Source organism: Lampetra fluviatilis, chromosome 2 (genome assembly GCF_964198595.1).
Source record: "Lampetra fluviatilis chromosome 2, kcLamFluv1.1, whole genome shotgun sequence".
In the NCBI taxonomy this organism is placed as follows: domain Eukaryota; kingdom Metazoa; phylum Chordata; class Hyperoartia; order Petromyzontiformes; family Petromyzontidae; genus Lampetra; species Lampetra fluviatilis.
The window spans coordinates 12,586,787-12,850,798 of NC_136276.1; the positions used below are offsets into that span (position 1 = coordinate 12,586,787).

At 48.2% G+C, this 264,012-nt stretch overlaps 3 protein-coding genes and 1 long non-coding RNA gene across 11 annotated transcripts; 1 reads left to right on the forward strand and 3 right to left on the reverse strand.

The window, feature by feature from the left end:
* Positions 1 to 21,161: 21,161 nt before the first annotated feature.
* LOC144942924 (sodium channel protein type 2 subunit alpha-like) lies at positions 21,162 to 121,773 on the reverse strand. Of its 3 annotated transcripts, none has more exons than XM_078869965.1 (29): positions 121,127 to 121,773; positions 118,918 to 119,415; positions 110,432 to 110,742; positions 103,779 to 103,897; positions 102,428 to 102,517; positions 101,898 to 102,026; positions 99,770 to 99,861; positions 96,266 to 96,493; positions 94,609 to 94,672; positions 92,091 to 92,232; positions 90,907 to 91,119; positions 81,749 to 81,988; positions 75,548 to 75,949; positions 74,491 to 74,626; positions 73,784 to 74,022; positions 69,954 to 70,127; positions 65,322 to 65,678; positions 60,170 to 60,433; positions 57,326 to 57,559; positions 48,033 to 48,153; positions 45,011 to 45,165; positions 41,885 to 42,058; positions 36,134 to 36,256; positions 32,882 to 33,163; positions 31,217 to 31,270; positions 29,611 to 29,748; positions 28,434 to 28,538; positions 26,979 to 27,249; positions 21,162 to 24,306 (listed from the first exon to the last, which is right to left on the reverse strand). In XM_078869965.1, exons 3-29 carry the CDS (start codon positions 110,687 to 110,689, stop codon positions 23,084 to 23,086), a joined length of 6,027 nt encoding a protein of 2,008 aa, XP_078726091.1. In that variant the 5' UTR covers positions 110,690 to 110,742; positions 118,918 to 119,415; positions 121,127 to 121,773; the 3' UTR covers positions 21,162 to 23,083. The 3 variants fall into 3 exon arrangements, with proteins under 3 accessions (XP_078726091.1, XP_078726098.1, XP_078726081.1); XM_078869972.1 differs by lacking the exons at positions 36,134 to 36,256; positions 121,127 to 121,773 and adding exons at positions 36,548 to 36,670; positions 120,097 to 120,796; XM_078869955.1 differs by lacking the exon at positions 121,127 to 121,773 and adding an exon at positions 120,097 to 120,793.
* Positions 120,939 to 134,825, forward strand: LOC144942950 (uncharacterized). Of its 4 annotated transcripts, none has more exons than XR_013639428.1 (3): positions 120,939 to 120,994; positions 132,014 to 132,148; positions 132,702 to 134,825. It is a non-coding gene; the product is annotated as an uncharacterized LOC144942950 (long non-coding RNA). The 4 variants fall into 4 exon arrangements; XR_013639431.1 differs by having other exon boundaries at positions 120,965 to 120,994; positions 132,017 to 132,148; XR_013639429.1 differs by lacking the exon at positions 120,939 to 120,994 and adding an exon at positions 129,964 to 130,231.
* A 1,435-nt stretch (positions 134,826 to 136,260) lies between these two features.
* On the reverse strand, positions 136,261 to 160,453 carry LOC144942939 (uncharacterized). 2 transcript variants are annotated; one of them, XM_078869985.1, is made up of 13 exons: positions 159,665 to 160,453; positions 155,512 to 156,792; positions 154,198 to 154,335; positions 152,819 to 152,948; positions 150,947 to 151,078; positions 149,783 to 149,881; positions 145,668 to 145,837; positions 144,816 to 144,966; positions 143,705 to 144,700; positions 141,655 to 141,761; positions 141,098 to 141,152; positions 139,665 to 139,768; positions 136,261 to 137,209 (listed from the first exon to the last, which is right to left on the reverse strand). In XM_078869985.1, the coding sequence occupies exons 1-13, from the start codon at positions 159,785 to 159,787 to the stop codon at positions 137,021 to 137,023; spliced, it is 3,675 nt and encodes a 1,224-aa protein (XP_078726111.1). In that variant the 5' UTR covers positions 159,788 to 160,453; the 3' UTR covers positions 136,261 to 137,020. The 2 variants fall into 2 exon arrangements, with proteins under 2 accessions (XP_078726111.1, XP_078726119.1); XM_078869993.1 differs by lacking the exon at positions 139,665 to 139,768.
* A 49,717-nt stretch (positions 160,454 to 210,170) lies between these two features.
* LOC144942960 (proto-oncogene Wnt-3-like) lies at positions 210,171 to 250,904 on the reverse strand. Of its 2 annotated transcripts, none has more exons than XM_078870028.1 (4): positions 250,239 to 250,904; positions 232,091 to 232,332; positions 223,945 to 224,210; positions 210,171 to 212,004 (listed from the first exon to the last, which is right to left on the reverse strand). In XM_078870028.1, the coding sequence occupies exons 1-4, from the start codon at positions 250,349 to 250,351 to the stop codon at positions 211,525 to 211,527; spliced, it is 1,101 nt and encodes a 366-aa protein (XP_078726154.1). In that variant the 5' UTR covers positions 250,352 to 250,904; the 3' UTR covers positions 210,171 to 211,524. The 2 variants fall into 2 exon arrangements, with proteins under 2 accessions (XP_078726154.1, XP_078726162.1); XM_078870036.1 differs by lacking the exon at positions 250,239 to 250,904 and adding an exon at positions 250,098 to 250,127.
* Between the last annotated feature and the right edge of the window lie 13,108 nt (positions 250,905 to 264,012).

Sequence of the window (264,012 nt, forward strand, 5' to 3'; positions counted from 1 at the left end):
GCACCACAAACTAATTCAAAATTGGCAGAACATATTAAATTTAATATTCATAAGCTGACAGAGGCAAGGGAGGCCGCACGGCTTAATTCGCGGGCTCGCCAAATTGCTAACGAGCGGTTGCGTGCACGGAAGGTGTCCGTGCACGACTGGAAACCAGGTGACAGGGCCTGGCTGCATTGCCCTCAGGCACCTTTGGCTACGTCGCCTAAATTGTTGAAGCCATGGCGGGGACCCGTGGAGGTCGTGCGTGTTGCACGCCCCCAGTGCGTTCAGATAAAATGGGGAAAGCGACGGTGGTACGTCCACCCCTCCCGACTGAAACCGTTCTCGCCTCCATATGGCCTCCCCTTGTGTCGTGAGGGCCGAGCATGTGACGTGACCGACGACCCAAAGGGGAAAATGTCTCTGCCTGATCCTCACATGTTTCCGCCTGATCTCCTCCCAGGTGTCTCGGAACTGACAGCTGCCGACCACCGGCGGCCGGATCTTCGCGGCGGGGCCGGTCCTTTCAGGCCCGATCCGCGCCGTCTAGAGCAGCCGGAGCCACCGGACGGTCGTCAGCGTCCCGTCCCATATGACGGACCGGCCAGACGGACTCGCGCCAGGTCGCGCTACTTTTTATGACCTACCATGTGAGGAGTCGAGGAAGCTGGAGCGCCTCGTCACTGCGTTTAGTCACAGAGACGCTGGGCGCGTTCATTTTCTGGAAATCGCTTTTATTGTGTTGTTCGTCGGGCTGTATATAGCTTCTTATCGAGGTGTTGTGTGTGTTGTTGTTGACTTTTCTTGTGTTAGTTGTCAATTTGTACATAGGTTGCTGTTGTGTTGTTGTTGTTGCGTTACGGGGCACACTGGGGGGTGGGGGTTTTGTTGTGTTAACGTTGTGTGATGTTGTTGGTTAGCAGCCGGGCCGGCTGCGAGCTATGTGGGAGGGGGTGATGTAGTGGTGATACGCGCTGGGGTAGCGATCGGGTGCCAGCGCGTAGTGATTGGCTGTGTGTGTGGTGACGCGCGCTGACGGTGAAGGATCAGGGGTCAGCGCGGGGTCGTGGGTTATGTGGTGCTGATTGGCTGTGTGCCGGTGACGCGCTTGAGAGGGAGTGATCGGGTGGCAGCGCGGCGTGATTGGTTGGGGAGTGGAAACACGCGCTGGGGGAAAACGGATCGTAGAGATAGCGCGTCGTGATTGGTTCACTAAGGAGCGATGCTCACGTCGAGGTCCGCATCCGCTCCGTCTCCCGTGAGGAGGGACTATATAAGGTGATGCACACAGGCGTACGGGGAGAGTGTAACCAGCGAAGACTGAAGACGGAGAGGAAGAGATAGGGCCCTGCGGTACCCAGTCCCGCTGTCCTGTGGGGACCGGGACTCTGTGTAACCCAGAGGCGGAGTGTAGGGTGAGCATGCAGTGTGAGCATGCGGAGTGTGTAGCCAGAGGCATACGGTCTACACGAGACGAGTGATGTGTGTGTAGCCAGAGGCATAGGGTCTACACGAGACGAGTGATGCATGTGTAGCCAGAGGCACAGAGTCTACACGAGCTAAGTGAAGAGTGTAGCCAGAGGCATAGAGTCTACACGAGCTAAGTGAAGAGTGTAGCCAGAGGCATAGAGTCTACACGAGCTAAGTGAAGAGTGTAGCCAGAGGCATAGAGTCTACACGAGCTAAGTGAAGAGTGTAGCCAGAGGCAGAGAGTCTACACGAGCTAAGTGAAGTGTGCAGTCAGAAGAATAGAGACCACACGTTGTATCGTGACAAGTCAAGATTTAATAAAAAGTGTGTTACCCGTCAAGGAGTTTCCTGCCGTCATTTCCAATACTTCATAAGTAACAGCGTCTAATGGCTGCAGGGGCCACGCATAGACGTTAGACACATATACAAATAAAACAATGGATTGATTCTAGATTTGAAGCTTTCGTGACTGCAAGGATTCATAATCTTAGTTATTTCGGTAAAGTCACGTAGGTAAAAAAATGAAATTAAAATTAATAAAAATGAAACAATAAAATCACTCGCTCTCTTACTCGCTCACTGCCTCCGAAACGTCGTGATTTTATTGTTTTATTTTTATTAATTTAAATTTAATTTTTTTTACCTACGTAACTTTACCGAAAGAACTAAGAGAATGGATTGATTCTCACATGCACACCACCATCAATCAAAACACATCATCCACCAACATTTAACGTCGCTACTAATTAAAGACCTAAACTGTAGACGAAGAATAGCAAAACTACACAAACTCCATCCTGAATACCTCTCATCGTGGCTAGCAGACCTCGACGTCGACATTAATCTCCTTAACATATTGCCACTTTCAAGAATAGAACCACTATCGTGTATAGTGAGCGTGGGCATTAATATTAATGCATCAATGCATTGTTACACCTCTATTTCCCTGAATGCTAAGTCGGGACATTGAGAAGACTCGTAAATTGTATTTTGGTGAGTCAGAGACAGAGGTCGCAACCGGGTACCCGTACCAGTACCCTACCCGATACCAGGCTACCCGTACCCGGCCCGTTTGCCACCCTGGTGCGGCCGGGTACGGGTAAGGAATCAAAACCCGTTTGCGACCTCTGGGCAGAGACAACAACGGATAGCTCCACGTGCAGGCAGCGTGTCTTGTATGGGGGTGTGTGAATGTGTGACGCTGTCCTTAGGGCCAGTGCAATGGAAGAGATAGAAAGAGCTGGGGAAGTTGCGACATTACAGTTGGAATTATAAATAAAGGACCCCATTTATAAATCTTATTGCGATCTGTGATGCTAGAAGATAATTAATAGCAAAGAAGATCATCATCCAATAACACAATCATAGATGAACCGCAACACTTTCATATTAATCATGAGCACCATAAATATGATCATCAATCAGAAGCATCATCATGAGCATCAGCAGCAAGCACAATCATCATAACCATGATCATCAACAAGAAACATGATTGTCATTATCATCATGCACCACTGTCAGCTACAAACATCATCCACCATCAACCATACACATCATCACTATCATCAAAATCAATTACCACCACCGTCATCATCACCATCATTACCATCAAAGTCTTATTTTAGCAATGTGAACAAAAACAATGCTAAAATGTACGTGGCTAGGTCTGCTATCTTCATTACAAAAACACATTCACGACACTCTCACCTGTCAGCTGAGATCAGGCTGAAATTAACACATGCTGCAGTGTAATGATATAAATAGACGAATGACACGGACAAATTTGACTATTTTAGTTAACAAACCCTGTCTTTTGTCGTTTCATTGGAAAAACACACTGAAACAAATATACAAACTCACGAGCAATTACGCATATCGCTATTCATAGCGCTCCCGTTATGATTGGAAAAAAAATTGCAGACTTATTTTACTAAGTCATATAACTATACCTCAATCATTATTTCATATTAGAAAGAGGTGTTTTAAGTTTAAACCAATTGAAGAATTACAGATCCATTAGCCTCTTGTCGCACGTACATACATACGAAACGTCGTGATTTTTATTTTATTTTACTTTTATTAATTTTAATGTTTTACCTACGTGACTTTACCGAAAAAACCTAAGAATATGATTCCTTGCAGTCACGAAAGCTTCAAATCTAGAATGTATGCAGTCATCCAAGCTGTCTTATTTTTTATTATTATGAATAATAAGGAATACTAATTATTAGGAATAATAATTACTGAGAAAAACCGAACAGGCACGCTGCTATTAAATGAAGAAAGTATCAAAAATAAAATGTGGAGTCAAAGTTATTCCTTGCAACATTTGAATATACCGTACAGAATTGTGTGAAAATTGTATTGAAGAAACAAAGCCATATATTAATGCTGAAAACATTAACCATCTCAGATGTTCTGACAACATAGTCATTATACCATCAAATGAGAATAACCTACATTAAATTATTGAACTTAATAAAGAAGATAAATTAAATAATATAATATGACGTTTCGATTGCAACACAAGCAACCGTCATCAGGTAGAACTACATTTGAGAGAGAGAGAGAAAACACAGACACGGAGACACACAGACACACAAGCAGAGAGAGACACAACATTCTTTTTTATTTTACCGAAAGAACCAAAGAGTAATTCCTGCAGTCACGAAAACTTGAAATCTTGAATTAAGTTTTAATAAAGGTTACAATATTGTACACAAGATAAGAGCAAGACAGACGATTGGACACCTGTATTAGGGAACATAGGCACGTTAGATAATTAATATTGACTTCAGAAAGGTAAGTGGGCTTGGGCATGACATGTCACGAGAAGCGATGATTGCCTGGTTCAAGGATATTGACAGAGCAGAAGCAAAGGGAGTGAACGTGCAAGAGAGAGCGTCCACCGTGAAGATGGAGTGATGTAATCAGCTCGTGTGCAGGTACAAGATGGATTGTCAGATCACAGGACAATAAGAGGTGGCAATTTATTGCAGAGGTATTCATCTAGCAGTGGATTGATCAGGGATGATTATGAGGATAACTATTGATTAGTGTGTAGAATCAACGTTAAACACTTAGATTTTTTTTACATATCCAAGCTACACTAAGCCTCACTTTAAAAACGATGTCTGGCAATGGCGGAGCCAGGATTTTCAGGTAGGGGGGGCAACCCCTCCAGCAATGAAAAATGATAGAGGAGTTGTTAGTAAGTAAGGACTTGTCCCTTGCTTTTTATTCGACGCGTGTGCGGCAATGGCGCAGCCATCGATCGAGGGTCGAATTCGAACCGCGTTGTGTGATCGGCATCGTGCTCGCTGAAGGTGAATGCCTTCAGGGAAGTCGTGAACTATATACACAACTGCGCACAGTCACTTATAACCGCTTTGCCGTTACTTATTGCCAATTATGGACTCAGACTATTGTCCTATCATCTCATAGAGTCCCTGGCACGTAATAATATGCTACACAGTGGCAGTGGGGGTAGCAAAATGCCCATTTATTGCTAATAAACCCCAATGAAATTAGGGATTTCGGGGCACGTGCCACCCCACCCCCCCCCACTGGCTCCGCCAGTGATGTCTGGGATCTCCCATGCGCTGGGTGGGTCTTGTAGTTCACCACGTGTTCACCACGTGTTCACCCTAGAGCCGAGCTTCGGGTGTGCAATGCCGTTGCATTATAGCAATGTCTCCTATGCTGTTTGACGTATTGTGATACAGCCGATTGTGATAAGGGCTATTGTCAAAAAAATGTGCCACTTGTTCTCATATCCTGTTGGTTATTACATTCTACCTCCAGGGCCATGTGTCGCCTCGGCTGACGTAGAGAGTGGAGGTATTGGGGTAAACAATCGCTAACATTTTACACGCGGAGATACCATTCCCCTCCACCCCCGCACTATACTATCTCATGCCAAGTATAAGCCACTCTATTGTGGACCCCCACCCTGTCCAGCATTAATATTTCATGGGGCTTTTAGGCGGAATGAATCATTGATCACAATGTCACGCACGGAAGGCACCAACACTTCATGCTTAAAGCGCATTCCAGCAACACAATTAGCGTTTACGATTACGATCACATTCTGTGGGTGGTGTATTTGCAGACATCGCCCAAGTACCCACAGACTTGCGGTCATCACCGAATCTGATAATCAAACGGTGAAAGGGTGAATGACCAGAGTTGAGGTTAATCCGGTGGAATTGTGATAACTTTTGGTTGGTTAGAGTTTGGGTTTAGTTAACCATCGAACAAAGGCGGTTACTGCATCGCGCGCTTTCAGATGTGTTTTTGTGGCCGTTTGGAACGCCTTTCCGATATTGGGAAGCCACTGGAGCTATACACTTTTAAATCTATATTGAAAATGCATTATTTAGAACTGCTTTTTATATTTAGTCCTTCACCTACGATTATCACGGTTGGCTACCTACGGTGCGAAAGAAGTTCAACATACATACGTAGGGTCAGTGCGATTGTGGGCTTGTGGCCATGCAACCAAAACTGATGACCATATCATAAACCACTGTGGTCTATGCGCCTTTAGCAGTGAAATAGCAAAGCTACACGGAGTCTACCCTGCAGCCTTCTCGTGGCTAACCGACTCCGACATTAGAATTTCGCTCCTGAACATATTACCATACGCAAGAGAGAGTGTGGTCAATGTAGTACAAGTGTAATAACAGCCACAGAGGGTTCACGTGGGGATTGGCTTGCCGGTCCTGCTTGTAGCCAATAAGGGTTGAGATAGGGACCATGGCCCATGCGTCATCATGACAGGCCATCAGGGGGATGGGCTTAGCCATTCGGGGCCCCAGCTAATGGGGAGCCGGATGAGGGGCGTGGTCCCGGGATTGACAGGGAACCATCGAGAATGGTCGGAGCTGTCTATGGATGATTGGCTGGGGGAACCACGTGACGAAGGTGTTAAGAGCGAGGGGAGGAGAACGATCGGGAGCAGACTGGAGCAGGAGGAGAGCAGGGTCACGCGCGGACGGGGCCGGGGGTTGCCACGTGCGTGGCGGGGACTTAGTGGGTGGTCTGTCCTCTCTCCGTTGTCTGCCAGCAACGGAGAGTGAGTGAGCAAGGTGTATCGTGAAGTGAAAATAAAAAAGACCGATTCCGAAGCCGTCTCCTGAAGGATTATTACACAAGTACTAGTAGCTGGTTGACTCCTGGTCGCTGGTTCAGGGCATGGCTGACGCGTGGTTGGCTCGTGTGTTTTGCTGAAAGACTGTTTGCCCCTCCTCCCCATTTTAATGCGTGTCTTTTTCAGTTTTGGCAACTTTCCTGGTGTTCAAAGTGCCCTCTCGGTTTGATTTTTATTGAATCAATTTCCAAATTATCCTTTGAGCTTGAGTGGAATGTAGTCACATAGTTGCTAAACCTGCAAATGTAATTTTGAGGCTGTCGGTGTTTAAATAATTTTACTGCATACCGATTTTCAAAGCTTATCATGCGGCTTCATTAAAAAGATGTGGAAATTAAATTCTACCCATTTTCTTGCTGTGAAATTGAGATGCCACTTAAATCAGTTGGGTTGCCAAGTATGTAGTAGGCCTATAACCTGAGTGGCATGATTTCTGTAATCATGATCTACAGCCAATGAAAATTTATTTATGTTTATAGCATCCAAAACTAGCTATGTTTGGCCGCTACAGGTGTGTACTGACGAGTGAATGATTCTGTCTGCTGTGATCCCATGGGATATAATGACGGCAACACCTAATAATGGAACTGGACATTTGGTCCCACATTGCCTGAGATGAATGAGTCTCTACTTTTAGTCTAAACCTTTGCTCCAATAAGGCTCGATTTCCGTGCAGCTGGTAGACTGAAGTAGGCTCGTGACTCGTAGTTGTATACTGAATGTGGTGTGCTGGGTGTGGAAATATTGCAGGTCGCTGACCTGGACGAATCTGGATGAAAGTAAGCCGTGGCTATCGACTAAACGCTTCCACTTAAATTAAGACAAGACCCAAATAGGAGCTCTTACCTACTAGCTCACACGATTCTGAATCTTTGTTCATGAAAAAAAAACGACTTTAAGGTTAGAGTGAAGCATGTCATTATAGTGCTCTCATGATATCACTTTCACGTCACTCCCCATACATTTGAATGCTTCTTCAAAACAGTGACATTACTAGAGCCCGATGGTGGCACAATTAATCATTGTAGTTGATTACATGAAGTATAAATGTGTGTGGCACAGTGGATCGGTGGCACAGTAGATGGCACACTTCACTATTAAGTGTGCCATATTAATTTCCATTCATGTTAGCCCACAGCTAACATGAGTGGAAATTAATATGTGAACCAGTAATGAACCCCCTCCCATCCACCCCCCTCCACTTCACCATCCACACTGAATTTAAACAAGCGATGGCAATGGTCAGAGAAAGGAAGGAGTGGTAGAGGTTTTTATCGAGCCTCATCATCAGTTGCCATGGAAGAGAGAAGAGCGAATCGTTTAGAATCAAAATCAGCTTCGGAGGGGAGGCTTTTGTGCGTAATTGGGATGCAGAGTTATTACATAAGAGTGGTCTGATAAATGGGAATCATTTATTTCCCAAAACTGGTATTAACTCTTGGAATATAACATTGTATCGTTGTGGAAGGTCTTATTATTACTACATGTTTAGTTTCCATTACCAGATGAGATTGCATTTTCCCTGAGTCAAGGATCTTAACACTATGCCCAGTGGCCCAGTGGGCATACAGTCAGATGGAACTGCGAGTGAAATGGAAATACATATTTTCGCACATAACCTCATTAACATTTATGTTAATTTCTTTGTAATTTTAATTTAATTTTCTATTTACGTGACTTTACCGAAAGAAGCAAGAATATTTATCAACAGATGCACTTCTTCAATTGCTTGCAAAACATCAGAAAATTGGCACTGCAAACAACCGAGAAGAGAAAGACTCAAGGCGGTCACAAGTTGCAATGGTGAGGAGTGGCAAATCAACCAACTGCTGGCACAAGCCCCCTCACTAACCCTAACTCAAACCATTCTATCCAACCAAACGTTAGGCAATTCGTGGCTACAATTTGAGGAGGCAATAACGTCCATCTCGGGTTTTTCAGACTCAGGTAATGAGTGCAGTTGGATTCATCGAGTAACTAGAACGCGCTGACAGTGGCTGTTCAGATAGAGATCGTTGAGAAACTGAAATGGGCTGGTGTGGCTTTATCATCATCATCATCACCACCGATTTCTCAACCAGACGGGAACACGCAGCCCGTGCATCTTCTGATGGGAACTGTAAGATGGGAACCCAGGACAATGCACCGTCACACGTTGTGTTCCAGTTATAAATGAGTCCTCTCCACGTGTTATCACCTGAGAGTGAAACAACGGAGGTGGCCTTTGTTGCCACCTTAATCGGGAGCCACGAACCGTCACTGTTCAGTCCTTCCCCTAACTAGCCAGCCAGCCACTGGTGCTAGTCCTCTCGTTGACCCTAACTTGACCCCTGGCAGTGTTTTCCTCTGTGCTCATTTTCAGTTTTAGTGCTCAACAACAGCAAGCAAAAAAAAGAGAGGGCTCGGCATTGTCCAACGAAAAGACAATACCAAACAAAGATAGGCACCGCTTAATTCCTAGCGTGGCTAGACAGCCACGCGGTGAAGCATTTCCCTCCACAGAGGGGCTTTGCACTGGCAGCCGGGAATTAGCAAAGGTGCAATGTGACGAGCCGTGCTGTTGAGAGTCGGAGCTGAGGGCCGATGGGGCATGAGGGCGTGTTGAGGTGACGGGGGGGGGTATCTCACGCGTCGGTGACCACGGGGATACGGAGCTGCACTCTAAAGTGTCAGCCAGAGGGAGCACTTGGGCAGGAGGAGGTAGCCAGTGGGGAGCCACATCTCCAGCCATTTTAGGGCGCGCAAGCCGCTCTGTGCAGAGATACGCTGTTGTGTGTGGTTCTCTGTTGCCTTGCTGTTGTGGCATTGCTGCTGTGATGTTGTGCTCTGTGCCTTGCTGTGGTGTCATTGATGTTGTGTCATTGCTGGTGTGCTCCGTTGCTGTGCTGTTGTTTCATGGCTGCTGTGATGTTGTGCTCCGTTGCTACGCTGTGGTGTCATTGATGTTGTGTCATTGCTGTTGTGTTGCTGAGTTGCTTTGTCATTTTTGCACGCACAATTTTGAGGTGTGCGATTTGAATGTGTTTGTGACCAGGTATGTTACAGAGCAGCAAAATAATTTACAGTGGATGTATTGTGGCCCTTTTGTGTAAAATAAGAACAAAAATCCCCATTGCTAAAGAGCGATGACAAAACCGCTACTACAGTGTATGAAATTGATGTAACAGACCCAATCAAATTATTGTCATTTTCGAAAAAATGGTAAATGTTACATTTAAGTCAATGCATATGATTTAAAGAAAAAAAAAACTTTGGAAATAAATTACGCTTTTGATATAAATATTGGAACTCATTTTGTTTTTAAAATGATCAAACTATACGCAATATCTTTCTCATTTGATGTGATGAGAACAGTAAATGTGCTGAATATATATATAAAAAAACGTACAGTAACCCAAATTAAGAACATAGTACAGGAAGCATAAATAGTAATACAATTTTTTGCCTTTGACAGCATTGTAATTGGTTATGTGACCCGTACTTGATGATCTCAATGATGTGCAGTGGGGTGGGATGGCTGTTGTAGGGGGTGAATGGGCTGGTGGTGTTGTGTAGGACTGCTTTGCATATACCGTGTATATTGCTTTGTGTTTTAAGGTTGTACAGAACGGATGTTGTTTAAGGCTATATAAGGTGTGTGTGTTTGTCGGCGTAATTCCAGCGGGCGCTGTATGTGTGTAGAAAAATGTGTATTGTTGGGATGTATTGGATGGGTGGTGATGGAGCGTTGAATGGGTAGGATGCTCTGTCGCGTTAAACTGTTGGGACAAATGCTGTTAGCGACGACCTATTGAGGCTGGGACGGGCACAATGAGATGGTGTGGCCAGCACGACTACCCTTGTGTGCCCAGTACTGATATTGACACACCACACCAGGGTACTGCTCATTTAATACTGGGTCGACAGTGATGAGGACTAGGACTGAAATCACTCACCACTTGTGTTCTCTGTAACCAGGCATCAAACTCAGGCCACTATGTGCGTGGCACGGTGAACAAATCACTGCACCACCGTTTCCCACAAACACACACAAAAGACAAAGATCCCCCGTATAGCCTTAACAGACTGTAGGGGCAAGTGCTGTTAGCGAGCACCTATTAAGGCCAAAACGGTACACGAGGGGGTGGGTGGCCAGGACCACGCCCGACCGCCTTTGTATCCCGATGGCGATGTTTACACACCGCACCGGGTACTCATTTGAGGCTGAGTCGGCCTAGGGGAGGCCCTGGACCGGTTTAAATAATCGTCACTGGTGTTGGCCGTGAGCAGGAACCGAACCCGGGTCGCCGGGTTCATAGCCCATCGCGCTAACCGCTGCACCACCGCTCCCCACAAACACACGCACACACAGAGAGACACACGCGCACGCAAATGCCAGTCGCGCTTCCGACAGCCGTCAAGCAAGAGAGCCTGAAATGCCTCCACGTGCATTTATAGCAACTTGACGCGGCAGCGCGTACCCTTATCGCGTTTACATGCGGCGCACGCGGCGGACCTGAGGCATTCGCCCCAGCACTGGGCTCTTGCAAGAGCACGCACGCCAAGGTGGGGGGGGGAGGACCCATCGGTCCGCGGCGATTCATTCCGAACGCTGGGCCACGCGCACTGACGAAGACTCGTGCGGTGATTCATCTTCTTGGTTCTTTTGGTAAAGTCACGTAGAATGGAAAAAATTAAATAATAAAATAAAACATGATAAAATAATTCTCACGACGTATTTGTTATGTTTTATTTTGTTATTATTTTATTGTTTCCATTCTACGTGACTTTACCGAAAGAACCAAGAAGATGAATCCCTGCAGTCACGAAAGCTTTAAATCTAAACTCGTGCGGTGCTTGAGCACAACATTCATTACGTCTTGGTGGACTGATCATCTTCGGCCAACCATCATCGTGAGCAATTGCAGAGCCACTGCTGGATGAAGGCTTCCTTATGCCACTAGCTTCCCTCATAGGGAAAGCGATGCCACAATCCATAACAATCCTGCGAATTAACTGATCCTTTCGCTCCATCTCCACAGTTGTTGTCCTCTCTTGGGTAGGTTATCTCCTTTAGTTTGGCTGCCATTCCAGCACCAGTCTTGTTCATTGGCCGTCATCCCTTCTGGTATTGTGTCCTGCTGAGACCCACTTACTTTAACATTCAATACGATGAGTTGCATCTTGACCAAGTCACCAGAATGTGCCCGATCTCGACAGATCACAAAACAAAAGTCGATGACCATCTTTAGTCGATTAACTTATGCAATCGACTACTCGTTCCAAATTCAAAATGTTAAGCACAATTCCAGGCCTAAAGCCGTTTTATAAGATAGCAGATAAGAATATATACCAAAATAAACAGGGAAATGTCGATTTCATCGCTAAAATTACATTGAAGTGATGAGCAGAGTCTAAGCAAAGCAATTAATAAATAGTATCACTGAGTCTCATCAGCAGGGAGTGGCCTATGATATAAACGGTGCTGACTTACCTGATGTTTTAAGCTAGAAACTTCTACAAATACAAAATGTCCATTCAGTATGGCGTAGAACTAATGCATTTGGAGATACATTTTTTTCGCCTTGCCCTGGGCATTTGGTGTTGCTAACCTCTAGACACGTAACACTGAATTGGTTCATTTATGAATGTTTTTTTTAAATCTTACGTTAAATGCATTGAATTGTTGTGGAATCAATAATGTAAGATTAATGCTAATCATACACAGGTGATATGCTGATGGTATTGTTATGCTAACTGAGCGAACACATCTCTACAAATGAGGCAGAAGAATTGAGAAAATACAAACGAAATGGAAATATTTACACAAAAAATATATAATTCATTACTATCAAATCACTTGGAGATTAATCATTATATCCCTACTTATCTCAATTACAATATTAACTCCACAAATGCATGTGTAGTGACATCGGGGATATGTCTCTGTATGGTGCCAGTCTGGAAGGGCCGTGCTGTTCGATGTTCCTACATCGTGGACAGCACCGTGTGGGTGGCTGTGTGTGACACCAGCCCTAGCGGGGCTTGGTGAGCACTGGGATAGTGCGGGCACCACGCACAGCGATTGGTGGGGGCTCCCACGAGGGGGAGTGGGTGAGCGTCAGCCCAGGGGCAGGGTTGCCCCGGGTCATGGCACTCTGGTTGACCCCGTAGACACGTGATCCGGAGAGTCCACACAAGGGGCCCCAGGTGGGGGAGCTAGTTGGTGATCACGTGTCCGGGGAGAGCTCTTGAGAAGGATCGAGAGGGAATGAGAATGCTCGAGAAGGTGGGCGGGGCCGAGGGCGGAGTGGCCCCGACCGTAGGGGGATATAAGGCGGGTCCCTGAGAGGGACGGGGTCGCTGCATTCTACAAGCTGGAAGCTCAACATCTGGGAGCGGGAAGCTCTACGTCTCAAGCTGAAGCTCTTTGTCCTACGAGGCAAACGCGTGGTCGGAGACCCGAGTGAGGGTCTGACCCTTCATAGCAGTAACTCTTCTGTGTAGGGTAGTTAGCTGGGTGGCCACCACCCTAAGCTGTATCTGGTAAAGGGGCAGTTACCCCTTTGTGTTACGGTGTTACAATAATGTGTTCTCTAAAAGGAACGTCTGCGACTCATTTGGACTCATTACACATGTATAGACCACCCAAGGCTTGCCGAATTGTATCCCTCATTACACATTCCTGTGGAGGGAGCTGGTAGGAACGTTGGATTGCTCGGTCAATGGCCAGGGTCAACGGCGGCGTGGTGCATTCCGCAAATATGGCCGACTGTGAGGACGAGAACAAGCCGGCGTGAGTAGGTTAAACGTTGAGTTTTATAAGGGCACCACGGGGTGACCAGCCTCTCCCCATCCGGCCCCACCCCTCCCACCCAGCCCACCCTCCCCACCCAGCCCTTCCCCACCCTCCCCACCCAGCCCCTTCCACCCTCCCCACCCAGCCCCTCCCCACCCTCTCCACCCCACCCAGCACCACCCAGCCCTCCCTCCCCACCCAGTCACTCCCCACCTTCCCCTCTCCACCCAGCCCCACCCCTCCCATTTTTAGATACACGACGAACGGACGGACACAATAATCCCCTGTGGGCTGGTGTAACCAGGAGGTTCCTACCAGTAAAAGTCCTAAGCCTACTCCTCTGTGTTAACTGAGCTCTGCAGGTCATCATCCCACTGCATATAGCTTGCATTTTTTTTTCAATATTTAGTATCCAATTACAGATATTTAACAGGAAACATCCTATAGGTCAACTTATAATCAAAATAATTTTTTTGGCAGCATGATAGTGTGAATTTATCGTGAATGTATACATGTATAAGATGACATGAAATCGGATCGCTCGATATAGAGAAATGAAACAGGTTATAAATGTGGCACATGGGACAGCTGACATCAGTGGCGGCAGCAGACACAGCGGCTGTGCCCGCAAAGTGAAGGCTTCTAAATTTACTGGGGCTCGGTCCTCTGGGAGCGGAAGGCATTGTTGGGGGAGCACCAATACACCTGTCACACAGCAGATCCACAACCGGTCTCAACGTGCACGACAGGTGGCTCGGACACCGCCCTGCCCACGTATACCATTCAACTCTCGAATCAACCCATCATTAATCAAGAGTTGATAAAAAATATGTACCTTTTTTTCTTAGGAAGTCAATAGGAATGATGAATTCCCACCACTGGTTTAAGACCACTGTGCTCGTTTGAGCAGAGCAACACTTTGACTCTGTGTCGAAACTCAAGTTACAGATGTCTGGCTTTTCGTGGGAAACACGAGAATATGATTTGAAGCAGCTATGTTGAGCCAAATGTAGCTGTCATGGGTAGCTCCATATGATCAGGATGAGGGGCAGCCACTTGCTATCCACTGCTGGGTAAAGGACTCCCCACGCTGTTGCTATCCCTCACGGTTCTGCGATGCCATGTTTCGTCTCCTGCATATGAGCTGATATCTCTTCACTCCATTTCCACGGTGGTTGTCCATTAAGGTGCATTCTCTCCTTTGGCTGCCATTTAGTCATTAGTCTTGTCCGTCATCAGCCATTCTAGCAATGTATCGTGCTCCTCTTTGTGTCTCTGTAATTGAAAGAAACTTGCAATTATTTTTTTGTGCCCTATTCAGCTTTTGTTCCATTTTCTTGGTCACTGTACTTCTTTATAATCGGCAACATGCAATGATTTAAATATATCCTATTAAAGAATATTTATTTCCTGCTTGTCATTGTCAAATTCAGTTTAAACAACAAAAAACTCCATCCTGCTATTGTGCACCTCATTTAAATTTAAAAAAATCTAGATCTGACTTCAATCTATCTTGAATAATTGACGTTTATTGTTGTTGCATTTTTCTGCCCCTCCAATATTTATTTTTCCTCTTGTTTAGAATGTCCAGTAGCATGCACCAGGATCTATATGATCGGTTACCATTGATTATATTATATACTTGTGAAAACGTATTGATAACTTCAGCCGCTATGCATTCATTAGTAAAACTAAATATTACAAGTGGGTGGAGTGTATGACTTGCATATGCATCAGAATCAGAATATGTATTCACACTGGAGGGATCCGATGAGCGATAAAGCTCTTTTTCACAGACGTTCAGTCGGTGTCATGATATATATGAAACTTATTTTGTGTTGCTGCTCTGGTCATTAAACAATAGTAATATATATATATAAATATACTTCTAAATAGCAATACTTCTAATAGGGTTTTGTTGCTGAGAAAAATAAATAAATTTATTGTTTTGGAAAGTGATAATTAGATTTTCTAGTCTGTACAGAGACTCTCATTCGACTTGTACTTTAAAGAGAAGATGCTGTTCAGGTGAACACGCTTTTTAATTTGAAGCATTGACCAAAAGGCCCTTTGTAGCAACTATGGTGTTATTCGGACAAAGCAATGAATTATGTTTGAAATATTATCGTGTAAAACATCACCTTTTTTCACATACACATGCATGATTATCGTAGCAGTAAGCACCTTTATATGTGAATATAGACACGGAGTACACACGTGACATACATATACAGTGTACTGTAATCCACATGAGCAATGGTATCAGTGGCAGAACCAAGAGAGCAGGGAGTGATGGGGGGGGGATTTCCACCCCCCACCTCGACTTGCGACCCAAATTTTTTTTTTAAATAGATTTTCGACCGGAGAAAATGTTTTGTCTATACTGTACTAATGGAGGGCCCGATTTAAAAACATTGAAATTTTGGAATTGCAACTGCACCACCTACTCTTGGGAAGTTTAGAGATAACATTACTGTATCTTTAAAAGAACGTATTTGACAAACCATATATTTCTTCTCTGCTTCCGTAAAAATAAAAACGTTGCATGTCTTTCTTCCCGTTGTACATATCTCACATTATTTAATTGTCGCGTGTTTGTATAATAAAATCCGCTGTCAAATAAAGGACTTGAAATGCCCCGTGGTCACACAGTGAAACCTAAAACCGGGAGCCATGTGGCAGGACTTTGTGGCTTGGATGAGCTTCAAAATGCAGTAATCATTCCAGATAACGCACGCTATTACATTATTTTTATGATTGCAGTGGAACTCATTTAATATGACCGTGATACCTATCATCCTTTGGTAACTGCCCGTATAATGCCTTCAGTGACAGATTCACTCACTGTCGTAAATTATTTGCCTTATCACCAGCGCCTTGGTTGTAGACGGACCGAACGAGAGGAGTTGATGTGGGCACCGATGCAAAATAACATTCATACAACCCGCGCTGACCTTGGCATGGGGAAGCCGTCATCCAACGGTGGATTGACAGAGGGCTGTAAATGATCGTTCATAACACTATTGGCGTGTCACCTCTGCGCTCGTAGTAAGAGTTCTAGAGAAGGTCCACAGCTGCTATCGGTGAGATGTGCAAGGGCGATGATATTCACCCCCCTTTGTGACATCTTTATCCGAGGCACACGACGCGTACATGGGAGGAGGTCCTGCTCACGCCAGCCACACTGATTCGACTCAGCGCAAACTCATGACCCTTTGTGAGCAGTTCTTTCGTACGGCTACACATTCTTACATTATAATCCCTTGTGCGTGTATGTGTATATGTAATTGTGTGCACATGCACACACTTCTGCGGCCAGCTTGCCAGACAAAACTAAAGCAATGTATATTATCGCGCGCATGGGAGTAAACATGAGCACAGAGGAAGATCGTGCATATGAAGCGATAACACTTCGGCTTGGTATCTGTTCGTATGTATGTTGAACTTCTGCCGCACCGTACGTAGCCAGCCGTGCTAATCAGAGGTGCGATAGCCAATACTTCCGTAGGCAGAATTGGCAATATCATAGCCAGGTTGGCTATGAGTGTCACGACACCCGGTGATTTTTGCACAATTCTCCTGCACCCACATCCAAAGCGCTGCTCTGCAGGTCCATGTCAGGATGCCGGGTATGGTGCTGTTTGTTGAGAGCTCCCTAATGGCCTGTTAGGCACAGTGGACACAGTATTCACATCAAAGCTTACACCACACGGGCTGGACATTAATTATACAAGAGGCGCCTAATTGGGGTAGCACAGGTTCGTTTCAGATTCACAGCTATCTGAATGCTTTTGCTATGCAGTCAGATATGACTTGAGGAAGAAAACAGATTAATTAAAATTAAATGTGCGCTGCACTGGTCACTTATTTAAGGTGCCCCTTAAACAATCAAACGTGATAATTTTACGAACATAACAATGTATACATGTACAGTATCTCTTATTCACCAATGTCCAATGCTCTTTTTCGAGTTCAATGGTGGAATTGTAAACATTGTTACAATTTTGACTTAATGCTTTCGTGACTACAGGAATTCATATTGTTTGGGTCTTTCGGTAAAGCCACGTAGATAGAAAAATAATAAAATGTAATAAAATAATATAATATTATTTGATTAATTTAGATAAATATTAAATAGAAAAATAAGGAAATAATGCTATAATTTTATTTCATTTATCATTTTTCTATCTACGTGGTTTTACCGAAAGACCCAAAGAACAATATTACATTTTCCTATTTTTCTCAGCCCCCCCCACCCCCTGTCACATCTGTGAAAAAAGAGCTTTTTAGACCATCGGATTCTTCCAGTATAAATAAATATTGCTTGTAAAGTCCCACCTCCGAGAATAAAATCGGTCGAACCCTCCGTGCCCTGTCTCTGCTCCAAAGAAGTGCCTGTTGTGTTTCACAAGGCAGCGTCAATGACGAACGTGGTGATTTTTGTTGTTTGTGTTGTCGACTTCAACATGGCCTGTCGCTGCACCGTGTCCAATCAATGGGTGTTTCTCCGACACGTTCATTGTGCCGGCGGTATCCTCCATCCGTTGAGGGCTCTCTATCAGGGCTCTCATGTGGACCCTCCCGTAATGTCAAACACAGCGCCTTGAGCCTCGGGGTCCGGGGGAGCCTTGTTTTAAAATGGGAATACGACGCATGCAGATCGGATGCTGGGCACCGCAATCCACTGCCAGTGACCCAGACCCCGGTGCCACCCCGCGCAGCGTGATGAGCAACTCCTCCCGCACGCACTGCGGGCTTCTCTGCGGGATCGCATAACAGCGACGGGGACAGGACCGGCTGTGGTTTAATTGTGCATACCATGTGCATTAATATCTTGACGGGGGGGCGAGTGTTACAAATAGTGATGGAGAGCGCACAGAAGCCAGCTGCTGATTTAAATAGGAAGCTAATGGAGGACAGGGATGACAGTCAGAAGGCTGGCTGGAGGGGGTGGGCATTGGCCGCAATTACGCACTGTACACCCAACAATGTCATGACCCCGCTTGGAAATGAGATATCATGAGCGCATGGTGGAGATACCATTTGCCATGTATCATCACACGTGTGCCACACGCGTGCGCCTGAGAAATGTGTCGGGATGTTCGCAAAGTCCGCTTCGAGAATGATTCAGGCAGCACGCGCTCGATCCGTAAAAGGCGCCTAATTTTGGGTGCTCTTGTTCCGTCACACTGCGTCCATTTGAATGGGGGTATCGAAACGAATTTAACACATGGAAAATCGAAATCCAGCAGCTGAGCTCCGGCCCTCTGTATTACCCGTGCTGGTGTCTCACAAGGCCGTGCGGTGGCCAGGAGCGAGGAAGAAGCAGCAGCAGCAGCAGCAGAACAGCGCCTTGAATGCAATTAGCATGGAAATGGGAGGCATTGCTGCAACCTCGATGCTAGACCGGGCACACAGGGGAAGGGGGTGGGGGGTTGTCTTGTCCGTGTGTGTTTTGACCAAAGCCCCATTGAGATTAAACAGCATCCGCCAAACTCTCTCGTATATGTGTACGTGTGGTACATTACTGTGGATTTGTGGACGCTTATTTCAGTCAGAACATTCAACGGTATTTCGTGTACCGATGGAAATATATATTTAATATACATTTGGGCAATTGACATAGCTTTTTAGGTTTTTTTGGGTTGATATATTAACAAAAATGTATAAATTTGTTAATGGAAATTATGTGTACAGTACCATAGACCTTACCACAATAAATTTTTATTTGTAATAAAAAACATACATGTGCAACATCTATAAATTCTGCATTTATCACGCCTATTTTAAATGTCTTTTAGTCATTAAAATACAGTAGAAGCTGTCGATAATGCAATTAAAATAACAAGTACTGTTATTAAGCAGCACGAGGTCAGAATTATACACTTGTGTGTGTGTGAGATTATAAATCAATTGGTATATAATGTATCCGTATTTAAGCTTTTCGTTAATACCGCATTTTGGCTGAGCCCAGTAAAGTGTCGTCAATGTGCTTCTACAAAACTTCGTGAGACATTCACCAGCAGTGCAAGCAAGGACCGTGAGCTGTTCACGTTGCTTTAAAACATCTTAATTTATCCCCATAAACAACACCATCACAACCAAGTAGCTATAATGCTGTGTTGCGTCATTACTACTCTATGTCTGGAATGCGTGCTTAGGAGGGCAGCTTCAACCCTTGACTAACAACTCATGCGTGACTCGATCACTGTGCAGCCTTTAGCCGTGAGAGGCAGCCAAAAACATACTCCTAATTCTATGTTTCTACAAGCCCGAGCCCAGCTACTTGTTTTTCTTTTCCTCCAGGATAAAGCGTCAACACACCCGTAAGCCTTCCCGCTGGACTGGCGGTCTTGTCGACTGACAGCGCGCTCCTTGGAAGCTTGCTGCTGCTGCAGCTGCAGTGTGCTTTCGTTTTCTGCAGCCTTATTAGTCTATAGCCAGCCACCTTGGAACCTCGTTAGAAGATGACAAAACCTGGCAAGGCGCAGTGTGTTGCATTTGTGCACGGCATGACGATTCGATCAACGAGTGGGCTATACTGGAGCTTGGGTGGATGGAATTGCATTGACGTGGGCTGGTATTTTTTGATTAGTGACTATGCCAGGATGGTAATCCAAAAATGTTTCGAGAGTGTTTGACTACGTATCACGTTACCGCGTGGGTATCTTCCCAAAGGGCTGCTGTTTTCCAAAAATCAAGGTCACATTCACATCCCTTCATTGGCTCACGTACAAGGGTAATGGGGCCTAAATCTTGTGCACTTAGTAACATTACCACACCGTGCTTTTTGACTTCATGTAAGGAAGTGCCAGCCAGCATTAACATGTCCCAGGGGGTGCGAGAGGAGGTGGGAGGGCAGGGCAGGAGGGAGGACAGAGTGATAGCCTGGCAGGGAAGCTTTGCGTGCTGCGTTTGTGGCAGGAGCCGACATAGTAGATGTGAAATTGCCCTGAACGCCTCCCCTCGGTTCCTACACTGTGGCGTCCTGGCCACGGTGCCTGTGCAGCACGCATGGTGGTTCTCGTGACCAATGCGTTTGTGCCTTAATAACGTGTGGAGTTCTCATGTGACTGACGATGACACGTGCTTAGCCTTGCAGGGATTTATGGCACGTCTCGCTCTCTCCGGAATCATCAACGGGTGCACTTTAGTATCTGGGGTGTTCATCGTTCCGATCCCACTGGACATGAAGCACAATGATTTACATATTGATCTTTTTTAGGGTTACCCTCACGTGAAAACAAAAATATTAAAATAGACTAACATCTGTGCATGATGTAATGCACTACAAGATGTAAAATCCATCCCTGCTGTGATTTAAAAAATAAATGTCAAAAAATGCATCCTCATCCTCAATTGAAGGCTGGATGGTGCTCGTCTCCTTTGGTACTCCTGGGCCGGAAGTAAAAATTCGATATTCCACTGACAGGGACCAAATGCAATCTAAAGTAAGCACATGCTTCAGGGTGCTCCTCCATAAACTCACAAGGGAGTGAACGGCAGCGTGCTGGCGTTTTGAACGTGGAATGTTGCTTAACGGTATCTCACTGCATGGAGCTGCTTACCAATACAAAAAGCAGCGTCCGTAGTGGCCCTCCAGGGGCCCACGCTGGCCGGGTGAGCAGTTCACATGTGGTGGAGGCCTACAGTGATCATCTCTTTGGTGTCGTAAAATAAAATATATAAATTTTGCATCGGTGGGAGATGAACTGTAACTGCCATTGTAGAAAGGTATAGCTCTGCATGCAGATCACAAACACATCAACAATTATCAGGTAAAATTTATGAAACATGTTTTTGTTTTATATCTCCACACTGAACACATCTGAGATCCAAGCCGAACTTGGCAGCCCAGCCCAGGCGCATGCTGGCCCTGCTTGCGTACGCACCCTGGGTTGACTGCACATCACAGGTTTAGCAGCAGAGCTCAAACGAAAAGCGGCGAAAAATGTTCATCGTACGGCGGTGGAACACAATTGTCCTCAGAGAACCGCTTCTCACGAGCATAACTTTTGCATTATTAAAAAATCCAACGTTTTTTTAAAGGCCATACACATTAGAACATCGAGACATATTGATGGAGCGTTCCAATAGCTTTAATAGATATGCTTCTGTATTTACAAATTAAATGCTGACACATTTAAAATTATATTTTACATTATTTATAATGTACTGGTAAAAAGACCTATGCATAAAATAAAACTGTAGATAAAAATGTACAATTTTACTAAACCAGTGTAAAATAATGACACGTGTTCTGTCAATATTCCGCAGAATTGGCGTGTGCACGTAAAATGCACATTGCTCGGCTGTCAATAACGTATGGCTTCAATGTGCAAAAAATAGATACATCAGCGAAAGCATGCATCAAAAGTAGGTCGCACCTATTGAAACATCGAAATGGAAATATACCATAACAAAATTCACCTTTTTTAATCTTTAATTTTTTTTAATAACCCACTGAGAACAGCTGTGACAGAGCACAAAAATCTCACTGCCTGATCATGACATGCCGATGACTGATGGAGTATACGAACCATTGCATTTTTATACAAAATAATAAACCAAAATATTTGCACAATAGCGTCGCTTGATGGTTGACACTTCGCAAGGAGGGGGGAGGGGGGGAAGCTTCCGATTTCCTGAAACTGAAAAAAAAAGGTTCCTATTGAGACAGCGGCAGAGGACGGGGTACGTGTGCAGAGAAACAGCACACCGACAAGCACGGCACTGAGCTGCACTTCACAGCCGTGCACATTCAAGCTTTTTTTGTTTTTCTCAATGCAGAACTGCTTAAGGTGAACTAACAGCTCAAGGCCTTTGCAACATGCAAAACTCACGGTACCTCTAAACACAACTACTGCATCTCACACGACGTGTGGGGCTGGGGAGTCAAAGGCAAAGCACTTTTCAGGAGCACTGCTGTGTGTGTTTGTGAATTCAGCTTTGTGGCTTCTCTCCCACGTTCCGTTCGTACGGCAGATAGTGAACCGGCAAGACTTCCGTAAATTGTCACATACCGATGCAGTAAAGACACTCAAACCGCTTCGAGGAACCGAAATGGAATTCCCATCACCCAGCCCAATTGGTGACAATAAATAAAAAATATACACGGAACTAAGAAGCTGGATTTGAAAGTGCAACTTAAATACGTTTATAACGTAAACACCAACACTTGATAACATAAAGTCAAGTTTAACCTGAAAACATAAAACCAAACAGGAACATTGCAGTGTACACAACATTACTTTAGCATGCTTGCGTTTGTTCGTGCTAAAGTTCTGATGAATGAACTACAATGTTGGTGACAATAAACGCATCGTGTATTTCTTTCCGCAGAAATGCATTTGATGATGTATGCATTCACTTTCCTTCATCAGAATGAATACAGGCTGAGGGGCTCCCCTCCCTCCATCTCGTGGACGTGTGTCCTTCCAGGGAGCACCACGGCACTGCTGGGTTGGGCCTCCTCTCCCGGCGGCAGTCTTGACGGGCTGTTTCACCACCACTAGTTCCTCCGTGTTGAGGCGGGATGTCTGTCATGGGGTCTGCTCGACCCGTGCCCCGACAGGTCTGTTTGGCATTTGTTCTGCGGTGTGTCTATGATGCACGAAGTACACGTTAAACCTTCAGTTCACGAGCGTAGGATCCCGACGGTGTAAACCTTCACTAGCTGCTTGGGTGACCGATTAAGTTCACTATACTATCGATTCACGAATGTCCTTCCCTTCGATGTCCCTCTCCTTGGGGTCCTCATCGTTGTATCCACCGTGCTTGTTTGTGTTATCCATTATTTCCAAGCTTTCAAATGAAGGCGGGGGAGTAATGGTGGAGGAGTCACCGTTCTCGCAGTCGGTGGAGAAGTTGGCGTGCATGTTCCTTGCGATGAGCCCGTCCTTCTCGGGCGCTTCCTCCTCCAGGATGTTTCCGTCGCTCTTTCGGTGCCGGTAGATGTAGGAAGCCTGCTTGAGGGACCGGTGCAAGATGTGGCGCCTGTATGCGCGCTGTATCACGCGCACAGCCACCTCCTCCTGCTTGCGCCGCAGTGTGGTGGTGATGGGCTCGTACGAAGTCTTGGAGGGGTTGGCCGCCATGAAGCGGTCCTCCATCTGGGTCTTGAGCGCATCCATGCCGGCGCCCTCACCCAGCACACGTTTCGTGAACGCGAACAAGATGTCCAGGCAGTGGATCCTATCGTTAATCACCATGGGCAGATCCATCGCAATCAGCTTGATCTTGTTTGGTTTGGGAACTCTGAGCGGCTCCTCTAAGGCATCGGCAAAGTCTGGCAACCTCTCCCAGGCGATGAACTGGGTGGCATCTGGGTCGAACTTCTCCCAGATTTCATAGAACATCTCGAAGTCATCTTCGCTCAATGGCTCTGAACTCTCCTCCGTGGCAACGCTGAAGTTCTCGAGGATGATGGCGATGTACATGTTGACCACAACCAGGAAAGAGATGATGATGTAGCTGACGAAAAATATAATCCCGACCATGGGGTTCCCACAGTCGCCCTTAACCAGGCTGCCTGGGTGCTCAATTTCAGGGTCACAGTCCGGGACACCGCTGTTCAGGATCGGGGCGAGGAGACCATCCCAGCCAGCTGAAGTGGTGATTTGAAATAGGCAGATCATGCTGTTGCCAAATGTCTCAAAGTTAAACATGTCGTCAATGCCGGACTCCTTTTTCACATAGGCGAAGTTGGACATGCCGAAGATAGAGTAGATGAACATGACGAGAAATAGCAAGAGGCCAATGTTGAAGAGGGCGGGGAGGGACATCATGAGGGCAAAGAGCAGCGTACGGATTCCCTTGGCACCTCGGATGAGACGTAGGATTCGTCCAATCCGGGCTAAGCGGATAACTCGGAAAAGTGTTGGCGACACAAAATATTTCTGGATCATATCTGCCAGCATGATGCCTGCATTGCACGCACAACACAAAGATCACGTGTGTTCATAAAAGTCACCGGTTTAATATTAATGCTAGGCATTGCATTTACATAATTACGAGGCAGATAGACAGCTGAGTGGTCAGCATTTAAAGTGGATACGAAAGCCCCCATGGTATAATTCGCAACAGTGGGCTATAATGTGTGCTGGTGAAATTTTTCTGCAATTAAAATAAAGAAAATAATAAGTACAGTGAAATTATTCATTTTATGATCACCTAAATCGCAATATGAATGGGCTCTCTCAAATTCCTAAATGAAAGCAGTGAGTTGAAACTGCATTACACGAATACAATTTGGATTTGAAATCGAATCTAATTTATATTTATAGAGCACCTTCACTCAGGGCGCTCGACATAGCTTGCAAAACGATGACAGACTGGGAGGAATGGGATGATGTAGTTGACATGGGCGTACAAGGATTGAGGAATGAGTGACGGCGATTTCGGGTACTCAGGGATCGCGAAAAGGATGAGGAGGGACAGGAAGGAGTGGAGTAGCAAGGGGACAGATGAGGAAGAGAATGGGCAATAGAGGTGAGCTTTAAGTGAGGAATGGAAGGAGGTTAAAGAGGGGGACTGCTTACTGTTAAAAGGGAACTTTATTCCAGTGGAGGGGTGAAAGGAGGGAGAATGACCGAAACGGGATTTGGCACGAGGAGGAGGGACAGAGAGAGAGAGAGAGATAGGGAGAAGATTGGAAACGGAGAGGATGAGAGGGGCACATGGAAGGAGATTAGAGAGGCACAATAAGGTGGGGTTAAGGCCGTGAAGAGATTTAAAGATGAGCGTCAGGTAAAGACAGCGGTAGTAAATGTGAAGCAAGTGAAGGTGAAGGACGAAAGGCGAAGCGTGAGAATTAAAGGTGACATCGAAAGTAACTCGTACAGAAGCATTTTTAATTTGTTGGAGGGGACTGAGAGCAGAGGTAGGGAGACCAAGAAGAGGAGAATTACAGTAGTGCAGGTGGGTAAAGATCAGGGAATGAACCAGGAGATTAGTGGCAGACATTGAACTGAGAGGGCAGATTTTCCTGATGTTGAACAGATGGAAGCAGCAGCTGCAAGTAGTAGGAGTGGAGATGTGGGTGGAAAACGTGAGGGAAGGGTCAAAGGTGACATCAAGGTTGAGGGTAGAGGAAACAGGAGTGGGGGAGAGAGAGAGGAGGGAAAGAGATGGTTGGGATAAAATGATTGATGTTTCGGAGAGATTGAGAGAGAGAGGGAGTGAAGCGCCATCCAGGATTTGATGGCCATCAGACAGGAGGAGAGGACAAGTCACGGGAGTAAATTAAGGGAAGGAGAAGGATATCTGGGTATGGTCTGCAAAGAAATGACGAGGGAAGAAAAGAAAATTCACTGGTCAACACACTTTTCTGGCATAAGGTATTCCAACGGTTTTAAGGTAATTTTGGGGTGCTGATTCCAAATCTGGCATCAGGTTTTTGAGATATCACATCAGGTTTTTGAGATATCAAATATTGCATTTTCAATAAAAACTTCAGAAGAAAAATATTAAATAAATGTGGATATCTACATAAAAGGATATTATAACATACTATCCTAAAAATACAGCACCATATTTTAACACTAAAGCAGTCACTGACTCGCAACAACTTGCAATCATAACTGACAGAGTTAATTTCGGGTAAAATCAATGAAAATGGGGTATGCCGATAGCATAAAATGAGATGTGATAGAGCAAATCTGAGATCAGATTTGGAATCAGCACCCTGCAATTAGTCTAAAACAGCTGCAAAAGTGCAGGCCAGAAATTATTTTGTTTTTTTTGTTGACCAGTGAAATAGATTCAAGGGGTGAAATATAAAGAGAGAATAGAAAGAAGGGTGATGCACACCAGGGAAAGGGGTGGTGGAAATGAGCAAGTTTTTCGCAGTGATAACGAAAGGCTGAGGAGGTCTTGAGGCCTACACGTAAAGAAGGTGAGGGAATCCGCAGTGCAATCATAAATGAAAACAACACAAATGGTACAACCACTGATGATACATTCACACTGCTCCTGCGATGCATGTTCTTTAATGCTGGTGAGCCATGATATGTAGTAGGTATGTAATGATTCCCCATCCCTAGCGATTTGGTGATTTGTCACAATTTGGGATCAAACTTTTAATAGAATATTCGTTCTTTGTGTAGTTTTTTTGGCCGCCTCGTTTGCATTGTTGCTGTTTTCTGCCTCGTACCATTTCAGTTGCTCTCTTGGCCTAAATGTAACGTTGTCATTTGCATTAATCATAAATGAGCAAACTTCACGCACGCTATTCAACAACTGCATTCTGTTATTACATGTAGGGCATTCAATTAATCGTTTCCGGGTAACTGGTAAGACTGGAGTAGGGCACTTGACTCGTAGCCACTTCTTTAGAACTGCTCTTTGTGCTTAGTTTGTTGTCCTTCCTCCGTTCCTCCGATTAGCCCAGTTGGCTACATAAGGTGCAAAAGAAGTTCAACATACATACACTGCCATAACAAGAGGCATATACTGGATGTGGTGTGCCAGGTGTGGAAATATTTGAGGGCCTTGCCCAAATGTAACGACAGCGGTCGCAGCAAAAGCGAGTGCAGCGTGGGATAATTTTGCAGCCTGAGCGCGCCCGTACGCACGCACACGCACACAACTACATACCGACTATGGAGAGGATGACAACCACAAAGTCGAAGATGTTCCATCCGATAGTGAAGTAGTACTGCCGAAGAGCGAGCATCTTGAGCACGCACTCCCCTGTGAAGACGACGATGAAGACGAGGTTGACACTGAAGAGGATATTCTCCATCTCGATGCTCTGGTTGTCGGTTTCCACCATCATGGTCACCATGTTCAGGCAGATGAGGATCATGATGAGGATGTCAAATACTTGCTTCGTCACAAAGTCGAAGACCATTCCCTGGAGTTTGTTCTGCACAATGAAACATAGGAGTGCTTATCACAAAAGAGAGTATGGATTGTCATCATCATCATCAGCCGTTGTCGATAACTGTTGAATGAAGGCCTCGTAATGTTGTCACCACTCCCCAGTCATACGATGCCACAGTCCACATGAGCTGATTCATGGTTCCATTACCACCGAGCACGTCCTCTTGGCAACATTTTATACTTGAGCTGCCATGTCATCCTTGCATCTTTGGCCACTGGCCATCAGCCCTTCTAACGATGTGTCCTGCCCAAGGCCACGTATTTTCCCGAGCAGTCAATAGGGTGTCTAACTTACATATGTTTTCTGATCAATGTGTTCTTCGTTTTGTCGCTCAGTGTAATTGCAAGCATGCATCTCTCCATGCTTCTTGGTGGGCATTTTTAGCTGTTCCATGTTTTTATGGCAATTTTCTATGTTTCTGTTCCATATGGTATAGCATGTAATATAGACCGATTTAAAACGTTTCTTCTTAAGGCATAGTGGTATGATAGATTTCATTTTTAAGTTCACTTTTCCAAAAGCACTCCAACCTGTTCTCACTTGTCTCTCTTTATATCATAATTTTGATTGTGTTGCACATCCAGCGTATCGTTTAAAGTGAGAAAAGTTGCCGTGAGATATATATATTGATTTAATCCAATTATTTAAACATTACATTTATCAGATTTATACGTGAAAAAAATGCAACAGATTACATACTATGAAAAAATAAGAATAGATTTTACCCTTTCTGGCAATAGAACAGGTGTTAAGATGTTCAAACACCAAATATAAACATTTTGCAAGGAATCAAGTCTGTATTAACCACACATACTTGTGGTGAACATGCAAACAAAGATGCTCTGATAATTATCATGCTCTGATAATTGATTCCTTGGCGTGAACATTCAAGCTTATTGTATTCATGTTAAATAGTGGCAGCCAAAGTGGGGCATGGCCTATTAACTGGGTCCCACCTCAGAATCCAGAAAGCCCACCGGGTGAATATTTGCCATTTCAATTCTCTCATAGACATTGACATGGTGGCCATGAACACTGCTTGTGGTGTAATATACTGAGACTCGTCGAGAACAAATTCCACAAATTAGCTGCTTAAAAAGGCACACGGGGGGGTGGGGGGGGGGTAAGGGAGACCATGGAGTGTTGCGATGTTCCGGTGTTCTCACCCCAGGTCTCGGAATGGGCTTCTGTGGTTTTTTCGAGCCCAGCTTCTTCATGGCATTGTGGAACTTCTTCTGCTCTTCTGTCATGAAGATGTCCTCCCCTCCAAAGTAAAGTGGCAAATACAAAACTGGTTACAACCTCGCTCTCTGCTTCTCATCCTGTTGTGCAGCCCAAAATACCACCAATGAATAATCTAAACAGTCATGTAAAAGAAAACGCAGTACAACAATAAGGATAAATCAATGCACCTGTATAGATTTTTGAGTATTTTTCCTTTCACATGCATGGATTTCCTTAGGGTACTCCAGTTCCGTCACACTTTCCATCAGACTTTAATATAATTATCTACACGACCCAATAAGTCCGAGGGCCATGTTAGATGTGGGTACTACCTAAGATACCACAACTTTAGAAGTACCTATTATTGATATGGCTTATACGTGAGTAATTTAATAACCCACCCATTTCAAACCATTATCAGATAATTCACTGTTACTTGCCACAGTTAGAAATGCGATCTCTTGTGGAATCCACAAGTGAAAAATCTGGTCTGGGCTCATGGACTAAATGCTGATTTTTGTTGCAAATGAGTCTTACGAATGAATCACGCAACTACTCAAGAATACACTGTGAAGATTAAAAAATTTACCTTGATTTATAAAAATCACAGTAATGTGAAAGAAAAAATCGTAGACAGGAAGGATGATTTAAAATCTCAAATACTGCACAACAAAGTATGAGACGATTAATTTTATGTTGAACTCATCACATTCCAACAACCACATTTCAAAATCCACTTTTTGTGTTTACAACTATGACATTGCATTTGCTAAATTAAAGGTTCATTATATGATGGGGCATATAATACTCATACATTTTCTCATACGATGTATGGCAACCATGAGAAGCCAACCGATTAACACGTTTAGCTATGTACGGTGCGAAAGAAGTTGAACAGATATTCATACAAATGCGTCACATTTAAACCAAGCAACTTATCCTGAGATTTATTTCAATTTCAGTCCATTTCCTAATTAGTGGAATGCACACATGACACTTCGGTTATATTTTTACTTAAACAAACGTATCTGTCTCTCTGTGATGGACACAGGCAACGTGTACCGATGATAAAGCAACGTGGTGAGCAACTCTCGCTACGCGGCACTGCGTGGCACTTATCTTTTTCTTTTGCTGGTTGAAGTTGTCGATGATGACACCGATGAAGAGATTGAGAGTGAAAAATGAGCCGAAGATAATAAAGATGACGAAGTAGAGGTACATGTAAAGGTTGATCTCGTAGGACGGCTGATCCTTTACCTGTTCATCATAGAGATACACAACGGCACATTACAAACAGTGGTGATGTTAACCACATTGCACATTGCGCCAGGCACTCATTGTTTGACCGACACCTCAGGGTCGGTACTAAAACTGGGATCCTGGACCCAGGATCCCTGATTTTAGAACCCAAGGCCCCAGGACTCAAAAACTGGTACCCCATGACCCCTAGACCTTTTGGGGCACTCATCAGAGAGATTTTCCATGGTGAATACTCTGACGGATGCTCTGTTGCACACTCCAATTTACTACCCCATGTTTGGCACGAGTCCTCCACCACCTCTATTAGCATTGGAACTTCCTTATTCATGTTTAAACATTTTTGAAAAAGGTACCTGTATTGTCTTTGCACCCTTTGAGATGTGATTTGCTTGTTTAACTGCAGTATGAAATGTGAAATGATTATGAATATGCTCAACTGGTTTTTTTTTCTCACAAATAAGGCTCATGTCAGGTTGAGATACCAAATGCCACTTGTGTTGTCTACCACCGGGTATTGAATGTGGGCCATCCACACTGTGATGCAGTGTGTGCGAGCCTTCAAGCCACGAATGGCAGTTGCACAATACAGTCATATCTTTAATCGCATGGTACCAATGTACTGACTCTATCAATTATAATTTACAGCCCTTTGTGGGTTCACTGCTTGATGAAGGCCTCTTCACACTGCTTTGGGGGTTATTTGACCATACTTCATCATGCCGGACAGTGCAGGTTTGGTGAAGGGGGGTGGCTTGGAGGCAAGGACTGGGTTCAGATGTCACTCGCCTCCAAAGTTAGCCATGGCCAGGAATAATATTCAGGTTAGCGGGTTCATACGGTGGTGTGCGAACCACTGTGCCACCACTCCAAGGTGAATAATTATGCTTGTTCTTTACATTTGTTGCCTTTGATCATTTGTATCCCTCTGCTTGTGCTAAACCCACACATACTTATCATACTAAATGCATCTTTACGTTATCATGCCATGATTACATTTTCTTATATAAGAGCAGCAGCTGAGTAATGAGGTACAACTATGACATTAACCCTTGTCAAGCAAAATATCGCTTTGTCTAAGTCACTGCCCGTGCTGCAATACGAGCAAGATGACTCGCTGAAGCTCGTGTATTTCACAACAGATCTCCAGAGACGTAACAACGGAGCGCACGCCATCACTCGCATCGCGTCGTCACTCGCATCACTCATATGACGTCATCACTCACATGACGTCATCACTCACACACGTCATCACTCGCACGTCATCACTCACATCGCGTCATCACTCACATCGCGCCATCACTCACATCACGTCATCACTCACATCACGCCATCACTCGCATCGCGTCATCACGTCATCACTCGCATCACGTCAACACGTCATCACTCGCATCACGCCATCACATCGCGTCATCACTCGCATCGCGTCATCAAATCTCGTCATCACTAACAACACGTCATCACTCACGTCACGGGAATCCACTGCTGCGTACATGATATCCATCCAGCCCTTAAATGTGGCCTGTGGGGGAAAAAACACAAATGTTGCATTAAACATGACGCGCGTCGCATTTATAAAGTGGGAGTACCCCCCCCCCGCCACCCATTAGGCTCGCCCATGAGACGTCAGGAAATGGAACACGAACTACGTTTTAAAAGTGTATTGTGCGGAGGTGAGCTTATTGTTCTGAGAGCATTGATCGGCGATCGGTAAGTCCCTCAACTGGCGCCAAATTATGCGATTCTAAATCTGATTAATGTTGACTAGATGACAAATATCCTGTTTGGGTGCCGAGGCCCCCAGTGAGCATTCCCAATGGCTTATTCGAGCTTACAGGTTACCGAGGACAACATTTGAGGTCGTCAATAACATTCGCTGGGCACATTGTGAGCATTCTCCATCAAGACGAACCTTCTTCTTCGTGGTTCTTTAAGCCGGTTATGACGCATACAGCAACGGTGATTTATGATTGGCTTCTGCTGGTTCCTCTTATTTTGGATGATGCCATCTCAAAGTCAATTGAAGGAAATTTCATCGCGTGTCACTTCACCAAACGTGACCTCAACTGCACCATGATCTTAATGTGTTGTTTTTTTTATTTCACTTGGCCGTGTCTCATGAGGTCAGTCAGGGATCCCATGTAAGCCCTGCCATGTGCGTCGTACAGTGAAGAGTTTAGGAGCGAGGGTGCTCACCACAGACTACTCTCACTTTGGTGTGACACGTAGCAGGCTTTCGCGACCAATATTCATAATCAACGTTTTTGGGTTTAGATCGCGTGATTTAAAAATGTGTCGTAACCCTCCACCACCCGACACGGCCAATCAGTAAAAAAGTGTCACGTTGACAAAAGACAAATAGGTCACTGCTTTAGCCCACCGGTGTGTTGAAGCGTGAAACCACAACATTTACAATTTTTGAGTACGACGTTTCGCTGGTAATTGCATCCAGCATCATCGGGCAATTCGCCATTCGGGCAATTAAGGCGAAACGTCGTACTCAAAAATTGTAAATGTTGTGGTTTCACGCTTCAACACACCGGTGGGCTAAAGTAGTGAACTATTTGTCTTTTGTCAACGTGACACTTTTTTACTGATTGGCCGTGTCAGGTGGTGGAGGGTTGCGACACATTTATAAATAACGCGATCTAAACCCAAAAACGTTGATTATGAATACTCTCACTTTGCTCGCATATCACAGCTCTCAGCATGCCTTTACGTGTCGTACGTTTAATTTTTTCAGGGTCCACGGGGTCACTGATATAGTGACCGATTTATAATTTTTGCAAAATCTCGCGAGTTAAAATCCAGGCAAGCGGTTAACTAAAGTCATCATTCATTTAGTATCAATAAAATAACTATCTAGTTGTGTGATGTAAACTGTGCTCATCTTATAGAGAGACTGACCCTCACCATAGGAAAGTGGAATTTCTGCAACTGACTCTGGGCCACTGATCGAGATGAGTGCCTGCCCCACTGCTCATTTGAGCAGGGAGACGTTTTGACTTTTCCTGCTACGTGGCTTGGCACGGAACTCACGAAATCAGTTTTTCGAGGGAGAAGCGAAAACAGAATAAACAGCAGACAGAAAAACACTGCACAACCCATCGACAGCCACGTCACGGGCACTTACGACTTGCAGCAGGGAGAGATAACCGATGCCAACGTTGTCGAAATTGACCTTAACGTTCTTCCACAGCGTCTCGTTGGTGGTGTCATTGAGCGCGATGCACATGCTGTAGTTGTCAACGATGGAGATGGGCAAGCGCTGGCCGTCCGTCTTGTTGAGGCAGTAGTAGTACTTCCCCGAGAACAGGTTGACGCCCATGATGCTGAAGATGAGCCAAAAGATGAGGCACACGAGCAGCACGTTCATGATGGAGGGGATGGCGCCCACGAGCGCGTTCACCACCACCTGCCGTGGGCAGGGGAGAGGTCACGTTGGTGGAGGCCGTGCGGGTGGGACTCGCGCCGGCCACGCTAAGCCTCTACGGCAGCCCGTAACCTTTTAGCGACCACCGCCACTTTAGTCCTACGAGCGAATGGTGTGCGTCTACCAATCTAGGGTCTGACCAGCAACGGAAAAGAGCAAATAGTGAACCTATTACAGGCAGCGTAGGAAACGTCAATAAAATAGATGTAACGTAGAAATAGGACGCGACAGTCCAAGCGATGGAAACAAAAAGTATAAGTTGGGTTTTAAACATTTATGGATATATGTGTTTGGGTGTATCTATCAAAAATAGGATTGAATATTATTGTTGTAACTTTCTGAGATAACTCATTGGATTCTCCAAGATAAATAACGATTCTGATATCTGTTGGTTTGAAGTAAAATAAAAAGCTAATTTAAATATCTCCCACTTGGATGTAATTTCCCCCCCCCCCCCCGTCACCCACGAATTACTCTCTCAGCAAATTTGTTTCCCAGTAAAGACTTGATGGTTTAAATATCTGGTTAACTTTTCCTAACGTACTGAGTAGACTTATTCATCATTATGCGTGTAGTCCTACGCTGATGGCAAAATACTCTGGCAGCTCGGTGACTACTTGGGAGTAAAATGTGAGTAAAATAAAACATTGCTGCGACTACGTTTTGCTTTTAAGAACAAATTGTTTAACATTGCGCACCGTGCTCACGTGAAACAGCGCACACGCAGTTTCCGGAGAGAAAAAGCCGTCACGAAATGCAGGACGTGACATTTCAAGGCATGCAAGGAAAACAGATTTGGATAAACATTTTGCCAATGGACAAAACATTCCCAGCGAAATGCAGTCGTACAAGTCAGTTGTTCCTTCGCGGACTTTCACTTAAATGGCTCAACCGCAGTGGGATGGACGAGTGCGGTGATAAACAAAAGTCCAAATAAAAGAAGGCACATCCCTCATCCAAGTACACATTCACTCGCGGTGTGGAGCAGGCAACAGATCCGTCGTTTTGTAGCATCACCAGCCACGGCACTCGCACGCACCGCACAAACGCTAACAACGCGCACGTAACCTACGAGTGATATGGCATGCGGTTTCCATTCTTTTGAAATATTCTATTTGGAACAGTTCATTGTCATGCCTTTAACCCTCTCGTGCATGAATTGTTACATGCAAAAGCAATTTATTTGGGGAGTTTTATGCAAGTATATTAGTTCGATGTCAACTTCACCGCCCCCCCCCCCCCCATAAAAGTCGGTCATTATGCATGAGAGGGTTAAAGGATTACAATTATAGAGCTGTGGATTATATGATGCATTTGATTCGTAATCGGATTTAGCGTCTAATGAGCCATTTGCTTGTTAATTTGCCTGCAGCGCATTTACCAATTCGTCTTTAATCACAATTGTATCGGAACATATCGGGCGAAATGAATGTTCAAAGCGACCAGGTAAAACCCGATGGCCGAACCAACAACGTAGCTTTCCCTCCTCATCCTCATCCACTGTTATTGGGAAGAGCCAAATTGGCGCACCACATGCGGAGAGCGTCCGTGTAGGCGGTGGGACAGAGGCACGGCGATAACGACCGCCCTTGAGGGAGCTGCATACGAGAGAGTGCGACCATCATTCTATAAGCGTCACCCCCCCCCCAACACGCATGCCTTAAACGAATTGAATTCATTGATTTTTGACCTCCGTCCTTTTACTGTGGGGGGGGGGGGGGGGGCTGCACGTTGGCAACGGCGCTGAGGGTCGACGCCGCACGCGAGAGTTGTCTCTGATACCCCCTCCCCACGCCGCCACCACCGTCACGTTTCCATGCAACGGGAAACCATTTTAGGTCATGTCCGCAACGGAGCCATTAAGCGAAGCTGCCGTTGAGATGTTAAGTCTGAAGGCACTGCGGTGGCATATTAGCACGTGCTAACGAGTAGAGGATGATTAGCAGCAGGGAGCTAATTTCAAGGCGATTTCACCGCGCGCGGACCAGCCCCTTGCCGGCGGCACACGTGTATCGATGCGTGAGGAATGTCACGTATCGATACGCGATTGTGTCACGCGATTGTGTTTGACTCAGCCAAAGTATCATGCAGCAGTAAATATTTCAAATGCCAGGGATATGGAGACCGAGGAAGGCATGCCAGCAACACCAAAACAACACCATGCTTATGAAATTCCCTCCGACCTGAAACTGCACCCATTCATATCAATTTCGAGTGGCTTTGTTTGGTTGGCATTAAACTTTGTATCAAAACATGAATTATAAAATAATTTAAAAATAAAATGCGCCATTGTCCCATGCTGAGAAATGAGCATCTCAATTTGGGGAGAACACAAAAGATTGGAAGTTTTGGTTATCTTTACCTGAACCCAAATGCACACTTCAAGTCCCATGCAAGGTCGAAGATATGTTTCATTCTAAAAAGCTCCGAGCCACCCCCAACACACTGCACGCATCTAGGCACCCATGGTCTGTTCCACCCGAACCTCGCAACTAACTTCAGATACCAATCCCACCCTCCAGAACCAACCAATAAATAATGCGTTCACGCGGCGATGTTACGCCGCCAAAGGTGGTCTGTCATTTGGTTTCTGGAGAGTGAGATCAGAGGTAGTAGTCTTGAGTGTTGGGTTGGGGTGGAACAGCAGGGACGCTCAGGAGATTACCCATCCCCCTACCCCCACACATCCCTCTCGGGATGCTGGGAGGCAGAGGGAGAGAAGTCTAATTGAGGCTCAGCTCATTATGCAGTTTGGTTGGAGTTGGTGAAAATGTGATGGGGGGAGGGGGGGGCAGGATGGTCGGCAGAGCAAGCACTTCATTTATGATGCATCGAAAGAGAACGAGGGGTGGAGATGGAGGATTCGGCTATATTTGGCGCTTGGAGACATCCATTTTTTCTGGCATGCCAAGTTGTGAACATGCATGAAGGTTGTTTCCTATGCACTCTTACCCTCATCCCTTCAAATCGTGATAGGGCCCTCAAGGGCCTCAGTGCTCTTAGCGTCCTAAGGGACTTAATGGCGCCCAGTTCCGAGTAGCCCATGGCATTAGCTACGAGACTGACTAAAGAGACCTACATTGGGGAGGGGTGTGGGCGACAAAGCAAAAAGAGGCGCGCGCGCGTGTTAGGCGCGCCCAAGTGCCACTGGCGCAAGTGGGGGGCCAGTGGGTCACCGCCAGCAGGATTTCAGGGGGGCAGCGGGGTTACGGACCCCCCCCCAACCACCCACCCACCCGCGTCGTGTGCCAGCCGGCCCTACGGGGAGAAGCGGACACGTCAAGACGCATTAGCAGGGCCTCGCGCGCGGGGGGACGGGGGCAGCAGGAGGAGGAGGCGGTGGTCGTCGTCCGTGAACGCGCTTACCCTCATGCCTTCAAATCTGGAGAGCGCACGCAGAGGTCTCAGGGCACGCAGGGTCCTTAGGGACTTTATTGCGCTGAGCTGATCATAACCGAGGGCTGTTGCCATGAGGGAAACAATAGAGATCTGTCCAGAACGGATGGAACGACGGGGTTGGTTATTCACTCTTTAAAGTCGCAGGGTGTCAAATTGCCTTTTGTACAGGGCGAGGTCACACGTTGAATCAGAAAACAATCGATTATCGCGATTATACTTTTAATGCTACCGTTTAATGGTTGATAATTATACACATTTAAAAACAGCGAAAGGTATATTATAAAAAGACAAGCAAGTGACAAGGACATGATCTAGAGTGGTTAAAATAATACGGCAATCAAATAATTTGATCAAACTGGTCATTCAAAAAAAAAACGTATGCAATGACATCAATGTATCATCCCAATTTTCACAAGCTTACATGATCACCAAGATACCTGAATGTGTTTATGCTGCAATACTTTTTAGTCTCCCTAAACCATTTTCTAAATTCTATTACCTACACAATGCAGTGATAATTCATTTATGGAAGTATCAATAATAAGGTGATAAAACGTCACAGAATATTTCATGTTAAAACTATGGAAACATTGTCCTCTATCACTGTTGAAACTGACTTCTTGGTAATAATAAGAACAACATAATTTGTAATGTAGGCACACAGCATATTTTTGCAGCTGCATGTGCTTACACTATTTTATAATGTAAACGTAGTTTTACAACGTCGATAATGTATCCGTTTGTTTGAGAGTGTGGCATGAGGGTTATGAGCCGCTGAAGCACCCTGTATGGTTATCGCAATGCAACTACGCCATCAATCAACGTCAATCCTCTACGGTTATTCAGATGCCGTGGAAAACATATCGAATTTGCAGATCAACTTGGTGCAAATGATTAAAATATTATATAATAACATAAACACAGCCGGAACATACTTACCTTTTACTACATTTAAATCATTCACTAGTTGATGTGCGGTATTATGGGAACGAGGCGCAAAATGTTCTCGTCAAAACCTGCTGGAGAAGCGTCAATGTCACCTGCAGCGTTCCCGCAGCACGTGGCGGGGTTCCCTGCTCCTGGGGACACGCTGGAATATTCCATCACATCGCGGGGGTGCTCGGCTCTTGAGGAAAACCTACTGTGTCGTGTGCAGCCCTTGGCTGATTCCAGCTCCCACCGGTGCATTTATCCCCGTCAGGAATTAGTTGGATCGAGCCGCTCTCTTCAATGACGTTCATTCGTTATCATCCCAATCGCAGTGTATTTTGGTGCAAACAGAAACAAAACTCGCCACCTTCGTCAGTAACACTGTCTTATAAACGAGTCAAATTGTAGGATTTGATGGCTCTGAAGATGCTCTGAAGGACCATAGTTTGCAAGAGATCCACCTTGTCCTAGTTTTCTCAGGATCGTCCCCTTGTTGAGGTAGCTGCTGTCCTGGGAAATGTGTAAGTCTTACCAGGACATTCAAATTCCCGGTTGTTTAGGTGCATGATAATGCACATTTCAAGACGATGCATTCACCAGTGTTTTGCACCTCAGAAGTTACAACCCTACCAGCAACGTTAGCCTGTTACATGTGTGCTTCTTATAAGGCAGGTTTAAAGGTGACATTGGCAAAGGGGTTTCAATCTCTGATTATTATAATAATGATTCACCACTGTCAATAAAGCCCCCAATTGGGATTCTTATTTTAGTCTTGTAATGTAAATGATTGACTCAGGATTTAAGGTTAAGACAAACTGCCTGCCTGACAAGACGAGAGAGTCACAGCAATACCAATCAAATCATCAGCCATGAGCCAGAAGCGGTGACTCCATGTTCCTATGGCGGGGGCTAGGTTTCCCAGAGGACATCCACTGCTGGCAGCACGTAAAGTAGCACTAATTGTATTTACCCCGTAGGGGTGTGAGTATGTTGAACTTTTTTCGCACCGTACATAGCCAACTGTGCTAATCGGGGGGTGATGGGACTTAAATCGATGTACAAAAAACCAAGACATATCATTGGAAGAAGAATGTCTCATAGTACCGGGAGAGTGGAGAACCACACATAAATGCATTATCGTGAGCGGCGTATTACTATGCAAGTGACAAAAACCGGGACTATTAATGTCCTCGAAAGACTTCCCGTGAGAGCTATCTCAAAAAGCAAATGATCCTGGAAAACAAGGGCTGGTGACGTCACCTGGCTATACAAGTAATTTGCGATGAAAATGTGAGCCGCTGCCATGAATGAGCACGCGAGCATCAAATATTTATGGACGGGGGTGCCGTGTGACAGGAGAGGTGCCGCTTGTGTAACGCAGACCGCAGATGCGCGGCCGTCACTAATGCTCAGCGTTCTCATTTAACCACATTTGCGCCACGCTTCGCAAACACCGCATGACGGTGCCGTGCGAAGCCCACGCTGGCAGCCACCATCCCAGCGTCCATGGCGGCAATCGGCTCGCACATACTCCACCACGCCGCCCTCCTCCATCTACCCCACCCGCCAACTCACAGAGCAAGCCTCACTTGCGCTGGCTTGCAGGATGGGAATCACTTCTGCTGGCTTTCAGCGAAAGGCTCACTCGTGCTGACTTACAAGATGGGAATCACTTGTACTGGCTCACACCACAATGCTCACTAGTTCTGGCTTGCAAGATGGGAATCACGTGTACTCGTTTTCAGCGCAAGGCTTGCTAGTGGTGGCTTACAGGATGGGATGCACTCGTGCTAGCAAACAGCACAGAGCTTAATCACTCTAGATGCCCAAGGTAATGTTTCAATTAAGTTAAACCGCTACAGAACTCTCTTTGGGGCCATGGGTTTTTATTCGAGTTGAAGGGGGAGGAGATCATTAAGAACCGTCATTACAATCTTTATGCTCATGCTAACATCAAAGAATAATTTATGGCAACATGCCAGCTACAAAAATGAATGATGCTGTCTTTTATTGGCAACACGAGTTCGGGTCTCTGGAAATGCTTTTGATTTAAATGGGTGTGGCGGCATGAACGCTAATTGCCCTCACTTTCATAATTATCTGCTTGATTTCGGGTCCAATTGTGAAAAAAATGGAAATTATGTTTTTTTTTATAGTTTACACATTATACTGACACCTGCATTTCCTTTATTATGAATGCTCACAAAGCGTGATCTTCCCATTACTGTATGAATGCTTACCCATGCCAATGCATCCCTCAGTCTTGCAACGTCACAAGACTGTATATCTCGAGGCAGATTTAATCTATCTTCTTCTGGGGTTGTCGTACTCATGGGCTCGTTCCAAATTGTAACAAAAGCTAAAAAGTGCACACTATAGTGCGCTCCTCTCCACGTTTCTCTGTGCACTTTTCAGCGTTTATTTAATGTTCTTTGTCGATGTCCATGTTTCTGATCCATCTGTTATAGTTGGTAATAGGCCTGTGATTTCAAATTGTATTCTTTGAGTACAGGTGTGTTGATGAACCATGATCAAATGCAGCGGTCCAAAAACACTCCAACCTGTTTTCTCTTGATCTAATTTCGATCACAACATGACTTCAATCATCACCCTGGACATAAATATTATCTTGTATTTTCAATTAATGTTCATCCATCAGTCATTTTATTTGTGAACTTGCACGTTCATATTTATATTAGCCCGACTTTACAGCCTACTTTCTTAAGTTCTTCGGTCATTTCCTGTGTTTCACTTTGATTGGTTGTAATGACTGCTGTCAACAAATCTAAGATGGTTAAACATTACATTCTCCATTTATGTTTATGCTTTTTTTTTCTCCCAATAATTTTTCAGAATATATCTCCTCATGCTGCTGTAAATAGCATTGGTGAGAATGTATCTCCTTGCCCAACCGCTTTTCTGATTTTTTTTCTTTATTCGTTTCAATGCAGCAGCTCCCTACCAATTCCAATAACCATCGCTGGTCAAAAAATATATCTTTTAGATTGATTAAATACTACAACTCTTCAGTTTTCAAGTAAAACATTAATTACATTATGTTTATGAAAGCAAGGGACACGACGATGACCTACAATGCATTTTAAAGGTTGGGTTAAAACAACAATATCAATTAAGCCTTTAATATAAACATTGGCACGCAGATTACGCAAGACTCACGCAGGCTGCTGTGTGGCCATTTTGAGGGTTATTAATCACGTTCATTGCTATTCATCTCACGAGCATACAAAGGCCATGGTTTAGGGGAAGAGGTCCATAATAATCTCCGTCAGCATTTATGAACAAAGGCTAAATGATACGTTTCCAGCAGAGTGGTGTATTTAATTGCCTTTTGTTAGGATGTTTTTTGGGGTGGAGACCCCACAGAATGAGAGAAAACCATGGTTTTCATATTTCAGAAACCAGGTGCAGACAGCTCACCTGAACAAAGCATCTGGCAAAGGAAATATGAAACCTCCACGGTGTTTTTTGTGTTCTTCTCTCATCTGCCAGATTTTGGTAATCCACTGGCGTCCTTATAAAACGTATGCTCCTGATTAAGGCTGATGATTTTTCGTGGCTTCTGAACTTACACGTGCGTGGTGGCCGATGTTTGTAAAACAGTATAGCAGCACCTTGGAAAAAGAGATTGTGGTGGACTGCAACATATTTCGTGCATCCACCTGTGTGGGGCAGCAAATCACCTAAACGAGGTAGTGCAGCAAGTAGGTCCGTAGGTTGTACAGTTTGAGTCGGTGTGGGATTTCTCTAGGAATCCTGGTATTTCTCGATCAGACTAAAACATTCAAAATGGAATTAGCTGGACTTTGCTGGATACAAAAATACATTGTTTCATGCTTAAGCTTTTTGGCACTAAAATTCTAAACAAAAATTCAGGCGTCCCGACCTCTGAACAATGTACAGATAAGACACTACATTGAGGGATCCCCAAATGTAACAATGTGGCCAAGATCAAATGCAACACAGGAAAACAGTAATGGCTCATTGGACCAACATTTACTTGTAATCGTTTTTTTTTTTACCGAATTGTAAAGGTTGCCACCTGTACTGGTTTTCTCAGGATCTTTTACTCTGAGGTATCTGTCCTGGAACATCTGAAAGTCTTCCCGGGACGTAAAAACATCTTGTTCTTGTCAGTTGCGTAATAATACACCGCTCAAGACAACACATTTGCATGAAGTGTTCCCTTCTGGTGGTTTTGCGAGATATTATAATATTTTTTTTCTTCCTGTGATACGTCCTGGTATTTTAATCCCTGGAGGTTACAACCCGACATATCATCTGAAGACATGGCCTGAGCAGGGAATGACGAGGGGACATGACGATGATGAGCAGTGGCGAGGGGAAGGTACTCACATCAACGATGAGAAAGTCAAGCCAGCACCACGCGTTGGTGAAGTACTTCTGGAAGCCATAGGCCACCCACTTGAGCAGCATCTCCAGGATGAAGATGTAGGTGAAGACCTTGTCAGCGTACTCCAGCACTGTCTTGATCGTCTTCCTCTGCTCGATGTAAATGTCCTCAAAGGCCTGCGTTAGCAACAGCAAGAAAAAGCGAATGTGGTTGCTTATCGTGGGCATCATTTTTTAAAATTAATTTATAAAAAATATGTCTTTCTAGCTATCTCCGAGGTGTTTTCGAGTTGCACCGCGTGTCATTCAGAGTGATGTCCGACGTTTTGCTCCATGTGCTAGGATCTTCTTCAGGAACTGAGTTATTTAGGAACTCTGAGGAAGCTCCCATCATGTAGAGGGAAACGTTGGCTATCATTGCGAACAACTCGCAAGGACAATCCGAAGGAGAGCTAAACAGCACAACGGTGAAAACCTCTGAAAGCAGGTTAATTCACACATAATCAAGGAACCATATTTTGGCACGCTACGAATTGACTTTCATTGTGGATCACGATTGTCCGCACTGTAGGTACTGCTTCTTCATACACAAAACAGTTCATACTGTCTGCCTGCTCAAACAAGCCTTGGGTGGTGCCTATCCCCACTGGCAATCACGAGCCAGTGATTTAAATTATGAATTCCAAATGCAGCACCGTTTTTATCTTAATTCATATACTTTACATATTCAGTTATATGTTACTGTTAAAAATGATAAAGGTACGGACTGAAAATGCTAAACAAATTAAGGAGGAAAATACCGCTGTGATCGAGTATTTAAGTGGTTTAGGAGCAATTGTTCGTGCCTCTCTGTGCAAAATCCAGCCATGGAATGCTGCCCAGCATAGCTGCCTTCAATGCCGCAACACCGCTAACGAGCACAGAATCCTGCCGCTCCACTCACTTTCTGTTACAATTGTAACGTTCTATTTTTACTTGTGTATGCGTGGAGGTAATTTTCCATCGAGAGGGCATCTCGAGAGCTCCCTCACGTGAAGACCTTTCTGCCAGTGCTGGTGTGAGCCGGTACTTGCAGGACTGTCATTTCAGATTTTTTGTTTAATGGATGATGAAAATGTAAACGTGTGACTCGCCGCACAGTGTTCGCTCGTTCTCGAACAGAGAGAAAGAGAACGACTCACGAGGTCCAAGGAAGCACAGAATGAGCGGGAAAGGCAGCAGCCACATGGTGAGCCAGCAGCCATCAAATTCCTCCCCCCCCAACCACAACCACCAAGCTATGTGGTCCCCTCTATATGAAAATGCTATCAGCCAATCAATGTGTGTTTACATTTTTTATGCGTTTATTCATTCGAAAACATATTCTCACAGTTGTAATCTGTTCAGAGATAATTGAAGCTGACACACCCGAAGCTTCGAGTAAGTTGTAAGAACAAAACCAATAATAACAATAGGGGTCATTCCGTTGGAAACCAAAACTGAACAACTTTGTGGGTATTCTTTGGGTCTTTCGGTAAAGTCCCGTAGATAGGTTCAAAGAAAATAACAACCTATCGACGTGACGAAAGCTTTAAGTCAAAACTTGGTGGGTATTTGCTCAAACGAAAACCGTGCCCCATGTTCTTACACAAAGAGTGAGCGGACGCAGAGCGCGCCATCGAGACACTCTGCAGTACTGCGCACACTCTCCTTCTAATCGCTCCGTGACCTTTGCGACGCGTTGCCGTGCTCTGAGATAATACGTTTTGTTTTCAGGCTATCCTATCCGTGGGATGCGGTATTTCAGCCGGGGCACGAATGCGAATACGTGGAGACGTCCATTATCTGACCGTGATGGCTCTTGCGTGGCCGATGCAGCGCTCTCGAAGTAGGTTTAGTGGATCATGCAGACATCGTCATGTGTGTCAAACACATCGCTGTAGGGCTAGCCCATCAACTTTGTGATGGCTGGTAAGATGAGTACTGCTCTGTAAGCGATGTTACACCGCTCACCGCGAGCGTTCACGATGACCATCCAGCGATCTCCTGGCATGGCAGTTAAAATAATGTGAGTTTCTTAAATCCCCCCACTTATTCTTTGGGTCTTTCGGTGAAGTCAAGTAGAAGAAAATTTGTAACAAAAACTACGACGTTTCGATCGCAACACAAGCAATCGTCCTGATGATGATTGCAACACGTCGTAGTTTTTATAAAAAAAATTGTTCTACGTGACTTTACCGAAAGAACCAAAGAATATGAATTCCTGCAGTCACGAAAGCTTTTAAGACAACATTTATCCCCCCACCTATGTTCAGTCCAGCTGTGTAAATGAGTACACCACAGTTAAAATCCAGTGTCATTTTCAGGAATAGGCCATTGTGTGCTGGTATCATGGTGCAAATTCAAACAATAACCTACAAATAACTCAATTGAGGTTATGCCTAGCAATCATCGCCTCATTCTGCAAATGTTTTGTTTTGGCAGGACCCTCCTCATAAAGAGTCATGGGACTCAGTGAGGCTTCTGTGGGTAAACAAGGGCAGTAGTAGTAATAATAAGAACAATAGTAAAAACCTTTACCACCTTTTGCAACTATTACACTGGTAAACACACTTTTTCTGGCACAAGGTATTCCAACGGTTTTAAGGTCATTTTGGGGTGCTGATTCCAAATCTGGCATCAGTTTTTGTCTATCACATCAGGTTTGATATATCAAATATTGCATTTTCAATAAAAACTGCAGAAGAAAAATATTAAATAAATGTGGATATCTACATAAAATTATATTATAAACACACTATCCTAAAAATACAGCACCATATTTTAACACTAAAGCAGTCACTGACTCGCAACAACTTGAAATCATAAGTGACAGAGTTAATTTCGGGTAAAATCAATGAAAATGGGGTATGCCGATAGCATAAAAATGAGATGTGATAGAGCAAATCTGAGATCAGATTTGGAATCAGCACCCTCACCGAACCCTGAAATTAGTCTAAAACAGCTGCAAAAGTCCAGGCCAGAAAAAAATGTTTTTTCTTTGTTGACCAGTGTTATTACTGTTACCATCGCGAGATACATGGGAGGAGGGACAGGTAGTCGCGGGCACCGGACGGACGCGATCCCCTGTGACCGGTTTAAGAAGCTCACCAGGGCGCCGCTGCTGAGCAGGATCATGAACACGATGACCGACTCAAACCAGTTGTGCTCCACGATGCGATAGCAGGCACGGCGCAGGTTCCACCAGGACCTCCCGCGGTCCGTGCCCACGTCCAGGCGGCAGTACGGGAAGCGGTGCAGGCAGCCTGGAGTGCGATGCGAGAGGGTGGTGGGGGGTAGGAGGTGTGGAGCGAGTGAGACATCAGCAGCAACACCCCCAGAACAGATGCTCACTCTCCCCCAGGCAGACATTACGGATCGGGACACCCTCGTGCGGTACGAGTTTCAACAAGAAGGGGCGTGGAAGCTTTTAATTCACATTTTATTACGTATCTGTTTATCATTCCTATTGTTCGGCTGCGATAAAAGTTGTATTCATAAACTAGACGAATCAGCTTAGAGCTAAAGTTGTCTCTTTGTCTCGCTGCTGGATGTTAGTTGGTCACATTTTCTCCGTGAATTGATGATGACTTTAGATGACCACAATGCAGTTCTTCAGGAACTGGTGGTTTTCCATAATACGTAAGACTGAGAGCTTTTTTCTTACACACGGTGCCTGCACGAATGTTTGTCGTTGAGATTTTTCTCGTACATTTACAGATTTGAATTAAAGCGAGCAAAGCATCCAAAAGCAACATCTAACCAATTGCTCGTTACTTCAATTAAAGCAGCAAACGAAAAGCAGAATAACTCATCACCATATTTCATATCAGTTAAATATTTTATCCGCAATAAATAACTGTTATTGCTTTAAGAGTTATGGAGCTGTTTACAGTATGGTCAAATGCACATACTTCATCGGACAGGGCAAACTGCTGCTCAGATTCTGAATGACGCATTGAGTAGGTACATAATGATCCACCCCCGCCTTCCCAAGAGGTTCGATCATTGTCAGCATTTGGAATTGTGATTCAATTCAAGAATCGATCATTTGTTTTCATCAAAATGTTACTGTATTATATGTATTTTATTATTTGTTTCTGTCAGTTGTGTTCACTTCATTAGTGTAAGGCCAACAATCATGAATCCTTTGCATACATTGTAAATAAACAGATCCTTACATGAACGGTTTGATGCATGTGTCTTAAGCTAAATCAATTATTCTACTCGATGAATTCATGCCTATAAATCTTAATAAACAAGCAGATTAAATGTTTCCTTCCCATATCTAGCTTTCTACATGAAAAAAGTAGTTTTTACACATCCCATCATAAATACAGCCTTTGGGAGTGGATAATTTCAGCAGTATTGCTTCAATAGGAGCAAAACTCTGGACTGCTTTTGACATTCAGCGTCTCATCAGTGGAGTCTGGCTTGCTGGAACCAATCCTAGCGAACTGCCAGATGTTGATAGGCTAAAGGACCTTCCTCTGTCAGACGCTAGTCCCAGTCTGACACAAAACCTCATAATACATAACACGAAATGATCATTATCAGCATTGTAGAGAGAATATAAGTAATCATATAAATAAACTGACAATACGCCTCCTAATTTGTGTTGTGTTCTACAATCTGGGTCACAGCGAGAACCCGGTGTGTTAATTTGACTCGACACCACAGCCCCTGCAAATCCTGGCGGCATCGTGGATGCATGCGTACTACCCGCGCAATCCACATTCCGCTTCCGTCCAAATGTCCATGCGTGCGGTGAACACAATCGAGCCTGTGAAGTTAAATCATCCTTGCAGCCACCCAGCACGAATGTTGCAAGGTGGCGTTTTTAACTCGCGGATTTATACAGAGAAGAAAAATGTAGCTTTGGATAACTAAATTTCACGCTCATTTGCCACCCCATTTCAAACATCAAGACGTATTAGTTCTGCGTGGATGAATGGTAGTGTGAGAGGTTATGCAATCTGATGCCAGAATATGCAAAAAATATTAGCATTTCTGCTCCTATGAAATTAATGGGAGGGCACTTGGGTAGTGGAGGGTGGGCAGAGGTTGAGAGTCCTGGGATCAGCAGGCAAGGCAGTAAGCACGTAATGATTCACCACCCCCTCCTAAGAGATTCAGTGAATTAATCGAAGTCGTTATTTATATTCAGCATTCGTACATTTGTGTCTATTTTTACCGTTTCATGTGCATTGTTTCTCATTTGTTCCGTCTCAATTGTGCTATTTAGTTTGCTCCGTTATCGTAGATGTAGCATAATCATGTAATTTACATATCATTTGCACGAATCATAAGGAATCAATTATCATGCATAGGATTCGATGCACATATTGTGAGAGGGCAGGAATCAATTTAATCGATGAATCACCTAAATGGAATATTGAATGCATCGTTACATCATTAAATGCATACTCGTGGGGGTCTGTCCGTCCGCTTGGACGCGTGTGGGACCACCTGGCACCACAGCAGAGCAATCTTCGGCTGCTAAGTGGGCAGATGGGGCTTGCAGATGCCGAGTGTGAGCTGGGAGAGCCGCAACGCTGGGTACCTGCAGCTTTTGGCGAGCGGAGAGTCGAAGGCCGTCGGCAGTGGCGGTTAAATTGGCCAGCAGTAACGTGTAGGCTGCTTATGACAGCGGTTCACGGTGTGCACCCGGCAGGCTGCCCTGGTTATTACTGCGGCGTATTACTGTGGGTATATTTGGAGCACCTCCCACTAGCACGGTTGGCGATGTGCGGTGCGAAAGAAGTTCAACATACATTAACTATGAAATATGCACCTTCTGCTTCACAGTGGACTTTATAGATTCCGTGAAGTTATTCGAAAAGAGTAGGCCATATAGTATGAGCGTCATGGTCCAAATTTGCCAATTTTTCTTAATTACCTGAAAATTATTCACTTGGCATCACACATAGCAACTGCACAACCCCTGATGTGAAACTACTGCAGACTGTGCTTGTGTCACATCGCGGCTTCCTGGGAGCCTCGGACTGTAAGAATGGCGCCAATACAAATCATAGGTAAGGCGCGGTGGGAGGGATCGAGCACAGTGTGCGCATGTGTGGGCAGGACAGACGAGGTGAGCGGGGTGGTGCTGAGAGCTCTCAGCGAGCCATGCCTTCTGTGAAGCACTCCTCTGGCTCCATCATCTCCTCCACGAGCTCCACGGGGATCTCCACCTCTCCCTCCTTCTGGATGTCCACCGTGCTGCCCTCGGACGAGCTCACCGTGTCCAGCTTCTGCAGCGGCGCAGCAGGGGGCATAAAGGTATAGGGCACGCTTAAACACAGGCCAGACGGAGACGATGCCATCGGCAATAGGGTTTCGGCTCGCGAGGACGTACACGTGGACCGAAACGTCGGACATCGTGCTTAATGACGTGCGGTGCAGCCCGGAAAGCCATCGGAGAGCTGCGTAGCGCAATCGCAAACAACTACGCGGATTTTTAATTTGGAGCTTTCGTGACTGCAGGAAATATTCTTTGGTTCTTTCGGTAAAGTCACGTATAAAGATACGTGACTTTACCGAAAGAAGTCACGTATAAAGATACGTGACTTTACCGAAAGAACCAAAGAATAACTACGCGGATGTAATCCCCCTGCTAAATGATTCAGGCCAATCCACCACATAATCAGCACGTGTGTTGGAGTTGACCTGACAGCCTCATCATTTGCACGTGGATTTTTAATGTTTTTCAGTAAAAAAGCAGTGAAATGGCCACTTCATCTTCTGCCTGTGGTACAACTCATTTTGAATGACCTGAGGTTATTTTGTTAGAGAGTCTAAAAGTCAAAGTATCGCTGTGATTACATGTGCACTCATAACCCTAAGCCAGTGGTGGCAATTCCACATTTCCCGGATGAGGACCAATGCTTCGTGAGAAGAACCTCTGAGGTGTTTTTGGGGTTTTTACTGTGTGTGCAACCTGAAAACACAACCCGGGGGCTCTCACAGCACCTCGGATGAAGTGTTGTTCTCATACATTTAAGTATAACGCATATTTGGAATAACATTCAAAATTTGGAATCGCCCCAAAGTGGCGGAGTGCGTGTCAGCGTCAGTGTAACCAAACCCAAAAAATCAGCTGAGCTCCAGCACAGCGACAGGCGACCCATTGATGCTGGGAGGTGATAATAGTTCAGCTGTTTTCATCATCAGATTAAATTTGTTAAATGGCGCAATTCACAATTGGTTAGGAGAAGCTGGAAGGCAGAAATGTTGCTAATTAGGACTCCGACTAAAAGAACAGCTCAAGCACAATTAATTGGGGGCCAACGTAACGGACGAACGTGCTATTGCTCGCGATATGCAGGCACACTTGTTTGTGGCCATGGCGACAGTTCGTGGTATTGTCGCACACGGCTGAGCGGCACAAAGATAAAAATAACAAATGAGGGCACAGAGGTGATAATAAGGGCCAAAAATTTGAAGTCATCTTTAAAACATGCGAGCGTTGCAAGTGGAAGACTTAAACCCCTGTCTCAACTCTCCGACAACACATTGTTTCAGCGATCGTATGATTCGTCGGAAAATTGGATGGAAAAGGTCACGAGTCTCTGGGAGAACGATATAGCTCATTCTTTCAGGGCTTAATAACTCTCAAGTGCCTTGCAAATCCTTGCATACGATAAAACGTACATAGTGTGCATGGGCACACCTATATATAGCCCACCGAGCCTTTATCCTTGCTCTGCCTTTTCCCTCGGGGGGGGTAACAAATACAAAAACACGTGAGCTGCGAACGGCGGGCAGTCAGGCAGGCGGGTGATACAACGTCCAAGTTCACTGCTCACACTTGCCCACCCGGTGGTGCCCGACCACCCCATCGCGATGAATGAATGACCTCCGTCTTCTCTCGTTTGCCTTTAATGAAGAGAAAATAAACACGGTGGTGGAAATACTCTTAGGTTTTTTTGGTAAAGTCACCACGTAGGTAAAAGAATTAAATACAAAATTACTCAAAGTAATAATAGAAATAAAATAATAAATCACGACTTTTCGGAGGCAACACGAGTCTCCGTCATCAGGCGGGACCGTCACAGCTAGATTTGTTGTATCAAGTGAGGCAGAGATTCCAAGATACAAGTTCTTAAATACAAGTTAAGGGGGGAGGAAGGAGGGAGGGGCTTATCTGAATGTGGTGGTTAATGAAAGGAACGTATTGGGAGGGGGGGGGGGCTTAAAGAGAGTGAATGTGGAATCGTTGGACCTGTTGGTGCACATGCTAGAAGAGAACGAAAATGCCCATGTTGTTTTACTCAGTGTTGGCTGACAATCAAATACAAGGTGGTGGAAGGAGACGTGTCACCGAGCGGGGCACTATTCTAAGTATTCCACACAACAGCAGCTGTTGTACATACGAAGAAAATGTTGCTTAAGGATTTCAGCGCTCACGTTTCTGTACGTGGGATTCACAGAGGTGTGTGGAAAAGTCCCAGCGGCTTCGTACTTGAATTGACTCATTGGTGCCAGCAAATTTTGCGAACGTTTTTGCATAAATTCATTCCAATAATTTCATACCAATTGACAGCCCTATAAATCATCACGTGTGCGAACATTTTCTCTGATAAAAACAAATCTTATCGAGCGATGGGACCCTCAGACCGGTGATAAATCACGGGCTTCCTCGCCCGGCGGCGCAGCCCACGCCAGCGTGGCATCTCAATGCTCCGAGGCCCTTTAACCCCCGAGAAGCCCGCTGTGGTAGCCTGCTGCGGCAGCCTGCTGCGGCAGCCTGCTGCGGCAGCGGAGAGAACCCCGCTGCAGGCTGCCGCAGTGGAGAGAACCCCGCTGCGGTAGCCTGCTGCGGGAGCCTGCTGCGGCAGCCTGCTGCGGCAGCGGAGAGAACCTCGCTGCGGCAGCCTGCTGCGGGAGCCTGCTGCGGCAGTCTGCTGCGGCAGCCTGCTGCGGCAGCCTGCTGCGGCAGCGGAGAGAACCCCGCTGCGGTAGCCTGCTGCGGCAGCCTGCTGCGGTAGCCTGCTGCGGCAGCCTGCTGCGGCAGCCTGCTGCGGCAGCCTGCTGCGGTAGCGGAGAGAACCTCGCTGCGGCAGCCTGCTGCGGGAGCCTGCTGCGGCAGTCTGCTGCGGCAGCCTGCTGCGGCAGCCTGCTGCGGCAGCCTGCTGCGGCAGCCTGCTGCGGAAGCCTGCTGCGGCAGCCTGCTGCGGCAGCGGAGAGAACCTCGCTGCGGCAGCCTGCTGCGGGAGCCTGCTGCGGCAGTCTGCTGCGGCAGCCTGCTGCGGCAGCCTGCTGCGGAAGCGGAGAGAACCCCGCTGCGGTAGCCTGCTGCGGCAGCCTGCTGCGGTAGCCTGCTGCGGCAGCCTGCTGCGGCAGCCTGCTGCGGCAGCGGAGAGAACCCCGCTGCGGCAGCCTGCTGCGGCAGCCTGCTGCGGCAGCCTGCTGCGGCAGCCTGCTGCGGCAGCGGAGAAAACCCCGCTGCGGAAACCCGCTGTGACAGCCGACCACGGCAGCAGGCTTCTCTCCGCTTGGCTCTGCGTCAGCGCTGCGCTCCGTCCAGCAATGCTTCTTCGGCTGGCTGGAGAGTGCTGCTCTCTGTGGCGTTTGGACAGCCCGCTGTGTAGGTGGCAGGGCCATGGCTGTGGCACATTCCTGATACGGGGCAGGGGGGGGGGGCCCTTTCCCGACATGGCGGTGAGACAGAATGAACCTGTTAGGTTTTTTTGGTAAAGTCACGTAGGTAAAAAAAATAAATTAAAATTAATAAAAGTAATAATAGAAATAAAATAAAAAAATCACGACGTTTCGGAGGCAACACAAGTCTCCGTCAACAGGTGGGACCGTCACAGCTAGATTTACTGTCTCAAATTTTTTGCCTCACTTGATACAGTAAATCTAGCTGTGACGGTCCCACCGGATGACGGAGACTTGTGTTGCCTCTGAAACGTCGTGATTTGTTATTTAATTTTATTTCTATTATTACTTTTATTAATTTTAATTTTATTTATTTTACCTACGTGAGTTTACCAAAGAAACCTAAGAGTATGAATCCTTGCAGTCACGAAAGCTTCAAATCTAGAAAGAATGAACCTGCATCGTAGCATCTCCGCTCTCGCTCTGCGGTCGTTACCGTTTTGCCGCTGTTGTCACAGACACAGCGTGCCGCCCCGCTCACGTGATGCGCACATTGTACAAGTCAGAATAATTGTGATTGCGTTGGATTTTGTTCGTAATTGTTTCGATTGCAACGCATTTGTATTGCATAATGGAATGCTGCCGCTTTACCTTGTTTTAAGTAACATGAAGAATTTGCTCTGCTCATTAAAAATGTTTTTATCGATATTATTTGGGTCTTTCGGTAAAGTCACGTAGATAGGTTCAAGTTAATAAAAATAAAATAAACCAAACAAAGCTACGACGTTTCGATCGCAACACAAGCGGTCGTCATCAGGCGGAGAGAGAGAGAGAGAGAAACGTCGTAGTTTTTTGTTTATTTAATTTTCATTAATTTGAACCTATCTACGTGACTTTACCGAAAGACCTAAAGAATATGAATTACTGCAGTCACGAAAGCTTTAAGTCGAGGTGTTTTATCCAGTCGTAATTCAACATTTGCCAGAGTAATTTTATTGTATCACGCTCATTATGTTTCACTGCTCCATAATAAGTATGTACACGATAATACTTGAGAACGATATATGATTATTAATATTACTATTGTGTGATAATTGTATTATTAGCACGTGAAAAAGACACTCATATTGAGTGTTTTCTAAAGATAATAGTGCACATTGTTTGCTTTTATTTAGTATGACGGCATAACAATACGGTAATTTGTTTTAAACTGTAAGGTATGAATTGTCAATGATTGAAAGATCTGTCTTCAACTGAAACAACTTTCGTCAAATTAATAGTGAAACTGCACGAGTTACTTACGAGTGAATTAGAAGAAGAAAAAATATTCCAGGATAATTTCTGCACTCAAATTATGTTCTTAAACATTTATCAAGTGGAAATACTATAATTTCCAATTAGTTGCATACATAATGTATTCGAAATATGAATAATTCGTCAAGGAATAATGTGCGTTATAATGACATCCATTCGTTTCCCGAGCCATCTCTGTGGAAGCAACTTATTATGGTGCAATGGCCTTTCAGCACAAATCAAAAGTAACAAACAAGAACAGTCACGGGAAATTCTACGGAAGATTATACGAAAACAAGTGGCGGAGAACAAAGAGAGGATATCTATCTTCTTGTTAGGACTTATTAGTTTGTGCCGCTTGTGTCAAAGGCAGTCATGGATAATGCGCTGACATATCAGCACAACTCGCAAAGTGAAACGGGTCGTGCTGTTTCTTGCCATCAAGCGTCCAAAAACAACAGCAACCGATACAAATCAAGCATAATCAGAAGCAACTTTGAACAGGAGGTTACAATGCACCTCCAAAACAACAGAGGTCACAACAACACTCACCACAAAGAAACACTACTCATGACCAAGACACCGCTCACCACCAAGAAACACCACTCACCACCAAGAAACACCGTTCACCACCAAGAAACACCGCTCACTACCAAGAAACACCGCTCACCACCAAGAAACACCGCTCACTACCAAGAAACACCGCTCACCACCAAGAAACACAGCTCACCACCAAGAAACACCGCTCACCACCAAGAAACACCGCTCACCACCAAGAAACACCGCTCACCACCAAGAAACACCGCTCACTACCACCAAGAAACACCACTCACCACCAAGAAACATCACTCACCACCAAGAAACACCACTCACCACCAAGAAACACCGCTCACTACCAAGAAACACCGCTCACCACCAAGAAACACCGCTCACTACCACCAAGAAACACCGCTCACCACCAAGAAACACAGCTCACTACCAAGAAACACCACTCACTACCAAGAAACAACGCTCACTACCAAGAAACACCGCTCACCACCAAGAAACACCGCTCACCACCAAGAAACACCGCTCACCACCAAGAAACACCGCTCACCACCAAGAAACACCGCTCACCACCAAGAAACACCGCTCACTACCAAGAAACACCGCTCACTACCAAGAAACACCACTCACCACCAAGAAACACCATTCACTACCAAGAAACACCACTCACTACCAAGAAACACCACTCACCACTAAGAAATACCGGTCACATGTGGGATGAGAGGGTAGCAATTCAGCTTTCTTCTCATGCGGAGCCAGTGGCACAACTTTCAAATGTTGCCTTCCGGCCTGGCATCTATAATTAGTGAGCCTAATGTTTAGCATCGGAATGAAAATGAGAGCACACATTGAGTTCACTGCGTGCAGGTTTTGTTTAGGCAACGTTGCGCGCTGTATATTGACGTCAGAAAGGCTTGGCGTGGTCGTGTTTGTCAATGTTCATTATGCCAACATTGGACATCTGCCAAAATATTACGCGGACTAAATAATTGAGCAATTACGTCGAGGAATTAGACATTGTATGTCGTGGCAACGAGGTGTCGAAGGAACAACAGCAAATAGATTGTTGACCTATCTGCATGTTTTGGTATTATTTTGCATACATACTTGTTTTTCGATGCAGTTTTCCGAATACACGAGACAACATTCTCGTTTAGATAATCCCAAGTGACACTCGGTGGAGGTCCTTCTGGCTAATGTCGAGATTGTTTATGCAATGTAAAAAAAACACATTTTCTCAGCTTTTCTCAGCACTTCACTCTTGCCAAAAATTAAGGCAGAGTTTTCTTTTCTGCTGCATCATTCTATTTTACTGGACCATCAACACATTTGCAGGGCAAAATCACCCAGATATCCCACACAGATATTTCACACCAATACTCGATGCTATCAATTGCCGTCCTACATTGTACGGTCATCGATAGCTAGCAGAGCGACGGATGGCCTTCCTCAGCAGGGTAAACATCTTAAAACATGTCACCGTTTGTCCAAAAACAACCCTGTGATCCCATACAGAAAATTGTTCTCCGGAGTTCTGCTATCGGTTTGGGTGGCAACTGCATTTGCCTACACACACAATGTGGTTTTGTTATGGACAGAAACAAAAAACAAACGGCCGATAACACCGGCACATGAGCACGTAAGCCTGAGACACACCCGCTATTCAATGCAGTGTCACTTGCCCACAGGGCCACGCAACTTTTATCAAACGTTTAAACATTTCTACTGCAAGCTGCACTCATATGTACCACTAGCGCAAAACCATGATATTCTCATCTCTTTGAAATTGATCTCTGCCTGCCTGGATTGCAGCTAACCATGCTCACGCAATTCTTTATGTTCTTTGAAAATTGCTTTCAGAGCATCGTGATGAGTGTGGAATTGCTTACAGTCCAGCCTCAAGGGCACAGCGACTGAAACTGCTTCCATATAAAATTAATGGACTTTCTGCTCCGTTATTGTTATCGTGCACATTGCGGTGTTTCCACACTGTAGCTCGTAGGACTCGATATCCCACACTGCACGGCGTGCCGTAGAACGGGAGATCATTGCAGTGTTCAAACACTGCATATCATCCTTGCCGGGTGGGCACTACAAACCTGGAAACATAAGTTCGGTTCCTGGCTGAGGCTGTCGATGGTATATGAAGCATTCTTTGCTCTCCCCCCTTCCACCCTTCACCAACCCACACTGACCAGTGTGGTGAAGTATGGTAAAACAAGCCCCATCATTGACGTGCTGGCGCCCATTCAGCAGTGGCTCAACTAAGGTACGTAAAATAATATCGTTATTCATTTTATATCACTCGAGAAAGGTTAATGGTTAGATTGACAACAGTCTGTTGACGTTACAGGCTGTGGCAGTAGTGATCACACGTATAGGGCAGCATTAGTTTCTGTGTATTAGACTTGAATTATAGTATTTCCCCCCACCTCCGATTGGCCCGATTGGCTACGTGCAGTGCAAAAAGGAAGTTCAACACACACATACATACATCTAGAAAAACCTCAGACGAAACAGGGTAATACAAGTCAATAAATACTGTTCACTTTTGCCAATTTGCTTGTTACAGCTGCATCTCACCGTCTTCCTGTGGGTTGCGAGGTGGCCAGGAGATAGCAATACAGCAATGGATTCTTGAATCTATCTATGCAGAGCCATTGAGTGTTTACAATGTGGGTTTTCTCTGACTATTCTGGTTCTGTCCCACATGGAAGCATTATGGAATTGGCCAAACGTCCAAATTTTCATAAAAAAAGTCTTAAGACATAGTGAGAATTTCCTGGATAAAATAAGGGGCATTATTTATTTATTGTGATAATTGTTAGGCGGAGCAGTGGTGCAATGATTTGCACACTTGTGCTAAAAACTCCACCTTCATCAAGCAGCACGCACCAGCGTGGTGAAGTATGATTAAACAAACCCCACAACCGATACGACATGCACAGGGCCATTATCCAGCAGTGGAATTGAAAACGGCTGCACGATAAATGATTATTATTATTGTTAATAGTCGGAGAAACCTCTCGCTTCTTGTCACCTCCTCACATTCCTCTTTCTGTACGTGAGAGCTTCTATAAGCTCCCCTATCCTTCAGGCTCTGGACCTGTGCATCTTTTATTTGGGAAATTTCACTCAAGTATCTGAATTCCACCCAACTGGGGTGAAGGGGACCTCTGTGACCAGGACACATGGCTCGTAATCAGATGGTCGTGAGTTCAAATCCCGGTCGGGGATGCATCCTACAAAGTGGTCACTCATTCAAGGGAACGAGTGACCATATTCTTGGCTCTTTCGGTCAAGTCACGTAGATAGGTTCAAAGAAAATAACAAAAAATAACAAAAAAACTACGACGTTTCGATCGCAGCACAAGCGTTCGTCACCTTCCTGATGACGCTTGTGTTGCGATCGAAACGTTGTAGTTTTTTGTTATTTTCTTTGAACCTATCTACGTGACTTTACCGAAAGACCCAGGAATATGAATTCCTGCAGTCATGAAAGACTTTAAGTTGACGAGAGAGAGACCGCACCACGCCAGAGGTGAAGGAGCAGCCCTGTAACTGTTTTTTCAGGGCACTGCTGGATGAAGGCCCTCCACGATCTCTACAGGATACATACAACGAGTACTTGGCCTACTCCAAGCTGCCAGACATCCTGGAAGAGATGGGAGTGCCCACACTTTACCCCACCGCACGTGGCCTGCCTATCAACTCTTTGTGGGGGACCCAATTATCCTGCTGGGTTTACAACTGTTGCGCCAGGGGTCCAGTTAAACCAGCGACCTTTGAATTGCAGGTCCAGCGTGCTAACAACAGCTACTCCAATGCAGCACCTCCATAGGAATGTGGAATTTCCACCAGAATCGTCTCAGATCCTTCAACGGACAGGTACACCGCCCCCAATGCTTTGACCATATACCCGTCCATCTCGATCGAGTCTCCCCCTCTCCCCCCCCTACACCCCCCCCCCCCCAGGGCACCCACCTCCTTGCTTCCATCCATGCCAGACTCCGTGGTCTGGTTGTCGTCGTCCTCATCCTCCTCATCACGGTTCTCGAAGTCGGACTCGCCCACGGCGATGGGAACGCGCACGCCCAGGTTGGGATTGGTGAGGAAGCCGAGACGGTCGACGTCCAGCACGTGGTGGTTCTTCAAGCTGTTCCCCACGCCGGCGGCGCCGCTCGCCACGCCGTTCCCGTCCTTCACGATTGAATCTCCCTGGACGCACGCGCACACACAGAGATGCACCCTCCCCCCACCTTGTAGTCTACAACAGGCTGTTGGGGCGAGTTAGCGAGTACCTTTGAAGGTTGGCACGTCGCCCTATGGAAATGTGGTGTGGTCTACACCATGTTTGGCAAACCCTGCTTCCCCAGCGCAAATTTTTAAGGCTGAGTAGACCTAGGGGAGGCCCAGAACCGGTTCGGATATCACTCGCTCCTTGATGTTAGCCATGGCCGGGAATCACACTAAGCCGCCGGGCTCATAGAGCAGAACGTTAACCACTGCCAAAGACGTGCACAGCATGTACACAAGCAAATACACACAGCACATGCAACACACACACAGCACATGAAACATACATACTAACACACACACAGCATACATGCAACACGCGCACGCACACAGCAGAAACATAAGCACAGATGCAGGCACTCACAAACACACGACACATGCAGGACATATACATACAAGTGGGCACACGCGCACGCACTCACATATGTACACATGGACGCATGGTCGACTGCCAGTTGCAATCAGCATGCTGTACAGTTACATGGGCGGGCAGTTCTTGCCAGACTGATTCAATAAAAGATTTGCCAAAAGCACCGTAGCCCATTTTCCTTTCTGATTAGTGTTGTGTTACTTTTCTATTTGATTCAGCACTTTGGTAGAATTCAAAAGAGAGAGTCAATGTGTGAACATGCCAAGTTTCTGTACTTACTTACCAAATAATCTGAATATGTCGTATTTATATAACAGAAGAGACACAAAATGCCTGCATTTCCAGTTGTTTATCAAGTGCGTTTGGAATTACGATGTTATTATTAGGTATTAAAGTGTGAATCAACGGTGTCAAATTCCTGTGGCATCTGTTTAGCTGCAATGCCTCTTTTGTAAAATCTACTTTGTCAAAACAAACTGTTTCCCGCTGATGACATTTTTTTCTATGACAAAAAAATACCACGAAGCATTACCATGTCACAGTCCCTCTGTTTAGCATTGTACAAACTGGCAAAAAAAAACCTTAGTGGCAATGTAGTATCCAACAGAAGAATTTAACTTCTTTTGGAAAAATCTTGACTTAAAGCTTTCGTCATCAGGAAAAGGGGGTTAGCTTCTAAAGGCAAACTGCTGATAAAGGTTTGAAATGGGCGTAGCCCAAATGTCAGCAGAATGGGCGGGGCAGCTAATGTTAATGTAAGTGGTGGGCAGCAACCACGACGGTGGTTGGTTTTCCACCAATCAAAGGGCTGCCAGGTGAAAATTAGCATGTTAAGGTAAGATCGGTGAGCGGTCTCCACGGCACGCGCCCTGAGGTGGCTATGTTAATGTGGGAGATTAGCATGTTCATGGGAGATCGCAGAGCCGCAGCATCTAGGTCGGCGCGCGAAGGTGGCTGTGTTAGTGTCAACCTGTTAATGAACAACTAACATCGGAAGGTGGTAGGATGGGAACATCACAGCCAGTTATGACTTAAACTGGTTGATAACGTCCTTCCAATGATTGCTCAGTTTGTACCCATCTTCTCGGTTGAAATTATGTTTGTATATATGGATGGCTTCATGAACGAATCTTTGTTGATAGCCAGTGGGTTTGTAAAGTACCTTCGTCTAAGAAAAATACATTTCGTGTGAGCCCACCACATTAAAACAATGATCAGCCACGGCCGAGGTATTGGTCCTACCGTGTTTCAGATCTGCCTTATGCTCACGAACATGGTCCGAGACATGTCGCTTCGTTTCCCCAATGTAACTACTGCCGCAGACACAGCTTCGGTTGTAGACGCCGGGGTATTGCATGTCAGGGATCACATCCTTCACAGATGGGATCAGATGACAAATTTTATGTACTGTGTTAAATCGAACCTGGATCTTGTGTTTGCTTATGATTTTGGAAATCTTTTTATAGTGACCCCTGCTATGTATGGCAAGGTGATGGTTTTGATTGGGTCCTCAGATGGTTCTTTCCCAACGGTTGGGGTGATAGCTTTACGGATTGTGTCGTCTGAATATCCATTCATCCTGAGAGCTTGGTGTACGTGAATATCCATGAAATAAAACAAATAGGGATATATGATTATCTTACCCCATCACAACGATTCAGGGAGGTGATACAAGTGATGTATCCGTACTTTATGGTTTAATTGAGATTTCATTATTTAGTTGATGTGTTATATTACACCGGTGTTACCTAGAATGGATGTGGTTCTCTTATCGCAGCACTAATCTCATCATTGGCCAATACGAATGAGGATGCTTGCAATCGAAGAGAAATGAATGCTCGCTGTGAAGTATAATGTAGGTGTTTTGATGGTTAACAAAGTTTAAATTCTTCAAACCAAGCGCCGAATGTCGATCCATCGACCTCATACCTCTTTTAAACTTCATAACTGAGCTGCGCCGTAGCCACGCTGAGTCGGCCCGGTATCGACGACATCACACGCAGGGAGCAACGCCATTAACCCTGCCCTTGGCCCACGCTTGGCCCCAAGCAAGATTCAGATGTTTCGTGAGCCCGGAACATCACAGTTTGACTCTGGCTCGGCTCCACGCTGCCTCGGCTCGCATGCGTCAGCAGAACAGGGGTGTCGGCGTCGCGTGGTACCTGCACGCCCGTGTGATTCCCCACATAGATCTCCATCTTGTCGAGGCCTCCGAGGTCATCCAGGGCCTTCATCTCCTCGTTGTCACAGCTGCGTTTGAGCGCCTTGCGGAAGACGTCGCAGATGGAACGCTTGATGAAGGAGACGCCACGCTCGATGCGGCCGATGGCCACCTGCAGGTTGTTCATCTCCCCGTCGTCGTCCGTGGCTGACAAGTTGTCGCCGCTGAAGGAGCTCAGCAGCAGCGCCAGGAAGAGGTTGAGCACCTGCGTCGGTCGGTGGGGCAGATGGGCACAGCACTACGCTGGAACACCAAGGCGGCCAGCAGAGTGCGTGTCCCTCGCCGCATTGGCAACGCCACACGTGAACGGCGGCATTGCTAGATTGGCGCGCGTGTCAAGCATCTCTCATTACATTGGCATAGAGCACCTGAACACCACAACGTCACAACATGGGTGCAGAGCACACGAATGTAACTGCATAGACACACCACATGTGGACCACATCGTCCTAACTTTACAGGCATGCACAGTAAATGTCACTCCCTCAATGAGCACGCAACAGCACAAAGCCCTGGCTACACAGCTTCAGATGTCACCAATGCTGGCCGTCACTGAAAATCACGCTAAGGTCGCGGGGTTCATTGTGAGGTGTCCAATCCATTAAAAAGTATAATGCGATATTTCAATAAAGTCTGACTAGTGCTGAGGTGTTGTTAAAATGTATTTGTGCCACAAGACAATTTACAGCCACAAGCATACAAAATACACTACAATGACATTGTAGCATAACACATCTGAGGAAATGTGAATTCGTGTTTTAGACATAGTACAAAACAATAAGTTGCCCATCTGATACCGTTTGACGCTTGTCCAGCTATCTTTTTGTTAGTTTTGCTGGCTGGCTAGCTTGACCGCGCACATCTGCGCGATGACGTCACTCGCCCTCCATCCCGGGCGTGAATCCCATGCACGTGTGACAGAGCAGAGAGATAGGAGGAGGAGGGAGATAGCGAAGGGAGAAAAAGACGAAGAGGATAGGCGCGGGGAGAGAGTGAAGGGCGTGAAACAGAGAGCAAGAGAAAGCGACAAGCAGTGGGAGGGAGGATTAGAGAGAGAGAGAGGCAAGAGAGATTGAGACGGTTAAAGGGAGAGGTGGGAATGAGAGCGAGAGGTGAGATAAACCGGGAGAGAGATAGGGGGAGGGAAGTGGGTGAGATACAGTGGAGGGAAGAGAGGAAAATAGATGGGGTGGTAGAATAGGGGACAGAGGAATAGAGAAACAGTTAAGCATTGAATTTAGACAAAGCGTTTTAGCCTTCACGATGAGGTTAAATATCAATATTGGCCTTCAACGCAACCTTGTTTTATTCTCTCATATTTTATAGGAAAATTAATATATCGCTAATGCTCTGCTTTTGTTAAAATGTATGAAGGTTCCTTTCACATAATTTGTGAACTCACTGAACACAAACCAATAGCACTGATTTGTACAGATTGGCTCAGTAAGTGGTTACATTATTGTGCCACAATCGGAATTCATATGAAATGAAGTAAAACCATAATGAAGCGACATTTTACATTTTCCACATATTAACTCGGCTCTCAATGAGCTGCATGAATGTAGTCACATGATTGTGATGATTTCTTAACCATCAATTACTGTTCAGTTAATGCAACTTGTTCAAAATGCCTACGAATGTGATTCCGGTCATAAACTTTTTAAAATTTATTTTTTCCAAGAATTACTTTGTAATTCAATATGCTACCGTTAATTAACTTTAGATAATTAATGTTCGTGCTCACAGTAAGCAATTAATTATTGATAGCTTGTTATTAAACAATTTGTCGCAATAATTGATGTGCCATTAACATGATAACTTTATTCGGATGCCTCTCTTTTAATTTGGGGGGGGGGGGATTTATATTTATTTAAGTGACCCCGTTTTCTTTGAGAAGTTTATCACGGCAGATCGCACCTCGATAATGATCTCTCGCATGAAGAACTGACCAGAGGATCACGCGGCAGAGCACCCACCCAGCCCCGAGAAATGTTATATTCCCACAGCGAGGTCCGCTTTAAATACGACTCCGTGTCGGCGTGTTGTGCGGAAGCCGAGTGCGCGAGCTGCGGCCGGGAACAAGAGCTGGAGATGGGAGCGATCGAGGCTACGATGCTGGCTGGGGGGGCACACACCAGCTTGCATCTTGTTTACAGAGACAGAGATGTCTGACTGCAACCGCGGTGCTAGCATCGTCCGACTGAGCAGAACAGAACGGACACGTTAAGAGTCAGGGATGGCCTCACGTCTTTGATTAATCGCCCGAGACGCGTCGCCCCGACCATTTGCCACATCTTTGGCGACGGAAACATCGCCGGACGTTTCTTTCAAAGCTCAGGCGTAGGGGGACGATCACCAACGATACGCGACTGGGACCCACAAGCGTGGTTGGGCATGTTGTCGACCGAAATCACGCGAGCATCTCAGATGGTTGGCCACGTACAGGAGTCCAAGTCCAAACACCCAGATTTCACAAGGTGGGCGATCACACCGAGGGAGGGAGGTGTGAACAGTGGGTGAGCGCTGGGAGCGAGGATGATGCTACGAAGGGATAGGAGAGAGGGGGGACAGATGGACAGAGGATGGATGGGAGGGCAGGAGGGAGAATCCCCTCCATGCTGCCTTGCAGTCTTCGTTATTTATAAGCAAATCGAGGTGGATGTACCCATATGGTGAGGGAATTCTTCTTGTGAATGCATGCAGAAGTGTGGCCTCAAAGTGCACCTGGCCTGGCACAGGCACCGTGGTGACATCACCGCCACTTAGTGTTCGAATGTCGGCTGTTGTTGCCCCTGAGTGTTTGAGGTATGAGTGTGTGGAGCACGGGAAGTGGTATAGTTGTTGTTTGTGCACGACGCTACAACTTTGACAATCTGGGTGACATTTTTTGCTCATGCAGATCAATGTGAAGTAGTAACCTTGCCTGAGTCTATCCTAGGTTAACTCAGCCTTCAATTCACACGTGGTACATTGAATATTATCGTGGGGAAAAGTAGTGGTCAGGAACGTGGACTGATGGCTGCATTTCATGCTTGTTTACATGCATGCAGATCCGGCCCGAATAGGCGCTCGTTAACAGCAATGGGTCCTCCATTATACAGGAACACATTTCAGAGCTGTGTATTTGTCCTAGGCCATGCCCAGGGAGCAGAATATTTGTCAGGATAAATAAAGATTCTGATTCAGTTGTAAAATTCACAGTCGGTGCCTCTCTTCAGTGCGGGCTCAGCGGGAGTTGTTTAAGAGCCTAGCTGTGTACAGTTACAATAATGGGCATATATTTAAATGATAATTTGTTAGATGAACTAAATGTTAATTGATTGTTGATGAGTTGGATAGAGCTTAATAGGCTTATAATTAAATCTAACATTAAAGTAGATTTTGATAATTTAATCCAACAGCTGCGGCGACCTGTTTGCTCAGTTCCATCTACAGGGGAATAGAACAGCATGGCGTTGTCACTGTTGCTGGGACAGGATGTTTCTTTGAGTTTTTTTTTATGTTACGTAGTTTGCCATTATAGGTGCTACCGTGTTAAAACAGAATGACGTCCGATGCCTCGTTGTTGCATTTATTTAATATTTACGAGTTATCTTTGCTTTGGAAAATCAAAGAGTGATTAATACTACTGTATACATTATTAATGGCAAAAGTAGAGGCCATTTTTTGGACGGTTCAATTCAATATTGAACTTATTCTTAGGTTTTTTCGGTAAAGTCACGTAGGTAAAACATTAAAATTAATAAAAGTTAAATAAAATAAAAATCACGACGTTTCGGAGGCAACACAAGCTTCCGTCTTCAGATGGAACCGTCACAGCCACGACAGCTGAAACGTCGTGATTTATTTTATTTTACTTTTATTAATTTTAATGTTTTACCTACGTGACTTTACCGAAAAAACCTAAGAATATGAATCCTTGCAGTCACGAAAGCTTCAAATCTAGAATATTGAACTTATTCGGTGTTAACGGTTGAAACACAATGGTGGCTCCTACAGCTTCGCATCATTCAGCATTGAGTACTGTATAAGGTAATTTGGTATGAACAGATTTTGTTTGCTTATTGTGGTCGAGATTAATGTAATGGTTGATTCAGAGAGGAGACACTTATTTGTTTTGTGGTTGGTACAGTATTATTCGTCTCATATAATTCGATATGAAATGTTATTCATTTCTACAAGCAAATATTGTTTAATTTATGTACCACTAGCTTTACTACCCGGCTTCGCCCAAGACTTGGATTCTTGTCTTGGATTAATACACGGCCTACGCGGAGAGTTTTGGGGGGAATGCGTGACGTCAGCGTGATGCTGACGCATGCGGGTGACATCACAGATGTGACGTCACCGCTCACTTGCCATGCAAACTATATCCATTATTGCGCCCCCCCCCCCCCCCAAAAATACAAAAGTCTATTTTTATACTTTTTTAATTTTGTATAGTCTGGAAGCTACCCACATGCCAAATTATTGCATGTTGGGAAGTATGCTAAACATTTTGAACAGACACATTTTCACAAATTTCCCGTTTATATATATAGATTACAGTGGTTTTTAATAGGACACTTTGGCTGAAATATTTTTTTTTAGGTCTTTTTGTTAAATATTCTTGTTGTGTTATATTGAGTTCCAGCTCAGTGGGCGACTGCGGGATTGAGTAGAGTGGTGTTTTTGTGGCGTGGGCTGATGTGTGTGTCTCTTAGTCACTTGCAGAGATACAAAAGCTACCCAGAAGAGCACTTCTGAATAAAGTGTTTCCATTACAAGACCCACTCGCATTCCCTCTTTGTGAAGTTGTCCAGTCATCTCAACCATCCACGTGATGCGACAGAGGACAAAAACACAACGCAGAATAACATCTGTAATCGTCCCAGAATGCGTTTTTTAGCCGGCCTGATCTCTCGTCACGATCGCAGTGGGAGACAAACAGTATGGGCTGGCTATACCAGCGTCGAAGAGTAGGCCAAATACCCTCCGGGAGGGACTCACTGGAGCACCTTCTAGTGGAGGCTTTTCCGCCAGCAGTGGCATAAGCAAGCAATTGCAGGTCCGGGCCTGTACACGTACGTGACGGCGTGCGCACACTCGCTCACCACAAGGTTGCCGATGACCATGACCATCATGAAGACGATGAGGCACATGGCCTGGCCGGCCACCTCCATGCAGTCCCACATGGTCTCGATCCACTCGCCGCAGAGCACGCGGAACACGATGAGGAACGAGTGGAAGAAGTCGTGCATGTGCCAGCGAGGCAGGGTGCAATTCTCGCTGATCTTGCACACGCACTCCTTGTACATCTTGCCAAAGAGCTGCATCCCCACCACGGCAAAGATGAAGACGACGATGGCCAGCACCAGCGTCAGGTTGCCGAGGGCGCCCACCGAGTTGCCGATGATCTTGATGAGCATGTTGAGCGTGGGCCACGACTTGGCCAGCTTGAACACGCGGAGCTGAAAAGCAAACGCACCGCACAACCCGTGAACAACAACAACGCCCGGGCACTTGAACGACACAAAACAACCGTTTGGGATGTATAAAGCGTCTAAATACACCAGCATTTGAAAACACTATGGATGTGCTCGGGGAAGAGAAAGCCCACAGTCTGACAGGATGTCAACCACGAAATGTTGGAAGGGATGAACGCAATGGAAGTTGCAGTAACAGACACAAGTGGACAGCCCACCGAAAGGGGATATTGGTGAAGGAAATGGTCATTCCCCAGTGGCTGAAAAAGCCATACAACTAGAAAAAGCTAAAGGAAATAGGGCACGTGCATATATATGTTGATATTCGTTGGTTCTTTCGGAAAAGTCACGTAGATAGAAAAAAAAAACCACGACGTTTCGATCGCAACACAAGCGGTCTTTTTTTTTCCTTTCCTTCTCTCCGCCTGATGAAGACCGCTTGTGTTGCGATCGAAACGTCGTAGGCTTTTTCTTTTTTAATTGTATATCTACGTGACTTTACCAAAAGAACCAAAAAATATGAATTCCTGCAGTCACGAAAGTTTTAAGTCAAAATTTAAATATCTTGATGTTCAGGGAAGCTCATAACTTTCCACTATTTTTCCGCCGATGTTTCTGTGGATGTACGTGTGTAAGAATCCATTTTATGTAACGAATCAATGTTTCGTTACATGCCTGATATAAATATTTGGTGCGATAATTATCAGCGTTAATGTTCAAGAGTAAAAATGTACAGTCTTTTGTCAATCAACTGATGCACGAAGACCTCCCCATGCTGTGTTGGTCATGGGAATTGTTTGACCAAAATTGACCACACTGGTCAGTGTGGATTGGCGAAAGCGATGGTATTACTCGTCACTTGATGTTAACCGTGGCAAAGGATTCAATTGCACCTCTCACCCCCCCTGCTCACCTGTCCAATCCATAGTCGAGTAATGGCTAATTTCTATGGCTCAGCTGGCCTCTGCTGATTTCCTTTCAACTCTCTCCTCGCACCGTTGTCAATTTCTTCCCCCCACTCGTTTAACCAAAATGAACTGGTGATGATGACAGCCCCCAGGTCATGAGTTACATTTCGAGAAATTTCCATTACCCGGGTCCCTGTCTGTTGGTGGGATCTCCGCATCTATACACACAAAGGCAGAAGGCTATTGTATACGTTTCAGAATTGATATCGCTCACATCGAGTTCGTCTCACTAATTAGCAATCTCCAATTATCACGGTAGGCTACGAACGGTACCAAACAAGTTCAACATACATACAATTTTTTTTAATCTCACGACCCGCTTGAATTTAAGAGCCCCTATAATCTAGTAGATCGCGAGTCTCAACTGGACCCTGCTTTATAATTCGCGCTCACTCAGAGCCCTTCACTCGTGCCAAACACTGCCGTAAAGCCACTGAGGTTTCTTTTTTGTCTTGTAACGTTAGCGTCACGTGGAAGGTAATTGCTGTGGACATCTATGGAGTAGGAGGCTATAAATAAACACCGACCCTTACAATATTGAGCATTCCTATTGTGAGAAAAAAATATTGTTTCATAGCTAAAGAAAATATAAACAAGATTACGTCCCAAAATTGACATGATATTTATATACAAAAACAATGTACAAAAAACGATTGTGATAGTGGATTGGTTGTGGTGCACAAGCACAAATAGCAAAAACACACTCAACACGTTTCTCAATAACTGCCCTGAAAGGAAAATGTATATACTGTACCAGTTTGTGTATTCGCGAGGAATTGATGAACGTGTCGAGATTTCGAATTTCCATCCTACAATTAAATTTTCCAATTGACCGACGCTAGCAACGTGGTTGGAACCGTTGCCCCAACGTTGGTTCTAACGGTTCCACGTCTGCATCGGTGGGTCCAACCAGTTCAAACCACGTGTTGTTTTGGAAAATCGACTGGCCCGGCATATTAAGTAATGCTTTTGTTCGTTTATGAAAGAAAAGGGGGTGTGGAAAGCAGGCGGGGGAGGTTGCCGCACGTTGAAACGTTCTGCCCATTCCAGAGGCGCTCGGGCAATGGATGCCCGTTGGGCCTCGGTGGAAGCCCGGGCGCTTCGCCTCGGTTCGCAAACCTCGTGCGTTCTCGTTAGACGAAGAGATGCAGCAGAGCAAACCGCACACACAATGCACTGTGCACGCCGGGGCATCACGGTGCCCTGGGGGAGATGGCGGCACAGTGCGCAATGCACATTAGAGCCGGCCGCATTCGAAAACGCTCCATTCCCACCTCTCGCAGTGTCAACAAAGCGGCAGCTTTGTGCTCGGGTAAAAACTGGGCAGATGTCCGTGGCAATAAAAGCACCAAAGCGTTGTGTGCGTGCGGGGTGGATGTGCCATGTGCACGCGTCCCTGTGCGTGTGCGTGCGGAGCGGTGGTGCAGTGGTGAGCGCACTGTGTTGCGTAACTGCCAACCCGAGTTCGATTCCCACATAACAGTGGTGAATATATTAACCTGATTTTTGGGTTTCCCCTAGGTCGACTCAACCTCAAATGATTAGCCGGTGCGATGTGTAAACATCGCCACTTGGGAGACAAAGGCGGCCGGGCGTGGTGCTGGCCACCCACCCCCTCGTGTGCCACAGTGCCGGCCTTGAGAGGCGCTCGCAAAAAGCGCTTGCTGGAAAAAAAAGGTGTGTTTAGGCTATCCGGGGATCTCTGTATGTGTACATATCCTTCCGAGTGTTTGTGCGAGAGTGTATATTGTACATTTTTCCGTGTTTGTCTTGGGGTTCGTTTCCATTAAAGCGGGGAGGGTCGCTGTGCTAACAGCGGCAGGCTCCACTGCTTCGCATCCTCCTCCTCCACGCCGCGCGTTCAGCACAGTCATGCGAACCTCACTGCGGACGACCTCTATTAAATTAATTTCCGCAAACGTGACAGGTCTGACAATTGCCCGGCCTCTCTTTGACAGCAGCTCTCTCTGTGTGTGTGTGCTGGGGCTGAGCGAGGCGGGGAGACGTGCGGGCTTGGAACAACAAACGGCACCGGCGGTAAAGAGCAGGTGATTCCTGTTTGTATTGTGCTGCATGTGAAGAGCTTCATCAAACATTTTGTGACTGAAGTCAACGAGATTAAAGTGAGTTCAGCGGCAATAATAATTACAAAGAATTGCGGAAACAGCGTGACTCTTGTTTGGAATTGACAATAAAAATATCTGCCTTTGTTTCTTTTGTTTTGAATCTACGTGGGATGGAGCGGTGATGCAGTGGTTAGCGCACTGCACTATGAACTTGGCAACCTGAATTTTATTTGTGAGGAATGGATAACATCATTGGCGAGTGATTCGGAACCGGTCTGGACCCCCCCCCATCACCAACCCACACTAACCAGTGTGGTGAAATATGGTCAAACAACCCCCATGATCGACAGAGCAGTGGATTGACAGGTTTGTAAATTATTCATTAGTACATTTTTTTTGCCACTTAAACATTTACCTCTCTAAAACATTAAAAAAAAATGTTCGTGTCAGAATGAATGTTATTGCATGTTGTCCCTGTACAATTGCAATGTTATGCTGAACATCGGTTTTTATAATATTTTTCCATGATATATTTAATAAATCCATAACCCACATTCTAAGTCTGGAGAGTGGGTCTGTAGGAGTGGGTGGGTGAGTCAAAACAAGAAAGAGAGCTGTGAGTGATTGGTTGAGTAATTGAGTGCATGAGTGTGCAAGTGTTTTGGTGTTTGAGGTTGCGTATGTGTGCATACATATGTGAGCATGGATGCGTGTGTGTGTGCGTTCTCAGTCCTGGGCTTTCCATAGGTCGACTCAGCCTCAAATGAATGCCTGGTGCAGTGTGTAAACATCGCCACTGGGGAGACAAAGGTGGCGGGCATGGTGCAGACCACGCACCCCCTCATGTGCCGTGCCGGCCTTCGTAGGTGCTCGCTAACAGCACTTGCCCCTACAGTCTGTTAAGGCTATACGGGGGATCTTTGTATTTGTTGTGTGAGCATGCAACCAGCACAGCGCACAAGGGGGTGGTGTGGCCAGCACCACGCCTGGTAGCTTTTGTCTCCCAGTGCTTTACACAACATCATCGTCACTGATGTTGATCGTGGCCGGGAATTGAACTCGCAGCATCTTTGTCTTGGCTACTATAAGCCACTTCGTTGGGCTGTTATTTGTGGCCAGGGCGCTTCTGAAAAAGAGCTACATAGCTCTGTGGCCCTTACCTTGCAATAGTAAAATAGTAAATAGTTGAGGGTTGGGCGGAAAGTTTGGGGGGGGGTGGGACTTACGAGGCGGAAGGAACGCAGCACAGAGAGACCGTCCACGGAAGACAGCCCCAGCTCCATGAGCGAGAGGCTGACGATGATGCTGTCGAAGATGTTCCAGCCCTGCTGGAAGTAGTAGTAGGGATCTTGAGCCGCAATCTTCAGCACCATCTCCGCCGTGAATATGCCCGTGAACACCTGGGGTTGGGCAGCACGAACGGGTCATGTAACATGTGAGGATAGTGAAGTGTTACCCCCCCCCCCCCTCTAACAGTGGTTGGATGAATTGTCACTATTTGGGGTTGCGATGCAATGTGCTAAATAGTTAAAGCTGCAACCTTCCCACTGCTGGTGGAAGGGCCTCCACGATAGGCAGATCTACACGTGACTTTCCGAGCAAATGTGGTGTCCCCACTTGTATTGCTGTGTGGACAGCGGCGAGGGATTTTAGAAACTTATCAGTGTTTCAACTGGCGTGATTTAACGCATGTTATCGTGAGTAAAAATGTATTCGAAGCGATAAATTGACGCATCATTACACACATACCGTATATGTACCACACGTATAGACCACGTGCCCAGCTTAGGTGGTTGAAACCTTTGACAACCATTTTCATCAGCCACAGTGAGTGGCTTAGTATGCAATCAGCCAATTGGCACACTGCTTGCAGTGAGGCAAGTACATGGAACCCTAATTCAGTGTGGAAGACGAGGCCAAGGTCCCCATCTTTTAAAAGCACGAAACATTCCTCGAGCATTTTGTATTACAGACTACATGTGCCATGTGCATATCTATATCAATGGAATGCTCAGGTGGTGGAGTCTTGGCACAGCACTGACGATCACTGCACTGTGAACCGGGGGACTTTGTTCGATTCCCAGCTATGGCTCACATCAGAGGAGAGTGATATCTGAACCGGACCCGGGTCCCTTTTCCCTGTCATTGCCTCGCACTGATCAGCATGGTTAAGTACGGTCAAATAACCCCGATGTCGTTTTCAAGGTTTTCATCCAGCAGTGGAGTAAGAAAGGGCCATACATTATCACTATATTTCAATTAACAGGAGAGACACCAATAACATATTGACAGTGAAATTTAGAGATGTGACTGCATGTATAAGTGTGATATTCATAAATATAGCGATGAAAAGTATGATAATGACGATGCATAATTTACGTAACAAAGATCAATAAACCTTGCTGACAGCCCATCACCAATCAAATAAAAACAGAAATAAATCATGCAAGTTTCTACATTTAAAAATGTCTAGAGCTTCATTTGGATAGTAAGTTTTGCAAAGTGTACCATGAAATATGTATTTACCAGATCACAAACATGACTATGATGAGGCTTCTCAGTAGTTTGTCATACGAGATGATGACAAAGTAGCTGTAAGGTTAATATAATATCCTGAGCTCATAAATACTGTAATAAAATATGCAGGAGTCTATTCTTTCACAAAAACAAGTTCATAATTACAAACGTTTCACCAATAAATTGAAACTCTTGACAGCCATGAAACTCTGATAATCTTAAATGATATTATTTAACACAAATACACCTTTCAGATGCAAAACCCCTTGTGTGCCCATATTTGTAAAGAAAATCATTTTAACTGCAGTGGGTTTACAAATGGATTTCAAGGCGATTTTACAAAATAAAGGATCTGTACATTAAATATATATTTCTTAGAGAATGGCATTTCATTTATTTGGTAAACACTGCATCATCATCGTCATCATCGCCATCATAACATTTCGAGTGGAATTATTTTCCCGACTTGGAGTCTCGATTTGGAATAAAATTATACCGCAAATAATAAAGAACTAAATAAATCGGCCAGTGTATCGACTGAATTTGTCTTGGCAGCGGCCTAGCCAACGGAGCAAGTTAGCCGACAGAGCAAGTAAGCCGAAGGACCTCACGCACACGGCCAAACACAATGACAGCGCCACAGAGCAGGAGGGAGCCCCGCTTTAAAGAGGCTCTGGAAAAAAACCGAGACCCAGAATTGAATGGGCATTCAATCTTCCATTTTACAGCCATTTACCTGCGGGCAGAACAGGTGTTTGGATAAGGCAGACACATCCTTTACAACAAACTATTTTTCCCTGCTAACAGACAATGCCTGTCGCTGAAAAGTTAATGAACAATTGGGGACACCCGTGAAGCTATTAATATGTATTCCCCATTTTGCTTTTGACATAAAGCTGTCAGCCATCGCTTGTTGTTCTACTTTTCCAAATCAAACAGTGTGAAGCAATTCACATCGGGTTCCATTTTCGCTGGAGCGTGGCAAAAACCTTGTTTTTAAGGGTGAGTCAGAGTGGCAGCAATAGCAGCGGCAGCAACAGCAGCTGTGACAGCAGCAGTAGCAGTCGTGCAGCCTTCTTACTTCTCAGATCAACATATACAAAACTGTGAATAACGACTCACATCAGTGGTGCAGTGCTCAGAGCAGGGGAGTCAAAAATATATATGTGTGCAACTAAATAACTTTGATATAGATATGCTCTTGCTCACACAAGTTTGTGCGTGTGTTTCGCTTTACGGAGGAGTAGGTGCACAGTGGTGAGCTCACTGCACTCTTTACCTGGCGACCTGCATTTACTTCTCGACCTTGACTGATCTCAGTGGCGATGGATATCTGAACTGGTCCTGGGCCACCCCTTCGCGAACATGCATTGGATCAGTGTGGTGAAGTATGGTCAAACAACCATCCAGCAGTGGATTGGTAAAGGACTGGAAATTCTGTATTGATTATTTAAATTTCTCTTTCAGGCATTGCATTAAATACTGCTCTGAGAAGCAATACTTGTCAAGTTAATAAAAAAACTAAATTCTTACGTAAAAAAGAACATAGTTCTAGGGGTGGCGCTTTACACATGTTATGTGTGTAGATTGACAAACCAAAACATGATGTTATGACATGTTTTTATGTTTAAAATAGTAGTTTAAAAAAAACAGAATAAAAAATATATGATTTATACTTCCCAATAATGATAGTCTTTCATCATATCTAAATGTAGCCACGTCTCAAGAAGAGCAACAAGCATGACGTGCCCATGACGTGCGGCCACCTAAAACATGGATTTATTTATTAAGTAGGAGTGGTGGCGCATTGCTTCAGTTCGATTCCCAACCACCGCTAAGGCACGTGCTTCGTGATCTCTCCTGGGTCTCCACTTCACCAATCAGTGTGGACTAGCGCAGAAAAGTTTGGTCAAACGATCACCATGACCAAGACAGCGGGGGGAGGCCTTCGTCCAACAACAACTTGCCAAAGGGATATAATTACGACTATTATTATCATCATCATTATTGGAGAGGTCAGTTATAGGCAGAAGAGGGAATCATATTCTTAGGTTTTTTCGGTAAAGTCACGTAGGTAAAAAATTAAAATTAATAAAAGTAAAATAAAATAAAAATAAAATAAAAATCACGACGTTTCGGAGGCAACACAAGCTTCCGTCTTTTTTTTTTACTTGATACAGCAAGCGTGCTGTGACGGTTCCACCTGAAGACGGAAGCTTGTGTTGCCTCCGAAACGTCGTGATTTTTATTTTATTTTTATTTTACTTTTATTAATTTTTATTTTTTACCTACGTGACTTTACCGAAAAAACCTAAGAATATGAATCATTGCAGTCACTAAAGCTTCAAATCTAGAAGAAGAGGGAGTCTGCAGCACGGATGACTGGTGGGGATGTTCCAGGCTGCAGGGGGCAACAGCAGAAGCGTTCAAATACCCTTGCGATTTCCAAACATGTCAGTGTCACCTCCAGTTATGAGAAAGTGCACCCTGGAATTTGTGATGGGGGTTAAAATCCACGAACGGGTGTGAGTGAACTCACCAGATTTCCCACGGACAGGGCATTCTCAAACTCCGGGGTCATGGGGTAGTGCTCCAAGGCCATGAAGAGGGTGTTGAGGATGATGCATATGGTGATGGACAAGTCCACGAAGGGGTCCGTGACGATCATCTTGAGGATCTCCTTCACCTTCATCCAGAGTGAGCAGCACTCCCAGATGAGGTATTTGTTGGCAAACTTGTACCAGCACGGGGGGCAATTTTGCCTCGACTCCTCCAGCTCTGCAAATTAGCGGGCAATCAAACAAGTGAGCGCATCTCAGGAGATGTCAGGACAAGGACAAAGATCCCCCAGGTTCGGCTTTAACAGATCCTTGGGACACATGCTGTTAGTGAGCACCTTTTAAGGGCTGGCACAGGACATGAAGGGGTGGTGTGGCTAGCACCATACCTGACCACCTTTGTCTTCCCAGTGCCGATATGTACACATCATGCTAAGTACTCATTTAAGTCTGAGTCTACACCACCGTAGACGATGTTGCCATGGCCCGGCTAGGCCAGATACACGTACTCGAGAATAATATTGCCGACGCACGCATACACGTGTGGGCAAGAGTGGTGCTCAAACGACAAGGCACTGCACACCTGCTCGACAATGCTGCACAGGTGGCAGCCGCTTGTTGCCAGGTAGCGCAGGAGCATCTGAGACCCGTGGCAGGACAGGCGGGGTGGAGAGAGAGGGACGATTACCTTCCATGGTGTTGGTGAGCACGCTGATGGCGCTGTATGCCCTGTTCCTTATTATCACCGGCTCCTCCAGGAGGTCCATGGAGGTGTGCTGGGACCCACGCCTCCGCTTCTTCAGCAGCTCCGTTTCAGTTGTGGCCTGGGTCACAGTGCAACGGAAAATCACCCAGTCTCAAATTAAGTTTTTTCCCCTTACGAAATGTATTCTGTCGTGCTGCTGGCATTGCGTGCCACGATTTAAAATGTTACGCATTTGGAACTCGCAGAGCAGTGCATTATTCCGCGTTGGAATTCCATGCATCATTCCAAGATTGGACTGCGGAATGCGATATGACTGCTTCTGAGTTTCGCATACCTGGAAGTTTGTCAAATTAAGTGAAAACCTAATTTAACATGATGAATAGTTTATGCAGTCATTGGTGACCGGGCTGACACCATCAATTCACTATGCTTAAAACCCGAGTTTAATTATGGGTCGCTGAGCCCAGTTGATGAAAAAAAGAATAGGCTTCACCCTTTCCGGTAATAATACAGGTGTTAAGATATTCAAACACCAGAGACCTATTGCAAAGGCATCAAGTCTGCACTAAGCACACATGCTCGTGGTAAAACATACAAACAAACATGCTAGGATAATCTATGCATTGTTTTTGAAACTGGCCTACACCAGAGACAACCTTCTGCGTGGCCTTCTCTCAACAGTGTGAGACCAGAGAACACCAAAAGGCGAACGGCACAAAGGCAATGCAAATATCAAAGCACTCAAAGCTTGGGTTGAGTTTGTGTGGTTAATGCAAACTACATGCCTTGCAATAGGTGTCTATTTGGTGTTTGAATATCTAAACACCTCCTGTATTATTTCTGTAAAGGGTAAAGTCTATTTCTGTTCCATAACTTTTATACCGAAAAAAAATATCCCATAGATATTGAACACATTTGAATCATAAAGAATTTGGTCAAACAACCAAACCCATGACCGAACCGAGCGTTGAGTCTCAGCAAGGCTTTCCCGGAGCAAGTGAAGCACACGGTTATGATCAGACGTAAATACGAGCCTCACATTGTCATCCGTGACGGCCTTGTCGATGACCACCTCGGGCAGCAGCAGCCCCGGGGGCGAGTTGGGAACCGAAGTCCCGGCTGGCCGGTCGACGAGTGACACCACCCCGTTGCAGTCCACCGACACGTTCATCTTGCCGTTGAGCGGCGGCAGGATGGGCGGGTTCGGCCCGGCCCAAGATAGCTTGCTGCCCTGGCTGTTGCGCCTCTCGCCGTGGCCTCTCTGCGGCACGAACAGCGAGTTGCGACGGCTGCCGGCCTCCCCGGCCATGCTCTGCAGCTCCGACTGCTCGTCGTCGGCAAAGTCGTTGTCGGAGTTGTGCTCGCGCACCTTCTCTCGGAAGCTGAGCAGGCTCGTGCGGCTGCTCTTCCTCTTCGGCTTGTAGTACATGCTGATCAGGGACTGGCAGAGCAATGCAGCGGAGAGGGTGGGGAAGCAACGCGCGCGTTCGAGTTATCGCTGCGGCAGCGAGATGTGCAAAGGTGCGGCCCTGAAATTGCTTGCTCACGCCACTAGCGGCGGAAGGGACTCCACTAGAGGGACGTCTAGAGAGCCCCTTTCGAGGGTATTTTTGGCCTTACTCATACAGAAACTGCACACGCATTCAACAAAGCTCCACACTTTATTATTTTATTTCTGTTATTTTTATTATTTCTTTTTACCTACGTGACTTTACCGAAAAAACCTAAGAGTATAAAAGCTCCACACTCACAAGAAGTAGGCAATATATTGATCAATTATATTTCTTTCTCGTGTAATTAGTGGCAGGGCACTGAACTTAAGCACGTCTTAATCTCAGGAGGCTGCTTGGGCTTTTGATCGGAGAATCTCCGCAGCGATGGTTTACTGTGGTGGCATTGGCTGTGAAAGCCTCGGGCAATAAAACCCCGCTCGAAACAATGCACGCGCCAAAGGAAGAAGCTCTTGTCCGGCGCTGAACTCGTGTAACTGCCGATGCAAGGCAGCGACCTCACACATGTGGACATGGGCATTAGGACAAGGGCATTCGCCGCACTGGTCTAGTATGGGAAGTATTTGAAATAAAACACATTGCTTGAGTACAATGCAAAAAATTGACAGACAAACAAACAACTTGTTTACATTTTGATTTAAAGCTTTTGTGACTGCAGGGATTCATATTCTTGGTTCTTTCGGTAAAGTCACGTAGAAGGGAAATAATAAAATAATATAAATATAAAACAATAAAACTTCTCAGTCGAAACGTCGTGAGAAATGTATTGTTTTATATTCATATGATTTTATTATTTCCCTTCTACGTGACTTTACCGAAAGATTTAAGATTAAGTTTATTTAGTTTAACCAGGTGATAACTCAAGAGACTTTGATGGTGTCATTTGCAAGCCTGACCTGGGGCATTCGTCTGCCAATAGGGGGCAATGATTGCTATGTATAATCCCAATTTTGTAATTTGTTGGTCATTTTCGAATTTGGCAAATTGGGATCCCGACGCCAGCACGCGGCAGTGGTCTACACTTGTGAATGGCGTCAGGGGATCTCTGACGGCCATTGTGAAGCAGTTTTACTACATTGTGATCATTACACCCCCAGTTATAATCAGGGTGGCTGCTGGATTTGAACTGTGAATCTCTGCAATAAGCAGTGAATGTACTCCTGTTAGGCCGTATCACTGCCCATAGTTCAAACTACATGGCGGTAAAGTATGTATAAAGCCAGGAAACATTTTTTACAACGTTTTGCTTTTTGTTTGAGGAATACATAAGCAAGTTTTTCTTTATAGCAAGCTTTTGTTCGAATAATAGTATAACTTAAAATATATTAAAAATCCCAGATTTATAACTACATTAACGCCGTGCCGTTTCAACTAAACGTTTACGCCATGTCTACGCCTTTTTGTTTAAACAAAAATGTGCTTCTCTTTTAGCAAAGTTTCCTCATTACTTAATTTCACCAGGTTCACAAGGGCGCTGTGAATGCCCTACGCACAAGTGGACACTCCACGACGATGTGAATGTGGTGAACGACTTCAAATGAAAAAACAATGAAGGAATGGCCGTCCACTGCCACCCATTCCCTGGAAACATGAATTTCACTCTCAAAGCTCTTGATTGGATAGCAAAATTAAACATCAAACTGTAAAATGTTGCTCTTCTGATGTGCGACATCATCATAATTTCACCAAATTTAGCATTGTGAACATTTTTATGAGCATCTTCCTGGTGTTAAATGAACAAATAAGTCGCATTTTCATGACATCATCGGCCATCGGCCAATCCACCGCTGCATAAAGGCCTCTGCCGAGCCGCTGCCATCTCTGGCGATTCTGCGTTGCAATTTCTCATTTCAAGTTACAGTTAATTTTCCATTCCGGCTCAGATGAGGTCTCAGTACGTCGTGCGCATCACACGGAGGAGCCCCCAGGCTCGTGTTGGGACAATACCTGCGCAGTGCTGTCCACACAAACACACTCCACGCTCACCCTGAATGGCACCTCGCAAAGCTTTTTTTTTTTGGATCGATTTTGACCGATCATAATCTAATGCTGGTAACTCCCAAATGCATGCCCAGGCAATATGAGGATTACATTCCTCTCTGAATAGAAACTTGAGAGCCAGGTTGCGTGGTTCACAATTCACGTAACGTCAACATGACTAATGTGATGCGTTTCAGTTTCTGAGACACTCAACCACATGATGTTCACGATAACTGCATTGCACCCACTCACTCTTAGAGCTCAGAAGCCGAGGCTTTTATTTTTAGCCTCACCTGCACCCATAGACTCACTGTCCCTAAGTAACCTTTTGCCGTAATATAAAAATAAAATAGCACTAGGGGGTGCAGCAGTTCCAACACAATGCTCGCTGTTGGAAGATCACGTAGATCAAATTTTAGGCTTTACACCTACGAGGCCAATGGAATATCTGTACCACTCCGTGGAAAGTTAGCGGCCATTGTCATTCGGCAAGTCTCTCTTCATCACAAACATTTCCAACGAGGGCGCAAGGCTGAAAGCATAAAACCAAGGTCTAGGCATAATGCAATTTCGTATTTATTTGTCTTTTCTAGAATCTGATAAGAGTGCTGGAGGGGAGGCTCCGCCCAGTGGCCGAGCCTCAGATTCAGGAGGAACAATGTGGATCCTGTCATGGTCGTGGAACAATGGACCAGATCTTTTCGCTCTCACGGATATTTAAGGGGTCAAGGGAGTATGGTTCTCCAGCCTTCCTCTGCTTTGTAGCATATGTGTTCCCTGCAATGTCTTGTGGGAGATGCTGTGAGAGTATGATGTACCGTTTCCGCTTTTGTGCGCTATCCGGTCCCTCTATTTCCGGAGTGAGAGTTGTGTCCATATTTTTGGTGTTATATAAAAGTGGTTTAATTCTGTTCGTGATTTTCATGGACATGAAATGAAGGCGCAGCCGAGGTATGGACAGCATCCAGTACGGGGGCATGGAGATGCCATCGCTGCTTTTTGCAGACGATGTTGTCCTCTTTGCCTCGTCAGTCTGTGACCTCCAGCGTGCACTTGAACGGTTTGATGCCGAGTGTGAAGCGGCGAGGATAAGGATCAGCACCTCCAAATCTTAGGTCATGGTTACTCCCGGGAGATGGTGGATTGTTCTCTCCAGGTGAGGGGGGAACAGCTGCCCTCAGGGTCTCTTTGGCGAGTGATGGTAAGTGGGAGCCGGAGATCGGCCTGCAGATCGGTGTGGCATCCGCAGTGTTGCGGGCGCTGTACCGTTCCGTGGTAGTGAAGCGGGAGCTGAGTTCTCGAACAATGCTCGCGGTTTACAGGTCGATTTTCATACCCACCCTGACCTATGGTCAAGAACTTTGGGTGATGACCGATAGGATGAGATCGCGGGTACAAGGGGCCGAAATAAGGTTTTTCCACAGGGTTGCTGGGCTCACTCTCCGTGATTGGGTGAGGAGTTCGGTAATCCGGGAGAGCCTCAGAGTCGAGCTGCTGCTCCTCCAGATCGAGAGGAACGAGTTGAGGTGGTTTGGGCACCTGGTAAGGATGCTCCCTAGGAGACTCTCCCTGGAACTCTACCGGGAATGTCCCACTGGGCGAAGACCCCGGGGCCGGCCCAGGACACGCTGGCGGGACTATGTTGCTCAGCTAACCTGGGAACGCCTGAGAATTCCCCAGAAAGAGCTGGAGTCTGTGTATAGTAGTGTAATAGTGTATAGTTAGTGTATAATGTAGTAGTGTATAGTAGTATATAGTGTAGTAGTGTATAGTAGTGTAGTGTATGGTCGTGTAGTAGTGCATAGTAATGTAGTGCTGGAGTCTGTCGCTAGGGAAAAGGGAGGTCTGGACCTCCCTACTCAACATGCTGCCACTGCGACCCTCACCAGGACGAGCGCGGACTGAGAAACGAACGAACAAAGAATCTGATACTCATTGGTCCTTTCGGTAAAGTCACGTAGAAAGAGAAAATAAGAAATTAAATAATATCATACGACGTTTCGATTGCAACACAAGCAAGCATCATCAGGCACAAATGAAAGAGAAAACAAAACATAGTAAACTTAGAAATATAATGTAATACAACACAGATAGTCGGCTAACATAACAGTCAACACCCAAAAGAATCTGATAAAGTCAAAGAATCTGATAGTACGTGCGTGCTCAACAGTCGAACACCAGTGTTTGGCTTTCTCTCTCTGACGGACTAATTGACAGTGTTCATCTCTCCAAGGTTGTTGTTATAGTGACATTTTCTGTTACATTTTCTTTTGTCAGAGCACAAGCTTCTGAGTCACGTGTCGTGGCCGAAAATTTCCACCAAGTGAAAACTGTCTAGGCTCATTGTTACACGATGCTTTTCATAATCAGATTTAATTCCCCGAAAGCACTGCATCCTGCTATGACTCGCCTCTTAATTTTTATCCTGGTATGCCTTCAATAATCAACCTATATACTCGATGTATGTTTAACTTTTTTCACACCGAACGTAGCCAACCGTGGCGTCCAAGAGGGCACCTACCGTGGAAGAGCCATGACATCAGCTCACATGCCCGTGCTCAATGGGCGTCTGCATTGCAGCGCCATCAGAGATGGCGACGGCTTCATAATGATCCATTATAATGGATGATTATATATATTGGTTGGTTTACATTTTTAATTATAAACTGAGCGAACAAAACTTTACAAACTAGACAGAGACGATACATGATGTAAAAGAGTCGCGCCACGTAGGACAAACAATCCATTACAAGTCTATGTATCTATGTACTGCGCGTTGAACTTATTTCACACCGTACGTAGGACAACAAGCTAAAACGATGTCCATGATCCACTGTGTTTTCCAGTTGTATCCCTACAACTTCACACAAACTTGTTGTGTATTCTTTTTGTTTGGCTCTGGGTTACCTTGAGCAGCCCAACTTTGCAGCCGTCTTTGTTAAGCTCTGAAATCATTTCCCATGGCTAATTTTCATTGGATGGTATAAAGACTGTGTCGTGAGTGAATCTGAGATGGTAAATACTGGACGATTAATTCTTAGTGTCATGCAAAACACCTTGCATTTTTTTGTAATGTAACGTATTACGTTATCGTACATTATATTTTATACTGTACTATTATGTTATGTATTGTTACAATATTATATGTTACACTGCGTATACATTATTATACAATTGTTATGTTGTGTTATATTCGAATGTACTGTCATAATATAGTACATCATGTTAGCTGCGTGGATCTGTGTGGATCTGTGTGGAGCTGGGTGTAGCTGGGTGGATCTGTGTGGATCTGGGTGGATCTGCGTGGATTTGTGTGGAGCTGGGTAGATCTGCGTGGAGTTGGGTGTAGCTGTGTGTAGCTGGGTGGATCTGTGTGGATCTGCGTGGAGTTTGGTGGAGCTGCGTGGAGCTGTGTTTAGCTGGGTGGAGCTGCGTGGAGCTGTGTGTAGCTGCGTGGAGCTGGGTGGGTCTGCATGGAGCTGACTAGAGCTGGGTGTAGCTGGGTGGATCTGTGTGGATCTGCGTGGAGTTTGGTGGAGCTGTGTGTAGCTGCGTGGATCTGTGTATAGCTGCGTGGATCTGTATATAGCTGGGTGTAGCTGCGTGGAGCTGGGTGGAGCTGCGTGGAGCTGGGTGGAGCTGCGTGGATCTGCGTAAAGCTGGGTGGAGCTGTGTGTAGCTGCGTGGAGCTGTGTGTAGCTGCGTGGAGCTGTTTGTAGCTGGGTGGATCTGTGTGGATCTTGCTTTACCTCTCGGTGCGTCGAGTACTTGCGGCTGCCGTGTAGACTGCCCGGCTTGCGGAGCATGCTTTCCTCCGACACTGACTTGGGGATCTTCTCGTCGTCTCTCTTTTCCTCCCCCTCGTCCGAGTCGCTCTTCTGCCTCTTCTGCTGCTTCCGATGATTCCTGCTCTCATTGGCGCTCTTGGAGCTCAGGCGCGACGTCTCGGATGAGCTCCGGGACAGGGGCTCGCTGTCCCCTGTGCCCCCCTGGTGCGGCAAGCCACACCCAAGCGTGCACAGCACGAGACACATCGCAGTGTGGGTTTATATAGCGCCACGCAATACACAACACAATGTGGATTTACAAATCGCTATGCAACACACAACACAATTGGCTTTATATAGCGTAACACAATACACAATACAATGTGTATTTATATAGCATAACACAATACACAATACAATGTGGATTTATATAGCGTAATGCAATACACAGAACACAATGTGGATTTATATAGCGTAACGCAATACACAGAACACAATGTGGATTTGTACAGCGTAACGCAATACACAGAACACAATGTGGATTTATATAGTGTAACGCAATACACAATACGAAGTGGATATATATTGCGCAATGCAATGCACGTAAAAAGGCAACCACATCTCAAAATATAATACAAGACAGTGGGACATGTGCATCATGGGGAAAAGAGACGACATTAATATTGTAGAGAACGAGTACAGGGTCCTCAAAGAATATTACACAATGAACAAATTAGGTATTTAACGGTCGTAAAAAAAACACGCAAATAAAAAAACCGAGCAAACGTAACATCAGAGGAAGAGGCGTCGGAAACGGTTAGGTACGGGTGCAAGTAAGTTGTATATTTAGCCCAAAAAAGACAAAGATACATGCAAATTGAAAAAAGAAATTTCAAATATGTAGCAAGAGGCGCCAGAAGAAGTTAGGTACATGTCCAAGTATTCTCTGTTTTTTTGTTTAATAGGGGAGTAAAGAGGTGGAGGGAAGGGAGGGGATGGAGCCATACATCTGTGGCAAGGGTTTTCCAGAAATGTGGAGCAGCAAGATGTTTACCAAACATGGTTTTAGCAAATGGATTTTTTTGTAGGAATAAGGAGGCACTTCTGAGGCTATGGTAGGGAGTTCGAGAAACGAAGTAGTGCTTGAGGTAATTGGTGAATTTGTTTAAGAGGAACATTAGGATGCATACAACTCCATGATGATCCTTTCCGGATATCCAGGGGGGAGAGATTTGAGTGAGTGTAGAGGTTGCAATAAGTTTTATAGGGGAATTAAGGGGCAAAACGGAGAGCAGAGCAGTATCATGAAGTGAGATATTTTCGGGAAGATTAAGAAGCTAGGCGGTAGATGGTGTCACAATAATTAAAAATGGCCAGGATGGTGGCACTAACTATATTCAGATGGAGTTGAAGCAGAAGACAAAGTTTGTTTCTGTAGCATGAATCAACATTTGTTTTAGCTTGTTGCCTATATTGCCAATGTGGGTCTTGAAAGACATTCTAGATTTGAAGCTTTCGTGACTGCAATGATTCATATTCTCAGGTTTTTTCGGTAAAGTCACGTAGGTAAAAACATTAAAATTAATGAAAGTTAAATAAAACAAAACAAAATAAAATTCACGACGTTTCGGAGGCAACACAAGTCTCCGTCATCAGGTGGGACCGTCACAGCCGAATTAGCTGCATCAAGTGAAGCAATGATTCAAGATGTAATCCCTTATAAGCAAGTTGAAGAGAGGTGGAGAGGGGGGGGAGAGCTTATCAGGCTGTGGTAGCCAATGAATGGAAACGTATCGGGAGGGAGGAGGAGCGGTGATCAAAGACTGCACGCAGTGCTCAACACAATGAATGGAGACGTGTCGGGACGGAGGGCGAGCGGCGATCAAAGACTGCACGCAGTGCTCAACACAATGAATGGAGACGCGCCGGGACGGAGGGCGAGCGGTGATCAAAGACATCACGTAGTGCTCAACACAATGAATGGAAACGTGGCGAGCGGTGATCAAAGAACAATGAAGAGATTACTGTTAAACACTGTGGATGTTAACACTTGGTGAAGTAAATTAAAATAGTGCCTGTCAGATAAGATGGTCCAAAAGGTGTAATTAAGTCTTTTTTGCGTGGTTAATAACATCTTTCCAGTGATTACTGAGTTTGTACCCATCATCACGGTTGAAATTATGTCTGTGTTTGTATATTTGTATGGCTTCGTGTACAAACCTTTGATGGTAGCCCGGAGGTTTACAGAGAACCTTGGTCTCGGAAAAGACAATTTCATGAGAGCCCGCCGAGTTGTAGCAATGATCGGCAACGGCCGAAGAATCAGTTCTGCCGTGTTTCAGATCTGACTTGTGCTCGCGGACACGATCAGCAACATGACGTTTTGTTTCTCCAATGTAGCAATCACCACAAATGCAACTCAATTTGTAGATATTCTCAGGTTTTTTCGGTAAAGTCACGTAGGTAAAACATTAAAAGTAATGAAAGTAAAATAAAACAAAACAAAAATAAAATTCACGACGTTTCGGAGGCAACACAAGTCTCCGTCATCAGGTGGGACCGTCACAGCCAGATTAGCTGCATCAAGTGAAGCAATGATTCAAGATGTAATCCCTTATAAGCAAGTTGAAGGGGGGGAGGAGAGGGGGGGGGGAGTTCATCAGAATGTGGTAGCCAATGAATGGAAACGTATCGGGAGGGAGGGGGGTGGGAGGGGGAGGGAGCCAACAAAAAATTTGGCGACGGCTTGGACGCGGCTGCTGCGCACGCCAACACAATGGACAGAGAGGGGGGAGGGGAGGTCTGATACACATGATAGAACAAAGGAACGAAAATGCCCATGTTTATACCAATGCAGGCTGAAAAATGAAGAGAGTACTGTTAAAAATAACTGGGGATGTTAACACTCGGTGAAGTAAATTAAAATAGTGCCTGTCAGATAAGATGGTCCAAAAAGTGTAATTAAGTCTTTTTTGCGTGGTTAATAACATCTTTCCAGTGATTACTGAGTTTGTACCCATCATCACGGTTGAAATTATGTCTGTGTTTGTATATTTGTATGGCTTCGTGTACAAACCTTTGATGGTAGCCAGGAGGCTTGCAGAGAACCTTGGTCTCGGAAAAGACAATTTCATGAGAGCCCGCCGAGTTGTAGCAATGATCGGCAACGGCCGAAGAATCAGTTCTGCCGTGTTTCAGATCTGACTTGTGCTCGCGGACACGATCAGCAACATGACGTTTTGTTTCTCCAATGTAGCAATCACCACAAATGCAACTCAATTTGTAGACTCCAGGATACTGTAAGTCAGGAACGACATCCTTCACAGATGGAATCAGATCACGGATTTTATGCACTGTGCTGAATCGGACTTGGATCTTATGTTTGTTTAGAATTTTGGAGATCTTTTTGGTCACGCCTGCTATGTATGGTAACGTGATAGTTTTGGTCGGAGTTTCATGTGGTTGTTTCTGTGTGGTGGGAGAGACAGCTTGGTGGATAGTACGGTCAGAGTATCCGTTCATCCTGAGGGCCCGATGTACATGTCTTAATTCATCAGTCAGGTGGTGTTGGTCAGAAATGCCATGGGCTCTGTGGTATAGCGTTTTGATGAGAGAATTCTTTTGAGATGGGTGGTGGTGGGAATCCGGTTTCAGGTAGGAATCTGTGTGGGTGGCTTTCCTGTAGACAGAATGTCCCAAGGATCCGTCAAGCCTCCTCTTAAACAGAATATCCAAGAATGGTAGTTTACCGTCTTTCTCCACTTCCATGGTGAATCTGATAGATGGGTGTCTAGAATTGATGTGGTCCAAGAAGTGGTTCAATGCTGGGAGGCCATGTGGCCAGATGACGAAAGTGTCATCCACATATCTCTTCCACAGGGAAGGACGCAGGGTGGATGTCTGGATGGCGTCTGATTCAAACTTTTCCATGAAAATGTTGGCTATAACTGGTGACAAGGGGGAGCCCATAGGGGTACCCTCATTCTGTTTGTAGAAGGTGCCATTCCAGGTAAAATAGGTGTTGGTGAGGCAATGCCTAACCAGCGCAGGTACATCAGAATTCAATCCCTGTTGGACTAAGTCCTCAATTATTGTTAGGGTGTCCGGTACTGGGACTTTGGTAAACAAAGATACTACATCAAAGCTGACGAGAATGTCATCAGGAGATAGTACCATGTCCTTAACCATAGAGACTGCCTCTTCGGCAGTACTCAACTCAACCCAATTAGTCTCTATGGTTAAGGACATGGTACTATCTCCTGATGACATTCTCGTCAGCTTTGATGTAGTATCTTTGTTTACCAAAGTCCCAGTACCGGACACCCTAACAATAATTGAGGACTTAGTCCAACAGGGATTGAATTCTGATGTACCTGCGCTGGTTAGGCATTGCCTCACCAACACCTATTTTACCTGGAATGGCACCTTCTACAAACAGAATGAGGGTACCCCTATGGGCTCCCCCTTGTCACCAGTTATAGCCAACATTTTCATGGAAAAGTTTGAATCAGACGCCATCCAGACATCCACCCTGCGTCCTTCCCTGTGGAAGAGATATGTGGATGACACTTTCGTCATCTGGCCACATGGCCTCCCAGCATTGAACCACTTCTTGGACCACATCAATTCTAGACACCCATCTATCAGATTCACCATGGAAGTGGAGAAAGACGGTAAACTACCATTCTTGGATATTCTGTTTAAGAGGAGGCTTGACGGATCCTTGGGACATTCTGTCTACAGGAAAGCCACCCACACAGATTCCTACCTGAAACCGGATTCCCACCACCACCCATCTCAAAAGAATTCTCTCATCAAAACGCTATACCACAGAGCCCATGGCATTTCTGACCAACACCACCTGACTGATGAATTAAGACATGTACATCGGGCCCTCAGGATGAACGGATACTCTGACCGTACTATCCACCAAGCTGTCTCTCCCACCACACAGAAACAACCACATGAAACTCCGACCAAAACTATCACGTTACCATACATAGCAGGCGTGACCAAAAAGATCTCCAAAATTCTAAACAAACATAAGATCCAAGTCCGATTCAGCACAGTGCATAAAATCCGTGATCTGATTCCATCTGTGAAGGATGTCGTTCCTGACTTACAGTATCCTGGAGTCTACAAATTGAGTTGCATTTGTGGTGATTGCTACATTGGAGAAACAAAACGTCATGTTGCTGATCGTGTCCGCGAGCACAAGTCAGATCTGAAACACGGCAGAACTGATTCTTCGGCCGTTGCCGATCATTGCTACAACTCGGCGGGCTCTCATGAAATTGTCTTTTCCGAGACCAAGGTTCTCTGCAAGCCTCCTGGCTACCATCAAAGGTTTGTACACGAAGCCATACAAATATACAAACACAGACATAATTTCAACCGTGATGATGGGTACAAACTCAGTAATCACTGGAAAGATGTTATTAACCACGCAAAAAAGACTTAATTACACTTTTTGGACCATCTTATCTGACAGGCACTATTTTAATTTACTTCACCGAGTGTTAACATCCCCAGTTATTTTTAACAGTACTCTCTTCATTTTTCAGCCTGCATTGGTATAAACATGGGCATTTTCGTTCCTTTGTTCTATCATGTGTATCAGACCTCCCCTCCCCCCTCTCTGTCCATTGTGTTGGCGTGCGCAGCAGCCGCGTCCAAGCCGTCGCCAAATTTTTTGTTGGCTCCCTCCCCCTCCCACCCCCCTCCCTCCCGATACGTTTCCATTCATTGGCTACCACATTCTGATGAACTCCCCCCCCCCCTCTCCTCCCCCCCTTCAACTTGCTTATAAGGGATTACATCTTGAATCATTGCTTCACTTGATGCAGCTAATCTGGCTGTGACGGTCCCACCTGATGACGGAGACTTGTGTTGCCTCCGAAACGTCGTGAATTTTATTTTTGTTTTGTTTTATTTTACTTTCATTACTTTTAATGTTTTACCTACGTGACTTTACCGAAAAAACCTGAGAATATGAATCATTGCAGTCACGAAAGCTTCAAATCTAGAATCAATTTGTAGACTCCAGGATACTGTAAGTCAGGAACGACATCCTTCACAGATGGAATCAGATCACGGATTTTATGCACTGTACTGAATCGGACTTGGATCTTATGTTTGTTTAGAATTTTGGAGATCTTTTTGGTCACGCCTGCTATGTATGGTAACGTGATAGTTTTGGTCAGAGTTTCATGTGGTTGTTTCTGTGTGATGGGAGAGACAGCTTGGCGGATAGTGCGGTCAGAGTATCCGTTCATCCTGAGGGCCCGATGTACATGTCTTAATTCATCAGTCAGGTGGTGTTGGTCAGAAATGCCATGGGCTCTGTGGTATAGCGTTTTGATGAGAGAATTCTTTTGAGATGGGTGGTGGTGGGAATCCGGTTTCAAGTAGGAATTTGTGTGGGTGGCTTTCCTGTAGACAGAATGTCCCAAGGATCCGTCAAGCCTCCTCTTAAACAGAATATCCAAGAATGGTAGTTTACCGTCTTTCTCCACTTCCATGGTGAATCTGATAGATGGGGGTCATCATGGATAAAGATTCATACAACAACAAAATCCTGGACCTGCTTAATGATGGGAGTTACTCCAAAATTAAAAACGATCCCACTAAAAGCCTAACGACAAAAACCAACAGTATCATCACGAGTTCGACTTCCCTAATCGAACCAAGCAAACGTCCCTCTCTAAAACCATCGGCGGCAAGACCTCCCAGACTCTATGGTCTTCCCAAAATCCATAAAGAAGGCACCCCGCTACGACCCATCGTGTCGACGATAAACTCTCCGACGTACAAACTAGCCCGTTTTCTATCAGATACTCTGCTCCCCTTCACAGGCAAGACCTCTTCGGCAGTACTCAACTCAACCCAATTAGTCTCTATGGTTAAGGACATGGTACTATCTCCTGATGACATCCTCGTCAGCTTTGATGTAGTATCTTTGTTTACCAATGTTTACCAAAGTCCCAGTACCGGACACCCTAACAATAATTGAGGACTTAGTCCAACATGGATTGAATTCTGATGTACCTGCGCTGGTTAGGGATTGCCTCACCAACACCTATTTTACCTGGAATGGCACCTTCTACAAACAGAATGAGGGTACCCCTATGGGCTCCCCCTTGTCACCAGTTATAGCCAACATGTTCATGGAAAAGTTTGAATCAGACGCCATCCAGACATCCACCCTGCGTCCTTCCCTGTGGAAGAGATATGTGGATGACACTTTCGTCATCTGGCCACATGGCCTCCCAGCATTGAACCACTTCTTGGACCACATCAATTCTAGACACCCATCTATCAGATTCACCATGGAAGTGGAGAAAGACGGTAAACTACCATTCTTGGATATTCTGTTTAAGAGGAGGCTTGACGGATCCTTGGGACATTCTGTCTACAGGAAAGCCACCCACACAAATTCCTACTTGAAACCGGATTCCCACCACCACCCATCTCAAAAGAATTCTCTCATCAAAACGCTATACCACAGAGCCCATGGCATTTCTGACCAACACCACCTGACTGATGAATTAAGACATGTACATCGGGCCCTCAGGATGAACGGATACTCTGACCGCACTATCCGCCAAGCTGTCTCTCCCATCACACAGAAACAACCACATGAAACTCTGACCAAAACTATCACGTTACCATACATAGCAGGCGTGACCAAAAAGATCTCCAAAATTCTAAACAAACATAAGATCCAAGTCCGATTCAGTACAGTGCATAAAATCCGTGATCTGATTCCATCTGTGAAGGATGTCGTTCCTGACTTACAGTATCCTGGAGTCTACAAATTGAGTTGCATTTGTGGTGATTGCTACATTGGAGAAACAAAACGTCATGTTGCTGATCGTGTCCGCGAGCACAAGTCAGATCTGAAACACGGCAGAACTGATTCTTCGGCCGTTGCCGATCATTGCTACAACTCGGCGGGCTCTCATGAAATTGTCTTTTCCGAGACCAAGGTTCTCTGCAAACCTCCGGGCTACCATCAAAGGTTTGTACACGAAGCCATACAAATATACAAACACAGACATAATTTCAACCGTGATGATGGGTACAAACTCAGTAATCACTGGAAAGATGTTATTAACCACGCAAAAAAGACTTAATTACACCTTTTGGACCATCTTATCTGACAGGCACTATTTTAATTTACTTCACCAAGTGTTAACATCCACAGTGTTTAACAGTAATCTCTTCACTGTTCTTTGATCACCGCTCGCCACGTTTCCATTCATTGTGTTGAGCACTACGTGATGTCTTTGATCACCGCTCGCCCTCCGTCCCGGCGCGTCTCCATTCATTGTGTTGAGCACTGCGTGCAGTCTTTGATCGCCGCTCGCCCTCCGTCCCGACACGTCTCCATTCATTGTGTTGAGCACTGCGTGCAGTCTTTGATCACCGCTCCTCCTCCCTCCCGATACGTTTCCATTCATTGGCTACCACAGCCTGATAAGCTCTCCCCCCCCTCTCCACCTCTCTTCAACTTGCTTATAAGGGATTACATCTTGAATCATTGCTTCACTTGATGCAGCTAATTCGGCTGTGACGGTCCCACCTGATGACGGAGACTTGTGTTGCCTCCGAAACGTCGTGAATTTTATTTTGTTTTGTTTTATTTTACTTTCATTAATTTTAATGTTTTTACCTACGTGACTTTACCGAAAAAACCTGAGAATATGAATCTTGAAAGACAATTTCGAGCACAGGGGAATGCCTACATATTTAGGGTGAGTCCAGAGCCACAATAAAAGGAGAAGAAATATGGACCATGGCACGTTATTAAAGCAACGATAACAATCAAAATCAAGTTGATGTCACAGCCAAACCTCGCCAGCACTCTCTACCCTCCGCCAGATCCAGCAGCTGCTGCACAGTCAACACGCAACCCCCAAGATCTGCCCCGGCAGTATCCCTCCACCATCTCCTCTGAGTTCTTCCTCCTTGGACTCCGGATCGGTGGGGAGCACAGCAATAATAATGCACTGAAACTGCACCCATTTCTCCCTGTAACCCCAATCATCGCCTCAGATGTTGGTCACAGGCAGAATCCCCCGTAGGATACTTGAGGTCGATGGCCAACACGGGCGCTCATCGTCAGTAAAATCGCTCACCCCATTCCCCAGATCCTCCTGCTGCCTCTTGAGCTGCTCCATCATGGCCTGGAACTCACGGTCCTTCTTGTCGGCCTCCTGCATGGTGGCCTGGTTCTGCTCCTCGTAGGCCATGGCTACCACGGCCAGGATGAGGTTGATGAGGTAAAAGGAGCCCAGGAAGATGACCACCATGAAGAAGATCATGTACGGCTTGCCAGCTGCCCTCAGAGTCTGGGAGGGGACAGAATGCAAGGCGACATTCAGCTGTGCAAGGGGAAGAAGTGGCGAATGCTGAAGATACACCGTCACGTTGAGTAGCGTCGGTGAAACACGGCAACGTTTTACCCCTCAGTAGCAATTGTGCATCACCCCATTTGGCAAGCATCTCTGATCAATGTCATCGTCATCATCATCCCTATTGACGTCATCAATGTCATCAACAACACTGTCAGCACTACCATCATCACTGTTGTTGTTATTATCCTCACCACCACAACCACCACCACCAGCACCACCACAATAATGATCCTTATAATCATCATCACCAGTCATCCTCAGAGAATATATTATTTTGATCATCACCACCATCATTATGTTCCAGGCATGGTGGTGGTGTTAGTGTACATCTGTCATCCAGTACAATAAGTCCTTGCTTAACGCGTGTTCACACAACGCGTTTTCACTATAACACGGTTCTCCCATGAGGGAACACTTTTCGCACAACACGGAATGTGCCCATTATAAAGCGGTTTCTGAGTGGTCGATGACGAACTACGTTGCTGAGCTTCACAGCAGAGATTTTTTATTTTGCTTAACGTGGCACTTTTCAGGAACGCACCTACCACGTTAAACGAGGAATGACTGTATGTATTTTTAGGTTCAGTGTCACACCAAATATGCAATGCTCTGATGTGGCCAGCAGATGGAAGTACAGCAAGTAGGCTGCTGACCAACCTGTACGATTAATTTCGTGTAATTTCCTCAAAATGCATGGGTTTTCTCCAAATACTCCCATTTCCTCTCCAATGCAGAATCTTAAACGCACAAAAATGGCAATCATTGTAACAGACAGCCTTGCTGATAACGAGTTCTACACTCGGCAAGGCAGTCCTGAACAGATACATCCACAGCTGCCATATCTTCACCTCAATCCGTACCATAATTGGAACTACGTAAACAAAAAAACGGGCAACTGCCTTTACCAGCTGGTAGAGGTTCTCCCAGTAGTCCTGCGTCATGAGGCGGAACAGCGACAGGAAGGCCCAGCTGAAGGTGTCGAAGCTCGTGTAGCCGTAGTTGGGGTTGCGGCCTCCCTTGATGCAGACGAACTTCTCTGGGCAGGAACTACACACGGGGGTGGGTGATGACGAGCATTGGCGGGTGGGTCGAGGCCTCGACAAACTTTGCTCGACAGCTGCGACGGTGTTCTCAACAATGTTGTTGTGACAGAAAAATAATAAAATTATAAAATATTTTTTTTTCTATCTACATGGCTCTACGGAAAGACCCAAAAAATATGAATTCTTGCAGTCACGGAAGCTTTAAGTCAATGTTGTGACATTTACTTGCACGGTCTATTTACATCGACAGTGCCGTACAATTTTGCGGATGGCGTTTGTGCCCAGGCGTGACCAACTCCATCTTTCCGGTGCTCTCACACCAGTCTACTCTATAGCTTCGCAATGGCCACCTCTCCACATACTCTCTTACACCAAGATGTCTTGCTCCCTGGCACAACGGTCTATTTAAGATATCTGAAATATATCCCTCATGCATACGCATTTAAGACCTCCAAATGGATTTGCATTCAAATCCCCCATTTTGCCTTCTGTCCATACTATCCAACTTAGCCATTCATTCTTAATTAAGAAACCTCTCTACATGAAATCCCATAGTCATGCCATAACAACCCACTTTAAGCATTTCTCCAGTAATATCACAGACTCCAACAATATTGCTTCTCTTAAAACTGCTTTCCTCCGCGTGATGAAGACCGCTTGTGTTGCGATCGAAACCTCATGGGTTTTTTGCTTTTGTTATTTTACATTTTTTTATTTTAATTTTATTTTCTATATACGTGACTTTACCGAAAGAACCAAGAATATGCTTTCCTCCAAATCGAGTTTCCTCAATTGAAGGTAACGCATCCCTTGATTGGTGGGTCGGCAATCAGAGCTGAGAGCCACTGGCATCCGGCTGAGAAACTGGAGAAGTGGACTTACACAGCTGCACAAATATGACTTCACCGAATGGATCCTACACTCATTGGAATCAGACAAGAAATATATGAAAAGCCACCATAATTGAAGTACCCCTAGGTATTGGCTTCAAAAAGAGGAGTTTGAGACATTGGTAAGATGCATATGAGTTATTGATCAAAGATGGCTCTCAACCTCACTGACAATTTTTAGAATCCAACGGCCCTCGCCCCTCCTCACTCTAGCCTGGCTGAACGACTCTTCTCCATTGTCTGAAAAAACATCTCCCCAGAAGGCACATCCCTTACTTGTCCTGGGTTTTACTCCCAGGCAGCCACGAGCAGCTAGTAGGGTTCCAGACATAGGCATCTCCAACATTTGATCAAGGTTTTCAAGATTAATAAGCTACCTAAACAATTTCTAGACTCCCTGAAAACTCGCTGGAAACAAGTTCACCATGCAGCTTCTCAAGATCCAGTCTGGGAGAACCAGATATCAGAATCCCCTTGGACTTCAAATGAACCCTGAGAGATGCCCTATCAAGATGTTGTCTATGTCGAATGACTTAGGCTGTCTACAAGCATGTGGTCGATTTCCTTCACTGCCTTTCCAGCAGTGGACATCCAGGTCACGCAGTAGAGGTCAGAACTCTTCAACCAGGAGCCAGTGATGCTCACATCGCAAGCTATCTAGAAGTGGTATTTCAGACGCCAGACCCATGGAGACCGATACTGATAACCAACATTATCCGCACCATTAGAACCAATGAAGTCACTGGGTGTCGCATTGCCCACGTATCAGTGGAAATTCTAGACTCAGTGGCGCCCGTCTCCTCTCTGGGCTGCCGTACAGAAGCCATTTTATGACTTCATCAAGTACCAGCCCTGTGTATTGCAGTATGATGCCATTTCTTGCCGTGCATAACTGTGGATCTGTGTGGCGATTCATCCGCCTGACTAGGCGCCATTCTAGCTAGCCAAGCACGAACACTTGCAGGTGATAATCCTCTGGTTCAGAGGGGACCTGAAGCTCACGAAAGGGAAGGTCCACTTCATAACCTGAGTAGGCCCACTATAACCACTACCCGGTCATGTTTAATGATGGTTAACCCATTTATATTGATCATGTTCTCATTTCAGGTCCCCCCCTTGTTTTACCAGACTCCTCAAGACAGCCGTGAGCCAGCGTTTGCTATATCTCGGGTTACACCATCATTGTTAGTAGCTGCCCCCCCCCCCCCCAAAGGCTGACGACCGTTCCAATCAAACATATTCTTCTGTGCGTGTTGTAAAATGTGTAACTGCGTTTGTGTAAAAGTGCACGAATGCACGATTGGACACATCAGGGTCAGCTTGCTGCATGGGCGTGGGCAACGTGCCACCGGGTGCCGATAAATTGCGTTAAATGCCTCGCCACTGCGCGGCTGCGCAAAGTTGGGATTTCAGTTATGAGAGGGTTCACTTGAGGCCAGAGTAAATAATTAGATTATCATCGATCGTTGAAGGATAGCGTTTATACTCACCCAGCATCGGATCCATTTCCACACAGGAGAGCATCCTTATGCCCTTCCAGTTTGTACTGATTATCTGCAAGGAACAGTTTAACGGGAACAAGTCGGCACGATTAAGCTCATCCACGCCCACGAATGTCTCCGCCTGCCCTTCACATTCAAATATTTATCCTGTGGTGTCACATAGCTTAGATCCACGTCACAGCTTAATCCCGTATCCTGTGTCCGAGAAAACAAATGTTACGGATTCAAGGGGCAAATTCATTGGAAATGATATACGTAAATGAATACTGGCCCACATACTGCCATAGGTGGGGGTGGCCAAACATCCCAATGCAGGGACCTTCCTGCAAACGTGTAGCTTGCCAAGGGTAAATATCTGGCAATATTTTATTATGAATATTATGTAACAGCACTGCACCAACGTCATTGCACTCAGTCGACCATTGTCTCTGGCTTGTGAGTCAAACATGAATGACACAATGCATGATTTAAGAGCACCTGCCAAAAGTACTGCAGCACCGATTAGCACAATACACAACAATTGAGTGGATATCAGAATTTCGTGCCAAGACGAGGGGGAGGGAGTGCTTTTCAAGCGACATGCGTGCGCCCGTGACTGAGGCTCCAGGCAGCGTCCTTGCCCAGAGGATTTCATGTGAAGATACAGCCACGGAAGCTTCTCTGTGCTAAGTCAGAGTGAGACCCAGCCTCTCTCTCTCTCTGGGTACAGTAGAGACATATACAAAGATCCCCCATGTAGACTTTAACAGACTGTTGGGGCAAGTGGTGTTAGGCAAGCACCTATGAAGGCCGGCACGGCACACGAGGGGGTGGGTGGCCAACACCACCACGTGGAATACCCAGATTCTCAGTGAGCAATGCACGATAGAGCTGGGGAACAGAGGGGCAGTCACATGTTTATGGTTCTGGTTGTACGAGCAGCTAATGGTTCCTGGTGGTTAATGGTTAGATTACAGATAGGATCCACATACGTTTTCTCTCCACTTCTTCCCAAACAAGAGAAGTTGTACGCTTGAATTACATTAAATCTACTCAACTGCTGGCTACATGACTCGGTACTGGGCCTACTGTTCACGCGTTACTGTGTATTGGCATGATCAGCAATCATGTCACCTCGCTAAAATTACAAACATGCGGATTCAAATATGCAATGATTTCACTGTGTAACAAAAAAAATGTTCCTGGGTACTGTTATTTTCCAATTACTTATGCCTCAAAAGTACATAAAATGGCTATTATTCCCCATTAACTTTGCTTTTGTGACCAGGAGAGAAAACGTGGTGTGCATTTGTGTCATTCCTTCACGTAAAGTCCTGGTCACAAAAGCAAAGTTTGTGGGGAATAATAACCATTTTCTATACTTTTGAGGCAGAAAATAACACTTACTACCCAGGAACAAAAATCGTGTTACATGGTGAATTTTTTGTTGAGAATTTTGTTGAACACGACTAGACACCCACAACGCCCACAGTCGCGGCGCCCCTGCAGGGGTGATGGACGATAGTGGGGGGGGGGGGGGGGGCAGCATCCGCTATCCTTCCTGGCCCCCTGGCACTTAGCGATATCAACGGTCTGTGTTGCAACGGCCGCATCGACGATGTGGGATCGCGGAACCAAGAGCCCATCGCTCCGACAAGGGCCTTGCCTTCGTTGTTGACGTAGTTCTCCCAGTTGAAGGGCTCGACGGTCTCGTTGAACTCCGTGACGTTGGTCTGGTTGGCAATCGGCAAGAGGATGCACTTGTGCCGCAGGTTCCCCATGAAGAGCTGCAGGCCGATGAGCGCGAACACGCTCAGGCAGAACACGGTGAGGATCATCACGTCCGACAGCTGCTTCACCGCCTGGATGAGGGCACCTACGATCGTCTTTAGACCTGAGGATGGTGGGGGGGGGGGGTGATGTGGGAGAGTGGGGAGATGATGGGAGCCGTCGAGGAAATGGGAGAGTTGGGACGTAGGGGATACATTAGGAGTGCCATGGCTGGCGTGTACCCTCATTGCCTCTGCACAGCCCCCGCTCGGCTTCCATGACCGGGCGTTGCCGGCGGTGGTCATGGCTGCTTGCATCGCAGTGAAAATGGGAGATGGGCGTTGGTGCTTTTGCGATCGAATCGTATATCGCGGTGCGTTTCCCCCAGGTTCAGCTACGTGGCGGAGACGGAGCCGCGTGATCGCAAGTGTGCAGTCCACAGCTCCCACATCCCAATTGGTGAAATCTGCTGCTGAAAACTTTCGTTGTTCAGGGGGTGTACGATTAACCCCGTGGAGGGCTGCACACAGCATGCCTCGCGTTGGTGACCCGCTTCATGATAACGGGCCGGCGGAGAGCGCAAGACGCGCACCGCACAGTTGCGCACCAGTGAATGGCAGCATTTGCTTCGCCGGACCGCCAAACTGACGGTTTTACTTTGTAACCGGCGTCGCGCTCGGCGCCGTTGCGTCTGAACGCGGCGGCCATTTTCCCATTCGCGTGAGCACAATGGCATGATGCAGACAAAGCTCCGAACCTTAACGCGTCAGACTTGCAGCGTATTACCCACCGCGTCTACCAAAGGCAGATACAGCGTTGCATTTGCAGGGATTCGTCAAGCTCTCTGCGCTGCAGTTTAACGTTCTTCTCAGCCATGATGTCATGCGGCTCCGTACAAGTTTGAACGTACATTGTACACACCTGTATAAGCATACGCGCTATACGAGGCTTAAGAGGCTTAGTGACTGAGTGGAGATGCTTCGCCGGGTGCCCGCGTTGCCACCCGGCGCAGGCACTGAACTGCGCGTGGCGCGAGGCGGCTCGAACAAACAGAAGTGCTCGGTGATTTACGATAAACAAATAAAATCCTGCCGTCGCATGGGTAAAAAACGAGGCTCATCACATACAGTATTCGCAAGGTGTCAGACCACATTTGGGATCACAGTCCGAGGTTTAGATCGGCTATTGTCGGCTCTGCTTGAGAATAAACAATGGTGACTGGGGTAAGGGGAGCTACGGATCAATCAAGTGCGTGTGCCAAAATCATTAAAGATTTCTAAACCAATCGAAACCATGGGAAATATCATCGTGTGCGTGTGTTAGGCATGAGCTGCGGCTGGGTTTTTTAAAGCGAACGATAAAATAAATATATTCAGCTTTTTTGCATAAAAATGTATTCAAGTAACTTACCATGTTCCAAAATGTAATTGCTTCTCTTTAACGGCCTCTACTGACATGTGCTGTGACTTAAGTGTCGTTTTAAAAGCAGTGTCCTCATGATAAATGATTGGATAGAATTGATCATACGTAGCTTTATTCACTTGAAAACTTATTTACTGCACCTTAAATGACAACATCGTTATCCTGTCCTTAAAAAAACCTCGTCAAATACTCAACACTTATTTGAATAACAAAGTGAATTGCAGGCGCGCTGTGTGTGGAAGTGCAATGATTGACTGGTTTAGAATGCTCATGTGATTTAGGCACTCATTTCTGACCGGTCAAAAGACCTCCTAAGTTGATCAAGGTCAATAAGTCATCACTCGACGACCATTGGTTACTTGCCAGGGTGATACGAACTGCCCCACCTGACACGCGCCCAGTTCTCCGTGTTAGCCGCCGACACCAACACAGCACGATAATTGGGGGCATTCCCCTTTTTCAAAACATAATTTCTGCAGACCCGGCAAAGACACGAATCATCGATCGCATTGCCCCTCAGCCACTCGGTTTCACCGTGCCCACCCACAAAAGCGACACCTTTTGCAAATATGTAATCACGGCCGATGAAACAAAAAAAAGAAACGGGCAAGTGGCAGCGGGTGGGTGGGGGGTTAAGGTTTAAGGAGGGTTGCGTTTGGCATCAGCTGCGCAGCGTACTCGTGTGAGTTCAGTTTGCTTGCGAATGGGGATGGTGTGTGGGAAACATTCATCCCGGCCATGGGGAGGGGGTGGGGGGGGGGGAGACCACCAAGCCTCCACCACCACCACCACCACTCCACCGCCATCGCCCATTCCCAAGAGCTCCGTGTGCCGCATGAAGTTCATAAAAAAAAAATGGAAGCAGCCTATGAACGCCTGCATGCTCTGTCATGCCTGAGAATGGGCCCCTCCGTTTCAGGCAGAACCGTTACAGAAATAAAAAAAAACAGTGCCTAATTTGATAAATGAACCAAATGAGGGCCGGTGCCTTCCAATTCAATCAAAGTGGGGTTTCTCTCCCCCTCCCCCCCTCAAATGTTAGCATTGTGGTTGAGCTCGAAATGGCCCGTTTTGTAAGTGGAGATCTCTGTTGTTCCAAATTCAGTTGTTACCCACGTAGTGGCGTGTGATACGCACTGATCACGTGACCGACGCGTTCATCCTATGTTCGTACCGCGGAAAGTTACGTGCTCATTTTGACCACTGCATGCGCACGTATTTTGTGTCGCAGTAACCATGGTAGTGGTGACATGGGTATCTATATAGATTGGAATAACTCGTGTAAATTGAATCGTACGCTCGTGTGCACGTAATATAGTTGTTCGCTCACTCATTAGTTACGTTTACTTTAATTTTACCGGTTAGGTTTCCAGGTTGTTCCGTGTGCAATTCTGCGCGACGTCCAATAACAACCGCCGGCGAAGAACACCGCAGTACGACCTGACAACTCATCGAAGAGCTACTTCTTTTGAAGCCTCCTCTTCTTGGGTGCGAATCATTGTTTGTGCGGTTATGTTCGCAACAGGTTATCATCTTGCACGTGCTCACACCAGTCCCGTGCTGCTTGGCTTGACGCCAGGGAGCATCACACGCCACTACCTCGCTTTTTTTGGCAGTCAGTACCAGCGATTTCCGATGCCCCTTAGTTTCTGCAAGGCTCCTGAGCATTCTCTCTCCACACGCGCACTGTCAATGTCCCATGCACAGTATACATACGTTAAACTCCAAGGCTGAATAAAAAGTACTAAACCTGTCCATTATTTGCCCTGACACACTTCCCATCCGGTCGCCTGACGCAGGGTGTAAACAAATAATGTCAGCTTTAGTAACAAGACGAGGACGACGAGGACAACAACAACAACGGCGACAATAGCTCCAGCGCAGCAGCAACAACGTCTGGGCCTTTTCTCAAGATAACTCTTCTTGGTCACATTTCCTTTCAGTCTGAGCAGCCGTGGGCATTTAACCCGACGCTCACCTGGAATAACGGAGATGGTTTTGAGGGCTCGGAGAACCCTGAACGTTCTCAAGGCCGAGACATTGCCCAAGTCGACAAATTCCGTGACGTATCTGCACCGGTCGGAAAGCGAACAACCACGCACGCGGTGTCAGCAGAACATTGCGATACGAATTTACAAAGAGTCCCATACGCCACGGTAGCTCGAAACCTGCAACGTGGCAGGAGAGAGGCATGTTATGGGAAGGTGGACAGAAGAAAACTTAAGTGCATCCCATGTATGTTGAACTCCTTTCGCACCATACGTAGCGAACCGTGCTAATCGAAGGTGCGGGGGAAAGACAACAAACTAAACACAAAAAAGCAGTTCTAAAGAAATGAGTTTTCAAGAAATTATGGCAATGAATTAAGGGAATTAGAGATGTTTCAGTCACAGCCGAAGCTGCAGACATCGTGCCGATAAACAACACACGGCACGACCCGAAAACATTGGAGAGCCACACGGCACAACGGATCAAACGTATGCAGTGGTATCACATCTTGTTGCCTGATACTTGTGCCCCACGGACGTTAGTTATTCTGCTTGGCACTTATGCTGCTGTTTGTGCATTACGCTTTAGACGGGGCTTGTGGAATGCCATGAGGAGTACCACACAACCATTATTAACACAGCGGCCCACAGGCAATGCTTCCAATGAATAGACATTGCCGTCATTTGCGATGATTCCTGTACAAAAATGTTACCCTCACTGATGTAGACATTTCTACAACAGCAGACTGGTCTGGCTCACGAATTCCACTTGTTTGTTGCGACTGAAGACTTTTGTTTATTTGTTGCGACATTTTTCTTGGATAGTTCACAAGTAAGCTATTTATTTGACCATCAACAATATTTACTCACCATTTCATAATTAACGCAGAATGTGAAATCAGATTCAATTGTTCTCGTAATTCATATGTCCATTGGCGGTACCACAAGCAACTTAACATTTCACATGAACGATTTCTAATATATTTTGGCATATCAATATTTAATCACAAGCAGAATTTGCTTCTGGGGAGCGTTGGACCAAACATACGCGGTCACACGGTGGGGGTGCGATTACGGGATTCCTGTTTGCAGAGCACCCAAACTAGACGACAGCATGAGCCGCCATTTCACATCGCACTACGCCACCAAGATAGATGGCGGCACAGTTAGTTTCACGGTCCACCAAAATACAAAGTAATCTATTAAGGCGGTAGCCACAGTCGTTCATTTCACTTCAATAAAGTTGCAATGCAAAATAATTGGTTAATTGGTGCACCTGTGCCATGAGTTTGGGAAACAGATCAAACATATTCTTTCACAATCAAGGTTTGATCAATGTACAGAACTTCATGTCAGCATATTTCTCATCAGTTACGCTGATAATAACACCTAAGCATTGGAGCAGTTAACAGCTTTCACATTTACCAATCATCTTACGCGCACACACCCACTGTATCAATTTTGCCAAGGTTATGAAAAAAAAAAGGTGTCAGTGGAAAAGTAAACGCCTCAATATAATTAATGCCAACCAATTAAATATCGCCACCTTACTCTCCCCGTCCGTACATAACACAGCAAAGGTAGGCTCCCTGGGCTAAACTGCAGTAAATACCTCACTGGCTGGCACCGTTGTAGGGCACCTATCTCAGGTTACGGGTTCAACTCATAGTCAAGCCATTTAATCATCCCTCTGCGGTCTCTTACCTCTTAGGAAGTAACATATTGTTTTCTTTAATATTCAATAATAGCCTCACTGAGTCTCAAGACAAAATATCAGGATACTGCAGTGGGATATTAGGCCAATTCCATTCAGGATCGTTTGGCTGTATGTGGGAGGAAACCGGAATACCTGGAGAAAGCTCACAGATATGAATGGATAACAACCAAATATCCATACGGATTGATTCAATCCCTCGCTGTATTTCCGTTTCCAGGCCACCTTGGGAGGTCGGTAGACTGCTTCATGCCATGTGAATGTGGAATTTTTAGCACTCGCTCAAAACTGCGCATTTGGGCGAGAGGAGCAAGTGGTCGCAGCTGAGTCACGTGGTATTCCCCTTTGGCCTGGGAGGGGGACGCGCTCAGTGTCCAACGACGAGCGACGCGATACCAACTTACGCCATGACGATGACGCAGAAGTCGAGCCAGTTCCAAGGGTCACGCAGGAATGTAAAAGGGTGAAGGCAAAACCCACGAGCCAGGATTTTCACCATGGATTCGAAGGTATAGATTCCTGTGAACGTGTATCTGGAACATCGCACCACCGGTTAAAACAGCATGTGCACACTCACTCGTAATCCACGGCGAAGTGAAAATGAATTTGCGCAACATAAAACTCGATGTTGTGTCACATTTTTAAACGAACAATAAACTTTTTCTTCTTAAAATAATACTAAAATTAATTGATTTTATACAGTGTCTAAAAATAAAAAGTTTATTTGTTATGAATTCATTCTTGAGTGGTGGTTTTGGCCAATATGTTAAACATTAAACTGCCAGGTGAATGTTGAAATAAATCCCTTATTCATTGCAATAATGTGCCACGTTTTATACAGGCTTAACCAAACAAATGACAATTATCCACAAGGCTCAGCTTGCTTGCTTGTGCAGGGAGCAGGTTACAGACCGAGTAGAATCCAATCACTTACTCCACATTCTTGGTCCAAGTGGGCGGCTCGCTCATGGTCATGAAGACACAGTTGGTTAGAATGGTGAACATTATGAATATACTGAAAAGCGTGCGTTGCCGTTAAAGAAAAACCCGTGCCTTCTGTCCAAATGCCAGCCGTCACCCAGCAAATTACCAGTGGTGAGGAAAAATGATGCAGCTTAATTCCTGTTTAATGGTGATCTTTAGCAAAATTCATAACCAAATCTGACCTCAGCGGAGAGTTCTAGAATAAATCAAGGCCCGGGCTACATTAATGAGTCGCACTGCTGTCGTTACCGTCTGCAATACATCAGCCAGGTGCACAGACTTAACTCATTCCGTGTTCATTATTGATGGCGTTAGAGGAATTGCAGATTATGAATACTCTTGCCGGACCGGCATCGAGCATCGCTTCCTCAGAATGTCCAGATAAAATTTAGAAACAATAAAATGTTCTCTCAATGTCTTGATTTTCTCATGAGGTCACAACTACAAAGTGCACCGTGGCATTTTTTTACAACTCCGAGGCTGAATGAGCAGCTGACCGCATTCTCAAACAATGAGCCTCAGCTCCTCAAGATGTGAGAAGCACTACTTTTTCTCCCGAGTCTCCCTTGAAATAGATGGCCTCAGTGGGTTCTCACTTGTTTTTAAATATAAACACGATCATGATCATCATTTTAAATGTGTTTTTTAAGTGTCTAATTAGTTCACGTCCTCAAAACTTTTGCCTTGAGGTTGAATATATTTTCATAATTACATCACCCATTGGCATTCATACATACATACCCAATTCTCACTTTGCAAATATGTGAAACGACGTATTAACTGGACTTGAATTTAATGTATTTCATAATTTATGAATATTAGCTATAGTGAAGTCCGTGACAGAAGACCTATCTTGCCTACTTGAGGGGTGGGGAACGTCCGGCCCGCGGGCCGTATAAGGCCCGCAAAATCATTTAATCTGACCTTGCCAAGGCAACCGCAGGTGGGACTCGAAATTCAATAAATCTAGGAGCAAACCTGGAAAAGCAGTTGCGAGTAGCAACATCATCAATACCAGCCAACATCACACGCCTTGCCAAAGAGAAGCAGTTCCAGCCATCACATTAGGGGCGAGTTAATTAAATGTTTGACCAAATATAACAGGCAAATCTTTAAGTTGATAATTTTGCGAATGATGTTATAAATATCCAAAATGGCCCTTGGTAAGAAACAATATTCCCCACCCCTGCCTTGAACTAATAGCAGGACTCAAAACAGCGCCTCTCTGTACACACTACATGAACTGTAAGTGCACCCCTCTCATTCTTAGGACGTACAATTTTTCCGCAAGAAAAGGATATGAATGTGTTAAAATCTTGATAGCGTATCTTCTGACGGGGTTGAATGGAGTTAAAATATACAATGCAGGTGTGGCGCTGAATCGGAAGATGGCCTTCCCTGAATTCAGGACTATAAATGTCTGAAAAGGAAACAAACACACGAGCATTATCAAGACATGTATTTGACCAAAAGATTGCCATTTCTGCAGTACTGCAGTATCTTAAACCACATTTAAACAGCATTGGCAGTAATTACACATCAATGGGCAAATGATCAGTTAAGCTGACTTGACACAAGCATTACCCAACTGTGCCAATTAAACATCAAAAGTTGCGTGTAAGAAAACAAAGTTAAAACTTTGGGCACAATATTTTCTTTGAAGAGTGCCCAAGCCAAGTTAAAATAAGGTGTGAGATTTTAGGTTTTCTGATTCCGAGAAAGACTGCAAATAAAAAGAGCCAGAGTGAAATATTTGTACCGCAGAGGGTTTTAAAAACCAGGCAGAGGCTGCCTGGTTGTGCACTTTACCAGAGTGCATCAGTTTTGTAAATGCCATCACTTTCCGTCTGCCTGTCACAAATAGATATATAAACAGATCATCCGCATCATCTTGCCATAGTCAACCCATTGTTGGATAAAGACGCCCTCACGCCATTGCCACTGCACACGGTCACGTGATGCCACAATGGCCGCTCCATCTAGTGCAGGGGTCGGGAACCTTTTTGACTGGGAGAGCCATAAAAGCCAAATATTTCTAAATATATTTCATTGAGAGCCATATAGTATTTGTAACGTATAATAAATTAAATATGTCTTACTTTTAATGCGACTTCTGGTGCTGCATGGTTTTGCTGATGGCCTTGTAGTCTGGTTCATACGTGGTGAGGTTGAGCTTCATGCAGGCGTGACCCGTGAAATTTATCTTCAAAACTAATTTCTGTTTACTTTAAAATGACACAGTATTATTAAGCAATATCACAAGTATTTTAAAATCAGTTCCAAACTGATTTATTTTTATTTTTTCAACTCAAAATTGTCTGGGAGCCATATGCCGTCACTGGAAGAGCCATATATGGCTCGCGAGCCATAGGTTCCCGACTGCTGATCTAGTGCATGAGCTGATCTTATCGCCCTCTCCCCATGGCGGTCGTCCTTTGGCTACCATTCCGTCACGGGTCTCATCCATCAGCCATCCTCCCCTCCTAGCCACGATGTGTCATGTCCAAGCGCACTAATGTTTCTTAGCAGTGAAAAGGATGTCCATAACTTTCATATGTTCTCTACGCTGCGTGTTCCGCTTCTTGTCTCAAAGTGTTATTTCAAGTGGAAGCTTTTCATCTTTTTCTTTGTCAATGATCATATTCTGAGTCACATGTAATAGCGTGTAATATACAACGATTAAAAGGTTTCTGCATTTTTGAACATGAAGGTTTTGTTCCATAGTCTTTGTCAAAAAATCGTGTTTTTTAGGATGGTCCTATATTGGGACATCTGGTCAATTCCATTCAATGGGTGTGAGAGGAAACCGGAGAAAGTGCTGAAAACCAACCCTCCCATACTCCCTGGCCACTTTGCATCCTCATGCCTCTAACACCTGGCAAGCCTTGCTGTTCACCCATTCAAGCACGATCCATGTTCAACCCAACTAAGCCTCCAAGTTGCGATGAGATCGTATGCATTCAGGGTGACTTTCTCGTAACCTTGCAGTTTAAGCTGGAGTACGTGTCCCCTGATTTTGTTTCCTACAGCATCGTCCAGCACTCAGGGCTGTGCCGCCAAATTGCCATGAAAGAAATTCACTTGGGTCCACATTACTGCTCAACCTTCCACTCAGGAATTGATCGACGTGCCTTTGCGTTTGTTGTACACATTGTACAGGTCACCACCAGGATGGGCTGGTGATCACTGAACAAAGAGTACTGCCTCGCGTTATGCAATAAAGGCCATTACAGTTTTGTGACAAAACATCCTTCACACGTGCAGCTTTTCAGGGAGATTAGACGTGACCAGCCGCAGCGCCCTTCCATAACCACCCCGTCAGCGAGGCATTTGACCGGGTGGAAAGCTCGTCGGTGAGTGTGGCCCTGCTCGATGCCAACGAGAATGGAAGCTGCCAGAACGTCACGAGTCTCATGACTCGATCGACCGATGATATCGGAAACGTTGGCACTTGGCGAGCTCCATCAGCGAAATGCCCTCACATTGAACGCACAAGCCACCGTTGACGAACCACTATGAAGAACAACTAGAAATATCCCCTAAAAAACTAGTAGCCTCCAAAGCCTGGTTCACGTGCAGTGATTTTTAGGGAGCGACACTGAACAAAGCAAAGTGATTTGCACAGAGTGTACATCTCAGTGTGCATCTATTTTCAACTGGGTAATTCAACACTAGTCATTTTGCAAAACATCTTGGCGAACCAAGAAGAGCGTCGAGTGAGAACAGAGCGATGTAATGTGACTTTCTGTGATGTCACTCTCTGATTAAATGGGTTTATGGAGGTGGCGGGGAAAGGACATCTTTCGGTCGCGTGTGGCATGACACAGAATGACGGCAGGGAGGCCGCCTCCACGGCAATCGCTCTCTTGTCACTCGGTCAAATATGAAACATGTCAGCATCGAGGGCCGAGAGCATGTCCACTACACTCGCCTGACAGCAAGAAGCGTGATCCAACACTGGCGGTCCGAAATGAGACGTGCTAATGAAGACCCTTTGCCGTCGAGGCCATAATGATGACAAACAACTGGCGCAGTATACCTAAATTAGGCATGAAAGCCACTTCCATTGGTGGGTGCCCACTCGGCACCTTTAGATATAAGTGTCGCTGATAGGGACTCCAAAGGGAGGCGTGACTTTTGGATCTTGATTTGCGCCGCGGCCATCAGACTGCGAGGGGTGTGTTGGGAGAGGTGCACGCACACAGGGAGGCGATCGCAGGGTCTCGCTACAGGTCCGAGTGTCTGCGTCGTCAGCAAAACCCCAAGCTGCAAGCTGTCGCAGTGCCAGACGCTGCCACTGCTTCTTGTATTCGATTGGATAATTTTATTTACCGGAGAGTCATAAGTCAGGTCGCATCCAGCCTCTATTCATCCCACATGCTGCCATCACACGCTCTCAAGGGCCTCCTTGCAGTGGCTCACCACCCACTCCAAATTTCCCCAGCCAGCAGTGCCATTAGTCATGTCTTGTGCATTTCAGCTCGTGTATGCACGTGTATGAATGAGTGTGTTCATGTGTGTGTAGGTGGAGTGGCAGCGCATTGGATAGCGCACTGCGCTACGAACCCGCTGACCCGAGTTCAATTACCGCTCACAACCGATAACAGCGGCAAATGTTCGAACCTGTCACGGGCATCCCCGAGGTCGACTCAACCTCAAATAAGTACCTGGGGAGACGGCATCCCGGGTGTGGTGCTGGGGACCCACCCCCTTCTGTGACGTGCCGGCCTTCATAGGTGCTTGCTAACAGCACTTGCCCCAACAGTCTGTTGAAGGCTACACGGAGGGTCTTTGTCTTTGTCGATGTGGCCTGGGTTCAATTCCCAGCTAAGGCTAACATCAGTGACGAATTTCAGAACTGGCTTTGTACCTTAAATGAGAACCTCGTGTTGTAAGCATCAGCACTGGGGAGACAAAGGTGGCCAGGCGTGATGCTGGTCACATCACCACCCCTTTGTGTTTCGATTTAAAGCTTTCGTGACTGCAGGGATTCATCTTCTTGGTTCTTTCGGTAAAGTCACGTAGAAGGGAAATAATAAAATAATCAAAATAATACACAATAAAATAATTCTCACGACGTTTCGGCCACAACGCAAGCAGCCGTCCTCAGGTGAAGAACAGGTCTGTCAGACGCTGTCTTTCTGACAGACCTGTTCTTCACCTGAGGACGGTGCATTGCGGTGTGGCCGAAACGTCGTGAGAATTATTTGATGTTTTATTTTTATTATTTTATTATTTCCCTTCTACGTGACTTTACCGAAAGAACCAAGAAGATGTTCCCACCAAGCCCCCCTTCATATTACACATTACGGGGGGGGGGGGGTGCCAGGGGAAGAATGCGTACACCGTAAGCATGACTTAACCATGTGCACAGACGCGTGACGGTGAAGTCTTGCTTACTGAGGGGGGCAGCAACGTCCCTTCCGCACCCTCCCATCTTGGCACCCTCCTGCCCAGAGGCTCACCGTGTGCTATGAACGCCCGCGTCAATCGCCCGGTTGCTGTGTATACGGAGGCTGCCGGCGGCGTGCATGACGGTTCGCGACCGCTAGACTTGCAATCTCACAGCGCGGCAGTCGAAACGACGATTGCAATCCCCCCCCCCTCCACCACCGTCCACCAAGCGATGTAAATAGGTACACCACAGTTAGTGGAACTGCCGGTCGTGTGTGGTGGGATCAAGTATGGCTCATCCCACCTCTTCCGAGAAGTCAGGCCAGTTTGTAAAAATAGACTAAATACCCTCTAGATTTGAAGCTTTCGTGACTGCAAGGATTCATACTCTTTGGTTCTGTCGGTAAAGTCACGTAGGTAAAACATTAAAATAAAATAAATGAAAGCACAGCCACTTAAGCGGTTGTGCTTTCGCTACGTTGTCCCCACCTGAAGAAGGACGCTTGTGTTGCGCCTGAAACGTCGTGATTGAATTGAGTTGTTTTCATTTATTTTATTTTAATTTTTTACCTACGTGACTTTACCGAAAAAACTAAATAGACTAAATACCCTCTAGAGGGGCTCTCTGAAGCTCCATCTCGTGGAAGGCCTACAAACAGCAGTGTTCGTAAGCGACACATTGCAGGGCCGCACATTAACTGTACTCGGGGTACATAGGTCCTTTTCACTGTTATTTGCTTACTAAAGCAATCGTGAATTTAGAATTAAAATAAAAAAGTGATTTACTTACGAATCCATCTTTGAATGTCCCTCCCCTGGCAAATCACGACAATGTGGGATGCCCCTTGCTATGAACAAGTGCCAGTCGCTGTCTAAACCTGGCCTGTGTCTGCTGTAGGATGGACTCAACCTTAAATCAATACCGGACATTGTGTGGGAACATCGGCGCTGTAGAGACAACAGCGATCAGACGTGATGCTGGCTCCAACTCACTCTCGTGCGTCACAAGGGCCTTGAAAGGAATTCGCTCGCAGCACTTACCTCTACGATTAATGTTACAGCCGTTTGTCAATCCGCTGCTGCGTGAAGGCATCCCAATGTCATCTCAGTCATGGGGGTTGTTTGGCTCGACTTCACCATGCTGGTCTAGTGCGGATTTGGTGAAGAACAGGCCAGGGTACCGGGCCGGTTCACATATCCCTCGTCGCTGATGTCAGCCGTGGCCGGCATTAATGGAACTCGGGTTTCCAGATTCGAAACGCAGTGCGCTGACCCACTGAGCCACCGCTCCACCCCCTCTAGAGCTTATATGATTAATTGTGGAAATGTTTGTTGTTTGTGTGGTGTGCGTGCATGTTTGTTTGTGAACGCATGTGGGCAATGCGTACTGCAATACGAACCCGGTGACCCAAGTTCAATTCCCCACTCACGGCCAACACCGGCGACGAATATCTGAACTGGTCCTGGGCCTCACCCTAAAATGACTACCCGGTGCAGTGTGTCAACAGCAGCACTGGTGAGACAAAGGCGGCTGCGAATGCTTCTAGCCTGTCCACCTCCTCGTGTGCTGTGCCGGCCTCAATCGGTGCTTGGTAACAGCACTTGCTCCAAAAGTTTGTTGAAGGCTACACGGGGGGGAGCTTTGTCTTTGTGCGCATGTACTGGCGCAACGTTATGAGAGCAGCACTGAGAGTAAGCCTCTGCAAAATTGGCTCGCCATCCTAACAGCACAATTTCCTGAAATAGCCCCTTCTGCAGGGACATTTATTCACATCGGTGTCCTCCGATGCACTCCACGAGGCACACATCATTACCAGCGACGCGTTGAGAACACTGGTGCGGAATGGGGATGGGTCGGTGAGGTGTGCGGCAGAAACGCTTCCTCTGAAAGTCAACGACATGGGCAAGCAAGCGGGCAATGGCAGTTCGACTCTCACCGTGCACATCAGGTGATGCCTGGGTGACCCGATTCACTCTGTTGGTTGTACTACGTGCCCGAGTATCTCTCTCCAAGTAGAATAGTTGAATTTACTTAACCAGGAAAGCCTCAACGAGTCTCAAATTGCTTTACAGGAGGGCCATGCACTGGGATGTTTGGATAATTTTCTTCAAAGGAAACGTCTTCCACGTGAGAGGGAACGGGAGTAGCGGGAGAGTCCCGCACGCGGCAGACCTGTTCACTGACCCACTCCGTTGTGCTGCCAACCACCTCTCAGTGGCAGTTTCACAAAGCGGCGTGAGCCACAAACCCATTTCCCCAAGTCGCAGGATACGCCATCATCGCCCTCACCTGTTTTTCACTATGCCATAATGAGCATGAGCAGCTGGTGCTGTTGGTGGCGACGTAAGTGTTGGTGTTAGTGGTGGTGTTAGTAGCGGTGTCGTTGATGGTGCTCGTGGTAGTGACATTGGTGGTGCTGTTGGTGGTGGTGACGTTCGTAGAGGTGCAATAGGTGGTGCTAGTGGTGCTGTTAGTCGTGGTGCTGTTAGCGGTGCCGTTGATGGTGCTGTTCGCGGTGCTCGTGATGCTATGGTCGGCATGAAGGTGGCGTCTTCTCACCTTCTGCGTGCTGTAGAAGGGATCCAGGTCTTCCAGCGGCTCGGCCACGCACTCGGACGGCATGTCGCCGTACATGAACGGCAGCGACTTGCCGACCTCCAGGTCGCTGCTGGGCTTGGGCTGGTCGTCCTCGCTCTCGAAGCCCTTGGCTTTCTTTGCCTGCTCGTGGGCCGCACGCTGCTCGATGGCGGCCAGGGACTCGGGCGTGAAGCGTCGCAGACTGTGCGGTCCAGGCGGTAACAGCACTGGGGCTGCCATCTTTTCATCCTGCGCGGATTCTCAGGCGCGCTCGCTTCCTCCGCCTGGAAATTCTGAGAACGGCGCAACGGCGAGGCGGCCACTTTAGTTTTAAGCGCCGCGTCCACTTTGCGACGCCGGCCCAGCTACGGTCATGCACGGAGTGTGACGCCTATCTATAGGCTCAGAACTGTCGGGGAGTTTCCACGCGCCTGCAAGTGTCGCGCTGGCGTGAACTTAGCGGCGGCGGCGGCACCACGGCGATAGTAGCCGGTCACGTTTTTCGAGATAATGTTTTATTCCGCTTGCACAAAGCGTTTCTTTTTTATGGGTCGGAAAAAAAAGTACACGTGTTGCAGCGTTTTCACCATTTACCATTGGGTTGGTGGTATCAACTGCAACAGCCTGTGTGAAATTAGGCCAAGCACTGAAAAAGACAAATAACTATGCCTCCAAAAGCACGTGCAGTTGATGTCAGATTAAACAATATAGTAATGAAACTATTTATGATGCGAGCATATTTCGCAATGTTCGATGGAGAACTCACAGAGCCAGAGCTCGAAGTCCATCATAAGCCAACCTGAACCAGGTGAGAGCCTGGATGGTTCAGGGTCTCAACGGGTGAGAGCCTAAACAGGTAAGAGACTTGACGGATGAGAGCCTGGAAGGGTGAGAGTCTGGACTAGTGACAGCCTGAACGAGCGAGAGGCTGAACGAGCGAGGGCCTGAACGAGTAACGCTGCTTGAAGGTGCTTGGATGCGGATTCGGCGCCAGTGCAGTGGGAAGGAGTTCCAGACCGCTAGTAGTTATGCACCAGCCATTCGTGCACAATGACAGGGAATCAATAATAACAGTTACACCTTTGATTTAACCTATTTTGTTTATATGTTAAAGTGTGTAATAGATCTGCAAGTGAACTAAAACAGAAATATGAAGACGGAGTAATATTGATACTGTTGAGTATGGGGTTAGTATAAACATCTAACTGCATTCAGCACCATATGAGTGAGATTCATGCCATTACCAATGGTCCCATACAAAGCACTTCCCAAAGCTATATTTGGCTATGTAATTAATCACATTTAGCTCAACATACGGGCACTGTATACATCACATTGCTCATTTATATTAATTCCTAACCAAACATCTAGAGATGTGTTTTTGATATTTGTAAAATGTTCTAATTGTTCACGTCTACCGCTTAACTCTGAAATCGATAAGCATACACAAGCACTTATTACAATTTATATTAAATCGATCAATTAATTACAATTAGTATTACATCGATAATTTAATTACAATTAATATTACATCGATAATTTTATTACAATTAATATTACACGGATAATTTCAGTATCTTAAAATGTCGTGCCACTTAAATGGCTAAAAAAGCTGTTTACCATACCCTAAATGTTCTGAGCATTTCATGCCAAATGCATAGCCATCACTCAGCATCTGCTCTCAAACATCAGTTGCATGCAGGTGATGGGGCTCGTATCCCGTGCACCACTATTAATAAAAATCCACGTGTAACGCTGCCAATTTCTTCGTGCCCTCAAAGTAACATATGGGTGTCACTTGGCCCTCCTGAGCCTGCATTTGCATCCTAGCGGTTATCAGAGTGCAATCTAAATTCGTATTGATCACTGACTGGGTAGCGGTTGCTGTTGGCGATGATGGAGCCTGTGATGGTAGTGGTGGAGGCGGTGATGGTAGTGGTGATGGTGGCAATGGTGGTGGCGGTGATGCTGGCGCTAATGGTGGTGGTGGCAGTGATGGTGATAGTGGCGGTTGTGGCAGTGATGGTGATAGTGGTGCAGTTGCAGGAACAATTCGAAGGTCAAACCATATTCATCAGTCTCCTAATTTACGTGTCCCAGGACATTTCAGGGACCCGAGGCCACACGGAGCTGGGAACAGCTGGGTGGCTGTTTGCAAATTATAACATAGCCTTCATACACCCTAAGAGCCAGCTGTGTTTCACTTAACAGTATTCGTAGATATGGCACATGGTTTAACACAAGACAATGGCAGGTGCCCGCTTTGCTACGCTATACAACTACAGTGGGCATATTTATCATATATATACAGAGGCAGTCAGTCATAGACAGCACAGATTGGCTGGAGGAACGGAGTTCCAGACCATGGCAGCAGCAGCAGCAGCAGCCTCCAAGCCTCCTGCGTCTGCCCGTTGCCGTTGTGGCTGGTCGCCAGCCTCGCCGACCCGCCGTTCCAGCCTGGCGTGAGCTTTGCCTGCTCTGCCTGGGGCCTCGGCCGTCTCGTCGAGGCCAATCCTGACTGCGATGGCGCTCTGCGGTCTCCACCCGCTCGCGCCTGCCCACTGCAATGCCCCGCTGGTGGCGGTTGACGGCATTAGGCCTGCTGCTTCGGTTCTAATGGCCCTGTCGGTGCCTCTGTCGCCTCTAGCTGCCCGCTACTGCGCCTTTGATGTGTGCTTCTTCTTAGCCCAATCTTTCTTTGCCATCATTGCTTCACTCAAACAAAAAAGTTGTCTGCTTTTGTCTGTTTCCCTCAGAAGTATAAACCTGGCTGCAGAGGTGGCAGGAGATGCCCAGCAACTCCTTCTCACTGCTTCCCCCGCCACCGCTCCACAAAGCCACCATCTTTCTTCTTCACAAACGATTGCCACAACCCTGAACAACGGCATTACTTTTGGAAGACGAAACACCCGCTCTGCCGTATGCAAGTGCAGCCCTCATTCACGACAGCGTCAAGGACCGTTCCCCTTTACCTCCTCTGCATCATCACAGAAACGTGGCTCACACCGAGCACCCTGCCGCCATGCCGAGGGACATTGCCCCACCTGGCTTCAACGTCCTGCGACCTCTCCACGTGACTGACTCCCGTGGTGGTGGGTTTGCCATAATCTGAAAACGTGCCTCTCGACAGTAAGAGTCGTCCACTGTCGACTAGACACACCTCCGATGAGCTCTGGTCTGCCAGCCTAGTCCCTGGCATCGACTCTCTTTCACGGTTCGTTATCTGCCGCCCTCCAGACGATGATGATAACCTTTTCCTCAACGAGTTCTCATTCCTTCTTTCGCCTCACACTCGATACTCTCCTATCTCTCATCTATTACACCCCAACAGGTTGTTGATCTAATCCTACACTCTACAATTACAACGTCTTCCCTTGATCTCCTACCAGCCAGTGCTTCAAGCATTATGCTCATAAATTTGCAACTATGGTTTCTGATGTTTTACCTCCATCACTTAAATTGGGCCAAGTAACCTCTACTTATGAAACCCGGCTCTGACCCTGATGACCCTTCCAACTACCACCCCATCACGAACGTATCAACTATCTCCAAACTTCTTGAGCGTCTCGCACTTGTCAGATTCAAAGATCACATTACTTCATACCCCAATTTGTGTCTGCATCAGCCTGAGTACCTCCTAGCATACTCTACTGAGACCACACTCAAGATTATCAACAACATTTTAGCTTTCATTGATTCTGGTTCCATCGATGCTCTGGTCAGACTCAAAATACAGATGTCCTTTTGGATATCTGTGTGTTGAGGCTGGACATCTGTGGACATCCTTCTGAACATCTGTGAAAAAGAGCTTCATAGCTAATGGATTCATATTCTTGGTTCTTTCGGTAAAGTCACATAGAAGGGAAACAATAAAATTATTGAAAAGGGAAACAATTAAATTATTAAAATTATTAAAAAATTACTGTGGATTTCACACCTTATGATGATTGCTTGTGTTGCAGTCGAAACGTCGTGAGAATTTTATTGTTTTATTTTTATATATTTTTATATTATTTTATTGTTTCCCTTCTACGTGACTTTACCGAAAGAACCAAGAATATGAATCCCTGCAGTCACGAAAGCTTTAAATCAAAATTTTAAAGCTAATGGATTCTTGCTGTCAAACTAAATATTCTAATTGTGACATAACTGCCACCTTCGACACTTTCAATCACAAGGTTTTGATGAAATGCCTCGAGTGTTATTTCACCATCAGCGGCACAGCGCTTCAGTGGCTCGCATTGTATCTCTCCGACAAAAGGTCCCACATCAAGGTTGGCAAGTCCTCAACCCCAGTTGTCCCATCCACTGCCGGTGTCTCCCAGAGATCCCTCCCGAAGTCCTAAACTTGTACCGGTCTATATCTCAAGAATTGGTCGCCTCATTAACAGTCACGGGATGAAGAATCACACTGTGACCTCTGACCATGGCCCACTCTATCTTGCACTGCTTTTGGTCTAATCACCTATTAAACACTCATAAATCCGTATCTCTTTTCCTCGGCACCAGGCAGCGTTATACCACTGAGTCACAGTGAGTCATTCCACTGAGTCACAATGAGTCACTCGACTCAAGTCACACTGAGTCAATCCCTCACCTCATCGCTGGCCTCTCAAATCATCTAAAAATCCTCGGTATCACCCGACAACCACACGCTCAACACAAAAAGGACACGTAATCACCACCGCAGGCCTCGTGGCAAATCCACCCAATGTCGACTACAGCCACAGCAAACACACTGGCTTGTGGCATTGTCGGCTCTCGCCTTGATTATTGCAACATCATCCTCACCTCGAACTTCAGGAAAACACCTCGACAAACTACAGTTGCTTCAACACAACATGTCTCGCGCTGTCCTCGGTATTAGGCGTGGCCACATGGCTTCGATAAACACCTTGCACTGGCTGCACTATCACATCAAGGAAAGTGTGCAACATCGCTACACTGTTCCATAGAGCTATTTTTCAAAGTCTCCCACCATGCCTCTCTACCCTTGCCACTCAGCTGACCTCAGCAAAACAATCACGTCCTACGGAGTTCATCTCACAAACAATCTCACCGTACTCAAGACCAGCACTGTCTTGCCTGTGCAGCGTTTCGTCCCTTAGCTGCACCGGCCATCATCTGGAAGCTCTCTCCCACCGCTCACAATGCACCATCCAAGCACCATCCACCCACCACCTTCAGGCAGCAGCTCAATGCTCACTGGTTTAGGTTGGCATATGGAGGATTTTGAGCTCGGGCGCCACCGAGGATTTTGATTGAACATTGCGTCCGTGTGTATGAGCCTCAGCGACCTCCCACTGAGCGAAGGTTGATTGGGGGCTCTCGGAAGACGTGTTGGTTCTTGCGCGCGTTATAGGAGTGGAAAGTGTATTGGAAATTGTCCTGTGCCTCCCCTTGGTCAACTCGGTGGTAAATGAGTACCTGGTGTGCAAACATCAGATCAGCACGGAGAAGACAAAGGCGGCCACGCGTGGTGCAGATCACACCACCCACAGGGGATGTTTGTCTTTTTACGCACGATTAAAGAACATCTTTGTCCATGTGTGATGGGTGATTTTTAAACCTATTTGCTCTTACAATTCATGCGTGTGTGTGCGTAGGAGATAAGGGGATGTGCAATTACCCCCCCACCCCCCCGCTTCCCATGTTCGATTCCCGGTTAACGTGAGCAACACACGAGTGGCAATATAAATACGAACCTACCCTAGGCACCCCCCACGCTTGGCTGATGGGCTGATGTAGACACGCGTGTGTGTGTGTGCGTGAGTGTGTGTGACTGTGTGGGGAGCGGTAGTGTAGCGGTTAGCGCGCTGCGCTACAAACCTGGCGACCCGGGTTCGATTCCCCCTGACGGCCAACACCAGTGAAGATGATCTGAACAGGTCCTGGGCCTCGGCTAGGTCGACTCGGCCTCAAATGCGTACCCTCGTGTGCCTTGCCGGCCTTTATAGGTGGTCGCTAACAGCACTTGCCCCTACAGTGTGGTAAGTGTTAACAGGATTTGCCCTTAAGACTGAAACGTGCAGTTGCTGCGCCGGTGTGGTCACGAACATCAGAAGATCAGCATTTTGGGAGACACAGCCAGTTGGTCGGGCTCGCGTGACAACCAGCGGGTCACACCACTCCTTTGTGATCAAGCGGCAGCCTTAGCAGGAGGCTCGCTAACGGAGGTCGTCGCACCCAACAATCCATACCGCTCGAGGGATGCACGGTGCTTTGTCTTTGTGTGAGATAAGGCACGCGCACGCACGCACACGCACGCGCACGGCCGCACACGCGTGCGCCCTGGGAGAGCGGACAGGCGAGTGCAAGGCAAACGCACGGGGGCTATAATTTATAGCCGAGTTGATGACTGTGAGTGGGTAGGCCCTGCGTAAGGTACAATAGCCTCGCGGCCAGAACGTTTGACTCTTCATCGGGTTTCAGGTTCCAATCCCCATTCGGTGCCTATTCTGGCTGTTATCCATACGGGGGGGTCGGGGGTTTATTTTGTATTTATTTTGTAATGAGTACCAATTCGTGTTACGTCTAACGGTGGCAGTTGCCATGATTGACGCTTTGTGTTTTTGTTTATTTTGGTCTCGGATCGCGAGCTCGTGGCGCGCGAAATGCGCACAGATTGAAGATTGTCTGACGGGGGATTTCTTATTATCCTAAAAAAAAATCAACACCGCCATGAGCCCACGGGAAGCGTCTTCGTCTTAAACGCAACAACGGATCAATGTGCACATCAGGAAATTAATGAATCGACTGCGAAGTGACAATTAAGAGAGGATGAATATTTGATGAATGTGGTTGCGTGTGTGGATTCTTTTTTTCCATGGTAGCCACGACAGCGCCGCTGTAAAACACAGCCGGGGCAGATTCATTGAGAGGAGCATTGAGAGCCGCGTGGAAATCATTTGAAAATCGGAAAATGGTTGAGGTGGGGGTGGTGGCGAGCCCTGTGCAAGGAATGTGCTGTTATTAGCGTAGTCATTTAAATTTAATTTCGGGTGTTTTTTTCGTCCGAAATTGCGAATTGGCGCACGGCGACCGTATGATGGCAACGGGCTCGCTGTACGCTCGCCTTATCCAGAACACGCACAACAAAATGTGCCGGTGCTATATACGGATGGTGCCCATATTCCAACCTTCGACCCCAGAAGACGAGCGGAGGAAAAAACATGTTTAATATATATATCTTTTTTTTTAAAGCTGTATATATTTTTTTTCTCGCAAGCAAACCACACGAGACGGCGCGCGATTCGCGTTGGCGTAGCCGGCGTGTCGGGCGGGCTTAGCAGAGGGCGTTTTGCATCGTAATGCGGGGATATAGGTACACGACCCAACCGCGTTTTATTGTGCTTCGAAAACACATCATTACAGGACTGCATAATAATTAATTGCGAGTTGGCAGCAACAGCAGTTGAAGCCCCGGCACCGCCCATTCACCCCCCCCCCTCTCGCTATCTCCCCGCGCCCACCACGCCCTCTCGGAAACATGCTCCCTCTGCTGTCTGAAGCAGGGCCGTTACCCGAAACGTCGCGCACATCATCTTGCCCGTAAGAGCTCCGTGTTAATGATTAACGCGGCGGTGGCGGTGGTGGGTGGTACCTTTTCAAAAAACGAACAATGAGACAAATTTGCGCGCACAGCGTCCCGAGGTCAACCGGAGGGTTTTCGCTCCTGCACCCATTCATTCATGAATTCTCTCGCCAAAGGAACGTGGAGTGCGCGCTGGGTTCACGAGCGCAAACCCGCGCGTTTCGTGCGTAACGCACGCGCTCGTCGTCAATGCGCGTTCCACAAAGCGTGGGGGCGCGTGGGGGGGGGGGGCGCCTCGTTCCTCTCGCCTGCTACACCCGGTCTCACAGACGAACAACCAACACCACGCACGCGCGCGCTCGCCCACACACCCTGCGCGTGTGTGTGCGTGGGCAGCGGTAGCGTAGAGGTTAACGCGCTACGGCATGAACCCGGCGACCCGAATTTCAACTCCCGCCCTCATTGGCCAATATCAGTTGAATGTTCTAAATCGGTCCTGGGTCCCCCCCCCTAGGTCGACTCAGCCTCAAACGAGTACCTGGTTCCGTGTTGTAAACATCGCGACTGAGGACAGCAAAGGCGACCGGGCGTGGTGCTGGCTAACCCCCCCCCCCTTCGTGTGCCGTGCCGGCTTTCATAGGCGCTACTTGCCAACAGCACTTGCCCCAACAGTCCATTGAGGTTATACGGGGGCTCTTTGTCTTGTGCATCCTTGTGTATTCGCGTGCGCACGGAGAAATGCACGAAATAAAATCGCACCCGCGAATTGCGCGAATGAATACACTCACAGTGATCGCGTCGTTGTCAGAGCAGTGGCGATGAGTCGACGCCGAACGTGATGAACTATCACTCGAGCGGACGTACAGTACAACACTGTGGCTGTGATGGGAATGATTTCCGTGATTGTGGTGGTGGTGATGGGCGTTGTACTCACAATCGGCGCCTCGCTGGGTTATACGCAGCAGCAGCAGCAGCAGTCCTGTGCGCGCAATCTCCCGTTTGTAACAGAGGGGGACACCGCGGCGGCGGTGGTGGAGGGAATCTTCGAAGATAGACCCCTGGCACGTCCTCTCAGCTCCTCGCCTCTCCGGGGGGGGGGTGGGGGTTGGTGGTGACACGGGAGGACGCGACGGCGCCTCTTACACAGCAGCTGAATATCTGGGAGGATTGGGTTGTTGCTGGTTCGCCGAACGGATGCTCTTGGGCAATTGCTCGCGTCAGAGTCCACGTACCCAGATCTTCTTAAGCGACCGCTGTCCTTGCCGCTGATTGTCCACGCTTAGCTGCTCGAAGCGAGTGCAGCTGAACGCAATGATGCTGCTGCTGCTGTTGATGCTGTGGTTGCTGTGGTTGCTGTTGTCGCCATGTTCTCTCGCCAACAGATCTCAGTGGAGCTCATTGCTCAGATGCTGCTGGCATCCTCGCGTCCCGTCTGCACCGCGAGGTTGCGAGACGTGTTACGTCGACGACGAAAAGAGAAAAGCAGAAGAAGAAGAACAATAACAATACCGCCCACGTTTCCCCTCCTTTTCGCGGGATCGTTTTCATGGTTTCCACCCATCACCACCCCCCTTCCCCACACGTAGTCCAGAGGACGCGCTCGAATGCCCCCACCGTGTTGTGATCCGCTCCCCGCCGCCGCCGTTCGTGCTATTTTCCCCAGCGTATTCGTTTTTATTTTAATTTGCAAGGAATGCGAACAAATATCACGAACGCACAAAGCGCGCAAACAAAAAAACCGCACGGTGCACGGTGGAACATTGGCATTTGAAGCCGAAATCGAAATATCCCTTGACAGTCACGGACACATCGGCGAAATAAAAAAAACGATAGCAAAAAACCCAGTCCTCACCACACGGGGCGGCGGCGGGTGTAAAGCTGTCTAATTTAGGAGGGCTTAATGTAAACACCGACGTCGGTACACCCGCGCACGCACTCCACGTCCACGCGGGCACCGCGCTGGGGATGCGCTTGGCGGTGTTCTCGAGAGGCGCGGGGGGCAGCAGGAATAGCGGCGGCGGCGGCGGCCGGGGGGGGGGGGGCTCCGTGCTGGCTCGCTCGCTCGGCGATAGCAAGGCAAAAGGGCGATAGATAAAAGAGCACACAGACCTACCTCTGGTAGCGGACGCACCGGGGCAGGTCTGGCGATTCGGCTTTTCCAGTGGCAATTGTCGCTGTTCCTGCCCTGCCCCGACAGCTCTCAGCAGCAGGCGCGGGGCGCGTCACCGGGCCACCGCCGTGTCCATTTGTAGCCAAATTATTCGTTTTTCTGTCGCGTCTCCTCCTCCTCTTCCCCCCCACACACACACACAGCCGCCCCCCCAAAAAAGAGACCCTCGGCACAAAGCAGCCCCACGGACAGCGCCACGTTCACAAATCCTTGACGAGCGGAGGAGGGGGGGGGAAGCTCCGAGCGTCAAGACACGATGCCTCTCCCGCGGATATAAACGAAAGGTTCAAAAGAAAAATGTTGTACGAGAGAAAGCGCGGCTGCGTGAACGGACGTTGCTTTCTTGAGAATCGCTCCTCCCCCCCCCCACCTCCTTCGTCAAGCCGACACTGACTGCGCCTTGAGCCAAATGGACGTCGCGAAAGCTGCCCAGGCGGACGGGGGTGCTAACGCAGGCGGGTGGAAGAAGGGTGCGTCACGTTCCGCGATCCTTCTCGAAATTTCAAGGCGCTAAATCAGACGGTGCTCGAGCGTTTTTGCCGGAGCGAGAGACGACACCACCACCACCAACAACGCACCCACCCATCCACTCCCAACACGTTTCGGTGACGCAAAACCCTGCACCGCCGTGGCCGCGGCACCGCGAGACACCTGCAGCGAGACGACGCGAACCTGAGACCCTCCGGCGGTAACGGGCGGCAGCAGCAGCAGCGGCAGCAGCAGCGGCTAATCAGGTGCGAGCCGGGGAAGGGTTAAACGCAGGGGAAAAGGAGGAGGAGGGGGGGCTGACACGTCCGGCCGCTTAAAATGGTCGCGCTCTATCGGAAGACCGTGTCTGCAGGTACGAGCACCGAGTCGTCGACACACCGTTGAGCCGCTCGATCGCACGGAGTCGTCATCGGCAGTGTTGAGCAGGCAGCTTGGAGGGGTGGGGGGGCTGTCTGTCTGTCTGCAGTGGCGGTGACGGACTCACGGTTTGTGCTCGAGCCAGGCTTGGCGCGTTCCTTCTCGGATGGAATCACCTGTTGGCGGTGCCTCGCTTGGCAGAACGTGTCGCTTTGACGTGGCTGGCAACTAACTGCAAACCATCCCCACCGCCCCCTTTCCTCGCGTGCGCTACGGCGGCAGGGCAACGCGATATCGCGGGCTGAAACAGCAAGCCCCAACCAAGGTCACAGCGGATAAATGCGTATTCTTTTTTTCCCCTGTCAGTCGAGGGCATTTGTTGATTTTAATCGGGACACATGAGCGACGATCGCGCCGCGACATCCGAGCCGCGGAGATCTCGGCGAGATTACCTTACAGGTGTGCGTGCGCTCTCGGCAACTCACTCGTCTGAGCGCTGGGCTAGCGTTGCACCGACTTGTTTGCCCTAGCGAGGATCACCGCTAATTTGATTTCCGTGCAGGTGATTAAAGATTTCGAATTAAACCAGTGCAAATGGGCCGCCGGCTTTGCGCAGACAAACCTGACAGTGCATCTCTCCTCGTGTGAGCGCGACCGTGTATTTGCTAAATCATCAAGTCGTGCTCGTCAGAAATAACAGCATGACACAGTGACTCACCACGTATTTACTGTACGTCAGCCCATACAATTTCGCGCACGGCCACCTTACGCGTAGCAGCCTCGTTGAATCCCAGTTACTGGGATGTACCGCATCATTTAGGTGACAAATCGTGATCAAGAACATTTGGGAAACTCTAGAACTCGCCGGCCTGCGAGGTGGTCAAAAGATGGCATCACAGCAAGCGTATCGAGAAATCAATCTGTGCGGAGCTTCGAACGTTAACTTCTCGTGCGCGTTACGGGGTATTTCAGGATTCCTCCGGGTTATTCCCGTATATAAAAAAACACAACAACCGTCATGAATGGAATTGACAAAAATGTTCCAATTAATGACTGAGCCTTTTGTGCGCAAAGGCCATCACTTGTCGAGTCTGTAACCGTGTGTCACTGAGACGCACAACCACGTGCGGTGTGGTCGGTACCAACCACTGAGTGCTCAGCCAGACAAGAAGTCCGCGAAGGCAAAGTCATTTTCTCTGGGTAGTGGAACAATAACAACAAAAACAACAACAACAACAACCACCACCCCGCCCGCACGAGGCTGTCTGTGGCTGAGATTATTATCGATGAAGGGCACCGAACGCGCCGAGTCGACACGCGCATGCCCCTAGCGCCCCCAAGCGGTGCCGAGATGAGACGACGAGGGACGATCCGCGAGGCACACGATCATCAGAAACTGTATTCACGCAAACCAAGGCTACAAAATAAATAATCAATGTCTCCTTCATTTCCATGTCTCTTCACGTAAAAAAATATAAAGCTCTTATATTCACAATCCGTCGGCACCTCGGCCTTCTGGGAGTGTATAATTTTAGCAGCGTTCATTCAATACAAAACAAAAAATCTTGACCGGTTCGACATATAGTGTCGCTTCAGCGGTCAGGCTTGCTTGAAGCAATGGTGATGAACTACCGGATGTAATAGTCGACGACCATCTCTTTAAGATATGCGTCCCTAGGTCTACGAAAATTGTTTAATGCATTACACACACCAATCACGAGCGTGATTGTCGAGCATACCAGACTACAGTTCGGTACAGTGCTACACATTTATTTTCATGTAACCATACTGCTTGTAACCCCAGTCGAGCTGTCCGATCTCTGTAAGCGATTATCATTTTGTCCAAATGTTGATTTGTTTAGGCCTTGGTTGATGAGATCTTGGGATGACTATCAATTTTAATTCAGTCAAATGTCTCTTCGTAGTCTACAACGGCCAGGGGATCATGGTGGTAGATATTCATTGTTCTTTTCCAAAATCCTGATTGTGTTTGTGTTTAAAATGGTTGAGACATATGTTCTAAATCAGGACTTCTCAGGTGGTTGTCAGAATAATGATTGTGTTCCCAATGTCCTTGGTGAACACTTGCTATGGGTGTGATAGGGAGCTAATGACTCTGTAAATATTCAACTAAATTATGTCTCAATTTTTTTAAAATTAAAATTTATATGAGGTGTTTCATTTCTGATGTCCAGTAATACCATCAGGTCCAAGAGCTGCCCCTTGTCCTTATTTGGATAGATAAACAAGGATGCACACACACTCTTGCCAATGTTTCTTTTCACAGCTACATCCGAAGGTGTTTTCCAACAATTGGGTGAGAGAAATCATTACTGTACGTAAGCATAAATGGAGAAAATGTTAACCACATATTTCACGATGACGGTCATTATTTAAAAACCAATGAAAATGAAACAAATAAATTACTGGATAATAAGGGCTCGCGATATGTGAGCAAAAATAAACTCAGAGAAAAATAATCTCGCTAAGCAATTGAAGATATATATTGGTGGTTCAGCAGTTCCACTGCTGGATTTTTTTTCTGCCTGAGGACGGCCGCTTGTGTTGCGATCGAAACGTCGTGAATTTTTTTTGTTTTATTTTATTTTTCCACCTACGTGACTTTACCGAAAGAACCAAAGAGTATATATATATTGGAGTTACACATCTGGAAAAAACAACTATTGTACGTATACGTGCAGCAGTTAAATTCAGGGCAGCCTGAGGTCAATATAATGAAGTAATGGGGCGGATGAGCGCTGCTAGGTTGCAGTGCTTTTAGAAATCTACGAATAGTAGTGAATGGAAACATGGCAATTTGACGAAAGCAGAAAGTTGTATAACCATGGTATATACCAGTACATATATATATATGACCTGCTGTGACGTAAACTAGAAACAAGGACACTGACAGAAAATAGAACAAAAGCTGAGAAAAGTGTGCAAAGAATTGCAGAGGTAAACGCATGGCATTAGACTGAAAAACAGAACGATGAACCCATGAAGAACAAGTTAGAGACACCATACATCCAGGGGACCCTGATCTGTGTCAATATTTGTATCAAAATGATGAAAAAAGAATCGGCTTTAGCCTAACCGGCAATTATTATTTTTTACAATAGAGACAACGGCGTTGAGAGTGTTAAGAAAGGCCGAGTGCACTTTGGCCGGACGCGTGCGCAAGAAGGGGCAAAGTTCGGTGGTCAAAGACTAACGGAGGAGTGGCAACCAACGTGGTGAAGGCGTCCAAGAGGGCACCTACCGTGGAAGAGCCATGACATCAGCTCACATGCCCGTGCTCAATGGGCGTCTGCATCGCAGCGCCATCAGAGATGGCGACGGCTTCATAATGAGCCATTATAATGGATGATTATAAATATTTTTTTGGTTTAACATTTTAAATTATAAACTGAGCGAACAAAACTTTACAAACGAGACAGAGACGATTTAAACGAGTCGGGCCACGTAGGACAAACAATCCATTACAAGTTTATGTATTTATGTACTGTTCGTTGAACTTATACTGGTAGGAACCTCCTGGTTACACCAGCCCACAGGGGATTATTGTGTCCATCCGTCCGTCGTGGAGGGAGGGGCTGGGTGGGGAGGGGAGGGTGGGGAGGGGCTGGGTGGGGAGGGTGGAGAGGGGCTGGGTGGGGAGGGGCTGGGTGGGGAGGGGAGGGGCTGGGTGGGGAGGATGGGGCTGGGTGGGGAGGATGGGGCTGGGTGGGGCTGGGTGGGGAGGGGCTGGTCACCCCGTGGTGCCCTTATAAAACTCAACGTTTAACCTACTCACGCCGGCTTGTGCCCGCCCTCACAGTCGGGCATATTTGCGGAATACACCACGCCGCCGTTGACCCTGGCCATTGACCGAGCAACCCAACGTTCCTACCAGCTCCCTCCGCAGGAATGTGTTTTCCCGCCGTACGAAGCCAACCGTGCTGATCGGAGGTTGCGGAATCACGGACGCAGGGTGCGTACGACTCTGATTAGTCAGTGCGCGCCAGCAAACTTAAGGCACCAGCAGCAGGCCTCATTCACCGGGTGGTACATTTACCCTCGTTTCATCTTGTAGTTAAGGGAGGGTAATGTGGACCCCGGCATCGCTTGCTCACGCCACTTCTGACCGAAGGGCCTCCACTAGCGGGAGCATGAGAGAGGCTGTTGCCGCATTGGGACAATTCTCGCTCGCTGACCGGACGTGTTTGGGGAAGAAGCGGGCTCTGTCCAGATGTCACTCTGCCAGACGCAACCGGTCGATCGACAATTACTGTGCACTGTATAACATCAAAGCAGCAGTCTGCTGAATGCGAGAGTTCAATTAAATCAAGGGGGGGGGGGGCATGGCCAACTTTTTCGTGAAACTCAAGCGGAGGCTGAGAAATTATACACTCGTGGCGAAGTGCACGGGCAGGTGAGAAGCAAACCCAACGATTGCCATCCCCCATGACCCAAACGACACCACTCTCATGAAGATGATTACCATAATCATTATTATCATCATTATCATCACCCATGGTCATTAATCCATTGCGAGACGTTAGCCTCCCCAATACATATACGATCACACTGATCAACACGTGATGTAACCATGACGATGATGATTTATATAAACAAACAACAACCACGGGTCACCGTCAGCTATTCTTAATCGGGTAAATGTAACCCTTTAAGAGATACATACGGATACGGAACAGTGGAGTAGTGTCGTCATGGGTTTTCATACAAGGAATTTTAACGATTTTATTTGTATTTTACTTGGTAAGGCCCACTGAGCTATATAGCTATTTTTCAGAAGCGCCCTGGCCACGAATGATAGCTCAACGAAGTGGCTTATGATGTGAACATTTAAAGCAGCCAAATACTCTAAACGCACGTTTCTAAATGTGGAGGCAAAAGCCGCAGGACCCGGAGAAATATCCACGCGCCCACGGGGAGAGAGACACACCGCAAACTCCAAATATACAGCAGGATCGAACCCACGACCTCCTGTGTACCAAGCGAGGTAGTTAACATCTCCTAGCCACCGTGGCGCCCCTGCCGTGCATTTTAAATGAAGTCGCCACCCAGCTGTTCAATCCTCCACCTCCAGCCCACACCCGGGACTGGAGGGGCTAATTACACCCCCCACCCCCCCCGTACTCTCTGCAGCCGCAGAAGAAGAGCAGTGAACGAGCCGCATGCTGGCACGGTGGCGCCGGGGGGGGGGGGGTAGGAGGACGCGAATGATGGAGCGTTGACGATGTCGTGAACTTCGTGTGAATGTACTGCTCGCACCGCGCTAAGCACATGACGTGACCGGACACATGCATCCGAATGTGCTCCGTCCGGTTTATCGCGTTCCGGATCTACAGGGGCTTTTTTTTTTTGGTGATTTGGGGAAATCGCCACGCAGCACGCGGCGACTGACAACGCGTGTCATGGCAGATCCCGCGATCTCACGACACATCAACAGGGACTTGGCTCTCCGATGTGGGATTTGACATTAAGTCCGACGTTTCGCTCCAGTTTCCTGGAAGCTTTCTTCTTCGGTTCCTGTAGATTCTTTACTTCCTGAAGCTCCCATCACGCGGAGCGGAACGTCGGACACCACCCCCTCCCCCCCTTCAGTTCCAGAGGCTCGCAGCACGTCGGACAATACCGAAAAACATGCGGTAAAAATTAACCCGTAAAAACAAAGTTTTTCACTATAAATCCTTTATATGCGTGGCATCGGTTTAATTGTATTATTCATTTCTGTTTTTCTTGAGTAAGCAAGCAAGCAAGTGAAGTTAATATAAAGGATTTAAAAATGAAAGATCACCTCTTGACATGCCCCGTATATTCCCGAGGGCACTAGCGTTGACCCGTTTTACCACTTTCAAGAACCTGGCGGCTTCAATTTAACTGCTCTATAAATAGTCTCCATTGTACAGCGTGGGGGCAGGGATTTCATGCCATGTGGTTAGTCAACATTTGCGTCATCATGAAACGGGCGGCTAGAGTCCTCTCGTCCTCTGGCTTGAGATGGCTGCCACCTATGGGTCAGATGATTGTCTGCCACCATTAAGCAATTGGTAATTAAATATTTAATTTTTTTCCCCTAAACAGTGTAAAATTTAGGAAAAAAATTTTCACGAAAATTAATTGTCTCGCACAACGAATCTGTGTGCAAAATGTCAGCTCGATTGGATCACGGGAAGTGGGTTAAAAAACGACCGAAAGATTTGCACGGTCGTAAGCAAGCAAGCAAGCACGCAAGCAAGCAAGCAAGTGAACTTAATATAAAGGATTTAAAAAAGAGCTGAAACAGAAGAGCTTATACAACACGACCGCGGATTTCTTCGCATGAGAAGTCCGGTATAATTGTGAGCTTCTCTGGAAACGCCTCCTGTAATTATAATTCATCGTCATCGTGAGCATCGTCATCAGCGAAAATCAAAGTGCCCTCACTCGCAAATGAGCGTTTGTACAAAGTTAATCTGGCGTCAGCAAGTGCCAAGCCAAGAGGTGTTGAACTTCGCGGTCCAGGCTCCAGTCTGTGCACAACAAGAGCGCACTGGGCGGGCGACTGCATTTCATCAATTTCGGAGAGAGCATGGGTCTGAGTCGACGGCGGACGAGTGGGAAGCTTGTAACGTCAACGCGATCGAGAAGCTCTGTGCTGCTCGATCAGCGAAAGTATATCCAGGCGACGACCGTTAACCATGATCTTAATCGCATTAGCGCGGCTATGTTCGGGCGTATATAAGTGTACGGTTACACGTGTACGCCTACACACACACACCTTCAACATTTACGCACACACGCGCGTGTGCGTCTAATAGCCTACACAATGACGTGTACACGAACAGCCCTTGCCTCGATCCACTGCTGGATGAGTGCCTCCCAACGCCGTGAGAGACGGGAATGGGAGGCAGATATGTGACTATACTTCACCATCTGGTCAATGCGAATTGAAGTCACAAATAGCCAATGCATCGTCACCTTATTTTCAACATACCACAAAAGTGAGTATTGCATACACACACAAGCCGAAAATAACCTTACCAGCAGCACCCCTTCATCATCAGCGCTGCACGCAATGCCTAAAACAAACGTAATCTGGGCCTTTTTAATCAAGCGAAATTTTCGGGAGTACAGAGGGAGGGAAGACGTAATGCGATTTAAAAGGACGCACTGTGACGACTCTGATATCGAGTGGCTGGAAACCCATTGTCTAGCCGGGCCACACGCATTGCTGATGAGACCAACACGAGGACGGTGTTTCCTGCCTAAATTCTGCGAACAAAAACATAAAAGCACGCGGGTTTGCGAGGCTCGTGCTTAGCCCAATTGACTAAAATGCTGCTTTATTGAAATTCCACGTGGCGAGACAGAATCTTGCTGATCGAGAGTTTATGAACTTCAGCTTACACTTAGGGCATTTGCAATGCGGCGCCTTGAGCACTTGCACGCATTGGGCTGAATGAATGTTTTTTTTAAATAAAAAGAGCCCAGGTTACTGTTGTGGACATCCCTAATTTGGCACGTATCAATATTGAAATGTCAGAACGTCCATTGACAGCTGGACCGACAGCCCGCGGGTGGAGCACGTCTGGCACGGATCACTGAGCTCATACTCTGGGAAACTACGACTCAGGCAGGGAACGATCAGTGGGAACAACTCCTTTATCTGAAGGAAGATAAGAGTCCAACACAGAGAGCCAATGGGGCAAGGGACAGAGAGGCGTGGAGTTTGGGGGTAGTCGCGTGACGCTGAGAACCCGAGTTCGAATCCGGATTTCAGCCGTCCATGTCTACCAAGCAGAATTTGTTGAACACGCCTGACTCTATATAATAATAGGTTTTACAATTGTTGGCATTAAAACAGGTGTTAATATGTTAAAACACCAAATAGAAACATTTGCAAGGGATCATGTCTGCATTAACCACACGTACTTGTGGTGAACGTGAAAATATAAACACGATCTGGTCATATATGCATTGTCTTTGAAACTGACTCTAGCAAGCATCAGCTCCCTTAAACAAATGCTGACGGATATTGGCCGGGAGAGCCAGTAGGCCGATGGACTTAAACATTACGTGAATTTATATGCGGAGATGCAGACCGGAGTTCAGCTTACAATTGATTTGTACCCACACAGCTTTGCAACAACGAATTTACGAGTAAATTTTTTTTTATGAAAGCGAGTTGACTGTTTCAACCTGCTCACCAGTGACTGCGCATCTAATATCACGTCACAGTTTATTCGTTTCATTCTATTCAGGATCGTCTCCCATATCCGAGGAATAAAACAAATTGTACACTCGCCGAGTTTGTTTCTATTGTTCGAGCAGGGCATGAGGGAAAGTGCAGCTTCCCACGTGTGGGTTAACAATTGAAGATACGTCACACACGGTTCAGTGAGACCACCGACAAGTGCCGTTCTTTAACACAGGGTGATGCACTGCTTTCTGCAACAGCTCCAACTTGTAATTTACTCGTCTCACGACAACGTTATGCTGAGAGTGGGGAACTTCGCAGCTAGTGTACCTGCACTTATCTCACAAGGTCAGGTTTACACCATTGGAACTTCATTTGCCAGTAGAAAATATGATAATTGTTTTTTTACCCTTTTATCTGGCAACAAAACCATGTGAGACTAGGCTCTAAGGAAAGCTGTCTCGGGTGTGGACCAATCAACTTCCAGGACAGTGCATAAATGATCAGAGTTATGTTTTTTGTTTGCATTACGACTGCAGGTATTGTGGTCTATGCAAACATGACTCCTTGTAAAAAAGGTGTCAGTTTTGTTGCCAGATAAAAAGGGTAAACAACCAATGATCAAGGTCAGGTTTGTTTAAATCATTTTGGGCTCCGTCTTCATCGAGATGTATCTCCCACTTGGTTCATGAGCGACGTCTTAGTGAGATTTGCAGAAACGTCAGGTACACCCATCGGCGTTTTCCTGCTCCATTTGTGCTCTGAGCAGTGCCCGCAAGTGAGGAGGCAATTCTGCATTACCCATGGCAGGGAGCAATTGCAATGTCGGGTCTTTGAGGAGTTCGACTTCACAGCAGATAGGGCACTTCGGTAATGACTTCAGGCTTCTATCATCATCCAGCTAATTAATGTAAGGCGCGGTTGTGCATTCATTGGCCAACATACTTGAATTGAAATCTCCTTACGATGCTCGTGTCAATGTCCGTTTTGCGTGTAGGTGAGTCACGGGTGGAACTCAACTCACTGAGAGAGAAAGTCACAATTCAGGTGCATGGACCAGTGGCGCAGTCGGGCGCACTGAGCTGTACACCCGGCGACCTAGGTTCCACTCCGGGCCACGGCTACCATCCGTGGTCAGGGATATCTTGAACCGATCCTGGGCACCGCCTTAATCAAGCCACGCTACCCAGAGTGGTGAAGTATGGTCAAGCATCCCTCATGATCGACACAACGTGTGGAGGCCGTCATCGACAAAGAGCTGTGCGCCGTTATATCAGTGCTGCACGGCATAGCATCAACGACAGTTCACGTGACAATCAGCAGCGCAGACTTCTCGCAGCTTCGGAGGGAGAGAGGAGCGATGTTTACTGGAAGCCTCTCCGACGTAAAGGTCTAAGAGGCTTCCCCCAGCTCACACAGCCTCAATTAATGATGCGACCACGTTTGGCTGCTTCAGTAATCAATTAATTAATCGCCCGTCACAGGGTGTGCACAGGTTCGGATTGATCAGCCCGGTATAGATATCGTCCCGGTGGTGCGTCACCCCTTTGCCGATCCACTGCTGAACTGTGTTGGTCACCCGGATTGTTTGATCATACTTCACCGCCCTGGTTAGCGCGGGTTGACAGGGGGCCGGGGCAGGAAAGGTGCAAGACATCACTCGCCACGGATGTGAGCCGTGGCTGGGAATCGAACTCAAGGAATTCAGAGCGCAGCGTGCTAACCACTGCGCCACCGCTCGCCACAAGCGTGCGTACGAATTGTGAATCTATCGTGCTCGCTGGTGGTTCGCGTGCTGTGCTGTACACCAGCCACCTGCGTTGCATTCCTTGCCACGCCGAGTTATATTTGAAGAGTTTCCAAGTCTCCCATTCACCCCCTCGCCGCCATCCCACATCCCTCCACCAACCTGCACTGATCAGAGTAGTGAAGTATGGTGAAGCAACCCCCCGAAAACTGAGAGCGTGGCGAGCCCTTCATCCAGCAGTGGATTGACAGAGAGCCGTATTTTATTCTCTTCCTGCATACGCTCACGCAGCGCGTGCTAATTATATTTAAACACACACAAGTCGGCACAGTTGTGTTCTTTCATTCACAAGTAAACACAAACCCACCGGTCATTGAAGGTGTATCACCTGAGATGAATGTGAGTCACTAGTAAAATATGAACTTAACACGCATGTTTTTGCCACTATAATTATTATCCATAGTTGATTAGGCCACGCAGCAATGATCTGGCCAAATTTGTGCCGTTGAGACCCCCCACCACCCGACACAGCGAAGTTGTCACCTTTACAAGGGTTTAACAGCGCGCCAGAAGTTATTGTTTCAGGTCACTCACCGGTGAGTTTGATATTCTCACGACCCAATTTAGCGATTAGATATTCCGAATATCTTATTGATAATAATCGGTCCTGAGAATTAAGAAAATTGTTATGCAACTCACCGGTGAGTGAGCTGAAACAATAACAATTGACGCGTTCTTAAACTCTTGCACAGATGACACTTTAATTTGTTTGGTTGTGTCGAGTGGTGCAGGGTATTGACGACACAACTTTAGCCAGATCGTTACTTGGCTTTACCATAAATCAAACCGTGAGTCGAATTGAATGTCCTGAGTTAAACCGGTGTGCGCACGAAACAAGCATTGAGCAATTTAAATGACAGCTGAACCATTCATTTTTTACTCGTTACACTAACCATCGTCGCCGCCGACAGCACGGTTATCGTTGAGCTAAACTTTACACGTGCGATACAAAATCACGATGATCATTATGATGGTGACGATGCAGAGCGATGCAAAATACTAACCCTACGCCGTGTGTTCAGAAGACCTTGAGGGCAGATTCTCATCGTCCTATCACGGACTCGCCATGGGGCTGCCAGCCCGCTGGGCCGAGAGAAGCTGAGAGCCAGGGAAGGGCGAGCGGGGCGAGAGCGAGAGGAGGACTGGTGGGCGAAGTGGTGAGGAGGGGCAGGGTGGCTGAGCGCGCGCGGGGAGGGGACTGCTCTGCTCCGACACCAGCACTCACCATGCGCCTCGCTGTAACCCTAATACCGGTAGCTGACCACGTGTCGTCTCATTACAGCTCAAAACCCGAGCGGCGCTCGAACCCTAGCACGAACGCCGACCCCATCACAGACCAGCGCATATATTTACAAACCTCAGTTTTGAATGCAGATTTCATTTTTTCCCCTTGCATAAGTGGATGACATCATGGGACCTCCTTTGCCAGTACCAAAATATGAGAATAGGTTTTCCCTATTTGTTTCCAGAAAAAAGGGGAAAGCCTATTCTCATAAGTGGATTTTTTTTTCGTAACTCCAAATGTGAACGTCAGCATTGCCCCAGCTGTGATGCGCCTCTAACGCCAGCCCCTTAACACCGCACGCAGTGTCGGTTCGATGTTGGTTGCAATGGTTGCGTGACACACGTCAGATGTTGTGTTGGTTTCACCTGTCCTGTGACCCCACAAGCTATGAGGCTGAAGTCAAACGAATGCACTGCGGATTGCAGGGACGTGCCACCGACAGGCCGCGGTGTGGCGTTGACCTGCCCGCGAGCACCGGGGCGGCGACGCGGACACTCGGTGAACAACTCGGTGGACTGTTCATCGCGAACAGGCGACGGCGAGGCCACGTTCACAAACGCGGGACACCGCGAGGAGCCGGGGACATTCCCTATGTGGCCCGCGCTCAAAAATACGGTTGCAAGCTGCTTGGTGCAGTGTCCGGGTAAACACGGGGGCTTCATTTCTCATTGAATGTTTTCCGCGTCGCTGGTAGATTCCAGACGGCATGCGACGAGTAGTCACAGCGAGAGGTGTCACGTGCCTGATGGGATTTTCATTTTGGACAGACCCAGCTGAAATGAAGCGTTGGATAGAAATGTACTTCTGTAGGAGATTCACTCGGGTTGTCAGTTATCCTGGGTTTTCGAAGGATCGTACTCCTTGAGAGGTAGCTACCATCCTGGGAAATGTGTCAAGTCTTCTAGAGTCAACGGTTACGTAATAATACGCTGCTCGCGGCAACGATTGTGCAACGAGTTGACCCCTCTTACGGTATTGTGAGATGTTCTTCTTCTTCTCGTGCGTTCCATGTTTTTGAATCACAGGGAAGGGGGCGACCCCAACAGTCACGCACTGGTCACCCAGCCTCCATTACAGTAACAGGATATTCCTGGATAAGCGCGTTAATAATGCATGGAACCAAATGATCAGAATTAAACCTTTGCCGACCGTGCGCAGTCACTCGCACCCTATGCCTATGAATTACAGGTGTGCGGGATGTTTTCCACCACCATATCCATTCCTCTAAGACGGGGGTGGGGAACCTTTTTCCTGGCTGAAGTTCAAATATGACTTTCAAACAATATTGGCAGGGTACACATTGACACGCACCACGGTCACTTGCGGCACTAGAAGAGGCCCTTTCAGTGGCACAAAGATTAGCAACACAGCATTGCCATGTCAAATAGACGCCCCTCTAGTACCCGATTAGTTAAACTCAGATGAATGAGTGACGGATGAATGTCGTTTGACGGCCGTTTCAAAGTGCTAGGCCTCATGTGGTCATGGGCCGTGTGAAATTAAGTCACAGGCCTTAGTTTCGCAACCCCTGATTGCTCTATGAGAAGCAGGATAATACAATATCGTATTTGGCTTAAAAACCATGAAGCCCTTCCAGTTCATATATTTTCCTGGTAAATTACTCCTGCTCTGGAGGAGGGGTTAACGGATCACAATTAGCTGAGCCGCGCGGTGGCCATGATATGTCAGCACACAAAAGTGGTTTGCTGACCTGTATTTTGACCGTTTACGCTTTGCACGCATGTTCCATATTCTCCGGGTACTGAGATCTGCCTCCCTTAAGCAAAACAACTCTAGAAATGTCGCCAAACATCCCAATGCAGGACCTGCCTGAAAAATGAGTCTCGAGACTCGGCGAGGCTTTCCTGGCTGAACGGACCTGTCTGATAGCCCATGTAGAACAGTGCCACGCGCAGCGTTTCCCATGCCTTATTTTACCACACTTAATAATTAATCGCAATGATCAACACAAATCGTGAAGCAAAGTGATTGCTCCAGATATGTTCCCCCGCAGCTGAGCTCATACGAATGAGGATGACATTGGAGAGCGGTGTAATTATTTCCAGGAACACGAGGAGTTAAGTGCCGGTCGTTGGTGTAACACAACGCCGCACGGGTAAAGGTGTCTCCATCAGAATTTAATTTCAATTTGATTATAAGCACCGCAACTGAAGGGACATTCCTCCTCCGTAGCTATGACACTGCAAACGCGCCAGGTGATGCGGAGATGCTGGATCATTGCGGAAAGCTGAGGTGAATGCGCATGAGGCAGAGCCGCTATGAAGACGAAAGGTGCATCTCTGAAATCGATTGCTCATGCCAATGCTGGTGGATATAAAAAATTAACCCGTAAAAACAAAGTTTTTCACTATAAATCCTTTATATGCGTGGCGGCTAGAGTCCTCTCGTCCTCTGGCTTGAGATGGCTGCCACCTATGGGTCAGATGATTGCCTGCCACCATTAAGCAATTGGTAATTAAATATAATTTATTTTTTCCTAAAAAGTGTAAAGTTTTGGAAAAAAATTTCACGAAAATAAATTGTCACGCACAACGAGTCTGTGTGCAAAATGTCAGCTCGATTGGATCACGGGAAGTGGGTTAAAAAACGACCCAAAGATTTGCAGTCATAAGCGCACAAGCAAGTGAACTTAATATAAAGGATTTAAAAATGCGAGTCTTGAAAATGACACACAAATATTGTACATTTGTCAATCCACTGCCTGATGACGGCCTCCCCAGTCCTTATCAGTGAATCTGTGATTTTGTTTGAACAATTTCCAACTTTGTTTTTCCAATAAAAATCTTCTGCCGTAGCTGCAAATACTGTTGTTACAAGTGGAGTCATTTTTTCGTACTCGCTCTTGGAAACCCGATTTGCGATCGCTTCAAATGCCTCGCGAGGCTGCTGTGGGCCGGCCTCGCTCCAAAACTGCGAGTTGTGCCGCGACCTGCTTAAACTTTCCCCGTGTCCACGTGGCTATTGGTGAGGCACGGCCTCGAGACTGATGGCTTCCTCTGTAGCCGGGGCTGTGCACAGAGTGGCACTCACACTCACAGCTTTCCAGCCGGTGTTCATTTCAGCAGCACATCAGAGCTCAAGTGAAGATTTGTCTCTGCTCAAACCAGAAAGGCACTCATCTCCTTTGGTGAGTGCTGAGCCAGTGGTGGGAATTCCACGTTCCCAGAGGCTTATCCTTCCACAACCAATATTGAATTCTCACAGGGTGGTACATATTTTTGTCACACCAGAGTAACGCTAAACGGGGACAACCTCTGACCTAGAATCAACTTATGCCACCCAACTTGGAAAAGTGCATGCACATGAAATTTGGTTTTTCATTTAATTTGGTTACATTCTAGCTCTAGTTCGACTGCTGTTACTACGAACGTATTTCTGGAGCAGGGTGTAAAGTGAATGTGTGCCCCCAATGTGCAGATAGCAAAAGATCGCCTCATTTGATCTCATAAATACCCCGATGGCTCTCTCCGCCAGCCATTCTCAAACGTGCACTGTGCCCTACGACAATTCCGAACGGACAGTTGGTCCCGTGACAGTACGCCGATAGGGTGAATGTAATTAATTCGAGACAAGCAAAAATATGCCCACCGCAAAATATGAAGACACAGCAAGCAGCCAGGCCACGCGGCTACGAATCTTCTCCCACAGCCGTCCTAACGTCCGTCATTTCAGGGGCCCCCCACTTGACCACCCCCCCCCCCCCATATGCTTTCACGGATGACTGCCTCCCAGGTGTGTTCATTACAGGTAATCGAATACCACGTGTAAGCGTACTCCAGCAAAAACAAAGGCGTGCTCATCACTTGGTAGGCTTCGCCAAGCATTTCGGCGGTCTGGTAGTAACACTTGTGGCTCTGGTAAGAGTTGACATTATTGCAACTCCCGATTGCCTTAAATCTAATGAGCGATTCCCCAAAACAACATGCGACGCGCTGTTCCATTGACACCGTGATGGTCTTTATTAAGTGGCTGCAAATGCATTGCGTGTGAAAGCGAGGATAACAGTCATGGGCACAAAACAAGGACGAGTGTGATATACAAATTACAACTTCCAAACACACACCCAAAATATGTACAGCCCATTATAAAACGCAGAACAGTAAAAAAGGCAAACTAGCCCGATATTATGTTACGTATCGTAGCATTTTCAATTCAATGTTTTAGTGGCGTGCCAGTGAACTCTCAAGTTGGCTACAGACATGTTTCACCACCACAGCTATTCACCCCACAGCAATTCCACTGTCATTCAGAGTCACAATGCAATTCAATTAACAATTGTCTGTCTCGTTTTGGCAATCTCATTTGTATTTCTTTGCACAATCCGACTCATTTGCATATGAGGCTTAACGTCACATTAACACAATTCTAATCAGTGGTAAATAATTGATTCTCATGCATATGATTGTGTGCATTTATCTTGAGCGTAAGAACTGCTCCGACTTTAATCCGTGACTTAATGAACCACCGATTCTTCATATGCCGAGTCTTTACCAACATTACGTGGTTGGTCTTCACAGTAGATTGCCACTTTAGCCGCCCCCCACAGACATTACCGGCGTCTACGGCAAAATCAAACCGTCGACTCCGTGGAAGCCGGCTCTGCGGCGGTGGCACGCGGCACGCGGCTAGGAGGCTACGCGTCTGCTCCCGCGGCCGTCCTCACGACCGTCCGCACATCGTTTCAGGGGCCGCTCCTGACCACGCCCCACGACCGCCAGCTGCATCACGATGTGGGCGAGATCCGAGGTGGTCGCTTCTCCAGGTGGCCTCCGTTCACCCTCCAGGTCCACGCCAGCCCCGGTGCGTCGCCCGCCGCCACGTAGCGCAGCGCGACGCTGGGCTCCCGCAGCTGGAACTGCTGCGCCACCTCGGTGCCGTCGGGCCACGTCAGTGTGAACATGGGCAGGGCCACCTGCCAGGAAGCCACAGCGCAGGGGTCATAGTCGCACTGAGTCATGGGCAACGGGAATGACGACTGCTGTGAAATCAGGCGTGGGGGAATCTTTCCCTTAACAAGGGGCCAAACAGGACTTTCAAATGCACGTCAGGCCAAACGTGAACACACAACTCGGTTACTTTTGTGACTGCAAAAGCCCCTTGCAGTGGGTGACAGAAATGAATGAGTGTGCTAAAATTAGACACACAGTGTTGCTACTTCAAAAATATTCCTCTCAATTTGGTTGTGGGCTGGGGCAAAGCCGTAGGCCTCGTGTGGTGGCAGACCATGGTACCCCAACCGTCGCGCTACATCGACCAAGTACACGCTTCGAATCAGAATAAAAAAAAAATTCAAATGTCTTTATGAAATCCAATTACCTACGCCTAATTGATAAATCAGTAAAATACAAGATACAATTTTAATGTATAAAGTGTCTAAACATAATCTGCACAAGCCGGCTTATGCTACAGGGAATTGATTGTTTAGAAGTGATTTATGTTCCAATATTTCAGATTTTTCATATGAAAGTTGTTTTTGGTTTCTGTTTGTTTCATGGCTATACTTTACTTTATATCTTTTTTTGCTTTTGTAATTTCGTTGACCCAGGTCACTCTTGCAAATTCGACTATCCCGGTCTCTTGATTTCTCGCCTGGTTTAAGAAAATAACCTCGAACATGTCTCAATATAACTGTATCTCAAAACACTGGGTAAAAATTAAGACACGCTTGTTATGAGGCCATGCGGGAAGATGAGGATTTTGTTTTTGGAAAGGTCAAGGAGGAAGCTGTGACAGCAGGGTGCTGGCACAGCGAGACACTTGGATTGTTGGAAATAATTCCAGCCGAGAAATAATATAATTTACTTATCCAGAAAATCTCACCAAGTCTCAAGACTCATTTTCATTAACATGTTCAGCCAATTCCATTTTAATGAGGGTTTTGGTTTAGTGTTGGATCGGGGTACTAGACGGCTTCTAATTTATGAAAATGTTAAACTTTTAAAAGAGTTTAAACGTTACTAAATCAACAATAATAAAATCACGGATGAGTACTGCATTTACGCAGTTACTGTTGGGGTGCTGTTGCCTTCCGAGAATTAAAACAACGGAGTGAAAGAAAGCAAAAGGGACAACACACGGAGAGAAAGGAGGCAGGAGAGATGGGGCTACACGGAGCCACATGCCAGCAGCAAACCACGCGGCCACCTCCTGTGCGCGTGCGTGCACTGTGAGACATGTGCTTTAGGCGTTGCTGCAGGCAGCACACTTCTGTACAGATTTTGAAGCAAAATCAAAAAGTTTTAGCCTTTGTCAACATTCAAAAACAATTCACACCCATAGTGTGGGATGATACCGGATCACCCAAAAAAAATCCCGACCAGATATGTGAGGGGATTTCACTCAACAGATCTGCACAGATGGGTTCATAGACCCACTCGCAGGAATGCATTCTCCTGTCCATCTTGCAGCCCAACAGGTTTTGTCATTTTACGAAAATTGTATTTGATCTGAAAACCCTTGCCTTCAAAGCTCTGGATTACAGTAGCATAGCACCAGTCAGCCACATATACAATCAAATCAAATCAGCAGTGGCTACAATACACAAACTGAATGTACGTGGTATAATGACTTTATTATCTAGGTTCATGCAGCATTGTATGTTTGTATGTTGAACTTGTATCGCGCCGTAATGACAATTATACATGAAATGTTTCCACTGGCACATGATGTGGTCCATTTCTCGGACAGGATTGATAGCTGTGTCACTCGGCACGGATTCATTATACTTCCGATAAAAAATATTCACACTCTGCTGGTCTTCGCACGTGCACTTACTCTCGCCACCAGAGCCACGAATGAAACATGACACTAATAGGGTTTTTCCCCTTTTTTCTGGCAACAAAACTGACACCTTTTGCAAGGAATCATGTTAACATTAACCACAATACTTGCAGTCAAATGCAAACAAAAAACAATACTTTGATAATTTATGCATTGTCCTTGAAACTGATTGGTCCACACCAGAGACAGCTTTCTTTAGAACCTAGTCTCATATGGTGTTCGACCAGATGACGCCAAAAAGCTGTCTCTGGTGTGGACCAATCAGTTTCAAGGACAATACATAAATAATCAGGGTATTGTTTTTTGTTTGCATTTGACTGCAAGTATTGTGGTTAATGTAAACATGATTCCTTGCAAAAGGTGTCAGTTTTGTTGCCAGAAAAAAGGGGAAAAACCCTTTTAGTATATTTTAGTACTGGCAAAGGAGGTCCCATGATGGAACATGACACTATTTCTCATACGCCATTTAATCTGGATCAGACGATGCCACACTTGTCAGTTTCACACTAAAACACCAAGCTTGCCAGAGCCTTGAGGCCTTGAGGCTCTGGCAAGCATTGCAAGTAAAAAAATATGCGAGCACTTACTCGCTCCTTGATGCCAATGGCCACCTCCTCCACCGTCACCCCGACCCGCTCCAACAGGGTGAACTCGTGTTCCCCTGCCAGACCGAGCACGTTCACTCGCACCGCTGCAACAAAGACAACGATCCCCCGTATAGCCTTAATAGACTGTTGAGGCAAGTGCTGTTAGCGAGCAGCTATGAAGGTCGACACGGCAGACGAGGGGGGGTAGGTGACCAGCACCATGCCCGACACCCCTCCCCACCACACACCACACACGTGCGGGCAAAGGTCTCGCTTACAGCCACACAGGCTGACGAGGTACGTTGCGGTTAGTTAGCAGCTATGAAGGCTGGCATGGCGCGCGCAAGAGGATGGATAGTGTGGTCAACGCCTCGCCCAGTCATCTCTGTTCTCCTAGTGCTGATGTTTTATACACACCACACAAGGTCCTCATTTAGGGCTGAGTCACCAAGGAGGGGCCCAGGACTGCTTCAGATGTTCGTCACCGATGTAAGCCATTACTGGGAATCAAACTCAAGTCACCGGGTTCAAACCAAGATGCGCTAACTACTCACATGCACAATGTTTACAAATGTTTACAGAAATACCTAATCAGGAAAAAACAATAATCTAGGGATAGATTAACGTGTTAGCAGAAGCAGACCTGCTCTTGAGCATAAAAACTACAAAACTGGCGCCAAATGGGTGACATTTGTGAAAATGGCCAAAAATAGCCAAAGACGGTCGACACTGAGAGAGCAGCAAACAGCAACAGCAGATATACATAATGAACAACCGCAGCACATTCCCAGATCCCAGTCCCTTCGTTGACCAGCAGCTGTCCCACCTGGGGAGGGCATTGCGATCGCAGTGGGGAGAAGCTCCTGCTCGTGAGCGTGCGGGTGTTACCGCGTGCGCAAGGCAAACTGCCGCACGTCTCTAATTCTCTACGAGAGTTACCACTATTTTTATTTTATTTTACCAGATAAGGCTCACGGAGCTGTATAGCTCTTTTTCAGAAGCGGCCTGGCCACAAACGATAGCTCAACGAAGTGGCTTATCACGTGGCCATTTGTAGCAGGCAAATACGCTAAACGCATTTTAATTCTAAATGTGGAGGGAAATACCGGAGGACCCGGATAAGAATCCACACGACTACAGGGAGAACATGCAAAGTCCAAATAAACAGGCGTTATGGTCGGGATCGAACCCACAACTTCCTGTATACCAGGCGAGGGAGTTAACATCTCGCCACCGTGTCGACTCATTCGCGGAGAACAAACGCACGTAGCCGAAGCCGTATGGCGGAGCGGGGGGCGGCGGGGCACAGGCTTACGCTAGAGAAATGGCAGGAACACAGAGCAAAGCGATTCTATTCGAAATTACAGAGCTTCAGCTCCAAGTGGAGAGCCTAATAATGAAACGCACAGGAAATATAATACGTAGTTGTTAACCTTCAAGGTGGACGGTGCTTGGGAGTTGAGGAGACTCAGGCAGGCTGTGGATGCTCTTAGTGGGACACAAAAAGAAAGCAAAGCATTAACGTCAATGGCCGCACCATACTAACATGCTATAACAATCTTGACTTAGAGCTTTCTTGACTTAAAGCTTATTATTTTTATGATTTTTATTCTATCTACGTGGCTTTACCGAAAGACCCAAAGAATATGCTATAATATTAATGCTAATGATCAACATGATCGGACGTGGTTGGCAAACTGACCGATCAGCAGAAACGTTTGCCAAATGCCAAGTTTGGCGATCGTGCTTTCTGCGTCACTTGTCCCGAGGCAAGAAGCGGTCTACCCGCTCACAATTCATTAATTCACTGGCTCACAATAAAAACATAGAATTGTTGCGGAAATCTAATTTGAAGACCTAAAGCTAGACAGTGGTGGTTGTGTTGATAAACTTGTTGGAGCGGAACTTGGGGGCAGAGTATTGACTTCGCAAGATCTGAGCAATCCTGCATCAAACAGTGAAATCTGGCCGCACGACTGCCGGTGCTCACCTCCGCGTCGTCCTCGAATGGCATGAACTCGGGCTCGGCGATGAGCGAGTTAAGGAGGGCGTCGTGCAGCGCCGTCGGGTTCGGCACCGACAGCTGCTTCACGAGCTCTGCGCGTCGGGGTTTGGACGGGCGGAGGGGGGTGGGCACATCCGCATGCATCGGTAACAACATGACGCGGCGAGTAGAATTTCGATTTTGCGTATGTTAGTGACGGGTTCTCGTAACCGCCCAACAGCCACTGGAGGTGCCGAATACGTCCTGTAAAAAAATTCATATATCCACTCCTGAATTGAACCGTGACCCCTGATCTCATGACAATCAGATCGCAGGACGAGGCGAATCGTGGAAGGCCGAGAAGAATCAGCGGACTCTCCACACTGGTCAGACGTAGAGTGCTGGAATTGGTAGCACTGTTCCCAATTTCCTGGTTATTCATGCCCGAGCTGCAGAATTTCTGCTCAGGTAATTAATATTTTCAACGAATTCTTTCCTGCAACCAACTATTACTTAGGCCACTGGCAGACATGCGCTAAGGTGTGATTTATCAGCCTATTTCCAATTGTGTAATGCACATTCCCCCGCATTTTAGAGTAATATACACTCGTAACCCTACATTACCGAGGTTATCACTAAAGGTGTAACGAAGCGTAGATTCCCGATTAAAATCAACTGTTACATTCTTGATATACTGCAATCACGTGCATGAGATTAAATATATTTTCGATTAAAATTCCCTGTACGTAATGCGTTTGCACGACCCCTCCTCCCTTTTAGAGGCCGCTACATTCACCAAAATAAAAAAATGTTCTCGAATCGAATTGCGACCACCGAATCGGGGCAAGCAATCGTATCGCGGGGGGACAAATTGCCACGATTGTACGTGTCGCACGACGCGGAGGCCTCGGCGCCGTGTGCGCGCGCGCGAGGTGTAACACGTGGAGCTGGATCGTCTCCCGAGTCCTCCTGTCGAGTTTCACGTTACGGCCGCGCTGGGGCTGGCCAGAGGCGTGCATGTCGACGCTCATGCCAACAATGTGCTGACCGGCTCTTCCCTTTGTACGTTCATTTTTGTTCCCCATTATGATTTTCTGATGTGTCAACGGAAATGTTAGAGGCACTCCGCTGTACTTGCCATTAACACAAAGGCACCGCGGGCGTGAATTAAAAAAAACGAACTCAGCGTGAGTACCGTAATTCAAAACGGAGATAACATTCCATACAACTCTACGCTTCCAAGCTTACTCATTGGCATCAGCTCATGAGAAGAAGAAATGCCCAGGTGGCAAGATATCACCCCGTGTACAACAACGGTCTCAGGAAGGTGATATCATAGAACTACTTCTGAGATCCCTTCAGGCAATCTCTTATCGACACTAGGAGTCCTGCATTTACCCACATGACCTGCTATAGAGAAATGCAAATTGCACGGCAGTCAAAACCAATGTTTAGTCCTCAGAGCTGGATTATGGGAAATTAACTCAAAAGAGACACCTTCATATGATGGCAGTTTTTTTGTGCAGTCATCGGTGATCGGGCCAAGACCATCAACACTTGAGAATCCAGGGAGAAGCATGCTTTTAACGTCGCCTATAAACGTTACAGCCCTCTGGAGGTAGGGTTGGTGGATCATGCAGAGATCATCATCTGCTGTGGTACTCCCAACCTCCTGGGTGACATTATGTCCAGGAAAAGAGAGCACAGCACGGGGGCACACGACCCATCTCTGCTGCCAGACACTCTGGGCAGCGTCATCCCCTCCAAGGGGTCAGTTTTTTTAGGTTTCCTTCCACGTGAAGCCAAACTGCTCATGCATGGAAGTGGACAAATACTCCAATGCAGGACCCTCCTGAAAAGAGTCTTGAGACTCCGTGATTCTCTCCTGAACGAATAAAGGACAACAGAATTTGCGTCTAACACAGGTGGACGTGCTCATCAAGGGGCCCAGCGAAGGAGGGAATGTGCAGCCGCGGCAGGGCATGGAAGCAAGAATACATCAGGCCTTTCAAAGAGACAATCTATGTTAACGTAAATAATATATATCATAAATTACCTCTCTGCATATCGTCCAAATCCGCCTGAGGGTCGGAGTGCCTACCCGGCATTCTCCTCAGCGGAAATCGGAGAGGCTCCTCCCTGAGCTCCGCTCCTCCCTCGAGCGTCTCTCCTGCCGCGGGCGTCACCGCCGCTGCCACGCACGAGCTCGTGGCACCGACCGCCACCGCCTTTCCCTGCCGCGCCGGTGCGGAGCGGCCCGAGAAGTGGCACGCGAGTTCGACGGGGGACTTCCTGCTCGGCAGCTTCTTGCTATTCTGGCCAGGCAAGGGACCCAGCGAAGTGGATCCAAGAATCGAGTTTTCCAACGCGTCGACGGAGATCAACGTTCGTGTTTGGTGCCTAGTGGCCCCGGCGCGGCTGGCTTTTTCTGCGGTCTCTTGTCCGTCAACGGGGCCTCCAGCCACACTGACGTCCGTCGCTGGCTGCGGGTGCATCACGCCCTCCGGCTTAGATGAACCCGCATCGCCCTTGCCCTCCGCCTGCAACGACCGCGTCTCCTTTGCCGCCACCGCTGCCGCCAAACTATGCTCGGACACTGTCTCTGGGTCCTGCGAGCTGCCCTGCTGGTCACACTGTCGAGGCTGTAAAGACAGTAGAGTCACTTGCTCCTGCATTGCAAAGGTCTGCTTGCCATCAGCCAGGGAACTCGCTTGTGCCGATGCAGAGTTGTGCGTCGCTGGTGTCCCAGACTGTGGCAGTTGCAATAACGATGCAGGGTTTGCCTTTGGAACCTCAGGCTGCCACCGCGGCTGCGATTGTGGCAGTGGTTGCGGCGGTGGCGGCTGTGGTGGCGCTGGTTCGTTTAACAGAGGCGCCGTGCTAGAAGAAGCGCGGAGCGAACGCTGACCAAGGCTGCCGAGCTGCGCGCTGCCCGCGTTAGCGGACGCTCGCCGGTTGATCAGGCTCACGAGGCGCCCCGTGAGGCTGCCGCTCACCAAGATGCTGCTGCTGGTGCACTCCTGGAAGGAGAACGCCGTGTCCAAGCCTCCCACTGCACACGGACACAAGCGCACGCACGAACACACACGCACGCATGCAGCAACGACAAGAGCAGCACAGGCTGGGCTTGGCACTGTACTTGGATGCGACGCGCCGGAGGGGCTCACGTTCGTCGAGGGCGCTACGGGCCTGGCTCAGCAGCAGCGAGGCCGTGGGTCGGGCGGCCGCGTCCTTCTGCAGGCCGCTCCGCAGGACGTCGAGCACGCACGACGTGCACCACTCGGGGGCCTCGCTCACGGGAGCCTCCTGCTGCACAATCTGCATGCACCAGCCACAACAGCAGAGCTTGACGACCAACAGTCATTAACCAAGGAGGAGACAGAGGGTGACAAATCTCCCTCCTCTCTGTTGCGCGTGGCTGAGTGGTGAGAAACTTATTGGTAGATGTTCAGATTAATTATGTTAAATTTTTCAGAATTTCACAGCGGTTCTTTAATATGGTGGGTTCGTTGGCTTTGCTCTGTGTTTTTGCACCCGTTCTTGAATCTCCGCTCGTGAAGGTCACGGGTGGAATCTTGCCACGAGACGTGTGTAGTCACCCTTCACGTGCACCATTGTTTTCGAGGCAGATTAGATCATGGAGACTATTTCGTGACATTGGCATTCATGTGTTCGTGTTGGGATATTGGTGACAAATACACACAATACAGAGAACAAAAGACTCTGTCCGGTGTGTGTTTGTGAATGGTGGTGCGTGGACACCACGTACATACAATTCTCCCACATCGACATTTGATAAATCGTCACCTTTTGCGGTTACGAAAAAAAAATCGGTTACCGTTAATTTTGTCTTGTTTTTATGGCCTTGCTTTTTCTGACTCTTTTGCACAGCATTGTTCACCCTATCAATCTAAACGTTCCATCATGCACGCGAGAATCGACGCGTCGTTTGCATCAAGTCCATTGCCCGTATGTTTCGTATGCGGCGACAGGTGACGGCACATGCGTGCGCCACTCACCACGAAGTAGAGCACCTTCACGCCAGCGAAGCGCCCCATCCACGGGTGGCGCCCGTTCAGCATGTGCAGCAGCACGCAGCATGCGCTCCACACGTCCGCCTTGCAGTCGTGGCCGGCGCTCGCCGCCACCTCCGGGGCCATGTGCGTCTGCGTGCCGCGCGGCTGCTGGTCTGGGTGGTGCACAGCGACGTCGGTTTGGAATCACTACGTCAATTTCCTAAAATAACTGGAAACGCAGCCGTGTTCGATAATTGTTTTTTTACCCTTCTATCTGGAAACAAAACTAACACCTTTTTTTTACAAGGAGTCATGTTTGCATAGACCACAATACCTGCAGGTATTGTGGCCTATGCAGGTATTGTGCTCTATGCAAACATGACTCCTTGTAAAAAAAAGGTGTCAGTTTTGTTGCCAAATAGAAGGGTAAAAAACCAAGTATCGTATTTTTTACTGGCAAATGAGGTTCCAATGGTGTAAATGCTTACCCCGAGCTTTCATACTCTAATGGTGCATTGTCTTTGAGTTGGGCGCCTTTTGGCGTCATCTGGTCCAACCCATGTGAGACCAGGCTCTAAGGAAAGCTGTCTCGGGTGTGGACCAATCAACTTCAAGGACAGTGCATACATTATCAGAGTTATGTTTTTTGTTTGCATTATGACTGCAGGTATTGTGGTCTATGCAAACATGACTCCTTGTAAAAAAGGTGTCAGTTTTGTTGCCAGATAGAAGGGTAACAAAACAATTATCATATTTTTTTACTGGCAAAAGAGGTTCCAATTGTGTAAATGCAGCCGTGTTCGTTTAACAAGCCTGACTTTGTTGATGAGACCGAGAAGGTTGAAACAGGTCCAGCGTTCGCTTGCTTAAACAAATGCCACTGGGTAATATTGGTCTGAATAACCAATAGGCCGATAGAATAAAAAACATTTATTTATCCATAATAGATGTGTATGCGGGGACACGGAATGAAATTCTACTTGGATATGCTTTCACCCACAATGCTCCACAGCAACGCTTAATGATTTAAAGCTTTCGTGACTGCAGGGATTCATCTTCTTGGTTCTTTCGGTAAAGTCACGTAGAAGGGAAGTAATAAAATAATAAAACATAATAAAATAAAATAATTCTCACGACGTTTCGGCTACAACGCAAGCAGCCGTCTTCAGGTGAAGAATGAGACACTACCAAGCTAGGAGCTTATATATAAGCTGGGTTGGAGGTGGAAGAGCGCCTTAACAAAAAGAATGTGCATATGAAGAGGAATTTAGCATATTCATGGGAAATGCGTAGGAGGTGGGTGGGGGGGGTTTCATAGTCATATTATGCCCATGCATTATGCAGGATCAGCAGCACCAAGGGAGGGTGCAGGGAGTAGCATTAACAAAGGAAAGGAATGTTAATAGTATGTAGCTGCAGTTACTAAACAACCACGTAGAAAACTAAAGTATAAACTACATAAAAAACTAAAGTATAAACTGCATAGCACCATCAGTATACTTACTATACTCTACAATAAGCTGAGATACTAACAGCAAGTAATACATTACAATTCTACGTCGTAAAAATTATATAATATGCTTCCATCTAAACTTTATTCTCTTACATCACACGAGCATACACCGTACTATATACTGCCATAGATACAGTATGTAATTTAATGTTGGGTTTATCTATGGCAGTATATAGTACGGTGTATGCTCGTTTGATGTAAGAGAATAAAGTTTAGATGGAAGCATATTATATAATTTTTACGATGTAGAATTGTAATGTATTACTTGCTGTTAGTAACTCAGCTTATTGTAGAGTATAGTAAGTATACTGATGGTGCTATGCAGTTTATACTTGAGTTTTTTATGTAGTTTATACTTTAGATTTCTACGTGGTTGTTTAGTAACTGCAGCTACATACTATTAACATTCCTTTCCTTTGTTAATGCTACTCCCTGCACCCTCCCTTGGTGCTGCTGATCCTGCATAATGCATGGGCATAATATGACTATGAAACCCCCCCACCCACCTCCTACGCATTTCCCATGAATATGCTAAATTCCTCTTCATATGCACATTCTTTTTGTTAAGGCGCTCTTCCACCTCCAACCCAGCTTATATATAAGCTCCTAGTTTGGTAGTGTCTCATTCTTCACCTGAAGATGGCTGCTTGCGTTGTAGCCAAAACGTCGTGAGAATTATTTAATTTTATTATGTTTTAAGTTTTATTATTTTATTACTTCCCTTCTACGTGACTTTACCGAAAGAACCAAGAAGATGAAAACGCATAATGAGTTTGTATCCTGCTCCCCGTCACACAGTGCCCACGGACCAATGGGGCAGCGAGGTGACATCGGTGGCCAGGGGCTCGGCGTCCGCAACGTTCCCTCCTGGGGCATCCGCCCAGCTGCCCGCACCCATCCTCTGCAAAATCTGCTGGGATGCTGACATGAGCTAAAGGGCAGTTTCACTGATCCCCATTGATTTCCCATGGCCTCATTATAGCGAGGCTGCTTGTGATGCAGAGACCAGCAATTCAAAGAGAAGCTTCTGAGGGGTTTCCAGATGGCGAGGAACGGGCTGTTACTGACGCAAGGTGGAAGCACGCCACTAATCACCTCTCAATGCCCGCCCAACGCTGCCTTCAATCTGAAGCCAAGAAGAATTTCCTTCGATGCTGGTTAATCAACGAATGCGGTCATGGAATGACCTTTCACAATTGTTTGTGGATTTTTTTTACCGGTGTAGATTCATGGTTTTACGAAAGTGTCATCACTGTGGGACTAAGAGACTTCATTCCCGAAATGTCGCGGCGAGCGGTGGAGCGTCAGACCGCGGCACGGTCACTTCGTCCCCAAAAGTGGCGCAGCACTGCCCCAAAGTAGTCTTCAATATTTAGTGAAGCGATTCGAGATGTGATTGCATTCCGATGCAATATAACTTGAAATCAATTCAAACCGTAAGTTGTCGAAGATAATTCTACAAGCCACATTTTTTTTTCTTTGGGTTAGGCCATGCCAAAAGCTAAATCGAAAGATGATGTCACTGAACTAATATTTGAAATAGCTTAACCTAACTAGAGGTTGCAAAGTCCGATGTCAATCCACTGCTGGATGAAGGCCTCACCCCTGGCTGTAATTTAAGATGAATTTGCTTGTGCATTGATAGGGTTGAGACCATCGACTCTTTACATCAATAACCCTTGATTTGAAGCTTTCGTGACTGCAGGAATCCATACTCTTTGGTCCTTTCGGTAAAGTGACGTAGGTAGAAAAATTAAATATCAAATATATTATTTTTTGTTTTATTTTTATACCTACGTGACTTTACCGAAAGAACCAAAGAGTATCAATAATCCTTGATTTTAATCACCGATGGCCTGGACCTTGTTGCGAATCCAGATACTCAGCAGTGCCAGTTCAATAAGTGTTATAAGCCTCGTGCATCACCAGCAACCTCGAAATGTATCACTCTCTCCAAAATGATCTCAAGCAACAGCGCAATATCGTTACATGTGCAGGACACAGAGTGGTTATGGACTGACATGCGCATTCCTCCTGCTGAAAACACCACCCTTACCTCTGAGCATCACAGTTGCTACTGCTCACTCTGCTAATTGCTGCTGTTACTACGAGGCAAAAGTGAAGGCTTAATAACACTGCTTCATCCCATGCAAAGCTCGCTAATGATGAGGAAATCCATGCGAATTAGCAAGGTGATATTGGTGGCTTATTTGCACATTTTATTTCACTGTGTGATCATTAGGTTGTCCCGCTTGGCACCCCTTCACCCCCCTTGGGCACGAGACAGTCTGGATGTAACCCCTGTGAAAGGGCCGCAATTCTATTCCAGAATCAATTGTATTTTTAACACTGCGTGAATGAAGTGGCCTTCACTGGATTGTTTCCATTCCGCTCGTACCGTCCCGATTGTGTTGCCGCTTGTGCTTCTGCCTCGTTTGTAAAGTTACGTTCACTCTGTCGGCCCAAATATAGCAAAACGTAGAATTTGCATACACTTGACATAAATCAAAATGTAATTATTACACCGATGAATGGATGCATTGCCACAGCCCTAGTGGGCACGCTGTTGGGCAGTGGCTAGGGTTGACGGGGGGAGCTCCGTTACCTTTGGGGAGAACCTTGGAACCCGGAGGCAGCAGCTGAGAGAAGCCAAAGTCACAGAGCCAGACCTGGTTCCCATCGGCCGACATCAAGATGTTATCGGCTGCACACCCAGACGGACACTCGCAGGATTAACCAGGACAGGGAAACGCCTCACCAACAAGCGTTTGACACGGAAATCATCAGGGATTCTCTTCAGCCGGGGCTGTCCGGGTCAGCGAATCAGATGATATTCTCGCGATAATTGTCGCGATTTGGGGGTCGCAATTCAAATCACGGGATTCTTTTCAATAAAAACATTGTGGTGAATGTTGCGCCACTTGTTCCTGCAGGTATGACGTGAACCAATTATGACATACAAATGAAAAACAATCAATTCTTACACGTGCGATTCACTACGATGTGTTGTGAGCGGAAGAATCCCGCTGGGGAAAAGGGTGACAGATGGGAACACTTGGGCAGTGGACTGCTCCCAGTTAGGTGACCAGACTCAAAAAATGCAGAGCACATAGACGAAGGAAAAAATATACCCTTTTCAGCGCATCAGGCAAGGCACTGTCTCTGACAGGCAGCCCACAGGCCTGGCTAAGCAATGTGCCTAGGAGGCCATGGGTTAAGCCCTGACATGACGGCGTAAATAAACCCAATAGATGAACCAACTCAACACTGAGAACAGCACGCCATGTCTCAACTTTATAGTTGGTCCACAGGGACAGCAGTTGAGCACCTGGCCCTCAGGCCCCTGTCTCAAGCAGGAAACCCATCATCCCTCAACCAATGGCCAGTCGATCATCCATACTGTGTTCAACCACCATACTTTATTATTCTTTCTTTTGCACTACTCAACACTGGAATTCCCTCCCATCATCTCTTTTCCCCAGTCCTTGTAACCTTTCACAATGAAAACAAAATGCATCGACACCTTCTCTACTACAACTTCAACGGTGCTGTTTTGCTGGGTGTTTGCCGTTTTGGGCCTTTGGGTCCATGCTCAGCTAACACTGATAAAAAAATCAATCACCTGAGTGCCCCCGCTCAATTGTAAAGCTGCGTTTACCCCGGCAGCAATTAACCCAAGCCAGACGCTGAACCTGTGATGCGGTGGTGCCTGCAATATGCGTCGACAGCGCTGGGGGGACCGTTGCCACCACAAGAGCGGCGGCCGCACCTTTGACGTCGCCGTGCAGGACGTTGTTCTGGTGCAGATACTCGAGTGCCTCCAGCACCTGGCAGGTGTAGTGCATCGCCAGGTCCTGGGGCAGCTGCTTGTTGTCGGAGATCATGACGTCGAGCGTGCCCCCTGCGTGCGAAACGGTGGCCGTGACACGCGGCCACAGCCCAGCAGCAGCAGCGTAGAGATATCACACAACTACTTCTGAGATCAACTTCAAGTGACGAACTGCGTGTGTGCATAAATGAAATAGAAACACAAATCTAGTATACTTAGAAATGTAATGTAATACAACAGAGAGTCGGATAACATAACAGTCAACACCCTACCTGGTTGATTACGTTCTTCCTGAGAATGCTAAATTTGAGAGAGAGATAAAACACAGAACTAGAGACATATAGACAGACATATAAGTGGAGACAGATTTCACAGAGATACATATGTGCCTAGGTATCTCTGTGATGTCTGTCTCCACTTATATGTCTGTCTATATGTCTCTAGTTCTGTGTTTTATCTCTCTCTCAAATTTAGCATTCTCAGGAAGAACGTAATCAACCAGGTAGGGTGTTGACTGTTATGTTATCCGACTCTCTGTTGTATTACATTACATTTCTAAGTATACTAGATTTGTGTTTCTATTTCATTTACACCTGATGATGATTGCTTGTGTTTCAATCGAAACGTCGTGTGCTAGTATTTAATTTATTATTTTCTCTTTATACGTCACTTTACCGAAATAACCAAAGAGTAATTCCTGCAGTCACGAAAGCTCCAAATTAAGTATGTAGGTATGCACTCTTCCATGTGCCCCACTACAGAAACAACTTCCACCGATTTATATTTTGTCTTTTCTGTTGAGTTAAAATCAATTACACAAGCCAACACGGTACAAGAACAATGAGTCCGACCAAATAATAATTGCATTAAAATGACTTCAACAGGAAAGCCTCGCCTTGCCTCACCACTCTTTTTTTCAGGAGGACACTGTTTCAGTTCCCTCTTTGGGTATTTCTGAGTGTGACAGGAAACTGGTGGACCCGGAGGAAACCCGCACGTACCACAGACAAGTCCACGCGGGAAGTTAAACAGCATTAAAATGCATATAAATTCTGCAAATTAAAAATGTACACCCTACGCTAATGTCTCGTTCTGGCAACTCTTGCACTGCGCGAGGGTGTTTGTGTGAGTGTGCATCCGTTAATGTGACCATGCATGTGCTTATGAGGGGTGGAGAGCGGTAGTGCAGCGGTTAGCGCATTGCGCTACAAACCAGTCGACCCAGGTTTGATTCCCGCTCAGTCAACACCAGTGACGATTATCTTAACCGGTCCTGGGCCTCCTCTAGGTCTACTCAGCCTCAAATGAGCACCTGGTGCTGTGTGTAAACATCGCCACTCAGGAAACAAAGGGGGCCGGGTGTGGTGCTGGCCACCCACCCTCTCGTGTGCCGTGTTGGCCGTCATAGATGCTCGCTAACAGCATTCTCCCCAAAAAGTGTGTTCAGGCTATACGAGGGATCTTTGTAATTGTATATGAGGGTGTGGGGAGTGGTAGTATAACGATTAGCGCACTGCTCTACGAACCCAGCTAACCGAGTTCGATTCCTGCTCACGACCAACACCAGTGACGAATATTTGAATCAGTCCTCGGCCTCACCTCGGTAAATTCAGCCTGTGCAAACATTAGACAAAGTCGGCTGGCCGGGTGTGGTGTTGGCCACTCACACCCTCGTGTGCCAATGCCGGCCTTCATAGGTGCTCGCTAACAGGATTTGCCACGACAGTCTGTTAAAGACTGTACGTGTATGTATGGGTATGTGCCTATCCGTGTGTGTGAGGAGGAGGAGAGTGAGGGTGGCGCTCCACTGACCCTCGGCGACCTGCATGAAGAGGGAGAGACGCGGGCCCTCGCGCACGGCACCGTAGAGCTGCACGAGGCGCAGCGAGTCGAGCCGGCTCCAGATGCTCAACTCGTTCTCCGAGAACTTGTCCACGCTCAGCTGCCGCGCCGCGTGAACAAAGATAACGAATTGAACACAAGCACACACGCCTCCCGGCTCAGCCGTACACACTCCACCCGTGTGGAGCTCTTGTTGACCACGCACCACAATATCGTCATCGACAACAACACACTGGGAGCAGTGGTGCACGCCTGTGATCGCACGTAGGAGGCAAAGGTCGGTGGTTCACGCAGAGATTTTGGGAAACTCCCAAACCCACTGTGCTTCCCTGTGGCAGGGAGGTGGCAGTACAGCAGCGTGTGAGTTTGTGAAGCAATCTGTCGAGACCACCAAGTGTTCGCTCCTTGTACGTACGGTGGGTTTTCTCCGGAAACTCCTTTCCTTCCACACTATGCTAAGTACTGATTAATGTAACTGGATATACATTCCAATGCAGGGCCATCTTAAACACAAGGCTCAGTGAGGCTTTGTTTGGAAATACAGCCCTTTGTCAATCCACTGCTGGATTGACAATCCACGCTATTCACATTGTTATTTAACCATACTTCACCATGCTGGTCAGTGCGAGTTGGTGAAGGGGGGACACAAATATATAGAAGCAAAGAAGTACACTACAACAGTGGATTTTACTGAACATCTGCTACCCCACCCACAACATAGCTCCGCTACCTAAAACACCTGTTATGGATCGTGGTTGCCCAAACAAACACTATTCAGGCTCAACTTTGCTTGGCTTCTCAGATGTGATGAGATTGGGCGCATTCCAGGTGATTTTGTCATTAGGGAAAATAAAGACCTTGCCAATTCATTTTTAAACTTTATTCGGGAATGAAATGTGCACGAGCGTGTGACTTCATCGCAGGTTGTTGTCCAAGCCTCCTTCCACCCAGTCTCTGTAGACCACAACAGCGAATGATGAGTCGGAGTATAGATGACGGCGAATGCCTTTACGATCATTATTCACGTGCGCCACCCAGCCCACCCAGCGCCACCCAGCGCCACCCAGCCCACCCAGCGCCACTCAGCACCCCACAGCGCCACCCAGCCCACCCAGCGCCACCCAGCACACCCAGCGCCACCCCGCGCCACCCAGCGCCACCCAGCCCACCCAGCACCCCACAGCGCCACCCAGCCCACCCAGCGCCACCCAGCGCCACCCAGCCCACCCAGCGCCACTCAGCGCCACCCAGCGCCACCCAGCCCCACCCAGCGCACCCAGCCCACCCAGCCCCACCCAGCCCCACCCAGCACCACCCAGCCCCACCCAGCGTCACCCAGCCCACCCCACCTGTTTGACGGCAAAGTGGAAGCTCGTGCAGAGGTCTCGGCCGACGAACACATTTCCGAAGCGGCCACGTCCGAGTTGCCGGGGCGTCTTCTCCCACTGCTGCCCCTCCCGGTAGCTGCCCCCGATGGGGCTCAGCTCCTGCGCGATGACAAAACAAGAACACAATCGGTCGCCCTGCCATCGTGATATTTTTCACGAAAACGCGACACCGCCAAAATTGAGCAAACAATGTGACGAAAACAAGGGTTTCATCAAAATAGGGATGATACCCTCGGTGTGAGTATTCAGTGTGGTTCACGCAGACATTTGATGAGGAAGTAAGAGTCATATTTACGACACACGCAAACAACGTGGGACAAAACCCATGTCGTGGTGAGTTGAAGTCAGATAAGAATGCAAAGCCAGTTTCTCTTAGCAACTCCCAAATGCAAATCATGTCTATTGCTTCTTTACACAAGAACATTCAATAAAATGCCACTTGGTTGTCGAAATACTCCTGAGGTTTGCAAAAAACATAAAAAATAATACAGGTTACTCTCAATTATCTGGAGGCGGCTATCCGGTTGCGTATAAAATGAGCTTGTGGATAAAGAAATAAATGCATCCACGCTCACACTGCATTCATTATCAGCTGCTCTCTTTGCTTGTTGGGGGTCAGAGAACTTGGCGTCCACGTGACTGCAAACATGTCAGCAAGTAAACTGCCCACTTCAGGAAGCAATAAAAACAGACAACGCATTCTGTGCCTTCAGCCATTCTACGTGTGTAAACGAGCAACCTGATTTAAAGTTGCATTCTTGTGGGCTAGATCGTGTAGGTACAATGTCAATTAGGGATATACATCCAATAAAGCGAAACATATTAGGTCATTAAGTCATGGAAAAATGTGCCAAATTATTTTGTTTGGTAATAATCCAGTTGGGTTGAAAAGTGAGAAAAGTGTTGACACTTTCCTACGAGGTTTCACTAGAGATTAAACCCAGCATAATCAGGGGTCAGCAACAACTCAGACCTTGAGTGAATGCCCTTCTTGAGCTGAAAACAGAATTATTTGGTATATTTGGCCACGTCACAACCTGATCTGTTGGTTTCTTTAGGTGAATAATGTCATAAAAGCCTGTGTGTGAAATTAAATTAGTTTCTATATCCTAATTTGTTTAGAATTATCCGTGTATTGTTTCATCCGGGGCACCCTTTGCCCCCATTACCCCAGATAATCAAGACTTGGGCCTCTGCCCCTCGTGAACAGCTGGCCAGCTCGTTGGTGAGCCACAAACATCATCGTGACATCCTTGTGAAGGGGCGGGAATTTACTTTGTTGAGTAGGATGCCCTCACAGACCGAGTCGCTGACCAGGCCCAGGCTCTCCCAGTGAACCGTCAGCTCCCTCAGCTCACGCGACTCTCCAACACAAACCCGGGCCCTCACGGACACGGGAACGGCAGACAGACACACGGAGCGAACTGCTCGTAGGCTGGTGTGAGAGCGAACGACAGCCTTTGTATAATTGGAAGTGCGTCGCTCCAGTGGTCTGCTCGGGGCACGATTGGTCCTGCTTAGTGGCAGCGAGTCTGACTTGCGTAGTTTTAAACTGTCCGCCTTTGCGGTGCGGCCATCGCCGTTCAAGATCACGCGAGACGATGGTGACGACGGCCGTGCACCCTGTGGGGCACACGCAGCCTCCGTGTTGAGTTCCGTGTTTTCCGGCTGAATGACGTCGGGCAGTTGAACGCCCGAGTTGGAAAAGTCCTCGTTGATGTACATCAGCATGGCCTGGATGTTCTCTTGGTTCGCAAGGAGGCTGTCCTCAGAATTGGAGAACGTACTGCTGTTAAGTCCGAACATCAGCTGTTCCATGGGGCTTATCATCTCCACTGCCTCGCACAATGGTGGCAGAAAAATTGAGGCAATTCCCGACTGGGTTTGCGATGGTGCCGAGGACAGGGGACGCACATCGGAAGGGTGTGTGCGGCGCAGCTCGGGGTCGGTGCTGTGCTGCGCACCGGCGATTTCTGGCTCCACACGACCCGACTCTTCCTTCAAAGTGCTTTGTGCCATTGCACCTCGGATCGAACCAAATTGTAACCGTTCTCCCGCTCCTTGCAGACCTTTGGCCACGGCAGCATTACTGTTCGCCCTCTGCTCGGGATCCGTCGCGTCGTTAATCTCCGCGTCAGCGACCAAATCGAACTCTATGCTGACTCGAGGCCTGAAAGCGCCGTCAGACAGGAGCGGCGCTACCTCCTCTCGCACGAACTCCAGGTCGCGGGAAACTTCCCAGCCGGGCACCTCCGCCAGGCCAAGGGCAGCGCGGCGCGCAAGGCGCTCACTCAACCCCGGGCATGGCAGCACGGGGCACAGGGACCCGCGGGTGCAGCCCAGCGCGTGGCGCCGCATCAGCTGGCACAGCTCGTGGCATATGGTGCACTCGGTGGTCAGTCGGTGGCAGTTGTGGACGAGGTGCGAGAGAAGGCTGACGATGGTGGTGCAGGAGGCGCAGTCGCATGTGCGGCGCTCGGCGAGGTGAGAGAAGCTCTCGACGAGGATTTCCTCCAGCCGCGCCTCAGTGACGGGACCCCCGGCCGGCACCCAGCACTGCACGGCGATCAGAGATGGGGCATTGTGTTTAAATAAAAGACATTCAAAACAGAGATCGCCACATTTAGTTGTACCCTATTGGTTAATCAAATTAATTCATAATGATACCACGTATTTTTTTTTTGTTAAAAGGATGAAAAACTAGGTATTAAACGTTAAAAGCAAGAAAGGCGAAACCTGAATTTTACTTGGAAGGGAAACTGCTTCGGAACACCAGATGTTGGTGGTGGAATTTACACATTTACATGACAGGAGTTAGTATATCCATAACATGAACACTGTTGACTTCCCATAACATCGGTATGACCAACTCATCCAGAATGCACCGGATTTCCTCAGATTTCCAGAACTAAGCAGAGATGAGCCTGGTTATAACTTGAATGAGGGACTTAGCTGTGAGGTGACAGCAGTGGATGTATTCGTTCTGTGAACAGCTTAGAGTGCCATCCCCTCCTGCGAACAGGTTTTCTCCAGGTATTCCGGTTGCCTCCCACATGAAGCCGAATGCCAATTAATGGAATTGGTGAAACAACGACTCTCCTGAAAAGGCCTGAGACTAAGCGAGAGGTTTAAAAAAAATCAAATTAAAGGCATTAAAAGTCCATAACTGTAAATGCAAAACAACCAAGCAGGAGGGCAATTTCTGTTTCTGTACACACAGCTCACTCTACACGCACAGTACATATCCACGACAACATACAATCTTCTCAGGCTGGACATGCTCTATGTCTGCACATCTTACCGATGCGTTAGTAAACATCTTTGACGACCAGATAAATAGTTCCAACACACATGAAGGCACGTGTTGTCACGCGAGTTCTTGCAGTAAATGCTATTGAATTGCACACTGCGAGAGCGTACAATGTGCAGACTTGTCGATGTCTCTAAGCTGTCAGCAAGAATCTGATAAGGCGAAGTTGATCTCGTCAAGGGCAGAACATGTCGAGACAACAACTCTTTGCACGATTGCCGAACACCATCGTCAGGAGTTGAACAAAAATTCTAAACCAGCATGGCTTCTTAACACTGTGTGTGCATCAGCCATTGCACACTCAGTGCAACAGCACAGTGAGATAGAACCCTAATGTGTACATTTCTCAAATAGACCTAATTTGCATGTTCGTTTGCATGGAAGCGCCGCGTTCCAAGGTTATGTTTGCTCTTTATACTCGTATTCATTATTTCATTCGCTAGGCCCCTGTTCAAAACACAGAACTTTACACTTCCCCTATCTGCTTGAAACCACAGCAAAGCAACTTCCTTCTCTAACATCAACGACACTGGGAGGTCCTCCCCCTGTCAACTCGTGCACATTATATACCCGCCATCAGAGGTGCTCGCTAACAGCTCTGGCCCTGTCAATCTGTAAGTCACATCAAGGCCGTAAATATAATATATATTGGGCGGGACACCCCCCCCCCCAATATTTAAATATGCTCAAAATGTCCCCCACAATATATTGCTATAAAATAGAATTCTGTTTATATGATCGTGGTTATGGTTTGTACTTGATTAATACCGAATCTCTGCAATTACATACAATGGAACAAGAAAAGGTAAAAAAGATAAATCAGAAATTATTGTAAAAAAATAATAAAAAGTCCATCCTATGTGTTAGTGAATTTCTTTTAATTTTAGGCAGGAAATGAGTTTTCTAATTTCGATTTTTTTTGGGGGGGGACCCCAGACCCCCTGGAAGATTTGGTCCCCCCCAATGTAGACTCCATGGCTACGGCCTTGATTCACACCGAGCTCCAGTTTTGTACTGTTACACAAACGGGACATCGTATACAGAAAACAAATGCAGAAACAAAATTGCGCTACATTAGATTTCACTTGCCCAATGAAAGCCGCATAGACGAGTCGCAAGACTCACTTCCCAGGAGGTTCTTGCCTGGCGGGATGTTTGGCCAATGACTCACGGAGTGTGTTTGCCCGTGGGACGAAACCGGTGTTTCCGGAGAGTTATCCTATACGCGGGAAGAGCTTCAATGTGCAATTGCTTTACGGTAAACCAACAAACTATTTGATGTACCGCCTTCATTCTGGGCCACTTTGCAGCACGTTCCGTGGCAATGTCACGCACGTGCCGACTCCAATCCACGCGTGATCCGTAAACCCCCAAGACAAAAATCCACGCACTGACATCCTCATGCAGGGCGCGCTCCTGCAAAACGGGCATCGAGACTCGTCGATGTCTTCATGGGTAAATGAAGCGACTTAATGCATAGCCGTCAACCCATAAGGTTTACCCGTATTCCTGTACAGGGAAATTGAGTTTTCAGGTCCGTTTCAATAGGGTCAAAAAAACATGTTTTCTTGTGTCTATTTGTTTGTATTTATCCATTGTGATGGGAATTTAGAGGATGAACGTTGAGATTTATAAGGGCACGGGGTGACCAATAATGTCTGAATTGGTCTGCAATAAGGTCAGGGGTCACTGATAAGTGGGTTGTTGACAGGCGTGCGTATGGGTCACTTTGACCAAATCGCCTGGCACCTTCAGCAGGCGTCGAGGCTGGACAGAGCCGCTGGGTAGGGATAGAGTGCGGACAACCCCCAATGTTGTAATGCACTTCTATGTTCCCGTGTCTACAGCCAAGCGAACTCGCACGGTCCAACAGAGAGGAACCCCCCCACCTGCGCATCCAGCAGTGGACTTGCGCACGATGCCCAACAATTCATCTGCGCAACAAGATGAGCAAAAGCTCACGACGAACTTACAACGCAGAAGCGACCAAGCCCTCGTCGTCATCGTCAGCCACAGTCAATCCACTGCTGGATGAAGGCCAACCACGCTCGAGTCTTATCCACGACCGTGAGTGGCGGGCGGTGTAGAGGAGGAAGAGGGTAAGAGAAGGGACCTCACCAGGCTGGGCAGCGCCTCCTCCTCCTTCTCCCAGCAGCAGCAGCAGGAGGAGGAAGAGGAGGCCGCAGGGATGTCCGGGGTCGTTGCGTCCAGGGCGGGGGCCGCACGTCTCGCCTGCATCATCTCCGCGACTCGCGACCTCGTGGGGGATGTGGAGGGTGGAGGTGTCCTGGGACGCAGCCGTGGCCGGGTGCGCTCCTCGGGGACTCCACGTCGTTAGCTCACTACCTCCTCCAACACCTCCACATGCACCAACACCAACACTACCAACAACAACATCCTCCTACTCCTCCCTCGGGTCGAGCGGCTCACGTGTTTAACAAACTCCACATCGTCATCAGCGGTTTGTTGTTGTTGTTTGTTGTTGCTGTTGACGATGCTCCCCCCCCCCCCTTGGCGGACGTTGTCGACAACAACTATCGCTTCGCATCGACGCGGCCGAGCCCGATGAACGGGCAGACCGCTTCAGTTCATCGGGTCTGACGACGTTCTTCGTGGTGGAGTTGCCGCTGTTGACGACGCTGATTTCAATGTCGAATCCGTCCTCCTCCCCCACCACCACCGAACGAGAGACGCCTTCAAATCCCCACCGCCACCATCAAACCCCGGGCCGCTGAAGTTACTTGGGCGGTTAGATCGCGAGTTGTTCGTGAAGAAGGGCTTGCGATGTGGAACGTCAGCTCCTCCACCATCACCATCATCGCCCCCTAACCCTGAACCCCACACACACAAACACCCGCCCGCCCGCTGCCGGCCTCCTCGTTTGCATCGCCGGGTTCGTCCCCCTCCTCGTCACGGCCACACGGGGCCGATTTCCCGTCATTTGCGTCAGCGGCAGTGGCAGCAGCAGCGGCAGCAGCGTCTCGAGATCTGTCCCGCAGCCGCTAGGGGGCACGCGATGGGTCCTTGAGGCTGAAGGGCTCAAACACATAAATGCGAGCCCCAAGCGGTGAATGGATAATCTTGATTTGAAGCTTTCGTGACCGCAGGAATCCAGCCTATTTGGTTCTTTCGGTAAAGGCACGTGGGTAGAACAATTATAGATCACGACGTTCCGATTGCAACACGAGAAATCGTCATCAGGTGGGTCAACCACAGCTTTTTCTGTGGTTGTCCCACCTGATGACGATTGCTTGTGTTGCAATCGAAACGTCGTGATCTATTTATTTTTCTACCTACGTGACTTTACCGAAAGAACCAAAGAGTATGGTTCTGGACAATTCAGACAAGATTTGACACGTAGCAAGCTTTCGCGACCAATATCATCCACAATAGAGGGTTTTTTGGGGGGGTTAGATCGTGTAAATATATACATGTTTCGTTGAAACCCGCCACCACCCGACACAGCCATTTAGTAAGGGTTGTCACGTAAACAGAACGTGGCCAATTCGTCACTAGTCCAGCACACCGATGTGTTGGAGAGCCAAGCCACAATATTTACAAACTGAGTTCGACGTTTCGCCAGTAAGTACAACCAGCTTCAACAGGCGACAGCTGGCTTCATCAGGCTCATGTTCTGTTTGCGTGACAACCTTTACGAGTTGGCTGTGTCGGGTGGTGGCGGGTTTTAGCGACACATTTATATATTTACGCGATCTAACCCAAAAACCTCTATTATGAATTTAGACAAGAGTCAACACAACAACAAAAAAACCCAACACACACCCGCGTCTATGAACACATTTGTTTTCTTCCTGAATTCTATCCCTGACTCTGGCGACTTTCTGTGTGGAGTTGTGTATGTTCTCCCCCCGGTTCTACTTGGGGTTCCTTCTAAGTTCTCCGGTTTCCTCCCAATAGCAAAACATTCGCATTGCATACACAGTGCAGGATATGGTGAATGTAACCGGGACTAGCTAAACATCCCAATGTTGAAACATTACCTGCAAATTACTCAATTGGCATTACAAAAACACTGCCCAATAGTGCAAATACTTGACAGGACCATCCTCAACAAGAGTCTTGAGGCTTTCCTGGGTAAACATGCTAAATAAACAAACGTTGTGCGTTAAGTTAATCGCCATCAGCAGTCCTACGATGTCCGCGTACACAAAGGCTGACACAATGCACGCTGACCGAGTGCTTTTGCCACGTTTCAGCGTGTGCTGTTTGGAACGCATTGGGGTGAGTTTACTCGTCGTTTACATATTTGAGTTAACAAATAACGAGAAACACCCATTATCATAACAGAATAATAGTACGCGCTGGAAAATCATAGGTTTCAAACAACACACGCGTGTGCGGATTATGGCACAGCCTTTGTGTGTGTGTGTATATGAGCATCATGGGACAGCTGATGGTGTTTGCATAACGCACACATGCTGAGTGTGGAGTTTGCCATCAAGGCATCCCAACGCGTGGCTTTCTGTATTGCAGCCAGTAATGCGCTGGCATTGCAATGCCATTTTCTTCTGGACGAGTTGAATAGCGCCCACAGCAACTGGCACCGTTTGAAGTTTAAACCGATGATGATGGGTCGCTCTTGACCAAAACTGCCTCCAGGCAATAATTGGCACAGAGACATGTGCCTCGTTCAAAAATAGAGAATGAATATTGACTTAAAGCTTTCGTGACTGCAGGAATTCATATCCTTTGGGTAAAGCCACGTAGATAGAAAAAAAAATACCAATATCACGACGTTTCGATCGCAACACAAGCAATCGTCATCAGGTGATCGAAACGTCGTGATATTGTTATTTTTTTTGGTAATATTACATGATAAGAAAAGTGGGCTTATGCATGGTCGACACTTGCACATCACACCAATATCACGGGATGCATCTTTCAAGTCACCTCCATCATCATCGACCACCTGTGATTTTTTTTTACAGCCCGTACTATTATTGTTATGATGAAGGGGTGTTTCTCGTTATTTGTAAACTTTGAACTCAAATATGTAAACGACGAGTCAACTCACCCCAATCATCACGCGACAGCCACCTGCACCTTCGTTCATTACATCATCAACACCATAGCCCTGTGCCAGTAACCCCCATGCATCGCTGTGCTCAAACATCGATACTCAATACACGCGAGACGGTAAAAACGAGACTAAAATTGTATTAAACCGATTCGCCAGAGGTGCGTATCGTTACAGGACAGTATGCGTAATGCACCTCCAACATATGAATCCAAAGTGGTCACCTTTGGCCATGCAATGTCAGAGTGTGGCCACGTGGGGACGCGCGAACACCGTTCAACTCAGGTTTCTGACCTCTACGATTTCTCCACCAGGACTGTCGCCTTATAGGTGGAACGTTCAGTAGCAGATGTCTCCTCCAGCGTTTTTTGAACAAATGTCTCGCGTTCATCAAAGACCGGGAAACACTCTCATCACCTAGAAGGCTGGCTGTGACATTATTATACGTGCGTAATGTTTTGGATTTTAAACGTGTTGCCCCACCCTGGATTGTATCCGACACTCCCCGCGATTTCACGTCACATATGTGCCAGTCTCATAGATGTCAGCAGCTAATTAAGAATAGCCCGCAGTGCAACTGCAATTCACCGATCGCAAACAATGTCACACACACACCGCAAACAATTCAGATATTCACTAGGCTACTCCTTAACAGCGTCCAACGGCTCACTCACCAATCTCGACATGAACCCCACCATACGGAGGAAGAAGAACAACACATGGGCAGCTCACGTCAGAAGGAAAACATCAGTGACAGTGCCGAGGCGTACTGAGCTATTGACTTACAAGCAAGGCAAATATTCGAGTCACATCTAAATTGCAGTGTGTCATAACTGCATGAGACGAGAGAGAGAGAGAGGGGCCGGCGAGCCGGTAAACATTCCCACACATTACTTTCTATATTTAAAACCTAATAAGATGCTTGTGATGGAAAATGTTTTTTGCACGACTTGATTGTGCGTCTTAGCCCGCGGGCACTCTCCAATGCGTGGCACTGTTGGCTCTTATTCTCGGTAAAACTGCGAACTGCGGTCCACGTGAAGTTATACATCTGTGTTATGCATCCGCGTAGGTCACAGCGTGTACACGCTCGCTTGCATCTCTCTTCATCAAAGGCATCGTTATCTTTGCCAAGATTTGTTGCGTGCACGTCTTTAGTTAAAATGTTTTAATCATTTCTCATGTGTATATATATTTATTTTCTTAAGGAAGCAATACGCTCCATGTACACTCATTGTATGGTGGGTTGTTAAAGTGTTTGTATATAACGATAACAATTTATAATTGCATAATTAATTAGCATTCAAGTTGTCACGTGGCATGATCGTGAATGATGGTGGTGGTTTGGGGAGACCTGAATTCAGCCGTGGATTGATGCTGAATGAGTCTATTTAATTTGTAAACAAAATATGCATCATATATGTATGTTGAGCTGCTTTCGCACCGTACGTAGCCAACCGTGCTAATTTACTATATATGTAAGCATACATTCTATTGTATATGGGCTATACAGCATCTGGTGGGAAATTGCTATTGGTGCACACCTATTAAGGCCAACACATAGCACGACGAGGCATGGTTTATAGCCACAGCCGTCATTATTTCTCCACTGCTGAAGTTGGCTGCACGACCATGGTCTCACTGAGGGCTACTCCAGGCCAGACGAGGTCCTCCCTTTCTCTCTATGTTCTTTTATCACGATCGTAGTCGTTAAGTTGACGAAAATTTTTTTTCAGATCATTAACTGATCTCCATATTATGTAACTGAAAGTCTCGCTATTTTTGACGATTTTGTCAAGAAATATATTGTATTGGATGAAAGTAAAACCCCTTTTATCTTGAATACATAACCAAACAAAATGAATGTACCCTGAGACAAAATGTCGAGTTCATTTATTTTTCTAATAATAAATAGCAGTCACTCGAATACATAAATATGGCAACACGCCTTTCTCTCTCTCTGTCATGTTTTGCTTTCTAGAAACATAAACTACAAAAGAAAACAAACGCTGACGAAAACTACAAGTGGTGTTTGTCTTAAGTGGGATCAACTCGACACTGTGGTTTTTGCCGAAGAGCCCGTAATTTTGGGTTTGATAATTCTGGGGGATTTTGATGAAGGGCTGGCCATGTAATGGATCACAAAAAGCACTATTAGTGCGCTTGTAAAAGTGTGTGGTCTATGACATCTTCATCTTTTTGTGCAATGACTGATTACCTTTCTTAAACATAACACGAAGATCTCTAAAGGGATATTACAGCAGATGGGATGAAATGTCACGGAAGACTACGCAAACTGTCACTCCAGTACAGCCTCTCTCATGATTCATTGTAGTGCAAATACAAACGTCTGTGCCACTTTTCTGCACTGCCACCACATGAAAGCCATACCCCACTACGCTACATGTGTCATGCACTGACAGAGGAACACATTTAAATAAACACGCAGGCTAGGACATCCAGTCACGACATGTGGGTATATAAAGTATTGTGAAGCATGGGATTATTGTCCATATTTCACTACTCAGTGCAGGTTGGTGAAAGCAGGGCGCACAGAAGCGCAGTACAACAACGGATTTTCCCGCAGTGCCCTTTCCTGCCCACCACGTAGGCTCGGAGCAACCTATGATAACCTGACGTGCATGGGCGTACACCCCTCCTACCACTATGCAGACTCAATCAAACCTGCTTAGTTTCAGAGATCTGACGAGATCTGGTGTGTTTTGGGCGAGTTGGTCATAGACAGATGAGAGTTTGAGTGCGCGTTATTTGCTGTGTTTCTGTAATGGGGGGATCGGTGTTTGTAAAAGGAGACCTGGGAAGGTCAGACCATATATAATTTGGCTGAGCTGGACAATGCATCAATATTTACATATGAATGGAGAAACCTACTCCACTCTTGCTGCCCTCTCTGTAGGAGGGAATTCTTCACAAAATTTGTATTGCATCTGTTGAAAATACACTGCATCAATGGGGGCTTTTGTCTTATAGCTTCACGTGCCTCCTACGACGATATAAACACTGCTATTGCTCTCAACCATTATCATGAGCCACGGACAATCCACTGCTGGATGAAGGGCTCCCCAAGCCGCTACCATCTCATGATTTTGCAATGCATCAATCCATATAGCACATTCTCACGGGCTGATTTCATCGCTCCATCTCCGCAAGGAACTTTCGTCTCGGGTGTGTTTCCTCCTTTGACTGCCAGTCCGTCGTCAGTCTCGACCAGCGACCATCATCTCTCGCAGCGACGTATCCCGCCCAACCTAATTTTCTTCAGTCAATACGATGTCTCTGAATGGCGTATGCTCTCTACTTACAAGTTTTCCTCTGTCAATGTAAATTACGCACGTGTTTTTACGTATGTATAACATTTGTATATTTATACAGACGATGAAATCAAGTCAAAGAGTTTCCTTATGAAAAAAAACATCGTCTGCCATTGTTCATCTCCACTGGTGGCCCAATGTTTCTGTGGTGGAAATTACACATTTCTCTAACGGAGCGCAGTCTACCCGTAAGGATGCCACTGTGGACTTTCCGCAATTCTAACTGCCCCCGAGGGACGATGGGCATGATAAAAACGAGTGAAATGTTTACATACACATCCATAGTCCTACAGTGTAATTAACTCATATTAATGCGTCAATGTTTGTGGTAACGGTCATGCTTCCCCGTGTTAGGTAAAGACTCGGCGACATCACCGAGGGCAGAACTGACATGTTGACGACCTCCGTCGCATTCGTGTCGCCCCTTTTGGGAAATCCATTGCTGGTCCTTGGGGGTAGGGCGGGAGAGGGGGGCTTTGTCAATATGTCACTGTGCTGGTAAGGACAAGACGATATATATTGATTGAATGAGTTCATAAAAATGTTCTAAGTAAATGTCTTTACTACAACTAATGAAAACAACAATGATATCGACGTTACTGCCAACATACCTTCGTCAGGAATTATGGACGCTTATAACGAGATAGCCGAATATACATGGGTTGTAACAACAGCAATTGGGTGGGGTTGAGTTGATCCTGTTGATAACAGCGCCGCCTGTTCGCAAAGGGGTGGTGGTGGTGGGTGTTGCCAGATTGGCTGCAAATGATATCCGTCTCGCAGCTGAAGACGTAGCGAGATGACAGGTGAGTCTTACAGAGGTTTCGATAAGAAGGAGCCGTTGCAGGGGCGCTTGGGTGCGGCCACAATGGGGGCAAAGTGGGGCTGTAGGGGGTTTTAATTGCAAATTGGCACCGAGGGGGGAGGGCAGCCTGGCAAGGTGGTAGACGCGAGTGTGTATTGGTGTATTGTACGCGGGCAATTGCCAGAGGCACCCCTCCCGCTCGACGCCCCCCCCCACTAACCCATCAAGCTCAGCTTGCATGTGGACCCTTTCATCGCTCGTAAATAAATATATAATGCGCCGTGTCTTGTGTAATTCACTGCTGGATGAAGGTCTCCCCCACACCGTGTTGGTCGTGGATTTGCGCCTTCGATTAGCACGGTTAGCGACGTACGGTGCATAAGAAGTGCAATATACGTACATACACGGGCACTTGCTTCACCACACTTCACCACGTTGCTCATCGCGCGTTAGCGGGGCCCGTTGAGATGTCATTAACCACTGAAGTGTAAGCTGCGACCGGGAATCGAATTCAGGAGACCGAGTTCATAGCGCAGTGTCCTCACCATTGCGCCACCGCTCTATTTATACGCCAAATAGGGCATAAACAGCTCCAGTTTCATCATCGTGACCAACGACAATAAACGTGTTTTTTTGCGTAACTGTATGGAACAAAAACAGTTGATTTATATAAAAAAAAAATGATTTTTTAAGGTTTATATAAATAAATTGAGTACTCCGTTACGGCAGTGGACGGAAAAAAGGGACTTGGAAGCGAAAGGCAGAATTGGCATCAATAGGCAGCGTCGTAGCCAAATGCATCAGAGGACACTGAGATGAGAACTCCACGTCTGGCGTGTGCGGTAACGTGGCCCGAGACTGGCCCTCCGCTGACCCAAACAAAAAAAATTAACCCGTAAAAACTAAGTTTTTCACTATAAATCCTTTATATGCGTGGCGGCTAGAGTCCTCTCGTCCTCTGGCTTGAGATGGCTGCCACCTATGGGTCAGATGATTGCCTGCCACCATTAAGCAATTGGTAAATAAATATAAAAAAAAAATCCTAAAATGTTGAAAATTTTGGAAACATTTTTTCACGAAAATAAATTGTCACGCGCAACGAGTCTGTGTGCAAAATATCAGCTCGATTGGATCACGGGAAGTGGGTTAAAAAACGACCAAAAGATTTGCACGGTCGTAAGCACGCAAGCAAGCAAGCAAGTGAACTTAATATAAATGATTTAAAAACACGACAGCCATAGACGGACTCTTTGGTTCTTTCGGTAAAGTCACGTAGAAAGAAAATAATAATTAAATAATAGCATACGCCGTTTCGATTGCAACACAAGCAATCATCATCAGGTACAAATGAAAGATAAAACAAACCTAACTTAGAAATATAATGCAATGTAACACAGAGAGTCGGCTAACATAACAGTCAACACCCCACCTGGTTCATTACGTTCTTCCAAAAATTGCTAAATTTGAGAGAGAGACAAAACACAGACACGGAGACACACAGACAGACACATAAGCAGAGAGAGATAACACAGAGACATAACGGTCCCCCATATAGCCTTAACAGACTGTAGGGGCAAGTGCTGTTAGCGAGCACCTATGAAGGCCGTACACACAGAGACACACAGGGAGAGACACACACATAGGCACACAGAGTAACTTTGATTCTGACTCCCCCCCCCCTCCTCCAAGACGACCCGCGAGACCCTCTGTTTATTTACACAAGAAGTATTCAAACACCGACGCGCGTCATTACGCACACAGTGAACACAGAAGCGGCGTGCTTAAGTACAGAATTGCTTGATTACGCGGGGCAAATAAATAAACATACCCCCGTTGTGTATGTCCGTATCAAAATAACAGATTTGTTTTTTAGTTTGCAGGCCTATTGCAGCGCTTGTTTTTTAGCCAGCAAGTGCATAAAACTCCGAGCCGCGGTTTCGACACTATGGGTCTCCATAAGCAAATTTACTAAATAAACACGATTGCTTTATTATAGGCCAACAGAGTAAAACAGGTTTTTTCCAAAATTCCCCGGTGCAGCGCGCAATGAGTGTTTCATGAATTACAGGAGGGAGAGAGATACGTCGCGCAAATCATAAAGGAGAAAATGAAAAAAAGAATTCCATGCATGTGCACACGCGTGGAACAGGGGTGTGAATCTCATGTGCTACGTGGGTAAATGCGTGGAGGTGGAATTTACAATGACGACTAAAAAAAATCCAGAATTATCGGGCATCTCAACGGGAAACGTGCAGCGTGGAGTGCGCGTGGGAGGGCGTGGGAGGGCGGGGGCTAATGATTCGTCTGAAGGGAGCCAACTTATGACTTTGAACCCAAGTGCCCCCGACTCGTACGGGTGCAGGTCGCTGTTCTACCGCGCCTCGTATTTGTCTTCACCCAATGCAGGACCATGTGTGTCGGTGCCGCTGCAACCAGAGCACGATGGTGGGTGGCAGCAGGACAGTCAACGATCTTAAGGAGCATCACCATCGACATAATCACTCACGAATTATAATCTACTGCGGGACGAAGGCCTCCGCCAGCCGTCGCCATCCCTCACGGCTCACAAGGCTCACTTATGCCACAGGGGGGGGAGTGCGGGGCTTTAAAGTTGGAGGGCGCAGGCTGCGGAATGGATACCGTGCAGGATAATTTTCTAAGGTGTGCGTGGAACGTCAGCGCCACGTTGCGGCGACAAAACACACGGATGCACAACACTCCAGCATTAGACATTTGTACGTGCCATGAGTGTGGGCGAGTAGATGGCAGCGGGCGAGTAGCTGAGGGCGGGCGGAGGAGGAGGAGGGCGAGGACATGATAAGAAGTGGTCTTGATATTCTTAGGTTTTTTCGGTAAAGTCACGTAGGTAAAAACATTTAAATTTATAAAAGTAAAATAAAAATAAAATAAAAATCACGACGTTTCGGAGGCCTCTTTTATTATATTTTTTATTCATTTTAATTTTTTACCTACGTAACTTTACCGAAAAAACCTAAGAATATGAATCCTTGCAGTCACGAAAGCTTCAAATCTAGAAGTGGTCTTGATTTGGGGGGCCGCCGTACCAGACAGGTTGAGAACCACTGCTGTACGCAATAGGCTGCATCCCTTAATCTATGCATTGAATATTAAAGACATATCGTCGCATATATTAACATGTCTGAATGCCGAGAGTCCATTTGTATCAGGATACAGTACGCACAACTTATATCAGTTTCATATTAATGTATACGTATGTATGCATTTGTATATTCTCTTTACGGCAAAAGAGGTTGGTGCCAGAAAGATGCGCACCACGTGTGCATATTGGCACAAGACAGAGAGGAAAGTGGAAACAAATTACGAAATGCACAGTGCACACCTACGGGCTGTCTGCCCATGGATCGTGATGATGATGATGAAGATTGTCTCACGAATCGTTTTACCTAAGTAAGTTATTTGGTGATGCTGCTATTTTGGCAGTGGTGCACAAGCACAATAAAAAAACCCAACTTCAACTCATTCGTCAATAACACCGAAGTTAAAAGATTAAAAAAAATATGTAGCACGCGACCTTTCGGGCGATGGCCCTCCATAGTGCATGCATAGCGCATACGGTACAGCAAAGTGACGACGTATTTGCGAAACGACGTAAAAGTGGGAGACGTAACTCGTGGTGTTCCTGTATTCTATATATATATGTGTGTCCTTCACAAGCAGGTGAGAAAGCACCGAGAGACGAACCATGTCCTGCGAGGGAAACCCGGTGTGAAGACACACGGAGGTGGGGAGCGAAGGGAGGAGGGGGTGGGGGTATTGTACGCGCACCAGAGTTCACGCGTGTCCCTCCCTCGCATTCCCCGAAGCTCTGGGAATTCGCGGAATCAAAGCGGCGGCAGCTCCCGTCTCCTCCTCTCTCTCTCTCTGCTGGACGTGTTCACTGCGCGGTCACCTCGTGGCTCCCGGGGGGCTGCCCCGCTCTCTGGTGAGAAATGCCGCCGCCTTCCTGCAAGTGCCGGGGGGATATCTTCACAGCCCCACACGGCCTCTTGCCGTTTTATCTTTTGTCTGCAGAGGGCTCGAGCCTCGTGTGTGCGTGTGAAGAGGCGAGAGAAAGGAATAGGCGGTCCCGCGAGCACCGCTCGATTCGCACGTGTGGCTCATGCGCGCGCGCTCCTTTGTAGAGGCGCGGTTCCCACTTGGTGCCATCAAACGTACACCTCATCATGCCACAGGCATCCATCATACAAGCTGACAAGACAGCCCGCGCAGGGAGCTGCATTCATTGAAGGATTCGTCAACCTATGAGAAAGCCAGAAGCAGGAGCAGACACCATTTGCATTCAATATAACCATGGCCGGGAATCGAACCCCACCAACCCCCGAGAGTCAAGTTAAGAGCGCTTGGCGTTAACCAATACGCTACCATTCTGGATTTGAAGCTTTCGTGACTGCAAGGATTCATACTCTTAGGTTTTTTAGAAATAAAAATATTTATATCATTCTTTATTATTTATTTTTATTTTTACCTACGTGACTTTACCGAAAAAAATCTAAGAGTAATACGCTACCACTGCAACCACATGCACACACACATATATATACACACACCAATACTCACCATATACTGTTGCCCTTCCCCCGCACCTACGATTAGCACGCTTGGCTACGTACGGTGTGAAAGCAGTACCCATGTTATTCTGCTGATGTTCACACACCGCACCACGTACTCATTTATGGTCGAGTCGACCTAGGTGAGGCCCAGGACTGGTTCAGATATTCGCCACTTATGTTAGTGGCGAATCAAACGCAGATCGCTAGGGTCGTATCGCAGGGCATACACACATACAAATACCCCCCCCGCCCCCCGTATAGCCTTTGGCAGACTTTTGTGGCAAATGCTGTTAGCGAGCACCTATTAAGGCCGACGCGACGCACAAGGGGATGGGTGGCAAACACCATGCCCGGTCGCCTTTGTCTCCCCAGTGCTGGTGTTTTATCCACCTCATCGGCTACTCATTAAAAGCCGAGTTGACCTAAGGGGAGGCCCAGGACCGATTATAATTCTCTAACATACACGGACGCACCCAAGTACGCAATCTCCCATAAATTTGTACAAAGACAAAGATCCCCCATATAGCCTTAACAGACTGTAGGGGCAAGTGCTGTTAGCGAGCACCTATGAAGGCCGGAACGGTACACGAGGGGGTGGGTGGCCAGCGCCACGCCCGACCGCCTTTGTCTCCCTAGTGGCGATGTTTACACACCGAACCAGCTACTCATTTGAGGCTGAGTCGACCTAGGGGAGGCCCAGGACCGGTTCAGATAATCGTCACTGGTGTTGGCCCGTGAGCGGGAATCGAACCCGTGTCGCTGGGTTCATAGCGCAGCGCAACGCTAACCGCTGTGAGTGTACACACACGCACAATACATGTGTGGGCGTGCGTGAGTGCGTGCTTGGCGCACGGATGCAGACGGGGACCCAGAGGCAACCGTGTCCGGATCGACGCGGAGCCATTTCCCACAGCTGCAGGAGGGGCCCATTGTGAGGCGCGGCGTGAGAACCCGGCTGAGTTCACGCTCTCGGCGTGAATCACGCGCATCCACTCATTACAATTCACGTGTCCCGGAGCGCACCTGTCTGCGGCGTGGCGCTAAAGGGGCCTGCAGCCACGGACCGGCGGCTGCCGGATTGAGACCATAGCGAGCGATGGGAGCGAGTCCGTCGTAGCCATCAGCGCTCATGCGGATCCTTCTTCTGATTAAGGCCCGGGGCTGGCCGTGTGGTCGGAGCGCTCGACTGACAAGTGTAAGGTCAAGAGGGGAAATATTTGTCGGTGGTCAATTCAGCCCGTCAACTCCTCCCTCTCTGGGGTTCATAAAATAAGTAGCACAATAAAAGTATTATTATTTTAGAATGAATTCTGGGAAGTCATCACCGAGTCTCAAGATACATTTTCAGGAGGATCCTGCTACTTTGGGAATAATTGCGTAGACGCAATGTACGAATTAACCCCCCCCTCCACTTCCCCTTCTGAATTATTATGGTCAGGTCAAAGACACGTTGTTACAAGAAAGTGCGCGTTACACCAGTGGCGGGTGTTTGTTCAGCTCGCCAATTTGACGAACACGCGCCATAGACGCGTGCCCCTGCGTGTGTTTGCCTAAGTTCACTGAATCAACAGCGATATAGAAATTGAAGTCGTTTCAGGGGTAGGGGGGTGGGAACACAATGACAAAATAAGAACAATCAAACGATGGGCGTCACAGCCTTGAGCTCATACACCCAGGGTGGGTGAGAGCAGAATGCACTCAAGAAAAAATCAGATCGTATCGTCGCTCGTTCTGTTTAGAGATTACCTCTTGTTTAAATATTGTCTCACATTGGCTGTCTCGTGCCCCCCACCCCCTAAGTTTTTTTGCATGCCCACCCACCCCCTCCCCGCAACTTGAAGCAAGGTCATGCTATAGGGTTGCAGACATGTCACGTCTGATGATGCAGGAGCCGCTGGGCGGGCGCACGGGTGGGAGAGGCGAGGTGGCCCTGGGGCGAGGCGGTCTGGCCGGGCAAAAAAAGGGGTGTCCGGCCAGAGACCGTCGGCGCAATGTGGTAAGGAATGCAGAAAGGCCACACGGCGAGACTGGCAGACGCGACGCGACCGACCGCACGCACCAGGCCAGGTGAACTCCGCAAATGATGAATTCCACCGTGAGGGAGATACCGACGCTGAAATGGCCAAACAGATTTGTGTGAATCGACATCCATTCGGTCTGTGTATCTCGACATAACAATAATACATTTTGGTATATCGTCCTATTGACTTTCTATGCAATTATGTTTAGATTCCACGCAGGGACGGATTTAGATTTTGTAGGCCCCTGGGCTTACAAGTACTGTGAGGCCCCCAGTAATATTTTCAAAAGGAAAATAAAGTTAAAGAAAAATACAATGAAATTTGATAAGGCTACCAACAAATAAAATTCAGCATTCACAAATGAAATAAGTTTTTACTTAATCTCTGGAGGCCCTCCAGCTGGCGGAGGCCCCTGGGCTGCAGCTCCTAAAGCCCCCCGTGCCTTAATCCGGCCCTGGTTCCACGTAACACATGCCTTGCGTCTCATAAACGTTGCTATGTAAAATTTCCCATGCGATGAACGCAAGACGAGGAGGGCTGATTTGGGTTTCACACGGGCCCTTTCCGGGGCAGCTTTCCCAGAGAAAGCACCATCATCACCACCACCACCAACACCAACACCACCACCAACACCACCACCACCACCACCAACACCACCACCACCAACACCACCACCACCAACACCACCACCACCAACACCACCACCAACACCACCACCAACACCAACACCACCACCACCACCATAATCAGCCATGATCAGTCCAATGATACATGAATGCTTCCCTAAGTCATCGCCATCCCTTGTGCAAAGTGTTTGCCACTCAGTAAACTATGTTATAATTAAATTATACAAATTATTTTGTGATGCTGCCTTGGTAGTGGTGCACGAGTACAAATAACACAGTCGCCATTAAAATATAGAACGGGTAACGTTTCGGACAATGACCTTCTTCAAAGCACGTAGCGCATGTGCTATGAAGAAGGGATGATTCCCGAAACGTCGATTATTATATTTTTTGTACCTTTTAAGGCCACAGACAGTGTTATTTTTAAACGTGTTGATCTTTAATCTTCAAAATATGCACGTGAACTGTGTTCCACGTTAATCTTTACGAGCCATCTTAAACATCCACGATAAACAGACAACTTATTATCTCGTGCCTCTGAATACCCTTCAGCTCATGGTGCGCGCGTTCTGAATGAATTCGGAACGGAAGGCGATGTATCTAAGAGTTTAACAGTCATGCATCGCTTTACCGCAGGCGGGATAAAACGGCTACGCCAACACGTTTTCTCAGCGTCAAATACAAACGTATAACCACATCCTCCCACCGAGACGAGATGATGGGTCTGGCCGCCTGTAGCTGGGTCTGCCTTGCTGATGAGTGCTTATGAAAGCGAAATGCCCCCGCGTCTACGTTCTGCGGACTGCCCGATCAGAGTGTAACCATTCATTGCCCACGGCGATTCCAGGAATCGTCGCGATTTAAGGTCGCCATCTCACGGCGCTGCCTACGTGAATACCTATTGGTCTTGACGTGCATTGCCGCAATGCAAGTTGTTGAAACTCGCCAGCAATTTTGTTTAACGTAACTCCTCTGCCCCATCAGCCTCCTGGGAGTGCACCATTTCAGCAGCATCGATTCAGAAAAAGAATGCAAATTACACGTTTAGACATATTGCCTGCTGATCTATTGTGTTGTTTATATTCTCGACAACGACGCAAATGACTATGTTGTGTGTGAAATATAAATAATTGTACAAGTGAGGCGTAGTGAAGCATCAGTGTGACATTTCCCCGTCGTCACGACATCGCTCAGCACCCATTCAAGGGAGTGGTGGACATCGTGTTGCGCTGCTAAGTCGACGAGACGGCTCAATCTCCAACCTCAAACTGATGGCGACCATCAATCGCCTCTGCCGTGCTTGAAACTTCTCGCCCTTGTTAAGTACATTATTCGGTGACGCTGTACCGCAACACACATCGCAAAAAGACTCAACAGATTTGTCAATAACGCTGCCTTAAAAGGAAACGTATCTAATGTGCGACGTTTCCGGTAATGGGCCTTCTTCATAGCAGATAAACAGCGAGGCCAGAGGTGACCCTATCCCTGTGGTCCCTCCTGTGTATGTTGTTAGTCTCTTGTGAAGTGAAAGTGCCTATGTGTGGGCGTTTGTGCCCGAATTGGCGACGTGAGTTTTCATGATTTGCAGTCACGACTCTCATTATTTTGTTTAAAGGAAAGCTCTGCTTGAGGTGTGTGGCTACTTCCTCACTGACCTGTACACAGTCAATGCCCACACCTGCTTATATATAATACCCGCCATCCGCCAAAGACCGCGATTCAATATCAAAACGCAAATTCATTCGAATCCCATTGCAGTCATCGCGAAGTTCTCAGTGGGCTTCACCAGGTGGCAGCAGAGGGAAAGATGGGGAGAGAGAGACGGTTCTCATGGACACTGCGACATGCACGCCATCGCAGAAGCCTGGTGCCGATGAATTATAGTCAGTGATTATAATCACTGGTGATATATTACCACTGCCCCTGCACGTTTGCGTGTGTGGTGGTGGTGGTGTCAGCGTTTGATGGTAGCGGTGGTGCAGTGGTTACCGCACTGCGCTACGAACCCGGCCACCCGAGTTCGATTCTCAAGAACAGGGGCAATATATATAAACCGACCCTGGCCTCTCCTAGGTTGACTCAGCCTTTAATGAGTAGTATATCTGGTGACGGTGTGTAAATATGAGTATTGGGGAGACAAACAAAGCCCGTCGTGGTGCTGGCCACCCACGCCCTCGTGTGCCGTGCCGGCCTTCATAGGTCCTTGCTAACAGCACTTGCCCCAACAGTCTGTTAAGGCTATACGGGGGATCTTTGTCTTTGCATGAATGTGGACTTGGTGATTAACACACTGCACTTGCAACTTGGTCACGACTGACATCAAATGCGGTTGCGAGATGTTAAATACCTCGCCTGGTACACACGAGGTCGTGGGTTCTCGATCCCAACCCAACCGCCTGCATATTTGGAGTTTGCACGTCTGTATTTAAATAAACAAAAATAAACCGGGAAAAAACCTGGAGATTCAAAGAAGTCCGTCGACCTCTCTACTCCCCTGCCTGCGCTGTAGAATGATACTTGCCCGAAACGTTAATCGTGTTACACGCACAATGCATAACCGAGTGTTGTTTACGACGAATGTGGTGCATTACATTTTCAAGAAGTAAGTACGTCTGAGCATGTCTTATCGCGCACTCTTATGAGTCCATGTGAGCTCTTTGGAACAACGCTGTTTTAAGTCTTTTGCAAAACTGGCTCAGGGAGGGATGCCGAACACGATCTGGTAACTCGCTGCATGTCTTCGGGCTCTAGACCCCAAAACTGCTCTGGCCGTATCGCACAAGGTTCACAAGGACCACAATGCATTGGGTTTTTTGTTTAGAACTACACATATGCTCAGAGGCTGTCACAACGCCGTTGTTTAAAAACGTAACAACACAAGACAACTGCACCAAAACTGCAGAGGGTGCATCAGGGAGGGGTGGAGAGGCGGTGTCTGTCGTGAGCTCCAGGCGCTGCGGATGTTTTTGGAAGAAAACTGCCGTGGCAGATGAACCGGCACGCCGCTAATTCCGATGCAGCCCCGTCTGACAGTAATCCGGCACACGGTGATGAGCGTGGCGCTGATCGCGGGAGCAGCGCGCCAGCTGTGTTTGCCAAAATCTCATGCAATTATATTTATATATTATCACGCTTGCTCAGAGCAGGGAACCTGCAAACGCTCACCGAGAAAAGGTCCACTCGCGCACAGAGACACAGAGACAGGGACGCCACCCCCACCCCCCACCCCGCCGGCCCATAGCCATAACAGACTTTTTAATAGAGAAGTGTTGTTAGCGAGCACCTATTAAGGTGGGGGCGGCACACGAGGGGGTGGGTGGCCACGCCGCGTCAGGTACTCGTTTGCGACTGATTTGACCGAGGGGATTTTAGGTTCAGGACCGGTTCAGATAATAGTTGGTCGTTAGCGGGAATCGAACTCGGGTCGCCAGGTTCGTGGTGTAGCGAGCGAACCACTACAGTACCGCACAAAGACAAAGATCTCCCGTATAGCCTGTAACAGACTGTAGGGGCAAGTGCTGTTAGCGAGCACCTATAAAGGCCGGCACGGTACACGATGGGGGCGGGTGGCCAACACCACTCCCGGCCGCCTCTCCTTCGTGGCGATGTTTACACATCTCACCGGGTACTCATTTGAGGCTGAGTCGACCTAGGGGAGGCCCAGGACCGGTTCAGATAATCGTCACCGGTGTTGGCCGTGAGCGGGAATCGAACTCGGGTCGCCGGGTTCGCAGCGCAACGCGCTAACCGCTACACTACCGCTCCCCACACAGTACCGCACGGACACACACACACACACACGCGCACGCCAGCCTGTGTAAACACAGATATGCCCACACACGCGTAGGCTCCCCACAACTAAACACCGCGCACCTGAGTTTCTGTCTGTGTAGCAGCGAGGTGTGCGCGTGGCCCCGCTGAGTTGCACCGAGGATGCGGGTAATAGGTGCGGCATTCGCAAAACGCACGTGTGATTTTGACACTGTGGGCGAGAGCGAATGTTTTGCTTGTGAAGGCGTTTGCCGAACAGGGTCAGTTGTTACAGGGTGATTGATATATTTAGAGATACCCCATAAAACAACAGGGGCGAAATTACAACATGTCATTTCAACATTTCTTTGGAACCAAACATTCGTTTCGTTCGTTGCCAAACATTTTCTTTGTTGGTACATTGTGTCCATCGTAGCCGTTCTGATTTGCTTTGCGCTATTCAATCACCTGTCGGGAATAAAGGAAGAGGGGGCATATTAATGGATGTACGAATGGGTCACCCTGTATACTTGGTCAATCACGCACAACTTGCATTCAAATGGCATTTACCAAACACGCCAGTGCAGAAACCTTCCTGGAGCAGAGTAGCAAGACTCATTAGATGTGCTATCTTGTACAAACAATTCCCGATAGCACATTACCAATCGCAATAGGTAAATTAAACTCGCTCGAAGCGGCGTGCTTAAAAAAATATTTAATAAATCTCCGGCATTAACTCTGTCACCTGACAGATCGGCCATCTCCCGAGATCCACGACGAAGTTTTTTTTTATTCTCGGCAATGTTTACCGTTGGCTTGCGGGTTCTCGTGTGAGAATGGAAGACCTCCCGAGAAAATTCTCAAGGCTCGAGCCATGCAAGGCAGATCATGCGCGGGAGAGAAGACGAATTTCCAATGCGTACCCACGTGGAGGATAGAAGATTTCCACGCGCCTTGGCTCCCTGGCTCGAGCACGCATTCAATGTGAACCTTACAGCCCCTTTGGCCAATCCACTGCTGGATGAGAGCCTTACTCACTTTGTGTGGGTTGTAGTGGGTGGGGGAGGGAGGGGGGTGTCACTTTACCATACTTCACCACGTTTGTCAGTGCGGGTTGATGAAGGTGTTCGGCAGAAAAATCGGGAGCATAGAAGTATAGTATGACGATGGATTGTGCTGCATTTCTGCAGCCTCATCGCATATCCATCCCCGCAGCAACATATGGCAACCTGTTTGTGCATGATGGTCATCCATCCAAGCATTATGCAGCCTCAAACCTGTTTATTTTTTGATATCTGACGAGATCGCGGCACATTCTCGATGATTTGAATGCAGCCAAAACAAGTTCAATAGGCTGACTAAAATTTAAGCGACGCCGACGAGATGATGATGAATATTATCATGACGATGAAAATGACGGTAACGACGATGACGATCTTTACAATGATGACGATTACGACGATCGTGATTACGATGATCACGGTGTTTTCATAACAACAATAACGACGATGATCACAACGATGATCATAACGACGACGACGACGATGATGCTGGTGATGATTACGGCCGTGGGGCTATGCGAGTCGCGGCGCCTCGCTGCCCGACGCTGTCTCGACAAGCTGTCGGTGCGGCAAGGGCCAGCCCAGCCGGATTGCTGGCATTTTTTTGCCTTTGACAGCGCCGCCCGCCGGGTCCCTCTCTTGCTTGGGGCTAAACAATAATTAACTCGAGATTTAATAAATTATCTCGAGCCCACGAGCCTGCCAAGAGCGCCGGGGCAGCGGTGGGCTAACCCTGCCCGAGCTTGTCCCGCTCACGGATTCTGCTTGGCAAGAGTTTGGGTGCGTGCGTGCGTCGGTGTGAGTGTGTGTCTGAGCATGCGTCTGTATCGTTGTCTTGTACATGCGTCCGTCCGTGTGTCTGTGTGTATGCGTCCGTCCGTGTGTCTGTGTGTATGCATCCGTGCGTGTGTCTGTGTGTATGCGTCTGTGCGTGTGTCTGTGTGTATGCGTCTGTTGCGTGTGTCTGTGTGTATGTATCCGTGCGTGTGTCTGTGTGTATGCGTCTGTTGCGTGTGTCTGTGTGTATGCATCCGTGCGTGTGTCTGTGTGTATGCGTCTGTGCGTGTGTCTGTGTGTATGAGTCTGTGCGTGTGTCTGTGTGTATGTGTCCGTGCGTATGTCTGTGTGTATGTATCCGTGCGTGTGTCTGTGTGTATGCGTCTGTTGCGTGTGTCTGTGTGTATGCATCCGTGCGTGTGTCTGTGTGTATGCGTCTGTGCGTGTGTCTGTGTGTATGAGTCTGTGCGTGTGTCTGTGTGTATGTGTCCGTGCGTGTGTCTGTGTGTATGCGTCTGTGCGTGTGTCTGTGTGTATGCGTCCGTACGTGTGTCTGTGTGCATGCGTCCGTGCGTGTGTCTGTGTGTATGCGTCCGTGCGTGTGTCTGTGTGTATGCGTCTGCTGCGCTACGAAACCGGGCGACCCGAGTTCGCGTCCCGCTCACGGCCAACACCAGTGACGATTATCCGAACCGGTCCTGGGTCTCCCCTAGGTCCACTCAGCCTCAAATGAGTGTCTGTATTTGCGTGTGTGCGCGCGTACGGCCACAACATCAGTCAACGAATGATCTGAACCTGTCCCAGGGCCTTCTCTTCCAGCCCGACTGAGTCGTCAGTGATGACTTGATGCGGTGTGCAGTAAACATTCACACCACGGGGAGCAAAGGCGGGTGCGCGTCGTTCCTTTCTGCACGTGCGCCGTGCCGACCTTCACGGGAATGGAATATTTAATCGATGCAACAACGTGCCTCGCATGGAAAGAGGATGAAGTTATGAGATCTCCGCAAACCATTATTAGGGGCTTTATAGTTAAGCAAAGTATTTCGGTGCTACTGCATTGGCGGTGGTGCACTAGCTCAAAGAACACAACAACAAACTCAACACATTCGTCAGTATCTTTGTGGGCTTAACAGTAACAAAATAGATGTTTTACAGGCGGAAAAAAGGGCCAATGTCTCAAACGATGTCTATTATGCATTTTTTGAAGGGCCATTTCAAAACGTCGCCTTATAAGGCCATTGCTCCAAATGTCGCCTTTTATTTTGTTTTACTTCTAACGTCACAGCGTTATTGACAAATATGTAGTTATTGCTGTTAGATGTTTCGTAGGACAGAGATAGTCCACACAATTCCTGAACGTTGCGACTGACAACGCTGCTGCCAAGCTGACGTTACAGGCTCGTTGCCACTTCGACATTTTATGCGTTCAGAACAGCCACGGTGGCTTTGTGGCAGCGGCGGCAACGTTGTTAGCGCACTGCACTCTAAACTCTGTGGCCTGAGTTCGATTGCCGGCCACGGCACAACACGAGCGGCGAGTTCTTTCTGAACGGGTCCTGGACTCCCTCGTTCAACCAAACGGCACTGATGACCAGCGCGGTGAAGTATGGTCAAAACAACTCCCCGTGATCGTCACAATGTGGGGAAGCCTTCGCACGGCAGCGGATTGACCACGGGACTAGAATTGTTTTGTATGAAAATGATATTACGGGTATAATCGAGGTGACTAGTGTAAAAAAAAAAATTGTGATACAGTACTGAATGTAAGTGTGAGACTGTGCGAATAAAATACGATATATTCAAGTGACGTAATACATGTCTGCGGTACGTTCCGAAGACAAAACTACACTGAAAATTGTTATCATAATATAACGAATAATTATTACAAATCCTGCTATCTCAATGGGGAAAAACACATCTTTGTTTGAAACTAAAAACCATTTCCCATGAAAGCCCTACTTGGGATGACATCTGTAGTCGACGACGAGAAACACTCATCAGCATCGTCACCATAACACAGTGCAGGCCGGAAAAACCCGACAAGTTCCTAAACAAACAAAAAAACCCATCGGCAGTTCCTTAAGACGTTCATTGTGGGCCCTTCTTGTCTTAGGCCACCATCGAAGTATACTTGAGCAAACGTGACCGACTCACGTCTTGGGACGTCCGACCCATCTACCTTGCCGAGTATTTCGCCACGCGCCTGCTAAGGGCGTCGACTGCGATGACGCGGAACGGACGGCGCGACCACCGGCTCGTGCCCCGCATCGCGACATCGCGTCACTGTCGCGATCGGCGACGAACGCGATACGTGTGTGTCCGTGCGTGTGTGTCCGTGCGTGTGTGTCCATTGGCAGCGGTAATGTAGCGGTTAGCGCGCTGCGCTATGAACCCGGCGACACGGGTTCGATTCCCGCTCACGGCCAACGCCAGTGACGATTATTTGAACCGGTCCCGGGCCTCCCCTAGGTCGACTCAGCCTCAAATGAGTACCTGGTGCGGTGTGTAAAAATTGCCACTGGGGAGACAAAGGCGGTCGGGCGTGGTGTTGGCCACCCACCCCCTCGTGTGCTGTGCCGGCCTTCATAGGTGCTCGCTAACAGCACTTGCCCCTACTGTCTGTTCAGGCTATATGGGGGATCTTTTTTGTCCATTGGCACAGTAGGGGGCACAGGTGGTGCATCAGCCAGTCGTCTCAGTCAGTCAACCCGTGGCACCTGGGTCTGCCTCGTGACCTCCTGCCAGCGGGCGTTCGACACTTCACGTGGCCTCAATGTGCACCTAGCCTGGCACAGGCGTCGTGGTGACGTCACCGCCACTTAGTGGCGAATGGCGGCGGTTGTTGTTGTTGTGTGTCCGTGCGTGCGTGCGTGGGAACCCGGCGCGACCTCAGTTTGATTTCCCCGTCCACGGCTATAACATCGGAGGCGGTCCAGGAGCTCTCCTCGGCCGATTCAGCGCTAACGACTTCTCGGGGTAATATGCAAACTTTAACGCTGGGGAGACAAAGGCGGCTGGGTGGACGTGCTGTTGACCACGCCGCCCCTCGTGCGCCGTGCCGGCCTTCGACGGTACTCGCTGGTAGAACTTGCTCCAGCAGTCTGTGCAGGTTAAACGGGGCCATCTTCGTCGTTGCCGTCTGAGAACGCAGTCTCCCCACGTGTGCCCAGACGTTGGCGAGCCGTGTGAAAGAAAGTGTGAAATGGGCTTCTTTAACTTGGCTCTGTAGGAACTTCACAATTCCCCTTCGCGGCGAAACATTTCGACGAGCAGATGGGCGGTGGGTGGCGCGCAATGAACCCTGCGACCCGAGTTCGATTCTTGGCCATGGGCAACATGAGAGGCAAGGGATTCACTGAACCGGTCCCGGCTTGGACCATCTCCCCAACCTCCACTTCAAGAACTCGTGCTGATCAGCGTGGTGACGTGTGGTAAAAAGGGACGATCACCGCCCAGAGGCAGCGAAGACATCGGTTTATTTGCGGGAGCGAAATGGATTTGTGAGATCGTAGGATCGCGAGAAATGGCGACGGCGTGGGGAGGCCTTAAACCAGCAGTGGATAAGCCCTAGCTGATGATGATGATACGCATGTAGCTGATGATGATGATACGCATGTACCTCATGGTCTCCCGATGTACCATATTTAACAGACTCTCGGAGCCAGTGTTACGGAGCCTGGACACAGCGCACTAGGCGGTGCTGTGGCACATCGACCGCCTTTGTCTCCCCACTGTTGACGTTCTGCACACCGCACCAGGGGCGCTCGTATAAATACACGGTCGCCCTCGAGAAGTCTCAGGATCGGTCAAGAATCATTCGCAACCGACGTTATCCATGGCCGGGAATCGAACTCTGGAGCGCCGTTCGTGGCGCAAATATCGCTAACCACAACTGCGCCACCGCTCCCCCTTATAACCACATAACATTACACACCCGCCCGCCCATCCACCCCCACGTGCACGCGTAAGGACGCGACGAGGGTTGCATTACAAAGCTCCGTTTCACTTTCCACAATCTTGCAAGGCGATAGGTAACAGCCGAGCCAAGAGAGGCGTGTATGACAACCGCGATGCGTGGAGCGGCGTCGCTTTTTGCCAGCTCCATCGTGATCCCTACGCTGCAGCAAACCGGCACGCTTCACGGCTCAGCGGTTGCACCCACCCGGGTCGCACATCCACCTATAACCATCGTACCCAGTTCGAGACCTGTCTGGGGTGTCCCCCCCTCGTCGCCCCCTCCCACCTCCCGACCCCAAGTCCCCGGGGTCTCGCGGCTGCAGTATAGGCAGCAAGCACTTACACGCCGAGCAATTGTGGGTCGCATGCGTGCCACTCCAAACGACTTTGCTTTGGAAGTGTTTAACCATGATTATATTCATTACATTATTCAGCCAGTTAATCACATCGGAGACTCAGAATTCATAGGGGTTTTTTGACTTGCTTGGGAAAGAAGCTAAATAAAATAATAATAATAATAATATGGTAAGAATAATACCATGAGCAGGCATCGTCAATCCACTGCTGGATGAAGGCCTCCCCAAACCGCTTTCTCACGATTCTGCGATGTTATCATCCGCCTGGGACATGCACACGAGCTGATTTCAGCGCTCCATCTCCTCGGAGCGCGTTCTCTCGGACGCATAACTAACACGGTTATATTGATTATGACTGACACTTAACCAGGACATTCTTTCATCGTCAAATGACGACACACACCACGCATTGAAACATTTAAACGCACCACATCGGCGTGGCGCGAATACAATATTTGAAGCCTTTATTTGAAGCTTTCGTGACTGCAGGAATCCATACTCTTTGGTTCTTTGATCTGATGACGGACGCTTGTGTTGCGCCCGAAACGTCGTGATTTATTTTATTTTATACCTACGTGACTTTACCGAAAGAACCAACGAGAATTTTAAGCCTTCCTCATCAATTAAACTCGAATGACCTAACAACCCAAACACCTATTCCTCTGCGCGTAGTGATTGCCCATGGTCGCTGCATTGACGATCGCAAGGCAGGGAGGAGCAAGACACAGGGAGAAGTCTTCCCGGAGCTGTCAGAGGAGCCGCGCGGGGGGGCCACGGACAGAACGTGGCCACCTGGGCCACAGTGCGTCCAGTCACTACCCCCGCGCTCTGCACCCTCAACTACGTAACCTGTACTCTGCACCCTGCGATGCTACTAGCCTCTGCTCTCACGCTGGACAGAGTCTGTGCGCCTAGCGCTGTTTTCTCTTTTCCGAGGATCAAAAAATCAGCGGCATCAGCATCGGCAGCAGCCGCCGCCGCCATAAAAGCGATATCCAATTTCAGACGCGATTGTTCGTACCTTGCCCCCGATCCCTCCCCGCAAGATGAATTGCTCCGCATACCTACCTACCGCCAAGGTATAGCAGCCCAGCGAGCGGGGCGCGCGCTCCCGGCACCTCTCAACCCGCGGCGCTAAATCACGGCGGCGGCGGCGGCAACTCAACTCCCTGCCTGCCTGCGTGACAGAAAGCAGAGCCCCGTGTCCCTCGCTCGCCACTCACCTTCACCTCCCCCTTTCACCCCCCCCCCCCCACCACAAACCTTCATCTTTACCCCTTAATCCGCCGCCTCCTCCTCCTCATCGCCACCATCGTCATCCCCATCCTCGTTGCGATCGGGATTCGTGGACGGGGACAGCAACGTGGGGTCGTCACTCATGAGAACTCCAACGAGGAATTTTGCACAAAAAACAACCCACGGACGGTGGGGGTGCAGACAGACAAACAGATTGACGGACAGGACGGACAGGCAGATGAACTGGCTGACTTGCAGACAGACAACAAAGCAAAAGGCCGGTGGACCGACGAATGGACGGGGCAGACAGGCAAGCAGCCAGTGAATATCTCCTTTGCTCGCCGTGTTCTCCCTGTACGTGATTGCCCAAGTTGTTTTTTTTCTCTCAATCAGTTTTTGTTGGTCCGCCGATTATGTTCTTCAACCCACGGCTCCCTTGAAACACGACATCGGTTTTACAGGATCGATGACATTTAAGTTGGCCTGTTTGCTGAATGCATACGTCTACTTATAATATACCATTTACATAAGGTTGTGTTTGCTACACAACATAAAACTGCCTTCAGCAGTTAAGCTAAAGGACACGTTTAAATTAGTATAACGATGTTACACTGCTCGGGCTGTTATAAATTCCAAATATCCCTTGCACAATGGGCTAGGAATGCCAGTTACCTCTCATCTGGTTACATGAAGGACACTGACTGATGGATTTAGAAATTTGGGAGCTCCAGTGACCAGATCCAGTCTGGCTGGTCTCTGACAGCATATTTGTTAAACTGGCCAATTACCTCTGGCAAGATTACCATTTACAATGGCCCAGAGCGGCCAATTACATTGTCTTTTGTTTCAATAACCAACAAATAGCTCGTCTTCATCAAGGCGAGCCGCCTTGTCACTTGGAATTGTTAGCACACCTTTGTCACCGACAGTGCCCTTGCGGATGGGTTGAGTGCTCAATCATTTGTGGTGCAGCCGCAATTAGATCCTCCTTCTTGGTTCTTTCGGTAAAGTCACGTAGAAGGGAAGTAATAAAATAATAAAAATAAAACATAATAAAATAATTCTCACGACGTTTCGGCCACAACGCAAGCAGCCGTCCTCAGGTGAAGACCAGGTCTATTGGACGCTGTCTCCCCGAACGGACACTGTCGGGGAGACAGCGTCCGACAGACCTGGTCTTCACCTGAAGACGGCTGCTTGCGTTGTGGCCGAAACGTCGTGAGAATTATTTTATTATGTTTTATTTTTATTATTGTATTACTTCCCTTCTACGTGACTTTACCGAAAGAACCAAGAAGATTAATCCCTGCAGTCACGAAAGCTTTAAATCGAAATTTAGATCCTCCTTGTTATTCACATTGTCGTTTATAGTGCAGTAGCAATAAATTAACCCGTAAAAACAAAGTTTTTCACTATAAATCCTTTATATGCGTGGCAAATAAATTGCAGTACGTGTTCAATGGGCCACAACCCAGCCCACATTGGTCTTTGAAACGGGCGGCTAGAGTCCTCTCGTCCTCTGGCTTGAGATGGCTGCCACCTATGGGTCAGATGATTGCCTGCCACCATTAAGCAATTGCTAATTAAATATAAAAAAAAAATTCCTAAAATGTTGAAAATTTTGGAAAAAAAATTTCACGAAAATAAATTGTCACGCACAACGAGTCTGTGTGCAAAATGTCAGCTCGATTGGATCACGGGAAGTGGGTTAAAAAACTACCGAAAGATTTGCACGGTCCTAAGCGCGCAAGCACGCAAGCAAGTGAACTTAATATAAAGAATTTCAAAACAAGTCATCGAGTCCTTTCCTGCTCAAACCAGCGTTGAGGCGGTGCTCGTCTACCGTTTACAGCCGTGATCCAGTGGTGGGAATTCCATGTTCCTATGCCGGGGGTGAGTCTATCCATATAACAACCGCTATTGACTCGCCCGCAAAGTGGCACTACGCAAAGTAGCGCTCACTCACTTCGTCGGGCCCAGAGGAATGATGGGCGGGGTCAACTTCCAAACGAGGATTTGAACTTGGCAACCTTTCCGACTGCGAGCCGCTTTGCTCTCCCGCTGAGCCACCCACCTGCATGGCTGGATTTGATACCGTGCACGATTCCCGGCCACGGCTAATATGCTTACACGGAGACGAATACACATACACAGAGACCCATGGTCAGGCTTCAGTAATAACCCTCACAAACTTTCACAGAGGACCAAAGAGCTACCGCGTGGCCAGATCAGAGCTCATTCGGACAGTCCCATTTTAAAAGGAGACCTGCGATGCAACAGGTTCAGCCAAACAGTGGCAAAACAGATATTGGCTGATGATTCCTAAATGCAATAACTATTATTTTTAAATTGACGCAATTTTGGGGGAGCAGGGGAGTTCAGATGATCTATTTCCCAGCATTACGAATTTAAAATACAACTTGAGTGCAATTTGAGTCCTGTACAAAAATATACAGGGCTACCGACTGTGAAATCCAGAGTCTCTGTTGGGCAGGACGATGTGTCCTTTCTTATTATATATGAAGGTTACAGCATACAAATACAGGCCTGGTCACTTACATTTCTGGACGGTGACCCCCACGGCAGTGTCAGTCATGGGGGGGGGGGGGGTGATTGACCATTCTTCACTACGCTGGTTATCAACAGGGTTGGTAGGGGAGGGGAACGGAATTACAGGGACCTGTTCATAAGAAATCACTCTCCACTCTTTACCTCTTCAAATATCACTCTGCAACCGTTGCCAGGAATCGAACTCAGAACGCCGCGTTAGCCACCGTGAGACCGTAACTACATATAGGTTTACATAAGAGGCAGCCTACCGCTTGAATTGTCGGTAGCAGTAGGCAAGTGTGTGTCCACGTGTGGTAGAGGGACACGACCAGTGGCGCTGTGGTCATACAAAAGGTGGACTCCGCTGCTGATTAGAGGCCGTCCATAAATGACGTCACGCGATTTTGGACGATTTTTTACCCCCCCCCCCCCTTCTCGTCACACGGCGTCACAAAAAGTCAGACCCCTCCTCAAATATGACGTCACAAAGCTCTGCCCCCCCAAAAAATAAAACACGCTTCAAACTGCTTTAAACTATTGTCATTGTCGTGCGTGTTTAATGTGGCGCTGCACTCTGATGTTGTAGGAGAAAACATTTATTAAAAAGTATATTTAATTAAGTAGAACGTGTTGTCTATACTTATTTAAAGTTGCGCATTTTGATGTGACGTCACATTTCTCAACCGCCCCCCCCCCCCTCGTCACACATCGTCACAAATATCTGACCCACCTCCCACCCCCCAGGTGCGTGACGTCATTTATGGACGTCCCCTTACGGAATTCGCTTCTCGTTAACAGTCAAGAGCTGGGCACCTGTGCTGTGCGCTGTGACCCGCACTTGCAGGAAATAAACCCACGGAATCACGAATGTGGCCCATGACGGAATGAAGGGTCGTTTTTTTTGTCTTCTTCTTCCTGTGCGTTCCACATTGAGCCTTGCCTCATGGAACATCGTTGACCGAATGTTGTGAAGATTACGGCAACGTGGAGCAAATATGTAACCAGAAAATGTAAGACGTGACCAAGATTGTTTCTGTTTGAGCTGTTCAACGACACTCGTTATTTCATCAACGACGCGTCACGGATTGAAATGATAAAAATCGCCAATCGGTTATTCTAAAATAATAATAATAATAATGCCAATTATATAGGCAAGAAATCCTCACTGAGTTGCTAGACACTTATTAAAAAGGGTCATGCGTTGGGATGTTTGGCCATTACCATTAATGTGTTTTGGGGTGGTAGGGTTCCCGCTGCGTCGCACAGCAGGAACGACCCTGAGTTCGACTACTGACTAGGTCGACGTTCTATGTGCACTTTATATGTCCTCCCCCTGTTCTCCGTTAGTTTTCTCCGGGTTGTCCAAATTCCCCCTCCCCAACTAAAAATAAATAAATGCGACGTCAATCCCATTTCGAATTTGCAAAAATGTGAAAAATCACCCAACAAATTCCATTACGCCCATCACTGCGCCAGGTGTTGAGTCGTCTTGTGCCGCACATGGACAGCCGCCAATCGGGGGGGGGGGGGGGGGGGGGGCTCTGCGCTCCGAGTCGCTGCTTTATGCGACTGATAGAGCACAATAAATACGAAAGCAAGTGCATTCATTCATTCCTTCATGTGGGGAGGAAATCTGGTACCCGATTTCCGCGACCGTCTGGAACGCCCTTCCTTCCGATATTAGGAAGCCAATGGAGCTGTGCACTTTTAAATTCAAGATTGAAAACTAATTTCTTTAGAACTGCTATGTGTGTTCAATTTGTTGTCCTTCCCCCCCGCATCTCCGATTGGCACGGTTGGCTACGTACGGTACAAAAGAAGTCCAACACACACACACACTTAATTGTAGGTTGATGCGCTGCTGGATGTGCCCGAGGGGTCGATTCGCGAGCGCTCACTCGCGCGCCAGGGATGTCGGTCGGGTTCCCACCAATAGGATGAGCGCACGAGCACCACGCGGCGATTTGAAACGACGCCACGTCATTGCTCTCATCCGGCAGAACGGCGCGACTTTGTGCGCTATGGGTCCGCTGTTTATTCATTGGCCGAATACACGTTATTATTGTTTTGTAGCTCCAGCAGCAATCTCCCAGATGAATTATGCTGCCCTCAGGACAATGCTTTCCGCATTATTTAGGATGCACACCGAGTTGGCAGTTGACCACCATCGGCGTGGACTTTCTCAGCATTTTACGTCGCATTCCCACGGAAAACACGCGGGTGATGTCATTGATGAGAGCCCGGCTGCACGCAGTTTGCATTCGCGATGACCGTGAACATCTTATCTTGCCCGTCTGGGGGAAATGGACGTGTCGCGTTTGTGTTTGTGCAAAACACAACAGCTCTCACAGTGGATTCCCACAATGCAAACGGCCCCCACGTAGACTTAACAGACTGTGGGGGGACAAGTGCTGTTAGCGAGTAGCACCCATGAAGGTCAGCACGGTACACGAGGCCAAGATCACGCCTGGCTTCCTTCGTCTCGTCGGTGGCGATGTTGACACACCGCACCAAGTATTCATTTGAGGCTGAGTCGACCTCGGGGAGGCCCAAGACCAGTTCAGATAATCGTCACCGGTGTTGGTGGGCATAGGGTTCGAGCACTAACCGCTATACTACCGCTCCCCACTCTCACGCACACGCAGACAATTCACTCCTGACGCAATGATTTGGCTCAACCACCTGTGGAAAATTCGAGTTATTGGTTTACATCAACATCATCAAGCCATGCGAAGAAGACTCACAGACACACGGCAGACGCTCGCACGCGCACACGCTTAGGGAAAGGCAAGAACGTTACACGGGGGAGATGACGCGGTCCACATCACGCCCGGCCACCTTTGTCTCCCCAATGCTGGTGTTGACCACACCACAGCACCGTGCTGTCATTTTATTCTGAGCCGACACGGGGAAGGCCCAGTCCAGGTTCAGATGTCAACTGATGATCCGTTTGTTTCACGTGACAACTCGGGTGGGAGCTGTGCGCGCACACTTTCTCACGCGTGCAAACAAATTCCCGATCAGACTTGTGGCCAGAACCAGGCCCGACCGCCTTTGTCTTCTCAGCGGCTAATATTTAAAGAGCGCAAGAGGTACTCATTTTAAGGCAGGTGATGCAACTCAGGCGATAACCTATTAACAACAACAAATTACATTTGTAATGACACATTACAAATTACATTATGTAACACAATGTTTGTTCCTGGGTGCTAAGTGTTATTTTTTTAATTGCTTATGCCTAAAAAGTATAGAAAATGGCGATTATTCACCACGAACTTTGCTTTTGTGACCAGGACTTAATGTGAACGAAAGACACAAATGCACACCACGTTTTCTCACTGAAAACAGGTACATTTCAAAATATCACTGTCCTGGTCACAAAAGCAAAGTTTGTGGGGAATAATCGCCATTTTCTATACTTTTTAGGCATAAGCAATAAAAAAACAACACTTACTACCCAGGAAAAAAAGTTTTTTGTTTGTTACACAGTGTTATTAATTAAACATAGCCTTACACAACCCCAACAACATCATCGTCGTCATCCGTCATCTGGCATGGTCTCGGCAGCATTGACTCAAGCCGAGCAGAGCCCACGGGACCGGTCTCGACACGCAAAACGCCTTCGCCGGCAGTCTCTCAGCATCGAGTTGAATCGACGACTCGGGCGAACTGCCGATCTCACGGCCCAAAAAATGGGGGGGGGCCCCAAAAAAGGGACCCCCCTCCCTATTCCTCTCTCTACGAAACGAACCCCACCACGAAGGCCAGGACGACACCGCGCACACACGAGGGGTGGGTGATGTGACTCGGCAAACCTCCGCACGGGCGAAACTCTTGCGGGTGCGTTCCCAACACCTCCCCCATACCCTTGACCGCGCAGCGGCAGTGCGCGGCTGCTGCACCGATTGATGGCGTGGTGAGACGTCGCGTGGAACGGGCGCGGCCTTTCTAACTCCCACGCTCGCACCTCGCGTGCATCTTGGGGGGCTTGTGAGCGGCGAGGGACACTTCCACCCCCCCCCCCCGTGTTTCGTTTCTCCCCGAGTCTCATTAATTATCGCTGCGCTGCTGTGTTTTAGCTCAGGGACAACTTCTCAAATCAGTAAAGTCGAACCAAAAAAAGCCACCAAGCACGAATGCTCTCTCTCTCTCTCTTTCTCACCGTCCTCAAGGCCGACATCAAAGTGCCGGGTAGGTAGGGCTGGATACCAGTCCAGGTGTTGTGAGTTGAGTGGCCTAGCGTGGTTGGCACGGACCCTGTTTGCAGCGAATTAAATTGCCCCCTCCACAACTAAGCGCCTGGGTGCCTCTCCAGCCCGAGCCCCTCCCCTCCTCCCCGGCGGTGCAGTTGCACCGCCTGTACACTCGACAGCTAAGTCAGTGCACGCGCAGGCTTTGTCCCTACGTGACGACGACAAAACAACACGAGCTCGGACCACGTTCATATCAACACGCCCCCCCCCCCCTGCTTGGGACCAGGGTCGTGGGCTGTGTCTAATTAGTGCCACGCATTCCTGAGCCCAGGGTTCCACTGACTGATATCTTTCTTGATGGTGAGCTACCAGGAATGTGCAATAGTAATCGGCTACCTTTACACTGTAAATAGATTTTTTGTTTTTACCATAATTGTGTGTTCATGACACAACTAAGGCTAACTCAACCCTCACCCTGGACGATAACTATAGATGACGACACTACGAATGCCTAGAATCAGAATATTTATACTGGAGGAATCTGATCAAGGCCGTAGACATGGAGTCAACATTGGGGGGGGACCAAATCTTACAGGGGGTCTGGGGGTCCCCCCCCCAAGAAAAAAAAAAATCTAAATTTTAAAACTCATTTACTGCCATTTCCTGCCTAAAAGAAAAAATAAATTCACTAACACATAGAATGGACTTTTTAATATTTTCTTACAATAATGTATAATAGTGTATTGTATTACATTGCTCTGTTTTTTTTACCTTTTCTTGTTTCATTGTATGTAATGGCAGAGATTAGGGATTAATAAAGTACAACCATAACCCTAGGTTTTTTCGGTAAAGACACGTAGGTAAAAATAAATAATAAAAATTAATAATACAAATAATAGAAACAACAATAGAAACAAAACGATAAATCACAAATCTAGAATTACAACCATAACCACAATCATATTTATAGAAATCTATTTCATAGCGATATATTGGACATTTTGAGCATATTTTAATATTGGGGGGGAATGTGTCCCCCTCAATATATAATAATTACAGCCTTGAATCGGATGAACTATAAAGCTATTTATCACAGATGTCCAGCAGTTCACATATGTCCCGCAAGCCATAGTGCCTACAATGCATCATGGTCCGCCTTACCACGTTTACCAATCTTCTCCTTACAAATGTACATTTTAACACTGAACACGCCTGATGATTGCAAAGCTTGTTTTGCACTGAACATGCAGAGTGCAATTACAATAGCCATCTTGTACACCTATGTATCCAAAGTTACGTAGGGTATGTTCGTAATTTAATTTAAGCTCCGATGACAAAGCAATCTGGTTGATTGACACGTGTAGAACAATCTCTAGAGGGCATTGAAAGGTGTGCCCCTGGTGTGGATAGAGAGGCCTGTTTCTGTGAAATCATTATTTCTGTGATGTGTTCTTTCGGATCTGCCCCTGACACAAGGCGATACACGTGTTTGCTGAATACATTCAAATTTCGTCTCCTGACATGAGGCTGATGGTAAAATTGGAATAAAAATTGGAGAGATAAAAACAATCTTCTGTCTTGTCTTGGGAAGTAGTGCACAGTGGTTCGCTGTGGTATACAGTACCAACCGCCTGGGTTCAATTCCTGGTCATGATGCACAACGCCAGTGGCAACTGAATTCTGAACACTACATGGGCCCCTTCTCGGTAGATACTTTCATCTAAAATGAGATGGTCGCCTGATGCAACGACTGACAAAGGTGGTTGGGCACGTGTGGTGTTGTTGGCCACACCACCCCGAATGGTGCTCTCGGACACCACTTATTTCGTGAGGTTGCCAATGAAAGGGGTGACAGTCGAGCATGAAGCTTGCCAGGGACGTGGATGGGAGGGAAATGGATGTGATGGGAACAAGACGGATGAGATGGAGGGAGATGGATGTCTGAGTCTCCCGTAGAGGCGGACAATTCTCAGCCTCTTTTTTATTAGAAAGTCTGTTCCATCGTCTGTAACAATGACTTGCTGAAACGGGTATTTCCATGATAATGGGATTGTGCGGTTTGGAGTGACCTCTTCCTTGCTGTCATGACAGATTTAGATAGACATTTATATATATTTTTTTATTATAAAACCAGGTGAGAGTCCAGAACCAGGGTGTGTTTATCAGAGTCTTGGAAAAGATTGTGACCAGTTGCATGAAACACAGCATAGGTGGAACTTTCCCTATGTTTGTCATGTAAATTATAAATTACAAGTCAAATATCACTTAAGGTGTTTCATTCAACCAGACCATGGAACTCGAGTTCCTGGTACACCTGGAGGTAAACAGATCGCCCGATCCCGGTCAGTGTGTGTCAGCCCTAACTTGCGTTATGCGTGCGCGTGTGTACACGTGCTGCTAAATCAGTGAATGGCTTTGGAATTCCATGATCTCTTGAGAACCTTGTGCTTGTCGCGTGGGTTTCGGGTTATGTCATTCACCCGACTTTGTGACGCTGTTTTCTCAGTCGTTTCACGGTGAAATATGGGACTTTTATTATGCGACTGTCGGAAGGGTAAACAAGATTGATAAAAAAAACGAACTCACCGCTTGTAGTCGTTGGCACTGCATTTGTAACATAAAACAATATAGAAAGTAAGTTTAAAAAAAACCTTCCTTTATTTTAGTTCGTTAAATAATGTAGTCATGTTTGTTTACGTTTTCCACCAGTTTACTATTCCTTTAACGTGTAAAGCACGTACTGATAATTATAATCACTGTTTGCATCGCGACATATGTAACCATGATTGTAACTAAGCTATGTACTGTATAACATCGGTACCGTCACAGGATGCACATAGAGCTTCACAGCTTATTGGGCCCTACTTGCTCAAATAATCAAATACATAAAATCTAAACATTCATAGGCAATATTATTTTTCCAGACCAGGAAGACTGACAAACTTAGACTTGGAGACGGCACTTTGCAATGTTGCACCATAAAAACGTGGAATAAAGTTGACAAACGCTTTCGAATTGACAATGAGGGTGGCCCAAATTTTAGATTACCAAGATAAGCTCACATTATTGTTTTTTTGTAAAACTCACTTTCGGACCGCCCTGTTTGAAAAGTTTATTTTTTTATAATTTATCTTCTGAATAAAAACCTTTTCTCCAAAAGATCATACATAGATTTGTTTCTGTTATAAGGCAGTGTTGACGGTGCATGTGGAGCGTGTTTATGGCGTTGTGCTTGTGCGTCACTTCCAACGCAGTCCCTTACATTCTATTGTTTGATTCCAATCAAGATCCAGTTTGTTAGGAACAGGTCGGTTCAGTTTACAAACAAGAACCGTTCACAATTGAACGATCCAAATGAATCCATGAGAAAAGAGGATTCATGCCACGACAAAGGGGAAACGCGGAGAAAAAAAAACATCGGCAGATGGGTAAGAAAAACATTGCGCTGTCAAACGATGTAATTAATGCCTCGGTCCTCTTGCTAACAAGAACCTGCCCCGATGGCTTTGGATTCTTGTGGACGTTGATATGCCGCCCCACGTTGTGGAAAAGCCCCGTGCGTTATTACTCTGACCTCCCCCTCCCCCACCACCCTCGCCCCGGGGTGACAGTCCAGCCCTGTGATCACAGAAAACTACTCCGCTAACTGGTTCTGCTGTCAGTGCTGATTAAAGAGCCGCTGACTCATTTGCTTTGACTGTTCCTTGCTGGTGGTGGTACTTGTTGGTGCTTGTGGTGGTTGTGGAGGTGTTGGTAATAGTGGGGGTCTGTTAGTGGAGATTGTGCTGTTGCTGGTGGTGGTATTAAAACAATATTTTGGGATAGTGGATAATAAACTACAATAATGAATAGTAAATTAGAGGTCTTTATCAGTCCATTGTTGGATGGTGCTCTCCTCATGTGATGTCAGCTGCAGGAGTTGTTGGACCATACTTCACGATACTGGTCCGTGCGAGTTGGTTCACAAGTGGGGGCCCAGGACCGGTTCTGCTTTCACACACAACTGATAATATTTGTGGTCGGGTATCTAACTCAGCTTGCCAGGTTCACAATACAGTATGCTAACCACTGCTGCACCAACACTACACCCCAAAGAGTCAAACGTATGACTATGTATGACGAACGTTTATTTTAGTTACTGATGAATTACCATATGTTGTATAGCACGTTACAAAGCCAACCTGCTATGTGTTTAAGTTCAAAACAACGACGCTCAGTGGAGAGACGCTACAGCCGAGAGGGTGGCTTACTGAATGCACGGTGTAATATGAGGTGGGGGAATCTGAGCCTGGATTCTTGTATGGCTGCTGCTGCTGCTGGTGGTGCTGTTGCTCCTGGTGGTGGTGGTGGTGCTGCTGCTGGTGGTGGTGGTGCTGGTGGTGCTGCTGGTGGTGGTGTTGCTGCTGCTGCTGCTGCTGCTGGTGGTGGTGCTGGTGGTGGTGCTGCTGCTGCTGGTGGTGGTGGTGCTGGTGGTGGTGCTGCTGGTGGTGGTGGTGGTGGTGCTGGTGGTGCTGCTGCTGCTGCTGCTGGTGGTGCTGTTGCTCCTGGTGGTGCTGCTGGTGGTGGTGGTGCTGGTGGTGGTGCTGCTGGTGGTGCTGCTGGTGGTGCTGCTGCTGCTGCTGGTGGTGCTGGTGGTGGTGGTGCTGGTGGTGGTGGTGCTGCTGCTGGTGGTGGTGGTGCTGGTGGTGGTGCTGCTGGTGGTGGTGGTGGTGGTGCTGGTGATGCTGCTGCTGCTGCTGGTGGTGGTGGTGCTGCTGCTGCTGGTGCTGCTGCTACTGCTGGTGCTGCTGGTGGTGGTGGCGAGCAGGTCAAAGTGACGATGCCAATTTGACTTTGCAAAAGAAAACGAGGGAAGCTGAATCTCAACGAATGGGGCCGCGCCTGGTGAAATAATGGACGCTGATTGATGTTGCGTGAAAGTGGCTGAGCCGGAGCCGATGATCGCGGAGCTGATAAGGGAACCTTGGGTTCACGTGTGGGCTCGGAAGCCAAGGTTAGCTCAGGAATTACCTTTAACGCATGGATCGCTACAGGGCCTCAAGTTGAACACCACAAAATAACATTAACAATGTCCAGGAAAGGCTAAAATTAGGTTGAACTGCTTTTTTTTTTAGAAGAGGTGTCCTCCTCCTTGCATGGGGGGGATGTTTGGCTAATTCCATTGATCGTGTTTGGCGTCATGGAGGAGGAAACTGGAGAATTCTTAGAAAACCTGCCATTCGAAGGAGTCACACTCAAAGTGCCACGCAGATAGATTTAAGAATCTGTTGTGCTGCCATGTCATGACCACGTCACATCTCAAATCGACAACACCTGCCCTCCATGAGTGACACAGTGGTCTCTCTCGTGAGCACCTGTGAACGTTCCAACGCGACAACACAATGAAAACAAATACAATTGCCTTCATTTATGAACATAAAAAGGGCCCATTGACTTTGAGCGGTGGTGCCGTGGTCAACACACTGTACTCTCAACCTGGCAGAGGTGTGGACTCGAGTCATGTGACTTGGACTCGAGTCAGACTCGAGTCATGAATTTGATGACTTGCGACTCGACTTGGACTTGCATAACAATGACTTTGTCCCACCTATGAGATGTGGACTCGAGTCATGTGACTTGGACTCGAGTCAGACTCGAGTCATGAATTTGATGACTTGCGACTCGACTTGGACTTGCATAACAATGACTTTGTCCCACCTATGAGATGTGGACTCGAGTCATGTGACTTGGACTCGAGTCAGACTCGAGTCATGAATTTGATGACTTGCGACTCGACTTGGACTTGCATAACAATGACTTTGTCCCACCTATGAGGTGTGGACTCGAGTCATGTGACTTGGACTCGAGTCAGACTCGAGTCATGAATTTGATGACTTGCGACTCGACTTGGACTTGCATAACAATGACTTTGTCCCACCTCTGCAACCTGGTGACCTGACTTTCGTTCCTTACCACGGCATGGATCATCGTTCCTTGGAGGCCACCCATTGCCAACTCGTACCGACTGGACAGGAGGAGTATGGCGAAGTGACCCCGTGTGCAGAGGCTTTCATCCAGCGGTGGACTGACCAAAGGGCTGTAAATTATTTTATTTTAATTTTTATTTCTGTTAGTTTTGTTCACTTAAAAAAAAAACCTGGCGCATACCGCTCGTCCTTGACAATTTACCCTGACCTTTCAGTGCAAAAATGCACTTTAAGTATGACATGGCTTGAGCTGTCGTAACCAGCCACAGTCTTCCATTCCCTGCACCACAGATCGCACGTTCGCCCTTTACGTTAAAGGTGATCCTATAATATTCAAAAGTGACTTGCCGTCTCAATGGGGATTCATCATCATCAGCCATGATAAATCCACTGCGAGATGAAGGCCCCCCAAAGGTGTTGCCATCTGTCACGGTCTTGCAAAATTATATCCATCTCGTGCACTTGAGCTGATCTCATTGTGCTACTATCACGGTGGGACACAATCTCAGATTCCTTTCTCCCCTTTGGCTGTCACTCCATCGTTAGTCTCGGCCACGAGTCAGCATTGCTTATGGCAATGTGTCCTGCCCATGGCCACTTGCTCATTTTAACAGTAAACATTACGTCTCTAACTTGCTTAAATTATTTGATCCATGCATTCCCTCTTCCTGTCACAGTGTAATTCCAGGCATTCGTCTCAACATGCTTTCCTGCACACTTTTCAATAAATATTTCCCACTTTGCTTGTCAATTTGCACGCTTGTGATCCGTATGTCACCTGGGCTATAAGTGGAGATTTCTCGCTGTCCTATCTGTCCAATGCACAAGCACTCTGCAATGTGAAACACCGATCGTGGCCCTCACTTTGTTGAGCTTCACGTTGTTTATCGCGAGAGAATTTTTTTTGCGTGTGGAAATTCCCCCCGAGCAGTGATTGGGCGTTCGAAAGCCGTCTTGCTGGAATGAGATCTCAATGCATTAATCAGTCTTGCCGGGACGTGACAGAATTTCGAGGTCTGTGAGCCCAGAGTTTCCCCCCAAGGCGCGAAAGCTCTGGACTTTAACTTTTTAAAAACATTTATGTTGGAATTTTCACCTTTTCCTTCCCATCCCGTACGCCGCGCAGCTCAACCTCGTTTTTAGCGAGACGGCAAATTCACCGCGCAACTTGAATGCAAAACAAGTCGACTCATGTAAAGCACATAATTGCCCAGTTAATCTGCCCACTTTTTGCGATTAGTAATTCGAAACATTGCAAGCCACGCTGCGAGATCCCAGCGGTTGGGTAAATATGGTCGCCTTAAGTAGGGCCAAGAACCAAAGAGCAGCCAAGGTCAGGGAAGTGGGCTCTCAGCGCGTTCCCTCCGCTCCCTCCCATTCCTGGGCGCGCCGGCGGGCTGAGCGTTCCCGCGAGGGCTGTGGTTGAGCGGGTGCGCGAGCGAGCTCGGGTGGGTGGGAGTCGAGCCCCGGGGCCATCACCTGATGGGATAATTAACAGGAAATTGATACAGGTTCCTCGTTTCGCCGGCCCCTCGCTTCGACTTGGCTGGATTTTGCTGCGCGGGGGTTTGCTGGTCCAGCTTTACCTCCGCTGTTTGCCGCAAACATCCGTGTGGTCGTGTCCCTCTGCCCCCCTGCCGCTGCCACAAAGGCCCTCCCTCCCTCCCTCTCCCACGGCCACTCGGCGTTAATGGCAGCCCCATCAAACCCCGATCCCACCGTGCCTAACCTCGCCGACCGGGACCTTCCGCACCCCCTCTCACTCGCCAGCTCGCTCGTTCGCGGCGGCTTTTTGGCGAACCGTCGCGGCGCTTTCAGATGCGCTTCTGCGGTCGTCTGGAACGCTCTTCCTACCGATATTCGGAAGCCGCTGCAGCCATGCACTTTTAAATCCAGATTGAAAACTCATTCCTTTAGAACTTCTTTTCGCGTTTCGTTTGTTGTCCTTCCCTCGTGCCTCCGATTAGCAGCACGGCTGGCCCCGTGCGGGACGAAAGAAGTTTAACACACACACACGTGCCACCTTCCCACTCCCCCCTCCCCCCTCCCCCAGGCCTTCCAGACCCTTTCTTTCTGGTGAAGAGAAGGGAAGAAAAAAACCCGCAGAGCTGCGTCGTTCTTGGCTTTGCAGGCGCAGCAATACCTGCGAGAGAAGCCCTCGAGTGTCCCCCGGGTCGCGAGGGCGCTGCCTCTGCCGCTAAGACTCTTCTTCTTACACCTTCTACTGCTGCTCGCTCGCTCGCTGTTTACCTTCGCATGGAATGCCTTTTGCTCGCATTTGGGGCGTAGCTTTGACTTTTGCAACGCTGCTGCGGCGTGAACAACAAACAAAATAATTACAAATTAAAGACTAAAAATATCCTCCAACAGCTCCTCGGGCTATTAGCCACAAAACAACGCGTCGGCTTTCTCCTCCCAAGCGATGCTCCTTTCGCGGCAGGCAGATATTTTGGGAAGGTCGCTCTTAATTCGTGGATGCGCGCCTGTGTTTTGTTACAGGCCGGGGGGAAAAAAATACGATATTTTGAGATGTTGCTCAAGTGTGAGGTGCCTTGCTGCTGCTGTTGTTGTTGTTGTTAAGTCTGTGCGCAGCGGCGGCGGCGGTGGCGGTGGCGCACCTCTCTCCTGCCCGGCGTTACGCGTCCCACGCGTCCCACCGCCGGCAGCGGGTATCGGTCCGTGCCGCCGGGGCCCTCGGCGTGCTCGATGTGCGCCGTGCGTCACAGCGGCCAGCTGATTCCCTGCGCGGGCATCGGCATCCCAGAGCGCGCATCGCAACAAAGAGGGGAAATAATTAACCTACAGTAATCTCGTTTGGTGTGTCCGCTCCGCGGGCAAAGCAGCGGCAACAACAAAAAACGAAGCCAGCGCGCCCGCCTGTCGCCTTGCATTGGGCTCTGGCAAATCAAGTTAAGTTGTCTCGAGGGAGTGTGGACGCTTCCTGCGTCTTCCTTCGCCGCACAAAGGCGGCCTTTGAGAGGTGCCCCGCAGATGAGAGCTTATCCCTTTTGTGCGGACAATTGTCTGACTGTCCGGCGATTGCCGGGGTGTGATCTGTCAGGGAGGGGTGGTTAAGCGCTAAGCTGCGTCTGGCGGTAGCCGGGGCGCTGGGAGAGGGGGGCACGGGGCTGGGGGGGGGGGTCCGAGGGGGTGGTCAGGAGAGGGCTCGGGAGGGGTGAGGGCTGGGAGGACGGGTTGAGGGATTTTCTAAGCGTCGGTTTCGGACCCGACGGCTCCATGCTGAGTATGGAATCCTCTGATACGTCTTCCCAGGCTGTCTCCATGCAAGCAAGCACTCTCTGTAAACAGGGTTTGGGCACAACAGGGCACGCAGACGCACACGGCAAAAGACTGCAAATGAACATTTCTTGAAAGCGCCACCTTTGTTGCCGCTTTCTTCAGGGCTGCTTCCCCCCCCCCCCCCAACCGCCCCCCCCCCACCGGGGTCGCTCAGCACACACGAAGGGGGGGGCTGACCACACACTCGGTTCTCGTGAATTCGCGACCGATGATTCTGACAGAGTGAGAGCGAGCTGTAAATATTTTCTGCGCGGGGGGGGGGGGGGCATTTCGCCGCTGCTGTGCGAACGCAATGAACATCTCACCTTCTCTTCCGATGCCTCGAATACGTTGCAACAAAAAAAGAAAACACATTCTCTGAACCGCGGCAAGCCAGGCAGACGGCGGCGGAAGACCCCGTCGCCAGAGCGCATCGCTCGTGTGCCGACGTGCGCGCGCGAAGTGTGTGTGCAATTAATACAATTACCGCCTTTATTGTCCGTCGCTTTCTCGGCTGAGTCGATATGAACCCCGCAACTGTGATCCCACGCTGGTCGCATTCTACTCGGGCACCGCTCTGCAGCGGCCCGAGCCAATTTAAAAATCCCTCGCCGGGCGCCGACGGCCCCCCGCACAATGCGGCAGATTATTGGAGATTGACACCGCGTCCAGTAAATATCTCTTAAATGGCAGCTCAATGAGCGGGGAGGCCTGCTGAGCCGAGCACCATTTCTTATACACCAGCGGGGGGACACGGAGTTGTGGGGGACGCAAGGGCTGAGATGGGGGGGGGGGGATTTATGCAAAGCTGGAATTAGTTTTTACTCTCCAATGCCTCTGTTGTGGCGTCGTCGCAAACCCGCATTCACCCATTGTGCCGAGCAGGGGCAGAATGTCCCTTTCTGTCAGAAATATAATTTTTTTTCTAATTCTTCCCCGCCTGGGAGGATCTCTCTCAGGCATGTGTGGGGCGGCCCTGCCGTGGGTTCGATTCTATGCGCTTGCGGTTTTTTGGGGGCGAGGGTGTGAGAGAGGGATTGTGGGCTGAGGGTGGCGGGAGGTTTGGAGGGGGGAGTGGGGGAGGGCCGCTTCCAGCCGTTATTCGGAGCAGCGGGGAGTGGCTGGCCCTCCCAGCGGTGGCCTAACCCGGGTCGGGCTGGCCCTTTTCAGCCGCTCATTCCAGTGCAGATATCCGCAGCCTCACAGCCTCCACGAGTCCCACCCAGCTTCGCCGGCTCCTCTAATGCCCTCGCCCGTTGTTCATGTGTTTTGCGCTCGCTCGCTCTCCCCCTCTGAGACCTTCAGCGTTTCAGCGCGACCCATTCAGCGAGCTCGTGCTCCCCCGCTGCTTAATTCACGGCCAAATTTAATGTCCCATTTGGACGTGAGCAGAGAGACAGCCCCAACCCACCAGCAGTGTTTTGTCGCTGTCCCTCTGCTCCAAATGCCACTCTCTCAGGGCCGTGGCTTTAAACGCCACTTCATACGAGAATTTCTTGTGATAATACACTTAGAATACGGCTCTTATTGCACTCGAGTCACAACATTTATTATTCAAATCTTGACGACTTTTCATATTCGTCAAGAGTTTTGATGAAAGTTTGGTGGTGTCTCCGTTGGCAGTATTGGGGAAAATTTGCTTAAATTGAAGAGGGGAATGAGGACTATGCTCTAATTTTGAGCTTTCACAAGCGTGAGTGACCATCATAAACAAAGTTGTATTCTTTTCGATTTAAAGCTTTCGTGACTGCAGGGATTCACATTATTGGTTCTTTCGGTAAAGTCACGTAGAAGGGAAATAATAAAATAATAAAATAATAAAACATAATAAAATACAATTCTCACGACGTTTCGGCCACAACGCAAGCAGCCGTCCTCAGGTGAAGAACAGGTCTGTCGGAAAGACGCTATCTTTACGAAAAGTTGTATTCATTGACTGTAATAATAATGATACGTTGTTGTTGTAGGGGTTGCATTCCTATAAACGAACGAGAGCCTATTGATAGCATGAGTCCCATACAAAATAGATCTGTCAGTCCGATTCCACAAATGTGACTGAACGCACGCGTCGAGATGCCATAATCATGATCCTGGCGGCCACAGCCCTCGTCTGATCGTTGCCCGGATCACTTTTTGATTCACAGAGAAAATGTTGCCATCAGTTCTTTTTAGCTGTGATGAGAATTGATTCTCAACAATCTGTTCACTCTGAACTCAGACCCATGTCTGATCCTGTCAACGTGGCTCCAATCGAAACGTCTTAGTTTTTTGTTGTTATTTTATCTGAACCTATCTACGTGACTTTACCGAAAGACCCAAAGAATATGAATTCCTGCAGTCACGAAAGCTTTAAGTCAAGATTCAACCACACACACTTCGCAACAGAATGACAACTTTGACTTGGGCTTAAGCTGTAAAAGAACCTTGACTTGCTGTCATTTTATAGTTTCACGCACCTCTCAAAAGAGAACGGGTTTCAGCGCTCTGTCAAACCACTGCTGGGTGAAGGCCTCATCGTGCTGTGACAGTCATTGGAGTTATTTGACTGCACATCACCGCAGCTGGCAATTGTTGGTTGGCAATTGGAAGGGATGGTCACGAACGGATCAGAGAACACTCGCCACTGATGTCAGCCATGGTCAGGAATCAAACTCAGGCGACCAAGTTCATAACGTAGTAAGCTAACTGATGTGCCACCACGCCACTGATTGATCCTCACATATGTGCATATTCTGAATTTAAATGATAACAAAATGTGGTTTAATAAATACAAATATTTATTCCTTATCTATCCCGTGCAATGTTACCAAATGTTACAAAGGTTAATCCTGTCCACCCGCCTCCCCTCGAAAACAAGAACGTTCTGTCATCTTCTTGGTTCTTTCGGTAAAGTCACGTAGAAGCAAAATAATAAAATAATAAAATTAAACATAATAAAATAATTCTCACGACGTTTCAGCCACAACGCAAGCAGCCATCCTCAGGTGAATAACGTGACTTTACCGAAAGAACCAAGAAGATGAATCCCTGTAGTCAGGAAAGCTTTAAATCTAAATTTAACTTTCTGTCAGTTTAGAAGCAAGCACTTGCATGGTTCTAAAATTAGTCCCTGTATTATATTTGTGAAAAAGAGCTTTACAGCTCATTTCATTCCCCCATTATAAATACAGATTCTCATTCTGATTAATTGAGTAAATATCAATTGCATGTCACCTGCTCAAAACAAAGGCCCGCTACTGCTCAACGAAACGTCTTGTGCGGTACACAGATATGAACAATGCACACAAAAACAAAGCACGCTTTGAGTGGTCATTTTTTAATCGTAGTCATCATCATCATGCCACGGGCATAGCGCGAGAGCGCCGTGGTACAGCGATGCCGCTTCACAGCCGTTCCAACGTTTCTGCTGCCGCCGCCGCGGATGAACTTTGTTCACTCGGTCCCACGCAGAGCTGGAAATCGCCTTTCTGGGCACGGTCGCCGACCGGGCAGCAGTGAAACCACGACGGCTTTCTAGCCGAGGCCACCCGTCCGCACGGGGTACAATTACTCTGTCAGCCCCAGCTTTCCGCTCTGCAGTAACTCAAGAGTTAAGATGTCATTACGTGCACGCTTCTCTGATAATTTTTCTCTTTTGACAGGCTTTGTCGTTTCGTTCGTTCGGTCTTTTTTTTTCGTCTTCACTTTGGTAAATCTAAAAAGGAATTTGTTTTGGGGGGAAAAAAAGCGCCGCTCTAAATGGGAAACCAGGTGTCCCCTCCCACTCCTTTGTGACATTATCTCCGCCGTCTTCACGATGATCCCATCATAGCAATCTTCTGGGCTCTCTAAATAAACCCTAATTCATACCTCGGCCGTTTAGGGCTGTAATCGAGTTTACGGCGAGCCGCCATTGAAAGGCACGGGAGGCAGGCGGCGTGAAGGTGAGTCCAGCGCGCTTTGGTGTGACACACAGGAGCCCGTCAATAAGGGGTGGGGGCAACGCGGCAATAAACACAACTCATTACCATTACCCATCCATTTGTTTCAGCCAGGCCACTTCAGAGCACGGGACACTTTGCCTCGGAGGATTTAAGAGGTTGCAATCACCGGTGCAAGGGAAACAAATGGGCACTTTTGAGGCGAGGGGCCGCTGGCAAATCGGCACGCGTAATTTTACACGGCGAAGAGCACGTTTTGCGAAAGTGGGATAAATTAAGCGGCAGTAGCCTGTGAATATTGTCACCAGGACATTTACATGTAATCGCTGCACCCCCTCTCCCCCCGAACACGGAGAGTCATAAACGTGCCTACCGTGCGCTGGCTGGCGCATTGAGTCGTGGAGTGGCTTTTGCCGCGGGGACATCGGTGTGACCCGGGGAAAACCCACGGGGACTTGCAAGCGAGAAGCGTTTCGCGTTCGTTTCACGCGCGCATGACCGAAATGAAAGGAAGGGTTTTGCTCCGCCTGATCCCAGGGCACCCCAGGTGTTTTCGAAGATCAGAGTGGCCGCCGTCATTAGCAAATGACGTCGAAATGTTCCAGACGGGCATGAAACCACCACTGACCTTAATGAATGTCGTAAACTCGATTACACCCCTAAACAAATTCCTGCGTGCAGTTGTTATTTATGGGGGCCCTGTGTGGGAATTGAACCCCTCTCAACCCTAATTCTAGGGTGCCGCATTACAAGGGAGCTGCGCGTCGCCCGCAGACATGTGCAGCCTGACACCGCCAATTACCAGCACCCGACCTCTTTATGGGGCAGTTCTGGCCGGTTCGACAATAAAATCACTATTTATGACGTGGGCCCAAAAAAACACGGAAAAAAAAAATTTGCGGTAACACTGATGTCACCGTATCGAGGTGCAGTAAATCCTTGCCGTCATTGATGCTGCAGATCAAACGGAGCGGCTTCGAGGGCAGAGTAAATGTTTGTGACGCAGGTCTCCACCGCCGCCGTTGTTTTTGACGGAATCGTGGTCGGTTCGTGCTGGGAGTTTTGCGGTGCCACGATGGCGTCACCGCTTGTCCGCGTTTCCGTTTCCTCACTTTATGATCCTCCGCAGCCCCTCACCCCCAACTACTTTGCGGTGGCAGCAACAATGAGGAATCCGTCGGATGCCCGGGATGATTGCAGGTTAGTCACTGCGCGCCCATTAACTGACGGCTTTCCCGAGCGGTGGAGAGCGAGGTGTGTGCGTGAAACGCGAGCGCTCGCAGAGCCCCGGGGATGCAATGCTGGCCGCTTCTCACGGGGTGCGCATGGCCCAAGACGCGCCATTCCATCTCACGGTGGCATCACCACCACCGCCACCCCCACCCCCCCCATCGAGACGATGGATCAGCTACGAAACATCACCTTCACTCCCCCTTGCAGGCAATTTCATGCTGCCGTCACTCGGTTCGCTGCCTCCTTAAGTGGGGAGAATCGGTCAATACCAGCGGCGGTTCACGAGGAAAATATTGTCTGGTATTCACGTGATTGAGCAAATAAAGCCTGAGATGATGATCGTGTGTGTGAGCCAATTAGGGAGCACACAGGGCAGTGAGTAGAGTACTGGGAGCGCTTCGCTTTAAACAAGGGGCACCAACTGATCTCGATGTGTGCGGCAAGTTTAACCTGCCGTTGTTTTGAATCACATTTAAAAAAATATATATAATGCGTGACTTAAAATTCTGAGTTTGCTTAAACATTTTTTTAAGGGGTTGTCAGAAATAGTACCATATATTATAATTGTTTTAGTTCATTTTGTGCGACGCATCAACATTCATAAATTAAAGCATTCAAGTAATGAAACTAAAGATAACAATTGATTTTAATTTTTTTCCAAATAAAGAATGATGCCTTTGACATTAGTCTTACAAACCGTACAAGGCAAGATGGAGGCACTTACAAATTAATTTCCTTTCACGAAACCTACAACAGTGCACGAGGCAAGCTCATACCTGAGCATCACATTACACGTGAATACGAAGAACGGCAGTGAGTTCATCAACCTTGTGCAGCCTGCCTGCCATAGGATGTGGCCTTGGGAGTTTTAGGGGTCCCAGGATCAAAGCGCCGCATCGCACCCCCACCAGCATGAGTTTCAGGGATCCGAGGGTCAGCATCCGAGGCCGCTCCCTGCCCAGGGAACCTGGCGCTTCATAGAACGACCCCTGCAGAGCCCGAATTGCTCCCAGAGTGAAGCCGTTTCCTCTGTAGCTCCTCTCCACCACGCTCGCCTGATCCGCCGCTGTCGCCTGGTCTTCCCTGACACCGTTAGCCAACTGAAGATATTCATCTTCTCGGTTCTTTCGGTAAAGTCACGTAGAAGGGAAAAAAAATAAAAAAATAAAAATAAAACATAATAAAATACAATTCTCACGACGTTTCGGCCACAACGCAAGCAGCCGTCCTCAGGTGAAGAACAGGGCTGTCGCTGTCCTCAGGTGAAGAACAAGTCTGTCGGAAAGACAGTGTCGGAAAGACAGTGTCTTTCCGACAGACAGCGTCTTTCCGACAGCCCTGTTCTTCACCTGAGGACGGCTGCTTGCGTTGTGGCCGAAACGTCGTGAGAATTGTATTTTATTATGTTGTATTTTTATTATTTTATTATTTCCCTTCTACGTGATGACTTTGCCGAAAGAACCAAGAAGAGGAATCCCTGCAGTCACGAAAGCTTTAAATCGAAATTTAACTGAAGATATTGTTTGACGAGATACGGCAGGGGCCGCTATTCGTCGATCTCATCAAGGAGCATAAACCATCTTCAGGCAAACTCCGGTCATCCCTGCAGCGGCTTTTGGCTTACCATGGAGTAAAGTTGGTCACTGCATCGCGCGCTATCATACGCGCTTTTCGTGCCAACTGGAACACTCTTCCTTCCGATATTAAGAAGCCACTTTTAAATCTAGATTGAAAACTACTTTCTTTAGAATCGCTTGTTGTGTTTAGTTTGTTATCCTTCCCCCGCAACCTCCGATACACACGAATGATCCCAAGGCAATTGATGAAGTAATTTTACGATGTGCTTGCAGAGTTGTTACCCGTTGCTGGTAGCGGGGTTTTCTCGCTCCCCGTTGGTTCTAGAGTCGTCACACTCCACCAGAGGCGAACTACCGGGCTCACTAATGATGGCAATCGAAGTGTTCAGCACGCAACTTTAACCGGTTTAAAACTTTAACCGGTGAGCCTGCCCTACGCGTAAAATCATCGCCCTTGTGGCTGTACATATAGCCTCAACTATGTGTAAAATATCATGTATTTAGCCGTTATTTACCATTGCCATCATTTACATCAGTAAGTCAGTCAGTCAGAGGGGTTTGTCTTTCGGTATATGTCTTGCATCAAACTTTATTCTGACCAAAGAACACCGCTCAGAGCTGGCCTCACTCCAGCCCCACAGGGACCGTGTTGTTCCCGCCAATTGGGGGACCCGAGAAATCATTTTTGGTGGCTCCCCTCGCGCCTCCCCGCCCCCACTTTTCAATTTACAAGATCTCGGTGAGTGACAGCGGAGGTTATAGACAAGAGGTAGATATGTAGCGAGATACAATATACATTTAGACAAATACATACATAATGTGAGATGGGACGAGAGATGCATGTAATGATATAAATGAAATATACATTTAGACAAATACATACATAATGTGAGATGGGACGAGAGATGCATGTAATGATATAAATGAAAGATACATTTAGACAAATACATACATAATGTGAGATGGGACGAGAGATGCATGTAATGATATAAATGAAAGATACATTTAGACAAATACATACATAAAGTGAGATGGGACGAGAGATGCATGTAATGATATAAATGAAAGATACGAGTTTTCTTTATTTGTTGATGAGCTTGTTATATTAACGAGGACTAGAATTTGTGCTCATATGTATCTTTTAAACAACCTTATATGTGTGTATGTTTTTGGTTTGAATCTGGGGCTCCTTGAGCTTTTTGGATCCCTCAGCCTTTCCATGCTTTGCTAATGCCTTGCACCGGCACACTGCACACTTTGGTCAAGTGCTCTGCATGCCAAAGTGGGCTTCTCTGGAGGTAACCAGACAGCCAGAGGAAAAGATGCCGGGGGAAAAAAAGACGTCAACCAAAAGCAGCAGATGCAACAGAGCTCAACAAAACTCCCGGCAAGGTGGCAGAGCAGGCGCAAGGCTGCGTTCAGCTGGCGATGTCTCCCCATTGGGTGACCGACATCACCTTCGGCAGCGATCGGCAGTGCGCATCTTCAGATGTTCCGAAGGCAACGCGACGCGTGGGTAAGACTCCTTCGCATACACGCGATGGGCCGCGCGGACGTGGGGCGGTATGGTGCCTACCGCTGTGTTCAAGCGTCCGGTTCAACTCATTCAAATTTCTCGTTGTCGCTGTTCGTGTCGCTATTTGGTTACCGTGGCTATTTGGTAACCGTGCGAGATAATGTTCTATGAAATGAGAGAAAAATGCAGGCACCTACATATTTAAAATAAACCGTATGATGTAAATGGTTAAGAGTTGCACGTCGATTCATCCTCTCATGAATACGAATTCTGCATTGCATGGCAATGTTTATTTTGAGTGTTTGCCTGATGTTGTTTTGTTTCACATTGGAATTCGCTGCTTTGCTGCAACTTATTGAGGCTCAGGTCTCCCTCAGTAAAGAGACTCACGGTCTCGTTGGACTGTTACCTGCACATCAATAAATGCCATTTTAAATCTGCTTCTCTGCCTCTCTTTAGTATCTCTGTCTCTGTTCATCTCTCTGCCCGTCTCTATCCGTGTCAATGACAGGAGTACCACAACTCAATCTGACCGCTTGCGAAAGTGACTTCCAACAAACGCCCATTGTCCAGGTTTGGCAAAATTCGACATCATCCACCAAGAGATGGCAAGATAAAGCAAAGCATTCCCTCTTTATCAAAACTGTAAACTTTAATTGTTAAGACCAGCTATGTCCAGACGGGGGAAAAAAAAAACATTGACTTTTTTCATAAGTACACATTTTTCAAAGAATGAGGAAATATATGTACAGCCTTTTAAATAAATAAGTTTAAATGATTTAGATCACGTACATTTAATGAACCCCCCCCCCCTCCCCCCTCAGTACCTAGAGATCAGCCAGACGGGTTCGGAGTGACCCCCTTTCGCCTGCCCCACGCGGCGGAGCGCTTTTAAACCCTCGGCCCGAGTGTTGAGGTAGTTAATGGCGGGCACAGTTTGACTACCCTCATCGAGCGAGGCCGCGCGTCCCGTCGCGTACACCTCGCCCGCCGGTGGCCACGGGCCGTGTCCGAGCGGGCCGCAACGGTGGGGCAGCGCGCCCGGTGGCTTCCTGGCGGTTCCTCGCTCGAGTCGGCTCGGCTGCAGGATAGCCTCGAAGCACGAATCCTCACATTTATATACTTTGTCACCAATTACACTTTTTTTGTCGATTAAACGGTATTTAAAATAAAAATATATTATATGTAAAAAAAAAGTTACTTTTGCGGAAGGAGGAGCGGGGGTGAGGGTCGGAGTGGGAGGGGAGCGAAATAAACAAAATGTTTACGCAAACAAATCTGGCAACGGAGGGTTAAGGGGGGGGCGGGTGGGGCGCGGGGGGCGAGGGTAGTCACGGCGACCGTAGCAGCTGCGAAGTGGCACGGATTGCGGCTCGACACGGCTTCAGCATCGCGGCGCTTCGCCGTCGTTACAACGACTACAGCCTCGGCGTCGGGTTCGCGGAGCGTGGCGCGCGCGCGAGCGGGCGGGTGAAGAAAGCTCGTGCGCCTCAGTAGGAGCGGTGGTCATGCCCGGCGCGGCTCGCCGACCAACGCTCGTCAAAGAGCCTGACACGGGAGCGGCGGCGGCAGAAACAGCCGCGGCTCGCCTCGTGCGCCGGAATCCATTCGGCAATTTCCGCCGATGGCGACGGAGTTCGGTGGCAGTACGGGCGCGATCGCCGCCGGCCGGCCTCAGCCCTCGTGGGCACGGCTGGCTCGGGCCCCCGGCTCCTCGCGCTGCCCTTATTCGTGTATTTCCTCCGTGTCCTCCCTTTGATCTTCTTTAGTTCTGGCGCGAGTCTCGTCAAACGAACGTCAAATCCCAGTGCTGGACTCATTCACAGTAATGCGCGGATTCGCCGCGTGCTCTTTACAGGGGCGGGTTGCCCCACTCCCACCCCCCCCCCCGGAGCCGCACTCCTCGACAAAAACGACGGAGGGGACGGGGGTCTGCTCCGAGGCAAGACGGCGCGTGTTTTTTTTAAGTTCACGAACAAACTAAAAGAAACGAGAGTCGTACACTGGAGGTCCCCTTCGGCCGGGCTGCCGCAGGAACAACAGCACGGTCGCGGTGAGATCTGATGCAAAGGTGCTTCAGAGTTTCTAAGGCATTTCAACGCCTGATGAATGCAAATCCTCAAGCGCGCTCAACATCGGCAACTTGCACGGCAGACAGGCGGGCCGGGCCGGGCTCACGAGCCGGCGGTCCCTTCACTTGCACGTGTGGATGTCGTAGACGCGCGCGCACTCCTGGCAGCTCACGTAGCAGCACCAGTGGAAGACGCACTTGCACTTCTCCCGGCGCCTCTCTGTGTGCGTGTTGTAGCCGCGGCTGCAGCACAGCAGGTCGCAGCCGTCGATGCCGTGCGACGTGAGGTTGCAGGGCCGGCCGTGGGTGCCCAGCGAGCCCGTCTCGACGCTTGGCTCGCAGAAGTTGGGCGACGTCTCGTAGTAGACGAGGTCGCGCTCCGCCGGCGGCTTGAAGAGCGGGTACTTGGGCCGCAGCGTCTCGACCCAGCCGCGCGACTCGCGGTGCCGCTCCACCAGCATCTCGGAGGCGCTGTCGTACTTGTCCTTGAGGTGGTCGCCCACCGTGCGGAAGCTGGGCTGCGCCCACCAGCACGTCTTCACCTCGCAGCTGCCCGACAGCCCGTGGCACTTGCACTTGCGCTGCATGAAGTCCAGGATAGACTACGCGATGGGGTGAGGGGGGAGGGGCGGTGGGGATGGGACATGGGAGAGAGAAAACAGCGTTGAGTGAAGGTGACTCGTGATTCGTGAAAACTCTGCCAGGTTTGGAGAGGCACGGTGGCAGCGGAGCCTGCGAGGTGCGGACGCTGGCAAAACGGAGTCAGCGATCACCTGCGGTGGTCGTAATGTATTTATGTTGATGGATGTACGTTCGCACCATGCGTAGCCAACCCTGATAATCGGAGGTGCGATGCTTTGGGAACCTCCAGCAGCCACATGTCTGGCTGTGCGTCGTGTGTCGTCGTCGTCATAACTTCATTCGCTTTATAAATGAAACCCTGGCAAACGAACTCGCTCTCCGGGTTAATTAATCAGCTCATGAGTCTCCCCAAGGGGATCCCTCAAGGTCGTGATAAAACATGCGACCAACACAACAGCATTCGCAACTCCGCTCCCGACCAAACACCTCTACTCTGCAATAAGCTCGTCCACACGCCCACACATCCACACAAATACAAACCAACCTCAAGCGGAGGAGGCACACAACCTCTGAACATCCCGAGTGCCATAGCGGACGCCCCACAGACGCACAACGGAGGAATGGACACGCTCAGTGATGTCCACTCTAGGTACGAAGGGCTTGTGTGTCGATTAAGAAGGACTCTTCAAGCAGCATTGTGCTTGGTCTCAATGTTATTTGGCACGGAATCGAGTACTTGATCTAGGACACACGCAGCAGGGCTTGTGGATGTATTTCCTTGGCGTGATGCTGGACGATCGATGGCTCCTTTTATTAAACAGCAGACACCTTCACCTTTGTTGGCTTCCGTGTTGTTCTGGTGGACACTTCTCGATTCAAAAACCATTCCGCAAGTCACGACTCTCGGCTGGAAGTTTTCACGCGTCGTGGCAAATGCGCTGTGAAGGAGGATGGAAGGTCTATCCCCAACAATCCGATGTATATGAACGTGAAGGTCATGAAGGATTAATTTACGTGAAAAAACTAGGATGAGGATAATGCGATGGCTGTATAGGGTGGAGTAGTGGCACAGTGGTTCGCGAACGATATTACAAATCTTAGTGGCCGGAGTTCAAATCCAAACCGTGGCTGACATCAGTGGAGACTGGTATCTGAACTGATCCTGCCTCACACCTCACTAACCACCAAACAACGTTGAAGATCAAGGTGAGCGATGGTCAAACAACACTCGTGACCAAAACGGCATGGGGAGGCCTTCATGAGCCGAGTTGGTTTACGAAAGTCCAGCGCGGGGGGGGGGGATGTTTGGCCAAAGCCTCTTTAAGTGTGCTTGAGGCTGTTGAACAGTGTTCGCAAATCCTTGATTTTTAATCCACGGCCAGTGAGCGCCCAATAGTTGTGCCAAAGTGCACAAGCTATGCTCCCGTAATGTAACCTAAAGTGCAACTCCTCTCGCTTCGGCTTTCCCCAGAGGCGAGCGCGTTCGTGCGCAGTCGTGCGGCGTGCGCCCCACTCGCAAGACACCTCGAGGGAAAACTCGTTTTTTGTTTGTTAAATGGGACTTTTTTTTTCAGCAGTGGATGTGACAAAAAAATAAGTTTGAAAGATTATCGGTAAGCAAAGCAGAGAGAGAGACGGACAGGTGGGCACATGGCCAAATATCGAGATTAATGCGTGTGAGCCGAGCCAGTTCCGCAGATATTATGCAACTTTGGCCCACCACTTGCCAACTCGGCGCGGGAAAGCGACCGGCACATGTCACGTACGAGCGCCGATCCCAGGAGAATGTTTTCCCCAGTGCCTCCAGGAGCTCAAGCTGTAGCCTGTGCGAAGGAGTGAACCTCGTTCTGGATCCGCTCTCGAAAAGAAATCTACTATTTCTCAAATGCACGTTAAAACTCGGCTCAAACTGATGTCGGGCAGGGATTCACGCGCACTGCACCCCCCATTGGTTCGATCCCTGTTCAAGTCTAACTGCAGTGGTGAGTGATATCCAAAGCTATCCTAACTCGCCCTTAGATGAGAACCTGATGCTGTGGCGTGCCCTAAATATCAGCCCTCCGCGAGACAAACACGGACAGCCCTTTTGCGCGCGGGCGCCTTTGCCTCTGCCGCGCACACGCCACGATGGCCCCAAGCCTCGCGCCAGACACCTGCCGCACTTTTGGGAATTCGTCGTTCGGCGAAAGATCCGCGGACACGGGGTTTTTCTTGGTTTTTCACGGTAGCATCTCCGGTGTTACCCCCGGCTACGGCGCAGGCGTGATCTTGATGTTGATAGGGAGGGCGAAGCTTCCATCTCGCCGCGTTCGCTAAAGTGCTGTGGTGTTCGTGGTGGAGGGGGAGGGGGGTGGCGGCCTCTCTCTTGTCTCGGCTCTCATTGCTCGAGGAGCGTGTGTCAATCTTGCCGCCCCACGCGTGAACACTTGCTCACTGCCCGGCCCGGCTCGGCGGGTCCAGCTGACTCACGCGGCGGTCGCCTGTAGCGTTGTGCGTCTGCGCAGGCCGCGAACAAAAAAAAAACTGCCGAGGTTGTGAGAGAAAGAGAGAGAGAGAAAAAAAAGAAACAAGAAATTTCTGCGAAGGCAGCGAGTGTGGTTTTTGCGGCTCTCTGCACCGTGACGGGGCTCGTCAAGGGACTCTGTTTACATTGCTTCACAAACAAATGGGATCTTAAAGATCTCTGCCGAGAACGGAAAAAAAATGCACGAAAGCCAACGCGCGCGCCCCTTGTCCCTTCCTCTCCACGCTAGACCCCCACCCCCCAAAAAAAAAGGTGCCTTATGTAATTTTTGCATATTTTCGTTAAGTTCCTCCTCGACATTGTTCAAATTCCCACTTATTCCGAGAGAAAACACCAGCGTGGTAACAAAGCGGCCTCTGCTTGTTTACATTAGACACAGGAATCCACTTTGGCTTTCCCAAAGTCCCCCCCCCCCCGCGCGCAGCAGCAACAGCAGCAGCAGCAGGTGCGGCCGCGGCAGAGAAATGTCCTCCCGGCCTCGGAGAGCGAGCACCTGGCGGGGGCGTCGTGGGAACCGGGGGCGGCACCGCACCAACGACCATCGCGCTCCGTCGCCCGAGAGCTGTTGTCTCGAAACCGCGAACGCGCACCCCCACCGCCACCGCCATCACCACCGCCGCCGCCGCCGCCACCGCCGCCACCGCCGCCACCACCGCCGCCACCGCCACCCCCACCGCCATCGCCACAACCACCGCCGCCGCCGCCGCCACCGCCACCGCCACCGCCACCACCACCACCACCGCCACCGCCGCCGCCACCACCACCGCCACCGCCACCGCCACCACCACCACCACAACCACAACCACCGCCACCACCACTGCCACCGCCACCACCGCCACTGCCACCACCACCACCGCCGTGCGAGCGATTGACGCCGGGGGAGCGAGTGATGTTGGCTCCCGCCGTGTCAGCAGTGCGCGCCGAACGACGATCCAGGCCCCCCCCCCCCCCGCTTGAGGTTTCTTCGCCTGCCGCGGCGTTTGAGCTAATTCTCGGTGACGTTATTTCATCGAGAGGGCCGTGCCGGCAATCTCCGGACGCCGCCGTTCTTCGTCGGCGTGAGGAGACGGCTTAGGCTGAGGCTGAGGAAGGTCTGGACCATATTTTTGTAGTTGACAGCCCTAATAGGTACTCGCGAACAACAACTGCCCCAACAATCTGTTTAGACTTTAGAGCCTATGCGGGGGATCTTTGTCTCTGTGCGTGTGTGACTGTATGGGCGTAGGAATGGGGAGGGCTGTGAGGGGCCAGGCTGTGGATCTGTAATGTTCACGTTGAGTGGGTGTCAAGTGCAAAAGTACATGTAACAACTTCTGTAGTTGGTGCTCTAACTCTGTCCCAAGAGAAACCGCTCTAATTTCGTGAAGCCGCACTTCATTAAGTGTGGTTAACACATAAGCAGAAAACCAGATTTACCATTCACAGCTGCGCATTACCTCATTCTGTTGCACAAGCATAAACATCATACCTTAAACCTTGAGCTTCTGTAGAATTTAGCTGACCTCTGCCATGTTGAGCACAGAGGTCGCTAGGTGGTGATGATCAGGGTGGCGTTGGTGGTGCTGGCGTTCGCTGCATTGGCACTGGTGATCATGTTGGCATTGGCTGTGATTGACGCTGCTGGTGGTGGTGATTGTAGCAGTGTTGGCGATGATTGGCTGTGATTGACACATTTGGCGGTGGTGATCGTAGCAGTGTTGGCGATGATTGGCTGTGATTGACGCTGCTGATGGTGGTGATCGTAGCAGCGTTGGCAATAATTGGCTGTGATTGACACTTTTGGCGGTGGTGATCGTAGCAGTGTTGGCGATGATTGGCTGTGATTGACACTGTTGGCGGTGGTGATCGTGGCAGCGTTGGCGATGATTGGCTGTGATTGACACTGTTGGCGGTGGTGATCGTGGCAGCGTTGGTGATGATTGGCTGTGATTGACGCTGCTGGTGGTGGTGATCGTAGCAGTGTTGGCGATGATTGGCTGTGATTGACACTGTTGGTGGTGGTGATCGTGGCAGTGTTGGCGATGATTGGCTGTGATTGACACTGTTGGCGGTGGTGATCGTGGCAGTGTTGGCGATGATTGGCTGTGATTGACACTGCTGGTGGTGGTGATCGTAGCAGTGTTGGCGATGATTGGCTGTGATTGACACTGCTGGTGGTGGTGATCGTAGCAGTGTTGGTGATGATTGGCTGTGATTGACACTGCTGGTGGTGGTGATCGTAGCAGTGTTGGCGATGATTGGCTGTGATTGACACTGCTGGTGGTGGTGATCGTGGCAGTGTTGGTGATGATTGGCTGTGATTGACACATTTGGCGGTGGTGATCGTAGCAGTGTTGGCGATGATTGGCTGTGATTGACACTGTTGGCGGTGGTGATAGTGGCAGTGTTGGTGATGATTGGCTGTGATTGACGCTGTTGGCGGTGGTGATCGTGGCAGTGTTGGCGATGATTGGCTGTGATTGACACTGCTGATGGTGGTGATCGTGGCAGTGTTGGTGATGATTGGCTGTGATTGACGCTGTTGGTGGAGGTGATCGTGGCAGTGTTGGCGATGATTGGCTGTGATTGACGCTGTTGGCGGTGGTGATCGTGGCAGTGTTGGCGATGATTGGCTGTGATTGACACTGCTGATGGTGGTGATCGTGGCAGTGTTGGTGATGATTGACTGTGATTGACGCTGCTGGTGGTGGTGACCGTGGCAGTGTTGGCGATGATTGGCTGTGATTGACACTGCTGGTGGTGGTGATCGTGGCAGTGTTGGTGATGATTGGCTGTGATTGACACATTTGGCGGTGGTGATCGTAGCAGTGTTGGCGATGATTGGCTGTGATTGACACTGTTGGCGGTGGTGATCGTGGCAGCGTTGGTGATGATTGGCTGTGATTGACACTGTTGGTGGTGGTGATCGTGGCAGCGTTGGCGATGATTGGCTGTGATTGACACTGCTGGTGGTGGTGATCGTGGAAGTGTTGGCGATGATTGTCTGTGATTGACACTGTTGGCGGTGGTAATCGTGGCAGTGTTGGCGATGATTGGCTGTGATTGACGCTGTTGGCGGTGGTAATCGTGGCAGTGTTGGTGATGAATGGCTGTGATTGACGCTGTTGGCGGTGGTAATCGTGGCAGTGTTGGCGATGATTGGCTGTGATTGACACTGCTGGTGGTGGTGATCGTGGCAGTGTTGGCGATGATTGTCTGTGATTGACACTGTTGGCGGTGGTAATCGTGGCAGTGTTGGCGATGATTGGCTGTGATTGACGCTGTTGGCGGTGGTAATCGTGGCAGTGTTGGCGATGATAGGCTGTGATTGACACTGCTGGCGGTGGTAATCGTGGCAGTGTTGGTGATGATTGGCTGTGATTGACACTGTTGGCGGTGGTAATCGTGGCAGTGTTGGCGATGATTGGCTGTGATTGACACTGCTGGCGGTGGTAATCGTGGCAGTGTTGGTGATGATTGGCTGTGATTGACACTGTTGGCGGTGGTAATCGTGGCAGTGTTGGCGATGATTGGCTGTGATTGACACTGTTGGCGGTGGTAATCGTGGCAGTGTTGGTGATGATTGGCTGTGATTGACGCTGTTGGCGGTGGTAATCGTGGCAGTGTTGGCGATGATTGGCTGTGATTGACACTGTTGGCGGTGGTAATCGTGGCAGTGTTGGCGATGATTGGCTGTGATTGACACTGCTGGTGGTGGTGATCGTGGCAGTGTTGGCGATGATTGGCTGTGATTGACACTGTTGGCGGTGGTAATCGTGGCAGTGTTGGCGATGATTGGCTGTGATTGACACTGCTGATGGTGGTGATCGTGGCAGTGTTGGCGATGATTGTCTGTGATTGACACTGTTGGCGGTGGTAATCGTGGCAGTGTTGGCGATGATTGGCTGTGATTGACACTGTTGGCGGTGGTAATCGTGGCAGTGTTGGCGATGATTGGCTGTGATTGACACTGCTGATGGTGGTGATCGTGGCAGTGTTGGCGATGATTGTCTGTGATTGACACTGTTGGCGGTGGTAATCGTGGCAGTGTTGGTGATGAATGGCTGTGATTGACACTGTTGGCGGTGGTAATCGTGGCAGTGTTGGCGATGATTGGCTGTGATTGACGCTGTTGGCGGTGGTAATCGTGGCAGTGTTGGCGATGATTGGCTGTGATTGACACTGTTGGCGGTGGTGATCGTGGCAGTGTTGGCGATGATTGGCTCTGATTGACACTGTTGGCGGTGGTAATCGTGGCAGTGTTGGCGATGATTGGCTGTGATTGACGCTGTTCGCGGTGGTAATCGTGGCAGTGTTGGCGATGATTGGCTGTGATTGACACTGTTGGCGGTGGTAATCGTAGCAGTGTTGGCGATGATTGGCTGTGATTGACACTGCTGGTGGTGGTGATCGTGGCAGTGTTGGCGATGATTGGCTGTGATTGACACTGTTGGCGGTGGTAATCGTGGCAGTGTTGGCGATGATTGGCTGTGATTGACACTGCTGGTGGTGGTGATCGTGGCAGTGTTGGTGATGAATGGCTGTGATTGACGCTGTTGGCGGTGGTAATCGTGGCAGTGTTGGCGATGATTGGCTGTGATTGACACTGCTGGCGGTGGTAATCGTGGCAGTGTTGGCGATGATTGGCTGTGATTGACACTGCTGGCGGTGGTAATCGTGGCAGTGTTGGCGATGATTGGCTGTGATTGACACTGCTGGCGGTGGTAATCGTGGCAGTGTTGGCGATGATTGGCTGTGATTGACACTGTTGGCGGTGGTAATCGTGGCAGTGTTGGCGATGATTGGCTGTGATTGACACTGTTAGCGGTGGTGATCGTGGCAGTGTTGGTGATGATTGGCTGCGATTGACGCTGTTGGTGGTGGTGATCGTGGCGGTGTTGGTGATGATTGGCTGCGATTGACGCTGTTGGTGGTGGTGATCGTGGCAGTGTTGGTGATGATTGGCTGCGATTGACGCTGTTGGTGGTGGTGATCGTGGCGGTGTTGGTGATGATTGGCTGCGATTGACGCTGTTGATGGTGGTGATCGTGGCAGTGTTGGTGATGATTGGCTGCGATTGACGCTGTTGGTGGTGGTGATCGTGGCGGTGTTGGCGATGATTGGCTGCGATTGACGCTGTTGGTGGTGGTGATCGTGGCAGTGTTGGCGATGATTGGCTGCGATTGACACTGCTGGCAGTGGTGATCGTGGCAGTGTTGGCGATGATTGGCTGTGATTGACACTGCTGATGGTGGTGATCGTGGCAGTGTTGGCGATGATTGTCTGTGATTGACACTGTTGGCGGTGGTAATCGTGGCAGTGTTGGTGATGAATGGCTGTGATTGACACTGTTGGCGGTGGTAATCGTGGCAGTGTTGGCGATGATTGGCTGTGATTGACGCTGTTGGCGGTGGTAATCGTGGCAGTGTTGGCGATGATTGGCTGTGATTGACACTGTTGGCGGTGGTGATCGTGGCAGTGTTGGCGATGATTGGCTCTGATTGACACTGTTGGCGGTGGTAATCGTGGCAGTGTTGGCGATGATTGGCTGTGATTGACGCTGTTGGCGGTGGTAATCGTAGCAGTGTTGGCGATGATTGGCTGTGATTGACACTGCTGGTGGTGGTGATCGTGGCAGTGTTGGCGATGATTGGCTGTGATTGACACTGTTGGCGGTGGTAATCGTGGCAGTGTTGGCGATGATTGGCTGTGATTGACACTGCTGGTGGTGGTGATCGTGGCAGTGTTGGCGATGATTGGCTGTGATTGACACTGCTGGTGGTGGTGATCGTGGAAGTGTTGGCGATGATTGGCTGTGATTGACACTGTTGGCGGTGGTAATCGTGGCAGTGTTGGCGATGATTGGCTGTGATTGACGCTGTTCGCGGTGGTAATCGTGGCAGTGTTGGTGATGAATGGCTGTGATTGACGCTGTTGGCGGTGGTAATCGTGGCAGTGTTGGCGATGATTGGCTGTGATTGACACTGCTGGCGGTGGTAATCGTGGCAGTGTTGGCGATGATTGGCTGTGATTGACACTGCTGGCGGTGGTAATCGTGGCAGTGTTGGCGATGATTGGCTGTGATTGACACTGCTGGCGGTGGTAATCGTGGCAGTGTTGGCGATGATTGGCTGTGATTGACACTGCTGGCGGTGGTAATCGTGGCAGTGTTGGCGATGATTGGCTGCGATTGACACTGTTGGCGGTGGTAATCGTGGCAGTGTTGGCGATGATTGGCTGCGATTGACGCTGTTGGTGGTGGTGATCGTGGCGGTGTTGGCGATGATTGGCTGCGATTGACGCTGTTGGTGGTGGTGATCGTGGCAGTGTTGGCGATGATTGGCTGCGATTGACACTGCTGGCAGTGGTGATCGTGGCAGTGTTGGCGATGATTGGCTGTGATTGACACTGTTGGTGGTGGTGATCGTGGCGGTGTTGGCGATGATTTGCTGTGATTGACACTGTTGGTGGTGGTGATCGTGGCGGTGTTGGCGATGATTGGCTGTGATTGACACTGTTGGTGGAGGTGATCGTGGCGGTGTTGGCGATGATTTGCTGTGATTGACACTGTTGGTGGTGGTGATCGTGGCGGTGTTGGCGATGATTTGCTGTGATTGACACTGTTGGTGGTGGTGATCGTGGCAGTGTTGGTGATGATTGGCTGTGATTGACACTGCTGGCGGTGGTAATCGTGGCAGTGTTGGCGATGATTGGCTGTGATTGACACTGCTGGCGGTGGTAATCGTGGCAGTGTTGGCGATGATTGGCTGCGATTGACACTGTTGGCGGTGGTAATCGTGGCAGTGTTGGCGATGATTGGCTGCGATTGACGCTGTTGGTGGTGGTGATCGTGGCGGTGTTGGCGATGATTGGCTGCGATTGACGCTGTTGGTGGTGGTGATCGTGGCAGTGTTGGCGATGATTGGCTGCGATTGACACTGCTGGCAGTGGTGATCGTGGCAGTGTTGGCGATGATTGGCTGTGATTGACACTGTTGGTGGTGGTGATCGTGGCGGTGTTGGCGATGATTTGCTGTGATTGACACTGTTGGTGGTGGTGATCGTGGCGGTGTTGGCGATGATTGGCTGTGATTGACACTGTTGGTGGTGGTGATCGTGGCTGTGTTGGCGATGATTGGCTGTGATTGACACTGTTGGTGGAGGTGATCGTGGCGGTGTTGGCGATGATTGGCTGTGATTGACACTGTTGGTGGAGGTGATCGTGGCGGTGTTGGCGATGATTGGCTGTGATTGACACTGTTGGTGGAGGTGATCGTGGCGGTGTTGGTGATGATTGGCTGTGATTGACACTGTTGGTGGTGGTGATTGTGGCGGTGTTGGCGATGATTGGCTGTGATTGACACTGTTGGTGGTGGTGATCGTGGCAGTGTTGGCGATGATTGGCTGCGATTGACACTGTTGGTGGTGGTGATCGTGGCAGTGTTGGCGATGATTGGCTGCGATTGACACTGCTGGTGGTGGTGATCGTGGCAGTGTTGGCGATGATTGGCTGCGATTGACACTGCTGGCAGTGGTGATCGTGGCAGTGTTGGCGATGATTGGCTGTGATTGACACTGTTGGTGGTGGTGATCGTGGCAGTGTTGGCGATGATTGGCTGTGATTGACACTGCTGGCAGTGGTGATCGTGGCAGTGTTGGCGATGATTGGCTGTGATTGACACTGCTGGCGGTGGTGATCGTGGCGGTGTTGGTGATGATTGGCTGTGATTGACACTGCTGGTGGTGGTGATCGTGGCGGTGTTGGTGATGATTGGCTGTGATTGACACTGCTGGTGGTGGTGATCGTGGCGGTCTTGGTGATGATTGGCTGTGATTGGCACTGCTGGTGGTGGTGATCGTGGCGGTGTTGGTGATGATTGGCTGTGATTGACACTGTTGGTGGAGGTGATCGTGGCGGTGTTGGCGATGATTGGCTGTGATTGACACTGTTGGTGGAGGTGATCGTGGCGGTGTTGGCGATGATTGGCTGTGATTGACGCTGCTGGTGGTGGTGATCGTGGCAGTGTTGGCGATGATTGGCTGTGATTGACACTGTTGGTGGAGGTGATCGTGGCGGTGTTGGCGATGATTGGCTGTGATTGACGCTGCTGGTGGTGGTGATCGTGGCGGTGTTGGCGATGATTGGCTGTGATTGACACTGTTGGTGGAGGTGATCGTGGCGGTGTTGGCGATGATTGGCTGTGATTGACGCTGCTGGTGGTGGTGATCGTGGCGGTGTTGGCGATGATTGGCTGTGATTGACACTGTTGGTGGTGGTGATCGTGGCAGTGTTGGCGATGATTGGCTGTGATTGACACTGTTGGTGGTGGTGATCGTGGCAGTGTTGGCGATGATTGGCTGTGATTGACACTGTTGGTGGTGGTGATCGTGGCAGTTTTGGCGATGATTGGCTGTGATTGACACTGTTGGTGGTGGTGATCGTGGCAGTTTTGGCGATGATTGGCTGTGATTGACACTGCTGGTGGTGGTGATCGTGGCAGTGTTGGCGATGATTGGCTGTGATTGACACTGCTGGCGGTGGTAATCGTGGCAGTGTTGGCGATGATTGGCTGTGATTGACGCTGTTGGCGGTGGTAATTGTGGCAGTGTTGGCGATGATTGGCTGTGATTGACACTGCTGGCGGTGGTAATCGTGGCGGTGTTGGCGATGATTGGCTGTGATTGACACTGTTGGTGGTGATCGTGGCAGTGTTGGTGATGATTGGCTGTGATTGACACTGTTGGTGGTGATCGTGGCAGTGTTGGTGATGATTGGCTGTGATTGACACTGTTGGTGGTGATCGTGGCGGTGTTGGCGATGATTGGCTGCGATTGACACTGCTGGCGGTGGTGATCGTGGCAGTGTTGGCGATGATTGGCTGTGATTGACACTGTTGGTGGTGGTGATCGTGGCGGTGTTGGCGATGATTGGCTGTGATTGACACTGTTGGTGGAGGTGATCGTGGCGGTGTTGGCGATGATTGGCTGCGATTGACGCTGCTGGCGGTGGTGATCGTGGCAGTGTTGGCGATGATTGGCTGTGATTGACACTGTTGGTGGTGGTGATCGTGGCGGTGTTGGCGATGATTGGCTGTGATTGACACTGTTGGTGGTGGTGATCGTGGCAGTGTTGGCGATGATTGGCTGTGATTGACACTGTTGGTGGAGGTGATCGTGGTGGTGTTGGCGATGATTGGCTGTGATTGACACTGTTGGTGGAGGTGATCGTGGCGGTGTTGGCGATGATTGGCTGTGATTGACACTGTTGGTGGAGGTGATCGTGGCGGTGTTGGCGATGATTGGCTGTGATTGACACTGCTGGTGGTGGTGATCGTGGCGGTGTTGGCGATGATTGGCTGTGATTGACACTGCTGGTGGTGGTGATCGTGGCGGTGTTGGCGATGATTGGCTGTGATTGACGCTGCTGGCGGTGGTGATCGTGGCAGCGTTGTACTCACGACGCGGCCGGCCTCGTTGTTGTGCCGGTTCATGGCGGAGCGCGCGTCGGGGCGGTTTTCGCGCGCGTCAGCGAACTCGCGCGACACCATGACGCCAAAGTCGGCGTCCTCGCTGCAGCCGCCCCACTTCCAGCCGCCGCTCGGCTCGCCCCGGTGTTTGTTGTCGCAGCCGCAGATGGTGGACGTCCCGTCGGCGCACGCCCGCGTCACCGCGAAGCCGACGCCCGCGGACGAGACGGCGTGCACGAAGGACGCCTCGCGCGTGGCTGCGCAGAGAGCGGACGAGGAATCACACGTCATTTTACACGCTTTCATTTAACTCACTCTGTCTGTTGTTGTTGTTGTTGTCGTTGTTATATCCTCAAATTTTGTAACTCAATTTTAACCCACTTCCCAATGTGGTATCGACTGCAAACTTGGTCTACTTATGTCATACTGATGACAATACTATATTCTATCATAAAAAATTAAAACATATATTTTTAAACATTTTTTTTCATATGTTATGTTTCGGCTTGGGTCTAATTGTCCACGGTAAACTGACATTGGCTGTAATTGGCCACGGTCCCTTACGTTATGGCAAGCTTTGGGGCCACTTCCCGGAGTCGTGGAGTTCTTCCATTACTAGTACATTTCATAAAAGCGTGTTTAAAAAAAAGTGTTTTGAGATATTACTTGTTTTTTTAATGTGCTCGTCGTGGCTGCTGAGGACTGTTTGCCGAAAGTGCCGAGTGCCGAGTGCGTCCCGATGGTTTCACACGTGGGCTTGCGTGACCGTTTGCACGATTCGCCGTTGGTTTATTGTGTGGTTTGACCATCGTGGAGGTGTGACGTCAATCAGAGCTGTGGACGTCCACCTTGGTGTGCTCGCTTTTCACGCGCAATTGCCGGCGGTTTTTCGCGAAACAAAATCAATCGGCAAGTCCGGCCGTGGCGTCGCGACTGGATTTGTTTGGCCGTGTCGGGTGGTGGAGGGCCGCTCAGCTCTCTAATGGACATCACACCGACACGATCGTTAAAACCAAAATGAAGTAATGACAAATCAGGTTGTTGATAGATAAGCGTTTTGTATTCTGGAATTGAGCAAGGTTATTGTTAAAGGGGCTTGGCAAAAACAGGCGATGATGATGGTAGGAAACGGAATTTAAAAGTTGAGCAGTGGCAAGGAAAGAAGCAGAAAGGGAAGCGTTGTGACCTGCGGTGTGGTGGGTGGGTGAGCGAGTGTGTGAGTGAATCAGTGGGTGGGTGAGTGGGTGTGTAAGTTGTAACCTGCAGTGTGGTGGGTGAGTGGGTGAGTGGGTGTGTAAGGTGTGACCTGCAGTGTGGTGGGTGAGTGGGTGTGTAAGGTGTGACCTGCAGTGTGGTGGGTGAGTGGGTGAGTGGGTGTGTAAGGTGTGACCTGCAGTGTGGTGGGTGAGTGGGTGAATGGGGGTGTAAGGTGTGACCTGAAGTTTGGTGGTTGAGTGGGTGAGTGGGTGTGTAAGGTGTGACCTGCAGTGTGGTGGGTGAGTGGGTGAGTGGGGGTGTAAGGTGTGACCTGCAGTGTGGTGGGTGAGTGGGTGAGTGGGGGTGTAAGGTGTGACCTGCAGTGTGGTGGGTGAGTGGGTGAGTGGGTGTGTAAGGTGTGACCTGCAGTGTGGTGGGTGAGTGGGTGTGTAAGGTGTGACCTGCAGTGTGGTGGGTGAGTGGGTGAGTAGGTGTGTAAGGTGTGACCTGCAGTGTGGTGGGTGAGTGGGTGAGTGGGTGTGTAATTTGTGACCTGCAGTGTGGTGGTTGAGTGGGTGTGTAAGGTGTGACCTGCAGTGTGGTGGGTGAGTGGGTGAGTGGGTGTGTAAGGTGTGACCTGCAGTGTGGTGGGTGAGTGGGTGTGTAACGTGTGACCTGCAGTGTGGTGGGTGAGTGGGTGAGTGGGTGTGTAAGTTGTGACCTGCAGTGTGGTGGTTGAGTGGGTGAGTGGGGGTGTAAGGTGTGACCTGCAGTGTGGTGGGTGAGTGGGTGAGTGGGTGTGTAAGATGTGACCTGCAGTGTGGTGGGTGAGTGGGGGTGTAAGGTGTGACCTGCAGTGTGGTGGTTGACCACAGAAATGTGATTGCGATGGCACAGTTGGTTTGGTAGACCCGAGACCTCAACATGGGATGACTGTTTTGAGGTTTTATCATTTTGCAAAGTATTTTTAAGTTCTCACTAAAGATGAAAACTGACAGTTGTATATAAGCATAACATAAAAAACGCACAATTGTCTTCACCACTGTTTTGTAACAGAGAAGTAGACAACATTCGGCTAACATTACAGTTAATTTTCTGATTGAGAAATTGATCAAGCATCTCAAGGCAAGAGCACCTTTCAAGAGGCTCTTGAGGCTCACCGACGAGATTCACGCTGCGCGTTCGTCTCGCCGAGTTCTCGTCGCTTCAATGAAACGGCCGTCGTTGATCAGTTAATTAACAATGTTACTAGCGCATTTACTTTTACACGCATTATATTTTACTCAAGACACCGCGAGCTAACATATTATCTGAGAAGCTAAGCAGGATTTGAGCATGAGGCTTACAACAGGTGCTATAAACTGCTACAGGACCCACATTATTGAGGTGCTGCAAGATCAAAGTTCATTTATTAGGTATAGCCCTGTGAGCCATTCGGCTCTTGAATCGGGTGCAACCGCAACAAACAAAAAACTAAAACATGAACAAGAAAAATCTTAAAGTGACTATGTGCAAACAGAAAATCCAAAGATCAATCATTGTGCTGTGCTTCTACGCCGCCACGTCTATGTTCCCCGCTAACTCCCAACCCCAACCACCCTGACGAGCGGGGGTCGAAGAATCGTTAAGGAAACCCCGTGACCCGCACGACGCGACAACGCGCTCGTCCAAGACTGGACCGACGGAGGAGCACACACGTGGCCATGGGGTGTCCGCACGGCCCGTTGGCTACGATCCCGCCGGGGGTTACGCAACACCCGTCCGACTCCTCGCCCGCCAACCCCCCGAACCCATGCGAACCTCGCGAGGCTCTCCCCCCGACGGCTCAGAAACAGAGCAAGCCCCGTTGCTCCTCGCCACGCGCAGGGGTCGTGGTCCACCCCCCCCCCCCCACTTCCGCGACGGTGTAGCCGATACTCCCGTTTAAGGGGCACCCAGGCGAGGGGGCGTTCTCCGTGTGACTCCGATCGTGCCGCATCTCGTCAAATCTCGTCAAATCTCGATTGAAAACTCGCTTCTTTGGAACCGCTTTTTGATGCTGAGTTTGTTGTCCTTCCCCCGAACCTCCAATGAGCACGGTTGGCTACGTACGGTGCAAAAGAAGTTAAACATACATACACGTTTGTCATCGTAAATACGATCCGTGCGTCACCTCGGGACAATGGCAACGTGGAGGACAACTGCGACCGATAGCTGCACCGGCCCCCGAGTGACTCTAAAGCGGCGCTTGGATCACGGCGGTGTGCGAGCGACGGCCGTCGCATCGAACGTCTCACCGTTCGCCGTGGCTGCCGTGCTGCGCTGCGACCAAAGCAACGACAAGCGTCAATAGCGAAGTTGCAACAAACGTACTTTTCTGCCTTGCATCCGACCATTGAGCTGGGATGACACACACACATTTATACTGTGTGTATTTAATCCCATAAAACGGCTGACTAGTTCACACAGAGTGCGTGCGACCGCAAGTTGCGTCTGGGTGCTTCAGAAGCAAACAAATCACGCCGGCGTCTGCAGGCTTCGCTTCGCCCGACACGTTCAGCCTGACGGCTTCGAACACCGCGCTCCCTTCCTCGCACGCGTCTCTGTTGATACCATAGGTTCGTCGTCTATTTAGAACGTCTATTGCGGGTCACCTACGCAAGGCTTTGGTGTATGCAGATGGTCTGTATGGATCTGTGGCAAGGACGACGAGGAACATTCTTTCTTACTGGGGGGCTGAATGATACGACGCTGCATATCCATCTGACGGGGCCACACATTGACACACAGCTCGGTCACTTTTGACGCGGCAAGGGGTCCCTTGCAGCTACAGAAGGGTACTGCGCGAGACACATTGAGAAGCTCGTTGTAGCCGGGTCAAAAAAAATTCCTCTCTAGTACCCGATCAGTGCGGCTAAGATGCTCGCCAAGTGCTCGGCTACGAATGGCTGCAGGCCACAAGAAACTAAGTGAAGGGTCAATACGACAGCTGAAGTCAGTCGAGTACAGAGGTACAGTCGACATAGACAGTGGTGCACAGTCGTTGCGAGCCGAGGGCATCGCACATTCGAGACAGCGTCCACATTTGACGCTTTAACTCTGTGTCCGCGTCGCAACGTTCGTCCGTTCAGGCGCTCATCAGCTCCGTGCATGGACACGCAGTTAGGAGGTGGAAACGTCGACGTCTCAACTCCCTCCCCACTCTGTGACTCTGTCGCTGTGCATGGTGCAAGAAACGAGCCTGGATCCTCACCGCTCAACCAAACGGGGGGAAATTGCTTTGGAGTTTCAACAGCCACGTGTTCTCACGTTTCACCCTCGTTGGGCATCATCGGCAAAGCCATGTCCAACCGCAGACTGCCATGGACCACACACAAGTGCTGCAGACTCTGGCTTGGGGCAGCGGTCTGAAACGTGGAGGGAGGGGAGGGGGAGGGTGTCTTGTTCCATGTGCAAGTTACAGGATGCCAGTGACCGCCGATGGTTGTTTCGGGTGTTAGAAGCGAGAATTGTAATCTCTGTTAGGATTTAGAGCCCGATTCGCATGTTGGCAAAGGATGGTCACTGGCGATGCGTGGACAGAAGTTTCCGCCAAAAAGTGAATGAGGCCCTTAACATCGAACCGGAGTGAGGAAGTGCTCACCCTCTGCGCCGATAAAGACGTGAATCAGAGCTCCCCGCTGCGTTTTCGGGTCTTGCCGTGAGCTGTCCGGCATCACGTCCGACGCTTTACTCGACGAGCAGGGAGCTACTTCTGCAGCGCCCAGCAAAATGAAGCGCTAGCACCCAAAACCGTGGCCGAAAGGTCACGCGGCACGGCCCGGGAAAATCTACACGGCAGAGAAAGTGAATTGAAGAGCCCACACATCCACGAGCGACGCCGACGCACGTGTGCGTGCAAAGGCGTGCGCACTTAGAAGTCCCAGCAGCCATTTCTCACACTCGGTTATTGCTGTCAAATGGGGCCTTGAGGACCATTTAGCCTGAACACGCAGGGCATGTGCTCAATGTTTCATCATGGAATGCCGTGTTTTAAGGTGCAATGTAATTATGGGCTTTGGCTCTCACTTTCCTTTACACGTGCCAGCAAGCCACCTGAGATCCATCGTGTGACAAAAAAAAGAGACGCGTGAAATGTGCACAGGGCAAATAAAACGCTCTTGTGAATGGAAAACGGCTCGATGATAAATTAGCGTACGGGGGCAGGGTGTGAGCTATGCATTAAAGTAGGGCGAGAGACAAAGCAGACAAAACCACACGCGCACGCACACACGGGAAAATTCTCATTAAATTAAACAAACGAAAGTATAAGCAATCCGGACATTTAAAAAAGATGAATGTCTATTAACATCGGTGAGTTTAACTGGCTGGCGTATACTGCCCAATCTTTCAGCTGATAGCCCTTCCGGCAAGGCAGCTTACGGCAGAGGAAACATAAACTTGTTTTACCCTCATTAAGGCTCATCAGTGAACCAACCCCGGGGACAAAGACAGAGATCCCCCATGTAGCCTTAACATATTTTTAGGGCAAGTGCTATTAACGAGCACCTGCGAAGGCCGGCGCAGCGTACTAGGAGGTGGGTGCCCAGCACCACGCCCGGTCAGCTTCATCTCCCCAGTGGCGATGTTTAAACATCCCACCAGATACTCATTTGAGGCTGAGTCGACCCAGGATCGGTTTAAATAATCGCCATTGGTGTTGGCAGTCGTGAGTGGGAACTGAACTTGGGTAACCAGGTTCGTAGTTTAGTGCACGAACCGCTGCATTACCGCTCGATGGCACAGCCACAGAATGACAGGCTGGAAGTCCACGGCTACATGTTCGAGGCCGTCGATATGAGAAAAAGAGAATGTGCCAGTGCAGTTGTATGCTGATTCAGTGAAGTTTTTACACAATGTAAAAGTTGGGTTGTTCTCGCTGACGAACGCCACCCAAGCTTTCAGCCGAATGACCTTCAATAAAAGCACGAGGTTGAGGTGGACGGATGGCTCATGGGTCAGAGCACTAAGCTGGCACTGCTGAGATCTTGGGTTTGAATGGAGGTTTCAGCCGCCCGTGATGAAACCGGATTCTCAGTCACAGTGAGGTGATAGCCTCAGCCTGGCCATCAATGACTGCATGAAAAAATCATTATATAGCGGATATTTCACATATTTAGATTTTTTAAAAATCCGTCCATAAAGATAACAATCATTGATTCGACTACCAAGCGTTAATCTCAGGAGTAGTTTGTTAATATCTACTTCCACTGGCCTTTCTCCAACATCGGGCGATGTATTGATCAGCGAGAGCTCTCTGTAGACACTTCGTAGGAGCACGTGACACCAAGAACATGATCGAATAGAATGAGCACAAAAGACAAACGGGAAACAAAAAGTAAGGCATCAAGTCGAGCCAGGTGTGGGAGTATACCATCCACCCTCCGGCACCAACTCCCCAGGGGGCCCTCCTGGCAAAGACTCCAAGCCGGCGACCCTTCCTATCCCCACATCGCTATGGCAACGGTCGACCTGCCACAGCCATGAGACCTGTGGTTGACCTCGTGGCCTGCTCCTCCACCCACGACGCTCTAGATCAGGGGACCTGGTGGGCCGGGTCAACCAAGGGGGGAGCGAGGCGCCCAGAGTGCCGTAGTGGGCGTTCCCGTATCGTGCAGGAAGCGAACCGAAGCTTAGTTTGCTGCAGTGGCCTGTGGTTTCACGCGGCGTTATCTCATCGGTACCCCAAATATCTTGCAAAGAGACCCAGTTTCAAAGGCGTTCAGTCATGCCCTCTCAATGATCCCCTGAGGGGTCACATCTCAGCTCCATAGAGCAAGACAGGAAGTGCAAGAACCTTGGAAACATGGCGCTTCATTATTATGCTAAGATAGTTGCAATACCATTCACCGTGGTTGAGCAAATCCCCCAGTCTCGGTTGTTGCAAGACTTCTGGACAGAACCTCCGTTGATCTGGATAACGCTGCCAGGTGAAGTGAACCTATCCATGAACATCCTGGATTGTGGTTTTAGCCAGAGACCTGCAATCTCAACGGCTTCGTCTCCACACCCACAACCTCTAAAATCAGCACAAGGATGTCCAGCGACTCTGCGTAAACCACCACGCGAGAAGAGTCAAGGTCAGTGACCTTCACGTCGCCAATGTCGACCAGAATCTGCTACCCGACCAAGCGGCCAGTCCCAAACCATCATCGCAGAGCGTAGGGGCAACCACACACCCCTGCCGCCTCACACTTCACAGCAATCTCAGTTCCTAAATGCAGGCCAGCCAAGAGAGCAATCGTTTTTGTTGAAATTCAATGAAGTCGCATGATCTCCAAGGGTGTCTGCGAATGCACTGCAGAGTTCAGATCACCGTGGGTAGCCGCAAGCAGATTTTGCCAAATCCCCCAACAGCGCTCAACGAGGTAGAACGCGATGTGTTCGCACTCGGGCAACCGTTGAAGCCAGATAGCATATGGTCACGAAGGCACCAAGATGAAGATGTAAGAATGTGAGAGCATGAGACAGAGAGAGCAACAATCAGAGCGAACGTGAGGACGAGAGACAGACAGCGAGAGGGAGACATCGGTGTGCTGCAGTGCCGGATTATCCTAGTAGCAAAAGTAGCTACACATGTAGCTACGAGCCCAGCACTTTCAAAGGCCCCACGCTAAACGCTTTCAAGCTATCAATTCCGGTTCAGTGATTCTGCACTTGCTGTATTACTATACTGCTATACTGCCTTCAACTTTTATGAACGACTAGGTGTTTAAGGTTAGCGATTTTGTCGTATTATCTGGCTGTATAGCAGCATGAAAAAATGACTTTCCTAAACGTGTAAAAAAGTTGCGTTTTAATATTTACATGTGTGTGTTTTTTTTAATTAAGGCCTCTTTATAACATATGCTACAGACCCCGCACTAGCTTCATCGGGGCACTGGTGTGCTGGACAGACGCACGAGACGCAAGAGCAACGCACCCCTCTCCAGCACGGGCCCGAAGATCGCCGGGCCCTCAGTCATGGTGGTGCAGTTCCACCGCCGCCCGCGGAACTGGTGCTGGCACTCCTGGATGCCGAGACGGACGCCCTCGGCCACGCTCGGCATCAGCTCCTGGTAGTTCCTGCAGAAGCGCAGCTGCTTGGGCACGAGGCCCGGGATGGAGGCGCAGAGCACGGGCTGAGAGCCCAGCGACGCCCACTGAGGCCCGACCCCCAACGACCTGCGGGGAGTGCGGGGGGGGCGGGGGGGGAGACGGGGATAGTGGGTTTTAAACACCTGGGAGATAGGGACACGTGGGGTAGGGCCCAGCCGAGGACTTCACTTTACTTCAGCCCGTGCGCACGTTGATACAGCAAGCGTGCTTCCACCTGAAGACGGAAGCTTGTGTTGCCTCCAAAATGTCGTGATTTTTATTTTATTTTTATTTTTACTTTTATTAATTTGAAATTTTTTACCTACGTGACTTTATCGAAAAAACCTAAGAATATGGCTTCCACTTTGAAATGGCCCGCAAACCTCTCTCAGGCGATTGTTTAAGGCAGGCAACGTGGGGCGCCACGGTGGCGAGATGTTAACCACCTCGCCTGCTATACAGGAGGTCGTGGGTTCAATCCTGACGCCTGCTGCTTATTTGTAGTTTGTATCTTTTTGGATTTTTTTTCTGGGTCCTCCGGTTTTTTTTCCCCTCCACATTTAGAAACATGCGTTTAGAATCTTTGACTGCTATACATTTCCACGTGATGAGCCACTTCGTTGAGCTATCATTTGTGGTCAGGAGGCTTCTGAAAAATAGCTATACGCCTTAGTGGGCATTACTTGGTAAAATAGAAAATAGTAAATAGGAACTGCAAGGTATCCTAGCAGCACTAATCGGGTACTAGAGTGGAATCATTTTGTCCTGGCAACAGTAGTCATCCTGTGTTTATGGTTTAGCGTGCTCAGTCACTTGTGTCGCTGCATTCGTGGAGCTTTTTAACTGGTCGACACGCGCGTTCAGTTCGCTCTGCTGTGATCGCTGTGCCTTGCTGTGCCGTGCTGTGCCTGTGTTATGCATCGCCCTCAGCGTGTTTTGTGAGAGTGGGTGGGGGGGGCAGTCACAGGCATCGTATCAGCGCGGTAAAGGTGAACCCTAACTCGTTTTTGCGTTGGCGGATAACGCTAAGAATGTGCGCGCGCTAATGTGTGGCCTGCCGCACATGTATTTGAAAGTCCTATTCAGCCCTTGGTACGTAAAAGGTTCCCACAAACCCACCCCACCCCCCCCCCCGGGGTAATGAGACACGTGGGAAATGGGGACATCGGGAGAATATGGAGGACACCTTTGAGATGGAAAATTAATCTCACTCCCATCAATCAGTGACTTAATCTCGAAGCAGGTGACAGGCCACTCGGCAAGAGGCTCTCTTTACAGGTGAGTCCTGAGATCAGGGTCACACGTTCTGTTTCAAAAATGAACACCAAAAGTGAACCAATAAAGAGCGCCAAGTAACAAAATAAAAATGATTTTAGAGTTATCTAATATAATAGGCCAGACAGAAATCCCCGCAACATGCAGATGGAATGGAAGTACACACACGAAACACGTGTGTGTGTGTAACAAGAGGGCGTTGCATATGCGTACAGCTAACTACATGAACAGGTGAGATGCGTTAACATGTGGTAGCTCAACAATTGACGGTTTAACAGGTGAGATGCGTGAACATGTGATAGGTAAACAAGTGACAGTTGAACAGGTGAGGTGAGTGAACATGTGATAGGTAAACAAGTGACAGTTGAACAGGTGAGGTGAGTGAACATGTGATAGGTAAACAAGTGACAGTTGAACAGGTGAGGTGAGTGAACATGTGATAGGTAAACAAGTGACAGTTGAACAGGTGAGGTGAGTGAACATGTGATAGGTAAACAAGTGACAGTTGAACGGGTGAGGTGAGTGAACATGTGATAGGTAAACAATTGACAGTTGAACGGGTGAGGTGAGTGAACATGTGATAGGTAAACAAGTGACAGTTGAACGGGTGAGGTGAGTGAACATGTGATAGGTAAACAAGTGACAGTTGAACGGGTGAGGTGAGTGAACATGTGATAGGTAAACAAGTGGCAGTTGAACAGGTGAGAAATGGATCGGTGAACAGGCGACAAAGCATGGGTAGTCAGGTGAAGAGGTTATGGTGGGGAGCTGATCGCCGTTGTTCACACGTTCACATGGAGGGATGTTGGGGAGTGAGCCAGTGGACCGGCTTCACGAGTAGCCTCGCGAGAATGCGTAAACAGTGCCAGCAGCCAACGATCAAAGCGATGTCCATGGACCGTGAAGACCGATGGCTCTTCCTAATCGCCCATTGGTGTAGCCGAATAGGTGAATAGGTGACTAGTGAACTAATAACGAGTCACAGATGAACAAACGCACAGGTGGCAGATGAACGGCAGGACAAGTTGCGATCTCTCGCACCCGCACTGTCGATGTTAATCAAATGCATCGTTTGGGATACTTCGGGCTATCGCGGCCCGAAGTGGACATTGAACCACACAGAAGCGCAGCGGAAGTTGTCAGAACGCGAGCTCTTGGGCCCTCTAACATGCTACCAACGGAACGGTCCCGCTAGTTCCAGAAACGTCATGATATCCCAGATCATTTGCGACAATGTAGATGTTTGCCTCCCCCACCCCCCCGGTTTAAGACGTTTTGACCTCGATGATCGGACTCGTGACACGGGCTAGGGGTGCGGCTACCTGAGCAGTGGGTGGGGATAGCAGAGTAGGTGGGGACAACCCTAAAAAAAGATCGAGGATAATGGCGATGTGAGTAGCTGCCAGCACGCGATGCGATGTGCCCCGGTGGGAGCCTCCCAGACATGCGGTGGCTGTCTCTCTACTCTGTCGCCAGGCGTTTCAGGTTTTTCTTCTCGACGTGGACACTCACTGCACAAGACCTAAACACCTTTGAAATGTCAGGCTCATACGCGAGGGATGCCTTCCATAGCCTCAAGCGCCGGGAGCAGCCTAAGAATAACACGCCATTTAGTCTAGACCATCGTGGAATGTTCAAACTGATGCTACTGATTGTGATGTTCCCCGCCATAGGAATGTCGAATTTCCACCCCTGACTCAGGGCCGCCAGTGGAGATGAGCGTCACCCTGTATCTCGGTTGAGCAGGAAAACGACTTGACTTTGACTCTGGTTGATATTTCGTTTCATAATCTGCTACCTTCCTGTAAACATGTGACCAAATCACCCTGAATGCGCCCGATATCGAATGTTGGTAGCTGAGCAGGTATGGACCTGGTCAGTACTCAGACTGGGAGACTTCCTGACAATTCCAGGTGTTGTAGGATTGGGCTGTGAAGTTGGTCAAGAGATGGCGGTAGAGCGATGGATTCTTGAATCTATATGTACGGAGCGTTATGTGTTTTAATCTCAACACCTCAACACATTGCTCAACAACACTGTGACCTTGAAAGGAAATGTATATATAGGTGACGTTTCAGGCAATGGCCCTTCTTCGCAGTATATATGCGTGGTGAATTTTCTCCGGGTACTCCAGGTAACCCCTCACATGCACGCTCTCTCATTCACGGGATTGGCCAAACATCCCAACACATCACTGAAAAGATCTTCAGACTCGGCGAGACTTTCTCACACAGAGGCCATAATTAATATTATTAGCTTGTTAAAATTAAAACCTCACGATCAACTGGATCTAAAAATAAAGAGAGAGAGAGAGAGCGATAAAAAAAGACCCAGCGAGACAATGCCTTGAAGTCGTTGTAGTCGTCGTCGTCGTAGTATAACTATGAGCGTGGCAGTTGTTGCACACTTGGAGGTGCTGCCCGCCTGCCCTCGCTGTCCAACACGTTGCCCGGGGCGTGAGCGCACGCCGCGCACGTGACCTCTGCCTACGAGCAATCGTCTTGCAGAGAGCGCGAGCAAACAGCGTCGCCGCTGGTAGCCCCGAGCCACTGCTGGAAAAATGTCCACGTTTCCATGGCGGATGTCACGAGAACGTCCAGCTGATCACGTTGTACCAACAACGATATCCTGACATTGACGAGGCAGTGCTGTGCCCGAACTGCGGTCACGCGTAAACGATAGCGACACTTTTCGATTTAAAGCTTTCGTGACTGCAGGGATTCATCTTTTTGGTTCTTTCGGTGAAGTCACGTAGAAGGGAAATAATAAAATAATAAAAATAAAACATAATAAAATAATTCTCACGACATTTCCCTTCTACGTGACTTTACCGAAAGAACCAAGAAGATAGCGACACTGTGTGTATATTTATCTAAAGAGGCTGGTTCGCTGGTCGTTTGCGAATGCTCATTTTTGGTCCGTCGAGCTGGATGTGAACATTGCTCGCAGAGTTTAGTGCAGCCAAGTCAGCGAACGCACACACGCGCGTGGGTCAGATATCGCCAAAACAAAAACGAAACCCTCCACCGATGATAATGAAATGTTCGCCAATGTGTGCGACAGACCCGCCACGCAGCAGTGCAAGTGCACCTTTCGTGTGCAAGTTCATTGTCTTCAAACTTAATTTGGAGCTTTCGTGACTGCAGGAATTACTCTTTGGTTCTTTCGGTAAAGTCACGTATAAAGAGAAAATAATAAATTAAATACTAGCATACGACGTTTCGATTGCAACACAAGCAATCGTCATCAGGTATAAATGAAATAGAAACACAAATCTAGTATACTTAGAAATGTAATGTAATACAACAGAGAGTCGGATAACATAACAGTCAACACCCTACCTGGTTGATTACGTTCTTCCTGAGAATGCTAAATTTGAGAGAGAGATAAAACACAGAACCAGAGACATATAGACAGACATATAAGCAGACAGATATCACAGAGATACATAGAGAGAGGCACATACATATGCACACATTGTCTTCCAAACAAATAGGATGAGCGCAGGCCCGCGTCTGATCCCCGTGGACACCGACATACACCGAGTTGCCACGAGACACGGGCAACCAGGAGCTTGAACTCGGGGTGCCCGTCCAGGCAGCGTGTTCACCACAACGTCTGTTGAGTATGAACACTTCGGCTGTCGCGACCAATAACTGACTACGTTAACCCCTCTCTGGTCTTCGCACTTGGCAGCCTCGCAGTTAAGACATCACATTTACTCGATTCGAGAGCCAAACAGAAAGACTTCTTCTTCTCAAATCCGGCTATTCGCCTGATGAAGCTGGTTGCAATCACCGGCGAAACGTCGTGCTCGAATTGTTAATGATGTGGGTTTACTCTCCAACACACAAGCGGTGTGCGGAAGTAGTAACTTATTGGAACGTTCTGTTTACGCGATAAAACTTACTAATCGGCTGAGTCGGGTGGTTGCGGGTTTAACGACACGTTTCTATTTACGCGATTTAACCCTAAAAAAAACTTTATTATGGCTACAATCTATTACCACGAGTTGGCTGATAAATTCAGGCTGGATAAATATCGGAGCTCGAATTCTCTGGGGCAATTTCGCTCAACGGCCTCGCCGAAATTCCTTCCCTTTGTCAGCATTCTGGACGCGAAAATAAATCATTAAAAAAGCGGGTCCCAATCAACCAACACACGTTGTAGGCAGCGGAAAGATATAAATGTAACATTAAATTTTTTAAATGTAATTTTACATTTCACGGGTAATATTTAAATCTGTCAGCGACGCGGACTTGAGCTTTGCCTGACGAAGTGTTTCACGGAAAGAGCCTCAGATCTCACGCGACGCATGTACGATGTTGAACTTCTTTCGCACCGTACGTAGCCCACCGTGCTATTCGGGGACGCGATAACTGGATATCTCGAGCAAGCCATGGAAACGTCACTCTGCTCTGTTTCGAGAGACACCAATTGGACTCGAGTCGACCATAACTCGCTATCCCATGCTCTCGTGGGTGCTATCGGATGCTGGCATTCATAAGCCGATTGAAATACAGTCTATGTTAACTGCCACACAAGCGCAGTGATGAGAATTAATAGGAGAAACAAACTCAACGCATCCGTCCGTCAATAACCGTTGCCTTAAAAGAACAAAAATAGATAAAATAGGCGACGTGACGTTTCGGTCAATTACCCTTCTTCATAGCACGATTATATATTTTGTTATTTTAAGGCCACAGTGTTATTGACGAATGTGTTGATTTTTTTTGTCAATTGTGCTTGGGCACAACTGAGAATGACGGTAATACATAACTCTTTACGGGATGTACGGAATAATGTCATTATTTTATGTATTTATTTCATGATAATTCACTTAACGCTATACCAAGAATTGTGTAGAGAATACAAATCGATGAGCGCACGGCATCACATAGCCACCATTCTGCATGTGTGGTGCGCAACGCCGACGCGTAAAACGCGCAACGATACCGAGTCCGTGACCTCGCGTAATAAATGACAGGGTAATCATCATTATTATCATCATCATCATTATTATTAGAAGGTCTTTTTACTGTTGACTATGCGTATGTGTGTATTGTTGTCGGGAGTGGTGGCGCAGTGGTTAGCGCACTGCGCCAACGAACCTGGCAACCGACTTGGATTCCCGCTCACAGCCGACATCGGCGATGAATTATCTTGTAACCGGTCTCGGGTATCCCCTAGGTCGACTCAGCCTTTAATTATCATCCGGTGCGGTGTGTAAACATTAGCACTGGGGAGACAAAGGCAGCGGGGTGTAATGTTGGCCACTCACCGCCTCGTGTGGCCTGCGGGCCATGATCGGTGCTCGCTAACGACACTTGCCCCAACAGTCTGTGGAGGCTTCACGGGGGAGCATGATGTGTGTGTGTATATACGCGTATGCGTGTGTTACAAACACCGACGCAATTACCGGCGGTGTTGTTCCATATCCACGAAAAGTTGTAATGTATACTTTACTGTACATTTAAACAAGTTACGATTTTTTTTATGTTTTCAAACAATGTATTGACTATCGAATTCCTTCGAAAGATTACACGGTTATTATTATTATAATTGTAATCATCGATCGTTAATCCGTGGATTGGTTCACACACGTAGGTAACAGTGAAACGCCTATCGACTCATACTTGCACTCTATTAAACGCATGTGATTTTCACGTAATTAAATCATAATTGAGCATAAATATACTCCACGATTGCCTTCTATATTACAATTGAGCAGTGGCCGCTTGTCATCTGAATAGCATGACGTCAGTTGTAGGCGGTGTCTGCGCACGCGTACCATGCAAGCTTGCGCGCTGTATTAAATTGTATACTGTAGACAATATATATACAATTGCTGTAGAGACTAGCTGCAGACCGTATCGCGCTATTTCAATCTACTCGTGAAACACTTGAGCAGACCGCACAGGTGAATGCCATGAGCGAGATGAGTGCACGCGACGACGACGACGATGATGATGGGGATGACGAAATTGGAGAAATTGGAGATTATGCAGATGATGATGGGGATGATCTAGATAATGGAAATGACTATTTATAGGCGACATTAATCTAATGTGGTTTCTACCCACGGGCTAAGTTCAACATTAATCACCGGGTTATATAATCCACTGCGTTATGTGTCGTGCATGTCCACACACAACGACACGTAACATGCTTTGGTATGTGATAGTATCAACGATTATTACTTGGTTATATAATGTATCAATATCTATGCTGTATTAGTAAGATATGTATACAGTGCTGTTGGTTAGAGTTCGGATTTTAAGTATGTTGTTACTTATAGTGATAATTCATAATAAATAATTTACAATTGTATGGCGGATTTAATCCGTAGGTCCCAATCAGCCGTGCATGGAAAGCAGAAAATAAGCAGAACCAGCTGGGTAAACAGCCAGCACTGGCAGTAAAGGCCGGCTTAAAGAGGTGATTATTGGTAAGATATATACATTCGTATATGGCAGCAAACAGTATAGTAGATAATTAAAATAATATTTTACAGCCGATCAACTGCTGGGGGTCGGGATGGGGGGCTTGTTTGATCATACTTCACCACGCTGGGTGAGTGCGGGTTGGGCAGTTTCGTTGTGGCAGAACCGGTTCGTATATTCACTCACCACTAATGTTAGCCGTAGGCCAGAAATAGAATGTGTATATTCAAAACGCGCGTGCGCTCACACGCGCATGAACACATAATCAGTTAGACGGACGTGGAAGACGGGCACATCCACACTCCAACAACACAGGCAACATTTACACACGTAGCGAGTACACGCGCATACGATTCATTCGTACAGCGAACAAAAGTGATGCATTTAATTGGTCGATAATTCAAATGGTGCTCACATAATTCTCTATTTTTGGGCCACTTAAAAACATTGCAACCACGAAAGTTAATCCACTTTAGTACCGACAAATGAGACGCCTGGTCTGAGCCCGTGGACGAATACACTCACGTAACTAGACGAACGCACATACCAAACAAAGATCCCCCGTATAGCCTTAACAGACTGTTGGGGCAAGTGCTGTTAGCGAGCACCTATGAAGGCCGGCACGGCACACGATGGGGTGGGTGGCCAACACCACGCCCGGCCGCCTTTGTCTCCCCAGAGGCGATGTTTACTAAACTGCACCAGGTACTCGTTTGAGGCTGAGTCGACCTAGAGCAGACCCAGGACCGGTTCAAATAATTCTCACTGGTGTTGGCCGTGAGCAGAAATCAAACTCGGGTCGCCAGGTTCGTAGCGCAGTGCGCTAACCACTACACTACCGCTCCCCACACACACGTAACATACACACACACACACATATAAATAGAGATCGTAATGAGTTGTATTTAAATCGGGAAAACCTCACAGAGTCTCAACACTTTTTCAGCAGTATGTTGTCCTGGTGCTGTTACACAATAGGGCATCGCGCACCGTGCGCACGCTACCGACTCGCTGTAGCACGCGCTTGCCTTGAATGGAAGCCGGGCGCTACGATCCCTTCCCGATAGAACAACACAATCGCCTCGCCGCATCGTGCGCGGCGAGCGGTCGATAACCTTCGACGCTCGCTTCGACGCGGCCAATTTACCAGCAGCATCGCAGCGCGAGGCTTTGCGCTGCACCCGTGTGAAGGCGCGGGGTTGTTGTCCTCATCGAATGCATGCGCCGTTATCTCGGCGGTCCTCCGGTTTTTACTCCCACATTGACGGTGAAGCAACTCTTGGCACCCTCGTCGTCTCGATTCCCGAGGGATGTCTGGCCGTGACTTCGCCACGCCGCGTCAGGAGGGAGAGCCCAGGAAGGGTGCTGAATATATTATCGATTATATTATCGATTATATTATCGGCGCTTCGCCACCGATGTTCGCCGAGAGCGCGGAATGGAAATCAGGCTGGGCGGGTTCTTCAGCAATGCGCTCTCAACAACACTGCTCCACAATCCCCGCATGTCACTCGTAAATAGCATCAGCCGAGTGGTGCAGCACCCTCACGATTCTTGAGACTCAGGAGGGAGGCTCTCCTGGAGTTGCCCTAAATAGGCGGCATTTGTATCACCATTATAATAGTAATTGAGGCAGAATTTTACGCCCAAAACTTAGAGGGCTCAGCGCAAATAGTGGCCTGCACATGGAGAGTGATATAGCTACATAATCGTAAATCATGTCACTTCTGAATTCGTCGTGTTTAGTTACGCAATTATTGGCCACGGCTACCGTGACGAGCGACTCGATACATCACGAAGCACTTCGTCACTTGTTAATGCGCATATTCGTATTTTACACGCGTCTACAAACGTTGGCAAAATAGTTATTTGTCATTGCCATGTTCTCATGGTTCAGTTTAAGCAAAGACTAAGATCCCCCGTATAGATGTTAACACACTATTGGGGCGAGTGTTGTTAGCCAGCACCTATGAAGGCCGGAACGGGTACACGAGGGGGTGGGTGGCCAACACCACGCCCAGCCGCATTTGTCTCCCAAGTGGCGATGTTTACACATCGCACCAGGCACTCATTTGAGGTTGAGTCGACCTAGGCGGAGGCGCAGGACCGGTTCAGACAATCGTCACTTGTGTTAGCTGTGACCGCGAATCGAGCCCGGATCGCGGGGTTCAGTTTAAACACACAAACAGCTACTTTATCATGTGACATTCAACAGCAGACGTTGATCACAGGTTACCATAATCACGTGGATATCTCCTTCACCCTGGTTGCGCTAAATAGATCATGTCTTTGTTTTCATTATTTCACGTGGCTTCAAATGAGTTTGATGCTACCAATTCACATCTGGTGGACTCGGCTGAAACACATCATCATTATCACCACCACCACCACCATCATCCATCCCTCTTAGCGATTTGTGCCACTGTTGTGGCGATTAGGAGTAACATTCACACGTTTTCACGAAAAATCTGAGCAAAAGCAACATTCGTACAAAGGAACCACGTGATTCGGGCCCTAACCGTCGATAGCATCTTGTCACCAAATCAGCCGCAAATGCGTTCCATCTCGTCACATCTAGAAAGCCAAGCAGGCGATTGAACTTGTCCACCGCTTGGGATGGGTCATCGCCATGCACAACAGGTGTTGGAGGTTTCTCTCTACGCGATCAGCTGGGGGGCAGTGCAGCCAACCTCCGTCGTTGTCTTGAAGCGCACTACGCTCCAAGATCGATGCGACTCGCCTCTACCAACCTGCACTGACCATCATAGTTAAGGTCAATAGGGCATACTACCCGCATGGGCGTGGGGATGCCCTCATCCAGCAGCGAAATTCACGTAAGGCCGCGCGTTTGACACATTGCACACACGTCAGTGTCGCCACTGAAACGTTTTAATGAGATCGTGTCGGTACCGGAGCGAGGCACGGGGTCTCTATGTCATGCGGGATCGAGAGCTCTTGGGGGGTGGATGAGAAGAGGTTAAAGAGGTGGGGGGGGAGGTGGCACCCGAGACCGCCCCCCCCGCCAGGCACCCCCTAACCTCCAAGCCAGCCATGGCGCCAAGTGGTCATCTATCAATCCACCTCTCCCATTCATTCATGTCAACCACCCAGCCAGCCATCCACCCAGCCGACCGGCCAGCTATCCACCCATCTAAGCCGTCCACCCACCCACCCAGCCAGCCAACCATCCACCCCCACCTCCTATTCATCTACCCAGCCAGTCACCATCCATCCACTCACCCAGCCCAGACATACTCACAGTGAGAGTGGTTATCCTTTCCGTCAGCCGACGCCACCATCTCTCGCGCCCCGCGTCACCGCCACACTTCCACCATGCCGTTACGTCGCACGCGTCGCTCGCATGTGCTGTGGCCTTCCTCCCAATGGTACGCGTGGTACAGCCCGAATGGTGTATTCTCGGATAATTATAATTATCGATCATTATCAATGGAAATCTGTGGTGAGAGGCCGTGACCCGTTATCGGCATGTATCGATTACAAATCACGGTAGTTGCATCCCCGCCATAGGAATGTATCATTTCCATATCTGGCGTAAGCGATGACCATTTCAGCAGCAAGACTCTTCGGCTATCATTCCCGTGTCGGCGAAATATTTAGTTTTTATCAAAAGGAACACCATCCTAAAAAAAACCTGACGATGATTGCATTTGAGTTTGACGTTCGTACGTCAAATTCAAATGCAATCATACGAAACTCCAGATAGCCAGCTATGGGGCCAACAGCCGCTTTGGACAATATGCGTAGGCAGGCGTCTGCGTGGGTATATGAAGGGGTCGATAATAACAATGATGCACGGCCCATTTGTCAATCTACGCCGTGTCTGCCAATGAAGTTGTTTTGAGCGTGCATGGTGACCACGGTGGTTCGTGCGGGTTGTTGACGCGGGGCGTGGGGGCGAGGCTGTAAGAGCAGGAACCGGTTGGGGTGTCGAACTCAGGGGCGGGGTTCGCAGCGCGGTGTGCGAACCACCGCGGTGCACGTCGCAACCTTTCGACGAGCACGCGCTTGGCTTACGTACGGCGGAGAAAGAAGTTGCACATCACGTAGACGCACGTGCGTCGTGAATCGGCATCGTTGCGTGCGCTGTGGACTAGATCGCTTGACACAGCCGCGTCCTGAACACGACGTCGCGTCGGGGAGGGAAGCGAATGAGCGGGGTGTTCGATTACAAACGTGGGGCACCTTCCCCGGAAGGAACTTTCACGGACGATTGTATAATTCCGCACATCAGCTGCGTACGGAGGGCATCGGCGTCCTCATCATAAGCGGTCATGTTCAATCCACTGCTGGACGAAGGACTCCCCAAGCCGCCGCCAGGGACCTCCACGATGTGCCAACCCACGAGGACACCTGCACGCGAGCTGATTTCACCTCGTGAGCTGGGGGGGGGGGGGGGGTCACGTCTGCGCGGTCATGTGTGTGTGTGTGTGTGTTCGTACTAATGTCGACTTAAGTTATTTTTTACAGCCCTCACTTGTATCAGCGGAAGAAGTCATCACGGGCATCATCTAAGCCGATTGAGCCTTAATTTGGTCCCGTGGGTAAATATCAGCACTGCGGAGACAAAGGCGTTCGAGCGTGGTTCTGGCCACCCCAACTCGCGCGCTCCAATCCCGGCCTTAATAGGTGCTCGCTAACACCACTGCCCCCAACAGTTGTGCGTGGTTACGCGAGGGTTCAGTGCAGCTCGTCAATTCCCCGCGTGGACACTCTCCACGCGCACTCAAAGGCAGCGCGCAGGTGACGAGGTCCCTGCCGGCGACAGAACCAGCATTGATGTCGCGCACGTTTACATCAAGATACGCGTAATCGTCACCGCCAGCCATGGCCTATCCACTGCTGGATGAAGGACTCAACCGCGCCGCCGTCCCTCACGCGCCCGAGACGCCACAATCCATCCCACTCGTGCACGTTCACCGATCCACCGGTCGCTCCATCTCCGCGATGATCGTCCTCTCGGGCCAGCGCTCCGCTGCCTCTTTGGCTACCATGTCTACCATGTCTACCATGGCTACCAAGTCTACTATGTCTACCATGGCTACCAAGTCTACCATGTCTACCATGTCTACCATGGCTACCAAGTCTACCATGACTACCATGTCTACCATGGCTACCAAGTCTACTATGTCTACCATGGCTACCAAGTCTACCATGTCTACCATGTCTACCATGGCTACCAAGTCTACCATGTCTACCATGTCTACCATGGCTACCAAGTTTACCATGTCTACCATGTCTACCAAGTCTACTATGGCTACCATGGCTACCAAGTCTACCATGTCTACCATGTCTACCATGGCTACCAAGTCTACTATGTCTACCATGGCTACCAAGTCTACCATGGCTACCAAGTCTACTATGTCTACCATGGCTACCAAGTCTACCAAGTCTACCATGTCTACCATGTCCACCATGTCTACCAAGTCTACTATGTCTACCATGGCTACCAAGTCTACCATGGCTACCATGTCTACCATGGCTACCAAGTCTACTATGTCTATCATGGCTACCAAGTTTACCATGTCTACCATGGCTACCATGGCTACCATGTCTACTATGGCTACCATGTCCACCAAGTCTACCATGTCCACCAAGTCTACCATGGCTACCATGTCATTCACCAGCTGCATCGATTACCGGGGCGATCGTCGCCTTCGGAACGCGCGCATGCTCTTGCCCGCTTTACTTTTCTCCGCTGACTTGACTGACTGACGGCTCTGATCTGCGTTTGTCCGACGACACAAACGTATGCACGGAGCACATTGTTTTAGTTTTGTTTTATTTGTGATTTATTTTGATTTAGTTTTGTTTCTACGTGCGTGACTTTACCGAAAGAACCAATGAGAGTGTCTTTTGGTTGTTATTGTTTGACTTGCATCCCACTGGAATTTTTGCACACCGCGTTGAAATACGGCGTTTTTTTCTGGAAGACTGTTTTTTTCCTGGATTTTTCTGTTGCGCGTAGTCACTTTCAGATGTTTCTTGTTCGTGTTTTTGCTTGTTGCGGTTGCACCCGAGTCAGGAGCCGCATGGCTCACAGGGTCATCCCGAATAAATGAAACTGAAACATGCGGTCGGACGACGTCCGTCGATTCAGCAACTCGGCAATAAACCACCGCTTGGTCTCGCATATTTGTCGACGAGTGATTTACACATTCTCGGCGGCGTTTATCCAAACAGGCTACAACTTGCTGAAGAGGCCGGCTAACGTTGAAACCGGGGTTTAAGCTGCTTAGTCGAAACCCGGAGCATCTTGACTGCACTGGGAATCCCGACGAGGAAGGCTCGTAAGGCCGAGAAAGTCAACGACGCGACTGTGTCATCAGCGTCTCGGGCGGGGTGGCGCGCGCGACGGCGATCCCGTGGGGTTTGCGGATCACGCAAAGATCAGCGCGCCCTTCCACAATAAAAATGCATCTCTCGTCTATCGGTCTGTTGACTTCCAGACTCACATGACGCACGCATTACGTGGGCCACTGACCAAATAATGTGCGCGGATTTCGTCGCAATTTTTCTCTTCCCCTTCGTGTGTCCCCTGTCGCACTCGTTTTTGTCCCACGCGAAAACAAAAAAATACTCGATTATAAATGTTCAGCGGTCTCTGACGCTTACCTGGGTAAGTGAAACAGTATCATTAATACGTTTAATTACATAGGGACACACACACACACACTCGTAGAGGGATAGGTAATGCATTATAAATAGACAAGGATACGTTTCACCACGCAAAAAAAACGAAATACACATCGGCCTATCGGCCTTTTATGAGCCAATATTTCCCAGCATTAATTTACGCACGGAAACTCTCAAGGCCGGGTTCCACTTCCCTGAGTTCCATCAGCAGGGCTGCGTCCTCTCGTCAGAGCTAACCGAACGCTGCTGCTGCTGCTGCGTGTCGGTTTTGCGTGGCCGTCATCGGCGGTACGTTCAATGCGGCGCATCGACGCGGCGCGGGCATAGAAAGTGCGTCGCTTCTGATGTAATCGAAGCGCGCGTCTCTAAACCCTCCTCCTCCTCCTCACCCTCACCCCAGCGCCACAACAGCTTAAGGCAGACCACATGAAAGGCGCGCGGGTCTCAGTCGGAGTGCTGCGTGCGAACCAACACCCCCCCCCCCCCCCCGGGTCCACCTGGGTTCGATTCCCCTCGCTATGGCTAGTAGCATCCGTGCACACATTGTAACCAGATCTGTCATGTCTGGGACTTCCCTAGGTCGACTCCGCCTTAAATGAGTATACCTGCCGTGATGCGCAAACATCAGCACCGTGAGGGAGACAAAAGCGGCCAGGTTTTTGGGGTGGCAACATCGCTTCGCCCCCCCCCCCCCCTCGTTGTCGCTACTTCGGCCTTAATAGGCGCTCGCTCACAACACTTTGCCCCAATGTATTTACGTCTGTACGGGCGATTACTGCATTTATTCATTTGTTGTGTACAAACTTTAAATGCATTACAGGAATGAACAAATTGTTTGCCAACGTGATCTCACCGGAAACAGCACGGCCGCATTTGTCACAGCAAAGTTAAATCGTTCGACTGTGCCATAAACTTTACGAGCGATATTATTTTCATAATTGCACGTGAGTTAACCAACTTGAAATATTCCCACAAAGCTGCCCTCGTGCGGCCGGGCTAATTCGTATCATCATTTGACCGCATCTCAACGGATGAATATTTCTGGGGTTTTTTTTTAATCGTGAACGATTTGGCTGGCACCCTGTTGCCAACTTCTCGTGAACTGTGTCCTCTAGGCCCACGATCGCGTCTGACTCTTTGCCTACAACACGGGGAAACAGCGGTATATGCCTAACGGGCAACAACACCGCTGATGAGACTCAGAAAAAGTGAAACCAATCCAGGATTTGCCTTTTAAAACAAATAAATGTAGTCCAGAAGCCTCACATAATCTATGGACTTCAATTATCTGTTGTTGTTTTTTTCAGTATCAGTATGAACTTCCAGAGGCACGTAACTCCTGCACACGAGCTGACCGTTCCATCGCTCCGTGTGCTCGATGGACGAACACTTCTGTGGCATCTTCCCTTATTTTTTTTCAAAACGAATATTAAACCCCCCCCCCCCACCTCGTATCTACCCTGTCGATAAAAAGGCAACCCCCAGTCTGTAACCCAGTGTCGTTGGATGCAAGCGTTCGTGGATCTCTGCGAAACGTGTGTGAGACTGCGAGGGGGCCGGGAGGTGGTGGCCACGGCAGGTGGATGCATCGTGGGGGTTACTCTCCGGGCTCTTCGATTGCTTCACTCGCACGGCAGCAAAGCGCTCATTAAAATGGTGAATCGTATAAACAGACCTCTCTCTGTTCGTCTCTGCTATTTAAAAAGAAAACCAAAAAAGCACCTGGACAATGTTGGTGTGCAAAGGCAATATTATCCAACTACATTTGATGAAATTGCAAACTCTGGATCAGATGACTCAAAAAGCAAATGGACAATGTTGGTGTGCAAAGGCAATATTATCCAACTACATTTAATGAAATTGCAAACTCTGGATCAGATGACTCATTAAACGAGAATTGGTCAAACGTCTCAATGCATGGCCCTGCTGAGAGGTGTTTTGAGGCACATTAGGGCTAAATGACAGCCTCTTGTTTTGGTTGTTCACCCTCGGATGCCTACACTTCCCAGTTCTCTGTTTAGGAAGCCCCATACCACCACTAATGCCTATTTTCTCACGGAATCTGACTCAATGACCCCGTAATGCAAACATACAGGGTGGCTCAAAAGTCAGGACACATTAGGGTTATTATATTTATTTTAGGAAATCACAAAGGGTTATTTCATTTATTGTAACACATATTGAAACTGGCTCCAATTAACATAATACGTGCGTGAATTATCTTCTGAAATGAATGTAGCACTTTTTAAGTTTCCAGGTGTAATCTTTGAACATTCATTATGTTGTGTGGTCTCAATTAATTCAGGGTCCACGGTCGAGTTTTATAAACAACGGATTTGACGTGACCCCGCAGGGAGAAGAAAGTAGATAATCATCGTAATAATAATGATGAATCGATTGTTAGCTTGTAGATAATCATAGTAATAATAATTACGAATCGATTGTTAGCTTGTAGATAATCATAGTAATAATAATGATGAATCGATTGTTAGCTTGTTGATAATCAACGTAATAATAATAATGAATCGATTGTTAGCTGGTAGATAATCATAGTAATAATAATGATGAATCGATTGTTAGCTTGTTGATAATCATCGTAATAATAATGATGAATCGATTGTTAGCTTGTAGATAATCATTGTAATAATAATGATGAATCGATTGTTAGCTTGTAGATAATCATTGTAATAATAATGATGAATCGTTTGTTAGCTTGTAGATAATCATCGTAATAATAATGATGAATCGATTGTTAGCTTGTAGATAATCAAAGTAATAATAATGGTGAATCGAATGTTATCTGCTAGATAATCAGAGTAATAATAATGATGAATCGATTGTTAGGTTGTAGATAATCATTCTAATAATAATGATGAATCGATTGTTAAATGATAGATAATTAAAGTAATAATAATGGTGAATCGAATGTTAGCTGATAGATAATCATCGTAATACTAATGGTGAATCGAATGTTAGATGATAGATAATCAAAGTAATACTAATGGTGAATCGAATGTTATCTGGTAGATAATCATAGTAATAATACTGATGAATCGAATGTTAGCTGGTAGATAATCATAGTAACAATAATGATGAATCGAATGTTAGCTGAAATAATGAACTAATTGAATTGTTTAAAAGCCAGTGTTAAAATAAATGAAGTAACCACGCGTGCCCTGACTTTTGGACCACCCTATATAATGTCACAGGTCTTGCATGAAGCCGTGCAACAGCGCGTAGCACGGGTATCCCAATAACATCATCGTGCCAAGCCTCTGTCGTTCTCGCGTCCAAACGAACCCCTTCGTGCTGCACACGCGGGCGTAGAAGTCGTGGCGGCGCGTGAGCGACTCGCGCACTGCCGCGCAATCAACCCGGCAACCTGAGCTAAGATTCCCGGCCACGGCTAACATCAGTAGCGAGTGATGTCTGAATCGGTTCTCAGTCCCCCCCCCGTATCCTTCACCAACACGCGCTTACCAGCGTGATGAAGTATGCTGGTGGGGTGGTGGTGGGGTGGTTACCCCAATACTGACACGGCGTGTGGACGGAGACCTTAATCCAGCAGCAGATTGACACAGGGTCTACAATGAGTATCGATGAGTAGAGTGCAGGACTCACCACCAGAGCGGGTAGGCAGCGTGGCCTGGACGAACCATGGGCAGTGGCAGCAGCAGCAGTAGCAGTGGCGGCAGGAGCGCGCACACTTGACTGCGGCGGCAGCGAGCATCCATCTCTCTCCGCTCTCCCGGCACGGGAGGCCAGGTCACCTCGACTTCCGTGTCTCCAGCAAACTCGACTCTCTCCCTGCCGCGCGCGTCTCTCCCGCCCACCTTGCTCCGTCCCCACGGATCCCTCCTCGCTCGTTCCTCTCGCGCCGCTCCTCGACCAGCGCGCCTTGTTGTTGTTGTTGTTGTTTTCTTCTGCGTCTTGTCTTTACGCTTCGTTTTGACTCACGAGTTCGGCTCGCGGTTTGGAGAGACTCGAGGTCGAGGCAAGAAATCGAGAACTCAACAAACAGATTGTTCAAAGTTGAACCGAAAAGGGAAGGATAGGACGAGACGAGGTGGTGGGGGGGGGAGCGATCGTGCGTGCGGTTACACTCGCGGCGCGCTGTCACTGAGCCTACGCTAGCGGCGATAATTGCGTCAGGGCTGGGCTTAATGATGATGGGGAAGGCGCTCCTCGGTCTCCTCCCTGGACTCTCTCGCTCCTCTCACGTCTCTCGCCTCCGCCACACGCCAATGCCTCCTTGGAGTCACGTCTGTAGCAGCCAGCCAGCCAGCAGCAGCAGCCAGCCAGCCAGCAGCAGCAGCAGCAGTGATCGGGCCAGAAAAAAGCGCAACAGCTAGAAATATCCCGCAGTGCTGGTTCCCATGACGACTCCAACAAAGTCATAATTAGTCATCTCCTTTTCGGAGTTTCCGCCATAACAAAGGGGGGGGGGGGGGGTGGGGAGAGATCGGGGCGAGGCGAGGCGGTGTGAACGGGGCCCGGCCAGAGAGGATCTCCCATATAAATCGCCGCGCCGTGTTTACGCACAACAAAGCGCAGCGCCGAGTCTTAGCACTCCTCACTCGCTCGCGAGCCTTTCTCACCTCCCCGGCGCCGTGGACCTCACACCCCCCCCCCATCCCTCCCACCTCCCCCCCTACTCGTCCTCCCACCCCTCTCTGCACTGTGAGCACCCCCCCACCCTCCCCGTGTGCCTCCCCCCACCCCACTCTCTCTCGACTCCCTCCCCTCCTCAATCCGTCTTTCGCTGCCTTCCCTTCTCGCCTCCTTCTCAGCGGCGTCTCAAGTCGAGCACTCCAGCTGCGAAGGCTGCATGCATTAAAGCGCCGGGGCAGAATAGAGGAGGCGAGGGGAGGAGGGATTGGGGAGGATAGCCGGGTGGGGGAAGGGTGTTTGTAGGGCTGCCCACCTCGTGTCAAACGCTCCCAACACCGGACTGCTCCCCTCAACTAAGGCGGCGCCGCCGCCGATACCCGCGCCGGTGACGCTTGTGCCCGTGAGGCTGGAAGAGCCCTGGCTCATTTTTTTTTTTACGGCGTTGCGAAAGGAGCCCCCAAAAATAATGCGATGAGGTCAACGTCTCGCCCGTCTGTTTGTTATCCTCGAGTGCGAGCAGGTGATCACCACAGTGCTATAAATAGAGCTGTGCGCAAGTGCGCGACTCGCGCGCTGAGCGTGCGGAGAGCGAACCCGGCGAACCGAGTTCGACTCGTCGCTCGCGGGCAATGCCGGTGGCGCGTATCTGAACGCGGTCCTCCCCTGGGTCGATTCGGCCTCAAGTGAGTAGCTCGTTAAATGAGTATCGCACAACGAGCGAACAAAAATGGCCGGGGCGTGGTTCTTGCCGCAGCAATCCATTGTGCGCAATTCAGCACCTTCGTCGTTGCTCGCTGACAGCGCTTGCCACGATAGTCTGTGAAGTCCATGCGGCAGGTGTTTTTGTTCGTCTTCGTTGCACCACACCCTTGCACAAGGGCCATTGAACTGATTTTTGTGTTTAGTTTGTTGTCCGACCCCGCGCCATCCGATTAGCACGATTGGCTAGGTGCGGTGCGAAAGAAGTTCAATATACATTGAGACTCGACGAGGCTCTCCGTTTTACAGAGCCGGGCGGTGGTGGCTATGATGCACGTGGCCTGTAGCCCGGCACTGTGGAGGCAGCAGCGAGGTGTTGGTGGATCACCGCACAAATGTTGCTGAACTCCCTTCCTGTTGCTCACGACTCTGGCTTGCCACGGCAAGTCGGTACCGCAGAGCTGTGGACTGATATCGCTTGACCCCGTTCTGTATATGGGATAGAGTGTTGCTCCCTCGCATGCGTCGGGTTTCTCCGGGCGCTCCGGTTCCCTCATTGGGAACGCTGACTCACAGCCTGGCCGTTCGCCAGCTCGCCTCTGTGGTTGCTCGGTGGATGTGAGATGCGATTTGGTATGAACAATGACGAGGCTATATGAAACGAATCATTGTTTTTATTATGATCATCATAATTACATGGCAATATACTTCTTGTGAGAAAATAAACAAACAATCACCTGTTGCGTGTGTTTGTTACTGCATATTCTTGGTTCTTTCGGTAAAGTTACGTACATTGAAAAAATTATAAACATTTGAAAATAATAGCAAAAAATCCATGATTTTAACTTTATTTCATTTTATTATTGGTATTTTTTTTATTTTCTATCCACGTGACTTTACCGAAAGAACCAAGCATATAGATTTCTGCAGTCACGAAAGCTTTAAGTAAAAAATGTGTTACTCCACTTGCCCTCCCCTCCCCCCGTGTGTTTGAGAACGGTCCGCGGAAGATGCTGTCACAGAACTGCTTCTGAGGAGCACCTTCAATTGGCCCATTATTTACACTGTGGGGCGCACATTTATTTCACATGTACATCGTACGGCAGCAATCCACACGATAGTTGCTTAATTATAATGATCAGAGTTGGAATTTTCGCCAAATCTATGGAGACAACCACATTTATTTCGAGGCCCTTATTGTTGCGTAATAACTGTGAACTCATGCCTACTTGAGAACCCTGTTTTATTGATGGGCGGCTGCGACCCCGGAATCGAAGGTGCCAGCTCAGCGCTCTGACTCATTGAGATGCCCTACCCCGACTCAGCGTGATCACCCTTAATGACTTGAACGAGGGGCCGCGATATTGAGGCACCCCCTATACAATCCGTGCAAACAACACCTCGACAAACACGAACAGCTGCGAACCGCCACTGTTCCCGCGCCATCAGCGGACGCTTGCTTACGACGTATGGGTAACTATGACAGTTGTCACGGGAGTGGAGCGGTGGTTGCAGTGGAGGGTTGTTTTTGTCGCGTTGCGATATGAACCCAGCAACGTCAGTTCGATTTCCTCACCACGGCGAACATCAATAGTGAGTGATATCTCAACTGGTCCAGGACCCCATCACTCCACCTTCCCCCCACCACTTCACTGACGGACGTGGTGATGTGTGGTCAACCAACCCCCGATGACCGACACGGCATGGGCAACATCTAAATTGAGTAGTAGATTGAGCAAGGACCGGACATTGTTAATTTTGCAACATTCACAGCAAAGCGTGTCGCGATATTGAAAGCGATTGAATGAGCTTCACTGCTCAGAGTGAGTTCGATGGTTACTGGTCGGTAGTTGCATTAAGATGATGATTTGGCGTTGGGGCTGTCATGACGGCTTTTCGGTAGCTGGAATCTGCGCCTTGCTCACATCACGCATTGAGAGGGAGAGTTGTTGCAATTACATGTTGATTTCAAAAGCGTATACGCGCAACGACATTTCAACATGCCGCAAAACGCACGTGCTTTGTGGTACAGATGCGTGGTCATATCGGTGAATACGATGGTGATGGTATTAGTGGTTAGGGTGGTGGTCGTAATTATGAATAAGGTGGCAGTGCTTATCCCGATCCGCCTTCCATAATTGGTCTCTGTAGTTGAGCGAACTTGTTGCACGTGATTTGTATGTTGACTCATAGTTTGTATTGCGCCCAACTTTGCAGCCTGCTTCGTAATAAATGTTCCCCAAAACATATCCTGGAGTTAATATCCATCGATTGTTACAATGACAATGTCGTCAGCACATTTGGGGTGGTTAATACTCTGCACATTGATGTTGATGTCTCTTATTTCTCCAATGCAATGTTTAGAACCACGTAACTTTCGCTCGATGCGCGTGTTAAGCCTTGGTGGCTCCGCGCCTGACTTGTCTTCGGAAGTTTTGAAACTTCCTGTAATCTCAGTGTAGTCACGCAGAAAAAAAAATATTTTATTCTATTTTTGTTTCATTTATTTTTATTTTTTTATTTTCTATCTACGTGACATTACCGAAAGAACCAATGACATGAATTCCTGCAGTCACGAAAGTTTTAAGTCAAAATTTAATCTCAGTGCAGCTCGGCCAAGAGGACGATCACCGCGGAGATGGAGCGATGACATCAACTCATGCGCATCACGTAGATGGGTTGTGGCATTAACAGTTCCTGAACGATGTCGTCGGTGTTGCAGTGGATCAATCATAGGCCTTGACGATGGTGATATGGATGGTGATGATGATAATGGCGTTCGTAGTGTTGGTGATCATAACGATGTTGGTTATGACATTGGTGATGGCTATAGTTATGACAATAATGCGGATTGTGACACGGGTGATGATAATTATATGATGGTGTATGAGATGACGATGATGATAATGGCTGTGGCAATGATGATAAGGGTGATGATGATAATTACGATGGAGCATTTAATAATGATGATTAAGATTTAGGTGCTGATGATAATTACAGTGGCGCATGTGGAAGTTATGATGGTGAAAATGATGATAAGTGATGATGATAGTTATGGTGGGTCGTGCGATAGTGATGGTGATGATGGCGGTGATGGTATGGGAGCGGTGGTGCAACGATTAGCAAGTTGTGCTACGATCTCGGCGCCTCGACTTCTATTCTTGCTCACGGCCAACACCGGTGACGATTATCTAAATCGGTTCTGGGCATCCCCTAGGTCGACTCAGCCTCAAATTAGTAACCTGGTAAACATCGCCACTGGGGAGACAAAGGCGGTCGGGCGTCGGGCTTGCCACCCACCCCGTCGTGTACCGTCCAGCCCTTCATAGGTGCTCGCTGACAGCACTTGCCCCAACAGTCTGTGCAGGCTACACGGGGGATCTTTGTCTTTGGTGGTGGTGCCGGTGGCGTGGCTGCACTGCCACCTTGTGGACAGTCGCGGCACGAGTAGCTAGGTCCCCCCCGAGACGCACGTGGGGGCCGTCCATAAATGACGTCACGCACCTAGGGGGGGGGTCAGACATTTGGGGGGGGGGGGGGGTGAGAAATGTGACGTCATATCAAAATGCGCAACTTTAAATAAATATAGACAACACGTTCTACTTAATTAAATAGACTTTTTAATAAATGTTTTCTCCTACAACATCAGAATGCAGCGCCACATTAAATACGCACTACAATGACAATAGTTTAAAGTGATTTGAAGAATGTTTTACTTTTTGGGGGGGGGGGGCAGAGCTTTGTGATGTTATATTTGAGGGGGGGTCTGACTTTTTGTGACGCCGTGTGACGAAGGGTGGGGGGGGGGAAGTCAAACATCGTCCAAAATCGCGTGACGTCATTTATGGACGGCCCCTTGGTGCGCGTTCAGTGATTTTAATCGAAGAATCACTCGGGTCTGTAACGCTTCACGTACCCATGGTATCACGCGTACCATGGGCGATGTGTATTACACTGGTCAACAACAAAAACACATTTTTTTCTGGCCTGGACTTTTGCAGCTGTTTTAGACTAATTTCAGGGTGCTGATTCCAAATCTGATCTCAGATTTGCTCTATCACATCTCATTTTATGCTATCGGCATACCCCATTTTCATTGATTTTACCCGAAATTAACTCTGTCACTTATGATTGCAAGTTGTTGCGAGTCAGTGGCTGCTTTAGTGTTCAAATATGGTGCTGTATTTTTAGGATAGTGTGTTTATAATATCATTTCATGTAGATATCGACATTTATTTAATATTTTTCTTCTGCAGTTTTTATTGAAAATGCAATATTTGATATCTCAAAAACCTGATGTGATAGACAAAAACTGATGCCAGATTAACCAGTGTTATTGGTCGTCACAGGACTCAATGGTAACTTGCTGGACACAATTCGGAGCAAGTTGAATGCATCTTATGTTGAGCGGTCGGGTATTGCAGAGAGATGTATTTGAAGTCTCGGGGACAATGGTCAACTCGGCACATCATCCTTCGGGGTTGTGTAAAATGAGTAACACCACTTTGTTGGAGGTCAACAGTGCTTGTCCTCTGGTTGGACGCACCCCCGCCATAGGAACATGGAATTCCCACCAATGACCGCGAATGTGAGTACCGGTCCGTATTATAATAATAATGATAGTACTCGTTTGAGGACAGAGACCGTTGCACGTTTTGAAACATTCTGATCGGGGTGAGACGATTAATCGAATCAAGTTGACAACAGACGATGCATCACATCGCAAGTTGCGATGTATTATTTATTCCATCGGAGTTCACAATCTATTCTTGCAGTGGAGGATCACGTTCGCCCTGGCGCCACTAGAGGCCGCTATAATCAATGCAATCGGCGACGCTGGGTTGCGGCGGGGGTGACAGACGTTGATCGACCCAAATGTCGGTCATGGAGGGAATTTGACCATACTTCACCACGCTGGTCAGCGCGGTTGAGGGGAAGGGAAGCGGGGGGGGGCGAAGCACGCGGCTTCAGCTGCCACCACTCGCCGCCACTGTCAGCGGCGACCTGGAACTCCCCTCCCGTCCTTCCTCCCCTCCCTCCCTCCTCTCCTCCCCTCCTTCCTCCCGTCCCACCCTCCCTCCTCCTATCCTTCCTCCCCTCCCTCCCTCCCTCCCTCCTCACCCTCCCTCCCCTCCCTACCCTCCTCCCCCCTCCCCTCCTTTCCCCTCCCCTCCTCCCCTCCCTCCTCCCCCCTCCCACCCTCCCTGCGAGGGAGGAACACGGGAGCCGGGTGATGTTCGGCAGAGTCGCAGTGCCACAACCCACCGCTTCGCAATCATCTCCCAGCTCGCGGCGCTGCGGGTTCGCCCCCCCCGTAATGAAGTAAGAATGTCACACCGCTGGGTGCTGCTCACTCATTAGCGCGCTGAGATTGAGAGATTGAGGGGCTTCATGCGAAGGAGCGGAGTGGGTGACCCATCGCTCAAGTCACATTTTGACTGTCAGGCATGACAATCGAAACGTCTCACGAGACGTCTGGAACGCGGCGACCAACACGCAAAGCGCTTTCACCAGTTACACCGCATCCTCCGGATTGTAAGACGCACACCCCCCCCCCCCTACTGCCCCCCCTCTCTCTTGCCTTATGTTGTCAAGCAATCGTTGCGGGGTGCGTCTTAAAATCCGGTAGCTGTGTGCGTGAGACCATATTTGTGTCTCTTTATTGACACCGGAAAGGACATTTTGAATGCCTCTTACTTTCTGCAGTCTTATAACACAGGGAGAATAGGGTGGTTGTAATATTATTTAAATTTTGACTTAAAACTTTCGTGACTGCAGGAATTCATATTCTTGGTTCTTTCGGTAAAGTCACGGAGATAGAAAATAAAAAAAATATTTTTAATTTATTATTTTTATTTTATTTTTCTATCTACGTGACGTTACCGAAAGAACCAAGAATATAATATTATTTAAATTACCGGAATACGAATAATGAGTAGCCCCTTGTGAATCCTCTGCTGGGTGAAGGCCTCTCCGCTCCGTATGGATCATGGCGGGGTTTTTTGTTTTACCATTCTCCAACACGAACGTCAGTGCGGGTTGGTGAAGAGGCGGTGCGGTGTGCAAACATCGTCACTCGGGAGACAAAGGCGGCCGGGCGTGGTGCTGGCCACCCACCCACCCTGGTGTGCCTTGCCGGCCTTTGTAGGTGCTCGCTTTAGTTTGTTTCCTCCGCCCCCCGCCGCCACGGGGGGGGGGGGGGGGGGAAGGAAAGAAGGAAACAAAGTTGGCTACGTACGGCGCGAAAGAAGTTCAACATACATACTCACGGCACTTGCCCCAAAGGTCTGCTGAGGCTACCTACAGGGGGGGATCTTTGTGTTCGACTGCAGGGCAGAATCCGATACCACTCACCGCTGGTGCCATCCTTGGTCGCGCGTCGAACTCATGTGGTCGAGTTCAAAGGGCAGTGTGCTAACCACTGCGCCACTGGTGCCCCCCCCACGCCCCATGAACACGAGAGCATTTTAATATTCACTGTCCGCTTTATATCGACTTCAGCGTCGGACTCTGCTCGAGGCAAATTACTCGGTTCACCGGTGGCGACCGTTCGTTTTGAGCAACAGCCGTGTGAGTCGACGCGTCACTTTGGGGTCACCGTGCCCCCCCCCCCGGAGGCAGGGGGAACCTATCGACGACCGAGCAAGAGATCTTAGCAATCATTTTTGAAACTCTTCATTCGGAGTTTTTTTTTCATATTTACAATAGTTGCGTTAGACTCGACTGTGCGTAGTATACATATACAACAATGTCAGCTGTCTAACGCTTCCACAACATCACTACGCAATTCACACGTCAAGCCACTCACGACGGATCTAGATTTTCATGAATGAGCCGGGTGTGGGTGATGCACGCCTGTTAACCGTCGCTTGGGAGGCAGGGGTTTGTGGATCACGCAGATGCGTGAAACTCACGAAATCATCCGGCATGTAAATCGTCCAGCAGAGGGCGCTACATTTCGCGTGTTCGCGATCGTGTCTGTGCGGATGTTGGTGATCTCCTTTTTGCGTGTGTTGCGCTTTCCAAATCCTTCGACTCTCTCTCACGATTTTGCGATGTAATAATCCACATAGAACGTGCGCACGAGCTGATATCGTAGCTCCATCGCCTCTGTGGACGTGCCTCGATTCCTTGGATGGCCCCTCCGTTTCATCCTCGGCCATCGTTCATGATCCCATCCTGGCTGCGTGTCCTGCCCAAAACCCACTTGTGTACAAAAAAACACACTAATGGTGTCAATAACCTGAGTATGTTATCTAATCCCCTCTAATCCTCTGTTCAGTCGGTCAGTGTAATTCCCTTTCTCTCTCTTTCCACGCTCTTTTGTGCACTTTTCAGTTGTGTTCCATGTTGATTTGTTCGCGTTTCTGAGCCAATTGTGAAAGCGGGCAATCACGGCCACCGATCGAACGCCACCTTGACACCTTGCTTTGTCATGACCACGATTCATGACTGCCATCGTGACATGCGTGACATGTATGCCTGCTCTACAGAAGCAGCACAACGCCGTCTGCAGCGCAGCTGGACCAGCGTCGAGATGGCCGAGTGGGACGTTTCAGGGCAGGCATGGGGGGGGGGGGGTGGGGGACACGTGTCCCTTGGCACCTCTTACACCGCGCACGAAGCCCGCCCCGCTGCGTAACTCCATCTCCTCCACGCGGCCTTCGAGCGTCGAGCTCCAAGGGCCTCATTCCTTTATCGCGCGCGTGCAGAGCGCCTCGCACGGCGAGAACACCGCCACATGTTGCCGCTGGTGACACACAACTTCTGGGCGAATGTTTAATCATTTCAATACCACTCCTGCAAAGGTCGACTGCGGTGAACGAACACTTTTTTTTAAATATATATATAGAACAAGATCTGAAAAGCCAGATCTTAAACTTTCTCAACGTGGTTCAATACCAAAACCGCAAGTCCCCTCCCCCCACCACCTTGAGTTTAAATCAAAGCCGCTGCTATTCCAGCGCGGGGAGGGGGGGTCTGAGCACATTAACGTGCGCGCTTCCAGATGCGATGTAAGCCGCTCGCCTCTTCGTTAATTACACTCGGGGCGCACGGCACGGCAATGATAATAATAATAATCACATGCAGACGCGCGCCGGCCAGCACGGCCATGCGCACAGCTGAAGGGGGGTTAGGCAACAGCCACAGAGCGAGGCGACGGGAAATAGCCAGGTGCGATAGGCGACCACCAGGTGCATGCAAGAGGTTGTGGGGTAGGCAACGGCCAGAGGAAGGCAACGGCCAGCTGTAGATAATAGCCAGGTGTAGGCAACGGCAAGGTGTAGATAATAGATTTGAAGCTTTCGTGACTGCAAGGATTTATATTCTTAGGTTTTTTCGGTAAAGTCACGTACGTAAAATGTTTTAATTAATAAAAGTAAAATAAAATAAATATTTTTCTTTTACTTTTATTAATTTTAAAAACGTGTAGATAATTAATAAAAGTAAAATAAAAATAAAATAAATATTTTTTATTTTACTTTTATTAATTTTAAGAATGTGTAGATAATAGCCGGGTGTTGCCAACCGTGAGTAGCGGCCGGTCTCACGTGGCACGGACCGTGCTGTGCGCGACTTCACGTTCCGATGGACGCCTCCCACCCCCCCCCCCCCAAAGCTTCTCAACGTCGCTGTTACGTTCCACAAGCGCAGGCCGCCGCTGCCACACGCGGCCCTCACGACGAGCAAGAGTGGCAAGGGAGAGAAGAGTCCTCGCCGATGTCGGCTCGAGTCGAAACTTTGCTGGCGCCGGGGGGAGCCCCCCAAGTTCGCCCGTTGTTTTTGGTTCAGTTTCATGGTGCGCGGACTCTCCGTGCGCGTGTCAAATGAATCTCGCTCGTGCGCAGGAGCCAAGCGGATTGGTGCTTCGCGACACCCTCAAGAGACGATGTCAGCTTGGGGAGGCCTTCACGACGACCACTGGCTGTGGCCTGGTGACTATCCCTAGAGCTCTTGCCTACACCTGGCCGCTGGTTATCACTGGCCATTGCCTACCGCCTGACAGTATTCAATTGAAAGCGTCGGCTCATACGCCGGCGCGAGATGGCTTGCGGCAGGACAATCAGGGATGACGACGACACGGGGATGATTGTTCATCCAGCAGCAGTGGGTAGATCACAGCTTACGACGACGGCGATGATGATGATGATGTTGTTGATGCTGTACACATGGCAGCGCATGCCAACTGTGCCAAAAGCAGTGTGAGCATTTACTCTAAGGCCCACACAGCATTGTGCGCTTCAAGGGAAACATCTATTTTCGTCATTGTTTTAAATACTCGCCTACATAAGGGGAAGCGTGCGTGTGTGCGTGTGTACATAACCATTCGGCGATTTCTATAGCGTGTAACTCCCACACGGCGGCAGATCCATTTCTCTTTGTAAACTCCCCCCCACCACCACCACCACCTCTCTCTCTCTCTCTCGGGGTCACGCGAAGACAATCGAGTGCAGCAGGAAACCTGGGAACCTCGATAAACCGAGCGACGTCAACTCGAGAGGGCCCGTGGCACATCGCGAGCAACCTTTGCGCCTCCAGCTGCGCTGGGTGGGGGGAAGGGGTGACGCGAACCGCGTGCAGCAGCTGTGAAGATGTTTCGATTTAAAGCTTTCGTGACTGCAGGGATTCATCTTCTTGGTTCTTTCGGTAAAGTCAAGTAGAAGGGAAGTAATAAATTAATAAAAAATAAAACATAATAAAATAATTCTCACGACGTTTCGGCCACAACGCAAGCAGCCGTCCTCAGGTGAAGAATGAAACACCGCCAAGCTTGTAGCCCAGCTTAAATATAGGCTACAAGCTTGGTGGTGTTTCATTCTTCACCCGAGGATGGCTGCTTGCGTTGTGGCCGAAACGTCGTGAGAATTATTTTATTATGTTTTATTTTTTATAATTTTATTACTTCTGTTCTACGTGACTTTACCGAAAGAACCAAGAAGACAGCTGTGGAGAGTCAAGGAGAGGCCACTCGGCCTGGCTCTTCGCTTCAGCAGCAGCAGCAGCAGGGCGGTGGAAATTCCACACGCCCATGGCGAGGTTCGGTCTATTCATCTGAAATATCATCGGTCACTTGCCACTCGTTGTTCGGCCGAGTCGACGCCTGGCTGAGACTTGAACTTTTGCAAACTCTTGAATGCGATTCGGGAAGCCTGCCTGGGTCACGCTCTCATCAAAGCGTCGCGCGGTGCAATCTCACGTGCAGATGTGTGTAACGCGACGTCTTTGCGGCGCAACAACGACCGTTGTCAATCCTCTCCTTGGATCGAGGCATCCACACGCGTTTGGGTCACGGAGAGTTGCGTGATCGAACTTCTCCATGCCAGACGGTGCGGGTTGGTGAATGGTGGCCCCAGGGCCGCTGACGGTAACCACGCGTGCCACCACATCCCCTGTTAACTTGTGTTTGTGCTATTTTACTGTTAACGTGCGTGTGTTATTTTACTGACATGTGACAAAGCAGGCTGAGAGAGGTTGAAGGGCAGGGTGATGGCAATGATGACCAACAAACTAAAATGTCTAAACTCGGCCACCACTTTTTCAAGGTGTGTGTGTATTTTTAGTCGTCATATTGACATATCCAGGAATGAGCCAGTGAGTCTTTTCAACGCGACAATAGAGCCTTGTTTGGAAAATGTGTCCAATTACTGGCAAGATATCGCAAGCATGGGGATGTCTAGATAGAACCCGCAAAAAAGTGCGAGGTGATAACACTGACAGCAAATTAAGGATCCTACTTGATGTACTGCCGTCTACCTCGAGGCAACACCTCGTTTCTCTACAAGAGGGTTCAACAACAACAACTGCCATTCGCCACTAAGTGGCGGTGACGTCACCACAACGCTTGTGCCAGGCTATGTGCAGGTTGAGGCCACGTGAAGTAGTGAACGCCCTCTGGCAGGAGGTCACGGGGCAGACCCAGATGCCACAGGTCGACTCAGACGACTGGCTGATGCACCACCTGTGCCCCCTACTGTACCAACTTGCTGTGATTTTGCTACCCGGCGCTCCACTCGTTATTGTGAGCGTCGCTCCTCTGCTCCCCGTTGTTGTTGGAGGGCGACTGCCTACAACTGCCCAGTAGCGTCCTTAACGAGCCTCCTCCACAGAGGCCGATCTTGACACCACTGGTACCAGTCATCGGCAGGTCCACTCAGCTCCACGTCCTCCTGTACCACATCACTCCATCTCTTCTCTAGCCCGTGCCGCGCCCGTTTATCCTCCTCCATCCGGCCGAACAAAAGCTGTTTAGGCATGCGGCGGCTGGGCATGCGGGCTACATGGCCCAGCCAACGCAGCCTTGCCTGCCGGAGGAGTTCACCGATGGGACTTTGTCCAGATCTTTCAAGGATTTGTGAGCTCCTCACACAATCCAGCCTGGTTAAACTCAGGATGGATCACCTCTTGGTGGCAAGCTCCAGGTTCAGCAGCAGCGCCTCCAACTCCTCCTCTGAGTGAGCAGCAATTACCAGATCATCGACATACATAACATGGTTGAGCAATAGGGAGTCATCCCTTGACCGCACCTGGGCATCGATCTGCCTCCCATTGTATCTGTACCAGATGGAAATTCCTCCGGTACAGCTATTGAAGGCTTCACGAACTACGTTGTCAAAATATATGTTATATAATGTGGGAGCCAGAGAACATCCCTGTTGCACCACAAGGTGTACAGGGAATGGCTCTGACTCCCGGCCACATAGTTTTACCCGGGACCGCTCACCATCATGAAAGTCCTTAATGATCATGAGCTGAGGCTCAGGGACTCCGAAAGCACGAAGAACAACTGAGGCCTACTGATGGTATCATAGGCCTTGACCAGGTCAATGAAGTAGAGATGTAGGTCTTGTTGGAATTCCCTACACCTGTGCTGTAGTAGACGGACAGAAAATATGGCATCTGTGCAGGACCGCTCTTTCCTGAAACCGCATTGGGGCTCTGCAAGCCTCTTCTCAGTGTGCCTAGCAAGGCGATGTTGAATAATCCTTGCCGGGACCTTCCCCGACACACTGATGAGTGACATGCCCCTGTAGTTGTAACAGTCTGCGTGGTCCCCCCTTCTTAAAGAAGGGGGCCACCAGGGCAT

Excerpts from the sequence above, each read along its gene's own strand:
- LOC144942939 (XM_078869985.1), bottom strand. The coding sequence starts at position 159,787 with ATGATGCAGGCGAGACGTGCGGCCCCCGCCCTGGACGCAACGACCCCG. Across the intron at positions 144,701-144,815 it reads CCGTAGCGCCCTCGACGAAC|TGGGAGGCTTGGACACGGCG; the intron begins GTGAGCCCCTCC and ends GTCCGTGTGCAG. Across the intron at positions 137,210-139,664 it reads CCATTGGCATCAAGGAGCGA|GTGGCCCTGCCCATGTTCAC; the intron begins GTAAGTGCTCGC and ends GCTTCCTGGCAG.
- LOC144942960 (XM_078870028.1), bottom strand. The coding sequence starts at position 250,351 with ATGGATGCTCGCTGCCGCCGCAGTCAAGTGTGCGCGCTCCTGCCGCCA. Across the intron at positions 232,333-250,238 it reads GCTGCCTACCCGCTCTGGTG|GTCGTTGGGGGTCGGGCCTC; the intron begins GTGAGTCCTGCA and ends CACTCCCCGCAG. Across the intron at positions 212,005-223,944 it reads ACAACGAGGCCGGCCGCGTC|TCTATCCTGGACTTCATGCA; the intron begins GTGAGTACAACG and ends CCCATCGCGTAG.
- LOC144942924 (XM_078869965.1), bottom strand. The coding sequence starts at position 110,689 with ATGGCAGCCCCAGTGCTGTTACCGCCTGGACCGCACAGTCTGCGACGC. Across the intron at positions 48,154-57,325 it reads GCATGGATGGAAGCAAGGAG|AAGCTGGACACGGTGAGCTC; the intron begins GTGGGTGCCCTG and ends GCGCCGCTGCAG. Across the intron at positions 33,164-36,133 it reads CACGATTTGAAGGGATGAGG|GTGGTGGTGAACGCGCTCGT; the intron begins GTAAGAGTGCAT and ends TGCCCACGGCAG.